We start from the raw sequence: 260,650 nt of genomic DNA on the forward strand, positions 1-260,650 counted from the left end.
TTTCTAGAAAATATGAAATTAATTATACATGCGTAAAGTTTTATACATTATTAGTGAAACCTAATGTATGACTGGGGCTGCTTTGTCCTAGCTGTATCCTGGCTTTTTTATGAACCAGTTATTAAGAAATAGATGATCATCAAATGAACAAAAAAAATGGAAAATACAATTTTGCTCAATGAGTCCTAATGGTTAAATAACAAGAGAAACAGGGTCAAAAGAGTAATTACACTATCACGTGTAGTGTAAGAAGGGAAACAGGCTTCGGATCCTGCTTACCTAGTCCAAAAAAAAACACTCTTCCATCATCTCGCACGTGTGAAAGGAACGTGCGGCGTCTTCCCGTAATTATCCAACAAAACCATGAGCCTTTCCGGCCGCGCTCCTCACTCAAATGCCGTCCTTATTAAATTTCACCCCCAATCTCACGCTCGTCGTTTCGATTTGACAACGCGTGCGAGCGAGGGAGCGAGAGAAAGGAAGCGGAATAGGAACGGAGAGAGAGAAAAGAGCCTTTCGTTTTCTCCGCGTTCGCCCCGAAACCGCCCTCCGATCCGCCCGAGAATTCTTGGAGACTCGCTGGAGAGAGTCGCTGCCGCCGTCCGCCGCGTCGGGCACATGTCGGGAGGTCGCGGAGCTAGGGTTTGGTGCCCGGAGGGGAGCCTTCCGATGCCAATTGAGTCCCTCGGGAAATGAGCCTGCGAATTGCCGTAGGATTTGGGGTTCGGACGCTCGACAGCCAAGATTTCGTCTCCGGATGGAGGGTGGTGGATGCGTAGGCACACTCTCTCTGGTACTTGTGCTCCTTCTCTCTTTTTACCGCCTCTCACTCTGCGCTCCACTTGCCTACTGTTTCACTATTTCTTATAATTCGGTGGTTTAGCCCGGAAGAAAAATTAGGGTGTTTCATTTGCTCGATTTGAATGGTATGTGGCGGGAATCTTTATCTTGTTTTCCTTCGCGGTTATCCGTTCTTGAAAGCTAGGGTTTTTTTGAAAATTGTGCGATTTTCTCTGTTTATTGAGTTTTTTTGAATGAAGCGACGATCTTGGCTTAGGGTTATATCGTGTTGCGTGCAGAGCTTTGGTTTGTGATTCGTTTCATGGAATGATTGAACCGATGGCTTTATTGCTATTTCTTTTTTGCTTTTAACTTGATCACTTTTCTGGTAGAAAATATGGTTTACTAACATGTGCTTTATTGCAATAAATTGGGTCTTGGATGACCCCGAATTTCTCTCCTTTTGCGCGCGCGCTACGTATGAGTAAATTATTTGTTAATATTTTGCCGGTTTTATACAAGCATAATTTCACTCTTTTCACGTTACCACCATCCAGTGTATTAGGATGAAAGTATATTTAGCTCACAACGGAGAATGCTTTCTGGTGAACCAGACAGTATACTATGTGGGTTAAGGTTATATCTAGTTACTGAATACAGTATTGTTGATGACATGTTAGTTAATGTCCTTAGTGCCCTTGATTTCTGTTTTACGTGTCCCTAGTGCATGAGAACCATGGGATGATCAGTTACAATTAAGTTTCTGGTCTGAACTAGCCTGAAATGTATGATCAGTTGAACTTACATCATCCAAGCTGAAAGATAAATGTGTCTGGGCTTTTTTGTTGCTGAGTTGATCCAGGTAACTGATTTCGATCTCACAATGTAGGCTGCTAGGTTTTGAAGTTTTTAACTAATTTTACTGGTTAAATGGGAACAGTAGATGGCTTAATAATTTGCGATCAGGCATTTCAGTTTAAAAAATTTTGTGCACGTATTAATTAAATTACTGGCTGGTTTTTCATTGCCAGAACTACCTGAACATACTTTGATCAATTGAACAGTGTTAACATGGATGAAGTCAGGTTAACTGGTTAGTTTGGAGGTTTATACAAGTAGAATTAGTTGACAGCAGTGTTACATGGACATGTCATTTTAGGAATACTTGGAGATGACAAATTTTCCTTTTTTTAGATATCTTTGAAGTTTTAAACTTTTTAGGGTTTGAATCAATTCCAGCTGCTCCATATTGTTCCTGCTTCAACCCTCTAAATACATTTTGTTGATCTTTGAAATTATTGAAGTCGAAGGTATTGACACCAATCACTAGTAGCGAAGTTAAGAGAGCAGTTATGTGTTATGTGTGTTTTCTTTATCCCAGATCTAGTCAAGTTAAAGTGGAATTGACATGATAAGGTTTTAGGGTGCAAATCATAACTTGAAACAACCAAATATGCTGCAACCAAATATAACTTGAAAATCCTATTGAAGATTCATTTGCATCCGTATTTTAGGGTGATTCTTGTATAACTTTAAATGTTCTGACCTTAGAAGCATCAACTCAACTCAACTCGACTAAGCCTTAATCCCAAACTAGTTGGGGATGGTTACACGAACATTTTCCTCCATTATGTTCGTTTGAGGGCCATACTTTCTCTAAGATGTCGAGATATCAAGTCCATTCTCACTGCTCCCTACCATGTGATTTTCAGTTATCTCTACCAATCTTTTCTTCTACATCTATCAAATCACTCCTTTGTACTGGTGTATTCCTTAACCTAAACCATCGAAGTTGTTTTTATCTCAATTTGTTCTCAATTGCTGCCGCCTCCATATTTTATGAATAACTTCATTTTTTATTTTATCATTTCTCTTATTACTATATATCCATCTCAACATTTTCATGTTGGCCGCACTCATTTATATGTTGTTTTCTAACTAGTTGTATAGCTATCCTATAAATATTTCCTTTCAACTTGGTATCTTATGATCACATAATATTCTAGCTGCATTTGTCCATTTTATCCAACTTGCTTTAATCCTATGGTTGGCATTCTTTTTAATCTCCTCTTTATTATGAATAATCAATCCTTAATGTTGAACATGATCACTCTAATAAATTTCATGATCCTTAGTTTTTACTCCATCTTTATCTCTATTTCTGATTTGACTATGATTGCATTTCATGTATTCTGTTTTGGTCATGCCTAACCTAAAAGCCCTGGGTTCTAATGCATTTTTCATAATTTTAACTTACGGTTAACCCCGACCTTAGATTCATTCACTAAGACCATATCATCTGCAAATAGCATGCACTGAGGAATATCGCCTTGAATATGCCTCAAAAGCTCATCCATGACTAGCGCAAAAAGGTAAAAAATTATAGCAGATTCTTGGTGTAAGACTATTTTAATTGGAAACTCACTTGCTTTATCATTAGTAGTTCTCAAACTAGTAGTTGTTGCATTGTATATGTCTTTAATCACATTTATATATCTAATGGAAACTCCTTTTATTTCTGTCCTCCATAAGACTTTTGTAGGGACTTTATAATATACTTTCTCTAAATCAATGAAAATCATATGAAGATCTCATCTCTGTTCTCTATACTTAAACGTCTGAAGGGGAGAGATACCTTCCATACTTGACCTTTTTGGCATAAAATCGAATTTGTTCTTTGATATTTTTGTATCACATCTCACTTTGTGCTTAGTCACCCTTTCTCTAAGTTTGATAGTATGACTCATAAGTTAAACACCATGATGGTTAGAACAATTTTGAATATCACCTTTACTTTTATATATCTGTACTATCATGCCCTTTCTCCATTTGTCAGGCATCTTTCTAATCTTTAAAATTCTTATCAGTCAACCAATTTACTCCCATGTCACTTAAACACTTTCAAACCTCAATATGGATTGCTTCAAGTCCAACCACTTTTCCGTCAAGTCCAATCACTTTTGCAGACCTCATTATTTCAAATTTTCTTCTCATGCATTAGTTATTTGGGTAAGTAAATGCAAAATATTGTAAATGTGATTAGTTCTACTTGGTCCAATAACCCAAGAAAAGCAAGGTAACTCTGCTGGTAGATCTATTGGCTATATATGGTACAGACTATAATGTACTTCTATTACCATGAATCAAACCTATTACCAAGTAAATACATGGGTTATAAGGGGTGCCCTTACCACGAGAGGTGGTGATTGAGAAATTAGTGCATTTATTTCTGCATTGCCTTAGCGTTCTTGTTGTGGATCATTAGCGGAAGAAGGCTGTTTAAATTCATGCACGATCAACTTTGAATTGGCATTTAACTTTTAAACAACAATTGAAACTTTAATTTAGGTTGTGTTTTAATGAACTAGTTGGCCTGCAGCAAATACTTTTTGGTGCAAAAAGGAATAATTTCAGTGCTGGACTGATTAATAGTTGAAAACTTTTGAAGCAAAAAAATATTAATCTTGAAAAATACCAAATGAGGTAAATTATAACAATAAAGCATATGTAAAACTCGGGTAGTTTGCTAGTATGTGTCTGCTATTTTCGAACTATCCGGTACAACATCACTGATGTAGCTGCTCATAGAATGGAAAATATCATTTAGCATCTTGAACAAGGAGCACAGATATTGTTAAAATAGCGCTTTTTTTTTTTGGGGCACTAGAATAGTGAGAGAAAAATTATAGGAGCCATTACTTGGTCCAATGGTAAAAGGCTTGGGTTGTGCAATGGCACAGGTTTGACTCCTGGGGCAATCACTTTGTGCAAAAAATTGCCAATGCTAAGTCTATCCCTAGTTTGCCAGTCACAGGGCCTTGGATTGCTAGGACCATAGCTGGGTAATGGCCCTTCTTTTAATAGTAGGAGAAAATTATAAAGAAAAACCCTTAGTAGGTTCGAAACGACTGCTGACCTTGAGTCTCCATTGGAAAACTGGGTAGTTTCACTTTCTGGAGTTAATGCTATCACAGTTATAATATGTTGATGTTATTGTGTTTCAATTTGTGTTAAAGCTTGTGTAATATTTCTTTTTCTGGAGTTACAATTATTCAGAGTCAAAACATGTCAGTGGTAGTGGTTTCCGACATATTTCAAAACTTGTATAGACTTATATTAGCTGTTTTTACGGACGAATAGAACTGTCAGGGTTCCTCACAATAATTTGAATTGCTTATTTGGTTTTTTGGGCCAAAATTAGTTTGGTACCTCCATGGTTCATATGTAAGTACTAGGTTGCCTACTATCTTTTGGAAGCATTTTTAGCCTATGTTCAAAGTGCCGGTTGAGATTAACACGTTGCTTGGTTTTGGCTGAAACTAAACCCGTCACCCTGTATAGAGGGTCTCATGGTCCTTGTTATTTAACCAATTTTTACCATGGTACTTTCATTTTCAACAGCATCTCGCATTACTGTATGGATATCTTTCCCGAATCTTATAAACATTTATGTTTATGAATCAATAATGACCCTGTACATGGGTCATAGGGATAATAAAGAGATGAAATATGGCCAATGAGTACACCATTGTTGTGGAGCTGTGCCTTTCTAGATGGTTGTAGGATAAGGGTTTTGTTGAAACCAATCTGGATGGTCAAGCAAATACGGCGTGAAAAAGGTCAAACATAAATTAGGTCTGTCCTACAAATTTTGTATGCGCAGGTAAATAGTTGTATAAGGTGTTTTCAATGGTTTACAGGCCTGTTTTGTATTCTTCAAGTACTCCATTAGCTTGAAACAATATTTTATGTATATAATTAAGCAATGTCTTTTATGTTCCAAGAACAGTGCATTCCATTTTCTCAATAGACTGGTTCTTGCATAAAATGACTAGAATTGCTTGTACCTCTATAACTTCTACTGTAAAGCTGTCACCATTTTTTTCCAAGTAGAAGGTTTTTCATAGCTGGCCAACGTATTTGTGGATTTACTATATGTACTTTACCCTGCATATATACATTTCAATTTGTTGCAGGGATTTATCCATGGATTATGATGATAATGATTTTCAAAGCCAGAATTTTCAACTAGTTGGAGAGGACAGCAGCAAATTTCCTCCAAGCTTGAGGTCATTTGCTCTACCAAAATTTGATTTTGACGAACACCTCCAGGTCCATCTGAGGTTTGACAGTTTAGTTGAACCAGAGGTTTTACTTGGCATACAAAGTCAAGAAAATAATTGGATTAAGGATTTTTCACCAGGAAGTAGTGCAATAGAATTTGGTTCAAGTGCTGCCGAATCTTGCTGCATTTCTAGGCGTAATAATGTCTGGTCTGAGGCTACGTCTTCCGAATCTGTGGAGATGTTACTGAAAGCTGTCGGAGAAGATGAGATTGTAAACAACAAAGCTGTCATTGAAGAGGCAGATATGCATGATCAGTTGAATGGGATAGATGATCAAATGGATCCCTTGATAAGACAAGATGATTCGCAGAACCCTTTCATGGGTGATATTGTGTGCCCAGATCCCACCCCACTGGCTGATAAGTCTAATAATATCCTTTCAGGGTCAGATAAGGATGCATTTAGGGGTGTGCCTCAGGTTGAAGGTATGTCTCAAACTTCCAAAGATGAGAAATCTGAAAAAGACACGGACATAGGTTCGTCAGACGAGCAGTTTAACTCGGATGAAAAGGTCGTTCCTGAGCAACATAGTGCCGATAAAACTTCTGATGAAGTTATTAATGAGTTTTTTGAGACTGTTAAGAATGATGATTCTTTGGATAATGCATTCATGAGGAAGAGCACACCTGATGATCATGGTTGTGCTCCAAGTGGAGACACTAAAACAAGTTCTGAATGCAGGAATACTGAAGATGACCCTGCAGCCGTATCCATTGATATATCTGGTATGGGTGCTGGGAAACTGAAAAATCAGTCATTCTCAGAGCAAATAATGGAGGAAAACAAAGAGGTTGGCATGCTTGAGAAATCAGAAGGTCCCCGACCTGATAATCTTCAGAAAGCATATAATCATATTAAATGCAGAGATGGTAAAGTGGACGATCAGCATTCTGAAGGCCGTGCACTCAACAATGATTTTTGCAGGATAAAAGATTCTTCGTGTTTGGATCCATCTATGGGCTCTTTGGTGTATCTAAATGAAGGGTGCAATGTATCTGCATTTTCTGAGAACTCTGATGGACTATTGGAAGCTATTGCTTACCAGGGTAAGGCCTTGAACAGAGATAGTGAGACAGGTGATAAAGTTGTGGCAAACATCAATGAGAAATCTTCTTTAGAGGTAGAAGGAGATAGGGAAACTGAGAGGCATTCTGTTGAAGTCAGCAATGAAAATATGGAGAAGGTATCTCATATGACGGAAGCATCTAAAAATGTCAGCCATAATGAAACTAAATTTCTCTCTAAAGATGATGATTTTCATGTAAGTACTATGCCGATTATAAACACAAATATTACTCATTTTGGAGAGGAAAAAGAACTCGCTTCTTTTAAGGAAGTCATTGAAGAAAAACAAAATCTTGAAGGCCAGTTATCTGACAAAAACAACAATGATTCTCATAATTCTAAACCCATTGTTATAGAAAAGAGTGTAGAGGACGAAGATCTTAGAGATACTGCTGAGAAATCAAGTGTTACATTGAATGCTTCAGAAGATGCTTCTTTAAAAGAATCTCCTTTGCCTGCTTTACAGCATGATGCAGAAGTACAGGTCTTATCTTCCACTCATGACAAATCAATTGAGATGAAAAAACCTGGTACCTTGGATGCTGAGTCTAATGTTGATGATGTGATTGCTCAGGATATTTCTGTTATTGGAAAGGAATACACAGCACTATCCGCTGGTTCATGTGGTGCAAGTTCTAATACTGACACTTCTAATGTTACTGAGAAGATGGAAGAGGCCTCATTTACAGACCAAAATGCTGGTATGGCAACAGATGGTTCATCAGTCATTAAACTAATTCAGGATGAATCTGGTAAATATTACATTTTCCCATTCATTTTGAATACTCCTCTTTTTGATTATTGGTTTAATTTTGGAGGCATAGTTCTTCATTTTTGGAACTGATGTGCACGTGCTTTTGATCAGTTGCTGATCCTGCTACTGTTGGTGTCGCGTCAACTTCACTCAATAATTCGGCTGTTCTCCACCAGTCATGTTCTGAAGATGCTCTTGCTGTTGATGTGGTTGTAGGACAGAAAGTGGCAGCTGTGTCACCTTTACCTGCATCAGAGTGTTTCCATTCCGATGAGAATGATGTGAAAATCTTAGTATCAGTTACAAAGAGTAACAAAGATTCCAAAGTATCAAGTGAGCCAACTACAGTTGCTGATGCAGTTCTGGATGGCTCATCACCAAGGAAGAGGCTTCTGGATGACTCAGGTAATCTTATATGTTGTTTTACTAAATAATATTAGTCATGGATAAATTTAGAAATCTAATTTCTAAAATGATGGAGCTTATTCATATATTTGTGGCGTGGCTGCTGGTCTTCTTTGTTAGTTTTGAAGGGTAACATGAATTCCTAAGCATCTAATTTTTTTCATCTCAAGAGAATGAGGAAGCAATGTCAATTGTCGTTGGCAGTGCCATAGGTGGGTAAAACTAATGAAGATTTTAGATCTTTGGGTTGGATCTGGTTGGTCTGTGGGAGTTCAGGTGGGAATAATTTTATCTTTGTTACTGTGGCAGGAAGTGCAACTCTGCCTCTTTTTCTATTTCTATCATTTAAGTATGCTTGCTTGAATATGTATAATGAATGATGGCTTCTATTTAAAACTATGTTCTTTACAGCAGAAACCACCAAGAATCATGAGAAGCAGCCGGTGCCTTTACATCCATCCGCACGGGAATGTTCTCCTGGTATTTGCCAAAATGAACAGCAAAATAGTGAAGCTAATTTAACTCCAGGAGGTAACTGTGATAAGCAGAATCTTGTTGGCGAAATCATCTGTGAGTTGCCTCTTCATTTTAAATGTTTCACATGTTGATAAATCAGATTTTGATTTATCACTCTTCTTATCAGTAATATCTGTTTTATGAAGTTAGGAACTAAAAGATGATGTGTATAGATTCATTTGTCTCTATTGATTGAGAAAAAAGAACTAGAAATTTTCTCTTTGAGCAAATAATAGATGAAAGGTATTGTGTAGCAGGATCTTACATAGACAAGGTAGCTAAATTTCCTTTGGTGTACCCTAAATTGTTCTACTCACTGTCTTTACTTGACTTCCTGATTTCAAGTTAATATCAAGTGCTTCATAGCAAGTTCAGCATGGAGGTGAGTAATGATGTACATGACTGGATCATGGGCAATTTTAATATTGCTTGGGCCAGGTCATATGCCAATAATCCTATTCAAAATTTTGGATATCCATAACTGAGGCCTGTCCCACATGCATCCCTATGTGTGGGGCATCCGTTGTAGAGACAGCCAATTTAATACAGCTGATATTTATTGTAGCATATCTATATACTATTATATAATGGAAAGTCCTTGTGGCTGCTGTGAACTTTCAACTCTCTCATGTGTCACCATGCGAGAGAGAACCTAGCATGGAAATAGGAGAACATAAGGAAAAAATAACTCTTGGGAAATGGACTCAATCCTGAAGAAATCCATTCCTATTTACATTTCTTATTGGTCTCTCTCTCTCTAGATGGGAAAAACAAAAAAAATTATGCCCTCCAGAGAAACCACAGACCATCTTGATGGACTACTCTCTCTCATCCTTTTAGTCTAATTACAACTGTTCTTTATTCACTTATCATGTGCATTGCACATGTCCAATGCTAGTCAGATAAGTGAATCTGTTTTTCATGTGTTGTTTTGCTGGTTCTTTAGTAAGTATGGTTTAACGAGAGTAGGCATTATGATAGTTTCCCTCTTTGCCTTGTTGCAGGTGATGCATCAAATGGCCATACAAACAGATCTCCCCAGTCCACCATGCCTAGAAGTAATGCTGAATCGCGCCTGCTGGAACCTGGAAGTGGCATTCAGAGTTCGTTTGAGACAAGTTGTGGTTCCCCCACAGTCATCAGTTGCACCGAACATTCTCAAGATGGAGTGGGTTGTCAAGAGGGTGGTAAAGGAGTTCTGGAGCGTACTGGGGCTTCTTCAGATGACTTGCCTCATATATCTTCTGACACAATAATGGGTGCTGGTAAAGTCAAATCCAGTGATCGTGATTCTAAGGAGGGTACCACATCTGAAGAGGATAGAAGCTTTACATTTGAGGTTGGATCATTAGCAGAGTTGTCTGAAAAAACCACTGCTAATAACTGGAAACCCTTTTCCAGTATGCATTCTTTTGAACTTCCTCAGGTAACTGGTTTTCTTTTTCTCTCTCTTGAGCTAGTACAGGATCTTCTTCTTCTTCTTCTTCTTTAATTTAAATAGCTTATATTTCATGTCATAGTGTTTTCCTGAAGACTGGTAAGTCTTTTACTATTTGTGGCTATTGCAATCCAATTGTAAGGTTTCAAAAGAGAATTCTCAAGGTGGTCTTAAAGAATCTGAAGAAAGAAGTCCACACAGAACCACCACCAATACTACTGGTGAAGTTAAAAGTAAGCAAATATCTGGCCGTGGAACTGGAAAAGTAAGCACATCAAAGAGGACAACAAAAGAAACTCCATCACCAAAGAAGGCAAAAGGAAGGGAAAGGAATACATGCAGTACCTCTCCTACCAGTGATACTACTATAAGCAGCAACATGCAGCTGGAGGAGATGCGACAAATCCCTAATGTCGAGGGCAGCAGTATGAAGGCTTCTTGTTCTCTGACTGTTCAGACATCTATTTTGCCCGACTTGAATACTTCAGTGTCTAGCGCAGCATTGTTTCACCAACCTTTCACAGATCTACAGCAAGTTCAATTGCGTGCACAAATCTTTGTTTATGGATCATTAATGTGAGTTGTTATCTCTGTTTGTTGATTATTTTATATTTATGAAGTTATTATTAAAATGTTTTTGGATGTTGCTGCAGTCAAGGCATCCCACCCGATGAGGCTTGTATGTTATCGGCATTTGGAGGAACTGGTGGGTATTTCGGCAAGACATAATTAATGAAACTTTTTAGATATGCATCTTAGCCTGTTCTATTCTGATGGATCATTGCTGATGAACAAATAGATGGTGGAAGGAGTGTATGGGAGGGAGTGTGGCGTGCTGCTACAGAAAGGTTTCAGAATCAGAAACTGCCTCTCAATATTTTTGAAACACCGATACATTCTCGTTCAGGTAATTTTTGTCTAGAAAATTGTTTTTGTTAACTAATGTATCTGATTACTATATGATTGGTTGGGGTGATTGACATTTGCAGGTATTAGGGTTACTGAGCAAGCAACAAAGTCCAGTCCACTTCAAAGCAAGTCCCTCAGTACCCCTGCTTGCCAAAGTGGCATCAAGGTTGTACCTTCAACTATAGTAAATTCCACAATGTCTCTGCCACCACCTCCGTGGAGTATTTCTTCTCATGATGCCTTAGCTTCTAATGTACAAAGAGGCACACGTCTAGACTTCAATCAGGCTATACCTCCCCTGCATTCATTTCAATCTTCCCAATTGAGGCAATATACAGGCAACACTACACCATTGTTTTCTCTGAGCCCTCGTCCTGGTTCCTGGGTTGTTTCATCACAAAGTTCAACTTTAGATGCTAGCTCACAGTATTCTGCAACACCTGTTGCTGAAACAATTCAAGTAACACCTTTGAGAGACTCATCTACACCTCGTGCCTCCAATATGCAGCTTGTGTACCCTAATACTCTGCTGCCTACTCAGGCTCCTATGAGTGTTTCTGCAACATCTGTTGTTCAGGTTGAAAGCCAAAATAAGTCAGCAATTTCAACTACGAAGAATGCATCTACTGCTCAGAAGTCCAGAAAGAGGAAGAAAGGTTCAGCGCTTGAAGAGCTTGGACCAATGTTTTTGGTTTCTCAACCTCAAACTGAACCTGCTTCCGCTACTGCTGTTTCTATGCATCTACCAACTTCTGGAGGCTTCCCTTTATCCCCTGCACATGGTGGTCTTGCTTCAGCTTCATCTTACATTACGTCTCCTCCTCCTTTTCAGATAGTTGGCAGTGGTAATGCTGAACAGAGGGTCATCATTTCTGAGGAGACATGCAGTAGAATTGAGCAGTCAAAGCTGCAAGCAGAAGCTGCTGTTGCTCATGCTGCTGCTGCAATCCGGCACAGCCAAGAAATATGGAGTCAGTTAGCTATCCAAAAGAAGTCTGGCTTAGTTTCAGAAGTAGAAGAGAAACTTGTCTCTGCAGCCGTTGCAGCTGCAGCAGCTGCTTCTGTTGCAAAAGTGGCTGCAGAAGCTGCTAAGGTTGCATCTGAGGCTGCTTTGCAGGCTAAGATGGTGGCAGATGAAGCTCTGAGTTTTGCCAAAACAGGACATCCTGGTCAAAATTCTGAAACTGACCTTGATGTAGGAAAGGATTTGGCAAGGTTAACTCCTGTTTCAATCTTGAAGGGCAAGGACAAAATCAATGAATCTAGTTCTATCATTTCCGCTGCACGAGAGGCTGCCAGAAGAAGGGTGGAAGCAGCTTCTGCTGCCACAAAGCAAGCAGAGAACTTAGATGCCATATTCAAAGCTGCAGAACTGGCTGCAGAAGCTGTTTCACAGGCAGGAATGATCATTGCGATGGGGGATCCCTTACCATTTACTATCAGTGATTTGGTGGAAGCTGGTCCTGAAGGTTATTGGAAAGTTCAGCACACGGCAATTGAGATACATACAAAAACAAATGGCGTGCACCAAGAGGAGAATTTGGGTATTGACGTGCCTGGTGATCATGACATATCTGTTAACAAATCTACTAAGCAATCACCAGGTCATAGAGAGATACAGAAAACTACCGATGAAGAGGGGATAACTTCCCGTAGTGAACAGGCCACACAGTCAGAGGAAAATAATATAGGTATGCTAAACTTGCAATCTTTCAAAAAGTTGTGATTACTGCAGATGGAATATCTGAAGACTTCAATTTGGTTGATATTTGGGCTTTCTCTACCAGAATTAGGAATCACATCAGTAACTGTTCCAACTGATAGACTTGAAAGAGATTCTGTGGCAAGTAATCTTAAAGGAACTAGCATCCAAAAGGGAACTCTTGTTGAGGTACAAGCTTATTCTTATTGTAATTTGCTCTTCCAAGTAGCATCTCTATAGATTTCTAATTTCCGCAGATGGAGTAGAAACTTCCATAGTAAATGCAAATCTTAAATTTCTGGGAAAGAAAAATTTGTTGGAAATACATATACATTTACGTGAGGACCTATGTTAGTTTAGGATGACATGGTATTTGCTGATGTGTGCATAGAAAGATAACAGAACATTTGAGATTTATCGACATTCATTTGAGCCCTATGTGATAGTGTGTGAAAGCGATAACATTGCTTTAAATATGGAGAGGTAATTGAGCAATTTTGACATGATTTTTTGTAATGTATACACTAATGTGCCATTAGAATACAATTCTTAAGATAAGGTTTTACTTAATAAACAAAACGACAATTTTGAGAATTAATTAATAGACAAGTGGACTCAAGTCATTCATTTTAGGGTTTTATGCATGTATACCCTCCAAAATATACAAAATTATATGAATACCTTCGTAAAATTGCTATTCGCATGTATACCATCATAAAATTTTTATTTCGCATGTATACCCTTCTTTTTCTTTCTTTTTTATATATGTACCCATATAATCAATGTCGTTAAAAAATAAACGATTTAAATTTAAAATGACTGAAATACCCTTATAGGTAGATGAACAAAAAGAAAACTTTATAAGAATATGCATGCATATAGCAACTTTGCAAGGGTATTCTTGCAAAGTTGGGAGGGTATACACTTAAAAAATTCAATAAAAAATGACCAAAATTTAGTATAAATAATTCAGTTGTTCTTAATAAAAAAAGATGGCAAAAAAATATTAACATTATCATGTCACATAAACTCATGTTAATATCAACTCTTATAGAATGAATCATATTGCTTTTACGAAATTCTCGCCTCAAAAACAAAAAACTGAACATTTACTAATCACTAAAAATATATTTTAATAATCTAAGCATCTATAATTAATTTAAATTTGATATGCTTTAATTTTTTTAAAATAATGAAGAATATATAGATGTTATAGATTATATAATGATAATTATATCAAAATCAAATGGAGAATAGTATTATCAAAATGATCACTTAATATTCCAACTTGACCAAGTCATGATCTTAAAAAGAAAAATTGACAGTGTGGCTTAATCTTTTTTCGACTTGTCAATCCAACTAAATCATGATAGCCGAGTTTTGATTTTTTTTAATAGATTTTTTGAATGTATACCCTTCTAAATATGAAAAATTACATGAATACCCTCATAAAGTTGCTATTTGCGTGTATATCCTTGTAACTTTTTTTTTTGCATATCTACCTATAAGGGTATTTTAGTTATTTTAGTTTTAAACCATTTATTTTTTAACGATGTTAGATGGTACATGTACCTATTCGGTCTAGGCAGGTTGCTTGATTGCATGTAGGAAGCTAGGCCACTGGAGGTGGACACCTAGGTGGTCGGACCCTGTGTGACAAGCAGCCACTTGAGTGTGGCTGCTTCTGAGGTTGCTTGGGCTGCAGCATCTATTTGTTTTTTCTTGTTTATCTCATCTTTTCTGATATCTGGTTTTGAATTTTGCAGTTCGTTAGGAAGAAATGTTTTCTTCTTTACTCTTGGTTCTTTTAATGTTCTGAAATTTCCACAAGGATTACCTGATACTTTTATTTTGAATATTTCAGGTTGTGGCTGATGAGGATGGTCTCAGAGGGGTTTGGTTTTCTGCACGGGTTCTTGATGTTAAAGATGGTAAAGCATTTATCTGCTACAATGATCTTCTTCCTGCTGAAGGTAAACGGCTGTTTTTAAATGGCACCAGATACATCTTTGTTGAGGAGAAAGCTATTGGCTATCAGAATCTAATCTTGGTTTCTAAATTAATTGAAGCTACTCTATTCTGCATTTTGATTATATAAGTGGACGATCTCCGCTCCCTTCTCATTGGTTTGTTTTTATGACCAAACCACATTCCTTGTATGCAGGCTCTGGTCAGCTGACAGAGTGGATACCACTTGAGAGTGGAAAAGATAAAGTTCCTAGAATACGTGTTGCTCATCCTATAACTGCAGTGAAATCTGAAGGAACAAGGAAGCGGCGTAGAGAGGCTGTAGGGAATTATGCTTGGGCAGTTGGAGATAGGGTAGATGCATGGATACGGGATGGGTGAGCATGCTTTTTCGTATTTCTTGATTTGCTCTATTTTATTAACTTTGAGATCATTGGAAGTTGGCGATCATGTTTCAACTTTCATCGTATTCATCTTTTTAATTCTAAATTGTGGTCTCCTCATCTTTCAATTTTTAAATATTTTTGTTCAGAACTTGTTCAGTTTTCCTTTGTAGTTGTGCATCTGACATGGATCTGCTGCCAATGTCATATTTCTCTTCATGTAGACTTTGTCCTTGTCCAAAGACATCTTGGAGTGATCCCATGATTGAATGGATTTAAGCTATATTAGTTAACATTACCTGCCAATATGATTTTTAGGTACTGTCCTTGTTCCCCATCTCAGGCCTGCGAATTTAAGAGAGCTAATTCAGGTTGAATGCTGGTTGTAAAACGTCCTCAAACTTCAGTGGACCATATATTGATTTATAAAGACAATGCATCTAGATGGACAAGTCCTGTTGATAAAGTTGCATTTTTTTTTTCAAAATTTGGGCATGCACTTTTCACTTTTTTACAAAAATAATCAGGTAAGCAGAGCTTTCTGTCTTTTTTTTTTGGCTTCCTCTAATTACCGAAACTTTTTTTCTTTTTTGTAATGCTTAATTTGGGTGCGCACACTTCTTCTTGTTGTTGTTTTCTTTTTCCCTTCTGAATCAGATAGTTAGAGGTCTTCATTTATCCAAATAACCAGATCACAATTCTATTTTCTGATACCTAATTTTGTTTAATCAACAAAGCAAAAGCTGCATGTTTTGGGTTGGCATTTAAGAATTCTGTTCATTAATGGTCATTCCTCTGGTAAATCAATCCTTACCAATCATTTCTCCTTAATTTCGATATAGATTTTCTTAAATCTTACTTGTCAGTCTCATGACTATAAACAAAACTGAGATAATTATGTTTGATTCCAATATTTCTGTGTATGTGTGTTCAACTGTGCATGTTTACATGACATTTATCTACTTCAACATTTTGTTTTAGTATCAGATCCTCCTAACTATCCTCGCCTAATTTTTGTGGTTATTTTATGCTCAGTTGGTGGGAAGGGATTGTCGCTGAGAAAAGCCCAGGCGATGAAACAAAGTTGACCATCCAGTTTCCAGGTATGCCCCTTGAAGGTGTAATCCAGATGTCTTCATATGCTGGCATCTGCCTTTTTTTTGTGATTCAATAGGTGTAAGACGTGCACATATAACCAATTTTTCTCACGTAGAATCTTTTTATGACTACATACAAACTTCTATCTGATAGGATTTATGAAACTTGCATATATGTCTGGCCAAAGTCTAAAAAGCGATATATGCCCTCTGTGGTTAGATGGCATCCTCTTGATAAGTAATTTTACCATACTATCTTGTCATTTTATCTCCTCAAGGATTCTTTTTTTAACTGCTATTTAGATAGTGCTTGGTCACTTAATTTGCATGTTAAAAGTGGAAAAATCAATTTACATTATTAGCACAAAATTCTAAATGTTTGCCTTGAAATTAAAAATATATATTCAGTTTTCAAATGATCTAAATGGACAAGCTGAATTAATTTTTAAACCTAGCCAGACTAGGGCTATGATGACAAAATGATAGGATAGGTGCATTTGCAAATTTCAGACCTTTGGTAGGATATTAATGCACCATCAACTGCTTGAAGGGTAAATAAGCAAATAACTGATTTTTGAGGTGTTCATATGCCAAAAAACCCTAAAAATAGTTTTCTGGTTATAATTGTGATGTCACGCTTTTCCTGAGAACATATTAGCGAGCCATACAGTTTTTCAAGTTATATTGATGGAGCATCGAGGAATCTTAAACTATGGGATCAAAGGTTGCAAATCCATCGGAGTGGTTTGCTTCAGTTGCACAGAACTATCAAACTTAAGAGTCCTGTGCACCAGAACTGTTAAGTTCATCCTAAGAAGCAAGCAATCTAATGGACAAATCCGAAGCAGCTATTTGATCTTATGATCTAATGCACTGGAACTGTTAATATGGACTGGTATCATCATCAGATATTGGTGCACTGTAAATGGAGGGTGCTGGTTGTGGAGTTGCCAACCCAGCTATAGTGGGACCGGACAACTTTTTTGTGCACATAACGGACACCCCAAAGCATTTCCTTTAAGCTTCCAGTCGGACTAAATTAGGTGTAAACCGAATGGAACTAAAACCATCTGTTTTCATAAACCATTAATACTGGATTATAGGAAATTATGGCATGCTACATCAGACGATACTACATTTAACTCAGCCTTCCAAGAATTAATAAACAAACATTGAATAATACATGTCTATGGTATTTAGGGGCCATTTGTTTGTCTCCAATTCAATTGTATGCAATTCAAATACAGGCCGCAATTGAAATTGCAGCTGGAAAAATTGTTTCTGTTGGATTGTCTGTAATTGAAAACTGCAAATTCAATTGCATATGTTTGATTATATGGTAACCTCGCAAATGATGTCATAAGGTTACCCCCTTGGAAATAGTGAACTGTTTACTTTTCTATTATAATATAATAATTGTCATATTATTTCATGATTATAATAGAAAGATAATAATAATATCAATTTATTATTGATTTTTTATAACAATAATTACTGCAATAATTACACCATTATAAAATAAAATAGTTTGTTACAATAATTAGATATATTATTACAATTATAAAAATATATTTACAGTATGGCATTGTAATGACTAATATTACTATGATTAAAGTAATGTTAATAATAATTAAATTGTATTGTCATCATAATAATAATTATATTATTATTATAATAACAATATTTATAATAATATAATATTATATTTTTTTATATTATTATATTTTATTATAATAATAAAAATTCATATTTTATAATATCTAGTAAAATAATTAATATATTAAAATTATACAATTTTGAATTTCAGTTGTTAGAGAGTGATTAGGGGTTTGCTTCTTATTGCAACAAATCTTGTCACTGGAAATGCAACTAATTTGTCTGTATATTCAATCACAAGATTTGAGTCCATTTTTGCAATTCAAATGTAGCTTGCAGAATGTTTGTTTTGGATAAAAAAATGCCGATCCTAATCGAGCACTTTAATTTTTTTTTGGAAGGGACTGGACAATCTTATTTTGGATTGCATGATCCAAAATGTGGATCATCTGATCCGTTGGATCACCTAATCGACTTAAACAGGCTGTGCACTGCTCATGAACTGATGCCAGAGCATTTTCCTGAACTTTATTGTCGATTTTATTTTAAGATTCGTATTTTTCAGATCGCAATTATAATTTATTTTGCTAATTTGTTTTTGGATGTGGTTCTTGAATTATTCTCCTTTCAAACAGTTCTATTTGAATTCAAATTGGGGTGTAATATATGACCAGCTGGTTGTTTTATCATAGTAACAATTTGTCAGCTACCTGCTTGTTTATTATGAAGAATTCTAGTCCGTATCATTTCAAGTCCGGTTCATTCAGTGATAGGTGAGTATTGGTCTACTGTTTATATTAGTGTATTGGGAGGCCTTATATGAGAAGCAAAAGAGTCAGTGGAACCTATTAAATGATCTATATCCGGCTGCTGGGAGTACATTGGACTGACATTTTTTCTGAGGAGGATTAGTAAAATAACTTGCTGCAGACTCCTTATTCTCTTCTCCTCTTTCTTATTATTCTATTTCATATTAATCTCTTCTCCTTCAGCTCTCCTTATCCCTGTTTTTTCATTTTAAGCCAACTATGCGTGTTCTTTTTTTCATGTGTTAAAATACTGCCGTTAAATATCTGATTTCTCACTGATAATCAGATTTCTCCTCTTTCTTGTGACTTGTTGCTCACTTTTCAGTTTTTTTATTTATTATACTTCTTAAGAAATCTGAAAAACATCTTATAATCTACTACCCAATCTGAGCCACCTCCCACTACTATTTGTGATCCCATCCTGATCTTAACAATGTAGATGTCTATGAAGTTTTGTGGTGAAGCGTATGCACAGCTAATCAATAGAATTGCATAAAATGTATCCTTTGATAAAATTTTATTTCTATTTTTCAAAACATGTTTGTAACAGCTGCAGCCAGACATCTCTTAATTTTTGTTTCATTTAGTTGTTAAACCAGCACTTGTGATTAAATTAGCAAGTGTAATTAATTCACAATGTGGATGAAATTAAGAAGAAATTTGTGAAAAATCTTCCACTATGATCGGCTGTCTGCTTGTGGTTCTTAAATGATATCCTAGCCCTTGCAGCAGAACTTTCAATTAGCTGCTGCAATCAGTTGCCATGAAGCCAATCAAGCAGCTGATTGGTTGTTGAAGGAGGGAATTTAGAGCATGAAGTTCACTGTTTGCTGAGTGATTTCCCAGCAACGTTCCTTCACATCCAGAGATGTATAACCTGATTATATTCAATGATAGATTCATGTAAATGGCTAGCCTATAACCTTTTAATGAATAACATGAAACATTTACATAAGTGTGCAGAGTTGGTTAGAGTTCACTAACTTCAACAATTTGCGGACCTAGAAAAATAAAGAAAAACAGATTTTGTCGAACAGCAGGTCTGCAGATACAGGATTTTGATAATTCACTTATGCAATCTAAATTATGGTGCGTCTTGAAATTAAAGATGACTAAACAACTAGTTATTACAAAGAAGTTGACTTAATGAACACTCTTGTGCTTTTAACCATTGCTTCATTATTGTCAGTTTTTATGTAGCCGCCTTGGGCTTTTCTTTTGGAAAACAATCCTGACATTATTTGTTTCCCGAGTTGTATGTTTGCATGATGGTCCTTTTTTTGAAGAAACTATATATTGCATTTATTTGCTTATATGCAGCTGGAGGTGATGCATCAAATGTTAGAGCTTGGAATCTTCGGCCATCTCTCATTTGGAAGGATGGTCAATGGATATTGTGGTCACGTGTCAGAGAAAGAAATACAGTGGAACCCTATGAGGTTTGCATATAGTTCTTTGTTTTTTCTTGGTATTTTTGATGTTATGGGAAATTGTCTATGGGTAGTCATGTTATTATCACTTTCACTGGGCTGATTTGTGTATGATGACTATTAGGGTGATACTCACTATGAGAAACGGCAGAAGCTTGGCAGGCTTGAAGGCAAGATCAATTCAGGAATTGATGGCAGAGGAGTAGGGAGTACATCAACAGATATGTCCAGTGCTGATTCTAGAAAACCTGAAGATTCAAGATCACTAAATTTATCTGCAAAGGATAAGATCTTTTCTGTTGGAAAGAATGTAAGAGAGAGTAATTCTGATGCTCTGAGAGTAAAACGGACTGGCCTGCAGAAAGAAGGATCACGAGTGGTCTTTGGTGTACCTAAGCCTGGAAAGAAAAGAAAATTTATGGAAGTAAGCAAGCATTACACTGCAGATAAGACTGAAAAGGCAAGTGAAGGGAATGATTCTATTAAATTTGCAAAGTATCTGATGCCACAAGCATCCCGCTTATGGAGAAGTACTTCAAAAGTGGATGCCAAAGGAAAACGGGGCAGTGACTCCAAGCGTAGGGGGCTCAAATCTGTAAAATCGCAAAACGTTCAGGCTAGAGGTACAGTTGAGAGAGAGAATTCATCCCTTACCACTGTGCATGCTTCAAATGGTGGAGAAAGTGGTCTTGGTTCTTTACCAAATGTCAAAGCTTCTTTTACTAATGAAGAGAACAATATAGGAAGGAAAAATTTACTGGAAGCTGGTCCTTTGTCAACTAGCCTCGGAACAGCAGATACCACAGCGGTGGAGTCTTCTGTGATGCCTATGCCTGGTGTTCCATCATCTAAGGTGAAGTCATCCACTGCTGTTGAGGCTGAAGGAGTAAAAGGAAAGGTTACACATGCTACCGATAAATCAACTAGAATTGAAGTTAAGGGCTCTGAAAATCCTGCTAAAACTGTCCCTGATGCCATTGAGCCTCGGAGATCCAACCGCAGAATTCAACCAACCTCGAGGGTAAGCTATGTTTAGTATTTTGACTGACGGTGATGTGTTTGTTGAGTTTCCTTTTCTGTTTGGTTGAGAAGGTATCCATTTGTAGAATATTCTTATTTTTAATTGTTACCATCCTACTGGTAGCTCATAGTTGATATACGTATGGCAACTCTTCTAGACTACCTTCTTTTATATATTGGCTTAAATCTTCTAGCAAATGTTTAGAGTGTTGAAACCTTGCATTTGACTTCAAGGATGGTACAAATTGTTTAACTTTTTTTGGCCCATGAATCGATGATATATGATATTTCATTTAATAATTAGTGGTGTTTGCTCCGAAGGAACATTAAGCTTACCATTTAAGATGTTAAGGACTGTTCCAGATCGAGGTTATTTTTTATTCCTTTATATTAAGATGAATAATTCATTATTTCCCATGTTTTGCAGACCTTGAGTAATATGAGGTAGACAGTTCTTAGTTCCATAGGAAACATTTAGGAACTCTTCTAGATCAACATTTTCCTTGCAATTTTTGTGAATTATTATTGATTACTACAAAGACATTCTCTCCAAAAGTGATAAGCTAGCTACTTGAAAACCAGTTTCCCTGTCTCTCAGTATGTAGAAGCCTTTTCACTTATATGATTCATTATCATCTTTTCGCCGTTATATTCTATAATTCTTTATACCTGTAGTTTTTTCAGCTCAGCATAATTTTCTGACAAAGAAAAACATTTAATCTCTATATGATTCATTATCCTCTTTTCCCTTTTAAATCTCAATAACCATTTCAGCAAAGCTCAATGATACTTTGCTGTCCATTAACAATAACATCTGCCACTTAAACCATTTTAGTGCAAGTCACTTTTATTCTGATCAAATTGTCGACCTGAACTTTTGACATTTTACGTCAGGAGTGTATTGAACCTTGCATAGTTTGACACTTTGCCATTCTACTTTGTATCTTGAATTTTACTTGTGCAGTAAGCCCATAACCATTCTTCCTCTCATCGCTCCAGCCTCCATCAGTCTCATCCTATTATCATTTATTTGATGTGATGTTTTCTATACTAATTCTCTTGGTCCATTCCCCTCTAGAGAGAGAGAGAGAGAGAGAGAGAGAGAGAGCTTTTTATACTGACAATAGGGTTGTGTCCATTTTTTGTTTAGAAAAAAGAGCTCTTTATGAAGAATGTTTTATTTCTTGTTGTCTAGCCCAAATTGTCTATGTTTGAAGTTAACACTTGCTATGTTTATGCAACAGTTGCTAGAGGGACTGCAAAGTTCGCTGATCATATCCAAGATTCCTAGTGTTTCACAGGACAGGGGTGCCAGAGCCCAGCATAGAGGTGCATCGTCTTCTAGAGGTATCTTCTTTTCTCTGAATAGTTTGATTCTCTTTTCCCATGGATTCAAGATCAAGTAATGTTAAGTTTAATTGTTGAAGCAGGGAATGCTCATGGTTGAGGAGGGTTTTTGGATGCTGTAATTTGATCTATATAGGAATCCTGTGTTTCAGTGAAAGTTCATCAATCAGGGGTTTTGTACATAAAAGTAACATTTTAGGAGTGGAACCAGAAAGCTTTGGTCTTATATATTTAGATGTAAAATGCTATAGTGAGCTTAAATTAATCTTATCATTTTCTTTATCTTGAGCAGCTGGAGATTCCTGTTTATTTATTTATTTATTTATTTTTTTATTGATTTGTCGATAGAACCAGAAATTTCATATATTTCACCCATGAGACATCTCTTTAGATATCGCATATATTGCGGATTCAGGTGATGCAACAGATTGACAGAACTAGAACATGCATCATCTGTTTTGCTGATTTGCAGGCATGAATTGCTGGTATTTACATGTGGTTTCTCCTTGCTTTTATTTCTTTCTACATTTGTTATGAGCATGAGTAAATTAAAAGTTGCTAGTTTGGTTGCTTGCTCTTTGTTTTTTCGATTTACATTTCTTGCTTTTTTCCTTCATTTTATTAACCTCAGAAGGACTTGGGGCTTGCCCTGGTAATCATACCTCTGTTTAGTAACCAAAGGTTCTGGATTTGATTCGTTGGTGGTACATTCCAGAAATCTAGATGGGTTATTATAGTCCTGGTCGGTCTCTCTTTCTATCAAAAAAAGGTCTGAAAACATAAAAAAAAATGTGATATTTTTTTGATTTATCCTTAATTTAATGTTGATTCCATTGCAAATAAATCATTCTCTGCAGGGCTTTTCTACATGTCCAGTCGGCGACGCTCGGATGCATGATCGTTGTTGGCTCAGTGGAATCGGATGGTGCAGAAATAGTGGGATAATAATTTCCACATGGAGGTATCAGCAAACACACCTTTGCCAGTGGTAATCACTTGTTCTCGCTAGTTTAACATGATGCCTGACCCCAATATTTTGGCGAGTGAAAATTGAGGACTGAATAGCAGCTTCAGCAATGAAGATCCAATGTTTAATTAGGTTGATCAGGTGTTCTTCTTGGGGGTTCAGACAGGTTTTTTCCTTGCGCCTCTGATATATTTTACTAATATGGTAATTTTCATGGTAGTAGGATACTCGGCTCGCTGGCCTTTGGTCCAGAATATACGTTTCATGGTATGGCACGCCAATTGGGGTGACACAACCGTACCGCTGGATTAGAAAGTAGCATGTATTCCTGCGACTTGTGTTGGTGAAGCTTGCTGCCCGGGTCACGGGCAGCCCCAATTTGCCGCTGTACCAAGATCCTGGGGAAGTCGTTTCGTGGTTCGATGCAAAAATATTTTAGAGGACAAATTTAGCGGTATGGAAGTCGTGGAATGTGCCGGCGCATTCGTATTACCAAAATTACAATAATACTTATTAAATTCATCATCTTCCCTGGATAGAAAGGCACGAGTCCTGTGGGAGGACTAATAACCACGCTCCGTTTCTCTTGCCGCGAGGCCTCGAGTTAGGTATTCCAATCTTGCCTTTATCGATCGCTGGCCGTATCGCCCTGATTAAAGGTCATTGTCGCAGTGGCCTCTATAATGCGATGCTCGACGAGATGTCTCGTGGTGCTCGGGAGTTTCTAAAACGGGCATTTCGTGTGGTTTTCCATCATGACAACAGAAGGTTTTCCATCATGACAACAGAAATACTCAAATCCAGTCTGGAGTGATTTTTGTTGTTACTTTCTGACGGTTTGCCCATCTAGTAGTCTTCTATGTCGGTTGATTTCTCGCCTCTTGAGATACTACTTTTTGGGGCTAATTTTGTTTCATGAATGGATTTTGGTACCTAAGTTTTATATGCATTAAAAATAAAATTTAAATATAAGGTTCCACCTTTTCTCCGTATCAGCCATGAAGCAAGCTGGATCAAAATAATTTAGTTGAAAGTTCCCACCTTATACCTAGTGCCCCGGTAGTTCACACCTCGTGAAAGTGGTAGCATACCTACGCATGGCTGGTGCACCGATAGTTCAAGCATCGGTCACCGTTGCCGCATGGAACCCTTGACCACCTTTCCTGATCCTTTGATTTCTCTCTCTCTCTTGCTTTGGGATAGGCGTTGTTGGTCACAGATACGGTCTCCAGGTTTTCGTGTGTTCGATTAATTCTATTCGATTCCAGTTCCTTCGTTACTGGTAATTTCTCTTATATTATGAGCTTGGTATGAAAGCTTTTAATTTCAGTATTGTCCTCCAGGAAATTTGAAGAGGGTTGTTTGCGTAGGTTTGTCTAATATTAGATAAGTGAGTTGTACAATCGTTGGCTACCCCTCCCTTTCAATCAAAAAAATAGTTGTACAAGTGCTGAAAGACTGGCTAATTTCATTAGGAGGAATGTTACGTACTTTGATTCATTCTTGACCGTCTTGCAAATTTTTTTAAAAGGTGTCAGACCTTGCCAAGTGCGGGAGATGAACCAACTGATTGAGTCATTTTGACAAAACCGGCTGCCATCGTTTGTAACCGTCCACCTCAAGCAATTGGTGGATCCTGTCAACTTAAAATTTGTGCTGCCAATTATATGGATGGACCAGGATGGCGAATTCTTATATTACAGATTTCTTTCTATTTCCTTCGGACATTGGCAACACCTATGGAGTCGAGGCAACTAAAGGCCCCATTTGGTCTACATACCACAAACCGATCATACACATTGGAAATAGTTCAGCGTTTCCATATACGAAATAACAGACAGACCTCCTTCGAGGCTGACCCAAAGCATTAAATAGCGAACAAAGAAGCCGTATACACAAGTTACAGTCGTTTCCATTCCCCCCGACGCAGATCTGAGTCTACTGTTCTACGTGAGTGAGTGTTCCTAAACCTGAGCTACCAATATAGCAACGAAATTGACATTCCCAGCCATTATAAAACTGGCCAAGATCAGCCTAGGCATGGTTTTCCAGTTAGAAAATGACGACCACAGTGCGAAGGTTGGTTGAGTTAACCAAGTTAGTATCAGCTTGGATGCAGGGAACTGTTTCATGCAGCCTCTTCCTTTCCCGTGACTCTACTTGGCCACGGACTCTTCCCATAGTATCTCCTGAAGATGTTATTTAAATAGTTTTACCCTCAGTCAGGCTCGGCAATTTGTTCGAATGCTCGCCGATTTTGGGGGGCTCATCTGGTTTCTTGCAGATACAAGAAGAAGGAAATTCATGGAATTCACCTCGTCCTGGCCTCATCTCATCTGGTTCCCCCATGAAGCCTCTCTGGCATGCCTTCACCTTCCTCGCAAATGTCCCCCAATCCATCTGTTTCCGTGCTTTAAATAGTGAACTAAGCTTCTTAGCATTCGGCCGTATAGTTCTCTTATGTCCCATGTACCTCCTGCAAATTTCAATGTCAATCAATTGGAGATCAGTACTTTTCTGCAACCCTAAGGAATCTGAGAGTATCTGAGAGAAGAGAACGTTAACACAACAAAAAAGAAAACAAAAAAAAAAGGATCCCCAAACAAATTGCTTTTGCTCCTTTCGGTCCATCGAATAGTTAGACAGACAAATGTTGGACAATGAGGAAGGGTAATCACCAATAGGCTGCATCACCAATAAAAGCAGATCCATCATGCACATCAAATGTCGGACAATGAGGAAGGGTAATGGAGATAAACATAAACAAAGGAAAGGATGTAAGAGTCATATTGTAGGTGATATTAGGAGGCTAAGGGGCAATGCCTATACAAAACAAAGTGAGAGACATGAGGTTTGGACATGAACAGCATAGACTAGAGAAAGCCCTCATGAAAAGCGGCATCAAATGGTGGATGATCAGAGAAGAGAAGATAGTTAATAATAAAGAATTAGTGGGGTGTGGATAAATTATTTCAAGTCAAGTTTCAAGCCTTGGCATTTAGGAGGAGCCAAGGGCAAAGTAGGACACTTATAGCCGACCAGAAGTAAAGGGATGATACTTATGCTTAGGCTCCACATGTAGGTTTCTCACAACTAGACAGCACGAGCTGCATCCTCCTCCCCATTATGTGGGTCCCCACCATCTGGGTTCAACATAGACTGCAGCAGAGCCCACACCACAAGGATCACGATCCATGCCATGTATAGGTGCGAGAAATCTACATAGATAGGTACATAAGGCACACCTCTGAGTCCTACAATGTCAAAACAAATGTGGAATCATGGCATCAATATGTTGCCAATTTATACTCCGGGATTTTGAGATGGCAGAAAGGGAATATATAAAAGTTGGCCAAGGGTTGATCCTCTGGGTTTCATGGAAGCCGCTGCGAGATAAACTTTTACTCACAAATCAAGGAAAATACATTGTTAAATTCGTGATTATTCATTTTTTTATATATAAGCCCACTAAAACAACACCTAAACCACATAGGACACTTGAAAAAACCACATAGGACTTAATTCAATCCAAAAATTACAAGAAGCATCTCTGATTTCAACTAAACTCAGATTAATCCCATAGTAAAATGTAAGCCAATGACTGAGACTTGCAATGACCGACCTAGTTAAAATTAAAAAAAGAAACTAGGATCTCAGATCAACTTTAAGATGAATTCTAAGATGCCTCAAATGGATATGAATAACTCAAGCTATGCCCCTGGAAAGGCGGCTGGGACTCCAAAATTGACAAAAGTCTAATTCCAATAAGAAACTTGAGTCGAATCAGTAGTCTTTGTACATATAACATCACTAAGATGTACAGATGCAAACGTTTCATACCAAGACTAGATAAAGAAACACCCAAGATTGAGAAATAAGTTAGCTTGCTGGCAGTACAGCAGTAAGTGTTAGCAACAAAGAATGCATACCATAGGGTATCAAGTACATGGGTCTTACTAACTGAGCAAGGACACAATCATGAACTTGGCATAGAAAACTTGTTAAGGGGTAGGGAAGCACTATACACTTTACATGGATAAATTTTCAGAAACGTCTCCAGAACTTTGTACGATTACCAACAACCAAGGTTTTAATAGTAGCAGCATTCTGTTATAGCAGACCCACCGAAACTGTTCTTTACCATTATAAAATTTTATAACAGCTGTTATCTACTCCATCATGTGTCATGTGGAGTTATTTGGTATTAAAATAATGACTAGTATAGCAGAAAATAACAGCAATAATGAAAAAATAAGGGCATTATTGTCCAAAACACTGTTCACTCATTAACAAAATTCAGGTGGTAGAAGCTATTTTAGGAAGGAAAATTAGTATAAAAATTTGAGATTTATAAATAATTATTTTATTGAGGAAAAGAGCAAATGTCAAATAACAGCTATCATTTCTGCTATATAATGGCTGTCATAATACAACTGTGGTCAAATAACGGCCATTACTTAAATAAGCAGTAACAGATCCCCTTCAAAAACATTATAACAGCTGTTATAATGTTCTAATGGCCATTATTTTAAATCATACCTGTAATGGTTACAGCCAGGCCTCCAGATGAATTTATTTGCCTCTAGAATAAGACACAGATCATGGAAAGCAACAGTCTTGAACAAAAGTAAATTATTAAAGAAAAAGAGGGGAAAATAATAAAGATTAGAAGCCCACACCTGTGGCCAGCAAGAATCTTGGCCATGTTTCCATTATTGTTCGTGACAAACACATCGCTCTCACCACAGACAATGTAGTCAATGGCAGCAAGACGAGAAGAGAAGGGAATAAATGGCTTCAAGTCATCTCCAGCAAGCATCTCCTTAGTGTAGAAGTTTGGAAAAAGATCTTTAAGAGGTTGGAGGGTCTGTTCTCCACCATATATTTCTCCAGATGCAATGTAAATGTGTGTATCATTTTCAAAACCAAGAGCCCTTAGCATTAAACCAACTTCATGTGGAGTCAATGGACATTTCCCTCGACTGCGCTCATCCTCAGCGCTCAGATCCTGCCAAGATGCCAGCTTCAATCATGTCTTAAATCAAGACAGTACCTGATACGTGCATATGTTTAATACATTGTTGATACACAACTATCAAATACATCCTACAAGTTAATTGCTAAGAATTAAATTCAAGATTTCAAAGACTAATACAATCTACTTGTTTCAAAGCTATTTTGGCAGCCTTGGAGACCATGCGGACCAAGTGTTCAACATGCTTGGCACATGTAGATGCTTTGGGTAGTGACTTTAGCCAAGGCATGCATGTAGCATACCTTAGCAATTACATTACTGATCAAGAAAAATTCAATTGAATTATTCAATAGACAGTGCTCTAAGACCATGATCTGCACCAGAATACTGTGGCTCTGTAGGTTTAGTTGAAAAAGAACAAAGGCACGATATCTATATGCATTTCAATAACACAAGCCACATGTTTCAAGAGCATTGCATGGCAGCCTTGGGGACTATGTGGACCAGGGGTTCGACATGCTTGGCACATGTGGTGCCTTGGAGAGTGACTTGAGCCAAGGCAGACATGTAACATATTGTAGCAATAAATTACTATTTGAGAATGATTCAATTGGCTTATTCAATAGATAGTGCTCTAAGACCATGATCTGCACTGAAAAATTGTGGCTCTGTAGGCATGATAAAAATAACTGCATAATATCTATATGCATTTCAATAACATTAGAAGTTAATAGCAGTATCATGATAAATAACATTAGAAGTTAATAGCAGTATCATGACATATCAGAAATTTATCAACATAGTGACTCAGGATGTGACCATTGTTGCTAAGAAATTTCTTATCAATGTGAAAATAAATCAAGATACTGCCAGAGAAATAACATAACAGAAACCTTGACAGATAAGGAGAGCACAAAGAATCATTTTATCTATGTCCAATATAAAGTACGGAATCAACCCTCAAAAATTTAAACCAAAATAAATTCCCACAAAATTATTCAACATATAATAAATTTACTCTAAAATGATAAGACAATATAAAAAAAATGGAAGTAATAATCTTACAGGTAGTGTTGCCCAGCGCTTCCTTATTTCACCTAGTTCATTGCGTTCTTTCTCCCCACCACCATAATAACAACCAGAAAATGCAAGCATGTCAGGTTCAAACCTGCAGTGTCAATGGAAAAGAAGATTTAGAGTGTGGCTCATAAGTGGAAAAAGAAGAACCACCATTTAGAAAATACATTAACTTATAGAACAATTACTTTGATTAGGTAAGGAAGCGGATACAAGATTCATTATATTTCATTATTTCTAGAAATAATCATAGGAATATTCATAGCATGTAATATAAGGTCTGATGCACGCACTTCACATGAGCTTCTCTTTCTAATGCATATGCCTTGTGTTAAATTAGCTTATCCATGAGCCTCTAAGCACTTCCAATCAGTCAAGCCCAGAGAATGAGACAATGCAAAACTAGAATAGCTATCTTTAGCAATGATCAAAATTAATTGTTGTAGTACCTCAAAACAGCAAAATCTACAATATTGGCTTTATTGTAGTCAAAACAGGGAGGGATAAGTCAGAGTTGACAAAGTATGAAGTTTGCCGGTTATACTTTGGTGAAGGCAATCTTCCATTCAACTCTGACATATTCCATGACCACCTTTTAATTAACTGAGATTCTCAGTATTATGGTGAATTTCAATAAAGGGGATCTCAGATTTTAAGGAAATAATATTGTAAATGAAGGTGTCAATTGGACAATCATGCAAGAGGCAAGATCTTTCAATTTCAAGAGAATCTGAAGAAAGAAAGAAAGAAGGAAAGAAAGATTTGAAGTGGCGGACAGTATAAATGGGACATACAGATGCCTATTTTCTTATTTGATATCACAGTAAAAGTTCGACATCAACTAAGAATACAGGAAGCCATATTTTCTTAAACATATTTCTAGCAATTGATAATGCTCCATTTTAATTTCCATGCAAAAAAAGAGTATACCTTAAGTGAACGGCAATAAATCGTGAGCCCATCTTTCGCATTCTCTTTACCAATCTTTGACCAAGTACTTTGATAGGTTTTGTAAACCTTAGTGCATGATAATTTACGCGGCAGCGTAACTTTTGTAGGTCATCATCAAGTCTGTTGGTAAGCCTGTAATCAAACTTCATCAACTGCACAGCCTGCAATTTTTTGAAGTCTTTAAATATACACACATCTCTCAAGCATGTCAATGACTACTGTATCAGAAAACAGCATGGCAACAACATGGCAATTTTAGTCTAATATCTCACAAACAATATATTTGTTTTAAACTTCTTTGGTGAAGAAGAGACATTTAAGGTAATTTTAAGGAAGTCAGCCACCCCTACTAGTTGTTGTAATAGCCAGTGTTTATGCATCAATAGCATGTTAATTAAATTATTGTTTACAGTTACCAAAGTCTTCTATACTCCAGGGTCTAGAAGTAAAGATGCAAGTAGCAGGACATTTTACATCTGAGTACTGTAGATTTCTTAGATTTCAATTAAATAATTCAGACATAAAGTCTCGATCAAGTACGTAGTTGAGTTACTTGGCCTACTTACATGCCTCCGCAAGAGAATTGGCAGTACTTGGTAAAGATAATATTCAGGAGTTGATTTCCTTGGAGGGCGCATCGTATAAGGAGGTTTTTCCATTGATCTCATTACTTTATCTGGTATCCTCTTAACTATAGTGACATCTTTTGAAAGTGCAGAAATGAACCAGTTAACATCAAAAATGTTGGCGAAGTCACTGCACAAGGAGTTTTCATTAAATAAACGTAAATCAAATCTAGTAATGAACCCTGAAGCACTTTTCCATTTAATTTTCATGAATCTCAGCTTACCTGTCATCTTTCCAGAAAGAATAATGATCCAGCTCGGGAACAACTAGAGTGGCATTTAGAATCCGCGCAACAACAACTGCATCTGTTATCTGAATATCAAAAAAAGTAATGAGAACCAACAAAAAGCATTGGCTGCTAACCCGGGCTCATTCCTTCTCCCCTTAGTAAATAAAATGTGCAAAGCCAAAAAAAAAATGCATCATCTGTTGGACTTCATTATGAATTTTGCCACTCATCCAGGAGTATAGGATGACGTAGATTATTAAGTACTTGAAGCCATGGTCTGCCGTACCGGTCCAGCCCTAGACCGGTGCCGGATCCGCGTGAAATCCGATACCGGGTTGTTTTTATAGCAGAGCCGACCGGTACGTGCTTTGTACCGGTCGGTACCAAGTGGTACCGGCCTCGTACCAATTTATTTTTTTTTTAAACAACCACAATGCCGCGCGCTGTGGTTTTTGAAACCACTGCGCCGCGCGTGGTTTCAGAAAGAAGTGGCTAGTCGGGCCACTTCTTTTTTAAAAAAAAGTTTTTTAAGTGGCCGGTACAGTACCGGTACTGGCCGGTACGGACCGGCCATCGGTACGCCGGACCTTGCTTGAAGCTGTAATGAGAACCTAGAAAAATCATTGATAACCTGGGATTGTTCGCTTTTTTCCCATAATACATCAAATGTTCACTTTAAGGCCAAAGAAAAAAGGAATCATCGGTTGGCTTCATCATAAATTTTGCAACACATTCAGGATATGAGATGACTTAGATGATTAAGTACTTGAAGCATCCGGAAGGTCATTAAAAATATAATAAACTAGCTAGCAATTTCTTTAGTACCAAAGGCGGTAGGTCAATTGAATGAACCATACCAAAGGGGAACTCCAAGAATTGAAACATATAGTACCTTCCATCATGAAGCAATCTCAACAACATTCAAGTTTCAAATGGCTACATAAGCATGTACAGCCCAGCAGCAAAGCAGTGCATATTTGTCAATATTCTATTTTAAATAGTCCATGAGATAAGTGGCATGCAGTTTATGATTTACATAATACATAAATAAACAAATAAAATATATATATAGGTCTATTTCAGTGTAGCCTACTTCCAAGAGGACATGTTAGTCATACATACATATGTATGTGCATAAAAAAGAAAGATTTGAACTATGTATTCTACTTTTGAATTTCTCATTCCTGATAGTTTACCACTCAAAAAAAGGTGAAAAATGAAGAGGATAGACAACGAAACAATATATTGAAGTTCATGCAAATTAAAACCAATGTAACACATGTAGACCCTACTTTAGACTGCTGCTTGATTACACTAAAATAATAAATGAAACGGAGAGAAAACATAAATTTGTGAAAGATTTTTTTTTTATAAAAAAAGCATACCCCTGTCCTTTGTTGATTTAGTCCTCCACTTGTTGCGATTAATAAGTAACCATTAGATTTGCTTTCACGTACCGCAGCTAAAAGACATAAGCACAGCAAGATATAATAAATCAGAATAGAAAGCATTCTTCCGCTAAAAGAATGGAAAATATCAATGTTTCTCCAGAGGCGTTCCATATTATATAGTAACCACAAACATCATATACAAAGCAGCAGAACAAAAAAAATAATAGAGATACAATGTAGCACATTGGGAAGAGGCGAAACTAATTCAGAGGATTATGATTTGATGAAACATGAAGTGTGCAAAATCAGATAACTGATTATGGACAAACACTTGTTTAGTCACAATAAAAACATGTGGAGGAAATTGATTAATATTGTGCAAGAAAGAAATGATCTTTACTAATTCTTGAAACTCTTCACAAACCACTCAAGAAAATATTGACTAGCTGTTTATACGACGGCTTCGTTATCATTCAACTAATAGGTACAAATTGTAGTTAAAAAGTTGAAACTAAAGTTTGCCATACCAATGAGTACCACTCCATACTGGACATACCGTACCGCACTAGTACTAAACCGAAACTCGGTACCGAGGGCGTACCGAGTCTCTTATGCTGAACTAATTCCTGTATCGAGCATAAACGATACGCTACCAACATGGTGCCGGTATGAAGTCCAGTACCAAGATGGTGAACATTGATTGAAACAATAACCATGGGAATGTTCTTCATCAGTGTGTTATTCTTTTTTATGCGGTTTTGTAGGAGAATGTTTTTGATATCTATTTGTATCCTTGGATCTTTTGAACATGTACAAATTGTAGTTAAAAAGTTGAAACTAAAGTTTGCCATACCAATGAGTACCGCTCCATACTGGACATACCGTACCGCACTAGTACTAAACTGAAACTCGGTACCGAGGGCGTACCGAGTCTCTTATGCTGAACTAATTCCTGTATCGGGCATAAACGACACGCTACCAGCATGGTGCCGGTATGAAGTCCAGTACCAAGATGGTGAACATTGATTGAAACAATAACCATGGGAATGTTTCCCCAGGTTCAAAAGATCCAAGGATACAAATAGATATCAAAAACATTCTCCTACAAAACTGCATAAAAAAGAATAACACACTGATGAAGAATATGGCTACAAATGGACGAAAATCGAAAATGATCATGTTAGTTGCATTAGGGCCCTCTCTTAAATAGGTGTCATCATGTTGGTGTTGGATAGATGGGTTGCTACTCGACTAAACCTTTTTGTAACCATATCTTGCCCAAAATCTTATGAAGCTTATAGCTTCTAAAATCTGAAGATTCAGTGACATCGATAAAGCAATTAGTGCACATAGAAATAAGCAAAGAAAAAATGGGCAACTATGCAAACAAGTATAAAATGCGAGGTGGATTCTTATTCAAATAATACCCAGGTTTGTATATGAAAAAGGTGAGCATGGAGATAGAGATGGTGAGGAAACCAGTACAGATAAAAATTAATGCTTTGTAAAACATAGTGATCAAACAAAATTTTGATGTGCCTGAGCTATATGGTCCAAGTAGGGAGTTATCAACAATGATGTTACATTAAGGTTGATTAATAATTCTTATATTGAAATTTCTGTTGTTAGCAGACATTAAATGCTAACTTTTGTTGATTGTATTGTCCACTAACCCCTCTCTCCATGCCTGAAACTGTACTCATAAAATAAAAGGCCAAGTAAAAACGTCTTCCATCTTCCCTCACTATGGATGTCCTTGAAGTCAATTTCCTGCTAACAGTTGCTGCAGAACATACGCAGACAAAAAAAGGGGGAGGTGGGAGATACCTTAGTATTGGCTTCAAAATGATAGCCATGACGGCATATGGTAATTGTTGAGTAGGGAAAAATGGTCTGAGAAGGAACTATGACCTAGACTTTGCCAAAGCTTTAATATCTTTCTTTCCTGATCAACAAGACGTATTTGCTTCTCTTAAAACCAGATCCTAGGAGCATATGTTTAAGTTAAAGACTGAAACTCTTGTAAAGCTAACTAGCATTAGAGCTCAAGCAGGGTTAGCAAAACTTGATAGCCTCATAAGTGGAGCCCAAATTGACATGATTTGCATTGAATTTGGGTCATGATACTTACAGATTGAGTTGGTTTTCGTCAGATGTTTTCGCAACGGATCCATGTAACTTGGACTCAGGTTGATGTCATGACTACATAAACATATGATGGTTGAATCCAGATAAGGTTTCTAAGTTAATCATATAAATTTTGAGCTTAACCTCCAAAACAACTACAAATTTAGATTTCAGGTAGCACAGTTCACAAGCATACTGGTCACATACCAGCACTGTACATACTGTGATATGCCCCTATATCCACTCGCAATACGTCGACATCCCTGGGTATGGCACATGGTACATATGTCTCAGTAAGGGGTGTACAATACCGCAACACAGTTAGTACTTCAAATCTTTCTAGAAAGTAAGAGATTTTATTTAAGGGCAAAAAGGAGGCCTGTTGTTCAGTCTGCCCATATTCCCCCCCAACCCCCACCCCACCCAGCCCTTGATTAGCTACGAGTCCTAAATGGTCCCAAACTCTTCTAATAGCAAATGGGAATGCTTGCAAAGCTCGATAATCTCTCTTTCTGGTTTGTCACGAGTCACGACCATATGGTCTTATACCCTTCAACAACTACAGGCAATCCACTTAGAGATCCAGAAGGCTAAGTGCCTATCATTATCCATCTTGGTGACAACATTTACAAAGATCCCCTCTAGTTGAGCCATTTCCAGTACTAATACATCTAATTTTTTGTACCTAGAAGATATGGTAAGATTTGCTCTCTTTCTTTTATAATAAACTTGGAAAATGTGGGCTCATTTGCCAGGGAAAAGTCAGTGTTAGGGTGAGCTATCTCAAGTTGGGTTGGTCAATTTGGTATTTCTAATCATTTCGACCCACAAACTCAGTTGATATTCATAAGTTCCAAGCTACACAAATTTTGGTGAGGTCATGGGATTCAACCAAATGGCAAGCATGATCTGATCCTTACCATCTAGAACAAATGAATTTGACCACAAGTCATGTTTGTAGTTGCTTGAGCATTAAGTTTACCCAGCACAAATTCAATCTGGCCCAACCTACTGCCACATCTAACCTTAGCATATGTAAGTTATATATAGCATCTAAAAAGATTAATTGTTAGGTTATCTAAAAACCTACTAGAGGCAACCCTTCAAGATTAATAAGAGAAGTCTTAGAACAACAACATTAGGTCTTGGAATTTTTGCTCCAACCCCTCAAAATGTCATAATACATCACTATTGCATTATTTAAAGTATGCATATCATCTTCTTTCCCTCAAAGCAAACTTGTTTCATTCACTCCATGAAGCCCACAAAACTGCAAATAATATAACTTTCCAGATCATCTCTTCCTTAGTTTCCTTCACCTAACTCGCCTACACTTTGAACATGGTATCATCCATTAATGCAACATGTTGTCATGACCCAGCCTCAAAGCTCACAAAATTTTGCTGCCAATAGAAAGATTTGACATTTTGCTACTTTTCTTCCTATGTTGCACATCTTTAGTGGCAATTATGCAGCAACACAATCTTCAGAACAGTACATTACAATAGAAAATGGAGTCTCTTTAAATTGGTAGTCTTAAGACAAATCAGTTCGTTATTTTGGTATCAGTTTTCCCTTTTGAAAAAACATATGCTACATACATACAACATATTCTCATATGTGATGAATGCATTAAAGACATCAAAAGAATAAATTTTCAAGAAGAACTTGAACAGCCAACCCAAATAGAGATGAGAAAAATTTGTTAACTGCAATGATGATACAACATCCAATGGCTAGAGCAAGTTTAATACAAAATTCAAGAGCAAGTTTGTAGGCAGCACGCGAAAGAGCAGAAAAAGTGTGAAAAGGCATTGTTCTGGAGGAAATTTGAGAATTATTAGCGCATTTTGTACTTTTACAATGTAGCCAATGTTGAAAACTCCTAAGAATAGGTATGCAGAAAGTAGTTACATTTGCCTCAAGGTAAAAAAACTAGCAACTGAGTATGTAAATTGGGAAGAAAATTGCCAGATGAACTGACAAAGAACTTACGTCTGAAATGAGCACCTCTATCACTACAACCATAGTAGAGATTTGAATATTTTGATTTCCATATATTAATTGGTTCATTGCGATCCTGCAAATAGCTCAAATTAGTGGCACTTAATCAAAATGATTTAAATGAATGGACATTACAATTCATCACAATAAAAGTTTGCAATGCATATCATTTTGGAGCATGATCACCTAGCCTTAATAACCCACTATGTAAAGGATTTACATGTTGATATCCTCTTTGAACACCTTTGATTATTTCAGCCATCACCATATTTGACATAAATATACCAATAAAGTCATGCTAGAGAGGATTCCTATGTCATGAGCAATTTTTTCCTATACCCTCTTACAATTTCAGTCAAAATTACAGGAGGATACCTGACAAAAAAAAGTTTTAGCTAGGTGTTAGATGACGCACTAGATTATTATCATCAGTCAACTTATTGGTATGTACACATGATCATTAATGTACCCCTTACTTGTTTCATGAACTAGTAGCTACAGTATAACTAGTACTCATGAGGTTCACTAGATTGAATAGAAAACTAGAGAGGTGAGGCCAAACAATATAAGATGTATTGAAACAAAATTCTAATGCAGATCGAGCTCCATGAAGGTGATAGGGTAAGAGAATATGCTCATCAAGAAAAAAGCCACACAAGATCAGATGATAAGGATGGCATGGACCCAGATATCTCTAAAGTCAAATTTAATGCCCCAAAAAATTTTAGTTTCCACCATCATAAGCCTGTATATAGCATGTCTAGTGTAACGACTGTCAACTTAATCATGATATCAATTTAATTATCCTTTTAGATAGAATACTTTTGAGAAAGAAAACATATTTCAATGAATGATTGTAAATATACAAAATGCTTACCTGTTGCTTTTTTTTATTCCTGAGCTCCAAATTTTTTATTTACTTTTTAGGGGTTAAAAACTCTAATGAACTTGCTATATTTTTTACATGATCATCCAGGCTTATTGGTTGCAGATAAGTAATTCTATAAGTCATATGGTAAACTAAATTACAATGAAAGCAGAACTCCTCATGATTTGATTTGCATATGACATGATCGAGTGATATCTTATGATCCAAGAGACTGCATGATCCATAGCATGGAGCTAAATCTTATGATCTTAAATGATCCCATTCCAAGAATGAGATCCGGATCATTCAGGTCCATTTTAATCCACATTATAAGTTTAGGATCATGGACTGATTCTAAGAATAATGTATAAATTTTGAATTGGTGATCAATGGCAGTGGTCTAGGCAATCCACTAAATACGAAGGAACTGTGCTTAGTGTTCTAAAATTTCATATGACATGAGACCTAATTACAAGGACTCGATGATTATGAACTTTTACTTCTAGTCCAGAATACTAAATCACTATTAGCACATGCCTCTATTTTAAAGCAATTTTAAGATAAAGAATGATACAAAGAAGGAGAATCCTTTCAAATTATGATGAAATGTCGTGAGAATGTAACAACAATGAGCAGAAAATCTTGTGAAATTGTACTAGTCTTGATTAAGGGATCACTATTAGCATGTGCCTCTATGTTTAAAAGCAATTTTTATGATCAAGAATGAGACAAAAAAAAGGAAAACCTTTAAAATTATGGCGAAATATATAGGGATTGGAGCAATAATGAGCAGCAGATGTTCATAGTTCCTCATAGTACCTATTATCAGATTGGTGAATTATAGGTCTTTTGCCTTCTAAACATTTCATCAAATTTTATCTCAACCTTGAATCCGCAAAGATTATCTGATCAATATGAGGTATCCTTTTTGCACATTCCACGACCACATTTCGAAGACCAAGCATACTTGTCAGGGCACCATCTCTAGCATGACCTCTTTTTAAAGATCTTCACTTTCATGTGTCCAATCATTCACACAACAACCAACATGGCATTATTTTGATCTCATACAGGTAATTCTCCATATGAGCCATGTTTACGTACCATGCCTTCATGCTCATATGAAGGGCCTTGATTGTTGTCTCCGCATCATAAAAGTCCATACATTTAACAGCAAATGATAAAACTTTAATGCAATAGGAATGACCCAAAAATCCTCGAAGATTAAGGTCTAGAATGGAGGGTGGTCGTGTCAACGATCTTTGGAAGCAAGCAGTGCAAAAGTATTCATGAAAACATGCTTTATGTTAAGACCAGCATAAAGTTAAAGACCCTCATCTAGATATAGAATGAAATTGACAGCAATGGAAAAGATTTCACAAGTCAAAATTAACGGATGTTATAATGTAGCAGATGTGGTTTCATCTGTGAGATGAGTAGTTGCTATAACTAAAAGGTCCAGGTTATGTAGGGAAACTTCGCCAGGGGGCAAATAAGGTGGTCATGCATTTTTCATGAAGGAAAAGGCATGGCAATCTAACTCACAATCAAGCCTAGAGGAAATGCTATCAGCAAGTTCCCTTCCAGCAGATTAGTAACCAGTTACAGTCAAAAACCAAGGACTATCCCAATGCAACAACCTCCTGATAAATGAGGTTACATGAGAAAAAGAACGGAAAAGGAACAGGCAACTATAAGGATGATAAGTTAACAAGCTGCCCTAGCAAAACTCACCACGCAGAAATAATTGTCATTTGATTGATCGCCCTCACCAAAAAAAAAAAGGAGAAAAAATTAAAAAATAAAAAGAATGTTGCTTTTATTATAAGCATCATATCCCAGGAAGCGGCCAATCATGCTCATCCGTTCCCTATTGGTTATTACCAACAAAAATTAGTAAAAAGTTGCCTGATCTCCATGGTCAACATAAATTACCTTACAGTCAAACAAACTGCTAAAATAAAGAGAATCAGAGCACACTTTCAAACCATCGGAAGGTTCGACCAACCCGAAAGTCCACAAGACGCAGCCAGTACCTAATGCTCCCTTCACACTCCTTATAACTAAACAAGTTAGCAATTAGAAAAAAAAAAAGAGGAAAAAAAATGAAAGAAGATAAATAAATATAGCTAGTTATCTTCTTTCTTATTTTCTTTTTCTTTATTTCGTTCTTTCCTTTTTCGTATCGAAAGAAACAAGCAAAAAAAAAAATAAAAAAATAAAGAGCTGTGCTCATCCAATATCAGGATTGACAGAAACTAATTATAAAATGCCGACATCATTAACTTGGTACTCAGACAATTCTTGTCAAATGAACTCGTACCTTCTTGGATCGCCACCGTCCTCGGAGACGCGACCACTCGAGGTCGGCGGCGATCTGGCCGCTAAAGAGCGAGATGAGACCGAGGGCGAAGAGCATCGACCCGCACAGCACCGAGCGAGGGATGGCCCAGGTGGGGCGGAGCCGCTTCCTCGCGGAAAACAAGAAGAAGCCGTGGGGATCCAACCTCCTCGCCATCCCCACGCCCATCGCGATCAAGATCAAACCCTAGTCTCCCGGTCGGCCCGGCCGTCGAATTAAAAGCCCACGGCATCAACGGCGCGGGCCAATCATCGATCCCTGGACGGACGGAGGGGTCTTCTTAGTACGTAGAGATTGATGGGATCGTAATGGCGGGTGGGAGAGTAATGGGGGAAACGGCGTTAGGGCCTCGTTGCGGTGCACCGTGGAAAGGGAGAGCGGAGGAGAGAGGAGGGGAGGGGAGGGGATTTCTGTGGTCTACACGGGGAACCGAGCAGCGAACGAGCAGTGGGATTTTGGGAGAATTAAAAAAACATAGCGGGATTACCGGGGGCCAATGATGACGTTCGGTGTCCGGCATGCGACCCTGATGATGGGAACACGTATCGCGGTCCCTCTTGGTTTCTTGGCCGTTGATGTAGTGAGATGCGGGGTCATCAATTGTGGTCAGATGGGCTTCACCAATTCTGTTTCTTTTTGATTTCTTGTCGAGTTTATTACTTTCCAATTCATGGTATCTAGCTCTCTTCAAACTTCGTCGGACCACTAAAATGTGTTTCTGGAATTTTCTTTATTTGCCTAAAATGTTAAACCATGATTTTTTTTTTCTTGATTGATTTGAATGTAAAATGCATTGCCGTTCTTCCTAGAATTAAGTAGAGGAAAGTTCTCTTTCTTTTTGTAGATAATAATTGGTACCTAGCATTAGCACAAACATTCAAACATGAAAGTGCAAAAGCAACGAGAAAATAATCTTGATTCATGATTTGATGTTCCGCCAATCAAAAAAGAAGAAGAAAAAAAAAGAATGTACAAAAAAAAAAAGAACAAAGTAGATTTATAAGTATGCATTGAGGATTAAATCTAGTATGCAAGAAATTGGTAGATGTCCTCCAACTAGGTAGCTTGCAGTCCATCCAAAGGGATAGGAATAGCGACCTTTCCATTTATGCACCATATTACAATATTAATAGGTAATAACTTTGCATGAGAAAAAGAACAATGGCTCGAGTAGTTAGTTCCATTCATGTACTACGTCATCGTTCACATAATAACACTATTGCGCCTATGAATTTTGACATGATCTAAACCTTGCTCGAACTTGTAACAAGAAATGAGCCGGGTCAATCCTCAGGATCCGAGTCAAGCTGGACTCTCACGTGACCGACGTTGGTGGCGAGTAATTTGTAATCTTCACGTGACTGACACGTGACATACCTCGGCCGGTCCGACATACGGTCCCACACCCCCAATAAACCATCGGAAAGAGCGACTCCAGAAGGACACTGCGTCAAAAAAAGGGGGCAGGGGGGCCGACCACAGCCGCCAGCGGCAACGGGGACAGCAGCCCGCCGCCATGAGTGCCATGAAGTTCTGCCGCGAGTGGTACGTAATTCCCCTCGCCACCTTCTCCCTTCCCTTCCGTCTCTCTCTCTCTCTCTCTCTCTCTCTCTTTCTCTCTCTTCCTCTCTTTTATTCAGCTCTCATCATCTCCTTTCTCTTTGGAGGCAGCAACAACATTCTGTACCCAAAGGAGGACAAGCAGAAGAAGATCCTTCTCTTCGCCTGCCGCAACTGCGACTATGAGGTCTTCTTCGTCTTCCTTCAGCGCTCGTCTTTTCTCTTTTCCTTTTTTCGTTGTTTTTTTTTGAGTGCTGGGATGATCTTTTTTTCTGCAATCACGAGTTGCTAGGGTTTTGTTTTCTTTTTCTTTTCTTTTTTGCGATCAAAGCTAGTTAGAATTATTCATCCATTTGCTCTATCTAGTTTTTTTGTCCACAATCGATCGCAATGGCATCTCCACGGTGTGATCAGTTTCTAACCTAACGCTACGCCTGCTTTTAATATGTATCCATCTTAATGTTCTCATCTGTCTCGCTCTCTTATGGATGTCGGGAACAAGAAACATTGTGCTATATGGAGTGTCCAACAGCGGGGATGATGCTGTTAGCGTGGATTTGAGTTACGACGAGATTAGGGTTGTAGTACAGGGTTACTTTCGAAGGGAACCTTACGAGCTTTAGCAGTTCATGATAAGGTGGTGGAGAAACATACTTAGATGGTCGTGAGATGATGTGTCGTGGTGACTTAGTCTGGCTTTTTTACGGAATCAGCTTAGGATTTAACAGGAATAAGTGGTGAAAGAAGAAGAGATATATAGCTTGTCCTGGTATAAACATTGATTGTTATAGCTTTAATTTCTATGTCTTCACCAGCCTTTACTGTTATCCGACTAATTTCATGTTCTTGCCTATGTTATTTTGTATATGTTGGTGCTTTTAAATTCTAATTAATCAATGCTTTAGTTTGTCAAAGCAATATCTCTCTGAATATATGATCTTCAATATGTATAGATTGTTTAGGCCACAACCTAAAACATAGGCAACCTTCCCAATTTTTCAATTATACCCCTTTAGCTAACTTCTTCAGTTATGCTATAAGTTGTTTAGACCACATTCTAAATTTTGTCATTTCTTTTATAAAATTCCTTGAGGTAACTTCCTCAAATTTGTTAAGCTTGTTAAGATCATATTCCACGTTTCCTTCAATGTTCATGATGAGATAACAGCTTAAGTAGCTGGAAACTTCGTTTGTATCAGTGAAAAGTTCTTCCACGAGAATGATCTCATCCACCATATATATAACTTGATGCTAGTGATGCAAAGCAGGTGCAGAATGAAGGAAAATTTTTAATGTCTTTGACTTGGGAGCTGGGCCTATATTTAACCTGCAGATCCTGATATCCAAACCATCTAGAAGTACTGAAAAACCTTTTCGATCTAGTTATTCATTTGTCATGGATCCTGAAACTTATAAAGTTATAGCAAAGTTGAAAGTTGAGCAACTAGAAGACATTTAAATACAAGATCAAAAAAGGTATAGTAAATTAGCTGTTCATTCTAGAGATTTTTTTTGAGAAAATTGACATTCGCATGGCAACTTTTGCTGGGAATTCAGCTTTTTGATCTGTTATCTTTTGTTAAGGTGCATGACATGGTAGATCCAGTATATGCAATTCACATTCGAGGAAAGGATAAAAATGTATAAAATGAAATAGAAAACAAAAATAAATATAACTGACCAAAAATTAGATGTAAACGATAAAATATAAAGTACACAAGAATTTAAAATAACATAAATAAGATAAACTATATAGATACAATGTAATAAAATAAAATGGGAGAATATTAGATGGATGGATAGGTTCTCACCAACCTTTCTTTTACATTTTAAATGGGTCTTTCAGTAATTTAATATGAAACCAATGCCTTAGGTGTTTAATCTTAGTTTTGGTATATTTTCTGATATCTTGATTACTCTTTATCAGCCGAGATCCTGGATTATCTTTTTCCATCTTTCGATCTTAGTTGACATTGGCCATTTGCCAAGTTGAACAATATATGGGCGCTAAATCCTTAATTATTACCCCAAACCCCAAATAGATGAATTCCATATAGATAAATTCCATCTAAGTGAAAAATGGGCCTCAAACTTATCACTGGATGACTTTATTTAGACAGGATTATAATCATCGACTCCGTGCAAACAGCTCCTCAACTAAATTAAACGTGTGCATATGGTAACCTAATAACTGAGTGGTTCAGATCACATCTTCTCTAGGAGATCCATCCGCAAAAATTATCACAGTTCACGGGATAATATGGGCTGAAAGTCGACCAGGAAATTAGACTTTTGATGAATCTGTGATGCAGCCCTGTTGCTAGGTATGCATGCGAGAGGGTCTGCAGGCCTTTTGGAAAGGAATATTTAGGTTTTCCCAGATTTCTGGGTGCTGTCCAGAAATTTCAGCAAGCAATATGACCCAATTTAAGTGCTGGAACCACTAGGTTAGGTTTTCTTAGCACAGTGGAAAGAAGAATTAGGTTTAATTGCTGCTCTGAAATTTCAACATGCAAAATTTCAGAAGATGTAATGGACAGAAAATTAATGCTTTAGAATGTGAAAACTTCCAATAAATGGCTAAAGAATAGCTGTTCATGATTTTGTATGAAATCTGAATTTTGATAAATATGATCAGCATTAATAGAGGAAATATCCAGTTGGCAATTGATGCAAAAGTGGCAAAGAACGCTAGCAAAGGATGTAGAGAAGGAAGCATATAGAGATGAGGGATGGAAAAGGAAGAGAAAAGAGGGAAGGGAAAGAGAGAAGAAAGCACCAGGAAGCCTGGGGAAGCAGCCCCCCCCCCTCCTCTTCCCTCCCTCTTTCCCCAGGTCTCCAAACACTGAACAAAAATATAGCATGTGACCCTTTCAAATAAAACTCCGAAACCACCTTTTTTTTTCTCGTTTCTAAACCATACTCTACGAGTCTTACTGTTCATGACAGTAACTATAAACAGTAAAGCATTAGTAAATTGTTTTACAACTAAATAAGGGTGGATATGGCATGTTAACTTGAATTATGCGCATCTAAACATCTGAATAGCTATAGATGTTAATCATTTTATGCAACATCTTACTAATCATTTTATGATTTGTATCATTTTAAAACAATAAAATACATTGTTTAGATTAAATCAGGATCATAAAAACATCAAAAAACATCAAGAAAACACCAAAAAAAATCAAATTAGATTTAAAATCATTAAAAAAGTTTTCAAAGAGCGATTACCAATTAAATATTCTTGAAAATTTTTAAAAAAAAGTGGGTGTGCCAGTACGGAACCGGCCTGCCTTATCCATATCGGTTCGGTACCAAACCAGTATTGAGCTGTATCGGCCGTCGACCGGTACGGGTCTGAGTACCGGTTCGGCAGACCTACTTTGATCCTTCATCCTAAAAAACTAATATTATTTCTTTGTTGTCCTATTCTCAGCAACAAAGCTGCTTCAAGCCCTAAACTATCCTATTTCTGTTGTCATCTCATACAACTTAGGCCATCCCAGTTCTGTGCTGCATCACTAAGCTTTATTATATCAGATTGGTTTATCTCTGTGGATTCTGATTCATTATTAGTTCATATTGAAGGATAAGTCTTCCACATTCCAATTCCTTTTTGAAACTACAGGTCGACTCTTATTTGGTCTCATTGATCATCTTTTCAGGCAGCCAAAATCTAAGATCCCATCCTTGCAAGGGACATTTCTATCCTATGTTGCTTGCATTCCAACTGTAACAAAATTTTCTTATCATTTCATTTTTAGTGGTGCTGCTCCATTGAAGTTTATATTGAAATAATATCTTTTCTGATGCAGGAGGTTGCCGACAGCTTTTGTGTCTATAGAAATGAAGTGCACCATGCAGTTGGTGAACGTACTCAAATCCTACAAGATGTCGCAAATGATCCTACTCTTCCTCGCACCAAGGATGTCAGATGTGTGAAATGCGACCATCCTGAAGCTGTGTTCTTCCAGGTCAGATCTACTTCACCATATGTAATGTTATACTGATGAGCACAGATGCTGAATTAGATGGTAGGAGTCTGGTTATTGATATCATTTTTGAATAACTCTTCCTTGCATTGATGTTTGAAGTAAGAAAGCTTGATTTTATATAAGATCACCGTTTTGGTTAAATTTGATTAAACAACTTTATTGATGTTTTAACTAATCATGTCAACACAACATACTGATAAATTCATCACAGAACTACCATCTTTGAGGCACTTAGAACTGCTCGTCTCGATGGAAAAGGGATTTGGGCCACCTTACAACATGTGAATGGAGTTTGATGGGGAAGACAGAGAATTAAGGTTTTCAAGGAACGTGCTTCTGTAGTCATGATCTTTTAAGGAGAGCTGGAAACATCATCATGGTTGGTTTTGAATGGTCATATGCTAAGTACTCTTAAGAGAGATCAAACCCCTAAAACCTTCTTAAGCTGGGGCTTGAAGTAGCTTGGACCTCAGATGATGGGTCACAAATAGCTGACACAATAGTAATGCATACATCTTAGTGAATAGGTGCCTATGATTTAAAAGAAAATCTAGTCTATTGAAATAAACCTATGCTTGGTGAATGAGGATTCAGGAGTGGATTTAATTCGAAAAAGCCAGTGGATAATCTCTTTTGTATAGTTCAAAGGTGTTCAATGAGGGGGTTTTTAGGTTCAAAAAGTTTGAAAGTGTTTTGTACAGTTATCAGCATGACCTCTAAGATTGTTGTCCAGTTATGTCTATCGTCTTTTACAGCTTCTTTTAGTTATCGACAATGATCAATAAATGTTATCTTGACGTGGTCTTAGCTGTCATTACAAAGATTTTCATTGTCTAATGAAGTAAAATAAAAAAATACTAGAATATATCTTCTAAAGATTTAATCTTAAATGTTTCTTGAGTTGTGTTGTTGCATTCCAAAAAGGCCTAGTTTTATACTAAGAACTGAAAAAAAAACAGAAACAGACAGTTATACTAATTCTTGATGTTCATTTCTTTATTGAGTCTGATATTTTTCATGGAAAAATAAAGACATTGTTCTATCCTGTCCATATATTGTCCAGTAGTAAAATGTATTTAGTAACACCATTTCTTACTTTATTAGCTCAGTTGAGCACAATTAATGGCACTTGAGTTTCCTCATTATTTTCGGGTAGGTATCCAATCATGCACTAACTATTGCACCTGTTCCAACAGTGGAATCCTTATGAAACATCTTCAAATTTTGTCATTGGATTTGCAATGATGCATCTGTGGTGCTACAGTGTTACTTTATGATGCTTTCCTTGTCGCTAGGATGAGATGGTGACGTGATGCACCATGCATCACATATTGAAGTAGTCTCAAAAGCACTCTATCAGTCTGTTACTCAAATCATCTACTCTCAGGATCCTTGATGGATCCTTGTAGAAACAGTGTTTGCAGCCTAGAAGTAATTAAGTTGCACTAGTTCCAGCAAACTGAAAATTCTCTTGTGAGTTGTGACATGTTTTTATTTACATTTGTCCGTGCAATTTTTAGTGTGCTGTAATGAAGTTAGTGATTCTTGAAAGTTCACTATTAGTTCTTTACCGAATTCAGTTATATGGTATTTTAAAACAAATCTATCATTATTTTGATTTTATTTAATTTTTCAATGCTTTGCTTTGTATAGAAGAGTTTGTGAGTGAAATTGTATTAGACATCTAGTGAATTTTTCCCAGCTATTTGTGAATTGTTGCTAAGAGTAATTGCCACATGGAGTTTGCAAACACCTTGCCATTTCAAAGTACTGAACAAATTTACTTTTGTACAATATATTAGGATCATATTTTCTATGTCCTTTTATTGTCCTTGTTATTTGGAGAAGAACTGAAGGACCTGTAGGATAATGTCCTTTTCTTAGCCTCAGGAGGCGAGAAAATTGAAGGTTCCAAAACACCATCTATCTGTTATGGTTATCACATGTAGCATTAGAATATGCTTCATGAGATGTGATATGAATTTACTACAGATTACATAGGGCGACAATGATCATGTGCATGACATGCAACGAGCTATTTATTTGATGATAAGATAAACTATTGTCCTTGCACTATTTTTAGCACATTTTTACCCAAAAAAAGCTATTTGTAGCATGTAGGATTTGGAAGAGTTCCGCTATGATTTATACAAAGCTTTGAACAACTATTAAGGGCATAGGAGCTGCAGTGTTAATTAAACCTGGCATCAGGCATCATATGTCATTGTGAATTATATGCTTATCCTGAAAAAGTATAGGCCCTTGAGGATTAGATGCAAATTTGAGGCCAAAAAGGTAGGGCTATGGTCTGTCTCAGAAGTGCTACATATTCTTCTTTTGAATGTGGGATTTAACAACGATAATTGTTAATGATCATCACGTTCTTGTTGTGTGGTTGTAAGGAGTGTGGATTACCATGTTGTGATTATATTCATGAAGCTTGCTGCTAAAGTCCTTTGCTTAACTCATCAAGATGACTGTTTCTAGAGGTCCTGCTGTGAGTTGACTTCTCAATGCTAAGGTTTAAAAAGGCATGGGCATTGGAGTTACCATGCCGTAGAGTCCTTAAAGAAGGCATTACTTATACTCACTTGATTATCTAGTGGAGCTCTAAGCCCAATTTCTTTGTTCGCTTCAATTTGGCAGATACATATGTTAAGCTGCCAAGGCGTGTACTCAGGAAGTTATTTAACCTTTAAATTACTTTCGGATATATAATTCAAAGAATAAATTAAAGGAAACATACACGCCTCAGAGTGTCAACATTCACATGATAGTCAGGTGATCATTCTAGCGACGTGAACTTTTCATGTATTTTTGAATGTGACTGTTAAACATGTGTCCTGTAACAAGTTCAAGAAAATCCAACTTCAAAATTTCACATATATGCAAACCAAGTTCAAACTATATCAAGAACCAAACTCCTGCTTCTTGGACTTCCTCGTCTTGCAGTTGATGCCAGTAGCTCTTGTTTTTGCCTCTTTTGAGTTTTTTTCCCAGTTTGGCAAGGATTCTTGGAGTGTGAAATTAGAGTCTTAAAAAAAAAAGAAAACATATTTGAAACAGACGTCAAATTATTGTGTTTACCGTACGATTGATCGAAAGTTAAGAACCAATACTTGCAAGTTCTAGTGTCTGATGTGATTAATTGATGATTCTGAAAGTTGGTATTCAAGTAGTATCTTACATGAATGCACTTGCAGCTCTTCAGAGACATGCCACTACCTTAGAAAAGCAATAAGCGTAACGTTGATGGATGTGCTTGGTGGTAATGAAGAGCCATGTTTCTCAAATATCATACTTGTTCCTGGTGATCCCATTGTTTTCAGTAAAATCTTGTTTCCTTGGCATCATCAAGAGGAGATACCTGGATGATTGAATGTATATGGATAGCCATGCATTCTTACGTTGACATCCTGGAAATCAACCCACATTTCTTTAGTCCACAATACCCTCTCTTCTGAAAATTTACTGTAGCTTATCTAAATCTCATTACCCAGCACGTGAGATGCCATATTCCACATCTCTTTGCATGCTTTTGGAATCGGCTAAATTACATGCAGACCGCTGAATTATTGCTGGCTAGTTTTGCAAATCTGCTTTTCTAGACCTGCTAGTTAGTTTATGTTATATATAGCTGATGTGGCTTATTTATGGAATTGCAGGCTTCTAGTAGAGGGGAAGAAGGTATGACCCTGTTCTTTGTCTGCTGCAACCCGGCTTGCGGATATCGGTGGAGAGATTGATGAGTAGATGCCACCGTGCAGTTTATGTCATGGTGATATGACTCCATAAGAGCTTCAAATGGCCTACCAATTTGCTTATTTGGCCAAGAAAAAACCTTGAGCATTCCAGAGTTAAGTACTACTTGTGAGTAGTATCATATGTCAGTGTGGGATTAAGCTTTTGGTGCATCATCTTTGCGTCATGAGTTTCTTTAGCAACGATACTAGAGCAGGTACTACACAAATAGAGAGTGGCCACAGGATTAACCTTAACACTAGTGCAGATTAGGGAGCTAGCTTCTCTCCTGACCATTTATCTTAATTCCAAACTATTTATCCTACCTAACCTTCATTAATCTACGTCCAGAATAGGTTGGTGTGTCGTGCTGTCACCTGTTTGTGCCCTTTCAGGTCCTGTTTGGATTTCATGGAATTGGGAACAGGATTTCCCATGTTAAAGTATAACGGGCCCCTCCCAAGCCAACAACAGTTGACATTCGCCAGCCTATTCCTTAGGGATGGCGAAAATCCTCGTAGAAGGCGTTCCCTCCTTTTGACAACCCCGAAAAGACGACGAAGACATCAATGGTATCCAAGTTGCTGTCCTGTTCCATGAAAGACATATGAATCATCCGGTCGGACCTGGGTCAAGCTGAGGAGTTCGTTTACAAGCAGTGCTTTCTCAAATAATCTCTCCACCACTGTCTCCAATTGACATCTGACGCCATCCATACGCGGCGCCCTCATCTTTTTAAAGTTGATGTGGCATCAAGATGAGTCACTATTCTCCTGTCCAAGCTCCATCTCCATCAATTCTTGAAAATTTTAAAAGAAGCTATTTGGAAGCACAAAAGCACCTCCTCAAGTCCAAACAATCTAGGTATAAGATCTCCCGGGATCTTTTTATTACAAAAAAAAAAAAAAAAAAATCGGGTCCTGCGAGTAATGATGAGCAGAAAGTTCTTTATTTATGGAACTTACAATTTATTTATGAGTTATTTATAATCAATTTAAGATATTTTAATATGTTACAAACTAATAATACCATATACTGTAGCCCCCCCCCCCCCCCCCCCCCCCCTCCCTTTTTTTTTTGCCATGCATCATTTATTACTCTTCTATAATTATTTTGTAAGAAAAAATATGTAAACATTTTAAAAATTTGTATTTTTTAACTTTTATTTTAGTTTTTCTTTGGATGGGATTTATCAGATGTTTATCCAAATTCCTAATCCTTTCCTCTAGTCAAGTAGCTGAATCCACTACTGTTTCTTATGCAGTCCACGGCTGTACAAAAGACAGGCTTCTTTAAAGTCAATTTGAATAGGTGTTTTTTTTGGGTAAAATGTGGTACAAATGGATAAGTGCGAATACAATTTGAGTAGGCTTTTTAAAGCTCAATTTGAGTAGGTGTTAGCAGAAAATGTGATACAAGTGCGATACAATTTGAGTACGCTTCTTTAAAAGTCAATTTTTTTGGCAAGTGTGATGCAATTTGGATAGGTGTTAGTAGAAAATGGGACGCAGATGGATAAGTGTGTCATGCCTGGATATGGCTTAGGCTGCCGCAGTCAGTGGGTTGGAAGCTGCATTCTTTGGACTTGGTCGTAGTTGCAGTCAGTTGTGGGCCTGTGGCCTCATGCTCTTTTTTTTTGGAGTACAAATCATCTACGGCTTTAATTAGACACACCATGTGTCCCGAATAGATTCGGCCCAGTTCGTTGACCGGCCCATGTGCGTGAACGCCAGCACGAATCTTAGCGCAAGACCCGAAAAAACAAAAATCATCTCATACGGCCCGTAGATTCTCAAAAAGAATTCATCTTCTTTGGAGATATTTAGGGCTCCATTTTTTCTAGTCTAAATATACGATTTTGGCTATAAAAGCAGCCCTCACCTTTTTTCCATCTGGTGGAAAAATTTTTTATTTAAATATTTTTTTCAGAAAGAAATAGTTTTTACATTTTTAGTTAATTATAGAAAAGTGACTTATTCCGAAATACTTTATGTTTACAAAAGCATCTAATTGTTTAAAAAAATTATTAAAAAAATCTGTTATGCCTTTAATAAAAAAATATTTTATTCTATCTAAAAATTTAAAGATATTTTCAAAAAAAAAACTCGAATTTTCATGCTAAAAATTAAAATTTTCCATATCCCACACTGTTGGAAACAGCTTGAGAATACTTATCATCTCTCTTACGTTGGAACAGCCCTAACGCTGTTCGGATAGTAGTTTGTCCCTGCTTGCGGTAATTGTAGCCTATCAGGAGAATCGATGACTGCATCAAAGATGCACTGCTAGTACATCATCCGATCTGAGAATTCTTAACTGGCTATTTACAAGGGATTATCCCGGATCTACACCGAGGTATTGACAACAATTCTCAAATATTGTAGAACAAAATGTGATACGATGAGATAGAATGCAATATAAACAGAGATACGGAACGAGTTACCTACTCCGTTAATTGTGTGCAGAGAAGACTTAATTGTATACAAAGAATACTTAACTGTGTGTAAAGAAGATTTAAGTATGTGCAGGGAAAACTTTTTGCAATATTGAGCCGTCTTAACTTAACTGTGTGCATAGAAGATTTAACTATGTTCCAAGATGATTTAACTGTATGCCAAGCTAGATTAAATATGTTTCAAGCTTACTTAACTATATGCCAAGAAGATTTAACTATGTGCCAGAACAGATTAAGTGTTGAAACATTGATTAATTGCGTGCTAAGCTTACTTAAATGTGTGCCGTGTTATATTACCTGTGTACCAAGCTTACTAACCTATCTGCAATGATGAGTTAACTGTGTTCGAAGCTATATGAATTGAGTTCCGAGCTTTATTTATTTATTTATTTATTATTTTATTTCATTACAATATATTTATTTATTTATTCGTTCATATATATATATATATATATAATTTTCTTTTCTTTTTTCTTTTTCTTTTTTTCCTTCTTTTTCTTTCTTTTTCTTCTTTTTTTCCTTTTCTTTTCTTATCTATTATTTTATTTTATTACAATATATTATTTATTTATTTCTTCATATATATATATATATATATATATATATTTATGTATTTATTTATTCATTTATTTTTTTTTCTTTTCTTCTTTTTCTTTCCTTTTCTTCTTTTTTTTTCTTTTTCTTTTCTTTTTTCTTCTCTTCTTCCCTTCTCCTTTCTTCTTTCTTCTCCTCCCGCGAGGCCGGCGGGGCTCTTTTTCTTCCCCTTCTTCCGAAGGGGATCGTGGGGACGGGGGCATTCCCGGAGGTGCGGAAGGGGGCAGGGCCGTGGCGGCCGCGAGAGGGGGCGGGCCGTGACCAGCGGCTGCCGCGGGAGGGGGGCTCTGAAGGGGGCGGGCCATGGCCAGCGGCGGCCTTTTTCTTCCCCTTCTTCGGAAGGGACCGTGGGGGCGCGGCTGTGGCGGCCGCAAGAGGGGGCAGCCCGCGGCCGGCGGGGGCCTTTTTCTGCCCCTTCGTCGGTAAGAATGGGAGATCAGTTGGGACGGGGGGTATTTTCGTCTTATGTTGGAATTTGGAAATGTGGCTGGATGGGTTGTTAAACAATCAATTAACAGAGATTAAACGTTAGAGACCGGTCAATAGATGGACCGGTCATTAGCTTCCCCTTGTTTTTATCCGTAATAAAGGCAGGGGCTCCGTTGCCTCCCTTATCATCAAAAGAGAGAGATGGCCGAAGTGACCTCCCAGTCCCTGGGTCACTCCGTCCCGGTGGCAAACGTGCAAGCTCTTGCAGCTGCCATCGATGGCCAGACGGACATCCCTCCGAGGTACATCAGGCCTGAAGCTGAGTCCGATCCAATTGCTCGTGATGATGACGGCCAGTTTCCAGTAATCGATCTCAAAAGACTGCTCGATCCCGAATTTTCTGAAGACGAGACTGCCAAACTTGACCATGCTTGCCAGGAGTGGGGTTTCTTCCAGGTTAGTTTTGCGAACGCCATGAATTTACTCCGAGTTGGCTGTTGATTACTGAAATATAATATATAGTGGATAGGATGTGGAAATCGAGAAAAAATACAGGTCTAGCTATGGATCTTCTTTGTTTACAAGCCTATGTCATTGTCCAAGGCATAAAAACGCTTGATAGATCATGTTCAAGGCCATACTTGAGTGAATGCTCATGTACGCTTGAACAAATTAAGCATGGACAAGGCTTGGCAGGGGCCTGCACAAGGAATTTAAGGCTTTGTCATTGAGAAAAGTTAACAAACATATAAGTTCTCCAATCCTATTTATGGTTGGGAAATATAATTTCAAAACTTCTAGCTTAAGCTAAGGAGAGGATGTTTCAGGAAGAAATTGAAGGAAGTGGAGGGGTTGCAGTTGTGAAGTTGCACAAGATTGCAGTCATTTTAAAGAAACTTGGGAGATGTTTCACAAGTGCTTAATGGAATTAATTCTAACCAGTGATCCCCACCTTATTCTCTGTACGTACGTAGATATAAGGTACAAAAGAAAAGAGAGAGAGTGGTTGCAAGTCTACTACCACACGTCCTAACATATATTTTTCTAGTACTTCACATCTACGCAAGAAATATTTTTTCAGATTTTCCAACTTGCTGGTGGAACTTGTTTATGTCATTTCAAAGCTCTTGCAGATGCATAGGTTATTTTAAAAAATGCCTACAACTCTGAGGCTGCATGCTTTCCTATCTACATAACTCGTTGACTGGAGGTAAAGATTTGAAATTTAAAAAATTTACAAAAAATAATTCGCTGAAAATTCAAAAAAAAATATCACAAACAAATAAAATTTAACATATAAAAATAAAGAAAACAAAATTATGAAATACTTACATGTATTTATTTAGGTGAAAAGGTTGGGAGACATAAGAAATTAATAACAAAGCAAACTAAGTAGTGACAGCATATAGTATCATTAATTTGTATTTTTATTAAAATTTCTTGAGTTATTCATGAATAATTTTTATATAAATTATAAAATATATGCGTAGCTTATAAAATATTGAATAATTCTAATTAATTAATTATTTTTAAAATAACTAATTTAAAAGAGAGAGAGAAAATTAGAGTATCACATCTCGGCATTCTTTTTTTTTTTGAGGGTCGGATATTTGACTCTTTCCAAACCGTGGAGCATTGAGAGTCTCGTATGTTGGGATGCCTTTTTATCTCAACAAAATCTTTAGGAGATTGATGCCTTGCGTCATCATAATGATATTCATTCTTTTTTTCCTCTTTTTTTTTAAACTATTTGGAGTTGGCTTTCATTAACAAATAAGAAAAGATTGGTGCTAAAGCTATGCATTAACTGAAGCATATAATCTATTTGCTCATTTGATTTGCTTCCAGAAATAGAGAATAATACTCCTTTTCTTGTGAAGGATATCCCCTTTTTGTTTTTTTGAGAATGCTTGTAAAGTATATATGTGTAGAAGGGGGCAACCTGACTTCTAATTGATGGTTGATAAACAAATATAACATAACTTATGACTGCTTGAATGCTGAGAAATTAAGGAAGATGGGGTATCCTTATCCAATTTCTACTGAAGTCAAATTTGAATTGATCTAATCATAAGGTAGTTTTTTTATTATTTTTTGAGAAGAGGATGGAAGAAAATCAGGTCAAAATTAGGTGATAGCAAGACTTGGATTCAGGTAATTAGTGCCAACCTCCAAAGACTTTATCAACTATACTTGTTGGCATTCGCAAAAAGTACTTTATGCTATTAGGGTTAATGGAATTAAAAAAAACATCCACATGAGGCGGCATATATATATATATATATATATATATATATATATATATATATATATATATATATATATATATATATATTCTAAAATATTTCTCTATATTGTCTCATTTGATAGGGCTTCGTTATGTTTTTTTTTTCTTTTTTGTCGATCATTAACTTTGAGCAAGAGAGGACTCTGCATCTATTTGCTAATTTAATTGAATCAAGGATTCAAGTAGTTGAGTATTGATATGTAGCTTTCACGTATGAAAACAGATTGCGCGATATTGCTTAGATGCATGAAATGGAAATAAAAAAAATAAAAAGATTAATGTAGAACTAACTGTTTGCTTTACAGAAGCTGTTCTGAGTTCTTATGCATTGACTGGACTTTAGAATGACGTTGTGGCCCAATGAGTTACATATGGACGGTCACCTGTTCAGTATTACTGACAAACAGAACATGACCAAGAGTTTCAGTAACAATCAGCATTGGAGAGTTCTATTAGACTTTCAAATCTTTTAATGCAATAAACTTACTTGTTTTCATTTATATTTGTTTTAAGATTGGATCATCCTTACCCCAAGATTAACAATACAATCATAATGTTTTGGCAGCTGATAAATCATGGAGTTCCTGATGAAGTGATCAAGCGAATGAAGGATGACATCATGGAATTCTTCAAGCTTCCACTGGAGGAAAAGAAGGCGTTTGCTCAGCTACCGAACAGCCTCGAAGGCTATGGCCAAGCTTTTGTGGTCTCAGAGGACCAGAAGTTGGACTGGGCAGACATGATTTACCTCATTTCTCGACCACTCCATTCAAGGAACATGAGATTCTGGCCTACTCACCCTCCCACATTCAGGTTCACAAAATTTTTGTGCAGAAGTTTTTGGTTTGATGTCAAGCAGCCTAAATATGAATCCATTCTAGTTTGTCAAGCATCAACCCTTCATTGGACTGCATAGATTGAATCTTATACTCCATATTTCAATTTAAAGAGCGACTTCTAACGCTTTCGATGCCCGAGGTTTTCGATGGCTGCTAGGATGCTTTTTGGGACTCCAATTTTTCTCTCACGCAAGATCTGGGTAACAAGTAGGGGTGGCAAAATATGATCCGATCCGCCAACCCGACCCGTGTTCGACCCGTCATAAACATGTTTGGGTTTGGCCTAAACAGGTTCGGGTCGTAAACAGGTCGACCCGTTTAACCTGTTTATTAATTGGGTCGGATACGGGTTTTAGATGTCGGACCCGTTTAAACCGTTTAACCCGTTTAACTGTTGGGCAGGTTAAACAGGTCTAAACGGGTTAAACGGGTTAAACAGGTTAGACAGGTCTAAACAGGTTAAACGGGTCTAAACAGGTCTAAACAGGTCGGGTTGGACAGGTTAAACAGGTTGAGTTGGACAGATTAAACAAGTCTAAACAGGTTAAACGGGTCAGGTTGGGCAAACAGGTTAAACAGGTCGGGTCGGGTTGGGTAAACAGATTATCTGTTTATTAAACATGTTAAACGGGTCGGATCGGGTTACCTGTTTAATAAACAGGTCAGGTTCAGGTTTGTAATTTCTGACCCGTTTAATAAACAGATCGGATTCAAATTTATAGTTTTCTGACCCGACCTGTATTTGACCCGACCTGTTTATGCCTGACCCGACCCGATTGCCACCCCTAGTAACAAGGAGCTTTGGCTCTTTGACTAAGATTTACTATTTAAATGAATACTATAAGTGAAAGAAAAAGGTACTGATGCAAATTCCTCTTCTTATAATTCATAATGGTCCAATATTTAGGAGGTGCATCACTAATTTGTTCATTCTATTAGTTTCGATCTTATCCTTCTTTAGAATCTAATAAAATAAGAGAAGCATAGTTAGACTTTCTAAAGAAATTTCAACCTCTCAGTTCTGAACAGAGGCTCAAGATTATTTGCATCAAACAGATTTGGCATATCTATTTACGCCATACCAATCCCAACCGAGTGGTATGGGGCGTATCATACCGAAACTCGGTATGCCAAAAAAATATGTACCATACTATACTAATGTGACACTGGTATGGGGTCCAGTACCGAGACGGCGGATCTTGTATTTAAGTATGATTACCATAAACATTTGTCCTCTAAACTTTTTTTAATAATAAGAATAACTCTAGTCTAATTAATTAGTATTTTCTTGAGAAAATAGTGTAGTTAATTAGCACTGTTTTATATGCACGTAGAATGCATGAGGAACCTTCAAAAAAAAAACAATCAGTGCATCTGTCACTTGAGAAATATAATGGCTTGGGAATTCTGAATTCCTCCATCTTTCTTTGAAAAAAGGCCCTTAAAGTTGACCCCCCTTCATAGGTCTCTGTATTGGTAATAATTTAGTTCCCATTGCTCTCTCATATCTTAGTATCATCAAAATGTATTTTATCTGTTTTTTGGACAATTTCAGGGCTACCCTGGATAACTACTCGTTGGAGCTGAAGCAAGTGGCAGGATGTCTCCTTAAGTTTCTGGCTAAGAGTTTGGGGCTTGAACCAGGGATAATTTCCAATATTTTCAAGGACCAGCCACAAGGAGTGAGGATTAATTACTATCCACCATGCCCGAAAGCCGATAAGGTGTTGGGCCTCTCAGCTCACACAGATGCCACCGGCTTGACATTGCTCCTTCAGGTAAGTGACGTTCAAGGATTGCAGATAAAGAAGGACGGCAAATGGTTCCTTGTGGACCCACTCCCTGGTGCTTTTGTTGTTCAAGTTGGCGATATCCTTGAGGTAACTAACTCTAAAGCTTATTTTTATTCAGTTTAATTGATGTGTTAAATTGTTTTTCTTTAATCAATCTGTCATAAGTGCCCAGTAACTATTTTCAAGATTTCAGATTCTGAAAGCCTACATTATATTCATTGCATAAAACTAACTTAAGCTTATCTCAAACCTGTAATTATTTGTTACCAAAGAAACCTACAATATATTGGTTTTCAGAACCTAAACATTTTTTTAATGAAATTGGATATCACTCCACCCTTTTTTTCCGTAATGAAAATTGGGCAGAGTAATCCTCCCTTTCATCAGGGGAAAAAAGATTTTAGATTCTGAAAACCAATATTTTGTTGGTCCTTTTTTTGGTAATAAATATTTTGTAGGCTTGAGATAAGCTTAAGCTTCCAAACTTTTGCAATTTCAACTGAAGTTTGGAGCATGGTGTTTTATTGATAGAACTTGTCACATATTAATAATGTGAAACAAGAGAGAGAGAGAGAGGTAAATTATTCTAGCATCAGTAATTTCTTGCCTCATCGTCGTTTCATGCCACTAAAGTAATCAAAATCCTATATCAAGGACTCTGTTCATGCCTTTCTTTTAAAGACGGTCCTTATTTTTAATATGCGAGTCCTGAGATATAAGAAGAACGCAGAGAAGAAGAATGAAGCAGGAAACACGTTAAGAGGATAGTTTGTTTTAGACCATTAATGAAGACATGCCGAGATATAAAAAGATTACAAAACACAAAAATTCAGCAGGAAACACGTAAGAGAATAGTTTAATTCAGACCATTTAAGACACGCCGAGTCAGATATATTTGCACAAACTTCCGGACCACCAGATGGCGATTGTTTGCTTTGTAGGACGCCATGAACTAATAAGTTCAGCACAACAAACAGGTTATATTAGTTCCACAAAAAAGATTTAAGCAGTTTGATTGAGAGATGGAGAGAGGACTGCGTTTATTTCATATGACTGACGGCCAATTATTCTTTGAGACAGATATTGAGTAATGGAAAATATAAAAGCAGCGTGCATAGGGCCACCATAAACACCGAGAAAGAACGCCTCTCAGTCGCTGCATTCCATGGTCCAGACCATGACTCCATGGTTGGCCCTCTTCGGGAACTCCTGAAAGGAGGCAAAGAGCATTATAAGTCGATGAGCTACCAAGACTACATGAAGACCTTCTTCTCCGCAAAACTTGAAGGCAGGACTTTGTTGGAGAGCATGAAGTTGAACGATTAGAAGACTGTTCCTTGTAACAGATGTGATCCTGTAGCACTGGTTTCTATCTCTATCTCTCTTTAGATAAGTCTAGTGGATAAGCTCCTTGTAACTAAGTTGTTACGTTGGAAACAACTCTGAACTTATCTCCTCGTTTCACCAGTTCATCAGAACTATATATGTACCTATACAGCATCCTGGTTTGAGTGGGTTAATAAATTATTCTCTTCATTCTCTATATTCCTGAGAGAGAAAATGTTCTATTTGCTTTCGCTCTATGTAATCTTCAACTGGAGGATATGAGTTGGCTCGGTAGGACTGCTCCTTGATTGTATTGTGAAACTATACATAGATAATCAACAACACCATTAACAAAGATCATCCTTTTTAAGAGTGAAAACTATGTGTACGTAGTTTTCCACTGATTGAGTTTGGTTGGAAACAGCTACAAAAAGGAGAGTAGACGATTTACCAACTGGCCTTAGACTACTCATCTGTATGAGCAGCAGCATGAATTGCTGCCTGAAAACGTAAACTACCCAAAAATTTCGGATCAAAGAAACTGAAAGCAATATTCTTTCAGGAAGGGCACTTTATAGAGCAGAAGAAAGAACCATAAGAAAAATAATTCTGAACAGAGGTAGACATACCCTGCAGAATTGTAAGTGCACCTCAAACAAATAGAACAACTCCTAAGCTTTGGACATTGGTGGCTGATTCCTCCCCACCCTTGTGTTCCTACTCTCACCGTTATCCACAGATCAGGGCTTAGGATACCGATCAAGTTTTAGATCGTCGCCAATTAATCTTCACTTGGAATCCTTAGCAAGAAAACTCCACGGGCACGAGGTCTTATTTTATTATTTGCTCTGCAACTCCAGGCACATAATTATTGTGGAAGGTTAGCATTTAACTTCAGTCCAACACATGCTCTAATACCAAATTATAAGCACATAACTCTTTTATTTATAAGTCAGATACATACTTAATTTCGATTCATTCTCCAGGTAATCGTCATCAATTCCTTCTGTAGTACACTCTCATTAGCCTTGTCGACGCTGATTAGATTTGGCAAGCAAGTTTTCTGCGTGCAAGCTCATTGGATCATTTTGGGAGAATTCTGGATGAATCTAAACACCCACACACCATGCTCGAGTCCACTGTACAATGATTTTTGAGGCTTCTTGGCACAAAATATTGAGATTTTCTCCAGAGCTCTAGTCCTCCGGTCCAGATATCTCTTCAACTACTCCATCTCTTCGCCATTGTTGAAGTTCCAAGTGCTTATCTTAGGGGACCAAAAAGGAAGTGCCTCCTTGAAGCATCCATTTCCATACACACCAAACTACTTCCACATGGAGTACAAAATACCGATACAATGGATGAAATCTGATGGCTTCCATGATTAATCTGCATTATTAACAATTGCAATCTCTCATTCCATGCTCACTTGGGTACATAGCTGTTGCTCTTCAAGGATTGCTGAGGCATATTTATATCGACAACCTTCAATAACTGCAGCATAGAGGACAAGGCCAGCAAGCTAATTGGCTGTCAAACTGCGACTCGGTGGAAAGATGGATGGTATCCAATGAATCATCAGTGCCGACAAACATGAGCTAATCTTGTTGCCGGATCATTGAGCTCCCTATGGCCCTGGTAAAGTGGCTTCCCTGGTCGCCATTTGGCTTCCCTGACATACCAATTCATGGTCCGATAAAGAATATATGCATGTAATGACCTATCACGATTTAGAGGACTGAGTTTAGATCACTTAAAAGGCATCTTTGTTACTTTGGTGAGCGTTAATGAGTTTCTCCATGGAAAAAAAGATCTTCTGAGAACAGCGTGGGAGAATTACCATATTCTCAAAGAAACGTTTGGGAGCAAGTCTTATCTTTTTATAAAACATCGAAGAATATAATTATAAATAGAAGAATTTTGCTCATACTCTGTTAGTATAATAGTTAGAGTTGCCAACGACCTCTTTTCATATCCTAATTGCATTGAGAAATGACAAATGCAGTCTCAAGTTGGTGACGTCCATCAGGGTAGTTGCATTGTTTTTCTGCTGCCCGTGGGGTTGGTTTTGGATAGTATACGGTGACATGACATGAAATGTTTCAATAAGAAAACTACCAACTTTTCCTTTTGTTTTCTTTTACTATATTCATGAAATTAAACAGAGGGATTCAATTTGTTATTACCAAAACAGAAGGATTAACCTGCATTTATCATTGATCTTAACCATTCATATTTAAATCAAAGCACCAATGCATTTTGGTTACCCGAAACAAAACTAATTAGCTACTCTCCTCTCCTCTTCTCTTGCAAACCACCCGATGGTGACCGATAACTACGCTCGCATTTTGCATGGTGCAATTTTTTATTTTTATCTTATTTTGCATAATATGGAATTATGGATGGAGATAGCCACAATTTATGTACTTTTGTAGAGATAAAATTGTGATTGAGAAAACAAGTATGCCACCATCAAAGCTTTGTGTCATTATCTTGTGTATCTGATCCTAACCATTGAAATACTCATTGAAAACATCATGGTCACATGATTCAACCCTGTATCTATAGTGACTAACCAATCTTCTACTTGTCTATTATGTATATCAAATTTTTTTTTATTCGCTTCATAAAGAATGGAAATGGTCATGTCCTATATCATTGTGGATTTTAAATTTGATCTCCCAACATAAAGTTGCCGGCAAGTATCTAGATGACCGCAATCATGTAAGAGAAAGTAATGAGAATCAGTGTAAGCGTGTGTGTTGGATCCTGTACCTTATGAGATCTTAAATATTTGTATAGAATTAAAAAAATTAAATTTTTTTAGCTAATTTTTTAAGATAAAGTTATTACAAAAGTATTAATGACAATAGCACTCCAAGCTATTTAATAATTGTACTTTTATTTTTTTAATTATTCCTTTTCTCATATTACTTTCTTGAACAAGAGACGAAGCACGTTTTGCTGCTGCGTTTCAAGCATCAGGTCACATCTCCAGTCCAAGCCATTGTGGCCTACGACCCTGCGATCTTATCCCTTTGCGGTGCTCTTCGTCGCTCGCTTTCGAAGCACATTCCCCAAAGCACGCAATGGAGGTCGGAAATCCTCCACGAGAAACATTAAACAAAGAGCTCGCCGAAACAAGAAAAAAAACATCAAACAAAAGTTACGGAGAAACACCATGAAAAAATATCAGCCAAGAATTTCACAAGGCATTAAAAAAAAAAAAAGCAGAAACACACTAGAAATAAATACATATAAAATCCATTAGAAAACAAACACGAACCTGCGAGGAAAGCAGTCATCCGGAGTTCTCCTATTCTTTCTCCCACACATTTAACGAGAACCGTTACTAGGCCCAATTAAACTGGCTTCCAGGAAATTTAACTAACTAATGGATTCGCTTACTCCCTCGTGTGCTTACCTCCCTCGACCACGGCCGGGTCACCACAGCTTGTACCCTCCGCCGTCCCTGACGGTCCGAGGATGGGACGCCGATCCTCCCCTCGGAACTCTCTAAGCTCGCTGTTTCGATCGACGACGGTGACCAGACTCCGGCCCGACGACCGGAGGAATTTTTTGGACACTATGACTGGTCAAAGAAGTGGGTCGGTCTTCCACGTTCCCGTGGGGTCCATCGATCGGAGGGCAGTTGGTGCACTTATCCCGCGGCGCGTAAAACGTGGATCGTTGCGATGCACGGACAGGAGACGCAGGAATCATGCGGCAGTGGAAGCATGTGAGGGGTGATCGGCTCTGTGCGGTCTGATGGGGATCGGACGCGTGAGGATCCGAACATGTCTGCCGACCTCGTTCTCCTTCTCCAGATTCTGTCGAGCGTTCCGTACTGCACGTCGACGTCACTTTCAGCCATCTTGATCCGGAGTTGCATGGATTTGCTGTTCAACGTTGAATAGCATTCGTGGGCTAGTATGTGCCAGTCCATGTTGTACTTTTTATTTTCAAAATACCATGAAAAAAATCATTTCTCTACCACCGTATGCTATACTTTTTTTTCCCTTTTTCAAAATACGATGGGAAAATCTGTATTTCTCGGCATCTTTTAAGTATCCAAAATCTACTGCGGTATCCTAAGAATTCAAATTTTATCAAATTCAATCATAAACAACACATCGACTCATCATTAATTTTAGAAAGATTTGTACTATAATTTTCTCTATCCATATGGATCTATATATGATACCTAAGTTTTTTCGGGCATAGACTCTCACACTATTCTATGTTAATTCTTGCCCATCAACCGTCTGATAAAGAGTTGAAAAATGCTATGGCAACTCAGAAATTATGTAAAATAAAAGGGAAAACCGCAGCCTACTAGCAGCTCCTCCTTTACTTCTTTAGTTGTATACTTCATAATGCCTACTTAAAAGGAGAAAAAAAAAGGAAAATTCTATCATAATTCTCATAGGTGGTGATCTAAACATTTTCTACGCCTTAATTAACTAGAGATTGTAGATTATTGAGATGCAGGCCAGTAAACATGCATTTAGTCATTATAATGACAACAATCATCGAATCTTTTTCTAAAATTTATGATCAATTTTATAAGTATTTTATGGGATCCATATGAATACAGAAAAGCCATCAGATGCCAAGATCGCATGTTGCATGTGATTGCAGGCAGCACTTGTCCTAATCCATGCTAAAGCCACGTTTTGTATGATACTCCCGCTTTCACCGGAAAAAAAAAAAGAAACAAAGCCAGTCTACTCTTTGTTACAAACAAGCCAGCCTCCACAGTAGCGAAGAAAGAGTTGGTGGGATACGAATATACGATTGGGAGGGCAGCGTCTGGGCTGACGGTTGGTCGAAATAGTCGGAATATGTACACAAACCTGCAGACCTCCGACCACCTTATGCGGCCAAATGAATATATTAATACGTACATATATGATAACATGTCATAGGCAGAAAAAATATTAGGTACATATGTTAAGAGGCTGTGCGGGCATCATGTGTTTAATCACATATCAGTTATTCGCCAAAAATTTTTTTAGTACTTATACAAAATTGAAGAACTCAAAAAATATCTTCCGGCTAGCTTTTTTTTTTTTTTTATAAATTCGGCAATTTATATAGCTCTAGCTTGAGTACATCCTGCCAAATCGTAGAAAAGTAAAAAGTACGTAGGAGAGGGAATCTCTTCTATAGATGTCCATAGAAAATTCCCAGAGTGCCGGGCGACAAAGGAGGCGATCCAATCTGCCGTCCTGTTCACCTTCCAAAATACATGTGCTGCCTGCAGGCTACCCATCTCTTGAGCCAGCCTATGAGTCTCTCTGATGAGAGGATGGTCATCACCATATATATCTATCCACACCTCGGATCCAATCAATCACCACAGAAGAGTCCTCTTTAAGGTATACCCTGTCGGCTCTAAGGGACCTCCTCACATATGACAGCCCCTCCCATGCAGCCCGAAGCTCTGCTCCTACAACAGTAATCCCAGATGTGCGCCGACCCCTAACTGCTACCAGCCTACCAAAGGAGTCTTTGATTATGAATTCGACACCTCTAGCTACACCATCCACCGATCTACTACCATCGAAGTTCAATTTGAGATGACCAAAAGGTGGCTAGTTTTTTAGATGAAGTCGTGGATTATGACAAATGATATTTAAGCGAACTCGGCCCATAATCTTTGTGGACCAGATGACACTGCAGCACAAATTCATAAAGATTGATTGCAAGCCGATCGTGATGCTTATGATTGAATTTGATTAGTTTTAAACTTTTTGCCCGAGGATGCCGGTTCTTGGACCGAGGTAAATTCGTACAAGGCGAGGGGCAGATGGGGCGCGACACGGAGACCACGAACGAGGAAGGTGCATACAAGCTTCCTAGCGTCAGGCGCCCACAGTCCCCAGTCCCGCTGTGCCCCCACGTCTTCGGAGGCATCCAATATGGATCGCAAATGCCAAGTACCGAGGTTTCCTAAAACATCGCTGGCTATGGCTCTGATGCCCCTACCTATCTTTTTACCCACCTCCCAGCTTCACCTCACCGAGTTCAATGGTGATCTTTTTCGTTTTTGTCCGATAAACTCAAAAACCAGTGGGTTTACCTCGGTAAAAATCTCGCTTATATAAGCCCTAGCCGCCCTCCGGTCCGGTGTGGTGTGAAAGCCTGCCCGTTCTCACCGTCCCACACTTTCTCCATACTTCCCGTCTGACCACCCTTCGTTCCTTCCTCTGCCCTCCGAATCCTCTTTGGTCTCTACGATGACCGCTATTCCTTTTCTGATAGCTAGGTGCTGGAAATGACGCCATAAATCGACAGCCGGTGGAGATAGGAGAGAAGGGAGATAAAACTAAACTATATAGAGAGAAAGAAAGACGGGAATTAAGTGAAGGAAGATGATGTTGGAGTATGAATGGGGGAATTCAGCGGCGGCGGCGGCGGCGGCGATGCTGTTGTTCGGGGACCAGGAGACCGGTCAGGACACGGGGCAGGACCGAGCGGTGTTCGACAGCTACGGCAGCCATGGTGGCCTCGGCGGCGTGGGCTTCTTCCCAAACCCGCAGCCTCTGACGGCGGCGGCACTCTTCTCGCCGTCCTCCTCGTCATCCTCTTCCTGCCACCAGAGGTATGGACTGGCTCTGCCGCCGGCGCCGGCGAGGATCGGGCTGAACCTGGGCGTGCGCACCTACTTCTCCTCCGCCTCCCCGGAGGAGGATATGGTCGTCGGCCGGGTGTGCCGAAGAAGAACTCGCACCGCCCTGTGCCAGGCCGAGGGCTGCGGCGCCGACCTCACCCACGCCAAGCACTACCACCGCCGCCACAAGGTCTGCGAGTTCCACTCCAAGGCTTCCGTCGTCATCATCGCCGGCCACTCCCAGCGCTTCTGCCAGCAGTGCAGCAGGTCGTCCCTCTTCACAACCTCACCATCCTCTCTTCTTCTCGATTTCTATTTCCAGAAAAATAAACTGCTACACCCCATACCTCCACGGAATTGAAATGGTGGTGCATGTGTATGCATAAATATAGGTTCCATGTACTCGCGGAGTTCGATCAAGGGAAGCGGAGCTGCAGGAAGCGACTGGCGGATCACAACCGTCGAAGGAGGAAGTCTCAGGACCTTACGACGGCCACCATTACCATCACCCAGGCCAATAATGGCACCACCAATACTAATCGCGGCGTGATCAACAACTCGGTGGCCAATCCAGAGAGGGTATTCACTGCTAGCAGCAGCAGCAGCAGCACAAACAACAACAATAATAACAATAACAACTGCACTCCTACCGCTCCCTTGGCGTTCACTACGTGCAAGCTGGAGACTGAGTCTACGGTGACTCAAGTAGTGTCGTCTCCTCCGGCACCTCCGCCGCTGCCGCTGCCCCCACCAGCCACAGAGCCAAGGATGGCGCTGGGGCTGGGCTGCGGCGGCGGAGGCATCGTGACAGTACTCCCAGCAGCAGCAACAGGGCTGTCGGCCTCGTCATCAGCGGGGACTTCGCCGGCGCCGAGCGTCCCATTCTTGTCTCACCTTGGGGAGTTCCGTGGGCATGAGATCAGGTTCCCCAGCTGGGACGATGCGGGGGATGGCAGCAGTATTAGAGGTCTTTATCAGAGCACGTAGGAGAAGTAGCCGCAGTCTGTGTTTCTTATTGCTTTTGCTGTCTCTTTGAGTTTCTACCTTCTTCTTAATATATAAGAGCTATCTTAGTTTTGAAAACATTCCTATGATCATATGTGTATCCATTTCTCTTTTAAGTTTTGGTAACTATGCATGAGTGCAAAAGGTGGCGGATGATAACATAGAGCCGGTAAAGCGGGCGGCTTTAGTTCTATCTTCCCGTAAAGAAGAATAGTAGGCACTTCTCTTGCATTTAATTTCTATGGCAGGAAAGGAGTTATGGATAGGAAGATGCCAGTGAAGAAGGCATCTTCGTACTCTGGGGGTGATGAGATTCTTGAATGGGACAAAGGGTGCATGTTTCATGTGTCATCGTTCTGGAGCAAGCTTCCTTTATGTCATTAAGAAAAGTTTAATTTATTCTTCGGGTATCCTACTGGAAAGCCAGAGACAAAGATTCCAAATAACCATTAACTTAATTAAACAATGATTGTTATCATACTGAAGGGGATATTTTAGAATATCCTATTTATATTCTAATCATCTTACCTTACGCCATGGTATGATATTGAAGCTGTATCAATCTATTAATCTAGTGAAGAGAATTGAGGATCACGAATGAGATGTAGTCCCGCATGAAATAATTTATGGGTGGTAGAAGGAAATTTGCATGATTGGGACCATAATTTAATGGCTTGAGTTTTTTGGTTATTGGATTCGGACATGTATATCAAGTCTTCTGGTATTAGGATTCTGCGTGCCCATCTTTTCCCACTTGATGATTCTTAAGGGGAATAGTAATATGTGGGCTTGTAGAATGGATATCTAGTAGGGATGGCAAGTAGATAATTAGATTAAGCAAAGCACACTAGGTTACAACACAAGTTCGAGTGTGGTTCTTGGAAGAGTGAACTCCTGTAAGAATGCGATGAAATATTGTGGCCCTTGGAAAACAATGGACTCTTAGAATGGAGCTGTAACAAAAGCTTGGCTCTTGAAAGTAGGTTCTTGGGCAAGAGTAGTAACACGTCGTGCACTTACAAAAGTTATTGGACATGAAGATCGATCGGCAATTGGTAGATTGAAATTGAGAGGGAGTTGAAATCAGTTCACAAGTGAAGATAGCCAAAGTGTGTCGAGTAGATACGGCGAGTGGACTCCGAGCTTGATCCGTGAGTAGAAGATTGGACTTGAGGGGGAATTAAAATCGTCTCACGTGTGAAAGGTGGCCACAGTGTGCTAAGTAGATGCGGCAAGTGAACTTGGGGCATGGTTCTTGAGAAAGTGAAATTTTATAAAGATGCGATGAAACATGCATGGCTCTTGAAGAGTGGTTTACGCTTACAACATTGAAGCAGCAGCGCATGTTGTGTTTAGCATGGCTCTTGGAAAGTAGCCTCTTGGGTTGGAGTTGTACCAAATAATATAGTGATGCATGGCTCTTGGAAAGTGGGCTTTTGAGGTGGAGTAGGGGGAAGAAAAAAACATGGTGCATTCAGAAAAGTAATTGAGAACAGAATTTGATCAGAGTGTAGTAGAATGGAGTTGACAAAGTGTTAAAATTTGTTCACATGTGCAAAGGAAGAATGTGTATATTATGTGTGTTAGCATAATTTTAGGAACCACATAACAATATGTATCAGTTCATATTATTTTTTTTATCGGTTAATATTATTTTTTATTGCTAGCATGATCTTATTAAAGTGATTTTAGAGATCACATAACAATTTGTATCAGGGAGTATTTTTTTTTTATTAGCATGATCTGCATATATAACCTCTGAGATGTACCGAATACGATGGAATAGAAAAATAAAATTATTTTTTTCTCTTTTTTTTATTTTTCTCTTCTTCTACAAATATTTTAACAATATGTGAGAATTAGTTCTGGCCCATAACTTAATAGTTTCTATAGTTTTGTTTTGAGGTTGAATTGGGTTCCGAGATACGTATGAAGTCCTTGTGGCTTTATGACTCCCTCTCTTCCCAACAGAGAGGAGGTCCATTAATTAGGGAAGGTGGTGTAAAGCAGTAAGCTAGACAAACAGGCCTACATCCAAGTTTGCAGTGATGATTTCAAATTTATAAAGGATCTAAAAGTGATGATAATAAATTGGACAAAGGTTGATAATAAGAAATTCAAGTGGGATTTGATAGATCGAAATCACAGGGATGGCAAAGTAAGATTATCTAGTTTATAGTTTATGTCTTTGTGATTCTCTAATTTATAGTTTATATCTTTGTGATTGAAGATTTGTAATGGTAAGAATCATGCAGTTGGTAATTAGCATCTTAGCGCTTAAGGTGCTCAAGCCTCACCTTGGTAACTTATATTGGAGATTATCGGGCAATTTGTGGGTTCATGAGCATACATACAAGATTTTGCATAGATGATTTGGAAAAGATATATGGCAAATAGCCCATTAAGAATTACCTCCAATGGAGAGGATGAATGATTTGAGAGATTTGGAAGCTTGATAAGCTTTGAGTCACCAACCATGGAGATATTCTTTTTTTCGAGCTTTGAAAGGCAGAAAGAAACGAGATAAGTGATGTCAAAGTGAAGTTTTAATGTCTTTTTTTCTTCTTATCTCATGCTTATTTATCATATAAATACACGCCGATGTTATCGGATCTTTCCTTCAACATAAAATGTTACTTCCTCTATGAGAGATATGCAGAACCAAATATAAAAAAGGGAGATATGCAGAACCAAATTTTTTTACAAAAAAGAGGTATGAATAAGTGAGATCAGTGCTTGGGTTAACTAACCAGCTATAACATTTACACCTATCTTAATTTTCTTAATGAATTTGATCTCTCCTCATTGTCAAAAATTAAGGAGGTCACCTTAAAAATTAGTGCACTCACTAAACTGAAAATGCAACAAAGTTCAGGCCCCAGGATCCAATGTTTAAATAATGTGCAGATCAAACCAAGCCAAAAGCTAGTGAGCGACCATAAAAAAGCTTGGGACGGTGAAATGACCTTAAAACCGGAGCACGATCCAAACGAAAACACGACAAAGGTCGGGCTACAGAATCTAAAGATGAGAGCATGTTTAAACCAGAACCAAGCCAAAAAAAGTTCATATTTCTTTATTAAGTGAAAAGCAACAGAGAAATGACATGTGAAGACCGGAGCTTTCAAGGTGGTTTAGTTATAGATCTATCCTGATTTTCAAGTATTCTTCGAGAAAAACATAATTTCCAAGTGTTCATTCCACTCATGCTTGTCTTCTTATCTACAGTGTAGCAGCTAGTTTAATTGAGTGAGTGAGAGAGAGAGAGAGAGAGAGAGAGAGAGAGAGAGATAAGATGCCAGAGAATTAGAGAACGAGGAAAGCGTTATTGGTGTGGGAGGGCCAAAAGGACGCAGCCTAAACTCAAATCTAATAGGATTCTCTTCTCCCTTTATGTAAGCATTCTTCAGTTTTCTACCTGAAAGCTGAAACTTTGTACTCGTTAATCAAAAAGGTTGAGAGAGAGGAAAATAAAAAGGAAAGATAAGAGTGTCAGGCTTCCTACTCTTCCAAAATAGACTTCCCCAGCTTAGTAGGCCCACAGCTTTGCAGTGGCCCTTTCTATGGATGGTGGTTTTGATTGCAGTGGAGGTAAGTAACCCAGTTTTAGAGTTTATTAAAAGAACAAAAGGGAGAAAACGAAAAAAGATTCCTGTTTTGGAAGAGCTTCAGTGTCCTTTCACTCATAACTCAAGCGTCTTGCAGTGCGAGGGGATTGTGGATTTATTGAAACCTGGCTTGGTGAAAGGTCTCTTTCAGAGAAGGCCTTATCAGGGACAGGATAAAGCCACGGAGAAACGCATTGGGTGCAATGCACTGATCGGGGCTGTCTCTCTTAGAGGCGACAATTAGGCCCCATCAAATCCTCATGGGCTTTGTTTGTTCCCTGCGAGCCTTTTCTTCTCGTTGCGTCACGCAAGCTATAGACTGGTGAGAGGGACAGTGCCTCGTCCTAAACTGCCAGGCTCATTTATCCAAATTTACCCTGACGTCTTGGTTAGATTAAAAATTTAAATTTATTCAAATTTAATTATAAATACTATCATCGACTCATAACCAGTTCCAAAAAATACGTACTATAATATTCTTTAGTCTATATAAATTATGAGCTGGATCCATTCTGAAACCATTTGTAACAATTTAAAATCTAATACAAAACATAAACCGAAAAATATTATTTAATTTTTTATATAATATTTAAAATTTACTTAGTAAATAATTAATGTGTAACTAAATACATATGTGGGGCTTTTTCTGTCGAGTCTTCGTCCTATTACTGGACTTTGGATGCTTTGAATATGGGAGAGCTTTTAAGCTTTTCGTCTCCCAAGGAAAGAAAAGGCTGCAGTGTATATCCATTATCTTTCCTGCCCCTACCTTTGGCTTTGGAACGTTGGGCCTGTTTCTTTTTACTTGTAATATTAGGAGACGTCACCGGCTAATCAAACCAAAACAACTGAGGAAATATAAAAAATTGCTGTCCTCTGTCTGCATCGACAATTAGACGCCATAAAATGAAATAAGTTTGGAACAAAATATTTGGCTTTCTGAGATTGTCGCTTAGTTCAACTGGCATTATTAGTTCTTATAATATATTTAGTTTCCGAGTCTGTTGGATACTCCAAAAGGAGCCGAAACAAGAATTAATGTCTACAACCAGGCAGGAACTGGCTGGATGGCAAGTAAGCTCCCCTTGTCGTGTGCTATAAGCTCAGGAGACTGAATCTAAGATGCGATCTGGTTGGCCCACGGATACAAACAGTCTACGACAGAGCTAACTAAAGGGATCTGATGACTTCATAGTTATGATGTGCATGGATTCTAACACAGGGTCATATGCTGGACTCTGCAGAGAATGAAGGCTTTCAAACTCGGAAATCTTCTAATGAGCTGCAGGTTTAAGATGTTTTATCTGTTTTTCAAGATAAAACCTGGATCTTGGTTGAGAAAAGGAAAACAAGAGAAGTAAATGGCAAAAGCCAGATGTTGCTTCTCAAATATATGGGATAGAAATATTTTTTTCTAAGAAAATGATGCATATAATTATCAAAGGAGATTGTTTAATTTTATATGTTGGTCCATGCAGAGGCGTATCGTACATCATGTATTGCAGGTTAATTGAATCTTAAAAAGGAGAAGAAGAAGAATCTTACCACCTCACCTATTTATCTTTTCTATTTTTAATTTTCAGTATTTTTTAACAGCGGATGGATAATTGCAGCTGGCATAACTCAAAAATGTTCATTATCAGAGTAAATAGATTCAAAATACTTGTTTTATCTTTGACCATTTTATTTTCTTGGAGAGTGCGGGGTGATTCGTTCACTCATGACCTAATAAACATCGGAAAATAGAACTCATTTACCGAAATTTACCTTCGATAAAAATAGTGTAATATTCAAAATTTATCAGAACTTAAAGATAAATTTCAGAATTGTTGAAATTGTGACTTCTAAAATATAGGCCGCCCCGAATCTATCAGATTATATTAATTAAGCGAATCATAGTCAGAATAATTCAATTAATCAACAAACTAAATACTTTTTCTTTTGTAGAAGTAGTTTGTACAGAGAGAAGTATATGCTGTGATGGAATAACTTGAAATCCAGCTTAGTGGAAAGGTTACTTTGTGTTAATTTTCATAAGAAATTTCAATATACTGGTCTTCCTTCCTTTTTAATAAGATTTAGCACCTAATTATTATTATTGAACTGTACAAAATAGACCCAGGCACTTAATGAATGCCTAACTTTGCAAAGCTTTTCTTGGACTGTGCCATTAAAGAATAAAAATGATGTTCATCAATAATGGAACGAGTGATATGATAGTAGAAAAACTAAGATAATAAACAACATTTACCAAATAAGGAAAATACACTTACACCACTATACTTTATCCAAGTTACATATTGACCCCTTGTTTTTCAGCCCGTCCACTAAATAGTCTAAATTACTTTTCTATTCCGAACTGGCCATCCCATCCATCTCCATCAACCGGGCTTCAACAAAAGGCTCATACGACCATTGCATGCCTAAAACGTCTAAAATTCTTAAAATACCCCACGCAACGCCTTCATGAATTGGTCTCCATTGAACCAAGCTAGAGTTTTCTGGTGTCGTCAAGCAACCTCGTCCATCTAAGCCACTATGGAAGAAGAGCTCTATAAGGAATATAAGTTTATTTTTTCTTGAAGTGTTGCACCTCCTTAAAATGGATGCATGTACATCACACCTACTACGATGGTTGCCAAAGCTCGGAGTGAACCCGAAATAAGCCATGGACATGAATTTACCAAATGATAAGAATGCCTTTGAGATTCAATCATAAAATATTTTGCCCCAGTTGTTTGTAAACCTCCTAAAAGAAAAAAGAGGAGTTAGGCAATAATTACAATGCACCAAAATCTCTTCCACGACAATACAGGGTAAATTATAAGTCTTACTGGTCCAACCTGCTGTCCAAATTCTTTCGATCCATACAATGTTGCTAAAGAAAGGGATAGTACTTTCTCAACTCCCCTTCAAAAGCTGGGAGACAACTAAACCTAGTTTATAATTCACCTCCTAAGTCTGGTCGGATCCAAGTCTTACCAAACCAAAACCCAGACCCTTGAGGTTTTTGTTTCAATTTTTTTCTATAACTAGTCTATTGAAGAATCAGGTCAAGACCGGGTTCACGTATTAAAAACATCAAGACTCATCAGGTCTTTGGTTTGGACTTGAGAATATTAAGAAGTGAGCCCCATTCAATGTGCATTGGGATTGGGTTGGATTTCCTTTGAGCATTGAAGAATGTATCTTGAAATATTAATCGAGTTAAAAATCATCCATGCTTTAAGAAGCCTATTAATGAAGCTTCCAGTCACATACTTCAAAATTAGACCATAAACAAGAAGCATGGCGGATTAAAAATTAAAAAAAAAAAAAATTGAATTCGTACACCAGAACATATTGTAAAATATGAATTTTTTCCCCTATTCTTTCTCTCATATCATATCATACCATGAAGCAATCAATTGAGACCGAAAATTCTCAAATTCAGATCCGACACAAAATTTTCAATAAGCCTAATTTTGAACCGTAACCAACCCGCTCATTAGCTGGTTAGGGTTGAGCCACAATCCGGTGCTGGGTTTGCAGATTGAACAGACAGGCCTGGATAATCCAACTCCAGATTCATAAATCTAGTTAAACCACAAGCTAAAATTGTCACCTATATTCATTAAAAGATTGAGATAAACTAGTCTCTGATATAACTTGCTCACCCTTCTAATCATTGGATATTCACAATGTCCTAATCCTTGGACTTCTAATTTCATCAACAAGATTGAGATATAAACATTACAAGGAAAATTCTAGTCGCCCCCCTCCCTTATCTATTGTACAATAAGCATTCTGTCATACAGGGCTGCTCTTCTTTTTCTTTTCTTTTTTTTTTTTTGTGGATGAAACAGGGCTCTTCTAATAATAGAAGATTTCATTTTAAGAAGAATTCACACAAAAAAAATGTTATATATACCCAGGTATATATATGTTCAGATGATCCACTACATCTTTTCAAGCAATCAAAAATTCAAACTTGACAAATAAAAAATAGCTACCATATATATTTCAAAATATGCCATAATGAAGCTTCCACATTAAAGTTTAATTGGTTGACAAATACATTACAAATTTTCGAAAAATAAATTCAATTGAAAATTAGCAGCTTGGTTCCATGAAAGAACTGGAGATTTCATACCACATGAGCTCCTTCCAAAGACTTCCAAATCGCGCAGCACTCCTCTTCCTCCTCTTTCGACTTCCTCCTTCCTGAGAGAACCCCAAAAGAAGAGCTGGGCATCTGCATGAGGTCCAGCGTCACATGGCTGCCAGACTCCTGGAATTGGTTCCAGCCATCCGCAAGCTGAGTTTGTGCTTGCAATGGTTCTTGATGCTGATGTGGCACATAAGGAAGGGTTGCCTGGTCCGCTGAGCCCATATTGTGCCAGCCACCACGGTCGGAGAACAGTTGCCTGGCAAGGACAGCAGCTCGGTTCTCCGCGATCAGTTCTCGAAGTGCAGCGCTGGATCGAGAAGAGAGGTCAGGACTTGAAACCCAAGGGGAGGCCTTGGATGACAGAAGAGAGAGAGCACGACTCGGAGAAGTTGGTATAGAGGGAAATCTGCTGCTCGTCATTGTATTTTCTGCGAGGGGAAAAAAAAAAAAAAAAGAGTACAATGCGAAGAAACTCCTTAAATTTAAATATTTGAGAAAACGAGAAAAAAAAAATTCCCCATCAATTATTGGAGTGCATAAAGATAAAGTTTATGATCAAGCTCTGCTTCCCCGGTTCTTAAAGCCATCTTACAAGAATTTTTTTTGAATAAACAAACAGTCAAAGAAATGCTTACATTCGCTAAAATGGGAAAAGAAATTAATTGGGACTTGAATCTCCCTGGAAACAAGCAGACTGGCTTTTTAGGGTACTCGGTTTGTCTACAAACTTATGGTGAGCTGCTCGAAGTGTTCTAAAGAGAACATCTATTCTAGAAATGCTAGATACATGTCCCTTATTCCTATAAATATGGCCATGGGGGGATCACCAGGTGAGAAAGTGATTCTTGAAAATAAAACAAAACCAGCCTTCTCGTGTTTATATTCAGGCGAAGCATTCCTTTGCTTCTCCAACTTGGTCCTATTGTCCCTCATGTACGGTCATCCATGAGCACAATATTGGCTGCATAAAGAGATGAAGCTAGGTAGACTTGAGAGGGGGGTGTTACACTCTATACATGCATGCATACAAAATAATTTAAGACACATTTACATTTCTGTATATGTATGTAGTTTTTGAAAGTCCATCCAGAAACAGCCCTAACGGCTAACCTCCTGGTTCTCGAAGACAGCAATAAGCACCAAGTGGGCTGCCAGATATCAGGCCATAAAAACCTCTTGACTGCTAGCCCAAAAATTCTTACATTTAGTTAAAGATTAAAAATAAATCTGACAATAGTCAAAACAGTTAAAACAATAGGATTCCACACGTGCCCGGCCTGGCCTCGCTCATGCTATGCATCAGACATGCATGGCACGACTGAACTGAGTGCTACAGCGTGTGGCCCAAAGGCCAACACATTCAACTATGGTCTCCTAGTGGAGGAACTATTAAATGTTCTTGCATTAAATCTCTCAATGTGGGAGTAAAGGTTTTAATGAACAAGTTTGAAAAAAAATTTTAACGGTTGAGAACTTGTCCAACCAAAATCTGGAAAATTAAATTGAAAATGTTTTTAAGATTAAGTATCAAAAAACTAAGGTCTGGTTTTGAACATGGATGGTGGCACTTCCACTACATTTCCCAGAAAAAAACACAGACCAGATTTTCCTGAAGAGAAAGGTAATGTCATACAATAGAAAACAGAAGAACCTCATATTGATAGGAGATGCTCTCCAAAAGAAATTTGTGTATGGAAAAGGAAGGAAACCACTGTTTTTAAAAAAAAACAAAAATGCAAGGGGTCTGATCATGACCCAAGAAAAGGTTGATTACTTTCTCTAAAGAAACAATTTAACACAAGAGATGAAGATATTTAAAAATTGGATTAGAATGGAATTCCAAATTGTTAAGAATAGGGATAATAAAACCTGATTTGAAATTCAAATAATTGGTGTAACAATTTAATACAAGGTTCTTCTAGCCACATTATTCCATGGTTGTAACCACTTGATGATACTTGTCACTTGTAACCAACCGGCCTTTAAAAACAGATATTACATTCTCTCACAAAAAGTGAAGGACTGAGTCAATTCTTTGCTTGTTTACAAGTGCAAATAATTCTATGTTAACCCTTCGAAACCTACTTTTAAAGCCTTTAGATCTTACACAATTCAATCTAAAGTACGTAGCCTCTTATCATATATCTCCTATTACAAATAGGCATCATGTTACACGTAAGAATCCTCTTGGAGAAGGAATTCAAAAATAACAAGAAGCAAAAAAAATATAACTACTACCACTCTTTTTCTGGCAAATTCCTATATCCCTAATTAAACCTTTTCTAAGATATTAACTCGATAAATAACTGTTGCTGTGCCCGATAGGATGCATATCTTGAAGTCGTCATGTTTCTTTTTCATTAATCTATGAAATTGATTGTGTAACAAACAAAAATTTGTGTGCATTATGCTTTTGCATTAATGATTTAATTGTTCCTCCTTGTTAGTTCTGTACACTATTGCTTCTGTCACGTATTCATGCGGTGGGAACCACAAAATTAAGATATCCATAACTCTTTAATATATTTTATTTTCTTATAACATGGGAATATGATCTAACTATGGAACATTATGTTCTCCCAATTTGCAAAATAGCATGGTATTTTTTCCTTAGAGACTAGTGATATAAGCAGGTTACCTGTTCAATTATTGTTGCACAAGATTTGAAACTTGGTTACCAATTAGTAGAGAAAATGAACTTTAACTTTTGCAATTTTGACAATTTTAACAGTTTCTGCACTAGTTTTAATAGTTTCAAATGGAAATTATTAAGAAATAAATTAAAAACTTCGAAAAAGTAAGAGAATAAAAGAATTTTAGATAGAGCGGTTGGCTGAGAGATAGTAATAAGCTAGAATGCTTTTGAGAGCATTTTTCCCATTCCCAAAGAAAAATCAATAATGGCCCACTCAAAATTAAAATTCTCACTGTGACCTTGATCTGAACATAATAAAACACATACTAATCAAAATTCAGTTGATTTGAATTCTTCTAGACTATAAGTCAAATCAAAGCATAGCGTCACACCAGTAAAGTTGCCATTTTCTAAACATCATTGTATGCAACCACACACCCCTAATGATGTCTGAAAAATATATATTAACCAAGATATTTGGAAATATTGTTCCTATAAATTTCCACAGACATATTAAAGTTTTTACTAATATAATATTAGACAGTATTTGAATGTAGAATGTCAAGTTCTTTTTGGTTTGATGGAAAATCTAACATCAATGAGATTTGAGTTTTGGTAGCAAATTATGTTAAAAAGTTTCACTTTTCTATAATTATTTTTAGAATATAATACTGCAAAATCTTCTCAAAGCTCATAAAATCTTACTTTAATGAAAATGAAGAAATGAAAATTCAATTCTATTGTAAAGAAATGAAGAATGAGGAATAATCAGGCATAGATGGCTCATATGTCCAATGAATTTAGCCTAATAAGTTATATTCAATCAAAATTCTCGCACTAGCGCCAACTAGATCAAAACCCCCAAACTGGCCACAATTTCAGATTTTTACCAGACACAACCAAAATGTTTTCTGTTTCAGTTTCGAAGTTTCAATGAAGTTTCAGTGTTTAAACCACATGCAGAACCATGCTTTCATATCCACTGTCCGTCATGATCTTGCTAATAAGTAACAAACAATCAAATCAGAGCGCCTAGCATTAGTAATAATGACCATTTTGAACCAGCATCATCTATCGATTGTGCAGGTGATTGACTTTACTAAACTTCTAAAAGGTTTTTTGAGTCATTGTCACAGTGTCCAGCATTTTATGTTCGACCGTAGAAGTGCCTCCAAGTTTTATTTATGTTGGATTTTACTCATCATTTATATTTGAAAGGTTCTCCCCTGGAGGCCTCTCAATGTTTCACAAGTGGTAATTTTTTGAATCTTAAACAAGTTATTTCGGGCTGCAGATTCAGAGTCTTTGACCTCTCAATACATAAAAGTACTTATGTGGATGAACAATAGTGTGCATGCATACTAACATACGGGTATATGTACTACAAATATATGTACATTTGCATGCATACTTTTGTGGATGAAATTGCAACTTAATTTGGAAATGATCAATAATTGAATATCTCTTGTTAACAGCTTATGATGTAATCATGACTATGTTTTTCTTCACCTTTCTACTAGTTCTATCTTAGAAAAATGATTTCAAAGGAAACATAATTCTATTTTCATTTCCTTCTAGCACCATCTAGTCGATGGCGAGCAAGAGGAAAACATTGAGAATATGAATTTGTTTGTCCATTTAAATACAGAGATGATGGTATTAAAGGATTCTGTTTGTTCTTATATGCTTTCAGTGGTACAACAGTAGGAAGTTATGATGTAATCATGACTATGTTTTTCTCCATCTTTCTACTAGTTCTAACTTAGAAAAATGATTTCAAAGGAAACATAATTCTATTTTAATTTCCTTCTAGCACCATCTAGTCGATGGCGAGCAAGAGGAAAACATTGAGAATTTGAATTTGTTTGTCAAATTTAGATATAGAGATGATGGTATTAAAGGATTCTTTTTGTTCTTGTATGCTTTCAGTGGTACAATAGTAGGAAGTTATGTACTTAATGGAACAAGTCTTGAGTTTCCAAATGCAACCATAATTTTATGACATCATGATGTGTTGCCAGTCCGTAGTCAGTTTCAAACCTATTCTAAACAAAGTCTATTCTGGTTAATTAGATCACTGCAATTTCTGCTCATATATCTGATGTGAAGAAGAATAACAAAAGAGAAGACAAATCCAAAACGAACATAGATATACAAGCATGTGCTCCAATCTCTGCCCTTGCACCAACTTAAAAAAACCTCTAGGCTACAACAGCGTACCATCCTGATGAGAGAGGAAGAATGAAAACAATTATTAGTCAGTCTGTTTGCCTGTTATATATAGAATAGACAAATCTCAAAGACAAGGTTTTTTTTATTTGAAAATGTTTAGGTTGCCAAAAGAGTAAATTGATGGCCCAAGGCTTTTGTTCATGATCTCAACAACAACCATAATCCGATAACGATTTGCTGGCAGTACAAATTTACTCATTATTACTCCAAACAAAAACACACTTTGACTCATGGAATCTTGCAGATTTTTCATATCTTCGATGTGAAATTAAAAATTAAAGGGACAAAAGAGAAGATAGGTCCAAAACACAACAAACGTGCCTTACTTGCGGTAGCAATCTTCGCAAAAATAATATCCATTTTGATTTCCTTCTGGAAATAACTCTTCAGCAGGATATTATTTCCCACTCGTTCACTGGTAGAACGAGGAATCTACCAAAAGTCCTTGTGACGATCTTTGACAGAGACAAATAACTCTTGAGCAGATAATACCTGAGTGTTTTCTTGTGGAACCATCAATCCTACCAATCTCGGTTTACCACTTTGCTTCAAAACAATAAAATCTTCAACAAATCCTAATACGAAACATGGGCATGTCCTTGAAGAACAAACTTCTCCTTGAAGAACAAACTTCTCAACCCAACCCCCACATCTCTCAACCCAGCACCAGAACTTGGACTGTATACATAAGAGAGATGGAAGCAGAGGTAATTTGGAGTGATTTTGACAGTATAAATTGATACCTTCAGAGTAAGTTCTTAATGGACTTCATCTTCCATGGATTACCTCCACCATGTTCCATTAGTTAACCCACAGCAGTCGACCAAACACCAAACACAAGCTCAAGCATGTGTCTCCACCACACCAATTCCCAACGTAAAGACCTAAAACAACATACACTGTACAGAGTTTACTGGTTCCGCGTGCTGTCAGCTGCAAGACCTTGATTTGACAGTCATGATGGAGACAGCACCCCCACCTTTCTTCCCTCCCTATTTTTCAATCGTTTAAGTATTTTTTTTTCCCTACCAAACCCTAACCCTAATCTAGACACCCTAGTAAAATATCGTCCGCAGATGACCTTTCCACCTTTTTTCCACCCATCCGCACCCCCATCTAAACGCCTTTATGTCCCATCAAACTCCCGGTTTCTCGGTATCGGATATCTATAATCTTTATTAATAATGCTACGCCTCTCCTTTTTTTTTTAAAATTGGACAGAATGCCTTAACAGCTTAATCAAATAAACTAAACCCTCAGTTCTAGAAAAGCAACCAGGTCCTGCTCGAGGATCGTATCGAACGAAATTTTTAAAATCTACGCGACAACCTTTGCCAAATATAGCAGCAAAATTATGGTTTTTTTTCATTTTTTTAGTTTTTCCTTTCAAATAATGGAAAAGAATAAGAATAAAGGAAGAAGGGGAACTTAACAAAGAGCGAGAGGATGGTACCTAGAGAAGAGTTTTTAATGGAGTCATTGGTGCTCTTTCTCCTGCGCTCATTGTGCCCTGCCAGCCGTCTCCGGCAGCTCCTCTTGGCGTCGTCGAACTCCGATATCACATGGAACCTGTCGAGGAATCCATCCAAATTAATCATTCATCTTACACACGGAACGGGAAGCAGAAGAAGCGTAGAGGAGGAGGAGGAAATGAGATGAAATATGGATAGGAAAGAGAGAGAATTAAACCTGCTGCACTGCTGGCAGAAGCGCTGCTCGGCGCCGAGGACGACGACCTTGGGGGCCTTGGAGTGCATCTCGCACACCTTGTGCCGCTTGTGGTAATCCTTGGCGTCCCCCAGCGCCTTGTTGCACCCTTCCACCTGGCATCTCGGCACCCCCACAGCCGGATTCGACGACAGCCTCTCCCTCTTGATCCCGCCACCGGCGACCCCCTCCTCCCCATAGTACTGCCTCTTGCCGAGCTTCAAACACGTGAGATGGTGGTGGTGGGGGCCGTACCGCTGGCCCTGGGCGAGGTGGTCCCCGGGGGCAGCGGGGACCATGGCAGCGTGGAAGGCGAATGGAGGGCAGGAGGAGGAGGCGGCAGCGGTGGCGGACAAGGCGATGGCGTGGGGGTTATAGGACGAAGGGGCGGCGGTGATGGCGGCGGAACTCCAGTTCCCCAGATCCCAAATATCCCAGGACGACGGTGCCCCCTGTCCGCCACTTTTCGCGGCCTCTCCTCCGTTTTCCATCCCCCCCCTCTCTCTCTCTCTCCCCCTCCCTCCCTCCTTGGTTTGAAGGACAGACAGTATCCGAACTCTTTCCTTCTTACTCTATTAATAAGCGATCCCCAATGGAAGGTGGGGAAGTAGGCCGCCTTCTTCTCTTTCCTTCCTAAAACTAAAAGAAGAAAAAAATATAATAATAATAATAATAATAATAAAGAAAGAGGGCGGAAAGGCTGCAGCGACTGGTGAAGAGCCAGCTGGGGAGTGCGGACTGGCGACTGGCGACTCACAGCGGACAGACCGGCAGTCTACTTCCCCGCGAGGCTAAAAGGGGAGGGAGGAAGGGTTGGAGGTGAGTGGGGTCACGTGACAGGCACCGCAGTCCCCGGCGCAGCGCACGTGCTGAGACGTGGGTCCCAGACACGTGTGCCGAGATGGTCGAAAGGTTCGATCGGATGACAAGACCCGGGGGGGGGGGGGGGGGGGGGAGGGAGGCGGTGGTGCTGCATTAAACGCGGCGCCTCTGACACGCACACGAGGTCCATCCATTTCGAGTGGACTACTTAGCCTCAAAAGGTGAACTTAATTCCTCCCTCCCTCTCTCTTCTCAAGCTTTCTAATATCTGAAAGCTTGGGAAGGAGGGAGGAGTTTGGTTTACTGGAGTTTCTTTATATTTTCCTTGTTGACGATTATAGCCTTCCATGTTTGTGAGAATGTCTGGGGATGGGTAACAGATAATACTTTAATAGGTTTGTGAGAGAGAAAGAGAGATGAAGGGAGAGTACGGGTGGAGGACGAGATTGCCCCACTCGTTTGTTGTTAGGATTGACCGATACGGTAAACGACGGGGGTTATCCGCGCCGGATCCTAGACTGGGATATGGTGTCCCGTGGGCCCCAATTCTGCAGTTCTCTCGTCGACGACGGTGAATTTGTTTTCCCCTGTTCGATCGTTTCGAATTAGCGGAGAACGCTGCTCCCGCTACCCCGATTGGGGCTACGGAGATCCAAGAGGCGACGTACTCATTGGCTTTCCCTTCTTTTTTTTTTTTCTTTTTTTCCTTCTTGAGGAGGGACTAGGCCATCCTTTAGCATGTGATCGTTATTGCAGCCTAGCAGTTCTTCCGCACTAAGATGAGGCCCAATGTCTAAAAAAAAATATTTATCATTCTGATTCCAAAAAAATAGGATGTTACGGAGTTAGATCATTATAGGCCCATCAGCTTATGTACAACTTTAATAAAGTTATCGCTAAAATTTGGTCATTAGATTGTGGGGCATTATTCCGCATCTCACTAGTCCAGAGAAAAAGGCATTCATCGGTGGCCGAAGCATCATGAACAACGTCCTCATTGCTCAGAAGTTCATGCAGGATCTCCACCACGCCTCGAATCGACGCAGCGTGATGGCGATCAAGCTTGACATGGAGAGAGCTTATGATCACATGAGCTGGCAGTTCTTGATCCATTTCTTTAAGAGCTTTGGGTTCCATAATAGGTGGATCAAGTGGATCATGAGCTGTGTTCAAACACCTTCCTTCACTATTCTAGTGAATGGTTCACCAATGCCCTTTTTCAAATTCACTGTCGACCTGCGATAAGATTGTCCTCTATCTCTCTACCTATTTATTATCTATACTGACACCTTGTCTAAAGCCCTCTAGACAATTGCCCTAATGTAGGTACTCGGTGCATACAAACCAACTATCACTGTTGAGCCGATTTCACATCTCCTCTTTGCCGATGATTGAATGTTGCTTGCCAGGGCCATTAGGCAGAATGCCCTAATGATCCAAAGGATCTTGGAGGACTACAGCATTGCTTCTAAGCAGAAAGTGAACCTCACCAAATCCGTTGTCTACTTCAGCCCAAGATCAAGCCTCAACTTAAATCCAGTATAAAGTAGATATTGAGGGTGGGTGAGCAAGATGGGGTCTGGCGATACCTGGGAGTACCTATCCCTGGCAGACGGCCTCGAAGGATTGATTGCAACAGTATGGAGCAGAGCATCCGACAGATATTAGAGGGGTGGCAAGCTAAGGCACTCTCGATGATGGGCAAAGTGATCTTGCTGAGAGTGTCTTAAGTTCGATGTCAGTCTACTTGATGACAAATACCCTCGTGTCTAAGGCCCTGCTGATGAGACTAGAATAGATGTCCGGGATCTTCCTCTGGAGGGGGCAGGAAGGCAGAGGCAATGTGCACCTAGTTTTCTAAGATATTGTCTACCAGGCGACGCATAGTGGGGGCCTGGGTATCCAGACACTTCATATGAGGAGAGAAGCCCTAGCTGCCAAACATGTGCTGAGGTTCTTGCTTGAATCAGATGGCTTGTGGTGCACCGTGTTGAGGGCCAGGTATAGGACATATTCCACAGTATTTGATTTCCAGGTGACTCGGCGCAGCTCCTTCCTATGGCAGGACATGTGTGCTCGTGCTCCGCTGGTGCTGACTACAATCAGATGGTTCGTTAGTGATGGGTGATTGATTGACGTCATGGATGATGCTTGGGTGTCCGATCAGCTACTGCGTACCTGGCCCACCTTGGTTGATGCCTAGAGTGCTGAGGTACTCAAGGTATGCGACTTGTTTATGCCTGGATAAAGGAGATGGGATGTTGCAACTGTCCAACGCATCTTTGGGGACCAAGTAGCTGAGAGAGTTCTAGCCTTGCCGATTCTTTTGGGGGGATACTCCAGATAGAAGAGTTTGGAGGACATATTGCAGATCAAGGGTGAGGGCGAGGGACCTTTGTGATCTTTATAATGCTGAGCCCATGCAAAGGATGAGCAATGGCTAGGTATGGAAGCTTTGTGTTCACCCTCGAGTTGCCTTATTCCTCTGGAAGATGGCATAGGGATGCCTACCAACCAAGAGCGTACTGCATGGCAGAGGGTTGAGTCTTCCGTCGGCTTGTAACAGATGTCCGGAGGAGAAGACGATTACACATGCAATATTTTGTTGTTTTAGGGTCAGGCAGACCTGGATACTAACTGGTGTTGATTGGAGGTTCTGGTAATCGACGACCCACGCCACCGCCTTCCTGGCTTACTTGGAAGGAACTATGAGGACTTCTACTTTGGGACCGCGGGAGGTGAAGGATGTTATCTTGCCTACTACATCTAGCTGGATAGGAATGCTCGAGTCTTTAAGAATAAGAGGCAACATCCGAGGTTGGTGGTCGATAGAGCCTTACTTCAGGCAACCAAGTTCTCTCAGTCATGTTTCGTTGGAGATGCTATGATTGTAAGGTATATCTCAGACTCCAGTTCAACTCTTGCAATGACCTAGGCAATATTCATCCGATGGGAGCCCCTACCCCCAAACTTTCTCAAGGTTAATTTTGACGGTAGTGTATCTAAGGACGGTAGCAGAGTTGGAGCCGGATTTGTGATCAGAGGTCGAACTCTAGATTGCTTGCAACTAGGGGTAGCTGCATTTTTAATGTCACCATTCTCAGTGTGGAGTTGAGGGTAGCCTGGGAGGGTCTTATCTATGCGAGGCTCACCCTAAGAGCGGATCACATTCAAATTGAAAGCGACTCTGCTGTGGTAATTCAATGGATCCAGAATCATTGCTGGATGCCATGTGGGCACCCACTACTACAGGACATCTTCAGGCTGACTAGGGATTGTAGTGCTTTTCAAACTTTCCATATTTCCAAGGAGGCGAATGGAGCGACGGACCGAATTGCCTCTTTTGTTGCTCAGTATTCGGGTGGCGCTCCTTGGCACAGCTATGAAACTATACCTCTTCTTTTAAATTTTCTTTTGTTTCCTGATCTTATGAGAAGAAAAGGAGGAGGAGGGGGAGGATCTCGGAAGCAAGCTTGTGTCTAGTTTTTTATCCAAGTAAGGACAAGACATCCTATCGTGGAGCATCGAGTTGAGTTTCTCTCGTGAAAGCAAATTCGCAGAATATGCTTGCACATTTAAACCATTCGTCGTGGCATCAAGAAGAGCATCGACGTGCTACTTAGCCTCGTCCAGGGTCAGAGAGGAAAGAATACGACCCTTCGTTATCCAGCATAGATTTCTTACATGCTAAATCTAAGTTTAGATGGGTCTCCATGTGGTTTTGGCCCTATAGTTGTTTTCTCTGTTGTTTTTTATATATCGATCGTTAACTGATAACTAATGAGCCCAGGAGAAAAATACGACGAACTAAAACAAATAGTCTGCAAGAGAAGTTGGGTGACTGAATTCGAGAGAAATTTAAAATCCCTGTAGTTCTTGAAATAAGTGGATCCTTCGATTATTTAGCAGACATCGTCCACAAATATGGGTTCCATCGATGAACAGTGGAGATTAAAGAGAGGGTAACATATGCTGCACATGATTTGCATGCTGTCACGCATTCGATCACAGAAACTTGATTCAAAGAACCCAGTCACTTACCCAAAATAATAATAATAAGTGATTTGCATGCTGTCACGCACGTTTGATCACAAAGAGTTGATTCAAAGAACCCAGCCACTTTTTATAAAGAGGACGGTGGCGTTGAGCGTGACTAAGTGGGAGCTTGGCCAAAACTCCAACGTGGCTCAAGTCCATGTTCTTAAAAATAAAGAATTCATGCAGACGGAAGCAATTATCGAATTGATGCCACTGGGGCATACCATCCATGCATGGACTATCCTTTTCAATCAGAGTCATTTACAGTACTTAAGCCGCTTCATTGAGTACGCTCGATAGCTATCATCAAAAGATACATGCTTATCAAACAGCATGCGTGATGTATGACATAGTGCCGACTCATCAAAAGCAATTCATCTTTTGATGACGGCCATTAAAAACTACAAAGCCTCTTTTGATGCGGTCTGCACATTATAGAGGATCCGTGTTAAATCCTTTTAACACTAAATCAGATCAATCAGATCAACCAATTTGAGGCTTTTGGACCACATCGCAGTATTCTTCTAAGAAAAAGCCATGAACATCATACTATCTTCTTCTCTTCTTTTTTTTTTTTGTGTTAAGATGGATGGATCATACCTGACGAGTACGGATATATCCAATAAAATCAAAAAACAAAATACCTCAGAGTGCCGATGGCAGCTTTCCATCTCCAGCCCATAGGGTAATATCAAAGTAATTGGCTACATAATCAGTCATCCAGTCCGTAGCCCTATTAGCTTCACAAAAAATATACTTGGTCTGAAAGGGCCCTCCGTCCCTAAGGGTGGATGCAACTATTATCCCTTGGCCTCTTCTCGGATCCAGCTGATGATCGTGGCCGAGTTTCCTTCTAGGATAATGGAATTGGCCCGTAAAACACAACGAGCATGACGAAAGTCCGCCTAAGCAGCTCTCAGCTTCGCACCTGGAATCAATATGTCGAAGAGTTAACTGCTTCAAGCTATCCCTTTGAAGTTCCTCCTAGATGTATGCATGGAAGCACTGCAAATAAACAAGTTTTGGCGTCCACCAGAGCAAGGCAATGCAACGAACGTTGATGTCATGCTCTCCTTACTCCTTGATGATGTGATGTCCCGTTCTATGAAATATTTTATATATTTTTAATTGCATGATACCTGCCTTTACGTTAATTTTTTTCCAAATTCTCTTGGAGCTTGTCCCGTGGATACGTTACAGTTTGTGAATGCATATTGAGTGCTCCATAAATACATGCATCCAGTATTCGATTATTTTTAAATTTATAGCTGGAACGCATCCATCTAAGTGAGAAAAAAGCATTCGATAAAAACCAAAACCGAATCGTTCTACGAAAAGAAAATTGTAAATTAAAAGTGACATGCATCTGCGAAAAGAAAAATAAAATTAGTTGTTTTCATGAGATTTCTAAAGAAAAAAAATAATGCCCAGTTATACCTCATGAATTGTCCAGGTCTTTAAGTTGCACAAAATCCCCTCCTGCCATATTGAACCAAAAACTAGCTTGACAATTGCATCTACTTCGAAAATGGAATAAAAAATTATGATTGGACTTTTTTTCTATCCTCCATAGATATAGATAATTAAAGGATAAATTAACAGGATAACCCTTAATTTATTTGCATATATTACATTCTCTCCATCTAATAATTACATAGTACCATAGTAGAGTTAACAACACCACCTTAACTTTTTTATTAAAAAATAAATATGTTAAATATTTTGTTGAAAAAAAAAACTTGATCTTTTGTTAATCATGTGAAATATAGGTCTTTATTTATGTCTAAAAGACCCTGGGAATCACCAAAACTCATCTATTTGTAATTTAACTTATCCGGAAGGACCGCCAAATTTCTTATGCACCAATCAAGTTAGTCCATTTGGAATAAATTGAGATACGGTTAGAGAGCAAAATCTACCATATCTAAGACTATACCACTCAAAGAAATTCTATAATAAATATAAGTTTTATACATAATATCTATTTTTGATTTTTTGTTAAAATTGAGTAATTCAACGAGTAGCAATTCAATTTTGTTACTTTGAATATGGAATAACAAATGATGGTCAAACTTTTTCTATCCTCAATTAGTATAGATAGTTAAAGAATAAAACATGATAACTTTTAATTTACCTAGTTACAGTACCTTCTCTCCATCTAAAAATACATAGTGCCATAGTATAGCTGACAATACCATGGTAACTTTTGTTGGAAGGTGAATATATGAATATATTTTTTTGTTGATAAAAGATATTTTTGATCTTCCGTTAATCATATAGCATAAAATAATCATGTCCTTATTTATTTCCAGAGGACTCAAGGAATCACCGAAACTCATCTTTCTATAATTTAACTTATCCAGAAGGACCAATCAAGTTAGGTCATTTTGAATAATTTGGGATATGATTTATAAGCAAAATCTACTGTATCCAAGACTATAACATGCAACAAAATCTATGGAAAATATAAATTTTGTATATAATACTTATTTCTTATATTTTATTAAAATTGAGTAACTCAACCAGTACACCATTTGCATATAATGGAAGCTGGTATATTCGATCATTAAGAGAGATTTTTTTTTCCAATCTAGCCAACTTGAATACCTTAAAAATTACAAACATAAAAATAAATACAATGATACCACAGATCATACCGCGATTCTCGACTTGTTATAAAATTACTGACCGATCTATCGAAGATCATATCAAGATACTTAATTTATTAAACGATCGGCAATGAATTAATTAAGAATCAACAGTCCAACCTCTAAAAATATAGCCTTTGGCACTTATCCTCAGAAGACTCTTCTCCTTGGACACCATCTCATTTCCAAGCACATCCTTGCAAGCAAGAACCTAAAACAATTTGTCCTTGGGTTCCTCGTAGCAAATAGCGGCATATGTGCGTCCACAAAACACGGCACGTGTGTTTCGGTGGACCTGAGGCGCTGAAAACAACAGCAAGCAACGGTAGATATTGATGTTGGGACGATCGTCACATTTCTTGATGCATCTCGTTGTACGATGAATACTTTATAATTTTTAGTAACAGTAGCCGTCCTTAGCTTGCAGTCCACGTCGCAAGATTTTTCTGACTGCCGTGGACACGTGTCTAACCCTGATGGATCAAAAAAAAATAAAGAAAACTTACTACAATTATACTTTGGACACTGTATCCAACATCTTCTCACTGAAACCGTGATTTTAAATATAGTATTCTAATCTAGCTTTCATCCACGGCCCATTACATTATTGAAATAAATAATATCAAAATATCACTAGATTACACCAATTCGGTATAACATAAAAAATGATCACTATCTATATTTACACTTTATTTCGTATTTTTTAAATTTTAAATTTTTTCTCAAAATTCGCTTCAAGAATAATTTTGCAGTCTTAAAATGAAAGATAATACCAATGTATTTTCATTATTGTCCATTATCCTATATTTTTTCTAAAAGTCTTTATTAAGTATAATATATATGGTTGAGTGTAATTCAAAATTTTTGGAGCCTACAAATACCAACTATTCTCATGCCATTTTTTCCTTCGGCAACCAACTAGTTTTTCTTATCAACTTTTTAAGCATAATTTTTTTTTCTCAACTACAATTTCTTATGACTCATACACCGCAGAGTACTCTGTATCTCTAGACGACCGATATCAAAAGATAAACTACCATCAAACAACGCACATATGATATATGCTTATGGACTGTATTATTTGATAATTGTTTGTCTTTTGATGGCGGTCATTCAGGATTGCACAGCATTCTATGGCAGTGTGTTTGGACTCTGCAGTAGGGTGCATGCATCCGTGCCCTTTTTTTATCTATCCAAAACAAATGCGGCACTGTGTATCTCTCCATGGTGCGATTCACCTACATAGTTTGGAACCAAGCAGTGCATGTCGTTCAATGCAAAATTCAAGGTGCACGCAAAGTCCGATGGGCACCGCATGGTCCCTACCATGTGGTTCAATCACTGTTTGGGCACGGTTGTGGCTACCATATGGAGATTTCGTGTCAAACTTTGGTCTTTGGGTGGAAGATGGCATGGGCTTGAGTAGTAGAGATTACTTGCAAGAATAATATGAGAGGGGAGCCTCGGTCCTCCAGCTAATAATTGCACCATTGCTCTCGGACAACTTTTATATTTTTTGATTAACCGGATGATTCATATAGATCTAATACAAATGTATCCAACAAAATTAGAAAACAGCAAATTGCGAAGTACATTAAGCAACTCCCTCTTCCCACTTCATAGGGCATTTCCGGAGTGATCGGCTACATATGAGGTCATCCAGTTTGCGGCTCCGTTCGCCTCTCTAAAGACATGCCTGGCCTGTAACTTCATGCTCTCGGCCATGTTCCAGATATCGCGCAGCAGAGGATGGCATTCATGCACATCGCCAGTGCTCTCCGTAATCTAGCTGATCATTGTAGCTGAGTCTTCTTCAAAAAGGATTGCTTTAGCATTCAGGACACGTCGGGCATGGCCCAGCCCCGACTAGGCCGCCCGCTCTTGGGCAACTTGAGCTTCAAACTTTTTTTTTTCATGTTTGCGGCGAAGCAAATCAGTCTACAGGATGATGGTCATGGTACCGTGCATTAGGCGGGATGTTAATGTGATGGCTCCTATTCGTGTCAAAATAGGTTGCAAGCCGTCATAGTCATATTGCTTCTCCAGAAAAAACTTAGGAGGGATGTACAAAGATCATAGGACTCGAGTTTAGAAGCTTTTGTTTTTTGTATATTTCTTAATTCTTTTTTATAATGAACAAGATGCACGCTCCATGGATGTAGGCAGATTTTTGCCGAAAAATGTAAAATTTTGTATTCTTGTGGTTGATTTGATTTATTTTTATTATTTTGTTGAAAATATTTGCTGCAAAACTCAAATAGAAATAATCATAAATGCTCTGCATTCTTTCCCACAATGGAGGACTACAGAAATAGAAGATTAAAAAATAATTGAAACTAGATGTTTGAGATAAAAAATTATACTTGATTCGCTCTTAAATTTATAATACATAAAATTAATATTATAAATAATATATCTTTTAGTCAAGATTATTTTTCTTGATTTTTGGATTGGATAACTGTTTAGACTTCTCCATCATGGTGGGGTGAGACTCAATTTTTTTTTATTTGTTGATATAACGAGCATTAGTGCAACTAATAAAGTTAGAAAAAAAATATACGATGGAGAGAAAAAAAACTGATTCATAATTTTTTTTTTTTTTTGAATGATATAGTCTACTGTACTATTTATTTTTCGATAGATATGAAAAATTCCAAAGGCGTCAAACTCTTTGATGAGTTCGTGTGTGTTCCGAAGTAGCTGAGGATACGTCGGCAAAACATATCCAAAATTTTAAAACAGATCGATCTGATCTCATGGTCCAAAAGTCCCTCGTCGGCACCTCCATTCGTTCCTCCGCGGCGGCAATAATTGTCCCATCCGATCCATTAATCACCCATCCCATCCTTTGTACCAAAAGGCCTACTTTTAGCCACCTATTTCGGCCACGACGAAAGAAACAGATTGGGCTATTATTAGATACGTCCAAGGAATCTTAACGCTTTTGGGCCAGGCCGCCCTTAACTTTTGGGCGTACCGATTTCACATGTGGACTAACTTCTCTGAAGTTCCAGCCTAGATTTGGTCTGGGCCCATCCATGCCTCCGGGCATGGTGTAATTAGGAAACGGACGTGGAACACGAATATAAAGGACTTGCATGGAATCATAGTCTCGGAGAAAATCTTGCATGAAGAAAAAAATTCCTAGGAGGTTCTGGGCGTTGTCTGGTCTCTAAGCCTCCGGAAGAATTAGAGCTGGGATGAAGATTACAAAGACATCTTGCAACCCGTATAACAATATTTAGATAAGATTACCTGACATGTAAGTTTTGGTTCAGTTTTTTGGTGATGGTTGGAGGTATGCAGTCAGTTTAGGCTATTTGTGCAGTAGAATTTGTGGTGTTTTGTGTGACTAAGACAAAACACCACAAATCCAAAATATACGACTTAGTTTACCCCCGGGACTAAGGTGGCGTTGCATAGCCATGACGCATCTTAATTAGTTGATTCAAAGCCAAAATATTCTACCTACATAGCTAAATTTGTTAATGTGATCCATCATTATCAACTTAAGATAAATGCTTTTTTTGTTATTTGTTCTCTTTGTAACAGCTTGATTGTCTTAGTCTGAATAAGGTATCAACATCAACCTCGTTAATTGAATGATATCAACACAAGTGAAGAAGGCGCACGTACCATTTTTTGCAGCCCCCAACCCCCCAGGCATATGTACAGATACACCAGCAATACGGTATGCACATTCCTTGGCAAAAAGAATGACAAACCTTTTAACATTCAAGAAACCTACTATTGAATCAAGCATGGAGCGTGGCCTTAGGTGTTACTTATCAAGGCGGCAGATGACCCTAGTATTTGATGTTAATTAGAGCCCCAAGCTTGGGGGTAAGAACTGCTCTATAGTCTTTTTGCCCCATTACACCACTACATCTTGGTTGCATTTGTAGGGTCAAGCAGTCAAGCATTGCCGCATACGGTGTTGGTGTTCGCCATGGCTATGTAAGTTTTAGGATGGAATTATAATTTTTTTAAGAACAAAAAGATTAAGATAGTTTGTGCATTGTCACTTTTAAATATAGATTTGCTTTGCATGTTAAGCAAGCCCGGTCACATTTGTGAATGACTAAAGGTCTATACGTATGCAAGTGACTCAGCAGTTGTTGATTAAACACCAAAAAATAATTGATAGCTTAATCTTATGGATTCATCATTCTAGACAAAACGGATATAAGATTGATTAAAACTTAATCCAACCTGACTAGCTAGTCGATTAAAGTTAACTCATTAACTTGACCAGCCAAAATACTTCGATACTAATCTTCAATTTGTTGAATTAAAATTTCAAAAGTTGATAATGAAGAGATTAAAAAAATAATTAATTATGGAGTCAAAAGTAAACATGAAACAAGATCCTAAATCAAGAAGAGGAAAACAATAATGAAACCCTAAAAACATACTAAGTATATGGTGTTCCTTGAAGATTAGCTTTCCGCTCCGAAAGGAAAGAAAAAGAGGATACAAGGGGGCTTATTTGGAGTATAATATAGTTTGTAGATTCTTGCGAATATTTTTAGCAATTGCCATACATTAATGTATTTTTTCTATCATCATCATCATCATCATCATTATCACCACCTTTCAAGTATTCTGCATTAGATATTAGGCTGGGCACCAATCACAGGTCCTACATGGAGAAAAGCTATGTAAGAAAGTTATAATTCATCTCATTATTTGGTTATCAACTTGATGTGCTAAAAATGTGAATGCTAGGTCAGCTTAGTAGAGTAGATTTGAGGAGCTTGCCAAGATACCTAGAAGAATTTTTCTTTGGATCAAACCTTATCCATCCCTTTTTTTTTCCTTTAAGGTTCATCTTTAGGCTTCTTACGGGCTGAAATACTGAGCCGGTGCGGTTCGGTTACATTGATCCCATACGGCGGTTCGCGCCCGCATAGGATCGTCTACGCAGGCCTAGAGACGAAAGCTTCGCTCACAACGAGTCCCCAGCGTATCCACGTCTACTTAGAGGGATCTAATAGCGGGCCCCGGTTGTTCTACCAATCATATTAGCGTTGCTGTCGGAGTTTCTACAGCTGGCGTTGCATGCTTCCACCGCCTCCATCCCAGGGCTCCCCAGCCCTAAAGCCAGGAACCCAAACCTAACCTCCCTTCCCTCTCCAACTCACCAGAGTCCAGTTCAGACCCTCGTTTCCGCTTAACCCACCGGCCACCGCTCTCCCAGTTCCACCGAGCGAAGCACAAAACTAGGGTTGTCGTCGGAGCCATCTCCCCCGCACTATCCGAGCTTCTGCAATGGCGATCGGAGCCCAGACGCCCGACATTCTCGGAGAACGGCAGTCCGGCCAAGATGTCCGCACCCAGAATGGTACTCTCTTTCCCCTAGATCCCTCGATTTGGTTCACACGCGCGGGCTGTCCATTGGAATAGCTCCATTTCTTGGTCCTCTGTTTTGGATCATCTTGTCGATTTATTGGGGTTGCAGTGGTGGCGTGTCAAGCGGTTGCCAACATCGTGAAGTCGTCGCTGGGCCCGGTCGGTCTTGACAAGGTAAGTCTGCTTTTAGATTCCATAGTCATCATTGTTTGATCTGTTCTTGGAGAACAAGAAAGACTTGTTGAATTTGAGAAATTTAGGTAGTAGTAATTGGGATTTTGTTGCGTTGCCGATGTACATGGCATTGGATTTCTTAAAGATCGCAACTCGTGGTTTGTGTTATGAATTCGAACCTCAGCGGCCTAGAAAAAAGTATTCTTTAAGACAACCGGTGGAGACATGTTGTGATTTTTTGAACGGTTTTATTGTGTTTTTATTTCGTTTTTATTTTTTCTCCCCAGATATTTCATTCATATGATCGCTGGAAAACGTGCATTTGTCTTACTTACAATTGCTGTTTTTTTTTTGATTAGGGTTTAGGTGGTGCCCCTTTATTTTGGAACTGACCCATGCAAATGGTCAGAGCATATGTTGCACATGTGGATTTTTCTTTCTTGTATTCATTTTTCCGATTATGCGTATTCATTTGTTTTCTGTTTTTGTGTCTCTCTAGAAGTGTAAAGAAAAGTAGGGGGTGCCGAGACTCTAATAAATGCAAAGTTATATCTGATCAATACTTTGATAAACAAATTAGTTGATTTTGGGAAAACTGAAAAAATTCATGTCAAACATTGCTTTAGATTAGGTTGAAGGGCCATCGAAAAAGAGTAGATACAATTTGAATGGAAGTAGTGGAAGATTATATAAGTCTCTCCATGATAGAATATTTGGCCATTGCGTAGGAACTAATGATGAAAGAAGATATATAAAGTAATAAAACCAACCTTGAGACATGGAAAAAGCTCATTATCTAAGGTTGTTTTCATCGTGCCATTTATATCACTCGGAGGGGCCAATTTCTTGCCCATACAATTGTTTGAACATAAGCTGAAGAATCTACTTCTTCTGTTCTCTTTAATAATTGTGAAACACACACGCACACACACATAGATAAAAGAGATAATAAGCTCGGCCATAGGGAAAAAATGGAAATAAAAAGTTTGTACCATATACTGTGGATACAAGCAGGCAATGACTTGGGCAATATTTAGTCGTGTAGACATCTGGAAGTTCCAGGGCTACATTTTCTACACCATAGGTCAGGTGCTAGCCTTATATTTCATTATTCATATTATGAATGCATGATTGCTTGACTGTGGGCCCTTATTCATGCTAGTAGGAAAAGTGAACATGCAGGAGTTGAAAGTCCTACTCAAACTTTGTTGGATGCTCAACCTTATGATGAATCCAGTGAAACAACCCTTTTAGATGGTATTTTTATTCAAAACGAACCCTTACAATAGGTGCCTCGAAGGGAAATCTATAGAACCAAGGTCTAGCATGCAAGTGTCAACAATGAGGGTATCTCACAGTAATTTGCTTTGTTTAAGATTCATATAGAGTATAAATAAAATTGGAATTATCAAAATATCATTTTTCCCTGAATAATTTTTTTCCTTCTGCACTCTTTCCAGTTTCTCTAATTAGGTCCACTTCTCATGAAGAGTTCTCCTATCCTGGTTTTTCTAATTTCTTTCTTTTCTTCAATTATTCTTCCGAGCACCCATAGTCAGGTCCATGTAACATGGCATATCATTGCCATCTACTTTGTCTTCTAAGCTCATCAATGGACCTGACCAATTGAATAAGCACCGGGTGGATTGCAGAACATAATAGGCAAATATGATTGATCTAACTACTACGGAGACTAGCAAAGTTAGTACAGTGGCTGGGACATATGGTGTAAACTATAGTGTCAGCTGTCTCCTTTAATTTGACAGGACTCTGTGTTAATGTGAAACATCTTGTAAGCTGCAATCCATGTGCCTTGTTGCACTGCTAGACCTCCGCTAATCCTCTAGTCTACATAACATATTTTGATTTATATCGACTCAATTTGCAAGGGACCTACACAAAAACTCAGCTGCAGAGATATAACACTAATTAGAAGTATAGAGGGCCTCGAGTACCTGTAGCATGTAAGTTGGATTGATGTGCATTCTGCATCCATTTTTCTTTTGGCTGTGAAAGGACTTGGGAAGCTTGGTCATTTGAAAAAAACGCATGTCACATGTTGTGTGTATTGTTGCATATGTCACAAGGATCTATGTTTATCTTTTCTTTATGAGTCCTTTATTTTAAATATGCTGATCAAGCATCTGAATTGCAACATTATGTATCTTTGTAAGTTTCTTGCATTTAATATATCAAACACTTTGTTCTTTAGACTTCTCATGTGTTTAATATATGTTTTTATATTAATCATATTTGTTAAAGGTTCTTTTATATGCTAGAAACTTAATTTCTCACATAATGAACAAACTAGATGCTAGTTGATGACATTGGTGACGTGACAATTACTAATGATGGTGCAACAATACTCAAGATGTTAGAAGTTGAGCATCCAGCTGCCAAGGTAGACAATCCGAGATGTAATTATCTTTCTTACTTCTGTATTTTTCCTTGCTTATATTCACCAATTTAAATTCTTTATATTTGCTTCTCTTTTGGGGATGCTAGGTTCTTGTTGAGCTGGCTGAGCTTCAAGACCGGGAAGTTGGAGATGGGACGACATCTGTGGTCATTGTAGCTGCAGAGCTGCTTAAGGTGACATGTAACCTGATCTTATGGTTCAGATTATGTTGCAGTTATGCACCATAAATCATTTGGGAACATCATTCAGTATTTTGATGTGTTTTCATATTTATATTTTGCTGCAGAGAGCAAATGATCTTGTGAGAAACAAGATTCATCCAACATCCATAATCAGTGGCTACAGGGTGAGTTTTGTTCTTTCAATAGATGATATGTTGAGCATTGTTCAATTATTACGTTTTTTGCATTTTCATGTTTTTATGCTTAATTTTCTATCTTATGGTTATGATCGTTCCTGTTGAAGATTTAATTTTGTTTCTCTAACATTTTTTTGGTACCACTTGGTTGTCTATCAGCTTGCGATGAGGGAAGCCTGCAAGTATGTTGAAGAAAAATTGGCTGTAAAGGTATTAACTTTATTGTTCAATTAATATACCGGTACCTGTGATCATATTCTTTCTGAATTCAGTCGAAAGCTTGTGTAATGTTGTGACCCAGTCAATACTAAATGTACACACTTCAGGTTGAAAAGCTTGGAAAAGATTCCCTCATAAACTGTGCAAAGACGAGCATGTCTTCAAAATTAATCGCCGGTGACAATGATTTCTTCGCAAATTTGGTGAGCTTGATGCAATTGCTTCACCTTGTATCTTAAGCAAGATGTATTACCTTATTCTTCATGTTTGGGTGTTGTAGGTTCATGTTTTTTTTTTTTTTTGACATACTCTGATAGTTGGATTCCTTTCAACTACCTTACTTAATTATGCTAGTATCTGGCTTCACTTTTTTTCCCCCTATAGTGGGAAAGCATATCAGAGAGAGGCAAGGGATCTGTGTCAGTTTCATTCATTGGGGTTTGGAAACCAACACATAGAAAAGCAAAAAGTTATATCTCTACTATATGGTGGAAAAAGATAAGAGGCTGGCTTCACGCCCTGACCTCCAAAGTCTGAAGCCTTCGCTGCTTCAGCGTTCCTCCAGGAAAAAGAAATTCTGCATTCCCCATTTCCCATGCATGCCTTCATGCCTCTGGTGTTCCAGAAAGAAACAAAAGCTTCTGCATTGCCCATTTCCCAAGCACATCTCACACCCTTAGATAAAAAAAAGAGAAAGATTCCTCACCATTGCTCATGGTGAACTCTAGTATATAATCATGTGAAGGCTTGTTTCTGACCACAGGTGGCTGTACTTCAAGCCTTCTGTGTTATTTACAGGGAAGATACTGTTCTTGCAGCATGACATGGTTATATACTTTTTTCGTTCTTTCTATATGTTTCTTCTTTCTTCTTGTTCTCCACTGTTTTCATCATGTCTATATGTGAGCTAGAACCCTGACTGCATCATTAATTAACATAAGTAGCTCTTAGTGATATGCTCTTCCTGTGCCCATATTTGCTTTTTGTTAATTGAGTCCTACTTTCTTTACAATGTTCAATTATATATTACGAAATGTTTAACCTCAATTTTTCTTCCAAAATGTTCATTCAAGTTTCAATAGTTATTTCTAAATGATATGTTCAGTTAATTTTCAAGAAACCAACCCTTTATAGAGAAAATCATGGTTTGAAATTTATTGTTCTGGTTGCTGCCTGGGCACCTTGGCTTACCAAGGGGAACAACATTTTTTCTGTCTAAATTGTACGTGGGGCTTTGTCTTATTACTTTATAGCCCTGAGACTTGAGCATTAGTTTGCTTAGATTGTTTCATATTCAGGACTCCTGAACTGTTTGTTCTGTCACCATAACTTCATTTTTTCTTTAGGTTGTAGATGCAGTTCAAGCTGTGAAGACTACAAATGCAAGTGGAGAAGTTAAATATCCAATCAAGGTTAGTTCCTAAAGAAGTGCCATTTTTTCTTGTTTCATATCTTGCCTTTCTAGATGATGCTAATTGATATGAACAGTAAACAATCTGATGGATTTTGATTGATCTCAAGTTCTTCAGATTACATCTTTGGGTGATGTCTTGTTCGTTGACATATCTCATCGACATGCTTTCTTGGTATAGTGTTTTTAGTGTTTCTTGTGCCAAACTTCCACGATCCGCGCATTGTGCTTCCCTATCAATTTAGTTGAACTTGCGCTGTTATTGTTTTACTATCCAGAAACTTGTATTTTTAAGTCTTGAGCAGCCTGTTTGTGAGATCCCAGAATCTCAGAATTTTACATATTTGAACTCCTAATACTTGTGTGTTTTAAAGTTGTCATGGTGGCCATGCGTGCTGGCTTGTGTTTGTCTGATCTTGTACATTTATTCTAATCATGGTTCGCTATACTAGTGTGTATCTACTGGGTGTACCATACTGTATCGATACTAAACAGAGATTCAGTACAGGGGTCTTATCGAGTCTCGGTATGCCGAATTGACTTCCGTACTAGGTGTACCGACACTGTACCAGCATAGTATCAGTACGGATCCAGTACCAAGATGGCGAACCTTGATTCTAATTCTATTACCTTGCATGTTTTTATTTTCTCCCTTTCTGCAGTGCATCAATATCTTGAAAGCTCATGGAAAAAGTGCCAAAGATAGCTACTTGCTGAATGGCTATGCTTTAAATTCAGGCCGAGCAGCTCAAGGAATGCCTACTAGAGTTGCACCTGCGAGAATTGCTTGCCTTGATTTTAATCTCCAGAAGACAAAAATGCAAATGGGTGTTCAAGTCTTAGTCACTGATCCTAGAGAACTTGAAAAAATTCGTGAAAGGTGATTTTAGCTTGAATAGAATTCTTGTGCTTGAATTAAATTTTTGTGCTGCACCTGATTTAGAAAGTTGTTCACAGCTTTTGTTCTACAAGTTATGCATCATGTAATATCTATATTTCTGTTTCTTTTCTCAACAGATCTTTTGTTAATGCAATCTATCTTGCACTGCCAAATCATCTTTTATTGCAGAAGTAGTATTATGGATGATAATATGACAGTATGCAACTTGGCAAAGCGTACTGCAAAACCAGTTCTTTAAACCTCACTAGGAATGAAGGGGCACATTTCTTTGTGGTAGGCCATGCTACAGGCAGAATTGTCCTTTGATGGGTGGAGATCAGTAACAATAAGTTTTAAGCTGTTTCACTGTTAGATCATAGTTTTAAACTACATGCACAAATTGTAAAGCAACATAAAATTTGTGGTAAAACACAATAAATTCTATCTTATTGCAGTCTTAGTGAACTAAATGTAACTCAATGTCATTGCCATGGTTTCAGAAATACAAAATCTTATTTGTAGATATAGAATTTTAACCTAATTAACTATATGTACTATGTTGTGAACTGGAAAAGCTTGAAAGGGACATCAGAGGTAGTCCTAAATAGGAATGTTTGGTGAATGATGATTCATAAAACTGACCCTCAATAGTTGGGACTAGGTTTGAGGCTATAGCTATGGTTATGCATCGACTATGTTGACTGTTGACTAATATTATCATATGTAATGCTAAGCTCTTGAGGGAGATCTATGATGGCAATGCAAGCTGAGTATGACCCTGTTTGGGGGAGCTGTTAGTAGTAGAGCTTTTGGAAGTAGAGCTTTTGGAAGTAGAGCTGTCTGAAGCAGAGCGTTTATAAAAAGCTGTTTTCTGTTTGGTAACTACATTTCTAAAGTACTGTGGCACTTTAACATTTATTTATTTATTTATTTAGATCAGATTATTTGCCACTTACGCATTATTTTCCTTTTTATTTTATTTATTTATTTATTTTATTGGAATATAGAGGGATCGCCGGCCATTGGTGGTGGCCGGCATGGTGGCTGCCACCGTGGGCAGCCACGAGCTCCCAAACAAAAAAAAAGAAAAAAAAGAAGGAACAGAGGCGGCGGCGGCGGCGGCGTTGAGAGAAAGAAGAAGATAGAGAGGGGAAGGGAGAGGATGGGTGAGAGAGGAAGAGGCGGGATGAGGGTTTTGGGGGGAAAAAGTGTGATTAATGGGGGTATTTTGGTCCAAAAAATAGCTTTCCGACAAAGCTGAAAACAACGTTTTCGGAAAGCTCCAAATTGGAGCTTCTCCCCAAAAGCTGTTTTCAGCTTCCCGCAAAAGCTGAAACAGCTTTCCGAAAATTTTACCAAACACCATTTTTTTATCTAAAAGTAACTTTGGAGGGCCAGAAAGTGCTTTTTGGCCCTCCAAAAGCTTCCCCAAACAGGGCCTATATCATAGCAAGGTTGAAGTCCAAGTTAGATCCACCAAGGCCATTATGCTAGTTTTTTTTTGTTTTTTTTTGATTTTTTAGTCATATGCCATATGTTTTTGCGGTACTTACCCCCTAGCAAGAGTTTGTAGTGAAAACAACCAAACATCCATGGGTAAAGGAGAGCTTCCTTTATGATTTTGGAACTACAGTCCAATCTGACGTGGTTGTCATAAAACTTTTCTTTGCATGTCATCAATGTAAGCCTCTACTCAAACTTCTTTGATTCATATTTTTTACCAATTTCTTGCTATAAGTATTCCAGCCCCCAATTGGCTGTATCAACTATGCCAAGTATTTTTTATATGTAGTTGGTAGAACTACCTATTTTTTGGTAGATGAATTTGTGCGTGCTTTTTTACTTGTTTATTTAGTTGGTCATTACATTACTAGGAACCTTAATAACCTTTCCCTTTTTACAGAGAAGCTGACATCACAAAAGAGCGAATTGAGAAAATTCTAAAAGCGGGAGCTAATGTTGTACTGACAACCAAGGGAATTGATGATATGGCACTAAAGGCATGTTTTTTCTTTGGTTATTTATCTGTGCAAATACATAAATACATATATATACATGCATGCATGCATGATGCAAGCATGCATTTTTATATTTACATTTCTTTTTCCTGAAATTGGCAATAATTCTGTTATACAATTGAACCTCACTACGTTGCCTGGGTATTTAATATGTTTCTGATGCTGAGTATTACTGTAAAAGCTGCTTCAATGTGTTGAACCTGTGTTTTTCTATCCACCTCTTCGATGATATCCTCAGAATAATATATGCTAAAGAAATGCAGTTATGCTTGCTGGGGCAGTCCATGGAAGCAATGAATATTTGTTGGGTATGATTTTGGTTGTAATTGTATAAGTTGATGAGTATATATGTCATTTGTGTATTATCACGACCCTTTGGCTTCCTTTTTTTCATTTTACACTTGGCGAGGGGAAGAAACTGCTTTTTTACTCCTAACTTGCTAATAGTTTTCTTTTTCTACTTCGGCGAGTTCTGCAAATGCTTTAAGGGGCACTGTTTTTTTCTGCAATCTTTGTTGAATTCCTTTTCTTTTTTACTTGTTTCCCTCCTGTCCTATTGATTTCTCTCTCTCTCTCTCTCTCTCTCTCTCTCTCTCATGCATGAACGGCCCCCCTCCTTCCTAAAGCTCCTTTTTCCATGTTTATTAATAGCTGCTTGTGTTAGTTATGCCACTCCTGAATCCTGATTTGTTACTGTGCTTGTAAATGCAGACTTATTATCTACTATTTTACTTGGATAGATATCCATGCTGCTGCCTCATGACTATATAGCTTCTGCCTCTCTGACTTTGTGAACTAAGACACAGAAACATGCATACTTACATGATGATGCTTTTATGTTAAATGTTTTCACACAAATGACATTGCAGTATTTGTGGAGGCTGGGACTATTGCTGTGAGACGTGTTCGCAAAGAGGATTTGCGACACGTTGCCAAGGCCACTGGTGCAACTGTGGTATTTTTCGATTCCTTCTGTTACAAAGATACAAATTTTGATTATCTGATAGCTCCTATAATCAATTCTTGAAAGTTGGATTGGATTCTTAGAAATATGGGCGTGCATAGGTTTTCTTTTACATTTGTTCTTCATTTTTTTTAACTGTTGCATGATAGGTGCTTTTATCTTTAAATAACTTTGTGCAGATGCTATGCCCATTTTATCATTTTGTTGAGATATCATCTTCTCTCTTTGATGACACATTTTGGAAATCCTGTTCTTAAATACACTACCATAGCATGGTAGGTTTCTATTTGTAGGCACTTAACAGAACAAATAAAACCTTCTTTTTCATTTCAGCTATCTTTTCAAAGTCTTGTTGGGAATATTTTCTCCCAGTTTCATTTACCATGGATTTTTAATGCCTTTTTTTTAACAAAAAGTGTCCTATGCCATATTTTCTTATTGTTGAGTAATAAATTTGTTATTCTTTAACTCGATGAGGTTACTATATGCATAAAAGAGAGCAGCCATGTAGAAGATCTTTGAGGTACATTCTTTCTGATGTTCACAAGATTTCACTTTGAGGTATCTGAAAAATCTGTACCAGGGTAATTTCTACCAAATATTAATTCTTATGTTTTTAAGTAGTGGTTGCTTGTTGCTTAGAAAAAACATCAATGAGGTATACTACATGGTAAGTTTTTAGATTGAGATTTTCAAAACATGTAGGTAGACTTTTATTTTGGCATAGCTGCTCTGCCTATGGTATCAAATATCAATCCTGCAATGTAAGATCTCAATTCTCATGCGGCTTACCTTAAGGAGCACCTTGCCTTCTAATTTTCTGCTACTTTTTGGTTTTTCTTTGTAAAACAATTAATATGTGCCTGCTGGAGTATTGAATAATGCAATAGTTTGCTTTATTTATTGATATCCCTTTATGAAGTAGAATTGATCCATTAATAAACTATAGTATTATTTTTTTTAAAAAAATATTCAATATATGATAAATATATTGATTTAAGATAAAATTTGCTTAGTGCAGTTTTACAAATAAAAAATATGATAGGAAGGTGATTTTGGGAAGACAATTAGATTTTAAAAACTAACTGTCACTATCTCTTCATCACATAACAAAACACTTAAATACTAAGTAAGAAAACAACGACCAAGTATTTAGCTACTTTCCAGTCTTTAATAAACGATATTAAACAATCATCCTCAGCAATATGAATTAATGGCAATAATATTGAACATGTGATATTGGGTGTTTGGAGTAATTGGATTGTGGTCTTTGGATTTGGTTAGGCTATTTCCCTAGTTATGCCGACTATTTTCTGGTAATCTCTAGAGTGGCATCACCAGCATGTTCCTCCAAAACCTTAGAATTGCTTTTCCACCTTATCATCCTGCATGTCTGTGTTATTGGTGTTATGCAAGCCTGGCCTGTGTAGAGATTATTGGATGAGATATTTTAAACATAGAGAAATCTAGCATAGTTAAGAGTCTAAACTTGGGAGCATTATCTCATCCTTAGAAACTTCATTGCCCGTGCAATTTGAAATTGTTGGATGTGATAAACCAATGCTGGAGAGGAACCTGATGCAATTGGGCTATGGTTATGATATGAGTTTAACAGGTTTGAGAGGCCAGATAGAGGAGAGGGGGGCGGGAGATTTATTGGATGATTTATATCTATAATACATCTTTGAAGATGATAATACCTTCTGCCAAGAATTTTAGCTATGTCATCTTCTTAGAAACTTTCTGGTGTATATTTTTGTTTCATAGGCCATGGCATTGTGTAAAGATGAGATAATGTCCCATCCACAATTATTCCTTCCTTCTGTTCTAAACTGCTGTCATGCATGTATTAAGCATCACCAGCAATGTCATCAGCCTAATGGCTTACTGGTTTGCTTATATAGCATTAGCTTATGCTGCTGTGGAAGGGGTTAGCTACTATGCTATCAATGAAGTCTCTGGGATGAAAATTTTTCAAAATGCAAAGATGTTGTAGATTATACATATTTGAGACAACAGACTGAATACCCCTCAGTTGGAGCATTAGGGCATGTAAGAGGGTCTTCTAAATTATTAAACATCAAACTAGCTGCATTTTAATTGATAAAGTTGAACCCATAAACTTGAGAGATTCAATAATAATTTTTTTTTCCTCTGGAAGAGGAGTGAAGAAAGACAGGTTGAATTACATTCTGTATTTATTTTCTCATTGACTGATGTATATATGTGCTTGTAAAGAATAGAGCTATTCTGTCTATTAGCCTCTTAATTAAGTTTTTTTTTCCGCTTTTAGTATTCCTGCAATTTATCATTGGTGTTCTTGAATGGAATTTTGATGTTCTTTACCATATATGTCCTGAAGCAGCATGGACTAAAAAGAACACCTTTTGCATGGTTGCTCCTTGGTACCTTCCTGGAGGAAAAAAAACAATTATGTTGTTTCTTAAGCTGGGCTTTGTACCACAGTTTGCCTACAACACTCGCATGTTCTGAAAACTTCAATACCTATGAACTTTGTCATTGCCTGTACACACTGATTTTTCACTTAATTTGTTACCTCAATCCATTATCCATGTGCTTAAATTGAAGTCCAGTATCTGGTTTATTTGTTAAAATCAGAAATTGATTCTCTACAGGTTTCCACATTTGCTGACATGGAAGGAGAGGAAACATTCGATTCATCATTTCTCGGATATGCTGATGAAGTTGTGGAGGAACGAATTTCTGATGATGATGTAATCCTGGTGAAGGGTACTAAAAATACTAGTGCGGTTAGTGTTCATTCACTTAAATCTTTATCATTGACTTGGAGCCTGCTTGCTGTAATCCACATCTGGAATAATGTGTAGCATTAAGCATTTTGCTTTTCTTCTCCCTCAGGTTTCATTGATACTTAGAGGTGCAAATGACTACATGCTTGATGAGATGGATCGATCTTTGCATGATGCATTGTGCATCGTCAAGAGGACCCTTGAGTCTAACACGGTAAACCTGACGTTGATTTGCTGTTCAAAATTTTTGGTTCTCTGTATTCTAAATACCAAAATATTATTGACCATACATGTAATATTTCCTCATTAGAATCTGGTTGAGAGAGAGGTGATAAATCTAGAATTTAATTTTTTCCAAAAGATAGCATTTCTGTACTTTGTTTCAGATTTTACTTAAAAGAGTATGCCCCATGCTAGTTGATTGCACTTAGTATTTTATGTGAAAGAGAGAGAACAGAAAATCTTCTTCTCAGTTTAGAAGTTGAGAGATCAGAGAAGGGAACATTTTTTGTGACCTTGCTTGCAATATTTCTTTGAACCTAACTGCTACATCTGAGAGATTGTTGAAGATTTAGGAGCATACATGAAGTGCAAATATCAACTTATAGTCCTTAGCATTCAACAATACAACAGTTTCTCTCATCAGTTGGTGATGTAGGTTGTTGCTGGTGGTGGTGCAGTGGAGGCTGCATTATCTGTGTACCTCGAGTACCTTGCTACAACTTTGGGATCTAGAGAGCAGTTGGCAATTGCGGAGTTTGCTGAGTCTCTTCTAATAATACCTAAGGTTATCTGCAGTTGCATATCTGAATAGTTTTTTTTTTCCTGCCTTTGTTTTTTGATTGTAATAGAAGCATAAACTTGTCGGTGACAGGTACTTGCTGTGAACGCTGCAAAAGATGCGACTGAATTAGTTGCAAAACTTCGGGCTTATCACCATACTGCCCAAACAAAAGCAGATAAGCAGCACCTTTCAAGGTATTGTGAAGCATCATAAATGCTGCTGCCCATACTCCGGCCCAACTAAAAAAAAGTAGATAAATTTTGTAGCTGGCGCCTTTGGGTATTCTAATATAGATTAGGGTACAATTTTTTTGCTCGAATACAGGGAAATAAAAAAAATGAAGAGAATTGATAATATATATTCAAGTTGCTAGTTCATTCTTATTTCTAATAATATGTTATGCCCCAGGTTTTATTGATAATTCAAATTATAGCATATTGGACTACTTATATAAAGAATTCTAAAATTAAAAGGCTAAATCTTGTAGGAGCAAGGGCAAGACTTGGTGGTTAGCGTTAATGAGTCTTATGTAATTTGATAACAGCAAAATCTATTTTCTGATTTTTCTTCCTGGAGCATGTGCTTGGTAGAACAAAATTATCAATCCAACCTGGCAATCATTGTCTGGAATTGATCGAAACACTTGCACCTGCCACCTTGTATCTGCAAGAGTGCCTTGTGTTTTGATGCGTCTTGTCCTTATTGCATTGAATTCATTTCACTTATACCAAAATTCTTCTATTGGATTAGTTCGCACTCTAATGGTGGGAATTTGAAAGCATTGATAGTGCTGAATGTGCCCCAAAATCATGATATTACTCGTTATCCTGGGAAATTCAATCAACATTCGGTTCTTTTTTGACTTGTATGTATAGATGAAAAATATCTTTGGTCACGTGTAGATTATCTAGGGAATATGCTGCCTCTTCTGTTATAATGTTTCTTGCTTGGCGAAGTTTCATTTGACACCTTTTACTTTTTTGCAGTATGGGCTTAGACCTATACAAAGGAACAATCCGCAATAACCTAGAAGCTGGAGTTATTGAGCCTGCAATGAGCAAAGTGAAGATATTACAGGTAAGTAAAACATTTCAGGTTAATGCTAGACCATCAAAGATTAGTGGCCTTTTTGTTTACAAACAAACTTGTCCATGTAAAAATCAAATTAGGGATCACGCATATAAATGAGGTGCTATGATGCCACTAGTGGATAGCCCACCCCAGTTCTACTAGTTGAACAAGGAAAGTGAACCATATTGGCAATCAATTTGTTCCACAACCCTATCAACTTCTGTTGAAATAGCTCATTCACAGTTCTTGTTTGAAGTGCACGAGTACAATATTTTCTTGTTCCAGTTGTTAAGATTCTTTCAAATATTTTGGGTGCAGTTTGCAACTGAGGCGGCTATAACAATTCTGAGGATTGATGATATGATCAAGCTTGTTAAAGACGAACAGCAGAATGAAGATTAGAGATTGGTTTTGGTGGCCTTAAATGAAACCAGATTTACAATTTTGCGATTCTCGGTAATTTGTTGCCATTCCACTTTAGAGATGGGAACTTTTGTGTCCCTGTCCGTCAATTTTGGTAACGATAGGGATGTCTATAAACTCGCACGGTTCCCATGTTCTGACACGGGAAACTGCTAAACAAATCATATCTGTGAATCGTATCAGTCATGGCTGAGAATTGTTCTGGTTGGTCTGTACTTCCAGGATTGTTCTTGAATGGTTTCCTTAAATTGAATGATATCTCGGAAACTGTAATGCTGAATATACACGATGCAACCCAACTTGTCTAGTTCCTAGGATCCAACATTTTCAACTGGAGTGTTGTTGGGGAGCGGCCGTATGAGCGATACTATGATTGCATAGGTCTTTCATCAATTTGTGGTAAGGTCTCTCCACAGTCCTCAATTGCTGAGTCAGTCTACAAGTACCATCTGTCAGAAGCTCTGTGAGCACCATTGTGGATGTTTGGAAGCAAACATGAAGTATAAGGAATGCTGAAGTAGAACAGAGATCTCACATGAAAAGGGTTACAACTGATTGGTCCCGTGTGAGTAGTGCTGTGTGGCGTCACTTTAATGGATCAAAAATTATCCAGGCCCAAGTGTTGGCCCACCATCCACAACCTCCAATTTACTATAAAAAGAAGCATGACCTAGGACAAGCCTCATTTCATCTAGTGGGTCAATGCTAAAACTACACTGATGCTGCGGAACTTTGAAAGCCCATGATGAAATCTGCATGGAGCAAACGCGAATTGCCGAAGCACACAACAAATGATGTGTGCTCAGAGATGAGGGGTGATATTATTCAGATCAGCCACTTTGAATATATCTTCCAGTTCCAAACCACTATAGCAGAATTACTCCAAACATTCATGCAATTCTAAGATAACTTCGGCTTCTAAGACGGCAGATCCCAAGATTGGAAATCATACTTAATTAACTAAGCAAACAATCTTATATCTTTATTAGATTTCAAACGTGCAGCTTACATTGAGGGCGTTCCTTCCAACATACAGCCTGTTTTTAAAGTGATACTCGTAAATCTTTTTCTTGAAGTCAAATCCACCTCCATGCATGGTTTTCTTTGTGTTCTGTAAGGCATGCAGAAGTTCAACATAACAGCAACAAAAGCATGCCCAGCAAGCACTACCAGATGGCCTGGGAGAAGGTACAAAGAAGTCAGTTAGCGAGCAACTCTTCAAAAGCAGAGATGACAATTTCAAACATGGAACTTTGGAAGCAGACTAAATGAAAGATACATCACCTATCCAATTCTCCAACTAAAATAAAATAATGATATGTTCCAAACAATAACCATCATGAAACAAAACTAACTTGAACTTAGAGAATTATGATAAAAAGTGTAACAAGCGTTCTGATGCAATGCGCCCTTTTGCATGTGTGCTGTGAACCGCCCACTTGGGGTTGGAGCCTGATCCCTGAAGGAGCGTATCTAGCAGAAGCTCAACCAGCAGCAGGCACAGATGTACAGCTCCTGATATCCTAAACTATAAGCAATTCCTTCTTCCTTTTCCAAGAGTTAAATAGAATGGGCTCATAAAAAACTTGCATATACTTGTGTCAAGGCCCAAATCTATCCAATGTTTACGTTTGCATTCTATTTTGGTAATTAATATGCTAAAAATTGTAGGCGAATGCATCAAGAAGCAACAGCAATTCTGTTTCCTCCAAAGAGATGCAAGCATGAAAATTTTTATAGGTGAGCCTACTACCATTCACATATAATAGAGTTGTTATGCGGCTAACGAGCCACCAGCCTTTCTTTAATTGAACAGTTTGATTTAGACATCTTCCTTCTACACTGTTATTCTACCTTTTCAATTGAAAACCTATCACAAGCTCTTCATTCTTCTACATAGACAGCCTATTTGTTAAAATGTGAGTGGATGCATCCAAAGGGAACCACAATTCGGTTCCCCCAAAGAGATGCAAACACTAGATTCTTATAGGTGACTTACTGACCATTCACACATAAATGACAGCTATAAAAGCTGTGCAATGTGACTGGCTAATTAGCCACCAGCATAATTAATGTAAAAGATGCGATCTTTCAACTCAAATGCCCAATTTTCAAACTCCACATTTTTCTTTTCCCAATCCTGTCATCTGTTTGCTAAAATGTGAGTGTGTGTGCATCAAGAAGGAAACCTAAGCTAACTCTGCGGCTCTGCCCCACTGAGATGAAAACACAAAGCCCTAGAGGTAAGCTTAGTGACCACCCACACAAAGATCACGGTCATAACAGCTGAGCCGTGTGACTGGCTAATAGGCCGCCAGCAAATGATCTCCTCTTTTCCATATATAATTTCTTCCTTTCAATCAATATCAATCAGAAAAACCCGTTATAAAGTTGGAATCTTTACTTGTATACCAATTCACTATAGCTGATTAGGGAAAAAATTCTTGAAATCATAAAAGACATGAATTAGGGAAGAAAAAAGAACTTTACGCTAAACGAAAGAGGCATTTTGCTCAGTGATGATTAATACCGTTCAGATCTGGCTGCTCTTCTTTCAGATATACCCCTTCTTGGACTTGGCACAGCCGATAGATCCCCTTCCTTCCCATCGGAGCCAATGGGGCTTCGGAATTCGAGCTCGTCATCTCGGAATTCGGCAACATATAGGCATTCTTCTTCTATTTAATGCACTGAGAACGAGCCCGGCCTCCCGAGCACCCACGGGGACCGCAAGGCCGCCGGCGAGGAGGTCGACTTGTTCATCAGCATGGCGGCGGCGGCGGCGGCGGGGCCGCGGACAGCGAGACCGGGAGAGTCCGCTAGGGTTGGGGCATTATAATTTATAGAACGAGCACCAGGCACGTGCGTTTCAAGTTGGTGTAGACGTGGACGGCCGTGATCCCATCTTTCAAAGGATTCTTTTCTTGGCTCTTATGTTATTTGATAAATATATTCTTTTCCTATCGTTTCCACTCCTTTTGTTTCTCAACGTGTGCCGGAAATAAAAAGGCGTATTAAAAAAAAAAAAACGGCGCATCTGCCGTCCAATCTCTCCCGTGCCACCGTGGACGGCAGATCACATCACATTCTACGCGGGTGCTCATTCGCGTTCTCAAAGCTCTCGACCGGCCCAATTCCCTCCCTGAACTCTCCATCGACTGAACCCTAAACCCCAACCCTAATCTTCCAATGGCTTCGACCTCCATCCGATCTATAAGCCGCATCGCCCCATCTTCCCTCAGGTCATTTGCCGCCAAATCGAAGACGGCCGCGCGATACTTCGCCGGCGGACCCGCCGCCACCCCACCTCCTACTCGCCGGTTCTCGTCCTTCTCCAGGTCAGCGATTCGTAGCGGCAATCTCCAGTATCTCTTTTATTTTTGGTCGTAGTCTAATAAAAAAGTTGCGGTTTTTTTTTGAAGGTTGCCGGTGGAGTTGGGATGCTGCGGCGGATCTCTTCTCCCGCTGCACAGCGCGGTGGCGGCGGCGAGGCTGACGTCCCGGCTGAGCTTGACGTCTAGGAATTGCCGGGCGCTCTCACAGGGTATCCTCTGCCGCACCTATCCCGGACTCTAATGATGTTGTTGTTCTATCACTATTTCGACTGCTTCCGTGAGTAGCTCTGCTTCGAGCTCTTTGTTCTCCCATAAAGATTCCTTCTTGCCCCTCTCGTGCCAATCAGTGTAGCATTTCTCTTTGTTTTTGATGTTTAGAAGTGAAAAAATTGAGCAAGTTGCGTGCTTTTTGGGTGTAGCACAGTTTTTGGTTGGATTGTGGGTTTACTTGGGTGCCAGATTGTTTGAGCTTTGAAGTATGAATAAAATGGAGGTTGTAGATTATCATATCCTTGAAAATTGTAGAATCCTCCTGGTTGGATCATGGAATCTGAGTGCAATAGGTGGATGTTTGGAGATGATGATAGATGAAATATATGGAGAGGACCTGAGGGCTGTGCATAGTGGTATGGGTAGGGTGTTGATATAGGTGGGTCATCGTTGGTTTGGTAGTTTGCAATTTTTTGCACACCAAGTTGGTGATCCTTTCCTCCTATACCAATGAAAACGCAAATTGCCTGGCACCAAAACTAAGTACTGAACTAACCAATTCTAGCAATGTTTCTTCAATGGATACTTCTGATGTTTCTCTGTTTTGGTTTACTATCCAATTTGATCTCTTCCAGCACTTTGGGAAATGATGCTTCCCCACGGCACAAAAAAAAGTTGAGGGGTGGGGGACTCCCTCAAAGAAAAGAAAAGGAAAAAAAAGGTAAACAGAGAGAGAATGATCATGTAAATAAAACTGTAAAACATATAGTAACAATTTTGCAATTATACATGCACAAATATACGAACATAGTATCTCCTGTAGGAAAATGATCCTTCACTTATTATTAGTTTGAAAAAAATATAGTAATTGGATACAATGAGATCCAAGGCTGTGGAAGTCATATATCTCATTTTTTCCATCAAGGTTTTATCATTTTTTTCCAAAGCAATCATTCCTTCATACCATTAATGGAAGGGAAGTAATTTGTGCTTATCTTCTTTGAGGTAGAAAGGAAAGAAAGAAAAGTCACATAGGAGACTTTAGAGCTTACCCTTTGGCATGTACATGTTTAATTGTAGTGCACATCTTCGTAGGAAAGTTTAGGAGAGAGAGAAGTCATTAGAGTGATGTGTGGGTGTGGACTGTTGGTAATACCTGCATGATTCAGAATGAGAAATTATTTTTCACCAGATCAGTTCTCAAAGTCCCCTTTTAGAAGAGATATAGCTAGTCAATAAGATGATGATTGCATATTGTTATGAGAAAGGATATGTGTGTCATCTAACATAAAAGAAGAAACAGGAAAAAGCAAGGAAAATTTAATGATTAATCAGAAGAAAAGCAGGATCCTAATTATTTTCATTTGAGAGCAAAATGCTTACTTGTCATGAGGAAAAGATGGGTTGCAGTTCACTACAATCAAAGAAGGCAAAAGAGAATGAGGATCTACAGATTAGGACTAGAGAAAGCACAACATGCATGATTCATCATGATTTTTTGTTTAAAATCTTACTTTTTTATGCTAAGGTTTTGAACTTCTGTGTTTGGCACATTTAACTTGACTTGGACCAACATTTTGATATATATTTGCTTTCTGGATAGATAAACCCAAAATTAGTAGTGGCAATCAGGTCAGATTGGACCGGATATGTTTTAGGTTAGATAGAAGATAGACCAAAAATACGACAACCCAAACTCGAATTGTTTATTAAACGGGTCAAAAATTCAAACCTGAACCTGGCTATTTTATTAAATAGGTGACCTAATCCGACTAACAATGAGTTGAATAAAGTTAAATGGATTAAACAAGTAAGCATTGTCACCCCAGGGCCAAAATGATTAAAAGCAGCAAAACAATATTTCTAAAGTCAAATGATAAAAAAAATTCATTAATATGATAGATTTGCAATTTTAATTGAATATAACTAGAAGATCAAGGTTTTAATTTTCTACAAGCTAGCACTATTTAGTTTACTGTTAATTGATTTTTTTTGCATAAAGTAATATTAATTACGTTGAAACTTATATTCTTAATACTATATCAGAACTTAGAAATATATGAATTCTTCTATGGTGATTAGGACTATGCTATTAGGTTAGATATAAAACCAATAATGTAGATGTCATTCTCACAGAATTGTTTCTCAGACTAATGGAAATAAGTTCCATCCCAAACAGGCAGGTAACTTGAAAGTTGTCCAATCAGGTGGATACCCATAACAGCTTCCCATAGGACTTGAGAGCAGTATGTTCTTTCTAGCTGAATATTTAAACCTTAGCATTGCTGGATATCCGGCACTAAACACTTTTCATTTTGCTGTCACAAGTAACCAGTACGTCTTCAATTGTAAGATCATAAGAGTTTATTTATTCCTAAAGTGTGTGCGGATTAAATACAGTGATTATTTTTGTGGGGTAAATTGTGGTGAGGCAGTTCAAATAGATATATTAAGTAGTTACAGTTTTCCTGCCGCATCTCTATATTCTTTAGTTTTGCGAAAACTATAATTGAATAAGGATATTAAAGCAACCTGCATGATTCTATAATAATACTCAAGCTACTTCAAATTTCAATCAGTTATTTGTCTTCCTTAGGTAAATGCATTCATCAGCCCCTCTCGTCTCCACATTTGCCTATCATTTTATAATCAAACGTGTGAAGACTATTTTACAAACTATAGTGAAATACTGTTATCTAATTTATTTTAATCTCTCTCAAGGAAACAGATAAGTCAAGTGCACCTTGTAAACTTATGCTTCCTCAGCCTCAATATGCCCATAAACACATTGTAAGATGTTTCTCTGGTATCATGTCAAACTTCTGATATGGACTCCTTGTCATGATCAAGGGCAACAATAATATAATGGGTCTCTTGTGCTTATATTGTTATATTAGAGACCACAACTTGTTCAAGCTATTTCTTTCAGCCTGGAAGACCAACTTAAGTATTTAGTTCCTGCAGGAAGATGAATTTGCTACCACTTGAAAGGAATAAAATGGGCACTTGAATGCTTGCCTGTTTTGCTGCGCAGAATTTCCAAGGATGAATGTTTCTTTAACGTAGCTGATTGACTTGTTACACGTAGCACGAAAGCGAAAAAGACTAGTTGTGTATTTCATAATTAATCCTACTTTTTGTGGGATTATATCCAGAACGAGTCATATTGAAATCAAGATAAGGATGTGAAACATGAAATTTGTTTTGTTTTTTTTTTGTTTGGTGAACGATAGCCCAAATTGCTGTTCTTGCCTTTCTTTTTCTATTTCAATCTTCTGTTCATATAGATCACTACATCCATGTGGTGCACCGGAAAATATAATCTCACTGCTCATTCATTATCTATTGGAATGCTGCATAGCATACTGTGGTTAGCAGAAAATTTTATTGCAACTATTATTTACATATGTCTATTTTCTGAAGGAGCCCATGTAATATAAACATATAACACACTTTCATTGTTCTAACAAGGGCATCATGTTTTTAAGCTAGTATGGTCAGCGCTTATTTCTGTAATTATAAAGTCATTGTCATATGCATAAAATTGAATGACGAATTTCCTTCTTCAGTTGTCATACAAAATTCACCAAGAATATAAAGGATCGTGCGTCATCTTTTTGACATTCTTCCTACTAAAGAATTCAAAACTGTCCTCCAATGCCAATCTGCATTGATAAAAATGTGCATTTTCAGATACAAGAAGAATGCCTCAGAAGTGTCGCCACAGATTTTCAGTTATACTTGCCCACTTTGCCTCTCAACCTGCAACTTGACATCTAAATGCTTATATTCTTCATACATATTTGATGTAAAAGCATGCTTCTAATATAAGAATCTTTACAATTTGAATAGTTATGTTACATTTAAGCTCTTTAATCCTGTTGACTTTGGAGGTATCTGACTAGGCACATGGTGTGGTCATTGGATGGTAGGGTTCTTAATTTCTGAGGAGAGTTCATCATGCTTGATGACGCATAGCATTAAGATATTGGGAAGCAAACCAAATTAATGAACTTAGAAATTTATTTTTGAATGGGAGAAACAATTGGGTCAGTTTTTAAAGGTTTGAAGGGGCAAGAGACAAAGGGACGTGATACATAAGAGAGGAGGTTGGAGTAACTTGGACATTAATATACACTTATTAGATTAGTTAGGTCGTAAGATATGAGCAGCTATGCAAGTTGCCAAGAGCTTGAGATATGTGGGAAAAAAAGCCTAGGTCAAAATTGTTGACTGGTGTATTCATAATTTAAGCAAGACAACTTTATTATAACTAGAATTTTGTTTTCTGTGAAGTACAGAAGGATGCAAAGATTTTCTACTTAAAGTATTAGTAGATCTATAATAAATTGATTAAAATATTTTTTGAATACAAAAAATATTAATATTAATTTATTGCATATTTATCACTTAATAAAGCATAACTATATTGCCCTTTGCCTAGATGAAAATGATGGTACGTGAAATGTTTTGCTTCACTAGTTTGCTGTTCCTAAAGTTGGATCTGTTTCTGTTTCCTCAGCATTCATAGTGACATCTTTAAGTTGAATTCCATCTCTTACCATTTATTTCAACAGAACGTGAACCTTCTTATATGGATATGTATATTTGTTTTGCAAACAATTAACATGCCCTGCTTCAGCCCCTTTTTTAATTTTCTTACCGAGTGCACTAGAGTTGTCTCTTCATGTTCTACTCTATCATTTAGCTTTTCTTCTTCTAATGCATGTATTGTTTGTTCCATTTAGAGATTGGTCTATCAGCTCCAAGGTGATAGCTAAAGCTGATAAGCATGGAAACATTTTTTACTTTTGGACATGGAAGAATTTTGTAGTGCCTCTCCATTGCTGATCGTGTAAGCAAAATTTATCTGTTCTAATCTCTGATATAATGTTTCTTTACAAACCTTTGAAGGCATAGAAGCATCAAACATGGTGAAATTTTTTATCTTAAATGATCAAACAGTTGGGGAGTTCATCTCATAGGCATGCGTACCAGCAGTGCCTTCATTTTGTGGCATTTGTGATGAAATATTTACTGTGTTCATTTTTCCAACTTGATGCATTTTTTTTTGTTTGGTGATATCCACTATGCATCACATTTCCATCAACTTATGATGACATGATGTTGGAATCGATGGGGGGAGAAAAAGGTGACAAAAGTCTTCAGTAAGAGAGTGGAAGGTCAACTATCATTCTCATCCAGGATGGTAAAGAGATTGAAGTTTTATAAGGCAATATAAAAGATAGTGAAATTGGTCTTTGGACAAAATTGGGCAAATCCAAGGGCACAAAGAGTTAATTTTGCGGTCATGACCCGCACAACTGATATTCTTAGTAACCACTAGTTATCCAATCTCCCACCCACCAAGAAGCATGGAAGGTTCACCCTGCCGTGCCTGAACCTTGATTTGGACAATATAGTTCTGAACACTACATTACTTCATCTCATGGTCATGTAATAAGCTTCATCAAGTAATCCATGCTGTACTTCTCAATGAGGCAGTGTGACCTTGTGTAAGTATAGGTTAGTCTCTTTTCTACAAACTGCATTTCTTTCCATAGCTATTCCTTTGCCAGCATTCATGGTAAAATTTGCCCTCATATCACCATCTATCAATAGCTTAAAGAATGAGTTGCGTGACATCTAAAGCTCCTGGTTTCATCATCTGTTCATGCCCTACCATCCAAGGATTCCATTCTCTGCAGTTCTTAGGGGGGATGCATCCCCGTTTCGTAGCTGATCAGTTCAGTTTTTCCCCTTTGTTTTTCCTTACAGATCAGAAGGGTGCAAAGGTATGGTAGGTTACTTGGGGACATCCAGAGTGTTTTTCATGGTTATCAGAGGTGGATTCCAGGTTCATGGTGTGAGGCAAAGAGTGAAATCATTCCATAATCCATAAACATTTGATTGGAATTATTGATACGGAAAGTGATATATATTTATATATATATATGAAACAGGAAGTTTTCATTCTATGATAAGATATAGATAACAACATTAAATGTTTAAGGAACCCAAGCTCAGCTCCGTTCTTCTATTAAAAGCTGGAGATATAATTTAACCAAGATGGTGATGAGTTCCTCTAATCGTACAACCAGCAGCTCTGCACTTTCAGGGCTTCTGTAGGCTATGAGGTTTTGCCATTTATTCATGGCGCATGCGGGGATTGATAACCGGAATAATGAGGAGTGTGCCCGGATGTTGCCTTTTCATCAAGATGTGATTGGGTATGGCCTTCTTGATCTTAATCCATCCGATGACAAGGTCATGTGGGTTGGAGTGAAATTTAAATCACATACTTTATTAATGCCTTAATGTTTATATCAAACTATGTAAAAATCTTCATGCATTGAAGGTGCCAACTAGTCCAGTTGATATCTTCATGGATATTTTATAGATTCAAGGAAGATGCTGGTTTATTCTGAGCTGGAAAAAGTGGAGGAATTTTTATGAATTGATATATCCTATATACGATCAAGATACTGAAATACTTAATCCAACATGGTGACAATGAGATTATTATGTTCAAGTATGAAAGTCTGTGGCAACACAGAAGAGTGAACTTAATCCACCTTTTTCGTGGATAAGTTAACCCAGCTTTACTCAGGATTTTAAATTACGAAGGCGGCACCGGCCATATTTAAAAATTTTGGCGATGCCCTTTGCACCCTTGTTCAGCAAAAAAAAAAAAAAAGACACAGCGAAAGCAGCTCTTTACCCCTCGCCTATCCTGGATAGCAAACGGTTCACATTTCCAATCCTAGAGGAGTTATTCCCATGCCTTATTCTCCCTAACACAGCGCAAGAAATAGATTAAAAAAAAAAAAAAAAAAAAATCTAAAGTCGTCTCTTAGTATAAAAGTGTTATGTGGTTAATCGGCATATTTTAGTACTTTGGCATGGACCAGCGACTGAAACCAATGCAAACCAATATATGAGCGTGATAGCTCTGCATCAGTAGTCGTTGTTTACCTTAAAACGCGCTCAGAGTTAATTAGCCGAAGTCCATGCGCGGGGATCGAGGACTGAGGATGGCTCCAGAAACCCATGCAAGGATGTCAACGCTGGCTTTACCATCCACGGACGACGTCTTGGGTTATGGGTTGGAGTGCAGTCAGAAGCCAGCCAACCCGGGTCGCTTTTTTCATTCACTAAAAGCTCTACGTCAACTTCGTTTGAAGGTAGTTGAGAAATACGGATTTGACTTGGATGATCGATGGCCATAGATGCACACCACCATTTCTCTTGTTTCAAGGAGTAACTTGATGTGAGTTCCTTTAGCTTAGCATATTAAAACCATCCCACATGAGTTCTGATCGTCTTTTAGATTGAGGTGCGTGTGTGGAAGATTTCTATAGATTGGCGGAAAAGAAAGAAGAGCTCGAGGAAAGTTGTAGGAAGATGTGGGTGGATTTTGATTAAAGAAAGTAGGCGACTTGCTGTAGTTGCATTGGCTGCCTGATTCTGAAAGCCTAACATGTGCTTTTCTGTGCTTCCACTTGCTACTTCACCATGGATAGCTGTGAAACTTGCTGCCAAAAATAACAGAGTCAAATTTTGTCTGCATGATATGCGCCATTCCGTTTCTCACGTGCCACTCAACAAATTGGTAAAACCTGCCACCAAAGTAATCAACGAAATTTCTATGGGTTTGTGTAAAGTTCTGCAGATGAAGCGATACCAATTCCATTTGGCAGCAAGATTTTCTTTTTTTTTTCTTTTTTGTTCTATTTCTTTCTTTCTTTTTTCCTTTCTGGCAGGGGCATAAGTAAATAAAAACTGAGTTATTTCAGGTTTCACACCCTTCCTCAGATATTTGTGTATATAATAGAATTCAGCTTTTGCGGCCAGATGTTACTATAGGGGAATTAACTGCATGCAAACACTCTTACAACCCTATTCATAGAAAATTCCAAGAATTGAGATGTGTCAAATTTTTATGGCTGTGCAAATTTAACCCATATGAAGATTATCACTAGACTGGTTTTAAATAGAAAAAGAATCTTCATGAGATACTTTTCCTTTTTAGCCATCCATCTACTAAAGTAGAAGTTTAGTATAACGTGGTCTGAATGGTGACATTTTTGCTGTTGTAGTACGTATCTATATGCATGAAGACTACTTTATATCCCTCTTGTGACCAACACCATCAATTCAAATAAAGCCACTTGAAGGTGGGTCGAATGGGCTTGCTTTTGAGAAATGTATGACTTGTGCTGCACCTGCCTCTGCATAAAATATGGGCTTATTGCATGCAACTCTCAATTTTTTACATGAATTCCAATTGGATCGACTATAAATTGCTGAAACCATAGTTGGCTAGGATAGTGTTTTGGTTGTTACTTGCATCAGAGATATATGTTTGAATCTTGCCACCACAAAGTTTCGATGGTTTAGAAGTATATGGGAAGTTTGGTAGGACTCTTGTTGCATAACCTATGACCCATATGCTCCTGTAAGAATTAGAACATATCGAATAAATATTAAAGAATTGACAATTGCATATAAATGGAATTAATTGGACCTGATAATAAATTGGGTTATGGCTCAAAATCTTGGGCAACGCTAGTTCGGGCAGTATTTGACTGTTCACAGGCATGGTTTTTTTTTTGGACGGGTTTATCATACAATGCGTGCATGAATATACTTAATAAAATCAGAAAACAAAAGCTCACAAAGTGCCCAAGACAACTCTCCCCTTCTGACCACGTGGTGTTATCCTAGACCAAACAAATATTTTCTTTTTTAGGTAAAGTTTCCACCATCTCATATTGAAGACGCCATCAACGCTGCGATTTCAAAAGGTGGAAAGTGGCACCAAAAATATAAATAAGCGAAAACCAAAGAAAAGCTAATAAGATGATAGGCAGTGAGGGCTAGAAGGTTCTGCATCTTTTTTGGCTATACTTACACTTGTGTGAACCGCCGATTTAACAAAAAAACAAAAAAAAAAAGAAGAGAGAGAGAGAGAGAGAGGTCCCGCGTAACCCCGCGATAGCTACGGTGCGGGACGAAGGCCACGTGCGCCCGCACATGCACTGGCCCTGGTCAGCCGCAGCTGGTCCTCCCTCTCTCCGGCGGCGAGCGTCGAGTGACGAAACCCACGTGGGCTTGGCCCCTCCGGGCCCGCGCAAGGTGTGGGAGATGCCAGAGCGCCGCGTGGGACCCTCCCTCCTCGCGTCGGCAGCTCCCCCGCGCCTCCAGGCTCAGACGTACGTGTATTTCATGCAGGACTCCCATCCCCCCCACCCCCCCCCCCCCCCCCCCCCCCCCCCCCTCTTTTTTTTTTTTTTTTGTTGGAAAGGAACCGATCCGCTAGGCCATAGCCCATCCCTTCTCTCCCGCGTAACCTGACTCGCGGAGTGGCTGTAGGCTTCTTAAACTGTTCCTTCGTTATCCATCCCGGTCAGGATTAGCGGCATACTTAATAAACTATATTTTTTTTTGAAGTTGCCAGTTGTTGAGCTCGAGCAGCTTCTTATGTTCGATCACGTGGAGAGGGTTTATTATGGGCACGAGGGGGCACGTGCTGGGGGGATTCCGCCTCGGGATCCCCATCGCCGTCACGTGATTCGATGCGCTTCTTTCATTTCCGGGGGGGAGTTGCACCCAGCCATCAGCCACCCCCCGGCAGTCGCTGTCCTCTTCCCCTTACCGCCTCCGTCGCATACTCGCACACCGACGCGCCACGTGCGGGACCCACCATCCCCATCCCCCTCTCTCTCTCTCTCTCTCTCTCTCTCTCTCATCGTCGCCATTGGATTGTCTTCTCCAACGGCCAGCGATTTTTTCACTTCAATTTCTTTTTTAAATTCTCCAACCAATAATAGCGAGAAAAAGAAACGGACAGTGGGTACGCGTGTGGTCCTGTGTCGTACAGAGGGGCGCAGCGAGTACAGCTGGCGGCCGATGCTTCGGGATCGCCTGGGGGGCACGTCGGACCGGAATATTCCGTACGGAAATTTGTGAGTGTGTATGTGGGTGGAGTTGAGCGGAGGGTGGTGTCCACGTAGCGCAACCATGGCCGTGGTAGTACGGGGACGAGGGTGCAATTCCTGCCGTATGATTGGTGGAGCCCCCCTACATCACGTAAGAAAGAGATGTCACAACTGTATCCAGTTGGCACGGTGCCGTAATTTCTTTTTTTTTCTAAATTTTACCTTTATTTTTTTTGGGTACATTCTAATTTTACCTGTTTGAGTGAGAGAGAGAGAGAGAGAGAGAGAGAGGGACAAGGGTGGCGGAGAGGCGGCTACGCAGCGGGAGGGATGAAAGGATAATAAAAAAAAGTAAACGAGACAGCGGGGCAGCGGGGCGCGCTGGTGGTCCCCACGAAAACCGACACAACACGTGTCTCACCGTCAAAACCCCTTAACCGCGGTGACAACCACGCGGCGAGATTTTGCTGTGCGGTCCCGCACAGCAGCGGACCGACCTTCCTCCATCATTTGGATGAGCAGCACCAGGTGGGGCCCGGTGGCTCTTATCGTAACCAATAGTAGCTCGACGCATCAGCAGACCAGCACCGACGCCTGTTGCGGACCAAACATGTGATCGTTGCACGCATTGTATTAAGTAGCATACCGGCGGCAGCTGACTCGCGTAACTTTATAAAGGCACCCCCAATCTGTTGCGCTCCTTTCACGGGAAAAGAAAGAGACAGAGTACATCCAACAAAGAAGAAGAACGTGTATATCATTTCTCGAAGATAATAAAGAAAAAAGACGGTGGGCTTACTTTTTAGTTAGCATCAATCACGTAATCCATCAATCCTGCTGCTCTCAGTCACATGAAGTACATAAATTCCTCCTCCCTCTTCAAGAGCAGAACTCACCATCTAAACTCCAGTCTCCGTTTCCTCCTAATTTACTCTTTTTATGCCATTTTTCAAAGAGAAATGGCCGTAGATAAAATATCCAACGGCACAGCAAAAAAATAAAAATTTGAAGGCAAAACAAGCTTGTTAAAGCATAAGAGTGAGAAGGTTGGAGGATGGTGGAAGAGGAGGATTAAATTATTGATTTTTATCATTGATTTTTATTCATGTTACCCATCGTTATTAAATTATTGTCTCTATTATTACAAGGAAGCAAACTGGAGTTGAGTCATTGATTGACCCATTCCATCCCCTCATATACCCCACTATTTCTCCTCCCCCACTCGCTTCCACTTACAACCCTCCTCCACTCCCACTAGAAAAAGAGGGGAAGCTGAAACGGGGAGGCACCACCTTGATTCCTTTCTTGCTTCCTTTGCAATGGCAGCCGAGTGGGAGATTGGAACGGGAATGGATTTTGGAATGGGGATGGGAACGGGAGCTTCTTTTGCTGCTGCGTCGGCTGCTGCACCGCTTACTGGTAGTGCTTCTCCGGCCTACCTCTACGGACTTCCCTCCGCAGACACCCTCCGCATCGACGATCTCCTCGATTTTTCCAACCATGACCACTTCCCCTCCGCGGAAGCCCACCTCCTTCCCCCGCCGGAGCCCTCCTCCGCAGTCACCGCCACCACCCGCCCTTTCTCCGGCGACACCGACTCCTCCTCCGATTTCCAGCCTTACCACTACCCTTCCTCCTTCCCGGACGACCTCTACATTCCCGTAAGCACTGCACCGAAAACACCGATCTGATTGCTTTTTTACATTGCTTCTAATTTGGGCTTATATTGTAGAGCGAGGAGGCCGCGGAGCTGGAATGGCTGTCCAAGTTCGTGGAGGAATCCTTCTCCAACATCCCCTACCCACCCGCCGCCGCCGGCGTCGCCGCCCCAGCCGGCGATGCGAACCTCCGGGCGGAGCCCTCCGTCCCTGGGAGGGGCGCCAGGAGCAAGCGCTCCCGGGCCCCCACGGGCTCCGCCGCCGCCGCCTGGTCCTCCCTCCAACCGCATTCTCAATCCTCGCCATCGTCGTCGTCATCGTCGTCCGATTTCCCGCCGTCGAAGCCGAAGGCGAGCGCCGGCGATAATAACAACAACTGGAGGGGAAAGAAGGGTGGGGGGGAGATCGTGGAGGGCGGGGTTCGGCGGTGCACGCACTGCGCGTCGGAGAAGACGCCGCAGTGGCGGACGGGGCCACTGGGGCCGAAGACGCTGTGCAACGCGTGCGGGGTACGGTACAAGTCGGGCCGCCTGGTGCCGGAGTACCGGCCGGCTGCCAGCCCCACCTTCGTCCTCACCCAACACTCCAACTCCCACCGCAAGGTCATGGAGCTCCGCCGCCAGAAGGAGCTCCTCCTCCTTCACCACGAAAACCCCTCCTCCGCCGCAGCGGCCGCGGCCGCCGCTGCCGCCTCGTCCCCGCGACCTGAGCTCCTCTTCCACGACTACGGCGTCTGCTAATCCCATCCGCCGCCGCCTCTACTTCTTCCATTCCATCGGGAATTAACTTTTCCCCTATTCTCCTGTTTCTAAAAATTCTTGAATTTCGGCTCCCCATATCGGACGGTTGAGATTTATCGAGTTCTTTTTGTATTTTTTTTTTTTTTTTTTGCGTTGCTATTTTCTCGTGTGGTACTATAATACGGAGGGGGAGCGGGGGTGGAGAGGTTAGCGTGATGATAGGGATCGGGAGGCACGTGACGTGACGTGCTGAGGCCGCAGCCTTTGGCGCTGGTAAAAAGCGAAAAGATATTCTCGTCACGTGACGGACCCGGTGAATCTGATGACGATGATGAATGGGAATCAGCAGCGGGTCACGCTACGCCCTTTCTTCCATCATTAGCTCTATACCGTTCACCGCCAACTTTATCTTGATGATGGTGATGATGGCTGTCCGGACAAAGAAACGAAAATTCCTGGTTGATTTTTTTGCAAGCATTTGACCTAAACTATGATTTTGGAGAAAAAAAAAGTGCAATCCAAACGCTCATGGTTGATGACAGCCTTTCCCAATCCATGCACCAAGCTAAGTTTGGATCCTCGCAGTTCTTTGTCCGGTTAAATCACCCTCCCATCTCTTTTTGGGCACGTCCCGCTGATAATTTTAGCCTTTGGCAATGGTCCGCCATGGTTCGCAGAAGAACAATTTGAAAGCCACCATAACCAACCTTAGTAACTGCTACTCCATTACTCCATTTACTTTGTCCTTGGGGTGGAAATTCGGACCTTTTGAACGACATCGGATTTCAATTTCTTTCTTACGCCACTTCTCCCCGTACTCCGCGTTCACAGGCACGAAACAATTCCGATCAAAATTCTTTTCCTTCTTCTCCGATAAAAGGAAAAGGAGAAACCTTTTCTTTCCCGGGTATTGTTGACATTCGTATTTTAAAAGCCGAGAGGACCAACTTGGGTGTTCCCGTTCTTGGACATGGCAATAGTACTATTTATAAGAATTTTTCGAGAAGAATGCTATCTATAAACTAGTTTGTAAAGCATGCATGCCTTGCTGAAGGATGGCAAGGAATAATTGCTGCTATACGATCACAGCTATTCCCAATTAATGGAGCCCGAGGCTTTAGGTTGCACCAAGATTCGGATCCAGAATCTCTTGTTTCTGGGTAAAGAGGTATGACTATCGGGGACAAGTCCCAATGCATGCTAAATTACAAGTTTATGATTGAATTAAGCCCCTAATGACAAATATGATCTAACCTCCCTAGTTAAGGGAAAAAAAAAACCTTCACAAAATATCACTCTCAAATCCAAAGGGTAACAGACACTGCATACCTAAAAGGTGGATTATACAAACATACAAAGCTATTAATTAAATCATAATAATCTCAAAACAATACTAATAATAATTCTTCAATCCTCAAAAATTAATTTAATCAAAATCTAATCAAATTATGGTCATAAACAAATATCGCAAAGTAATACGAGTTATAATGTTCCAACTAATTATTATCATTCAAACTGAATAAAATATTCAAACTAAATCAAACTAATCTAAACTAAACTAAGCTACAAGTCCAAATAATCGCGAATATCTTTAGAAGATCTAGCACACTCTCTGACATTATGAGCAATTCATGATTTAGAATCTGAAAATAGAAAAAAAATAATGAGTTACACTAGCCCAATAAGCAAAATAAGTCATCAAAATGAGGTCTAAACATGCTAAACAAATAAAAAATCAATTAGCATGATACTGACTTAGAATAAACCAAATTTTGAAATATATATATTTTTTGCAAAATTTATTTTTCATAAACTGACAATAGATCTGACATCAGACTATGGTTGGCATGGGTCAGATAACAAATATAGGATGCACAAAGTGTCAGACAATAGATACCACTATTCTAACACTGGTGGCTCGATGTCGAAACTAATTTCTCGCATTACAAGTCAACATGACCAGCATATAATCTCCTTAGCAGGGCCAAATTATAGTTATACCGAGAATACATATATAAGACAAATTTTATAAATTAGCTGGTCATATTTTCCGAAGTTCATCTTATAAGAGTATTAAAATATATATCATATTTTAGAACAATTAGGATAGTAATAATAGCATACTTGATCCATTTGATCAAATATAAAATAGAGATTATAATCAAATTTAATAAATTAATTAAATTTTTTTAAAGATTATTAAAATATATTTTGAAGCGTTAGGTTACTTATCTCTTTTCGCTTTAAAATTCTACTTTGGTTAGACAGGCCAGTTTCACTTATTTAAAGCCATTAAAATCCAACATCAACAACTTTGAAGCTCAAGGAAGCTAAAAATAGTTTAAACTCAAGCAAAATGATCCAATTTGGGGCCCTGTAGGTTGTATGGGTTCATTTTCGAACAGGGGTAGAGAAAGGATAAGGTCGCCCAAGTCGTGGTGCTCGATTGCCAGTCGGTTCAAACAAGAAAACTCAATTGGTCAAGATCAATCTAGGTGACTCAATAAAGTCAATAGTGATCGAATTCCAAAGGGATCCGGCAACGGCTGAGATAATAGGTCGGCACGCCACCCGGGTATCGGGCAGTTTAGGGCCTCTACATTGGAGTCAACTTGGATCCGAACAAAAGAAAGACAGAACTTTAAATTAAGATTCTTAGGTCTGCTTAGATAGAAAAAGAAGGAAAATAGAGAGAAACGAGAGAGAAATAGGAGAGACAAGAAAAGAAGCTTCACCATCTCTCTTGGAAAAGTAAGAGGAGGCTAGGATCGCCGGGGATTGTGCCCGAGGGCATGGCCAGCGGTTGGATGTGGTGAGCCGCCAGTAATCAACCGACAAGAAATCAAAAGGAAAAGTGTTGAAAAATAGGAGAATTAGAGTGTTTCCTTCTTTGTAGCTTTTCACCACTCACCAGCGGTCTGTTGGAAATAGTCGACGGACACAAGGAGAACTCAACCAAGGGTCCAACATTAAGAGGCAGCAGTGCTAACGGGCAAAAAAAAGAGAGAGAAGGGCACCAAAAAAATAAGGAAGTAAACTTGGTCAATTTCCGACCAAATTATCGATGGAATCTAGCAAGCAAGAAGCCCTATTACCAAGGAAAGGGAAGAGGGAGAGGAACCTAGGCTTACCTTAGCCTCCGACGGCATCTACAGCTTGGTTTTCCATCGAGCACAATGCTAGGGACTGGCAAATTTGAAAGAAGAGCAAGAAAGAGCGACAAAGAAGAAAAGCTCTCGGTAGTGGAGTGTCATGGAGGAAAAGGATTCTCTCTTACAGAGAAGGTTTAGGGTTCACAACAGCCCCAAGGCTCCGATTCCTTCCCAAACTCGACGGAGAAGAAAACTTATATTAGGAGTTCTCTATTTGTCCACCATGTACACTGCCGGCCGATGGAACGGCTCGTCTGGTCTAGGCTGGCCAATGAGCCAGGCGGTGCCTCACACAAACATCAGAGCAACTATAGAGGGAAATGTAAAAACAAGGCCACCAAATGGCTCCATATTGGTTTCCAAGCCATTCCAACAGCATTTCCTGAAACTCACTGGCAGAAGAGAGGGAACCAAGGTGAATATTATTCGCGACTTTAAACACTCCCCACCGCGCTTTTCACAAGAAATGATGATAAGAACTGAACGGGTTTACATTTAAGGTTTTCCGCTTTCTTTTTAGACGTTCCTTGCTTTTGCTCCTCTTACATGCAGACGGGCAACTGTAGCAATGACGGTAGATTGCCTACCATCAGCGAAGAACAAGAGGTAAAAGGGAGCAACAAGAACCGAAACCACCCAACCTTGCCTCCTCGCTTGTCCTCGGGTGGTAAGGCAATCAATTCCTCCAAATAATGTCTGTAGATTTCAATCTGATTTGGGTCTGAAAATATCCCGAGTACGTGATCGAATGTGGATAGAAATAACGGACACTGTAGCAGTAGCAGCGGAGGCAGCCACAACTCCGATATCGGAGGACGACTGAGGAGCTCCAGTCAATGACTCGCATGGCTAGACCCTTCCCCAGCCTTGAAGCTCGAACAAGGAGCAGCTATATGGAACTTAACGGAATCAGATCTTCAGCAGCATTTGAAACCTTTCGATATTGGTCTATTCACTCAATTTTTTTTTAAAAAAAGAGAATTTTTGTTTTTAACCCAGTCTATTACAACATGATGCACCTCCATGAATTCAATTACCTAAATGCAATGCTTATGCAGATTTTGTAAGGCTGCAGAAATTGACAGGCAAATGTAAAACGACAATTATACCAGGAGATATTCATTTAATTCATCTAATGTACATATATACATCATCAACATAATGCCATCCAAAGAAGTATAGACATGTCTATTTGGTGCAAAGAGTTGCACCTAGTCTGTGGTGCGGTTCAATGGTTACCATCAGAGATGCCGCTAGAGACCATTCCGTCGTCCATAGCTTTTGGCCCGCCACAAGATCTTGACGCTGCTTCAAATAGCATTTCAATCTCTGGCGTACAGCGTGCGAATGACCTGTTCCAGAAGCTGTACCGTGGATTCTGCGTATTACACACATCGGAGTATTCAGATGGCAGAAAATAGCACTTAAAAAACAGGATAAATACTTTTCATCCCAAGAAAGAAAGGAAAAAAAAGGGACAAATGCGGAAGCAATAGACATGCCATATGGCCACAAATTTAAGAAAGGTACCTTGATCAGCTCGATGAAAGTGACAAGCAGACCCCATGGATGAGGACCGTGAACTATCAAGCGCTCTAACAGCACCCGTGTTATCTGCTCCTGGATGATGTCCTGCGATCACAATAAGTGAATGAATTTCCCAAGACTTTGCATCTAAGCTTGACTTGAAGCAACCAGAAGACTAGAAGCCAATCAGGCATAAAGGAGCAAACTACAAAAATAAATTCAAACGGACTCATGCCTACAGCAATCTCCCAAGTAGCTATCTCTTGCCGGATTGCAGCCTCAGATCTGTGCGCAAGAGAGTTCTACTTGGATGGAAGTAATCACAAGCCTATGTAGCACACATGCACCTAACAAACATGATGCGACTATCTTAGAAAAATTGAACACATCACCACTCTAATATGGACAACCTCTGCCAGCAAATACCACCTGAGCTGTCCTCGGTCAACCTTCAAGTGACTTTGAGCTACAGTAGTGGTGATGTTCCTAATGCAATGGAAATCAATGAAGATGTTAAGTTCATCAGTGGAAGACATGACTCCTGTCAAACCAAATAGCACCTTACCTATTGTAGAACACTGACAATATTCCAATGTAAATCACTGACCAGAACCCTAAACCCTCCAGCAGAAATAAAGCTCTAGTATGTTACAGTACTAGCCTCCAGCTGTTTCAAACATCCAGTAACTATATTTTATCTAAATAATGCTAAATATCAGCATCAGAATATTCAGCAAGCTCTTGCCATACACTGTCTCACATGTACGTCCTCAACACCTCATTTACCACTTGCCAATGACATTTTAAGAGTTTGCAATGTTGGCTGTCATCTATCTGCCATGTCTGACATGATTCACATGGTAAGGTACATGATTTTCAGTTGCGCTAGTAGGTGCATATGCAAATGCAGTAAAGTACTTTAGCTCCTTGCTACAGTAGTAACCTGACTATTGGAAGATGAAAGTGAGTTCCAAGAAATGCACCTCTGGTGTACCAGTTATCGTGCCCACGGTAAACACGAGGTAGCCAAGTGTGGAGCGGATTATATTGCTCAGTAACTTTGATTAACACGTCTGAAATCGTGATAAATGTCATTGTCGTAACAAGTCTGAGATGCACAATCTACACTTGTCCTATTATTCCATGTCAAAAAAATTCTCTGTTGCTCCAAAATCTTAACCTTTCAATTTCAAGTTGAGCCAAAATCTTTCTAAACTCAAGTCGCTTGATGTGATTACCATGTTATTAACGTTAAGAGTACAGATGAAATCATCTTCGTGTCCATTCAAATAATGAGACCACTTACATGCAAATATATTCCCATTTCTTTGCCTTCCTGAAATGCATCAAACCATTAAGTGACATCAACATATACAATATTTTTCCTTGCATACAAGTCAATAGACTTCTGCAGGATCATGAAAATGCCCCCCTCCAGGTCAGTGTACAAAATTGCCAACTCTAAATCAAGCTTACCCACCTTCAGTTTATACAAAGCCACAGACCTCACGGATCATATGTATCAACGTGTGTGTGACCATTGAAAAAAGGTGCATATACAACATTACTCCAGATGGCACCACTCTTGATACATTACGCCTTTCTAACTGTCACCACCAATATGTAGAAAATTCTCAACCCATTAGTGTGCCTCATGAGGTCTCATGACATCCACAGCTGCCTTCAATTGCTTGCAATGTTGCCCACAACCACCACATAGATCATCCTCCATCCTCCAAGGTGTATGTTGACATGCTTTCATACAGAAAGCAATTAGGTAGCGGCATGTTCCTCTTGGATGTTGGTAACAGAGTTGTTTTGCTATCAGAATTCTAGATTTTGTCTTTTATTAGGTTTCTTAAAGACAAGATCTTCACTCTCCTCTAACCACGGGAATGTGCCCTCAGCAACATTCAAATGATGCTAAGAAAGATTACTCCAACTAATCTAGCATATTGAATCATCCACATCCAGCATGTGCTTATTTGTTCACCACAACATCAAACAACATCCAGAATCGTAATAACCACAAGTACCTTGTGGATTATTGACATATTCTTTACCCCATATGTGTAACTAGGAAGACATCATTACTATCCTCTCAAAGTTAAGTTATCGAAATATAAGGATCTCAGCAAGAGAACCTTTACTTTTAGCATGGTCAACATGCTAGAATCATACCTCTCCCCAGGGCTGCCACTTGGGGAGTTTCGTTCTAGTTAATGGCTAATCTATACTTAAAATGACAAACAGAAAATTCAATCCAACTATAAATCCAACCATTGAACTACCCAGGACTGTATCCAAGTCTCAAATTTTTAACTTAAACACATGGGCGAAGTTAGTTTACAGCCATGTACTCCACAAAAAAATACACGAAAAGAAAAAAAAAAAATACACGAAAAGAGTGACCGTTTGACATTTTTAACAACCATGTACTCCACAAAATTCTGTACTCTTTCTTCTCAAACTTAAGTGGGTTCGGCCAGGTCTAATCAGGACATGTCCAATTGTCACTAGCAGTATAATCTGAGTAGAGTTCAGATTTCAAGTTGAAACCTGATACATAGTTTTGATGTCTGGTACAGATTAGATTTGTGTCCAGGCTGTAAGCCAATCCACCTGCACCCCTAGGTTTGACTGCCTAGAACTAGAGAAAACATCTACTTCACACGAGATAAACTTATTCTTTAGAGCTGCATACTGGAAGATCTCAAGCAACTGCATGTAGAAAATATACAATCCCTTTTGCAAGATCTTAAGCACTTGCACTACTTAAGTGCTTTTTGATAGAATACCCCAGAAAACAGGACCTAGGGCTAATGCACATGGCTGATGTAAGCAGATTTTGGAATGCAAAAGATTGCAGTGCTGCGTCATGTCACCTTCAAGCATCTAGAAGTGCTAAGACTTTAGAATTCCTAAAAGTTGCTGTTCACATAAACCTCCATAATGATCAGATCAGGCTTTTAAATACCATGAAACGGAGTCGTCCATGATTTTCTATGAAACAGGATGCCCAGCATATTGACACTCGGGATGATGGATGTCTCAAACCACACTAGTCCATTTCATGACTCGTTCCATTCTAATACTCCGGATCGTGGTCCATCTCGACACTTAGGATGGCAGGATGCCCCACCAACCCACCAATATTTAAAATCTTAGGTCAGATTTTACGATAGAGAAATGTGGTAGTTAGATGCTGAAAATAAAGGTAAAGTCGAGACACCAGCATAAAATTCATCTCTTACATTGACCTTCACCGCAATACTAGTCAAAGGAGACAAAAGGCAAATGGTGCTACGATGCTAATAGCATGTAATATCTTAACCTTCGCTGTACTAAATTTTACAGAACATCATAGCATTTAACGTCATCCAAAATAAAACTATCAATTAATCAAAATTTATGGTGATGCCTCACAAGATTCTACAACCACAAGTCATAGTACCTACATGCCAGAAAAAGGAAAGGAATGCTGCAAAAGATGATGCAATCGAACTTACCTGGTTTGCCTCTGCAAACAAGTACAGAAGGACAAACGAGAAGTAATGTGTATGGTTGTTTGGGTAGCGCAATTGGTTGGCAACTGCATTAAGAAAGAGGTAGCGGCCTTCTGTATCCAAGTTTTTTATTAGGCTCTGGAATATATCCATAGCTGCCCCAACTAGAAAAATATCCATCGGAGGGCTATGGGTCATTTGCTGTGCAGGTGCATGCTGAGGAGTAGACTTGCTCTGCAGTTGTTGTATAGCCTGCAACGTCAAAAAAAGGTATCATCAACAATACTTAGACCAAATACCTAAGAAACAGACAAAATTATAACAGATAATAACTACCTCCAAGTTCCAATAATATGCACCAAAGAATGCTTACCAACACAAATACAGCAAAAGAGTAAAAGAAACAATCAATGGCTATAACAAAAGGCTGTTGGTTAATTTGTCGTTAACTCATGCATATGCTAATAACTATAATAATGAGAAAAATCTCAGAAACCACTCCCATATTCTGGAAAAGGGCATCCTGCATGATATAATGTAATAACAATTAATTAATTAATTAATTAATTAATTAATAAAGGTTACATTGTAGAATTGCTTCAAATCGAAAAGAAGCTGAAGTTAAACAAAGGATCACTTAAGTAATTAGGCATGCATGTAGCCTAAATCTTTCTTACTATTTGCACCATAATGAAACCGTGAACCAATCTTTAACAGTCTTTTATGCTTATCAAACAGTCACCCATCACATACTAAGAGTCAACAAGAATATTAGGATTGGCGACTCAGGACTCACCGATAAGAAATGTATTCCACCAAGATACTACAAGAAATAACCATTAAGTTAGAGATCTAATACAAACAGTATCAAATATGATTTCTCGAATGCCTTAGAGGTTCAAAATGTTCATTCTTTGCATACTTAGTATTAGATTAAATATATACTCATGAATTTTAATAATCTTAAACAAAAGGAATTTATGCCACATAATCTAAAATAGTAACTAATATGTACGTAAATGGTTAGGAAGTTTTTTTGAAACTTTCCATGTTAAAGAATCTACATGTTATTAGTGATACGTGGGAATGCTCCGAGTGCAAAATAAAATATACCTGCATGCCAACATAAAGCACAAGTGAGTTGATCAGAGGTACATTGTAACGGGTCCCCGCCAGGTTTGCCTCATTTTGGGGAAGCAGCAATCTTTGCTTCAGTTCGGTTAAAGAGGGAGATCCTTCCGATCTTGTCTGCAGGATTACATAAGAATCGTGGTAAAACTAATCTAAGTGAACGAGACAGCATAATTAGTAATAATGTGTCTCAGGATACAACTAAGACTGGGCCGAGTAAAAGAAGAATTACAAAATGCATGCCCAGGAAACTAACATTTCAGCAGTTTTACAAGACACAGACATGTCAAACAAAATTCATCCCATAAATGCATAAGCTCGAGCTGACGCAAATATACCTTGAGATACTCATCAATCTCAGCCTTAATCTGCTTAGCTTTGAGAGCACTATCAACATCATATAAAATGCGTGGGGATTGGCTAATTTCAGCTAGAAGACCAACCTGTGTTTGAAGTAGTAAAAGTTAGTAATCAAATCTGTATACTATTATTTTTCTCCTACACAACAAAAGAGTGTAGAACAGTAACTCCAAGAAATAAGTCATGCAGCAGCCACCTTTAAGTTGGGAGTGTAAGGATCAGGAAGCCTCATATCGCGAGGGAAAGCACTGAGAATAACATTGCGCATTTGAATGCAACTAGGAGGGATCACATCGCAAAAACTGAAGTGATAATCACAGAGAAATTCAGGGAAATCATGAAGCAGTACAAGCAGCACCCGCAGTGTGCCTTTGTACAGAAAGCGAACCTGTCCCAAAATAAAAAAACAAAAAATGCTTTAATCCAAGGATCTCAACTTCAAAAGGTTAAAAAGTCAAAAATAAAATAAGGAGGTAAAAAAGACAAACTGGTTCTCCCAGCTCAGCATTTCTCAAGTGGGGCTCCATAAATTTGAACAAGTCAACAAGCAAACGCTGGAAAAATGGCCAACCCTTGGGCGAATTGCACATCAGCAATTTTGGCATGAAGTTTCTGTGGCTCAACAACTCAAGCCATGCAAAGCTATAAAAACACTCTAGTTAGACATAAAGGCCTTGGCATGAAAAGGAGGAAAAGAAAAAGCATAGTGATATGTTCTGGACTTATTCAGCTGAAGCCCCTTTATAAAATAAATAAAAAAACAAGAAGGGGGTAGGTTTTGTTCTCATGTTTCTGGTGGTGCATTAGCTTTAAGAAGTCTTTCATTTCATGTGGCTTAACAAAGATTGTCAAAAATACGTGGATGCTGCATCTAACAGGATCTAAAAAAACATATAAATTCTATCATTAAGCTCCTAAAGAGCTGGTCATAACAAGAAGGAATTCATTCATGTTAAAAATATTGAACTAAAAATATAAATTAGCATGTCAACTGAAGCTTTGCAGTAACAACAGGTGAGTGGACATAGGTATTTATTCTTGAACATAAGATTTAAGAAGACAGAGGACACGGATTAAGATTCATAGATTCCAGTTAAATGAAAACAAGGTTTACGATAACATTTCTGGTGCAAGCAATTATAAATAACATGCTTCTGTTAACCAACAAGCTCTGCTATTTATTAACACTACTTTAGCAAAAGATTTTTTAGCAAATAAATGTATAATGAAGCTTTGTGATTGCCTACCAACTGGGATCATGAAGCCATGAAAATTGAACTTCAATAGGAAGCTCATATAGATAAAGCACATGATGGACTTATCATTAAAAGGCAGGGAAAAAAAAAGCAAATGTCCAAACCTCCAACCAGGAACCTTCATGGGTTGCAAAGCATGGAGAGCATTTGCAAAAGAAGTCAACACCTAAGAGTAGTAGATCAACATCAGATAAATAAGAATTCACAAGGATGATCACAAATTATTCTCATAGCACATACCTGAAAGTTAGCACCGTCAGGGACAGGGTCTGGAGAAGCAAGGTCCAAAAGCCAGTTAATAAACAGCCTGAAGTATGGCCTTGGGTTGAAAGACAGCTTCTTTTCTTCTGCATCTTTTTGGATGACTCTTACAGTAACTGACAGGATCTGTTGATGAAACAGCATCAGAAGAAAATGCAATGATAATAATGCTCAGTAAAGCAAAACAAAAGTAGCCAAACTTCTTGAGATCCAACCCTGGGGAGAAGAATAGCTTTACTTGATCCTTGATCCACTGAACAGTACTGAAAACAAAAGTAAAAGAATTAGATGAAGAAAAACTAATCAGAACAAGATCAACCAGTGGTGGATTCATGATTTATTTCCAGAAGGAACCAGCCTATGCCATGTACACAGTATTTGAATCAAGGGAGTATGATGCAATCATGCATGTTTTGAGTGTAGGTCTCTTTTGATTGTTCAACAGATTAAAATGAGGATTAATAATATAACTTTTGCACAAGAGAAAAAAAGCTCGAGTCTATATAAGAAGCAGCTTAAATGTTGACACTTTTTGAAAAATTACCTTCATAATTCTGTAACTTTTCAAGGGTTATGTATATACAAATTTTTGACGAAAACTTGTTTTTTACTCAAGAACAAAACAAAACAAAAATGAAAGTTGTTGCTGCCTTCAAAAGAAACCCGAAGCAGCAAATTTTAAAAAGTCAGAAATTGAGGTCCACCACCCACCTACTGGATCAACTTCCATTTTATCTTTAGTCCCTGTCGAATGAAACTATTATTCACGGTACATGGTCTTGATGGTTATGTTATGCTTAACCCTTGTTTGTGCATACGTATGGGCATAACAGTGTAAGGGGCTAAATGTACAAGCTAAATTGCATAAGAATTTAATGTAACTTGGCGGTCAAACAACATATTGGGTGTTAAGGCCCCCCCACCCAGAGAGAGAAAGAGAGTAATGCCTGGGAGGCACCCATTCCATGCATAAAAGAAGTTCCTCGTGCCACATGGCACCAAAAGTCCCCACCCCCCTCGTCTATCTCACACACACATTTTTTGCCCTTTCTTTTGGTTATTTCCAAATCCATGCACCTACATAAGTGCATTCACTAAATCAGAATGATTTGACTAAAACTTCCCCATATCCTAATCCAATATGGGGTTTTAAAATTCAAATCTTATTGCAGCACTATTGTCATAAAAATGAAAATCTCAATATCAAGATCAGGTTAGGAAACAGGATATGGCATAACATATAAAGAAAATAGATTTTTTTAGAAATCCCAAGCAAGGCAGTTGCCCAATTTTACATCTCTGGCTCTGCCTGCAGATACAACTGAATTCCTACACAAGATATGACATAGCATACATATACAGAATAGAATTTTTAGAAATCTCTGGCAGGGTATTTGCCCCTTTTCACATCCCTGGCTCTGCCTATAAATATAACTCAAAATTCCTACACAGGAAGTATAGACCACAGATGCATGCACGCAAACACATGTATACACATAAATGTGTCTGTAGAAACGTATGCAATCTCAAAAATAAATAGATTTGTGTGCATGCTACATATGTTTAAGGTACCTTCAGAACTAGTGCCACAAGCTTTGCATATGAATCAATGGAAAAGTAGGGGAGCTGCTGGAGTTGTTGTAATTGCTGAACTGACTGGAGTGACACTAAGCCTGGAGAACTGACTTGCTCAGGGAGTATACAAAGTGAAACAGAAAGTTCCTGAAATATCATAAAAATTAGCATCTTAAGATTCGTAACCATCTAGAGGAAATACCAAATTAGTATGGGTCTCCAAATGAGAAATTATCTAGATCACCATCAGAATACGGAAGAACCGGTCTGTGATATCATCGCCCTTAAGCAGACCACTTTGTTCCAACTGTGAGATGTAACGACTATATGCCGAATCGTTTGTAGTTGGAAGATCACAAATCTGACACCAATCACCAAAGAGAACAGCAACCTACAACATAAACCAAGAAATTCCCAGCAGTCAAAAAAAAAAAAGTGGTTCACAAAGATTAAATGAAAAAGGGCAATAATACAATGAACATGATAAGAAGTGCCGCAAAAGTTTGAACTTTGAAGTCTTCCAATATCTACAATAGTTTCTAAACAACACACCGATTCAAGAAAGACATGGTAACAGTAGTGTCAATAGTGAAATTTGGATCGAAGTGCCAATGAAAAGTTCTGAAAATCACAGTCAAACATAACTAACCCCTCCCGGTGCTCTATAGATAAGCTTTTTTTTCAATAAGAATCACAACTGAAATCTGGTATTCAGGCCCACTATCTTTGGCTGACAATTATTGGTTGACCTGTTCAATATGAAAATTCCTGTACCTTGGAGCCATTCTTTCCCATTTCAATTTCATGAACTCCTTGTGGAAGAAATTTCATTTGTAAATGCCAGTTCAGATGTGCACTTACTTCCCAAGCATAACTCACAGTTCAAGAAAGGGCACCATTTAGTGCGGGCGGGCATCCCCGGTCCAGTTCTTCACTTATTTGTATATTATACAATTTTCAACCAATATACGTATATATACAGTATGTAAATACATAGAACCAATATATATGTATATATGATGTATATGTATATCAGTATATGCATGCATGCATATAAATGTTCATATATATTGTACAATTTAACATCATAATCAACTGAATGCATTAAAAAAGAAATTGTGAAGGACCTGATCTCGGAAACCAGCAGGATCTGCCACTGTAGGATCATTAGCATTATAATCCTCTCTATTTGGCAAGAAACGACCAGAAAGTATCTGTTGCAATTAGAATTAGATCAGGTTAATTTGCCACATCCTGAAAATCAAACTATGTACATTATACTAAATTCAGAATCAAGATATTCAATAAATTGGCCATGGAAGTTTTTATTTACCTTTTTATTATCCCTAGACTGCCTGGCTTTCTCGCTAGCAGTAAAATTGGGTGCAGTGTTCAAACTATTTCGGGCAATCTCAACTAGCTGCTGCAATGACTCTGGCGAACCCGGCCTCAGCGCTAACTGCTAGTTCAAATGTAATATTAACTACAAATAGGTGACAAGATAATGATAGCACCATCTAGCAATTGCAAACTATGCAGACCTTTGTCAAGGTTTCCATGACATTGTACAGTTCTGATGTGCTGACTACAGTTCCCTGAACAACCAATGCTTGGACAATGGACATCGCAAACTCCATAGCAACTTCTGTGAATGAATGCAACTTGTCAGCATTTGATTAGTTAAATGAATGCTTCTCAGACACATAAAAAGCCCCAGAAAATTTAGCTTTCAGAGGAATAAAGAAAAGTTCCACTGGGGTTTGTTTGACATAATTCACCCTTCCTGTGAGAGCGCAACAGCCAACTAGGAGCCAAACCATAAATCAAGTTAAACAGTTCAGTAACAATCAAAGCTGAAAACAAATATTTTACGACATACTATTCCTCCCTCCATCAATAAGTTTTGCCAGATGGACATCGTACTCTGCAAGATTTAGCAACTCAGATCGAATAAGACCAATTGTTATGTCTATATTGAACTTACGCTCCTCATCTGAGTATATAACCTGCAACAGGATAATCAACAGCAGTGATTAAACATAATAGGGAATCCGAACTACAAGATAAAAAAACAGAAAATGAAAAAAAATAAGGAAACACTCAAAAATAAAGTTTGAGAAACAATGTCCATCAAAAATGATTTTGGCATGTACAACCAAAAACAGAATAGACTTGCACTGAGAACAAACTAAATCATATTAGCCCTACAAATGGCAAACAACTTGAGAAGAACTTAACTGAATCATTGCAATAACTATTCATCAAACATTATATTTTTCGCAAGAAAGTAGTAGCTGGAACCTTGATAATGTCACAATAAAATACAGATACATAATCGGATTAATATCAAATAGCATGAGTGAAATTTTTTTGGTTTCTCGAGCTTTACAAGCATCAAAAATTTACTAAATGGTAATCAGTACCAATGGTAGATCTGGAACACATAGCCCTCTCCCTTAGCCTTCTCCATAATTCAGAATCCTAAGTTGGGGGAGGGGACCCTCACCTGATAAAATCTTAACCAATTTTGTAACATACAGGTTCATAAAGCAAGGCATTCTACCTCTCACTCGCAGATGGTGTGTACAAGTTAATCCATTTGACAGGGATTCCCTCAACAAACTCTGTGTATAGTGTACCCCATACCTCACCCCCACCACCCCAACCCATACACAAAAAAAAGAAGCAAAACTAATGTCCTCATCTGTCCCTTCTCATTATTTGCTATTACATCCCATGTTTCATCCCCTAGTTCCCTCCCATGACGTCTCTCCCTTTTTCTAGGCTGGCTCTTTCACACACACATACATGTACACATAGCACACACACACATAAACACCCATATATTCATCAATCTCATCTTACCGGCCTATATTGCCCTCATTTCTCAATCCACGGTTCCCATCCACACAATCTCTTTTCTTTTTCCAACCATGTCCTCCTACCTTCAAGCAATTCTACAGCAAATAGTTGTGTATAAATGCTCCTATAGAATTTTTTATTTAGATAAAAAAGTAGCAATTTGTTTATTCTCTTTGAAAATGAAAGTTCATTTAGAAATTTGTAGAAATGAAATACATTATCTATACTTTCAAAAAGCAGCTTTGAATTCACAATTTTTAATGTGGTATAGTTACCACAAGTATATGAGATATCCCATGTGCAATACATATACATGTTTACTAGTGTAATTCACACAAGGAATCCTAATCAACAACATAATACTCAAGCTCAAGCAAGTATATCTGTCACATTACAAGATATGGTTTCATTTAATATGACAATGAAGCTTGTTTTGTGTCCTACAACGAGATTTGTGTCATACAATTCAAACAAATATTAACTATGTTGGTTCTGAAGAAATACAGAAACAGTAGTTTGCACTTTTAAAAAAATGCATCATTTTCCTCATAAGACTCACTTAAGCTTACACGTGATAACATAAAGAGTTAGCACATAAATACATACTCATACATCTAAATTCTCGTGGCAATACAACTCCATTTCAGAAGTTATCATGTCAAGTAAGTGTTGCCATTAGATACCAGTCTTGTGTTGAGAAAATCATAACAAAATTAACAGTGAAGCACGTAAAATAAGAAAATAATTGAACGGAAGATGCCTTTAATTTTATGAAGTCTTTGTTACAGCTAGAAAAAAACTTCAAGGCAACAAATTGATTGCATGTTCAAATAAATTAGCTACTTTTCTATTCTCTTGCTTTACATTTATATAAAAAAATAAATTCAAATGTTTATCATCTAGTGAAATATGTCACATTTGAATAAAAGTGCCAACTTTGACCAGATAATAGAGACATAAGAGAATGACCCCCACCCAATAAATAAATAGACTAATATAGACTTTGATCACACTGTTCTTGACAATTAGAATAAAGTTGTAATGTTTTCCCCGAAGCGTTTATAAATCATAGAGCACATACCCAGCTTGTTAGTTCTTTGACAACAAGCTTGCAAACATCTCGTATGGCAGCAAGAATTGCTAGGTAGGAGGCAACATGAGTACCATTTGATGCATCCTCATATAAACTTTTGAAAGCCTGTATCACAATAGATTTCCACCATAAACTACCAAGACAATATATACTAGAGAGTCGTATTCCATTTAACATGATAGAATAAGAGACCTTCTGAGCAACAGCCAGTGCAGCCTCATCTCGGCTAACGCATCTGAGTATGATATCTGGAACCTCAGCAACAATTCCCTTCATACAAGTATGAAATTAAAGTTGGGCAAAATGAATCCTCTCATCATTTACCTTCTTAATAATTCTAATTAGTGACATCAATAGATAGGTAGCAGATTGATGAATAGATAGATAGGCACATGCACATAGTAGAAAGATGGCCAGCTTGAGAAGGCAGAAGAGTTGGGAATAGGCAGGGGTATCTGACCTGAATATCAGTATCTCTGTCATCTTTAGCAACCAAGGCTTCCAGCTGAAAAAGAAAAGCATTTAATAAAATAAAGAAAGGAGAAAGTTGCAAAGTGGAAAAGGAGAAAGCTGCAAAGTGGCAATTTTTCAAAAAAAAATACAATTAAATATTTCAGGTTACAGAAGGTTAGAGTAGACCAGAAAGAATAAGAGGCAAGATAGAGGTGATATGTTTCAATTCCAGGGAACCTTGAAAGAAAATGTGTTCATGATAATCTCATAACTCATAAGTATGATAGATTTTCTTTATTTAGTTTAAATAGCAAACCAAAAAATAGTGGGGAAAATGATATCACTTTGCACAACTCCCAATCTCATAAAAATAAAAGAAAGAAACTTGTACGTAACCGCACAAATCCCAAGAAAAAAAGCAGCTCACAACCTTTAAATCCATTCACTTCAACAACACCAGCAACAGTAAAATAACTAAAATTATTACAATGGGAAATTCCAAAAACTATACACTGGTGTATTATCAAAATTATTCTCCATAAGCTTATTGACTAGAAATAAGCATGTTCGAACCTTGAAGACACGTGCCTTTGAACAGATGTTCATGAAGGCATGATACTTTTCTGAGAGAGGCAAAGTTTGGGTCTTTCCATGCCAGTTGAGCCATCACTCAGCATGATATGGCACAGACATTTTGGAATTGCGCAACAACAGCATGATACATGATACTCAAAATTTGTCTCTACCATCCTAAAAAAATAAATGCCCTTAATCACCTCCACCTTTTATTTTTCTCCACTCCGAAGTATTGTCAAAATAGAAAATCACATGGCATGTATTTATTTTTAAAAAGCAAATTATAAATCATCTGTTACAACTTCTGAACAAAGTCTTTATGTTATTATTACTGATATATGAAGCTAATTTTAATGGCCCAAATGACTGAAGAACCATATTCTGCAAAGCTCTCAGATCCATGAAGCAAATGGTACAATAGGGCAAATAATAAAGTATAACAATCAATACCAAAAAGAAACATAAGCTAGGGTCTTCTACCTTTTGTGCAACTTGTTGATATTTATCCAACACATCTCCAGTATTCAACATTGATTCAGGTAATACAGTTCCCAGTCGATCTGCAGCAGAAGTCGTCGGTGATAGTGGTACTACAGATCCCAGTTCCTGATAACAGATTAAGCACACACATTAGCATGCCAATTCAAATTTTCTTTTAATTGCAGTTGAAGACAATTACTAAAATTGCTGACTTTGGTAACAGGCGATCTTTCCACCTGCAGATCAGCGCAAGTAGCAGTAGCAGGAAATGACACTGCAACGGAATCAATTCGGCCACCATGTTGGATAACATTATCATCTGCCCCAATATGAGATGGAGAGGAACTAAAAGTAAAAAAGATAATAGTCAGCTATCAATTAATCAATGTGTGAAACTGAATATATATAAGTGTACATGAAGAAAAAGATCAGGAAAGTAGACCTAAGAAGTTGTGTTGAACCATGATCTGATTCTTCTGCAATCATATCCAAGGGATCAGCTATTGATCTGAATGGAGCTACTTGTGAAGTTAAGTAGGCATTGGAATTCAGTGGGGCTGAACTTGAAGCATAAATACGAGGCAGGATAGGGTTGCTTGAGCTACCAGCCAAACCAGGTGGACCAGAAGACACAGCACTTGAATTTTGACTAGATTGATCTTGCCATATATTCTTGATAAAGTCCTGGATACAGCAAAGAACAAGCACATACTAATCAAATCTAATAAGATCATCTCTAGAATTTTTAGTAAAATATTTGTCTTCTATTTTACATTGTAGACTTGCTGTTGGGCAAGGGACAGTCGTCCAGGCTTAGGGCGAAGTGATTCTGGCACACGCGCAAATGGACCTTGAGCATAGGTACCGGCATTATAGTAAGCAGAGCCAGATGTCTCCCTCTGTTTCCTTAGTGCAGCAAATGAGGGACCTATCTCACCATCAATCAGCTCCACAGCCTGACATCAATCCACTAGACATCAACTTTCGTGCCTCAAAAAGTTTAATGGTGACTGGTATGCATAAATAATTTAGCAAAATTAGATATATAATATCAAGGAGGCAAAGGCCATACGGTATTCAAGATTTAGGAAAAGATCACATAGTTGACCTTAAACTATAACGAGCATATCGACTCTTAACATCAGAAAATTGCTAATAGACATTGCACAAGCCTCTTTCTGCATCTTACTGTCATGTGGTTGATCCAAATTTTTTAGAACTTACTATTAGTATCTGATTTAAAATAATCTTGATGAAGATTTGATCTTTTATAATATTTATTTTTACACTTTAAATCGAAAATTTATTATAAGATATAAAAAGAAAAAAAAGCTATAAATCTAAGTCCACATTGATTAGCTTGAAGGGAGAACCCCTCAATACTCGAGGTTCAATCCAAAATCAAAGGGTGCAAGAGAAAAGACAGAAAAATGGCAATTTAATCCCTAACTTCCATGAGAAAAATAATAAGTTAGAAGAGATGTCTGTCTATATATAAAATTTTGCTACAGAGAATTCAGAATACCATAATCTTCAAAGGGTACAATCAAGAAAATCCGATCAGGACACCTGATTCTACCTTGCCGACTCCTGTCAGGCGACCCTAGTTGTACAAAAATTTATTAAGCAAAATGAAAAAAAAATCTAAAACTCATGACAACTTTTGATGTCACCCTCAAATTTACTATCATGCATGTCAGATTCAATGGTTCAGCAACAAGTACCGCATGTACCAACTAACATTGGTAAGGATATGAAACTTAGCATTGAGTGATTTATTTGCCAGATATTGAGCAAAAAAGATTTGAATGAATGAAAAGAAATTAAGATATTAAAGAGACAATAAAATCATGATCCACCAAAGTGATATTTTTTTATAAGATTTTTAATGACTAGTTACTCAAAAGTACAATTCCATCACAAATCCTGTTAATACAGAATATGAAGTCAGAAATAATTGTGTTTTACGCTGCAATATTAAGATAGAAGCAGGACATGCATGCTAGACCACTGACCATGACACATTCAAACAGATCTTACAGAATCAAAAGAATTCGAAATATTAGAGTAACAAGAACATTAAGATAATCCAATATATTAAATAAAAAAAATAAATGATATCTGGCAAAGTAGTCTTGCTCCAATTACAATAGCATAACAAATAATTGCTGACCCAATTATATCAAACTGGAAATTGTTGTTACTCATGATAAAGCCTAATGAGTTATAGTAAGTGATGAATTCGTAGTCGAGACTCTAGTTAAATTTCTATATGCTCCAAAACATGATCCATCTGATTCTGAAGGCCCCTTAAAGATTTTCATTTACGGGAATGATATTAGTCTGCATGACGCAGCAAAAAAAGGAATACTCAAATTGAGATGATATATGAAAAGAAAACTCCATACCATCCGTTGTATGCATGGTTACAAATGTAAAATATGCTCATATATGTAAGAAGTATCAGTCCTGGATGAAACATCAACTTTTTTGGTCAAAAAGAAAAAATAAAACCCACATTTCAAAGTGATCTCCACCTTACATAAGACAAATGTAGCTTACAGACTAACATGATAGCTCAGAATTGCTTATTTTTCTAGTTTCTACTCTCTTCTCCATTCTTTGTCAAAATGCAAGTACACCAAATAATGTGATTTCTATCTTCCCCTAACTTCAATCAACACTTAACTATACAGCTTGTCTCATGTGCATTAAAAAAAAGAAAGAAAAACACTCATACAAGAGATCTATCCTGCTTCACAGATTAATCTGGCCAGCCAGATATGACAATTAAAAAATGGTCGCACTGATGAATTTTAATCCAATCCATGTCTAGCCTAGGCACCACAATAATCATCATCCAGTTATTTGATGCAGTTACTGGTTTAGCCTTACTGAACCATAAGTAAATGAATAAATAGAAAATAGAATAAATAAATAGAAAATCTGCCTGGTGCCTGGCCTGCATTGAAGCCCCCTCGAGTCTCCTATTTTGCAGCAAAAGGAACTAAACCTTCACTTTTCCTTCAAGGAGATCCTAAAGAACAATTTTTAATTAGGTAAATGAGTAGCAAGTAATGGTTTTACATCCTCACATCAAATATACTCTTGGCCAATGATAGATTCTTCTTCTTGCTGTTAATCACAATCGTTAGATTCTCCACAAAATTCTCCTGCTAGTTTTGACGACTTATTTGTGATCAAAAAGAGTAATATACCTTTGCTATCATCCCACAAACTCCCCATATAATCATGTCTTCAGCTTGAAGGCTTCAACTTCAAAATTTATGGCATTTGTTGCAATTTCTCCCTTACATAAGTTTTCCAACGTGGACATGATAAATGGATCAGAGGGCTCTGATGTACAAAGAGGCAACCATGACATGTGCTCTAGTCTCCTTAAAATTTGATATCACATATAAAAAATAACATGTGAAGGTTCTTCTAGATAAGATACAACTTTAAGCATGCATTGGTAAATGCTCCACGATCAAGTTGAAATAAGGGAAAAAAACATAGAAAATTGATAATCTTCATGGTTCTAATCGTTCAGTTGGCCTGCTAATCCTACACAAAAGCCACTAACAATTATATACTTGCCAAGCAAGTTACCTTCTACGAACCTTTCTATGTAAGAATTACTCGCAGCCTGCTTGGTTTCACAGAAATAGGCCTGGCCAAGTGATTTTCCAGAATGTCATTTTCTAACCATTTGTTCAACCAGAAAATGAAAGAATATGGACAAGTAGTTCCCAAATCCCATGCAATAAGAGCTTTCTGTTTTCCAAAGAAAAGGAGTAAAACTCACTAGCCATACAACCCTTCATCCCTCATTTTCACCATCTGAGGACTGTTATCTTTTTCATGTCTACTAAATAAACTAAAGAAGGATATATAGTAATCCATTTCTTGTGAGGCTCAACATTTTAATAATTAAACTTTGTCCCAGTCAGCTGGTCAGCAAACTGGGAAAGGATATGGTATTTGTAAAAGATACTCTACCGAATGAGAACAAAAAACATTAAGGGCACATCTAAAGTGCAAAATGCATTTCAGAAAGATTATCAACCAAACACCAACAAATAATGGCACACAAGAAGAGAACGAAAAAAAGAAAAAGATAAAAGAAACCTTTTCTGATGCAACATTTTCAATCAATGCACAGCCAAGATCCAGATGATCGGTTGTAAGAATCTGAATAATCTGCTCCATTCGTTCACTAGTAATATTTAAGGTCTGAAGTAGACTTCGAAGGTGACTTGATAGAGCAGCACGAAGAGGTTCCTGGCAAAGCCCATGCCGAATAGTTTTCAGTGTATTCACAACATTAACTTGCTAGGGAATTAAAGATTCTCCAGGATTTCTACAAGCAAAAATGCACTCTATATTGCATATATAGAGAGTTAAGAGACCTTGCATGTGACATGAGCTAAACTTCCAGCTAAAGTGCCAACCATTAAATGTGCCGCACGAGATATAATACCATCATCTGACTCCATAGCATAGTCCTACCATTATGGCAAAGGTTACAGAAAGGTTCAGCTGAAATTGTGGAGCAAATTTGCTAACAATGAAAGTCAATATATGAACAGTTATTAACAATAATAAATAAGGGAAAGAACCTTTAGAACAAGTTCTTTAGTTGTCCGACTAGCTATTGTAACACTTCGCTGAATGACAGGAGAGACAATTTCTCTGATGGCCCTATCCATAGCAGCTTGAATAATTCTGTGCAAGTTACAAATAACAGCATAATACAAGCAAAACCAGTCAAGAGAAAAGGCTATTGAATTGTCTAAGCTAGGAAGGCAGTTTTTGAAGTAGAACCTGTGAAATTGCAACTGTGAACCGATAGAACTAAGTTTGGGATTGATATTAATATACGAATCAGAATTTGGAATTATTGTCAGAAGCTGTCAAAAACATGGATAAATAATATAAGAAACATGGTAACTAAATACTGATAAAAATAATTCACCTATACAGAATGAAACAAGTGGAATAAAAATAAACCTGGCTTAGAGAAAATGGTGATGGTGATTGTGTAACTTGACTTAGTCCCTGACCAGAAGGAACATGTTCAGGTACGATTAAACATCCAGCTTTGTCATACTCCACCATGGTATTTGAAGCAAGATGGGGAGAAGTATACTACAGCCAACAAAAGAGTAAATGTAAAAGAACAAACAAAACCATCAATATGGTCCAGTAAAAACAAATAAACCACAACCTGAGCCAGTATATTTGGATGGCTTGCTGGATGAGATGTACTGTTGACATCAGGTTGCATCTCAACATGACTCAGTGTTGGCATAACGCCTGAGTTAACTTCAGCAATGACTGGTGGCCGGGAGGCAGCCACATCCTTGTTTGAAAAATCTGGATTCCCCCGCACTTCACGAACTCTATCTTTAAGAAGTGAAGTTGGCATAACTTCTTTCATGTCCACACCCAGGTTCTTAAATAAAACCTGCAATCTCAAAAGGAAAGGAAAAACAATTGACAAAGATACCATCCTTGCATTAAAAAAGCATAAATAGTTATTCTAAAGAAAATGAAGGGAAAAAGAATAAATACCTCAATCTCAAATTTTAAGTTCATTTTGAGGTTTGGCAGGTTATATATCTCAGCAAGTAAACTAAGGATGCCCATGGTCCATGGATTTGGAGGTCGATACGCTAAACTGGAATGGCATGGTTCCAGAATCTACAGTATATTCTATCATATTAACATCACAAGTCACACATGAAAAGGTCAAAAACAGCTCAACCTGTGAAAGTGGCCTCACCTTAGAGGTAAATGGAATCACCGCAATCATCAATCCCTTTTCATATGCCTAACCAGCAAAACCATGAGAAGAGCAAGATTAAGAAAGAAAAAATAAGTCTTATAAAGAGAAATAAATATAATATTCAACAACAAAATAATTTTCTAAGGACTATCAACATCAGGCATGCACAACCTATGATAAAAAAAGGCCAGCCCGGTGCAAAAGGTTCCCGCCATTGCAGGGTCAAAGGGTCAGATATACGTAGCCTTCCCCCAACATGTGAAGAAGTTGTTTCTATATTTTAAACCCATAATCTCTAGGTCACAATGGAGCAGCCTTTCCACTGCGCCAAGTATGCTGAACTGATACTGAAAGTCGTACCAGTCGGCAACCGGACCGGTTCAGCGTGTTCGGTACCGTTTCGGTACCGGGCCCATACCAGGAGAGCCCAGCCGAAGCCAGAAAAGGAGAAGAGAAACAGTGAGCAAGGGAGGGAGGGAGGGAGGGAGGAGAGGCCGCGACGGAGGCCGAAGCCCCGTCCCCTGTTTCGAAACCTCCGCAGCCCCCCCGCCCTCCGCAGGCGTCCACGGCGGCAGCTTCTCCCTCCCTCCCCCGCTCGCTCATTGTTTCTCTTTTTTTTCCGGCTCCAACGCGAACTGGTTTCCACGGCGGAACTGTACTGGTAAGCCATCGAACCGGTCCGGTACGGGCCGATTCAGCATACCATGCATTGCGCTATTAGCTAGTTCAAAACTCTAACAATTAGAAACCACAAAGTAGTTCAATTTTCTATCTCAAAGGTAGGAATGATAAAAAGAGCATTATCCATGAGTAGGAGAAACCAAAATTCTGCTTGTTCTCAAAATATTCAACCAAATCAAATCAACACTCAGTCAAATAACTGAATATGCTTCATTTGTCCTACACCTTTTGTCTGGTGCAAATTATGAAAGTGTGAAGAAAAAAAGTAAATTGACTTGTATGAATTCATGATCCCAAAAAAAAAAAAAAGTAAAAGAAATAGATAATAAAGCATTATCATGTTACCTCCATTATTAAAACTTTCGGATCTATATCTTTGGCTCGTAATGCTTGATTTCTACCAATTGTGAACTTCCCAAGCCAGCTACCAAGATTTTTAAGCAAGGAACGCTCTTCTGAACTTGACTTTATAAGATTGGATCTCAATAACACCTAAATGAATCATGAATTCAAATTTATTAAAAAAATCAATCCATTTCCACAACAAAAGCAAGAAGAAAACAAAGCAGATTGAGCTACTGAAGTGATGAACCTTGCAGTTCTCGTAAGTAGCTTTAACAAGTTCCTTATTAAGTGATTTTGAGTTAACTTTGTCTAGGAACTTCAAATACATGTCGTGAAAATTTGGTTCAATGCTTGCTCTGCAAGCAAAATTTCCATCAGCGCCCATATCCAAAGTAAAATAAAATTAACAATTGAAGTAAACAGATGATGTTCCAACTAATTATTTTGTTTTCACTTTCACCTCTTCATCACCATATACTGTGCAAACCAAGGATAGTACTGCTCTTTGAGAACCTCACTAAATTCTTTTGCTTTAGCATCCATATTTGAAGTTGAAATGTTATTTATCATGAATAATATTTTGTCCTGAACTTCTGGCACAGGAACCTGAATCAAAGACATGAAACGAGTAATAAGTTAAAATCTGCAGCAAAACAAGTGATAAGACATGAAACTAGCAACAAAATAGCAAGAACAAAAGCACAAAGAACCTCTATTGGAGTGTCTCTTCTTTCAGCTGCTGCAACAAGTGTTTCAATGTTCAAGGCAGCCCCAAATCCTATGCTGTAAGAAGGTTGCCGAAGCATGCCTAAAGCAAGTGAAACATATTAAAATTCATTGGGTGCATCCATGCTTTTTTTTGGTGCACGTCTGTGGTGGTGGCGGTGATTTGGGTGAGGTGATGGGAATGGTTGTTAATGTCCGTAAGTTAATTTACCTGCAGGTGCAATACTTCGAGCACGTACAAAACTAGAGGAGGATGAAACAGCAGTTGTCACACCAGTGGAATGATGAGAATTTGTGGCTTGCAAAAATTGAGAAACAGTTGCCTAGAGAAAAAATATAATAATAACAATAATACATGAATATAGAGAAACACTGAAGAGAAAAGGCAACTGAACATTGCTTATCACTTTAGACTTCCTGGAATTGGCAGATAGAAGTAAACTACTGCAACAAATCACCAATAAAACTTCTGATACCTTTTGATTAGCAGCAGAATCAATATGTGCAGAAACAATTGCAGATTGTGAAGTATGTGATAAAAGGGGTTTTGAATTAGCAGACATTGTAGAGCTTTTTTGTAGCTGCAAAGAAGAAATTTGCCGCCCCAACTGCGTGGAGGCTGATCCCATCAATTGCCATGACGCCTCAGATGCCTGCAGAAACCAAACTACTTTAGTAATTAAGGAACACTTAGAAAGAAATTAAAATCCAGTAATTTCACATACTGAATGACATATGGATTTGATTGATCACAGTAAGCATTTTAAATAAAATAAATAACTATAGCAAGCATTAAATACTTGAACTTTATAAACTTTGCAGACATCATGGTATGAATTGAATGATCTTGATGGATAAAAGGGTCATTGTGACTTTCTGTTTCTATAAGTATTCCAACCTATGCATTCATATGTCTGCAGAAGCAAACTGAAAACTCAGAACTATAAAAAAAATAATTTAAAAAATCAGAAAATATAGCTTATATTAAATTTTACTGTGCAAATAAGCTGCATTTTGTAGTTCTTTTCCATATGGCAAAAAAATAAAACAATAAAAATCAGATCAAAAAGTTATTATGACCTCTCCAAGTTATTAATGATAGTTCTTTTCCATATGGCAAAATAAAAAACAGTACAGATCAAATCAGAAAGTTATTATGACCTCTTCCAGTTATTAATGATACTCCAAGACATACCTCCACGCTTTCTACAGAAGCTGGTCCAGAACCTTGTTGCTCATCAGTAGAAAGAGAGTTACCACAAGTTGACTCTGACAGACTGGACGAAGTTCTTGCAAGTGCCCGTTCAATGGCAGAAACCAATTCAGCATGAGTCCCATGCAAATGGGATATCTGCAATATATGGTTGCAGTATTGTGGCCATTGTACCAAGCGATCCATGAACTGCTCCAAGGCCTTGGTTCCAAACATAAACATCTGCAAGAAAGCAGCCTTTCAGATACATATTTTTAAGGCTAAACTGGAGGAAGTAATCCAGATTTTTACGTACCATTGAATCAACAGATTTACGCAATGCATCAAGAACTCCACGCAAAGCAATACCAAGCGTAAGATGAGTCACAAGCTGGTGCTTTATAATAGAACCTGTGCCAGTATAAGACCCACACAAGGAGTCACAAGAACCAAAGAAAGAGCACTTTTTTAAGTTTATAATCACACAATTACAGTAGAAGAAATGTGGCAATAAATACAGGTATATATAAATCAAAGAAGGTCCATGAATTCATTGCTTCTCAAATCAAATCTGTCATAAACTACATATAAATACCATTTGTTTTCTTGCTTAGCTTGTTTAAGTTATTAAACAGAAGAATTTATTAGGTAGAATTAATCCAGGTGGTAGTATTTTTAGGTGGAGTCTACTTATGATATATACACACCTCTCCTCACTCTCACCAGTCACCAGGTAGTACATTTGTCCAATATAAGACAAAAAATCGTTAATTCTAGATAAATGAATGAAAAGTTATTCGGCATGGAAAAGAAACTTGCAACAGCTACAAAGTTTCTTTTCTAAGAAAATTGAATAGAAAAAGGGATCTGGATAGTTGATTATAGTAGTGAAGACCAAAATTACCCAAACTCCTGTCCCAACAACTGTTACAGTTTGTCGTTGAGTACTGATTGTAGGGATAAATGGCTTTAGATATACATATCCATGCACAAACTAATAAAAGACCATCTAGTTTATCAAAAAAATATATGACCATAAGCAAAAGGATTTAATTACTAAAAAATTTTTATTAAACCTTGTGAAATTTTGGACTCAAATTCACTTGAGATAGAACAATGTCAAAATTCACCACAAGCAAAATGAAAACAAAAGCTGAAAATATAAGCAAAATATTTTGAGAATGTTGCATGGCAAAAAGAAACATCCAAATACTAAGTACAGCATAATCATTGCTCACCAAAGAGCACAGCAGCTATTTTTAGTTGCCTATCTGGATACTCGGGAAAGAACTTGTACTCTTCAAATAAATTTGCAATCATGCAATCAAATATCATCTGCTCCCTGTATAGTCATTAAACAAATCATGCACACGGTCCATGTGAGTCAAATGCATTATGCATCATACAAAAAAGAACGCTAATTATAATATGCCTCTCAACTTTGGAAACGCTAAAACCATAGCAAGCACTGTCTGCAGCAGCAATTTAAGTGCCGGTGCTGATGGACATGCAGGCCAGCGACTGGTGCAGTACATAACCGTGCTGTGCCATGCCAAAACAATGAAAAAAAAATAAAAAATGGTACCGAGCCGTGTCAACACCTGCCAAACTGAAATGGGCCACTGAGTGGTACAGGTCAATCCCTGCAATACACAGGTAATCATGGCACACATGCATGCCCAATGCCGAATCTCTGTCAGCATGGCACAGCACAGTTGGCACTTGAATCCTGCTCTGTTGGATGTATTCAACCCTAACTTCATGGAATTGAGGCAAAAGGTGGAACATAGCTGCTACTTAAATTATATAGGACTCCTGAACATGCAAAAAAAGTACTCATGCAGCTCCAACACAATGCTTCTAAGAGCAAAGGAGGCAGCTGATACCCTAATATTTCATATTTATCGTACCACGGAATTATGATGCCTGCATCCATCAGGAGTTGGAGGCCGAATTATTAATCAGTTTGTTGCAAGAAACAAGTGCATACGATAAATGTTACATAGACGCATGTTGAAGTGTTGAAAGGTGTCTGGTATAGCACTATGAAAAAAAAGGGGAATATTTGAGTTAAAAAGAGATGTCAAACTTGAACAATTCAGGACAAATTTGCAAAATTGTTCAGGATTACAAGGATGTAAAGGATTCATTGATAAGGATGAAGATTATAGCCTACAGGAAGTCGCAATAGAATAGTAAGATAGAAATTCATCAGTCCACAGAAAAATACTGGGAGAAGACATGTTGCTTATGCAATATAGCATGGTTATGGGGTCATCGCACATAAAAAGAATACAACAGCATTGTGTTCAAGTATGTCCAACAAAGTGAGTCAGTAATGGTACACAAACACGATCACAGTTATGTGGACATGCCGCAGACAGCAAGGCAATATCTACAGGCTAATTTTCAGCACAGAAGCATATTATACTAGCCCTCTCAAATTATGATACCTCGACACGATAACATTCACTAAAACTATTTACAAGCTTGCACGAGACAAATGCTGTAATTACATGCACCCTCTCATTTAGGGTAGCCATATTGTTAAATTTCTATTCTCCAAAGGAATGTTAACTTTTATTATGGACCCAACAGGGACAAAATCAAGAACTGCTTTAACAATATGCTAGGTATTGGGAAGACCTGGTTTGTTCTACACTTAAACTCTCTCCATGTCATTGTTCTCTTAAGTTTAGTGACTTAGGATTCAATCATGTATAAGAGTATGTTCATTAAGACAATTTGTATCGTGAAGTATTCAATTACTCGATGAGAATTGTAATGAAACAACATACTCAGATATTGCAAACTATCTATGTCCCCTATTTATTGTCAACCCAGCCAAGGAAAGCATTCAAAAAAGTTTTCATTGGCTGCATAGCAATAATATGCAAGTTGTCAATGTAGTGTAACAGTTTTTTGTCTTGTCTGCTTTTAAACAAATACAAGTGTTACTTATGCCCAATTGCATCAATTATTGCATGTATACAGAGTTCCAAGATGTGTTATTAATGGAAAGATACAAATGTCGCCACTTCAGGTCTCAGAAGACCATTTGCCTCTTTTCGTAAGAAAATATGATTCTTGATGCTCTAGTTAGCCCTTTGCTAATTGCCAATTGGAGTTCACAAGGCTCTTGAATGTGGATGTATTTATTTAGGAAAAGTTGCAACATTATGGAGAACAGTGATAAAGTGTGTGACTAAGAGCATCAATATAAAAAGTCGGCACCATATTCTAGTGCACATGCATGTCAATATTTAGTCCAAAATCACTCTTTGAGTATGAAGCAAGAACCTCCTTCTCAGTGAGTCAACCCAATCCAATTATTCGAGTTAACCTTTCCAAGAATTGTGTATCCTATCAACCATTTGGCAGTAAAGTACAAGAGATCAATAGGGCATCTGGTACATAATATTGTAAGGCACCACATGTTAATGGGAACATGGATATAAGTTTCGGCCAGCACAAAACATACAGAGAATTTAGCTAAAGCAAATCAGTCTCCTCATCAAAACAATCACCAATTAACGAGCAGTTTTAGCACAAACAAACAGACACCACTAGTATGGTGAAACTTGATATAGATATGGATCATATGTACCTTTCTCACGTCATTTTTCTTGTTCTCTTTGCATCAAGTTTAACCAATCCAAAATTTAGGAAGCATGTTCTCCAAATTAAACTCAGAGCATGTTTTGGATTCCAATATATTCAGGATAACTATTCTTAATTATATCTCTATATGAGTGGCTAAATTAATGCAAACTAAGCAAGATCTTGTGCACCTATTTGACTCTCACACAAAACCTTTTAAGAGTCTTTGAAAGCATGGTTTTAGGTGCCTGTTGGTGTGCACCATGCCGACCAGTACTGGCATCCAGAACAGGCAGGGCTTTCTAAATCCTTGTTTTAATTTTTTTTCCAGTACAGAATATATGCTGACACATCTCATGCCACTGCCACTTAAATCCGTGGCACCAAATTGGTGAATGAGAGTAGATGAACAGTTTGATTAATTCAGTATAACTAAGGGAGTGACACTTATTGTCTATTTTCACAATTACATCAGACATGGTATTCAAAACTCTAGGTGCAGATCATCATCAGAACATCGATGGAAAGTCCCGAGAACTTAAGATCGGCATCTTCCATGATACATGAGCGAGACCTTGTGAGACACCAATAGTGGGACATATTATAAGAAGGAAATGGTTTGAAGTAGCATCGCATTCATTTCAAAAGATTTACATTTTGACGTTGAGCAGCAACAAAAAAAACTGCAATACTCTAAGGTTTGTCTAGGCTTGACAGGTGTCTAGATAAAGGAAGAATGTTATGGTGTTTCGTAAACAGGAGCAGAATTCATCCATTACGCACAAATATAAGTGGTGGGGACACAGACCACCGTTTCCAGCATGTTTATAGGCGTCGCCGGCGTGCATAGCACTTTGGCCCTAGTGTTACATGTTTATAGGCGCCGCCGGCGTGCATAGCACTTTGGCCCTAGTGTTATTTTTTTGTGTATTTTCGTTTATTTATTATGTATTTTCGTCCTTATGTCAGTTGCTGGCTTGTTATGACTGTGTTTAGCTGTTGTGCTGAACCATGATGTTGTTGGATCATGGGTAGTTACATGATCACTTGTGGGGATCATGGGTAGTTGCATAGAGGGCTATATATGGAACCCCCATGTCTCCTGTTTTAGCAGAGTATTTTGGGAATGAAAACATTGTCTTGACATCTGGTAGATTCCAGATCTTCCCTCCCCTCCCCTTTCTATTCATATCTTCTTCCCTAAATCTCCTGTCCCGCATCAATAAGCTAATAGCCAAACTGAGCAAATTAATCAGCAAAAGGGCTCCTTTCCACAAGGCCACAAAATCGTATGATTAACAGTGGCAAAAAAGTTTTCTCCATCCAAAATTTGTAAGAAAATTTGCCACTAATTAGATCAATACCTATCTTGATCACACAACAATCAGGATTCAACATTAGCCTGACAGATTAGATGACCAGGTTCCTAACAACCATTCCATCAGTGATGATCTTGGAATTGCTTTGGATATGCATCCAATTATATGGGAAGTAGATGTAGCCTGTGGAAAGAGTTTTGATGTGTTATACACTCTAGAGCTTGTTAGATCATCAATACAAAGAGCAACTATTTGGCAATGAAATTATGAATTTGTGGCCTTTGAATGGATGGGACTACAATGTGGTTTATTAATGTAGCAAAGATTGAAATTCATTATCTATTTATGCCTGTATTTACTCAAAGATAAAGACAAGGCATAACAAGGAGATTAAATAACAGAGTTAGAGAGGTGAGGGATATCTGAAAGAGCAGAAAATGATCAAAGGCACAAGGATCAGAAATTAAAAATAAAAATAAAATCCAGATGACCAAATATTTTCACATTAAGTCAGTTAGCCCACCTCTTATCAGATGATTCTTTAAAGCATGCGAGCATTTGAACCATTGCATCAATGGATAACTGTCCTGAGAACATTTGATGGAAGTAGGTGTTTGCCTCTGCCTCTATAGCATCTGAGCTTCCATCAGAAGTTGTTGCATCTGTTGTTACAGCATTTTGAATCTTTAGATTAGATGAAACATGCAGCCTCTTTATTTCTTCAACGAGTTGGTGAGAAATAAGCTGCCCAGAATGAGCTTGAAGAACCTGCATATTAAGATCAAGAGACAAACATAGTAATTGTCTGTAAATCTCCTGCAGGGAAAAATAATTAAATACGCAACTGCAACAATTAGTATGATTGATGGTTTATGAATTTTGCAAAACCTTGAAGAATGTAGAGCACGTTTCTTGGTAAACATTCAGAATAGCAGCTCGGTGTTGTTGAACAGAACTATCTGGAACATCATTTGCCTCATTACTGAGCACTTCTTTTAAGAATTTAAAGCAATCCTGAGAAGATGAAATACATCCTGTCATTGGTGCGTTCAAACATTCATACTTACAAAAGAATTTTGAATTACCTCAACAAAAAGGAGTGGGTGACAGATATGGACATGATTAGAGAGAAAGGACATTTGTATTACCTCACAAAAAGCATCTTTATATACACTCAAATGTTCATTTAACCATTTCTCAAGATTTATCTGGTCCTTCTGAGAAGCAATTGCAGCCAATTTAATGCTGAACGGAAATGGAGTTGCATCTAATACTGGTAATAAAATCTGTAATCAAAAAAGCATTATTAGGAAAAAAAGATTGCAAACCCCATGATCATGAGTAAACCAGAAGAGCATACCATGCATGCACTGAGCACATATGCAGATGCATAAATACATATCTTTACATATCTATTTACATATGTACGTTCACTTAGCAGTTACATGTATTATAAGGAAGATTCATTCAAAAAATAAGGATTCAGATAATAATTAATGGAAATATCATGTAAAAGAAAATGCACTTAGAACCTCGTCAATATGACAGCTCAGACGATATGTGTAGGTTCAAGTTATGGGGCAGCCATTTTGTGCAAAAAACAGACCAAAGGTTAGGACGTTCCTAGTTCACCCTCCCCGGACACCGGATCATTGGGACCATAACTGTGTAATATCCTTTTAGACAACAAGCGTAGGACATTCACAAACAGAGAGCTGCCATCAAAACTTCACCAGAATTACCTTCAGCTCCAGACAAATGTCCAGAATTCTTAAAAGATTACTGGGATCAGTATGTGCATCTACAAATCCTCGAAGGACAAGGTTCGGATTAACACACCAAAGATGATGGATGATGCCATTCTTTGTAGAATCTTTTAATATCACAGGCAATACAGTGGAAGATACTTCATACTGGAGGAGATTATATGCCGTCTGTGAAGAAAGAAATGAATGATATTTATTGGAAGTTTGCTATAAAGAAATTACAATTACTCGAAAGTGATAAAGAATGGATCGTTACTCAAAAGTAGAAAACCTACATTTACGTGACCAACTCCAACTAGTAAGAACTCAGGACACTGAGCAAGAGGTTGTTCAAGCATCAGTCGAACTGAACTGACATGGCCTCTTTCAGCAAGTTGACATAAAACCTCCAAAAGATCTAGACAGAGCCATGCCCGGTTTCCTTGTTTGCTCATCAGATATGATGAATCAGCAAATGTCTGAAAAAAACAACTGGATGTTAATTGCCTCAAGGATTATATATATTGACATTAATTTTAAAAAGGCAAGGAGAGAACCAAAAATACCAGTTGTCTTGAACAATGTGCAAATGTAAATAAATCAGGTGGTGCAGACACAGCGTATTTTAAAAAAGATAATTGGCCTTCAGCATTCTTCCAAACAGACCCACATACAGCATGGAGAGGAAACGGATCCTGCATGATTCATTTCCATTTGTTGAACATATTGACAAGGCAATCAGCTTTTAGATCCAGAATGAAATGCTTAAATTTATAAGTACCTGGCACGCTTTAGAATATATAGACATTAGAAGATAAAATGATTTTTCATCAGGAATATTAAAGCCCTCATGATCTAGGTTTTCCATGACATGTGTCCAATTTGTCTCTGGAGCCTGCATTTGAAATGCCATGAAAGGGGAAAATATATATATGCTATCACACAATAGCTAGCAAATCAGAGAGTAAAAGAAAAGAAAATTTATCTCACAAGTTGCTTAATTGAATCTACAAGGACATCAACATTCCATGAATTCAATAATGAGGAATCACTTTCTGAGCTGCTACCAACAGCCGCACAAAATGTTGCATATGTGCTATGAGCATCTTCGAGACCAGAATGAGTACGAGCAATTGTACCAAGAAGCTTAGAAAGTGTCACTTCATTGAGGGGATGAAAAAGAGAGAGCATCTCTTTACAATGTGAAGTGTTAATTGTACACCCATAGCCCAATTCTGTCATAACATCAGCCATGTTCATTTCCTTCTCTATCTCCGCTAAAACAGACTCAAAATCATTACAATAGCATCCAGAGAATAGATCTGAATGCCTGCAAGGAAAAATGGGGCAAATAGCCCATGAATTATTAAAATCAATTCATGGAAAAGAATCAGCATATAATACAGCTATAATCAACTCTTTGCAAAATATATTTATACATAAATAAAAATATATACCTCCAAGAGTTAACCACAGATATATCATTTGTAAGAATTGTGGTCGGTAGAAAGGAAGTGCTATCTTTGAGCTGTAATAAAGACACAATTTTGGTAAAAGAATCAATATGCTTGGAAAGGCCCTCAGACTGATAAAGAAACATAACAATATCCTGAATTCGCTCATCGGAGAGAATGGAAGATGGATTTGCACATAGTTCCTCAATCTGAGAAACACAGAAATTTTGCCCTAGCAATATAAATGAAACTGTTAGTTCAAAACATGAGAATAAAATGGACTGTTCGGACAGAAAAAGCAACCCACATAGCTTGTCTTATATCTTCAAAACGGTATGAGATTCAGCAACCAAGATACCTCTCATTTTCAAATCTGGAATTTCTGAATCAGACAGAGCAAGTCCGATGCCAACTTTCTCCGCTTCTGAAAGATTTAATGTACTTGAAAGATCTTTTAGAAAGCCTTCACCCATCAGTGTACCTTTTAATGATTCACTAAAAACTGTGCTGAAATATGGTCTATCCAGCAAAAATTTAAAAATGGCAGATACAAGATTCCGTTCCAGCTGCAGGTTCTGAACCTCTTCACTACTTAACTTCACTTGATCTAAGCATGTTTGGACCAACAAAATGGTGCCTTCACTTCCATATTCTGCAAACTGGGGAGAGAGGGGGACAGAGAGAGAGAGAGAGAGTATAGCATTAGCAAATGTTCTCATAGAGCCAAGTAAGCTTAGATTAAAAAAGTTGAATGAGTAAATTAGTCCTCAGTACAATAAACAGCAAAGAAGGCATCAGTCTAGTAACATGCATTGCGCTCAAAGAAAGTAAGTTCCTCATAGTGTTAAACAATTACACACAGGACTGGAGAGAGGTGGGCGGGTATCACTGACCACATTAAGGCTTCTCAACTTAATGCAGGAAACATACTGATCGATCAAGAACTTATATGTGTATATATGTGTGTGCGCGCGCGCGTGTTCTTCAAAAGGTAAAGGTAAGTTTCATTATTACAGACCATGATGCAATCATTCAGCTCTAATTATGCAACTTCCCCATATCATGCAAAATATTTTTAGAAGTTACTCGGAGGGATAACCTGCTAAAATGATTAAGTTGCACTAGAAAACATTTTAGTAATGACCTTAGCAACATTTGTGTCTTGCAAGAGACAAGTGATGGTAACTAGTCAACTCAATTTTCAATTAACATATTTGCCTTAGCATAACTTGATCTCAGTTGCTAAAAAGGACTACAGTAGGAAGTCAAAGTTCAGTCAACTTGCAAATTTATTGCACATATAGGCATACATAATTGAGAACAGAGTTGCAAAAACAAAAGGGCTTTAGTTGTCCGGTGACATGAAACTAGAACCTCGGTCTTTCAATTTGAAACATTATGTGAAGTATAGAATGTAATTTTATGTATTCAATGTTAAGAAGAAGAATAAGTATCAATTCTACAACTACCAGACAGGTCAATTATAAATAAAAAATTAAAAACATAAAGATGTCATAACCAAAATCACCAATGATATCTTCTACTATAACATATAAGTATATAAATATAAAATCAGTCCCCTCCCATATGTGATTGGTAAAAGTAAAACCATCCTTCTTGACATGTAACTTGTTTCCCTTGCATGAAAATGGGGGAGAAAATCCAAACTTGAAGCAGTCGTCTTCTAATGATAATTTCTCCAAACGAAGTCATATTTTAATTATGTACTATGTATATTTCACAGCTTAGAAGTATCCTAAATCAGTCATCCACTGAACTTTTACATGTTAACCATTGAAATCACCATGCAAAGTCTGTAAACAATTGGTAGGCCGATTGAAAAAAACATATTAAGGTTATCAAAAAAAATATCATGGAAGTCGGCGGGAAGTCGGCGGGTTCAGAGAGGCGATAATAAACAAGATGAATGGACATCGTAGTCTCCTTGCAGTATCATACTGAAGCGGTCGGTTCAGCACAAATCTTCAGTAAATGGAGAAAAAAAAAAAAAATAGGAGAAAAGGACAATCTTGCCACGAAGACCTCAGAGCAGTCAGAAGGTCCAGAACTAGGGTTATAGTTACATTCCTTGCTTTAAAGATTCTAGCCTTCGTGGACACCAGGCCCCCAAGAAGCACCTAAGACAGATCCACACCTCCAAGAACAAGTGGTTTCTTCCGTTCCACCTATGCGTACAAAACTCCAAAAAAAAACAATTTAGGAGAGCAGAGTTACGGCTAAATAGCAGCAAGATTCACAAGTCAGAGTTCGTACGCCGCATACGACACTTCGCGCAACAATGGGGGAAAAATATCACAAATCTATAATTTTCTCTACCAAGAAAGAAAGCCCATGAGTTCCTAATCGATTCTCTGTTATCTTTACGAAATATGGATCCACAAACCCGCATCTAAATTCCACGCATATGGAAGATGACATCAAACGGAGCCGCGGAAGATGAAAACTCCCTAGGGTTCTTAATCGCGCTATAAAAGCGAACAAAACTCACAAAAAAATTGGATATGTTTCGCAGATTAAATAGATAAAAGATGGAGAATAACAAACCTGACACAGCTCGCAAAAGATCGAATCGAAGTTGGAATCGTTCAAGCTCTGCAGAAGGAGACGAATCTGGTTGGAGACGGCGACGGAGAAGGGAAGCATAGCGGCGGCGGCGAAAAGAAACGCCCTTCTAGGGTTTCTTTCTTTGGATAGAGGGGGGCAGAGAGGGGAGGAGAACCGTCGCGGGTTCAGGGCGACCGTCGGGAGCGCGGGTTTGAGAATAACGGGAGAGGGTCCGGAGTGGGAGAGAGTTCTAGAGTGGAAAGGGCGGAGAGGACCTCCTTTTTATACTGTGGACGTGCCGTATTATGTCGAAGGATATAAATAACTTCTGGTAAGCCTAGGTTATTTGCTACGAAGATTCCCTGCATCGAACCAACGGTTCTGATTATATGTTGCCACGCCGTAAATGAGGATATTTTTTTGCGTAATTACTAAGCAGACGAGATGACCGCGGAGTGCCTGATCCCGGACTTCTACGCTGGTTCGAGGCGACTTGCGAGCTCAAGTGCATTTAGAGAGAGCCCCTTGGGTTCGGCCCAATTCAAAAGCCCAGAACCTGTTCCATAGGGTGACTCCCTGTTCTGGTGACGTGCATCCCAATTCAATTTTAATTTATTGTTTTTTCAACAGATGACCTGTATATATTTAAATGAATACATCCAAAAAAAAATAAAAAACAACATGTCTCAAAATACTATAGGCAACTTCCTCTTTTCTATCCATAAGATCTTTCAGAATAGTCCGAGGCCACCCAATCTATAGCTTCATTAACTTTTTTAGATCCATGCTTGGCCTGAAAAATGACATAACGGATTTTTTTCTCTTTTTTATTTTTTCTTTCCAAATGCATATGTATATATATTTATAAGCCACCTTACTTTATAATGGATACAACGGATCCATCTTTACATGTATAGCCTGCAACCATTTGGGAACAGCATATTAGTAGGTAGTAATTAAAAACAACAACCTTTTTACTGCAACCACTATTTATTACTGCTTGATGGTGTGGAAATCGAATTTGAAGAAACAAAATTTCTTTAGTGCACAACATTTATTCGGCTCTAACATGATGTATGGAATGGTCATAACTCCATGCATGGAATGCCTTCTACATATCGCACCAATTTATTATAATATATATATATATATATGCGGTGCACATCCCTAACTAGTGTATATACTGCAGGTGTGATAGAATTATGTTATTAACAAGGTTGTGATAAAAAAAGATAATTTTGTTATTTAAAATATGAACAAGTGAGTTTAATGAAAGGCATGTGCTCTCGATAAGAAATATCTTGAAATCATCTCTATTCTTGATCCTTTTGCTCCCCTCTGCATTTTATATTTTTGTTTTTACGCTACTATACATGCCTCGGCATTCTCCTTGACCACTAAATACAAATTTGAGATGGCAAAAGGAGCAAGCCGTGATATTTGCCGACACTCTCAAGTCTTTGTGCTGATTTCCGTTTCTAAAATATCGCATTTGATGCTCATTTTCAGATCCATTTTTCTACCATCATTTACTCTTATTGATTTTCTTCATCATCGCAACTTAGTATTTGATTCGCACAAATCCACATTGTGTTTAGCGCATGCAATACACGTGACAGATAGCAAGACTTTTTTTAGAAGAACGAAAGGTAGCGAAGATAGCTAAAATCAAATTGGGAACTGGGCTTCCTAAGCGAAACAAAGTTCTCGTGCCTTTTACTTATTTTTCTAAAAAGAAGCGGAATTGGGATTTATAAAAGATGCTTCACATACATTCAAAAACCTTTACCAGTCAGGCTTATGAAGGAAATGTAAATATGAGATTTTAACCACATATGGAAGTACTTGGGCGTGGGAAGGCATCATTGCTTGGCAGTCGGGCTTCGCAGACCCCACTTCTAATTGAAGCAATTTCATTATAGCTTGGTATGAAAATAGGTGGCATACAGATTTCTAGCAAGTGAAAGAAAGAGGTCCGTGCTTATCATGCCTTGAATACAGAACATATCCGAAAATTAGAAATTAGAGTGTAACAGACCGCATACTCTCAAGGCCGACCATGCAAGCATGGAAAACTACAAATCAAGTTATAATAACCTCAAAACAATAATATTAATAATTTTTCAATCCTCAGAAAGCAATTTAATCAAGATAAAATCATTCTCATAATCAATCGTTCTACAGTGATATAAGTCAAAATGTACTAAGTAATTCAAATTAAATAGATTATTCTAACTAAACTAGTATAAAATAGAACTCCAAAAATTATGAATATTTTCAGAAGATCTAACATACTCCTTCAAGTTCCGAGCAATCATGATTCAGGATCCAAAAAAAAAGAAAGAATAATGAGCTACACTAAACAAAATAACATCAAAAAGTGGGATTTAAGCATACTAAATAAATAATTAATTAAAGACTAAGAATAAATTATTTTTTAATAATACATATTTCTTTTTAAAAAATTATTATTATTTTTATAAACTAATACTATAGATGCAACATTAGGTTATGGGCACGTAACCTAGTAGTATAGGTCAGATACAGAATGCATGAAAGTGCCAAATATTACTATTCTAATTATTGATGGTTTGGTGCCAAAATCAGTTCCTTAGATTACAAGTCGAAAGAATCAAACGAATAATTTTCATTGGTGGAATCAAATCATAGTCGTGCTAAGAATACATACATATAAAACAATTTTTATAATTTGTCCGGTTATTTTTCAAATTTCATAACATAGCACACAATATATTTTAAAAATTATTATTATAATAATAACATGTTTGACCTGTTTAATCAAGTATGAGACAAATAATCACAACTAAATAACATGTCTGACCCATTTAGTCCGTGATGGAGGACTGCTCATCCTCCTCCACCGCCGTGAGCCCGCGATCTATTAGGCCACTGCCCTGTTTCAAATCCAGACAGACCTTCAGGCCTTCATTTGGCGCCGCACCAGGCCAATAAGCCGGCCCAGTGAGGCTGGGCCGCACAATACCAACCTCATAAACCGCACCCAAGTGCAAAAGTTTACGTCGTTCACCTTACTTGCCTGGAGATAAGCGTTACATTCTTTCTCATCCTTGCAAAGGCACAACCAGATGTAACCAGAGACCTGAAAGATTGTTGCATGCACCAAAAAGTATTGATACACTGTCAGAGCTATGATGAAATGCAGAACATGGAGGTCGAACATCGCCAAGCATTCCATTGCTTCGAAATGCAGAAGGCTCCAGTGCATTTCATATGCTCCCATGTACAAAAGATAAATGCAAACTGTAAATCAAACAAGAGGAAGGTCAGCTATACAAAATTCTCTGTATTTCTTTTCATCCATTAGTTTTTCCCTCTTGGCATCCAGAGATAGGTTTTCATAAGAAAGGTAACAAAAACACTGTTCATCCATTCGATAAACAATAGACGTGTTAGTAACAAAAACCAGCATCCACAAAAACCGAGCATGGAGCAGTCGGGATGCTGCAGATGTTCTCTTTTCATTTCAAAAGATAGCATGATATTATTGCAGAGATGTAAATTGGATGCCTCAGGAATCAAAGTTGCTCCGCAAGTAAAAGGAGGCATGTTGAAAAGCATGTTTGAAATTGTGAGTTCTCTCATGAACCGCCCCTTCGTAAGTGATGGGGGCTTGAAATGGTCCTTCTCCATTAAACTTAGCCTAAGTGATAGAGGAGCATTGCCCCCTGTCAAAGAACATGCTAAGCAGCTGATACGCATGCAAAAAGCACAAAATATCATGGTCCAGATAGTGGCGTGCAAAGACAAAATATTATGCCCTTTTTGCATATCAGAAGGTACAATGAAAAAATTGGTGTATCAGCACCACAGTCAGGGACCGTCGTATCCATTGCTTGCTCTTTTTTCATGGATTTTCTCCTGCCTTTCCTTTTGAATGGTGTCGTGCCTGCAGTCGCTGCAGGTAAAGTCTGGAATTCAATTTTCCATTTCTTTGAGAAGCAAAGGGGAATACAAAGGTATCAAGATGACCGAACCTCATACCTTTCTGAAAAATCGAGCACCCTTCTTTCCCATTCCTGTCCCAGCAAGGCTCATGGCAAGGACGGATTTAGAATCAGGCCTCCACTTCAACTCTTTGAGGACAGAGAATAAGCTTGCTAGGGCAGGGGAGACTTCATCATCCTTCACTTTATTGCATGAAACGACTGTAAGTCTTTGCAAATCTTTCCAAGACAAGACTACTGACTCCAGACATTCTGTAGTTAACGAAGAGCATCCCTCCAATGATAGAAACTTCACCCACCTGCAAAAAAGAATCTCATAAAAGTTAATTATAGTTTCAAAAAGCAAATGGCCTAATGCCATCACACATTTAATTACAATGCTGTAATAGCATAACCAGTCACTGTAATCAGCCAATTGATCTTAAGCTGAAAATAAGACAAAAGCCATATCACAAGACAGTCCAACATGGATACATCAAAAAGAAATACAAAGAAATTCAATAACATATTTATCAAGATCTGCAAATTTAGAGTTCATTGTGAGCAGAATACTAAAGGTGGGACAGTACATTGAAATGATTTTAGTTTCAAAAATAGTCACAACATGGAAAATGACACGGTATAAAAACTATTTCAACAATATAAATGTTCAACTGACAGTGACAAACGTACTGAATCAAGGGACTTACAAGGCACCATCTAAAACAATTTGCTTCTCTTTGCAATGTGGAAGAACCATTTTGAGACGAATTCATTCTCTAGGAGATGCATATCATTGCACAGGTATACCCCCAATATCTAGCAACATTTAACTTCTTCGCTCAGTTACCCACACCCAAGGAGGCTTGAGTAGGCATTTCCAAATGCATGTGATTACAAAATTGCAAAAGCAGCCCATCTATAAGGTCTGCAATTCAATTTGTGAATCAACTGGAATCAGATATTTACATCAGAACTGAATAAACCAGGAAAGCGGCGGTGAGAAGTGCGTTTGCTTCTTCCTTATTCATAGAATAAATATTAATCTGATTGAAAAACAAGTGGTACCTCTCAATACAAAATGATAGGGCAACCCCAGCAACAGGAAAAAGTGCCGGTATTCAGCATGGTTAACTACTATCAAGTTCTGCCGAACAAACCTCCGAGATCATAGGCCAACGCACAATTGATTCAAAGAGAAAAAGGGGAAAATGACCAGTGCAAGAAGCACCAACACCTCCGGAAAACTCAGATACGACTGTGCATCCTATGCAACTTATTGGAAGAAGGAAATTTTAATCTGGCTAGAAGGCCAGATAGCCATCTCAACAAGTTGGAAAGATGATGTGCTCAAACCACTTTCTAAACAAGCACTCACCAAAAGATTTCTGTCCAAGGAAACTCAAACAAAACTCAAATAAAGGGGACCCCTACAATATGCACTTAAATTTTCTCCAGTATGTTAAAAGAACCATCAGCAGCTTCAAACAAGGACTTTCTGTAGTCTTTCTACAACAATTACAACAAAAGACCATCTCCCAGCCTATTTTCCATGAAAAATTTAATACGAGCATTAAAACCAAGAAAACACAGAAAATAAAGGATTATAGCCACAACATGCAATAAAAGTTTCTTCATTTTTCACAAGGAAACATCATACACCTTAAACCAAGCACAGTTCCCATGACCTTTTCATACTCTTGGCAAGTCCATGAAACTTTTTCAAATTCCTACCTAGATAGATATATCGTGCACCTAGAACCAGATCCTGATTTTTAACTCTTAGATTCCATGAATTCTCTTCAACTGATCATAAATAACTGTGTTTCCAAAGTGCCTCATGAATAGTTTCTGTTGCTGGTGGTCCAAACCGAGAACGATTGACACAGCGGTGTGAACGGGGTTCCGTCTGAGTTGTCTTGGTTGGTGTTGGTTACGCTCCACCTTCCACCGGGAAACCTGCAAGCAAGCCTCGCACCACCACTGGGGCAGTGGGGGCCCTCCGACGATCAAGTCAGAGGAGATTGGAGGAGGAGGAGAGATGATAATAGCAAGCAAGAGAATGCTCTGGAAGATATTGCTTACCCCCCCTTCTCCCCCCAGCCGCATATATACCTGGTTGGGGGGTCTCTCAGGGGGGTTTGTCATCGTGGGGCGCGATGGAGTGGCCACTGACATGGCCGTTACAGGGCGTCGTGGAGCAGCGCTGGGTACGGCCATGACAGGGCGTAGTGGAGTTCCGCTTTGTACGGCTGATACAGGAGATCGTGGAACAGCATCGGATACAGCCGTTGCAGGGAGTAGTGGGGCAGGAGGCCTCGGCGTGCCTCTGGGAAGCAGCCTGTCGTTATCAAGAGATCTCCGACTCGGGGTCGGAGTGCTGGATCAGGGGGCAGCCGACTCGGGGTCGGGCTGCGTTGCTGAGGATATCCGACTTGGGGTCGGATTGCTAGATTAAGGGGCAGCCGACTCGGGGTCGGGCTGCGAAGCCGAAGATGTCCGACTCGGGGCCGGACTGCTGGATCGAAGGGCAGCCGACTCGAGGTCGGGCTGTGGAGCCGAAGATGTCCGACTCGGGGTCGGATTGCTGGATCAAGGGACAGCCGTAGTCTTCATGGGCGCGCGTGCCGGTCACGTGGAGCATGGCGGCTTAGTTCCCCCGTAACAGTAGCCCCCCACTTCCGAGCCTGGAACCAGAAGGGGAACGGGTGAAGGGAGTGATACTTCGAGATTGCCGCCATCCCTCGGAGAGGCGCGCGCGCTTCGAGCTCCCCGCCCTCTTTATGGCGTATGGCAGTTGTTGCTGATCTGGCAGTCTGAGGATTTCGGCGGATATCCTTCCTTAATGGTGTCGATTCGCTTTTGGGGCGCGAGCGACCCTTCGGCGGCCAGGCGTCCTCTGGCGTCATCGAGGCATCACCCGCCTTTCCGCCTATTTAACCGGGGGCCCTCCCCCGTCCGTCTTCCTCTTTACAGACATTTTCGAGTTCCCCCTTTGCGCTGCCGTTGTTGCCGTCGGACTGTTCGCTTGCTTCTCCTTTGACGCTCTCGGAGCCGTTCTTCCTTCTCTTCCGGTGAGTTACCCCATTTTTCTACTTAGGGCTCTCCATACTTTCTCCTTTTGTACTAGTGTACCCCAGTTGTCCCGGTCTCTTGAAGCCAAACTGGGCGAATTGGAGTCAGCCTTGGAGAGGTCCCGCGCGAACGACCAAGAGCTCCGTTCGCGCCTGGAGGAAGCTGAGGCCGCTCGCACTGCTGCCGAGGCGAAGCATAAGGAGGCTCAGGCTAATCTGCTGAGGGTCTCCTCCGAGGCTGAAGACCGGATTGTGGCGAAGGTCTTGGAGGCTAAGGCTCAGATTACGGAGCGAGCAGAGGCGGCACTGGCCGAGAAGAGAGCGGAGATCGGGCGCCAGGCGGTACAGGCCTATCGTCAGTCCGCCGAGTTCACCCGTGATATGTCGGAGGCGGTACGGGCCTATCGTCAGTCTGACGAGTTCGTCCGTGACGCGTCGGACGCGGGGTCCGAATCCTTCATCTTAGGCTTCGAGGAGGGCCTGGCCAGGGTGTCGGCTAAGTACCCCGAAGTTGACCTGAGTGGGATTTCCCTTCTCGACTCCTCTCCGGCGCCATCGCCTGCTGATTCTCCTACCGCCTCCCTACCCCCTGCGGACGAGCCCGACGCTCCCGACCCGGGGGTTCCTCCAAGCTGACCTCTTGTACCTTTCGTTGTCTTCTTTTTTTGTATGTCGGCGTTTTGCCAAATTGTATGGGCCTTGGCCCTGAAACAATGAAAATTAATACAAGTCGAATGTTTCTTCATCTCGCTTTCGTCCTCCCCTTTTTTTCTTTTTAACTCTTGGCAGCGTCTTGCCGACTCCTGACTCTCGAAGTTCTTCCGGCCCTAAGCCAGGCATCCGAGGGTTAGGCCTCAGGAAATTCTTCCGGCACTAAGCCAGGCGTCCGAGGGTTAGGCCTCAGGAAATTCTTCCGGCGCTAAGCCAGGCATCCGAGGGTTAGGCCTCAGGAAATTCTTCCGGCACTAAGCCAGGCATCCGAGGGTTAGGCCTCAGGAAATTCTTCCGGCGCTAAGCCAGGCATCCGAGGGTTAGGCCTCAGGAAATTCTTCCGGCGCTAAGCCAGGCATCCGAGGGTTAGGCCTCAGGGAATTCTTCCGGCTCTAAGCCAGGCATCCGAGGGTTAGGCCTAAGCCAGGCATCCGAGGGTTAGGCCTCAGGGAATTCTTCCGGCACTAAGCCAGGCATCCGAGGGTTAGGCCTCAGGAAATTCTTCCGGCACTAAGCCAGGCATCCGAGGGTTAGGCCTCAGGAAATTCCGCTCGTTGGTCGGCCAAGGCTGGCGCAAGCCGAGGCGACCGGTCGGGGCTTCAGGCTAGTCTGGTCCCGGGATGGTCATCGGGTTAGCCTGGCATCCGAGGGCCGAGCCTCGGGAGATTCCGCTCGTTGGTCGGCCAAGGCTGGCGCAAGCCAAGGCGACCGGTCGGGGCTTCAGGCTAGTCTGCTCCCGGGATGATCATCGGGTTAGCCTGGCATCCGAGGGCCGGGCCTCGGGAGATTCCGCTCATTGGTCGGCCAAGGCTGGCGCAAGCCAAGGCGACCGGTCGGGGCTTCAGGCTAGTCTGCTCCCGGGGTGATCATCGGGTTAGCCTGGCATCCGAGGGCCGAGCCTCGGGAGATTCCGCTCGTTGGTCGGCCAAGGCTGGCGCAAGCCAAGGCGACCGGTCGGGGCTTCAGGCTAGTCTGCTCCCGGGATGATCATCGGGTTAGCCTGGCATCCGAGGGCCGAGCCTCGGGAGATTCCGCTCGTTGGTCGGCCAAGGCTGGCGCAAGCCAGGGCGACCGGTCGGGGCTTCAGGCTAGTCTGCTCCCGGGATGATCATCGGGTTAGCCTGGCATCCGAGGGCCGAGCCTCGGGAGATTCCGCTCGTTGGTCGGCCAAGGCTGGCGCAAGCCAAGGCGACCGGCCGGGGCTTCAGGCTAGTCTGCTCCCGGGATGACCATCGGGTTAGCCTGGCATCCGAGGGCCGAGCCTCGGAAGATTCCGCTCGTTGGCCATGCGCCTGTCTCTTGCAGCCCGACGGGGTTTCTCCGTGGCCAGCTGCGATCGTGTTTCTCCTCTTCTCCAAGCGTTGCCTGGGGAACACCAGAAGGGCATTAAACGCTAATTGATGCGTTACCTGGGAAATCGGATCGCCAGTTGCTGCTTGCGAGGAGTGTCAGTTAAGCGGCCGCGATGCGCGCGTTCTTCGAGGCGGATGCGGCCGGGGCGCGAGCGGAGATATGTGGTCCTAGGGGTACGTGCCACCCGGAGTGTCCTGCACAAAGAATGCGGTTAAGGAGAATGACGCTTAGGAAATCGCGGAAAAATACGCCTCGAGAACCAGAACGGCTCCGGATTCAATGCGTCCGCATTTATGGGAGCCACCCGCATCGGAACGACCGGGGGGCTGCAGTTTGGCTATAAATACAGGTGCAGGTGCGATGGAGTTTGCCAAGCCGGAGCTGTTCAAGTTGCCATGGATCGTGGACCTTCTCTCTGGCGCATGGCTGAGAGACTCCTACCGAAGGAACGGGAGGCGCGCCCCTCGCGACTTCAGCCAACTAGCCGTTTCATCTAGGATCAGCAAGAAGGGTCTCCCCGGCGGAACTCCGCTCTAGGCGTTTCATCCGGGATCACATCTCCCCTCCTTGAAGTTCAGCCTCCCGATTGAGCTCTGCACCAGACGCCTGATCCGGGACCGCGCCTCCATATGCTCTTCCCCCTTGTATTCCTTCTCTCCCCTAACACTGGGGAGGACCGGAATATCCCTTGGAGGTGGCGTTCCTCTGGAGGCAGCGGGAGCTTCGTCGGCGGCGGCTCCTCATCCTCTTCGTGGGGCGTGGATGGCGCCTCCGGTTGGAGGCAGTGTGGACTTCTCCTTCGTCCACTTCTTCTTCATCCGCACCGGCTCTTCGTCTCTTTCGTGAGACGCCGATGGTGCCTCCCGTTGGAAGCACCCACTTCCGACGGGATTGCAACCGCTTCAGATGGAGGTTTCGGGATCCCAGATCTTCAGCTCCTCGGAGTCTCCACCTCTTCTTTACTTTCTTTACACCCTAATTCCCCTCTGGGAATTCCTTGTAATCACACGAGCACGCCGTTGTAACCAGAAATTATTGAAATGCAAAATGTTATACATTTTTGAACTGTCTTTCTGGCATCGTCGTTCTACTGGTAATACATCCGCAGGTTAGCGGAATTCCAGCTCCTTAGAATTTCTCGACCATCTAGGGCCTCCAACTGGTAGGAGCCAGGTCGGTTTACCCAGCGAACCTTATATGGGCCTTCCCAATTTGGCGCTAGCTTCCCACCTTCCGCAGGTCGAGATGCTTTAGCTCGCCTTAGCACCAGATCTCCGATTCTGAAAAGCTTCGGTCGGACCTTGGAGTTGTAATATCGGGCCACCCTCCGCTGATACATCGCCATCCGAACCTGCGCCATTTCCCTCGCTTCTTCCAAGAGATCCAGGTTCCCTCGGAGTTGTTCCGAATTGGCCTCGGGTCGGTGCGCGGCCATCCGAGGTGAGGGGAGTCCGAGCTCCACGGGGACAACGGCTTCCGTGCCGTAGGTTAGGCTGAAAGGCGTCTCCCCGGTAGGGGTCCGATGCGTGGTCCGATACGCCCAAAGGACATTCTCGAGTTCTTCGACCCAAGCTTGCCCCGTCCGACCGATTCGCGCTTTGATTCCTTGGAGGATTGTCCGATTTGTGACCTCGGCCTCGCCGTTGGTTTGGGGATGCGACACAGATGTGAACCGATGCTCGATCCCGAACTCCTCGCAGAAGTCACGGAAATGCTTGTTGTCGAACTGTCGCCCATTATCCGAGATGAGGACCCGAGGTACCCCAAATCGGACAATGATGTTCTTCTTCACGAACTTCCGGACTTGCACCTCCGTGATAGTGGCCAGCGGCTCTGCCTCCACCCACTTGGTGAAGTAGTCGATTGCAACAATCAAAAATTTCCGCTGAGCTGAAGCGACGGGGAATGGTCCGAGGATATCCATTCCCCACTGGGCGAAGGGCCAGGGTGCAGTGATTGGTGCCAAGGGGACAGAAGGGACTCTCTGGACGTTGGCGTGGCGCTGGCAGGCGTCGCATTTCCGCACATGATCCTTTGAGTCCTCCAACAAGGTAGGCCAATAATAGCCTTGCCTCATGATCTTATGCGCGAAGGACCTAGCCCCCAGGTGCGATCCGCAGATGCCTTCGTGGACTTCGCTGAGGGCGTAGGCCGCTTCCGAAGGGCGGAGGCACCTTAAGAGGGGGGCGGTGAACGAGGTCCGATACAGCCTCCCTTCATAGAGTACGTAGTGGGCGGACTTCATGACGAGTCGCCGAGCTTGATTTTCGTCCTCTGGGAGGATCCCTTCGGCGAGGTAGGCGACGAGCGGGTCCATCCAAGATGGCTCCGGATCAATCGCCATCACCGCTCCGGCCTCGCCGATGCTCGGGGCATCCAGGGTCTCTAGGTAGATCGCCCTCGACAAGTTGTGCGCGTCTGCGCCCACCAAGCGGGACAGCCTGTCGGCCCTGGCATTTTCGCTTCTTGGGACCTGCTGAATGTCAACACTGCCGAGGTCGGGAATGAGTGCTTGCACCTTCCAGACATAGCTCTGCATGGTCGGGCTCCGAGCCTCGAACTCCCCTCGGACCTGCCCGACCACCAGCTGGGAGTCGGTGAAGACCTTCAAACGCCGGATGCCGAGCTCCTTGGTGAGTTTGAGTCCTGTGACTAGGGCCTCGTATTCCGCCTCGTTGTTGGTCACTGGAAATCCGAACCTAAAGGCATACTCGGCTATCACTCCATCGGGACTGGTAAGGACCAGCCCGGCCCCTCCACCTTCGGGGTTCGACGACCCATCAATGTGAAGCGTCCAGATTGGGAGGTCGAGGCTGGGTGTTTCCGGCGGCCTAGGTTCCGCCTCCTGCATAGTGCACTCAGCGAGGAAGTCCGCGAGCACCTGGGCCTTGATGGCGGGTCGGGGCTGGTAGCGGATGTCGAACTCACCAAGTTCTACTGCCCACTTCACCAGCCGTCCCGCATTCTCAGGATTGCTGAGGATCTGCCGCAGTGGTTGATCGGTCAAGAGGGTGACAGGATGAGCCTGGAAATAGGGGCGAAGCCTCCTGGCCGCGGTGAGCAGCGCGAAGGCGATCTTTTCCGCCTTCGTATACCGCGTCTCGGCATCCCGCAGGACCCGGCTGATGTAGTACACAGGCTTTTGGAGCTTTGCCTCTTCCCGGACCAGTACTGCGCTGACTGCGGTTGGGGAGACCGCCAGATAGAGGTAGAGCATCTCCCCCTCTTGCGGCTTGGACAGCAGGGGAGGAGACGCCAAGTACTCCTTGAGTTGGTCGAATGCCACTTGACATTCGGCCGTCCAAAGGAAGTCTTTCGGGCGCTTCAACACCTTGAAGAACGGTTGGCAGCGTTCGGCCGATTTTGCCACAAATCGTCCGAGCGCGGCGACCCTTCCAGCGAGCTCCTGAACCTCCTTCACTTTGGTCGGAGGGGACATATCTTGGATAGCCTTGATTTTGTCCGGGTTGGCCTCGATCCCCCGCTGGTTGACAATGAAACCGAGGAACCTCCCGGCCGAAGCGCCAAAGGCGCACTTCGCTGGGTTCAGCTTCATGCGAAACTTCCGCAGGGTGGCAAAAGTCTCCTCCAGATCCGCGATGTGCTGGTCTGCATGGCGGCTCTTCACCAGCATATCGTCCACGTACACCTCCATGTTCCGGCCGATTTGCCCTTTGAAGATTTTGTTGACGAGGCGCTGGTAAGTGGCGCCAGCATTCTTCAGACCGAAGGGCATTACCTTGTAACAGTACAGCCCCCGGTCTGTTATAAAGGCAGTTTTCTCCTCGTCCTGTGGAGCCATCATTATCTGGTTGTAGCCGGAGAAGGCGTCCATGAAAGACAGCAGCTGATATCCGGAAGTCGCGTCGACCAGTTGGTCTATCCGCGGAAGCGGAAAGCTATCCTTGGGGCATGCCTTGTTCAGGTCGGTGTAGTCGACGCACATCCTCCACTTTCCGCTCGCCTTCCGGACAAGTACGACATTTGCCAGCCATTCGGGGTAGCTGACCTCCCTTATGAATCCTGCCTCCAAGAGCTTGTCTACCTCCTGGTCGACCACCCGGATCCGATCCGGGGCACAGCGTCTCTTCTTCTGCTTTACTGGTCGGTGGGTCGGGTCGACGTTGAGGGCGTGAGAAATGACCTCCGGGTCGATCCCAGGTACATCGGCCGCCGACCAGGCGAATACATCAGCATTGGCTCGGAGGAATTCCACTAACCTGAGCCGAGCTTCCGAGTCGAGGTTGGCACCGACCCGGACCGTACGGTCCGGGCGACCCTCTTCAAGGGGAACTTCGATCACACCCTCGGCCGGCTCCCCGTGCCGCAAAGCCACCTCGTCTCTGGCGTCAAGGGACTCGACGCTTAGGGCCTCCACGGGCTTCTTCCCTTTGAGAGTTGCTAGGAAACATTGCCGTGCGGTCGGTTGGTCACCTCGGACCTCTCCAATCCCGGCCGCCGTGGGGAACCGCATTAGCAAATGGTATGTAGAGACTACCGCGCGAAGGGCGTTCAGTCCGGGTCGTCCGAGGATAGCGTTGTAGGCCGAGGGAACACGGACGACCAAGAACCCGAGCCGCACCGTGGCTTCTGCGGGTGCAACGCCCGCAGTCACAGGCAGCTCAATGACACCTTCGGCCGAGATAGCGTCTCCAGTAAATCCTATGAGAGGGGTGGATGTTTTGTGCAACACTTGTCGGGACAAGCTCATCTTTTGGAAGGCCTCGTAAAACAAAATATCAGCTGAGCTTCCACTATCCACAAGAACACGCCTTACATCATAGTTCGCCATAGTGAGGGAGATCACCATGGCATCATCATGGGGGGTCTGAACCCCCTTTACATCCTCATCACAAAAAGTGATTACATTTCCGACCCGCTGCCTCTTCGCGACGGCCACCCCTGATGCTTCCACCGAGCCCCCTGCGTTCCTCACGGGCCGAGAGCAGCCCCCAGTGATGGTGTGGATCACGCCCGCGACGGGTCGATTCTGCTCCCGAGGCTCCTGAGAGGCCGGGTCGGCCGGACGCGGGTCTGCGGGGGGACGTCGGTCGTTTACATATCGACCGAGACGCCCTCGGCGGATGAGAGCCTCGATCTCGTCCCGAAGCTGGAAGCAGTCTTCGGTGTCGTGGCCGTGGTCTCGGTGGTACTCACAGTACGCCCGAGAGGGCCTCCTCCCAGGGATTTTCTTCATCTGCCTCGGGACCGGGAGGTTCTCCCGCCCCTTGACCTCCATAAGGATCTGGGCCCGGGGGGCCAGGAGTGGGGTGTACCGGTTGAAGCGTCGGTGCGGAGAACGAGGGCGTGGGGCGCCGTGGTTCCTCGCCGGTGACGGGCTTCTGCGCCGATGTTGAGGCGTCGGGCTCCTCCTCTGGGGTGCCTCTTTTCGCCTTTTCTTCCCGGACTTTAGAGGGGCCTCGGCGGCCTCCTTGTTCCAGTGGGCGGCTGCCTCCTCGGCGTCTGCATACTGGTTCGCCCGAGACAACAGCTCCGGAAAGCTCCGCGGCAGGCGTTTGTCCAGGGAGAAGGTGAGTCTGCCCTTCCGGAAGCCACGCTTCAGGGCTGAGAGAGCCACCTCCTGGCTCAGGTTCCGGACCTCCAATGTAGCCTTGTTGAAGCGGGTAAGGTAATCCCGCAGGCTTTCTCCCTCGTTTTGCCGGACATCAAAGAGGGAGTCGGAAACCAATCGCCGCCGGCTACTGACGGCGAAATGGCTGATGAAGAGGCGAGTGAACTGGTCAAAGGACTGGATAGAGTCAGCCCCCAGGCCGGCGAACCACGCCCTGGCTGGGCCACGGAGGGTCGCCGGGAAGGCCTTGCAGAGGAGAGGATCTGATGCTCCATGGAGGAGCATAAGAGTCCTGAAACTCTCCACGTGATCCCGCGGGTCCGCCGCCCCGTCATAGGGCTCGATCGCCGGCATTTTGAATCCCGGCGGATTTGGAGTCCGTAGGATCCTCGAGGCGAGCGCCGGTTGGGCGGAGATCTCCAAGTCGGCGAAGGGATCTTTAGAGTGGCCCTTCAGGACCTGGAGTTGTCGGTGGAGATCGTCCACCCGCCGGTCCAGGGAGCGCGACCGATGGGTGGGAGACAAGGAGCACCGAGAGGGGGACCGACTGGAGCGCGGGTTCCTTGAGGACTGGGGGGTCTGGGAACGCGCCCGGGCCCGCCTCTTGTACCCCGCGCAGCTTCGATGGGACGGTCCCGGCAGAATGGACCGTGCTCGAGAATCTTCCTCGCGCCGGCGCTCCTCCCCATGGAAGAGGAAGGAGCGCGGGTTAAGGAGGGCAGGTGAGCGCTCAGGGAGCAGCGGCTCCTGGGCCCGCTGCGGCGCCCGAGACATCACACCCTGCAGGTTCTGCACCGCCTCCACGAGGGTGCGGACCTGCTGGGCTAACTGGTCGAACTGAGCGGCTTCGACCATCTGAATCGGGGGTGGAACGGTGGAGTGTTGCTGAGAATGTGTTGGAGACGCAGCGGCCTCCCGGCCGGAGGCGCGAGAGGCCCCGCGACCGGAGGCATTGGAAGCTCCACGACCACCTCGCCGTGCCATTACGATCGCTCTAAGATTCGGGCCCTCCTTCTAGCGCCAACTGTTGCTGGTGGTCCAAACCGAGAACGATTGACACAGCGGTGTGAACGGGGTTCCGTCTGAGTTGTCTTGGTTGGTGTTGGTTACGCTCCACCTTCCACCGGGAAACCTGCAAGCAAGCCTCGCACCACCACTGGGGCAGTGGGGGCCCTCCGACGATCAAGTCAGAGGAGATTGGAGGAGGAGAGATGATAATAGCAAGCAAGAGAATGCTCTGGAAGATATTGCTTACCCCCCTTCTCCCCCCAGCCGCATATATACCTGGCTGGGGGGTCTCTCAGGGGGGTTTGTCATCGTGGGGCGCGATGGAGTGGCCACTGACATTGCCGTTACAGGGCGTCGTGGAGCAGCGCTGGGTACGGCCATGACAGGGCGTAGTGGAGTTCCGCTTTGTACGGCTGATACAGGAGATCGTGGAACAGCATCGGATACAGCCGTTGCAGGGAGTAGTGGGGCAGGAGGCCTCGGCGTGCCTCTGGGAAGCAGCCTGTCGTTATCAAGAGATCCCCGACTCGGGGTCGGAGTGCTGGATCAGGGGGCAGCCGACTCGGGGTCGGGCTGCGTTGCTGAGGATATCCGACTTGGGGTCGGATTGCTAGATTAAGGGGCAGCCGACTCGGGATCGGGCTGCGAAGCCGAAGATGTCCGACTCGGGGCCGGACTGCTGGATCGAAGGGCAGCCGACTCGAGGTCGGGCTGTGGAGCCGAAGATGTCCGACTCGGGGTCGGATTGCTGGATCAAGGGACAGCCGTAGTCTTCATGGGCGCGCGTGCCGGTCACGTGGAGCATGGCGGCTTAGTTCCCCCGTAACAGTTTCCATGCAAGCTTTTATCAAGAACCACCACCTATCTCGAACCAAACCTTCTTCCATGATTCTGTACACACTCAGAATTCTTAATTTTCCTGACCCAGTCACGTTATATAGTCACCAAACTTCCAAAAGCTAGAAATCTTGATAATCATTGGCAAAATGCACTTTAGTTATAGCAATAAAAAAAAGATAAAGAATGAAAGAAAGAAATTCCCTGAAGTAGAAGGTCTATCATCATATTGTGATCCAAGTGAACCAACTGGCATCGGATAATGGCATAAAGAAAGTCTACACAGTGGCAGCAAAGAACCAGAGAACTCTGTATACAGCAAACTTAACTGATAATCTTAGCTTCTAGCTCTGATGACCAGCCAAGAAGTTTTTTACCCAAGCAATGGCTTGAAGAAGTTCAGCACACGAGACACAATTAAAGAACCAGCAGGAGTAGAAATCCATAACTAAATAATGACATACACAACTCATGGCATGAATTAACGGCTCTAAATGACCACAATTCCTCAGCCAACAGGATATATAGATTAAAACTCAATATAGCTAAAAGAGGCCGATTGATTTAACAGCCACATGATGGCATGACAGTAGGAACAAAAACCATTTATCCAGCTATTAATCAAAGAGAACTTCAATATTTGTCCGGGAAACTCGAGGAAAAGCCCATGGGAAGGGCTACACCAGCAACTACACCAAAGCTCTCTAAGATTCTTGCTTGGATCTGCCATCTACCTGAAACACAAACTCTATTTCTATCTACTTTCCTATCACCAACATTGCAGAACTTGTTCATGGGAGACTAACTCAAACCACTTTCCATGTAAGTGCTCACACAAAACAAGGTAAGATTAGGCAGAAAAAAAAAAAAATCTTGAAAAAAAATGTCAAGGGATATAACTTTGCCCGAATAGTTTCCCCAAATTATATGCTAGAAAATTAGCAACTTTGAAACCCTCCTTAAATATATTTTTTTTTGGCATCGTCATATCCCTTGCAAAATTTTCTAACCTGTTACCATAGAAGATGCAAATATTGATTAATTTGGGACACAACATAATTTCTGCCTGCTATACTATTTCCATGGTTCACTTGCACAGAACACGTATAACCACTTCTAATAGTTGACTCCTAGTGGCAGACGAAATATCTTATCCTAAATTTCATGAAATTTTGTAATGCTCTAATGACCATTATAAATAAATTCCAAATGAATTATAAAAATAAAAGTAAATGGTAGATAAATGAGACAGCATATACTAGAGAAAGAAAAAACTTCACTAATATCAAATTTGTGTGACTACTTCAGGGAAACAAAATAATGTTCTCCGACCTCATCTTTTAAACTCATTATGGCAAATAATTTAAGGTTTTACCATGTGGATTAGTAATCACAAATGAGAGTCATCTTAAGGCGTACAATTACCATGTTTACATGATTTTGCAAAAAAAAAAACCCTGAACTATCTCTTGACAACATTAAAAATAATAATATTTTGTGAATTTCACCAAAGACTGAATTTTCAGATTTTTAGTCTGCAAAGAAATAGTTGATTTGTTTCCCAAATCTTCTTTTTGAATTTATGTTTTTCATCAAAGTTGGTGGGTATGAAGGGATGAAATAATTCAGTATTTGTGAACCATGCAAAATTATAAACCTCCAATTGAGACAGGAAAGCCTGGAAGAAAAAAATTTCAAATTTCATTATACAGTGAAGAAAAACTTTGTCACAAACTCCAAATCTCAAAAATGAAACGTAGGCCTTTCACTAGCATTAAACTCTAGAAATCTGAGTCACATAATGAACCTAATGCATCAGGCTCTACAGAAGTACTCAAGAAAGTAGAAACTGTTTACCAAAGATAGAGAAGTAGAAACAAAATGAAATGTCCTCTTCAGACCTCTTACACCCCTTACATTGTATCCTCAAGATGGAGATAGGAATAAGCCATTGCACAATAATTTACATCTTGAAAATCACTTTAGTTTCTTGTTAAAGACATTCGTCTTTAACCACTAGGTTAAAGATAGGAATACTTCCCTAGATTGGTAACAACTAAATTTGATACCTATCAGATATTGATACCACTAGTATACAGCTCGGCATGTGTCAGACATTCTAAAAATAGAAAGTTAATTTTCAAATCAAAATGAAAGAAAATATGATGAGGATACAATCCAGCCAAATTCACAAACACATATTGCATATTTTTGGGGGGTAGAGGTGCCAGGAATTTGGTGGCTTGGGAAGGTTCAACAACAAGATCCATGATACATTAAGATAAAGAAACCCCCTTCAGCCACTGTGTGTATCCTGACTGAAAGAGAAAGAAAAAGAGGAGAGGAAAAGTTGAATATCATGTCAGGTAGATCGCTACATGACTAGCCAGCAAATGCTCAACAATATAAGATAGCGGAAGAGGGTTTCACCAAAAAGGTGGGAGATGAGTCGTCCAACACAAATTACATAGTGGAAGAGGGTTAGCACAACATTGACAATCAGATTCCTCAAAAGCTCAACAATATAAGACATCCAACAAGTACTGATTTCAATCTCAACAATTTCTTATTACACATCCCAGGATAATGTTTTCACATGGTATATGATTGTTAGCTTGCAAAACTTACAATTCAAATAAGATGTATGAAAAAGCTGTGAAGACATTTACATGCACGTAGCATGTAAAGTTTTTTGACAATCTCATATCATTAGATACTTTGGAATTTGAACCAATTAAAATGAAGAGTCAAGGTAATCAGTGAGATGTTGAAGAACCTAGCTCTGATAATGAGGATTGGAGGCATGTATGTCATTCCAAGAAATACTCCACAAATGCGATCAGGTGTTGGCATCTACAAATAATGATTTCCTCTGTAATTAGGTCAGATGCATGAAATCTTCCATGTTTGCATCTGAATGTTTTTTGTCTAGTTGTCTTAAAATTTCTCTGGGCTTAAGTCGTCCCCAAATAAGCCATCAGTTAGGAAAACTGTAATGCACCATTCTTGGATGTTGGAGCATAAATCTCCATGCTATTTTACCCCTTCTAACCCTTTCTTTGTGAACTATATCTGTTGTATTAGATTGTTCATATCATCCAGCTGTGAATAAGGAACATAAATTTTGTGTCTTCACCCTAACTTGCACTAATGATGGTGGTACAATCCTGGATCCAATAATTGCAACAAAGTTGAATATCAAGAGTATAATATGACGTCCAACTAACTTTCAATAAACCGTTGAGTCAGAGCTATGTAATATGAATTCACAAATCACCAGTATTGATAACAAAGCTTAGTTTCAATATCTTCTTTTCCTAAATTGGTACTAAAGTTTTTTTATAAAACAAGTGATGGCCCTCCAAAGAGAATAAAAGTACAAACCAAACAGCCAAAAAAAAAGAAGAAGAAGAGAATAAACATCCTTCAGGAAGCAGCCAACTCTACATAGTTCCTTAACAAAACTGTCAGCTGACCCTAAAATCCAATACACCAAAAAGACCAAGAAAGCAAGAACACACAGAAATGAAGCACCACTAACTATGCAAAAAAAAAAAAAAACTTTAATGGATCATTAGATTACAATATTGAATGATGAAGTTTATATCAGATATATTGCTCAAAATTTGCAACATGTTTTATATATATTACTTGATATATGATTGTTATTCATTGTATCCTTGCAATGTAAATTAATGTCAATGCTTGTTCAAGCATGAAATAAAAACAGAGTATATGTCATTTATGTTTCTTGGATAACCTTCAAGATGTCAACGTCAGACATTAATTCAGAATGCCATCTTCTCCAAATCCAGAGGCATAGGACTTAGCGTTGTGATAAGATATTGTTTAAAGATAATGATGTTTACATGTATAAGCATATTTTCCGGATTATATCAAATGTTAAGATGGTAAAGCTTGGACAAGATGCATTGGTTCCTACAAGACAATAACAAAGATGAGATAATTCGCATTGAAATTTATGAAATAAGCATACACATGCTTTATTTCTTAATATTTTCAGTAATAGGGTGGGTCAGATAATATTTTCAAAAGAATATGAGAAAGCATTAACACTCGTAGATCTAGTACATAAATAAGTATAGAATGATCAAGCACCAATACGTGCAAAGGAAATCTGAAAAAGCCTTCATATGAATGACAAAGAAATCTGCAAGACCTATTCTGACAGATTGGATGTAAGATTTGTAAACAATAGCATTGATGGAGTCATGCTCATTGAAAGGAATAATATGGCAAGAAGGACTGAAGGAAACATAACGATAACCCCAAATAATAATAGCAAAGCTCTTTATCACTCTTGTTTTCTTGCATTTGTTATGATGCCAATTTTGAGTCATTAAGAAAATGGTCAGCACTGTTGGAGGAGCACCCAGCAAGCATGCATCCACCTAGCTATCACCAGTGAATAATCTGTTGTATGCTTTTCAAATTAATAGCGGTAACCAGACATGAACTATGCTACATTCTTGGCTCAGAAATCTTTTATAACATAAACAACAATACCCAAAAGAGGGGGGGGGGGGGGGGGGGGGGGGGGGGATAAAAAATTTTGGGGTTAAATTGTATCTTCAGCCACTACCGCACCATTTATCTGCTGCTAAGAAATTATATTCCAATTCTTACATCTTGCAACGTCATTAAATCAGTAGAGAAAGCTAAATTTGCTAAACTAATGCACCCTCAATAATGAGAACCAAAAAAATAAAATGGAAGTTTGAGAAAAAAATCATTACCTGCAGATGCTCGCAATCCTGAACATGTCGTCGTCCAGTCCCCAGCAATCTTGAAACATGATCTCCCTGACGGAAACACACACCATAAACAGCGCGTGCAAGCTTATCTTGTTCCGCAGCTGGCACCGCTGCAACTGCAGTCGCTCAATCGTCGGGCACGACCCCAGGTGCTCCTTGGGCCCCGGATCAGTGTCAATCTTCTTGCAGCTCTGCAACCTCAAAGTCTTGAGGTTCTCACAGAAGGGCAGCGCGGCCAGCCACCCGCCATCCATCCGGTGATCGCAGATCGTCAGCTCCTCCAGCATCAGGCAGCAGCGCCCGATTGCCGAGATCCCATCATAGCTTCCCTCGCACCCGCTTAGCTCCAGCTTCACGAGCCGCTTGCACCCGTTGGCCAGGATGGTAAGCCCGATGTCGGTGACCCCGGGCCCACCGTAGAGGCCCTCCACGGACCCCACCAGCCGCAAGATCTGCAGGTTCTCGAAGGCGGAGATGGGGCGGAGGGCGAGATCGGTGCAGCGGTGGAGCTCCAGCTCCTGAAGGGTGGCGCACTGGACGGCGAGGGTCACGAGGCTGACCTCGGAGGCGGCGGCCACAAGCGCGAGCTTCCGGAGGCCCGAGCAGCCGCGGGCGAGAGCCTCAAGCCCGCGGTCGATGACGTCCGTCGGGAGGAAGCGGCACTCGCCGATGGGGGGCTCCGCGTGGGGGTCTATGCGGACGGACACCGGGCCACGCGTGAGGAGGACACCGGCGGTGGCGATGGAGGAAGGGGAGGCGAAAGAGGCGGGGACGAGGTCGACCTCAGTAAGGTCGGGGAAGCGGAGGGGGAGGCGGCGGTGGAGGAAGGACCAGTCGAGGAGGGTGAGGGAGCGACGGAGGCGACCAAGAAGGCGGAGCCATCGCTTGCAGACGAGGGAGGCGTGGCTGTGGAGGGGGTCGGGGAGGGCACCGAGGATGCGGAGGAGGAGCTCGTCGGAGAGGAGAGCAGTGAGGTCAGGGCCGGCCGCCGCCGCCGGCGTCGGGGGGGAGGGATCTAGGGTTGGGGTTTTGTTTCCGAGCTGCATCTTCAGCACCACATGCTTGAGGGTATTGTCGGCGAACCAGAAGTCAGGCCAGCTCGTCAGGCGGCATTGGGGGCTCTGCGGATGCATCTAGGGTTCCGGCGGGTCTCTCCGGCTGTGGCGGCGGTGCAGTTGGGCGGTGGTCTGGTACTCCGCCGTCGCATCGCCTCGTTCGCTGCTTCCCCTCTCTGCGCTCTGGTAGTACTACTGTTTCTTCACTTTCTTGCTACGCTTCGCTCTCTTCCGTTCAAATTTTTTTTTTTTTCTCGAGTTAAAAATAGAGGTAATATCTGCCAGCTTAGCAATTTTTTCCACTTCGGGCAACGGATTTCTTTCGGTGACGGGGTTGGGGGAGCGGGGCCGGCCTTTAACTCGCATTCGCTTCGTTTTTTATTTGACGCGACGCTTGGGGCCGCCGCCGAGCTAGCTGGCATTTTTTATTCCCCCTCGCTCCAGGAGGAGCGGGTTCATTGAACGGAAGGTGGAGATCGACTTGTAAGAATGGTAGGTGCGCAGCTGATTAACGGACCTCAGGTAAAATATAACAGCTTCTCGTATAGTTTTTATTTTATAACCAAGTTTCAATAAGTTGGGAATGCGGCTTCGAAGAGCGGAGTGGGACACCACATGGTCCGCCGTTCGTGGCGAAACCTACGAGAGAGGAGGTTCGCGTTGTACCTATCTTTTGCGGGAAAGGATGATTGATCTCTTTTTTTTTTTTTGCGATATCTACCGTTGAATCAGACTCCGCACAAATCTCAAAATATTCTGAACTCATATCTCTCTGCACAGATCCCGAAGCGATCCAATGTTGGATTCGGCATCGTTCTCTGGCGCGAAAGATTCAACCCCAACCCGCGGGGGCGGGAGGGCGAGAATTTGAACATCATGGGTCCCCTCCACGGGCCGAGAGGCCAGCTGTGGATCCTCGAAGTCTCCTTTTAATAATAGCTGGGATTTTGAATTCCATTCTCAAAGGTGGAAGGAACCCTTCTTCCATATCTACTTTCTTACTCCTTGCCTGTCCTTTCAGGTTGCTGGAATGGGATCCAAACCATGGAAACGAGTTCCAGAAAGCAATGAAAAGAAACGTTGGATTGTTGTACGCCAAGAGAGCTGTGGGGCAGTGAGAAACTTTAGCAGAGAAGGCACCTCTGGTGCTATTGTTGAACTTCCCTTCTCTGCAGCAAAATCTCCTAGGCTCCTGCAAAGGCCTCGAGAAACTATTAGATTCAGCAGGTACCAAGGTTTAATAAGTTCATTCTATATATCTCATATATTCAAAATAGTTAGAAATTTTGATTAAAAAATGTGAATGATGAGAGTAAAACTATTCGTTAATTATATGCCACGTAAACTCTAGGGCCTAAGTTGGGTCAAATTTATTGAAACTTCTAGTTAGATGGGTACGTGCAAGATTTGATTTTTGTTATTTTTGTTGAAATAGGTTGATGATTTTAAAATATTTACGGAACATGGCAATGGAAGTTGATATGAAGTGATGCTTGTATGAAACTTCGAAAGTACTGGCATCTATCGCACAAGAGCAAACAATAACAATAGCATACAAGCATACTCCAGCTTGGCTTTCTTGCAAGGAACTTTCCAACATTCACTTGTAATTTGCCCAATTCACCACCTTGAATAGAATTAAGTGAGCTTGCATTATTCAAAGCCAAAAGGGCAATGCTATCCTAAGTCAGCACATCAGGCTCAAGCCAAAAAGAAATGCAATGACGAGTGGCAAGAACGACCAGGGGTGAACCAGAGCTGGAGAGCCTTGCATATATAATTCTGATCATGCCTGACATATGAAACAGAGCAGATTACATGGATATCACATATCTAGGATGATCATATTTGCAACAATCAAGGTGCGGCATAAGCATGATGATCAGGATAAATTCTGAAATGTTTTAATTTTTTTTTTTTCTGAAAATTTGATGCCAGCCTCTTTGGCTGATGAAAATTTGATCCGTTCTCTTGCTGCATTCTGCTAGCATTCAGACATTCTTCTTGTGAGTCTCCTCATCTTTGTCCATCTATCCACCAAGGAGGAGTGTTTTATCTTCCAATACAAAATGTATATTCTTTTTATAATTTGTTTCTGAATAAAATTTGATGGCTAATGTGGATCTTTCCCATTGATCTCCTTCTTCTTATTTAAATATTATAAAATACTCTGTTGTGATGGCTCTTTCAAAAGAGTAGTGACTCTTCGAAAGAGAATGTTAGTTTTCGAAAAAGATACGGTGTTTCCGAAACATTACCTATCTTCGGAATCATCGCATCTCTTTGGCCAGATAGAGTCTATAAATAGATTTCTTCGGGATTAATCAAAATCCAATCCCCCTCAATCTCATTGATACTTTGTCTTTCGAGAGTTTCTTAAACAGACAGAGAGTTCTTCCACTCTTTAACTTTCTGCTTTCTATCTTCTTTTTTTTTTTTCTGGGCAACTGAAGGAACAAGTCGGGTCAAGCCTCCACAGCAATCGTACTCATTAGAGGAGAATCATGCTGATCCAAATTGCTGTACCTTGGAGATGAGATCGCCGCAAAATTGCACGTCGGGGGTGAATTACGTTCTTGGGACAGTATATATCTCATGCCTCGATCTAAGCAAACTCTTTTCAACCTTCTGATTTTATTCTAGTAGATTATTTTTTTATAATAATTCTATAAATAAAGATATAGCAGATTTTAGACAAAATAAATTTTCAACAGGGTTTAGATCATTTATCACTAATCTAACATAAAACCAGATAACTTGAGATGATGGGCTGGCCATCTTCATATCCAAAAGGAATTACAAATTCAACGCATTAAAACGTATCGATGAATGATGACCACCCGCGAGAGACGCCCACGGATAAAAAGGTTATTGAGGGCAGCCATGAACCATGAATTGAAGAACCACAATGTCATAATGATAGACCGAAGGTTTCTTAAGATTAAATTCCTTTTTTGCCAAGCAACCTGTGAAGCAACACCGCGACTGAAAACATTGAGGGCTGCCAAAACTATATCAATAACAGTATGATTGTTGATGTTATTGGATTTTATGATCCAAGCAAAACAGCATTCTAATAAAGCACGAAGCCCTTTTTTTTCCTATCAAAACTCAATGCTATAATTGACATGCAATAGAATATGATTTTAACGAAGAAACGGGGGATATGAAGTCAGGGTTCAGCATACACTCCATCACCCTTGCAACAATTCCATGCTGCTGTTCTCAATAGGGTACAATGAAGCTTGAAGACTTGACATTATCACATCTCAACAAGCTAGCTTGAAATTAATTTCGGGCTTACGTATTGAGATCCAGCGTGACTTATTTATTATTTGATCAAGCTCAATCTCAAATAAAGTCAAACTTGAATCTATTTCAATCGGCTCGATGACCTTTAACAACCTTGATTCAATGGTCAATTAAATGCTAACCATACCAAAGGCCTGCTATAGAATAACTGGTTATATGCTACATATCATGTATCACAATGTATTCTACCAATTTTGAGCCTTACCAATCTAAGATCTAGGTTTTTTGTTTTTAAACAATTCAAGCTTGACTTCATTACGTTATGATTTAGTCTGATTTGAGCTTGGTCCAACTTCCTCGGATCTTTTGAGTTTTGACACACCTACAACAATCAGCTGGGTTCGATTTTGATAGGGCCCTATGAGCCATTGCCCATTTGCTTTGGTGGCTTGCGTTCCTAGGCCTTGGGTCACGGCATTATTGGGCTGGGCCCTTCTGGGTACCCTCGCTAGCTGTCATTGCAAATATCGGGGTCTTGGATTATAACGTCGTCCTCGAGTTGACATCTTCAAGCAATGGTCTAGGTCAGAACACACACACACACAAAAAAAAAAAAAAAAGTAACTCGTCACAATTTAAAAGGATGCCAGTTTGGCATTAGATAGAAAAAAATCATGATAGTAAGATCCTAGCATATACACCCTTTCTCTAAATGATGGAAACCGTTAAAAAGCTCAAAGTTGTAGGTCAAAGCTTGACCGATTAAGGTAGTTGATTGTGCGGTATTAGCGTTCCCAAATTTATTTTTGATATGGCAAAAAATGAGCTTGATGATATGGCATGATTGAATTCATCGCTCGTGGCTAATGTGGCAATATGGATACATTTTGTAACTTCTTGATATAATCGAACCAAGTCAACTCTAACCAACCTAAAAACTAAGATGTGCAAAGCAGCTAACCTTTGAGGTAATATGACATGTCAAATAAAATTGTATGGCTCGGCCAAACAACTATTCAACTCGGTAGCCCACCCAAGCTGAGTACTCTTACCTCAAACATGAACCTTTACTGCTTCATACGGACACTCCTTCCACTATGTCGAGAATTAAAGGCTATAATGATAACTATGGACATGTCTTACATCACATCCTGAGATGGCTATGGTACATTCCTTGACGGTTACATCACATTTCCCAACAATTATTTCATGACTTTCGAGAGATTCCGGATCTCATGGCTATATATGGATCCAGAACTCCTCCATGAAAGATACAACAATAAAGATATTCGCAGGTGTCTTATCCATTCTATTTTACTCTTTATCCATCTCTCACATTATCATAAAACTCTTGTTGACGTAAACATCAGAGGGCCAAGCCGAAGCCAACTCTAAAGAGTTCTATGACCTATTCCTATTTTGCAAATCGACAGAGATGATCCGCATCAACAATTTGAAGACCGCCAGCAACAAATTTGATCTAGTTATATTGATTTTCTTTTATCAATTCTATTAGTGATGCCTGATATAATCCTTCCTGGGGCAAATTAATCCATCATATATGTTTATCGACCATAATCTCTTATCTATAACCAATTTGACCTTATGATTAGTAATATCACTACCTCTAACCAATTTCATCCAACCAACTGTTGATATTCCACGTGGGTTCCTCTCCATCAATCTAGAATGACTAGAATTGGCTAAAATAGCATAGAGGGGAAAAGGTAGTGTTATTTTCCACATAAATATTGTTATATAAAAAGATTATTATTATTATTATTATTACTTAGAAAAAGGAAAGAGGGGGGTGAGGAGAATCTCACCTATGTAGCAATTCCTACTGGGCCCCCTTCCCACTGGAGAATATTCGATGCGGATAGAACATTTTTTACTCATACCCTTTCCACCCGTAGCAGAGCCCCACTAGTATGGCAGCCTTATCTCCGTGTGAGTACGTCACACCAGCACCACCTAAATTATCGTTCCCACCATGCTACCACGTCTGTGGTAAAAGATTATTTTCTAGCCACTACAAAAGATAAATTTGTTTTTAAAAAGATTCTCTCATTTAGATGAACAATATAAATATTAAATAGTCATCATGATCCATTCATAGCAATAAATCCATCATACTGAAATAACAGCCCAATGACGTTCATTATTTACATTTTATTTTTAATATTTTAGAAAAATATAGCAATTTTTCTTGGAGGGAGAGATGCTGCAACAACAGTTAAAGACTGAGAGAAGTATTCACTGTTTATAGCAGGAATTTTATTTGGTTTAGAATTTTTTTTTAAAAAAAAAATAATTTGACTTAGAAGTAAAAAACGGGAAAAGGTTTGCCGGTTGGACTTATCCTCCCAACCGGTTGCCAAAACTCATCAACCGGATAGCGTGGCAATAATAAATATTCGGGGAGGGCGATTTAGATTCCCATGATGCTGATTCAAGCGTGATACCATCATGCTACAGTATTAGTACTTTCGGTGCAGTATCCAATTCAGCATATCAAATATCAATACTGTATATCTACTTGGTACCATATGATACCATGTTTGGTACATATCGATATTGATTGGTACGGCAAAATTTACTTATGCAGCTATAGTAATCTTCCAAAATGCATGGATTCTAAAGATTAGAAGATTTGGACAAATCCATACTCAATCTGATGCCAAGTGTTACCATACATAGCATGCGGGATTCCGATTTCCCTGTCCGAATTGCTCCTATTCTACTTACAAGAACTGCGCTGTGGTTGGCGGCATAAGCAAGAAAACAAAGTTTCAGTGTAAGGATGACCCAATAAAAAATCGGGTCAGATTAGATTGAGTTCACAACTAAATTTTCTAATCCAACAAGTCAATCTGGTCGGATCAGTTACATATATAATCTGGTCCAAATTCCAAGGTTGTTAACTGGGCTTAGCTTTGGGTGGCGTAGGATAGTGGAGTGGAAAAGCAACATAGAAGAAAGGGTTGTGACGTGAAAAAAGAAAAAGGATAGGAGGTTCCATTTGAGAAGGCCGGGTAGAGATGTATCCAAGGCCGTCCTTCATAAACTTTAGCTTCGCACTCATATTTGATCACCGCATGAGTGTAACCTCTCTATTGGGTCACCATCGCTCCAACAACATCAGTATGGTAACTCGGCGGGCCTATGTAGTTGCAACTGAATAGGCCCATGATACTAAAATACTATAGCCAGGTAATGCAGGCTACAATATCAAAATTGAGCCTAGCAAGTTTCAAACCTTCCGAGACCAACGATATACCGCATAAGTCCAATTTTAGAATCTGACCCGGCTCCATGGGTTCTTTAAATTGGATTAGATTGAGTCTAAGTGGGTCGGGCTGGATTGGGTCATAGGTAAATCCAACCTATTTGTAGTCTTGTAGGATAGATGGGGAATTTAAGACAAAATGATAAATGGATGAATATGATAAACGACGAGGGCACCCAACAGTACACCCGTGAGTTCAGACAGGTGAATGGTCTCCCCGCATATCACTGATCAGGTGTTGGAGCGAAAAGAAGGTGTGCAAAACAATCGATCCAGATGCTGTGAGCTTGACATGTGGAGTAGAACAGAGCTACGTGCCGCCTCCCCCTGCTCAAAGCCCAGGCCCTCCATGACCATCTCTCACTCTAATCCTGCCCACACACACCATTACCGGAACCTCCCCCTGCCTATATTGTTACCGCTTCCCGTTTCCTAGTACCTCTTTCTAGTCCCCTTCCCTTCTCATCCCAATCACCAATCACTTCTCACGGTTCTGTGTCCCTTTCTCTCCCTTCATTACAGCCAAAATATCATTGAACGCAATGCAAAGATAACCAGACCCTCCACCCTTGGTGCTGCCACTAGTAGAAACTCCATCCCACTACCACTCCTTTACTAGATCCTATCTCTCTCTCTCTCTCATCATCCCAGTAGTCTATACCTAAAACAATTAAAGAACAAGAAGAAGGAAGAAAGAAGAAGAGATGAGCCACTCCATCTCTTCCTACCACGACTTTACTAGTATCTTGTACTCTCTCTCTCTCTCTCTCTCTCTCTCTTCACTCTTCAGTAGTCCATACCTAAATTAAAGAACGATCGAGGAGGAGGAAGACACAAGAAGATATGAGTCACCCCATCCCCCCTTACCGCTCCTTTACTAGGTCCTGTACGTACTCTCTCTCTCTTCACTCTGGAGTAGTCTGTACCTAAATTAAAGAAAATTGAAGGAGGAGGAAGACGAAATTAAGAAGATATGAGCCGGTGCGTTCCCAGGTGGGACCTAGATGATCCTCCTAATCCACCAACTCATCTTCCCTTCGACAATCTTCCGTCGCCCCCCACCTTCGTTCCCATGTCTGTAGTACTCTTCTCTATCTTTATTTATTTTTTTGAAAAAGAAAAGAAAGCGATCTATATAAGTTGTACTGTGTGAGTTGTGTTAAATATATCATAGTTTTAGGTCGGACTACGAGGTGGCAGAGCTGACGTGGGAGAACGGCCACCCCGCCTTGCACGGCCTCGGCCACTCCCGTATCCAGAAACCCATCCCACAGTACGCCTCCTCCTCCTCCTCCTCCGTCGCCGCCGCCGCCGAGTGGGAGAAGCAGCGGCCGAGCGGCACCCTCGAGGCCGTCGTGGACCAGGCCACCCGCGCCCAGCTCCTCCGCCCGACCCCATCTCCGGACCTGGCGGCCTGGCTCGCGGGGGCCCACCCCCAACGGTCCTCCCCAGGCGTGATGTACGCCCTCGTCCCCTGCGCCGCCGCCCCCAGCGACGATCTCGGCGACCCGGGGGGGATCGGGAGGAAGCGGGCGAGGGTCGGCGACGGCGGGCGGGTGTGTGCAAGCCAGGGGAGCGCGGCGGCGCCCGGGGCGGGGAGAGCAAGGGACAGCACGCTCGTGACTCTGGACACGCGCGGGGAAGACGACGTGGGGTTCACCAACACCAACACCAACACCAACACCACCGCCGCCAACTCCGCATCGCCGGAGACGGAGAACACCAGCTTCGGCGGCGGTGGAGGAGGAAGAGGGAGGCTGCTGGCCTCTGATGATCGCGACTCCGTCTGCCTCAGCCGCCGCTCCCAGGCAGCTCCCTCTTTCCCCTTTTCTCTTTTTTTTTTTAAAAAAAAAAAAAATCACGCAATAGTTCTAAGATTTTTTTTTTCATTTTTGCTTTTTTCGCATAATTTTTTATTTTATTATTTTTTGGGTCGTGGAAAGCTGGACGTTGCATGCGACGATGACGAGAAGGCAAGAACAGGGAGTGCGGAGAGGGCTTCTACGTCCGCCAGAAGGAGCAGAGCTGCCGCCGTTCATAACCAGTCCGAACGTGTAAGAGAAGTGATACGCATCTCTATTTTACTATAATTAATTTTATTTTTATTGACTACCTCAAAAGAAAGGAAAAAGGCAACCAATCAGGATCTGCACGAGAATATATGATTAATTTCTTAGATTCCTTTTTTTTTTGTAAGAAAAAACTTGTTGACAGCTGATGAGTGCTTCCCCATGACGATAGAGATTAGGTCACATCTGCATGCCAACGCAAGCAGTCATGATGCACACCGTGTATCACGTTCCTATAAATTTATTTTATTTTATAATTCAAAAGTTAAGATATTACTAAAAACAGCGATGGATAGAATACTCATAAAATTTATTTTACTCGTATCCCAATCTATTTAAAATTCTGCTTGCCATTCATCAATACTTTTCTCTCTCCATCTTCCTTCATTCCTTCTAATTACTTCTTCCATTCTATGTCTTGTACCGTCCGCCAGCTTCACAATGTTTGGGCTATATCATTATCTCATGATGACATGATTAGATAATCATATATGTTTTATTCAGAAGATCGTAAGATAATTAAGATTATAACATAACTCTATGACAATTATATGTAAACGTTACACAAAAACTTAACATTTTAGAAAATAATATAACATTTTTTAAAACACCAAAAATAGTGGAAATAATTAAGGGAGGAAAAATGATAAAAGTAATGACACATCGACGAAGCAAATCAGCAAGGTTCATGGATTACGTTTGGAGCATCAAACACCACACGTGAGCATTAATTTATTGTTCTTAAAAGTTAAATGATTGATACCAAGTCGTTACCCTGAAAAAGCAAGGATTTTGACCCCCGTCTACTTTTATGTTTATCTTTTGGAGGAGAACTGATCGAGGGCCTCACCTTTAAACAAAAAATCCAGCAGCATCTCAAAACTTGGCCACTTCTCTGAGGGATTAAGATATGTCTGACTAGTCAACACTAGGAAATTTTGGTAGTCTACAGTAAGAAGTCAAGTTGAATCAGAATGAGGGGAGATCCAACTCAGATCATTGAGTAGTGGCCATTTGTCCAAATAAATCGAACTATTAATTAATCGTAAGAAATATGGATTTGATTTTGCATTTCAAACTAGTAAAAGACCCGACTGCTCTATCTCCATACACGTGTATATACAAGCACATGTGCATGCACAAGAAAAGCGAGCACGAATGTGCATGCATGTGCACGTGCATAGGTTATCAGTAATTTACCCTAGATAAGGCAAGGTAAGGGGTGGTTTTGTTGGCATGTTAATATAAAACATTCGTTGCCTATAGTTGTTTAAACTTATATGGATATACATATATTGGATCATGCATGCTTACATACTTGTGCTCATGTTTGTATGCATGCATGCATACAAGGAGTGTGACTCCACGCATCTTAGTTAGTGCAAACCTTTATTCTTGCTTCCTAGGGATGACACCTAAGATATTAAATAACGCATCATCCAATTTTGATGGTCCCTAAGTTAAATCGTTATTGACCTTTATAATGATTACAATAGCAATTATTCATTTCAAAAAATAATTTTTACAAATTTAATGCTGACATAATTATTGAAATAATGGGTATTATCTTAGTATTATAACAACAAAATAGTAACATTAGCTTTTTATTTGTTTCTATAGATAACATAATATGTTTTTTTTTGGATTGTATAATCCCATTTGTAGAGAATTTTGAGATGAAAAATTAAAATTTTAAAAGTTATTTTATCTAAAATAAAGTACAAGTAAAAAAATAATGGTCATTTATAATAGACTGCCATTATTTCATTTAATTTTTCAAACATGAGATTATCCATGAGGCTTAAAACTCTGTTAGGCGTGGTGTTTCGTCATGGAAAAGTTAGGAGAGAAATATCCCATGCACTAAGATGTGTATTCTACAGAATATTTGTTTTTTGCTCTTGGGGAATAAATTAGGGGATATATTATATTTAATGCGCATTTGAGATTCATGATTGTTTAGATTTTATCACAGGGTCCTAATTGCTCTCTCACTTTTTTGATAGTTTATAGAGTAGATAAGGAAAAATAGTAATTGAACGAAAACTGGACAAGCCCATTCCACAGGATAAGTCTATCCCACCATTTAGTGGAATAGACTTATATTGTGTAGGGAAATATCCCTAGTCCCAATTCTTTAATGTTTGGCAAGAATTTGGAAGGATATTGTCCACATTGGAGGATATCCCCTACTTGTTCCGCAACTAAACATCATCTTAATATCTGGCATTGGATATAACTAGATCGGCAGATTGTAAGAAATGACTAGTGATAGCTTTGCAGAAAAGAAGGGATAGGATCAACCAAAGAATGAAGATCTTACAGAAACTGGTTCCAAACTCAAGCAAGGTACATATCAGTATTTCTACAATAACGTTAGCCATTTCTTCATATACCAATGCAATAATATAAGTTTCTTAATTTTTATTTTTTTTATTTTTTCTTCTTCTGAAAGACGGATAAAGCATCTATGTTGGATGAGGTAATTGAATATCTGAAGCAGCTGCAAGCCCAAGTTGACATGATGAACAGGATGAGTACCATGATGATGCCGATGACCATGCCGCAACTCCAGATATCCATGATGGCCCAATTGGCTCAGATGGGCATGGGTATGGGCATGGGCATGATGGACCTCAACTCTCTCAATAGGCCTAGCTATGCTGGCTTACCTCCAGTCCTCCACCCCTCTGCCTTCCTTCCTCCCCCGTCGGCCTCTTGGGATGCCTCTGGTGATCGAATGCAGCAACCTGGTGGCACTGTCGTCCCCGATCCCTTCTCGGCCTTCCTTGCTTATCAAACAACACAGGTATTTACCAAACGGAGCCATCGAGATCCGTTTCTCTTTTATTTTTGAGCAGCAAGGTGGAATCGCTACCATCTAGATTTGAACTGAAAACCAAGAGTTATCCCTGTTAGAGCAGGAAAAGAGATTGCGTCCCGTCATGAGGTATTGTTTGTTTTGGAGAAACCCCCCGCCTTTGCACGATGGAAGATACCCCTCACGGTTTTGTCCAAGAGACGCCTCGCGAGAGAAAGGGGATGAAGATCCCTTATAAGCACAATCTTTTCCACTACTCAAGTAGTATGGGACTAAAAGTTTGTGGCCCCCTTTTACATCTCTAACACTATCCTTCGAGTGGGAAAGATTGTGCGGGGAGAGGTTTACACATCCGGGGCGCCCTAACTGTTAGAATAGAAAAAGGGGTTGCATCCCGTCACGAGGTATTGTCCGCTTTGGGGAAGCCCCTCCGTCTTTCCAGACGGAAGATACCCCTCACGGCTTTGTCCAAAAGGCACCTCATGAGGGAAAGAAGATGAAGACCCCTTACAAGCACAATCCTTTTCACTATCTAAGTAGTATGAGACTAAAGATTTGTGGCCTCTTTACACTCCTAACAATCCCCATTAGGGGACTGCAGCCAAACAGCTTATGTAAGTCCTGCTAGCTATTTAGGTATATTGCTTTTAACAATGAATACCGTATTTCCCTAGTTTCAAATAAACGAAAATAACTATATCTTCACTTTTTTGCCACAAAATTGTCAACTCACTGTCTGCAACACACCTTAAAGAATCTTAAAGTCCATTTGAAACTAAAGTTTTCATTGCGCATCTAACTTATTTTCTTTCAGTGTGGGAACCCTTTTAAGTGGAACTTCATACTGACAAGTTTATGTAATTCCCACATGCAGCAACCAGCGAGCGCGGAGGCATACAACAGGATGGCCACCCTGTATCAACAATTATATCAGCAGCCTCCACAAGGCAATCCCAAGCCTTAGCCCATCTTATGTGAATATTTCAGTTGTCTGCTTTCACTTAATTATAGTGTAAGTGTTTTCCTGTGCTGAGCTTTATATCTGATGATTAATCTGTATATATTTGTGTGTATGCATTTGAGCATCTGAATTTTTTTTTTTTTCCCTTTGAGAAACGAAAGCATTGAGACTTTTAGCTTGACAAAGGGGTGGCAGCCGGACATGCGAGTGAGTGTCAATGACATAATTTTAGATGATGGTTGGCGATAAGATTTCCTTTTTCGGGATTCTGACTACCAGTGATTTGACATGGGACTCGACAGCCACAAGTGTATATAAGGGAAGGGCATCAACCACGTCGGCATCTTTGTCATCACAAATCCATATGTGGCGGTCTGGCTCGGATTTGTGTGGCATGAACGCCGGCAGCTATTTCAACGCCGTATTTAAGCTGATATTGGTAGGAGAAACTAATGATTTGGGGGTCGGGTGGGAACGAAACATGGCTACTTGTCACGTAGATGTACTACTGATCCTCATTCCAACCACACAATCGTACCCAAAGGTTATCATAATAAATTATGGTCAGCAAAGCAAATACCATAACTTTTGGACCCACAATATTTAGCATTAATGGATGGTAAGAACAGTAAGCTTTCGCTTGATGCGAAGCTGACCTCTAGATACTCACTTCAGTATAAACGCCTATAGCATTCAGAGGATGGGTTCTTCTGGGGATTTTTTAGCATGTATCGCAACATCAAGTTGGCCAATCAAGAAAATCTTGTACTCTTGTTGCTCACCAGAGCCAACAACATTGTTGTACCATGATGGAAAATTTGGATCTCTTTGGCCGGAGAGATCTTTTCCTTACAGCAACCTAATTATGAGTAGGAACAAATTAACATCATCGGCCACCTGTCTCCTTGCTCAGCTCTTGGATAAGGGGTCTAAGATGCCACTACATGAAGATAGAGAAGGAAGAAGAAAGTGCAAAGTGACATTTGAAATCGCTGAATCGATAGTCTTGGACACAATGAGCCGAGTTAGCTGCATTTTGACATGTTGATCCCAAAACAAATCTGAATTTCATTTTAAATTAGATCAAAAGGAGCTTATTTATCTTTAAACCTTTCTCCCTTCTTCCCATATTCTCCGGTGTTATGCATATAGCCATTCCGGTTTTCTCAAGATTCTCTGACATGGAGAGGTGCAGTGTTTTTAACAAAAGTCTTGTTCATTCCAGGTTGGATTTTAACATATCATCAAAGCTCATGGTTTCTCTTGTCTATCGATGCCTTCATGCTCCCACTTACTAATTCATGTGCCATCTCTTTTTGGGTCTATTTTTCATACTCAGGGTGCTGAAGATAATCCAAATTAGATAGATTAAGCACTCTAGTTTGCTTATATATTTATGGATCCATCCACTTGCGAGCTCAAACTTTTGAGCTAATTGGTTCCTCAACATATTTACTATCTTATACTTTTAAAGGATTTAACAAATCACCCGTCCACCTACCTGCATTCAAGTTGCTATTCACAAAATTATCTACCAACCTTCTTGCATTCAAATTGATCTCTTCTTTATACAAGTATGGCCCTCTTGCTGAAAGTGTTTTCCAAGTTTCTCATAGGTAGCAAGGATTAGCCTAAAAGAACAAAAGCATCAGCGAATGATCTTACTTTTAAGTTTTAATACACCCACCACGCCAATCAAAAAAGCTTCTCTTTTATTAGCTGGTGGGAACGTAAGAACACTATCAACCTCCAGGTAGGACAAGCTGTTCAGGTCTGAGTCGTACTTGAACCCTGTAGACAAAAACTTTCGATATCCAGTTGAAGGATCTCAAACCCCACACGTTTTGGCCTTTTCGCTGTACAACCGAGCTCGGACAAATAAAGGCCATGATTAGGAGGTTAATAGAGGACAACGATACATTAACCCGATCTAAAACCTGGTTTGGATAAGAAAACTAAATCTAATAAACTACCCATGATTGGATTTGGATTCTAAAATTAGACCCAAAATCTTATTGGGTCAGATTGGGATTTAATTGATTGATACCCCCGAAACCCAATATCCAACCCCCACATACATACATAAAGAGAGAGGGAGAGATGCATACATATATGCACATAAAATGCATAAATATGTATACATACATATCAGTTGAATTAATATCCTTTTTTTTAAATAATTTTTATTTTTGTATCATTATTCCTTTCCTGTTTCACAATTCAGGATATAGAACTTGGATGCTTTTTAAAATTGTAGCAAAATAATTTATTTGTTGGATCCAATATTGGATATAGGCTTCAAGTTTTAAATAGAATTGAATTCGAATCTGAGAAATATATTTTGAATTTATATCATTTGGATGTGGCCAAAGCCCACCCCAACCTGACCCACTCAGTCGTACTACAAGTGGCCCAGCACAATGAGGAAACAATACTATTACTATCAAAATGATTAATAATGGATTTACCTGAACCAATACATAATATTCTTGTAGTATTTTTTGGATTAGTTCTTGTATTAGGAGGTTTAGGAGTAGTATTACTTACCAATCCCATTTTTTCTGCCTTTTTGTTGGGATTGGATCTTGTTTGTAATTCGGTGTCATCGTGACCTATCAATAGCTAGATAATTGCTATATGTGCATGCTCTGTTATTCGTGCTAATAGCCGGTATATATGCCCAGGGGCTGGGAAACAGCGCTGGATTTGACTTGGGCAAACAAGACTCTTGTTCTTTGATCAAATCCATTATTTTCCATTCATATTCTATGAATTACTAGACCTTTTCAAGTAATCCTCTGCTTTTTTTCTTGGCTGAATGATTCTCCTGATAATTCTCAGCAAATAAATTAACTAACAGTCCTTCAATTTTTTTTATTACTTACAATTTTATGACTTATTCATGAAATATACATGATTAATTAATTCATTAAATTTTTTTACTTTACAAACTCATAATGTTACGTATAGCATGTTTTCTTTTTAAAAGAAAATTGTATGCATTCCTCTATTGATTGCATATCATAAGGTAATCAAGTTTCTTGTACGTTCACTAAGTTTTCTCTTTGCATGGAAGAATAGATTCCTATATTTAGTAGGATTAATATCCAACTATCATCCCCAAGAAGATGCACTAACTGTTTACTTTGTTTTATTTTATTTGATCAACCATCGAGGGGGGATTTGCATAGTGAATAATTAAAAAATTTCAGAAAGCTTTCCAGGGAATATTTGTTATTTGGACCTTATAGTAAATTTATCAACATTACCCAGATAAATGGTTTTAGTACCTCTTTATTCAGAGTGTATAAATGATTTCACACTACACAACGCTGTTAGCTCTTCCTTGATACCCCAAAACCACCCGTTATTGACAAAAGTGATGTTCAACATTAAAGTTTCAAACATATCTTCCAGGATACCTTGGTAGCAAATTATGTGGGCACTTTCAATGTTTTGGGTGCAATTATTGCATCAATTAACTTTATACCATTTTCCTAATCTTAAAATGCATTTCAATAAAATAAAGTATTTATATAATTTGGATGGTGTGTTAAAAATTTCCCATTCATCTTGCATATTTGAGTTGTACCTCACTTGTGATTTGTTCCTTTCAATCAATAATAACCAAAAAAAGTTCCTTATATTCCAAAATCCACAATCAGCTCCAATAAGCATTTCTCATAGTAGATTTGGTAGTTTAGAATTCGTACATTCTACTTGCTTCTCTAAGGACATAGATAAATGATAGATGATGGCTTGCAATCAAATATAGGAGATGTTGTGGTTCAAATTTGGCACGAGGGTGACCACGCCGGAGGAGTCGAGGGAGCTGCCGGTAGTTGGAAGAAAAAGATGGGGCCACCTCCTGCGCGACGGCAACGAACCTGCACAAAGCCTCACCGGTGTTTCCGATGAGGGCCCTCCGACGATCAAGTTAAAGTAGGGTAAATTTGGTCCAGCCAAAAAGTCCTTTAGAAGTTACCTGACCGGGCTATTTATAGTTGCAGAGGAGAGGCCCAGGTGGCAGAAGCACTGTCCGCCCTTATCATGAGGAGGCGTGGCTCTGAGCCGAATGGCGCGCAACTAAGGCTGGTTGGTGGCGTATGGTGCTATCCGTTCTCAAGAACGGTAAGGTGTTGACAGTCATAGCAGGGTATGGCCGGAGTAGTTATGGTGCCGTTCGTTGACTTTGAGGGCTAGCTATGGAGGTGTGGCTTGGTGGTGTTGTAATGTATGGCCACGTAGGATGGCGTAGACGCACACATGAATGCGGTGTATGGCAAAGCCAAGCTCGTTGAGAGGTCGCATCATGCATTTGGCGAGGTCGACCAAACGGGTGCCGAGAGCAGCTCTGCTCCTCATATTCCGAAGTGTACCTAGTGGAGCACCTCGAGCTCGAGGATCAGGGAGTATTACCGGAGTGGGCGCCCCAAGCTCGGTCGGTGTGGGTCAGCGAATATTGGAGACGCCTTAAACTTATTCGGGGGAGTTGGTGAATATCCGAAGCCGATGGAGCTTTTGACGGAGTTCGAAGCCAAGCTGGCTCTAGGCTGGACCGAAGGTTCAACCGATCGGTGTTGACATTTATTGGGCCAAGACTGGGTGGCCTTTTAGCCGTGGGCTCGACGATCCATTTCACCCCCCGTCAGTAGCTTAGGTCCCAATTTGCAGTCCCTTCTTTTCTCTTGACATTCTTCCAAGCATATATGTGGATAAGAGAAAATATTATATAAAAGTAGTTTAGAGTATGACATTCTTTCTTACTTGTATCAAGGGCTCGTTTGGTTTGCGGAAAAAGAAGGAAAGAAAATGTGGTCAACAGAAAAGTAAAAGATGTCTCTTGTTTGGTTAGAGTTTTCAAGGGAGAGAGAAGAAAAAATTGTATTCTTGTGGGAATATGATTCCCACGTTTCATGAGAATGTATTTCCTATGAGAAACATAAGAAAGTTACTTTTCTGTGATTCGGGAATTGCAACATTTTTATTTTTTTTCCCAAAAAGGCCCTTCAAAGATCTTTATTTGATCCAAAGCGTTAAAGACCTAATTTTTATTAATGGTATAATAGGAATTAGACATAATCTTTTCAGAAAAGTGGATGGTCAACCAAACACGAGCGCTCTAGAAATCTGTCACTTTCTTATGGTCAACCAAATATGTCAAAAGTATTTTTTCAGATATCCTTTTTTCAGGAATCTACTTTTTATGAGAAAAAATGTTTTCGATAAACCAAACGAGCCCCAAAAGAAATATGATGGGAATGCTGACACCTTTGTCCAAAACTCAAGACCCTTTTTCTAGGGAGAGAGGTGCCAAATAACCAATATGTACAATGTTTATGCACTCAAAAAACACACAATTAAGAGAGAGATAATTAAAAAGGGATTTTGATTGTTAAGTCTCTATTTTGAGATCCCATGTCAATAAATTCCGTCAATCTGTTCTCTAAGAGGAATGAAATGACTCATGCAGTATAAACCAATGTATTATCGTTGTCGTCCATTTCCTTTAAAAGAAAACAGTATCTTTGAGGAGTTTTTCATCCCTTCCTCTACTAGTCCTTGCTATGATATTTATCATTTACCTTGTTATTCATTAAAAATATTCTGAAACGGATACAAAAATTCAAAACAGAAATATAGAGTTTAGAATTTGAAATGTGGACCTTGTTTTTTTGAAGAAAGGATGTGAATCTATATTGTGTTACACTTTGTGTAAACAAAATTCAAAATGGGCTAAAAGAAATGCTCGAATTGGCGTCGCCCGGACTCGAACCGGAGACCTTCAGTGTGTTAAACTGACGTGATAACCAACTACACCACGACACCGAATGCACGACCTAAGAACTTGTAGTAATATTAATGGCAAATCTATATTGACCGCAATAAACACTGGACAACTGGCAGAGACGATACAGGAGACGGAAAGTTTTAATTTAGAAAAAGGTAGAAAAATTCTTGACTTCTTAATGCAACTTCGTTGAAATGTCCATATATTTGTCACTAAAAATCAATGCAAAGAAATTTTGGCACTCCTCTTTCGCAGTAAAAATAGATTACTAATCAATGCAACTTCTTCAGAATCAATTCTTGGACTCTAAAGAACATTAATCATGAGTTCAAATTATCTAATTAATTGATACGTTCCTATATCTCGGAAATGCCCATATCTTTTCTCCACATACTTCATCGGTACTAGATTTGTGCACGATTCAATTATTTTTTATCTCCACTTGAATATTATCTGCTCCATTTTTTACTAAGCTGATCTCAACCATGATATATATTTGGCTAAATTCTCAACTGAATGAACACCAACTAGGACAGTCAAATAATTGAGCCTGATGACGGTAATATTATGGTATGACGGATCAATCATGCATCTGGCTCAATTCATCCATATCTTAGTGTGATTTATTATGTTCTATTATACCTTTATTTATGACTATCCTTTTTTTTAGAGAATAAGGGCTTAGAGAACTAGCCATCGAAGCTATCAGAAAAAACCTCCTACTAAAGAAGAAAATAATGATTTGTTACGCACACTTATACATATATATGTATGTGTTGCTGGAAATTGGATCCGGGGGCAATCTTCGGTCGAGGAGAGGGAACGACTGTTTGTTCTCACGGCGGGGCGGCGGTCTGTCGGCGGGCGGCGTCCTCCGTCCGGGGCGGTCGGAGAGAAGAAACAGCAGGTCCTCGCAGCGGGGCGGCGATCCGTTGGCTGGCGGCGTCCTCCGTCCGGGTGCCTGCACACGAACCGGTGGCCGGGTTCTCCGGCGCCGGCCCTCCGACGCTCAAGTCGGGGAGGGGGCAAATAGTGGGGAGAAGGAGATAAACAGTGATTTTTGGGTGTATGAATGTTCCGATCCCCTCTTGGGAGGCCAAGGCTCCCTTTTATATGCGGGGGTCGGTTTACCTGTGATGTAACAGGGCGAGGCCGTAGTACGGCTTGGCATGTTGTTCAGGTCGGCGCTCGGTCAGGCGAATCATTGCACTGATGTCGGCGGTATGGCCGAGATCAGAGACTTATCATAGTCGACTAGACCCTGCTGGGTCGATTTGCCGTGGAGAGCTGGGGATCCGTAGATGTCAGGAGCCATGCGCATTTATTGTGGAGTAAGCCGGAGATCCGCATTTATTATGGAGTAAGCCGGAGATCCGCATTTATTATGGAGCAAGCCGGAGATCCGCATTTATTATGGAGTAAGCCGGAAGATTACAGCGGCCATGCGCAATAAATGCCGGAGGGGTGTTAGAGTACGGTCCTCGGACATCGGGGTTTCTCTTAGGTCGGAGGTTTCGGGGTCGGTTGTCTTGTGGCCGAGCGTTCCGAGGTCGGACGCTGACTTCGGCTATCCGGGGTTGGAGGTTGTACGGCTTCTTAGGGGCATTTATGTCATTTGGGGGGAAACTTTATTCCCCCCAACACTACCCCCCGACTTCCGAGTTCGAGCGGCTTGTGGGGCTCGGACGTGGGAAGTAAAGTCTGTCACCAAGGTTGGGGGGAAGGTCTCGCCCGCCCCCTTGTGCTTTTCGGAACTTTTATAGTGAGATATGCGCCCTTTGGCGTCTCGAGGCTGCTTTATTCGGTGAGCTAATGATGGAGCTCGTATCGTCATGCTTCTTGAATCGCCAGGATCATTTTACGGCGGATTAATGATGGGGGACCTCGAGCTCGTCGAGGCGGTGTCTCGATTCCGTAATCGACGTTTCTGGCTCATTAATGAGTGTGCCGTTACAGGGTTTGAAACGGACACGCGCCGCGACCCAAGGTCGGACGCTTTCAATTTCATGTTACTGGATCATAATTCCGAAGAAGTGGAGGCCTCATCGGGGCTCCACGTGTCCCAGATCTTATTAAACGAGGGGAGCGGGGGTTACGTCCGCCCGTTCCTCAAGATGATTTGATTCTGTGGACCCATGATGAGGCCCCGAGATCCGATAGGACAACGCTTCGATTTCGTATCCGATTTATTAAACCGGAGTGAATACAGTGCCTCGGCTTCCGAGGCCGACACGTGGCGCAACCCGGTCGGGGGGATGGGAACCGACCCCGTCGATCTGGGCCATCAGGGGGGTCTATATAAACCCCACGAGTCTGCCCTAAAGGTCTTGTTTGGCTGCCTTTTATTTTCGTCGTCTTTCCCCCCTGCTTCCTACCTCAGCTGAATCTTGCTGGTGGTGCCCGGAGCGATTTCCGGCAATGTCCAGTAGGTTTTCTTCCTGTTTTCACTAGGGTTTCCTCTTTTCTCCTCCTCGTCAACCTCCATTTTCTACTCTTAACTTTTGCTCCACTCTTCCGTGAGAATGGGTTCCGGTCCCGAAGAGGTTGGGAGGTCGGTCTTAAGCCGACCCAGCGAAGAAGCCCGGCTTTGGGGCAAAATAAGACTCCAACATTGGACGAGATCCCGCTTGGCAATATGTAGATAAAATTTGACAAGGAAGGCGTCTAGTTGGGTGTACCTCTTGCATTCTCGGGGTCATGCTTCGCATGGTGGAGTAGGTCGCTTCCCTTCCTCGTCGACCTCCGGAGTCATTTTTGACTGGTAAAAGGGGCTCGGGCTTCCCATGGACCCGGCGACTCTTGCCGGAGTTGAGAGGATCTGGGGAGGCTCTGTTGATTTGTAGCCCTTTTTGAGATCAAGGGGGCTTAAGACCCTATGGTCGGACCTCGGAGCGCCTCAGCCTTGGTCGAGGGATCTCACATCAGGTCGGCGGGTTTGTGGACGCCTTGCTGACCTGTGATACCTCCCGAGGTCGAGGGAGTCTGGTTCTCTACGGTCGACCCTCGGGGCATCCCGACCTTAGTCGAGGGGTCGCTCGCTTCGGGGATCGGGGATCGTCGACCGCTTCCGGGGGTCCACTTTGTGGCGCCTCGGGTGTAGCCATCCTTTCCACCCCTCACGGCGCCTTCCCGAGGTCGAGGGAGTCTGGTTCTCTACGGTCGACCCTCGGGGCATCCCGACCTTAGTCGAGGGATCGTTCGTCAGGTCGGCTGGTCTGGGCACGCTCTACCGACCGGCGACGCTTCCCGAGGTCGAGGGAGTCTGGTTCTCTACGGTCGACCCTCGGGGCATCCCGACCTTAGTCGAGGGATCGCTCGCTTCGGGGATCGGGGATCGTCGACCGCTCCCGGGGGTCCACTTTGTGGCGCCCCGGGTGGAGCCACCCTTTCCACCCCTCACGGCGCCTTCCCGAGGTCGAGGGAGTCTGGTTCTCTACGGTCGACCCTCGGGGCATCCCGACCTTAGTTGAGGGATCGTTCGTCAGGTCGGCTGGTCTGGGCACGCTCTACCGACCGGCGACGCTTCCCGAGGTCGAGGGAGTCTGGTTCTCTACGGTCGACCCTCGGGGCATCCCGACCTTAGTCGAGGGATCGCTCGCTTCGGAGATCGGGGATCGTCGACCGCTCCCGGGGGTCCACTTTGTGGCGCCCCGGGTGGAGCCACCCTTTCCACCCCTCACGGCGCCTTTCCGAGGTCGAGGGAGTCTGGTTCTCTACGGTCGACCCTCGGGGCATCCCGACCTTAGTCGAGGGATCGTTCGTCAGGTCGGCTGGTCTGGGCACGCTCTACCGACCGGCGACGCTTCCCGAGGTCGAGGGAGTCTGGTTCTCTACGGTCGACCCTCGGGGCATCCCGACCTTAGTCGAGGGATCGCTCGCTTCGGGGATCGAGAATCGTCGACCGCTCCCGGGGGTCCACTTTGTGGCGCCCCGGGTGGAGCCACCCTTTCCACCTCTCACGGCGCCTTCCCGAGGTCGAGGGAGTCTGGTTCTCTACGGTCGACCCTCGGGGCATCCCAACCTTAGTCGAGGAGGCGCTACGGGGGGCCACGAAGGTACTACCCCGTTGTTGGTGTCGAGCGCCACGGGGGACTGCGAAGGTACTACCCCGTCTTCCCGAAGTGTCGAGGGGTCTGGGCACGCACTGTCGACACTCGGGGCATCTCGACCTTAGTCGAGGAATCTCGCTCCAGTCGACGTTTCACCGTCCTGCGATTCTTCCCGAGGTCGAGGGAGTTTGGGACTCTACGGTCGAGCCTCGAGGCATCCCGATTTTGGCCGGGGGATCTGAGGATCACAGACGACCCAATATTAGAAGAGGATTACAGTCATCAAAATGAGAGAAATATTTGCAGAAAAAGGAGCTGAGTCCATTATCCTGATTATCTTGAACCCCTTGGGGTTTCACTGGTAGTACATTCCTAAATTCTCGGAGTTCCAGCTTCGTGGGATCAGAGTCCCTTCCAGGGACTTCAATTTGTACGCCCCTGGCCGTTGTACCCGGACGATTTGATACGGTCCTTCCCAGTTTGGGGCGAGCTTTCCTTGCTCGGTTGGTTGAGAAGCCTCGGCTTTCCTGAGGACGAGGTCCCCTACTTTGAAGAGCTTGGGCTTAACTCTGGAGTTGTAGTATTGGGCCGTTCGCTGTTGATATCTCGCCATGCGCACCCGGGCGACCTCTCTTGTCTCTTCGACGAGGTCCAAATTGCTCCTGAGCTGGGAGGAATTGGTATCGGGGTCGTAATGCTCCACCCTCAGAGAAGGCAAGCCGATCTCCAATGGGATGATGGCCTCAGTGCCGTATGCTAGGTTGAAGGGGGTCTCTCCCGTGGGCAATCGGAACGTGGTCCGGTACGCCCAAAGGACATTGTACAAGTCCTCGACCCACTGTCCTTTGGACCGATCAAGCCTAGCTTTGAGTCCCTGCAAAATAGTTCGGTTAGTTACCTCAGTTTCTCCGTTTGTCTGGGGATGGGCAACCGAGGTGAAGCGATGATCAATGCTGAGCTCAGAGCAAAACTCCCTGAAATGAACATTGTCAAATTGTCGACCATTGTCAGATATAAGGATACGGGGTAGTCCGAATCGGCAGATTATAGACTTCCACACGAAGTCCCGCATCTTTTGCTCGGTGATCCGGGCAACAGGTTCGGCCTCGACCCATTTGGTGAAGTAGTCGATGGAGACGACCAGGAACTTTCTCTGTCCGGTGGCCAGGGGAAAGGGCCCCAGGATGTCGATCCCCCATTGGGCAAACGGCCAGGGGGCGATGATGGAGGTCAGCAGAGCTGAAGGTCGGCGCTGGATATTGGCGTTTCGTTGGCACCGATCGCACTTGCGGACGAAATCCGTTGCGTCCTTCTGGAGTGTGGGCCAGTAGTATCCCTGCCGCAGGATCTTGTGGGCCAAGGCTCGACCCCCCAGGTGATTTCCGCAGATCCCTTCATGGACCTCTCGGAGGGCGTAATCCGCCTCGGAGGGGCGGAGGCATCTGAGAAGGGGAGAAGTAAATGATTGTCGATAGAGTTTATTCTCGTACAAGACATACCGGGGAGCCTGGCGCTTGATTCGGCGAGTCTCCGTCTCGTCATGAGGTAGAGTTCCGTCCTGAAGATAGCAGACGAGCCCGTCGATCCAGCTTGGCTCGGAGTCGATGCACATAGTGGGCTCGGGTTCCTCCGTGCTGAGGACCCGAAGATACTCGAGCGCTGTTCCCTTGGGAAGCTCGCTCATGCGGGAGGTGGCCAGTTTGGATAGCTGGTCTGCCCTGAGGTTTTTCGCTCTGGGAATATACTGAATATTGAAAGAATTCAGGGCAGATGTGAGTTCCCGCACCTTTTGGAGATACTTTTGCATGGATGGCTCTTTAGCTTCAAAATCTCCTTGGACCTGGTTCACCACCAGCTGGGAGTCGCTAAAGGCCGTCAGGTCTCCCACTTTTAGTTCTTTCGCCAGCTTGAGCCCGGCGATGAGAGCCTCATACTCGGCCTCATTGTTCGAGGCCGGGAACTCGAGGCGCAGAGCTTGCTCGGCCACCACTCCATCTGGACTGGTGAGGATAAGTCCGGCCCTGCTGCCCCCCGGGGTCGAAGACCCATCTGAGTGCAGGACCCATGGCTGTTTCGGGGTCTCCTCCACGGACTCAGATGGCGGGTCGGGGTCGTCCGGAAGGGTGCACTCCACGATGAAGTCGGCGAGTATCTGAGCTTTGATAGCCGGCCTGGGCCGATATTCTAGGTCGAATTTCCCGAGCTCGACCGCCCATTTGGCGATCCTCCCCGCACGATCCGACCTCTGCAATATCTGCTTCATAGGCTGGTCGGTTAATATAGCTATCGTGTGGGCTTGGAAGTAAGGCCTGAGTCTCCGAGCCGAGTTGATGAGAGCGAAGATGGTCTTCTCAAGTTTAGAATATCGGGTCTCAGCATCCCTGAGAACCCGGCTGGTGTAATAGACCGGCTTTTGGAGCTTGTCTTCTTCCCGGACGAGGACCGAGCTTACTGCAGCTGGGGAGACGGCCAGATATAAGTAAAGAATTTCGCCCTTCTGGGGCTTGGTGAGCAGCGGGGGAGAGGCCAGGAGGCTCCGAAGCTCTTCGAAGGCTTGCTGGCATTCTTCTGTCCACCGGAAGTCTTTCGGCCATTTGAGGCTCTTGAAGAAGGGGAGGCAACGCTCGGCTGATCGAGAAACAAATCTTCCCAGGGCGGCTACCCGCCCCGCGAGCCGCTGCACCTCCTTAACTGTCTTTGGAGGCGACATCTCTTGCAGTGCCCGGATTTTCTCCGGGTTGGCTTCAATTCCGCGTTGGGTCACTATGAAACCCAGGAACTTGCCCGAGGTGACTCCGAACGCGCACTTCGCCGGATTGAGTTTCATTTGGTATTTTCTGAGCTTGGCGAATGTCTCGCTGAGATCGGCTATGTGGTGTTCCGCCGCTTGGCTCTTTACCAGCATGTCGTCCACATAGACTTCCATGTTCCGGCCGATCTGGTCTTTAAAGATTTGGCTGACCAGTCTCTGATAGGTGGCCCCAGCGTTTTTCAGGCCAAAGGGCATCACCTTGTAGCAGTAGGTGCCCTTGTCGGTGATGAAGGCCGTCTTCTCCTCGTCTTCTGGCGCCATTCGGATTTGGTTATATCCTGAAAAGGCGTCCATAAAAGTTAGCAGTCGGTGTCCTGAAGTGGAGTCGACGAGCTGGTCGATGCTCGGGAGAGGGAAGCTGTCTTTTGGGCAGGCCTTGTTCAGGTCGGTGTAGTCCACGCACATACGCCATTTTCCGTTGGCCTTCTTTACGAGAACTACATTGGCGAGCCAATCCGGGTAGGAGACCTCCCGGATGAAGCCGGCTCTGAGGAGTTTGTCCACCTCCTCGGCCGCAGCTCGTTGTCGCTCAGGGGCGGAGCCTCTTTTCTTCTGCTTTACAGGCCTGCTGGTTGGCCTCACCTGGAGTCGGTGGACCATGACCTCGGGATCAATTCCTGGCACGTCCGCGGGCGACCAGGCGAAGACGTCAGCGTTGTCCCGCAGGAAGCTGACGAGGCGATTCCTCTCATGGGCGCCGAGGCCGGAGCCAACCTGCACGGTTAGCTCGGGAAAAATTTTCTTGTAGTGGGATTTGAATAAGGAGCTCACCGGGCTCTACTTGCTTCTTCCAGAGGGTGTCCCTCGCATCGAGGGTTTCTATGGGCAGTGAAGGGCCCATCGGGCGGTCTGGTGCCTCGGCTGGTTGCTTTACTGTGTGGGCCGCCATGTAGCATTGCTTGGCGATCAGTTGGTCTCCGCGGACCCCGCCCACTCCTTGGCCGGTGGGGAACCGCATGAGCAAATGGCGAGTTGAAACCACGGCTCGAAGGGCGTTTAACCCTGGGCGCCCAAGGATGGCGTTGTAGACCGAGGGCAGACGGACCACCAGGAAGTCCGTCCTCACAGTGCTCTCCCGGGGGGCGAGGCCAACTGTGACAAGGAAGCTAGCCTCACCTTCAACCGGGACCGCATCTCCGGTAAACCCGACCAGCGGGGCATTGATTCTCCGGAGGTGTCCTTCTGTCAACCCCATTTTTTGGTAGGCATGGTAGTACAAAATGTTGGCTGAGCTTCCATTGTCAACTAGGACACGCTTTACATCAAACCTATTTACAATCATTGAGATGACCACAGCGTCATCGTGAGGGGTCTCGACCCCTTCTAAGTCCTCGTCCGAGAACGAGATGACTTCATCAGTGCGTGGGCGCTTCGGGGGTGCTCCCTGGGCGGCTGTTCCTGCCGAGGTCCGCCCAATCATGTTGATGGTGCCGGCGATAGGCCTGTTGCCGCCAGGATTTTTGGTTGGTGCGACATTCTCCGCCGGCCTCCTTTCCTCATGTCGGTTCCTCACGAACTGGTTGAGTACTCCCCGTCTGATGAGCGCTTCTATCTCGTCCCGGAGCTGGAAGCAGTCCTCCGTGTCGTGCCCGCGATCTCGGTGGAAGCGGCAGTACTTCCTGGAATTTCGGGGAAATCCTGTGTCTCGCATAGGAGGCGGGGGTCGGAAGAAGTCCCGACCCTCAATTTCCATCAGGATCTCGGCCCGAGGAGCGTTGACGGGTGTATAGTTCTCGTACCTCGCCTGGTACGTCCGGGGCCGTGGTGGAGACCTCGGGCGAGGAGGTGTCCTCTGCTGAGGTCGCCCCTGTTGACGGGGCGGGCTCCTCAGTCTGGGGAGATTCTTCTCTCGGCGGGGAGACCGGCTTCTTTGTCGACCGCGCTCCTCGCGGCGCTTCTTCCGCTTCTTCGAGGTGGGCTCGATTGCCCCCCGTCTGGAGGCGACTGCCTCCTCGGCCTTGGCGTACTTCCGGGCTCGGGCAAGCATTTCGGTGAAGTCGGCCGGGAAGCTCTTCTCGATGGAGAAGAGGAATCGATAGGAGCGGACCCCAGTCTTCAGAGCCGACATGGCTATCGACTGGTCTAGCTCGCGAACCTCCCATGTGGCGGCGGTAAAGCGGTCCAGGTACTCTTTGAGGGACTCCCCCTCCTTCTGCTTGATGTCCAGGAGGGAGTCTGATGTCCGTCGCTGGCGTCGGCTGGCAGCAAAGTTGGTGGCGAACTGCCTGCCGAGCTGCTCAAAAGAGGACACCGTGTTCGGCTTCAGACCAGAGAACCAAAGCCGAGCGGTCCCTCGGAGGGTTGCTGGGAAGGCCTTGCAGAGTATGGCCTCCGAGGACCCTTGTAGGGCCATGAGGGCCCGATAACTCTCCAAGTGGTCGAGGGGGTCGGTGATTCCGCTGTAGGGCTCCACCTGAGGCATTTTGAACCTCGCGAGAACTGGCTCGTCCTCGATCTGGCGGGAGAAGGGGGACTTGGTAGTGAACTCAAAGTCCCCTTCCTGTCTTGCCTTCTTGCTATGGAGTGCCGCAATCTGGCGCTCCAGATGCTCGACTTTTCGGTCGAGCTCCCCCACCCGTGGGATTGTCGCTGTGGTTTGCGCCAGCTCACGGTGATCCGGGGCTGACTCCGCCTCAGAAAGTTGGGGTCTCCGGTCGAAACCTTCTCCCGGTAACTCTCTCCGGGGAGAAGCTCGTTCTCCATTGTTGGCTCTGGAGGAGCCATGCAAATTTTGGCTGGGGAGAACCGGGCCGTTGGGGAGACACTCCGGCGGGGCCTGGGCCTGCGGGGGAAGTGCCGGTAAAGCCTCCACGCGCCGCAGGCCCTGAACGGCGGCGGCCAGGGCCTGGACTTGCTGTGCCAGGGCATTGAACTGTTCCGGCTGGACCTGAGGAGCTGGGTCAGCCGGAGTTGGAGAATTCTGGACGGAGCGTCCAGGACTTTGCGGGGGACGCCGGGAGACGTTAGAGGTTCCCTTACTTCTCAACTTCATGACTGCTACTCGGGCCCTTCCTCTAGCGCCAACTGTTGCTGGAAATTGGACCCGGGGGCAATCTTCGGTCGAGGAGAGGGAACGACTGTTTGTTCTCACGGCGGGGCGGCGGTCTGTCGGCGGGCGGCGTCCTCCGTCCGGGGCGGTCGGAGAGAAGGAACAGCAGGTCCTCGCAGCGGGGCGGCGATCCGTTGGCTGGCGGCGTCCTCCGTCCGGGTGCCTGCACACGAACCGGTGGCCGGGTTCTCCGGCGCCGGCCCTCCGACGCTCAAGTCAGGGAGGGGGCAAATAGTGGGGAGAAGGAGATAAACAGTGATTTTTGGGTGTATGAATGTTCCGATCCCCTCTTGGGAGGCCAAGGCTCCCTTTTATATGCGGGGGTCGGTTTACCTGTGATGTAACAGGGCGAGGCCGTAGTACGGCTTGGCATGTTGTTCAGGTCGGCGCTCGGTCAGGCGAATCATTGCACTGATGTCGGCGGTATGGCCGAGATCAGAGACTTATCATAGTCGACTAGACCCTGCTGGGTCGATTTGCCGTGGAGAGCTGGGGATCCGTAGATGTCAGGAGCCATGCGCATTTATTGTGGAGTAAGCCGGAGATCCGCATTTATTATGGAGTAAGCCGGAGATCCGCATTTATTATGGAGTAAGCCGGAGATCCGCATTTATTATGGAGTAAGCCGGAAGATTACAGCGGCCATGCGCAATAAATGCCGGAGGGGTGTTAGAGTACGGTCCTCGGACATCGGAGTTTCTCTTAGGTCGGAGGTTTCGGGGTCGGTTGTCTTGTGGCCGAGCGTTCCGAGGTCGGACGCTGACTTCGGCTATCCGGGGTTGGAGGTTGTACGGCTTCTTAGGGGCATTTATATCATTTGGGGGGAAACTTTATTCCCCCCAACAGTATGTATGTAAGGTATATATATGTGCGTAAATATATATGCAAGTATGTATGATTTATATTCTCACTGAGTTGGACTTTTGAAAAGAAAAGAAAAGACAAGAAAAGAATGGGCAAAAACCTACCCGAGTATTGGCCTTCTCAATTTGCAGCATATCCCACTGATGCAAAATGGCCTAGGCCGGGCATTCAAAGCCCAGCGCCCGCGTCCCCAACCCCAAATGGCCGTCCAGCCCGTCAACAGTTGAATCCAAACAGCCCGTCAAACGTTCGAGCCTGGGCCGCATCCAGCCCGTCAAAAGTTCGATGCAAATGGTCCCGGATATGCGGGCTCCAGTTGAGCGCTCGCTGGCTGGATCCCACAAGTGCGGCCTAGAAATCGCGCATTTTTAGAATGAATCGCTTGCCCGTACGATGCGGGCCCCAGTTGGGCCTGCGTTGTACGACCGGACCAGCGCTTAGGAGTACGCTAAAGTACGCGACATCTGGCACGCTTCCTCGAACGCGCCGGCCAGTTACCCGGAAACGAAAGGGAAGCATTATAGGAAAATATGATTAAAAAAATGCGAGTTAAAAGAAGAAGACGACACTTTGCATGCTACGTGGCACGTTAACTCTGGGCCTCACATGATAGCCTAGCACGTGTGGCTCTTACCCGGTCAACGCCCCAGGCCAGAACAAGACTCGACCACCAATAAATCGTAGAAGAATTTTTATTTATTTGTTTGTTTTTTATTTTTTGAGCAATAACCTGGAGAAATCGCAAGTTGGATGAAGTGCCCTTTATGACTTCGGTTTTGTCCAGTCCAACCCCATTTCCATTAAGGCCGTTCTCTTTTGATTATGATTGCCTATTGTAATTGAAGGCATGAACCATTAAGGCCGTCCTCTTCTAATTATGATTGCCTACTGAAAGCACTGTTCCATGCTTGATGATTATTAGGTGACCTGAATAATTATTCCACAATTAAATCAAGAAAAATAAAATCAAAAAAATTTGATGCTGCAAGATTTGAGTAAGCCATGAAAAATCTGATGCTAAGCTCAAACGGCATGATTGTAGTAGGGCCATCTAATACCGAGGACAATAAACAGAAAAATATTTGTGAGAAGAAAATAATATATTGAAAATAAATTTATTGAGAAATAAAATTATATTAATTAAATATTAGTATAATTATAATTTCTAGTAAATTCTAAATCTCTTCTGAACGAGACGCTCAGCTCTTCGCACCCCGAAGTAGAATAAGGCCCTCCACAACTCTTACAAAGGTGCCCAATGTTGCAAGGAGATGCCCAACACTGCAAGAATAGGCAATGAACTAATGCTATCACTTTAAAACTTCTATTCTAGCTAGGAAAGTATTAGAATGACTAATTAGAGTAGCATGGAATAATGACTAGTAATCTAAGCTTGGCTAAGCAAGGACCTCCAATGATTTTTAACAAGCTATTTTTCCATTCAAAGATGCACAGAAAAAATACCGCATGTCAATAATATCCGCATGGGAGCGGAAGCTCGAGCAAACGGGTCGGTGAACACCAGTTGAACACAAATAGAGAGTTTACTATGGGATAGAGAGATTCTTTTATGTTAGTGAAGCGGAGCGACTCTTTTTGCTATATTACAGCTCAAATAATTTTGATTGCTGTTACATTAATTCGAGGACCATATGCCTCTGAATTATAGAGCTTGAAGCCGGTAGTATTTTCCACTAGATTGAATCAGTCTAGAGCAAGTTGAAAATGACTTTGAGATGCAACTAGACAAGAAGCTAGCCAAGGCAACAAACTTGAGCTAATTAGATTCTTGGTATATCACACTACGTAATTCTAAAGACCATGACTTTCCAACTAACCATGAAAGCTGTCATTGTTATATACTTGTGAAATGCTCCCGGGAAGGTCTATGAGAACACAAGTGCTCATGCCTGATGAAATTTTATATTTAGTGGTTGGGGTAGGTAATCAAGCGTCCAATTTGATCATGAGATCTCCTTTTCATTGTCGAATTAGTTTTAATTTTTCTGAATAAAATTAGCGTTTTATGTGCTACAAACTGATTTAAGAGGAACATCATCATTCTCTGAATAAAACTGTTTTATGCTATCATCATCATTTTTCTTGTTATAATATTGAGGATTATTACGCAATATTTGGTTGTAAGTTCCTTATCAGTAACTGGTTTTGAAAGAAGCTACCATTTTGTCTACTACCTAGAAAATAATGCTTATATTCCATGATCCTGGGGAAGATAAGCTAGCTACTACTGGGGTCCTGCTACATAGGAGAAGTAACAAGGTGACCCCTTCTTCAATTTATTCTCCCCTTTTATCCCCCTTCTTTTTTTTGTTTTTGCCTTGGAATTGAAGTAATATGAATGGATGGTGGTGGCGAAGTCCATCACTCCTCTCTCACTGCCCTCCCCTCTCCGGCCCGGGAAACGCTGACCGTTGACTCGGCGGCGCCCGTCCCCCACCCCCGTTCCACCCGGCCCGGACCCAACCCCCTCCCCTTACACCCACTTGTCGCGAACGACTGCAACCCAGCTCCACTCTCGTTCCTCATCCACATCCAACCAACACCTCAACTAAAAACCAGGAGAGAAACAGAATCAGAGAGAGGAGAGAAGGGGAGAGAGAGAGAGAGAGACCCATAGCACCACTTATAGAGATACAAAAGAGCTTAGTCTTCCACCATACAAACTCACTAACCAACCTCTCTAGAAAAACCACCCACCCAACTCCGCTCTCATTCCCCCTTCCTCTCTTTCTCTTCTCCATCCATCTTTCTTCTATTCTATGATGGCTATGGTGATGGACCAACAGCAGCAGCCACAGCAGCAGCAGGTCTACAAGCACTACTGCCGGGTCTGCAAGAAGGGATTCGGCTGCGGCCGTGCGCTTGGTGGCCACATGCGAGCCCACGGCATCAACGACGACGCGCCCGGCGGCCATGCCGACCCCGATGACGACCCCCCTTCGAGCGAATGGGATGACAAGCTCAATCCACCCGGTGGCCACAGGCGCATGTACGCCCTCCGCACCAACCCCAACCGCTTCAAGAGCTGCCGCGTCTGCGAGAACTGCGGCAAGGAGTTCCTCTCCTGGAAGTCCTTCCTCGAGCACGGCAAATGCAGCTCCGGGGAGGACGCCGGCGACGACTCCCTCGCCTCGTCCCCTCGATCCGATGCCGACGCCGACGACCCCGTCCGAGGGTGCGCGGGCTGGTCGAAAGGGAAGCGGTCGCGCCGGGCCAAGGCGGTCGTGCCTGTCTGCCCGCCCAGCGAGGAGGAGGACCTTGCCAATTGTCTCGTGATGCTGTCGGCCGCTCGTGTTGACCCGATGGTCATCGTCGAGCCCGAGGAGTCGTGCGCCTCCGCCAGCAAGGAAGAAGACCGGCGGCAGCACCCGATCACGATCGCCGCCACCACCGACAAGTCTAAAGCCCCCGCCCCGGCCGTGCCGAGAGGAATGTTTGAGTGCAAGGCTTGCAAGAAGGTCTTCAGCTCCCACCAGGCCCTCGGCGGCCACCGGGCCAGCCACAAGAAGGTCAAGGGCTGCTTCGCCGCCAAGCTCGACGACCTCGACGAGGCCCCGCCCGACGACGAGGTGATTACTCATGATAACAACAGCAACGGCGAGATGGCGATGGCGATCGTGCCATTCGACAACCCGCCGCTGGCCGTGACGCCGCTCAAGAAGAAGTCGAAGGTGCACGAATGCTCGATATGCCACCGGGTGTTCGCGTCAGGACAGGCGCTTGGCGGGCACAAGCGGTGCCACTGGATCACATCGAACGCACCGGATGCTGGTGCGGTTGCGAAGCTCCACCCGCTGCCGCCCGACCATGCCTCCGCGGGCCTCCACCCCCAGTTGATGCTGACGCCCATGTTCCAGAGCTCGGACGCGCTCGACCTCAACCTCCCGGCCCCAATTGAGGAGGACCCGGCTGGGGTCCGGCAGGACATCAGAAGCTCGTTGCTGCTTCATATGCCATCATCACTATATCTAAAGCCATGGATTGACCAGAGCAACACCAACACCAACATCGACAAGAACAAAGCCACTTCTCCCAGCAACAGCAACAATAACAACAACGTGATCAACAGCAGCAGGGATCACAACGACGAAGCAATTACTAATGCGAGTGTGGATGAGGAGGCGGACAGCATGGTCAAGCTAGCGAAGCTGAGTGACCTCAAGGACATCAACATGGGAGGGGAGAGCTCTCCTTGGTTGCAGGTGGGAATTGGGCCATCTACCAATAAGAGCAGCGAACCATGAGGAAAAGGAAAGGAAATCTAATTCCATTTTCAGGAACTTTATGTTGTACAAGGTGACTGTAATTACAAGTCCAACTCATTGGAATTTTTTGATTTTTTTTTTTTGTTGTTTTTTCATCTGTTTAAAGATCGTGTAATTATTTTTTCAAACAATTTTTTTTGTGATTAATGGAGGCCAATCTCTTGAGGCCATATGATCGACTGATCTGGCAACTGTTTTAAATAAAGAAAAGGATTCTTTTTACCCAATTGGAGGAGTGGAGCAGCGACTGCTGCTGTTGCTACCTTGCTCTGCTTGAGTGTGCTTGCTTGTTATAATCAAAAAAAAAACAGAGAGAGAGTGTGTGTTTGCCTGTCTTCTCTTTACTATTGCTTCATGCACACTATTCTCGTTCAGACACTGCCTTTTGGCAGAGGCATGGTCCATTGTGTTGCTGGATCTCACACCAAAGACAAAGCACACCTAATGAAAGGAAAAGGGACCTTGGACTTGCCCCTACTGTATCCCAGGGGTGCTTTGGGGAGAATTAAGTCCAGAGCTGGTATGGGGCCTATGGGCAGTTAGGGAGTCCCCAACAAGGGAATCCTTATTGATTAAAATGTACTTCCTTTTAACCCAAGTTTCTTATTTCCAATTAACAGCAAGCATACCCCTCCCCTCTATAATCTTTGGGGACCCAGTCCCCCTATCCTCACCTTATTGCTGAATCCAATGACTCTGTTGTCCTACCTTTCAGTTGGAAGGGACCTCTGACCAGACTCTGATTCTCTAACGTGACACAGAAATGATGCATTACTTACTTCACCAATCATCATTGATCTCAAAAAATATTGAAGATTAAAAAATTCAGCCTTCAGTCTGGAAACACACATTCTGGGGTCTTGTTCCTGCTCCTCAGAGCTTTGAAGTTTGAAATAACTATATATTGTATGAATTTCAGCAATTGTATTGATGTTTTGATATCAAGTTAATTAATAGCATTGCTTCTTAGACACTCCTACTTCTCATCATTTTCTAGTTGTCCACATTCTGAAGCCTGCTATTGTAGGACATTGACAATGAGGTTGAAGCATAGTGGAGGAGGACAAGATACCGGGCTTGCACTGGCAAAATGTGATAAACTTAAAATCAATAAAGTGGTCGACATGTGTGTTCGACTTTACGACTTACATGTTTTATTTTATTTTATTTTTTGAGTACAACGGTCAAGCAGGAACACCTTGCAAGCTTCAACCACAGAATTGCCTCCTAGATTTAAACCAATTGTCCTGATAATTTTTTGAGCTATGTAAGCGGACAAAATATGGATCAGGGCAAGCACGATGTTGATTATCGACTAAGTGCGGCTAGAAGGGGTTCGGATTGTATCTTCCATACGAAAGAATAATTTACCTTCTTTCGCGATGTCAGCCAATTGAATCGTGCAAGATCTATGCAGGCAGATGGAAAAAAAAGTTTGGGATGCTTGAAGATCCATTCGAGGGGCAATCCAGTGGTTGATGTCTCGAAAGAAGATCAATTATTCACAACACCGAATCTGGCTAGAATAAAATGAACAAGTGTAGCACAAATAGAGGACAATGATATCGTGATGATAGGGATAGATGATAGAGTTGTAGGTGGAGGAATGAAAGGAAGCTTAGAGGGCTCAATTGCCGCTCCACCGCACCAAGATAATTTTTGTGGAAAAGGACTCGGTTGGCTGGCCTGCAATCTTGCAAGGAAAGAAGATGGACGGCCACTCGGTAAGAGCGGTTGGGCAACGCGTGTGGCATGGGCGCCTTTCTCGTTGCACCTTTCTACCTATTCCCTCTCCCCCCTTTCCTCTTCTCTTCTCCATCTTTTTTTTTTTCCCTTCTTTTTTTTTTTAATGAAATCTTCTGTCAAATACCCAAGGATGTGTGACACGCGGTCGCGTGTATTTGCAAGTGGCACGACCTGAACAACTTGTTATCATGCATCTTTTTCACTGCCTTGGTCCATGTATGAACTTTGAGTGGGCTTCTGCTCAAAGAAAGAGTTCAACTTAATCATCCAAGAACAATTTGGAATGAAACTTGTAGTATTTTATCTGTATGCGGAGCCCTCTTTGGTTAGTTTTAAAGTGGTCAAAGCTCCATGGAGTACTTCTAAGTTTTTGTGTCACGCTATGATGGAAAATGGTTAAAAATATTTCGTTACCACAGTTAACTTAGATGATAAGGTGTATCATTGACGAAGTTTGCTTTATATATTGAGCTACCTCAAGTTTCAATAACCTAAAATGATTTGCTTCAACCTTGAAATCAGAGTGCCGTAAAGTGCTGGCCACTAAGCATGGCCTTATGGTGCTAGTCACCAGGATAATGTTGCATTTCATAGCACAACCAATCAAATAAATTGCTTCTTCAACTATCAACAGCTGTAAAGACTTTGTAATGCTACGCCAGGTTGGTAACTTGGAAGGTTTCTCTCTCTATTTTTTTTGGAATGAAATGAAACATTTTTTTATGCAAACAATAAGTAAATTATTTTCAGCTTTGTCATATTTACTTTGTGAGATGTATTGCAACAATTCAAGACATAATCCAAACAGGCTAACTGGAAAAAATTATTTATGTTTCTTGATATTGTATAAGTATCTAAAATCTATTTAGTACATAGCCGGTATAAAGCATAAATATATGCCTACATGGATTCTCATATATATCTTCTGCATTTTTACGACATTAAAGGTTTGTTCGAGCATCAGAATGATGTTTGCAGCATTGTTGCCTAGTTTTCTTGTTCGATCCACTTATTTTTTGCGGAGTTTCTTTACCTTCTCAACATTGAAGTCCAATATTCAACTTCCTCATGATGATCAAAAATATGTTGACCACTTTTTATCTTCTTTATCTTCTGCACCAATAAAATATAAGGTTGCAAATCAAACATAACATAGATTTGTAGATTAAGGAAATTCGATTGTAATGGAGCTAGTTAACTTCACAACTATGCTTGGAGTCTCCAATTATTCTTTTTTTTTTTGGTAGAAAAATAAGAGGGGAGGGGGAGGTGCAGAATTCCACCCGCGTAGCAGCCTCCATTGGGCCCCTCTTCCACCAGAAAATGTTCGATGCGGGTCGCAAGTTTCCGAATGCCTTCTTCAACCCATGAAAAATTTTACTGGACCATTCACGTGTGAGTATGTCATTCCAACACCACCTCAATACTAATGGAAGAAAAGCATATCCAATTATTCTTTAACAGCAGTCTGATAGAATTACTTAAAGCCCACCAATCGTTGGCGGCCTAATGTCACTTTTATGAGCAATTTATATATGGGTGTTGACTTTTAGATCCACATTGACCTTTTTGTTTCGTCCATGGTTAAGGCCAATGACATGCCAACAACCGTCCTTACCTCGTGTGACAGAGAAATGAGAATCTTTCCTCCCCGCTCTCCCTATTTATTTCTCTCTCTTCTTTCTCTGGAAACTTGATATAGAGAATATAGTAATGACAGCAATAAATAGCGATGCCATATGTAGATATGGACTAGATTTCATGTATTGTACTATAGGATAAGCACGACCATATGGAGGCATGGTCAAAACAACCACTTCCGTTAGGACTGTTCACACAAGGCCAAAGTCTGTAAAGATCTCAACGGCTCTCTTTAAATAGAAACGTTATTGATCCGCTTGCGCTCGTGCCCCATAAAGCATATACATCATGATGCATAAATCAGCCCCATTCAAATTTGAAGTTAAATTCAAATTTAAAAATCAATATTTTTGGAACGCATAAAGCTTATGTTCCATATACAAAATTAACTATGAATATATGCATTATGCATGCATGCACGCACGTATAGTTAGCATGCTGGCACTAGCCCGTGTATGTTGGCACCAGCCCATTATCAATTTATCATCAAAGCCTAACTAGGTCTGAAACTGTTAGACATTAATAAATGCAAGTATATTTGCATTCAGATATCTAATTTGAGTTTACTAAGAACGGATTTTAAGAATTTTAATTTTTTGTAAAAAAATATTAGAGTTTTTTTACATATATACCTTCCAAAATATACAAAATTATATGAATATCCTTATAAAATTACTATTTGCATGTATTTTCTCATAAAATATTTATTTTGCATGTATACTTTTTTTTCTTTCTTTTTTATATATCTACCCATACCATCTACACGGTTAGAAAATAAACAATTTAAATTTGGAATGACCGAAATACCTTTATAGGTAAACACATAAAAAGGAAACTTTATAAGGATACACATGCAAATAGCAACTTTACAAGGGTATTTATGCAATTACATATATTTAGGAGGGTAGACACTTAAAAAAATTTAATAAAAAATGATCAAAATTTAGTAAAGATAATTGAGTTATTTTTAATAAAAAGGTGGTAAAAAAATTAATATTATCTTGTCACATGATTTCATGTTAATATCAACACTTATAAAATGAATCATGTTACTTTTACAAAAATTTCGCGTAAAAATAAACAACAACTCCCTTTTGGTATGCATGTGAACAAAAATTTAATGAGGCTATTCATGTATTTTTGTATATTTAAGAGGATATATATGCAAAAAAATCAAAATATAATACTTTAATTTTTTATTTAAAAATTTAAATCTTTTAAAAAAGAAATTAAAATTTTCAACATGCAGGCCATCCTAGCAATTCCCTTTTGGTGCAACCGTTCCATTAGTTGCTTTCCATGCAAACCTATATGATGGAACCTTGCAATCAATCCATGTTACTTATAGACTGAGTTATCTTTTAAATGTATCTTGCATGTCCTTATAATCAAAATTAGGCATCAGCATTAGCAGCTTACGACAATAGTCATGCCTACCGCGTGCAATCTCGGCATCCTCTTATTCCAACTAATGCTCTATATTGCTGGAAATTGGACCCGGAGGCGACCACTGGCTGAGAAGGAGGAGCTCCGGCAAGAGTGGCGGGTGGCGGTACGTCGGCAGGCTGCGTCCTCTGAGGGACCTGCAAGAAGCCGATGGTCGGGGAGAGGGAGCTTTTGTGGAGAAAGAGAGAATTCTGCATGTAGAGATTAGAGTTAGAGCCCCCTTTCTGAAGGGGGAGGTTCCCCTTTTATAGGAGGGGTATCGGGTTACCTGTGATTCGACTGGACGAATTAAATAAGTTATCGTCATGATTAAGCATGATCGTGTAAATTAATGCGCTGCCGTGGAGGGCGAGACTGGAGCTATTGAGTTATTGTGGGTGACCGGGCGTAGTTGAGTGAGTCAACTGGTTGCCGTGGGGAGCCTGAGATTTTGAGTAGGCCAGAGATCCATGGAGACCACGCGCATTAATTGTTGGGTAAGCCGGAGATCAGTGGAGACCATGCGCATTAATTGTTGAGTAAGCCGGAGGTCTGTGAAGGCCATGCGCATTAATTGCTGGCAGTTGTTCAGGGCATGGCCCTGGTCATGTCGCGGCATGGCTGACGAGCGAAGCATGGTGCAGTGAGGTTGCTGCAGGGTGTGGCCGCAACGTGTGAACGGCAAGGTCGACCTTCTGAGATCGGCTCGGCGTTTTGAGGTCGGACGTCTTGGGGTCGAGCACCTTAAATTCAGGCACCTCCAGGTCGGGCGCCTCCAGTCACGTGCTAGCGATGCGTTCACGTGTTTCGGAGCGATCCATTTTTCTCCCAATACTCTATTTCTATACATGAAAACTCTCATTCTCTAGTTGCCATGGAAACCAGAAGAGTTGAATCTTGTAGGGGCTCAACTAGATTACAGGAGGATAAATTTCAAAATTACGTGCAACTCATCATTTCATGGCTAGTTCAAGAATTCTAACACTCTTTTAATCATTTTATGGGGTGGCGGATACAAGTGTCTAATGTGGTAACTGAAATGACAGAGGACATTTTTTCAGAAAAAAAACAAGGTTTCAGGGCACAAATTTGTTTGATAAGAAATTTTATTTATTTTTTTAATGATTATATCATATATATCTACCAGTATATAGCCCTTGACCATTGAGCGTGAAATATCAGTCTCATAAGTTCGATGCTCAGAAATAATTTTTCTAGATGTCATGATTTGGAATTTGAAAAAAAAATCAAAATTTGGAAAAAGTTTGGGTAACAAAAAATAATAATATATGTTTATTATAAATTATTCATAAATTTATTTATTTAAAAAATAAGTATAATAGAGCTAAAGGTAATATATGATAGTAAAAGATATTACTGCTAGTAGCAGCATTTTTGAAAAACTAATTTAGAGAATAATTTGATCAAGAGAAAACTATTTTCAAATAATTGGGGATATTCTTACTATGTGCAGCACAACTTGGCGATATTCTTACTATTTTCAAATAATTTGGGGATATTCTTACTATGGCTTTTATTATTGTCCTTTCTCAGAAGAAAGAGAAAGATGCAACCCAAGATTCATGATCGTTTATTTCAAATGACTCTCAGGGCTATTTGGGCCCCGGCACCTCATGGCTCCTAGGGTTGATGACCAAGCAACGTGCATGCGCAAACACGTGTCATAACTTGACTGCCTTCATATCCTGCCTTCATGATGCGTTCGATCGGATGAAACTCTTGACGTCAATATATTACTTGTCCAACTCTCTGTTATTAGAGAGAATGTGTAGGGAAAGTTCGTAGAGTTCTTTCAGAATACCGTCTTTGGGAGACACGATGACTCGTTACTTTTCCGGAGAAATAACTCATATTTAATCGAAAGTTTTAAAAAAAAAAGGATAGACAAGTAGCTTTTTTATGGAGGTAAGATTTCAACATTTTGGTCTCATTTTGTGAGCAAAAATAATTTTTTCTCATTAAAATATTTTTTAAAAAAAATAATATCTGAAAAAATATTTTTTGTATGTACTCAAGAAAATAGCCAGTTTTTCATGGACTAAAAATTAAGATACTTTTTTCTAAATTTATTTTTAAGATTTTAGATAGAATTACGGCAAGATTTTTCTTCTTATTAAGAGCATAGCATGTATTTTACATTACTTTTCGAGAAAAGTAGATGCTCAACTAAATATAAACTATTTTAAAATATGTCATTTTTTTATAGTCAACTAAACACGCAAAAATTATTTTTTCAGGCAACATATATAGACATCAGCTTTTTAAAAAAATATTCTAGGGAGAGGAAATTCTTCCAACTAACCAAATGAGTTCTTAGGATTATGCACCTATTATCCTTTCATTTCTAGGAGTAGAATTCTATAAGTATCAACGGCATACCTAATATTAGCTTATATCTCTAAAAATAATATATTAATTGTTTAATCTGTTTTATTCATGTTAGGCAATTTAGTTATAAAACAAGCATTTATCACTGGAGATGAAAGTTCAGCAACCGCTAAATGTATCTTTGTTTCATTGTTGTAGTTTATGGCATATGCTCCTTCTCAACAAATTGAAAACATATAACCTAGCCTACAGCCTACTTTCCAAATCTTAAATCTCATTAGTGGGATAATAGGACGATCCTTCTCTTGCAGCGGATAGATTCCTCTATGAATAATACCATATTATGATATACATACAACAAAATATTCTGGCCTAATATATTTGTAAGGATTATGTGGGTATGTGTTTAGTTCTATGAATTCTCCCAACTAACCAAATGGGTTCTTAGGATTATGCACCTATTATCCTTTCTGTTGCTGGTGGTCCAAACCGAGAACGATTGGCACAGCGGTGTGAACGGGGTTGCGTTTGGGTTGCCTTGGTTGGTGTTGATTGCACTCCACTTTCCACCGGAAAACCTGCAAGCAAGCCTCGCACCACCACTGGGGTAGTGGGGGCCCTCCGACGATCAAGTCAGAGGAGATTGGAGAAGAAGGAAAGATAATAGTAGCAAGTAGGAGAATGCTCTGGAAGTTCTTGCTTACCCTCCCCCTTCTCCCCCCAGCCGCATATATACCAGGCTGGGGGCCCTTTTGGGGGGTTGGTCATCGTGTAGCACGATGGAGCTGCCACTGACATGGCCGTTACAGGGCGTCGTGGGGCAGCGCTGGGTACGGCCATGACAGGGCGTAGTGGAGCTCCGCTTTGTACGGCTGTTACAGGGGATCGTGGAGCAGCGCTGGATACGACCGTTGCAGGGAGTAGTGGAGCAGAGGGCCGCGGCGTGCCTCTGGGAAATAGCCTGTCGTTGTCGAGAGATGTCCGACTCGGGGTCGGGCTGCGGAGACGAAGATGTCCGACTCGGGGTCGGATTGCTGGATCAAGGGGCAGCCGACTCGGGGTCGGGCTGCGGAGCCGAAGATGTCCGACTCGGGGTCGGATTGCTGGATCAAGGGACAGCCGACTCGGGATCGGGCTGCGGAGCTGAAGATGTCCGACTCGGGGTCGGATTGCTGGATCAAGGGGCTGCCGTAGTCTTCCTGGGCGCGCGTGCCGGTCACGTGGGGCATGGTGGCTAAGTTCCCCCGTAACAGTAGCCCCCCACTTCCGAGCCTGAAACCAGAAGGGGAACGGGTGAAGGGAGTGATGCTTCGAGATTGCCGCCATCCCTCGGAGTGGCGCGCGCGCTTCGAGCTCCCCGCCTTCTTTATGGCGTACGGCGGTTGTTGCTGACCTGGCAGTCTGAGGATTTCGGCGGACATCCCTCCTTAATGGCGTCGATTCGCCTTTGAGGCGCGAGCGACCCTTCGGCAGCCAGACGTCCTCTGGCGTCACCGAGGCGTCACCCACCTTTCCGCCTATTTAACCGGGGGCCCTCCGCCGTCCGCCTCTCTCTTTACAGACATCTTCGAGTTTCTCCTTTGCGCTGCCGCCATTGCCGTCGGACTGTTCGCTTGCTCCTCCTTTGACGCTCTCGGAGCCGTTCTTCCTTTTCTTCCGGTGAGTTGCCCCATTCTTCAATTTAAGGCTCTCCATACTTTCTCCTTTTGTATTAGGGTACTCCAGTCGTTCCGGTCCTTTCCCCCTTCTTGACCCCGTCCTGACCGTAGATTCACTGGCCATTAGGGATGGGCGAAGTGAGAGCAGACCGCATTAAGACGGAGCTGGTCGCTGAAGACCTAGATAGGTTCGTGGCTCGATACCACCTTCCCGAGGCCTGCAATGTTACGCTCCCGGGGCCTGAGGAGAGGATGTCCCATCCTCCTCCAGGGAAGGTCGCCATCAATGAGGGCATTCTTCAGGCTGGGTTTCGCTTTCCCCCCTCGGACTTAGTTGTGCAGGTGCTTCGGGGTTTAAGAGTGGCGCCGACGCAACTGGTGCCGAACTCATGGCGCGCCCTGACGGCCTTCCAGGTTCTCTGCCGCATGCACGAGGTTCCCGCCACCCTGAATGTCTTTTGGGAATGCTACGGCCTGAGCGGCCACCCCCAGGACAAAGGGTGGTGGTGCTTTGCGGCGCGGCGAGGGTGCGGCCTCGTCAAGGAGGCTCCTTCCTCCATTCACGGCTGGAAGGAGCGTTTCTTTTTCATTGACGTAGATCCCTCTTGGGGAATCAGGGCAACCTGGGAGACGCCGATGAAGTCCCCGATTGGCCTATCGAGGTTGTCGAGGGAGGAATCCGATGGCGTCGCCGTCTTGAAGGGGTTGGTTGCCGAGGGCCGGCTCCCCTCGGTGGCTTGCCTTATTTCCGAGGATACCTTGGTGAACGTTGGTCTGAGCTCGGTCCCCACTGACCGTGAGCCCGCCACCATTTCTTTTTTAGCTCTTTTCTCCTCTTTCGTCTCGTTCTTTCCTTCAGTTTCTCAACCTCCGACCACCTCGTCCTTTTTGCAGAGATCGACGACGTCATGCGGTCGGACAAGGCAACGGCTGTTGGTAGGACGTCCCTACTGGAAGCAGTCCGGAGGAAGAAACGAGCTCCTCCGAGCGGGGCCCCACCAGCGAAGAAGTCCCGCCGGCAGGCGACTCCGACGCCGACAGACGGGTCCGGACCCACCGATCAGGGGGACGCCGCGGGCGCGGACCGGGAGTTGACGCTGTATCAGCCCTTCGATGCCGAGACTACCGTTTCTCCGGAGGCATCACCCGGGCGCGGCCGAGATGGACGGGTCGGACGTGATCGGTCCCCAGCCCAGCCTTTGACTCGGTCGGCTCCGGATGATACGAGGAGGGACGCGCCGAGGCCCCGGCCGAGCGGGACCCTGTCAATTCCAGGGGCGGTCCCCGCCCCGAGCATGGTCAGCATGACTCTTCCCCAAGCGATGGGTAAGGGTAAGGCTGTGGAACCACCGTCCGACTTCGGGGAGAAGTCGGGGTCGGCCTTCACTTTCGCCGGCGCCCGAAGCCTCATCGAGACGGTACTGCTGGAGAAGGACCGCAGGCAGGTCCGGGAGATGAGGGTCCCTGACGTTGGGGCTGCCAGCTGCGTCTGTCTCATGTCGGTGAGTGTTCTTTTGGTCGCTTTCATCATTTATAGGCTCTGTTGATCCCTGCCTGACGCCCTCGTTTTTCCTATCTCTTAGCTCGCCCAGTACATGATCCGCCTGGAGGAGTGCTACGAGGAACAGGCGAGGCTTCTGGCGAGGGCCGAGAGCCAACTGAAGGCAGTAGAGGAGGGAGGTCAGGCTGCGGCGGGGAGGACGACCAGGGACCTCGAGATGAGGCTCCAGGTGGCCGAAGAGCGGGCACTCGGCTTCGTCACCCTCGAGAAGCAACTGTTGGAGGCTCAGGAGCAACTCAAGGTTGCCTCGGGTCTCGAGGGCGAGATCAAGAAGGCGGAGGAGCGGGCCGAGAAGCAGTCCCGGAAGGCTGCCGACTACCGGGAGAGGTGGGAGAAGGCCCATCGGTCAGCCGACAACGCCCGCAACCGAACCCGATCTCTTGAAGCCAAGCTGGGCGAATTGGAGTCGGCCTTGGAGAAGTCCCGCGCGAGCGACCAGGAGCTTCAGTCGCGCCTGGAGGAGGCTGAGGCTGCTCGCATTGCTGCCGAGGCGAAGCACAAGGAGGCTCAGGCTGATCTGCTGAGGATCTCCTCCGAGGCGGACGACCGGATTGTGGCGAAGGTCTTGGAGGCGAAGGCTCAGATTATGGAGCGGGCAGAGGCGGCGCTGGCCGAGAAGAGTGCGGAGATCGGGCGTCAGGCGGTACAGGCTTATCGTCAGTCCGCCGAGTTCACCCGTGATATGTCGGAGGCGGTACAGGCCTATCGTCAGTCTGACGAGTTCGTCCGTGACATGTCGGATGCGGGGTCCGACTTCTTTGTCTTAGGCTTCGAGGAAGGCCTGGCAAGGGTGTCGGCTAAGTACCCCGAAATTGACCTGAGTGGGATCTCCCTTCTCGACTCCCCTCCGGCGCCATTGCCTGCTGCTTCTCCAACCGTCTCCCTACCCCCTGCGGACGTGGCCGGCGTTCCCGACCCGGGGGTTCCTCCAAGCTGACCTTCTGTATTTTCGTTCTTTTCTTTGTGTGTTGGCGTTTTGCCAAGTTGTATGGGTCTCGGCCCTGAAACAATGAAAGTTAATGCAAATAGAGTTTCTTCATTTCACTTTCGTCCTTCTTCTTTTTAACTCTTGGTAGCGTCTCGCTGACTCCCGACTCTTGAAATTCTTCTGGCGCTAAGCCAGGCATCCGAGGGTTAGGCCTCAGGAACTTCTTCCGGCGCTAAGCCAGGCATCCGAGGGTTTGGCCTCAGGAACTTCTTCCGGCGCTAAGCCAGGCATCCGAGGGTTAGGCCTCAGGAACTTCTTCCGGCGCTAAGCCAGGCATCCGAGGGTTAGGCCTCAGGAACTTCTTCCGGCGCTAAGCCAGGCATCCGAGGGTTAGGCCTCAGGAAATTCTTCCGGCGCTAAGCCAGGCATCCGAGGGTTAGGCCTCAGAAAATTCTTCCGGCGCTAAGCCAGGCATCCGAGGGTTAGGCCTCAGGAAATTCTTCCGACGCTAAGCCAGGCATCCGAGGGTTAGGCCTCAGGAACTTCTTCCGGCGCTAAGCCAGGCATCCGAGGGTTAGGCCTCAGGAACTTCTTCCGGCGCTAAGCCAGGCATCCGAGGGTTAGACCTCAGGAGCTTCTTCCGGCGCTAAGCCAGGCATCCGAGGGTTTGGCCTCAGGAACTTCTTCCGGCGCTAAGCCAGGCATCCGAGGGTTAGGCCTCAGGAAATTCTTCCGGCGCTAAACCAGGCATCCGAGGGTTGGGCCTCAGGAAATTCTTCCGGCGCTAAGCCAGGCATCCGAGGGTTAGGCCTCAGGAAATTCCACTCATTAGTCGGCCAAGGCTGGCGCAAGCCGAGGCGACCGGTCGGGGCTTCAGGCTAGTCTGCTCCCGGGATGATCATCGGGTTAGCCTGGCATCCGAGGGCCGAGCCTCGGGAGATTCCGCTCGTTGGTCGGCCAAGGCTGGCGCAAGCCGAGGCGACCGGTCGGGGCTTCAGGCTAGTCTGCTCCCGGGATGATCATCGGGTTAGCCTGGCATCCGAGGGCCGAGCCTCGGGAGATTTCGCTCGTTGGTCGGCCAAGGCTGGCGCAAGCCGAGGCGACCGGTCGGGGCTTCAGGCTAGTCTGCTCCCGGGATGATCATCGGGTTAGCCTGGCATCTGAGGGTCGTCAGGCCTCAGGAGATTCTTCCGGCGCTAAGCCAGGCATCCGAGGGTTAGGCCTCAGGAAATTCCGCTCATTAGTCGGCCAAGGCTGGCGCAAGCCGAGGCGACCGGTCGGGGCTTCAGGCTAGTCTGCTCCCGGGATGATCATCGGGTTAGCCTGGCATCCGAGGGCCGAGCCTCGGGAGATTCCGCTCGTTGGTCGGCCAAGGCTGGCGCAAGCCGAGGCGACCGGTCGGGGCTTCAGGCTAGTCTGCTCCCGGGATGATCATCGGGTTAGCCTGGCATCTGAGGGTCGTCAGGCCTCAGGAGATTCCGCTCGTTGGTCGGCCAAGGCTGGCGCAAGCCGAGGCGACCGGTCGGGGCTTCAGGCTAGTCTGCTCCCGGGATGATCATCGGGTTAGCCTGGCATCTGAGGGTTGTCAGGCCTCAGAAAATTCCGCTTGTTGGTCAGCCAAGGCTGGCGCAAGCCGAGGCGACCGGTCGGGGCTTCAGGCTAGTCTGCTCCCGGGATGATCATCGGGTTAGCCTGGCATCCGAGGGCCGTGCCTCGGGAGATTCCGCTCGTTGGTCGGCCAAGGCTGGCGCAAGCCGAGGCGACCGGTCGGGGCTTCAGGCTAGTCTGCTCCCGGGATGATCATCGGGTTAGCCTGGCATCTGAGGGTTGTCAGGCCTCAGGAGATTCCGCTCGTTGGTCGGCCAAGGCTGGCGCAAGCCGAGGCGACCGGTCGAGGCTTCAGGCTAGTCTGCTCCCGGGATGATCATCGGGTTAGCCTGGCATCTGAGGGTTGTCAGGCCTCAGGAAATTCCGCTCGTTGGTCGGCCAAGGCTGGCGCAAGCCGAGGCGACCGGTCGGAGCTTCAGGCTAGTCTGCTCCCGGGATGATCATCGGGTTAGCCTGGCATCCGAGGGCCGTGCCTCGGGAGATTCCGCTCGTTGGTCGGCCAAGGCTGGCGCAAGCCGAGGCGACCGGTCGGGGCTTCAGGCTAGTCTGCTCCCGGGATGATCATCGGGTTAGCCTGGCATCCGAGGGCCGAGCCTCGGAAAATTCCGCTCGTTGGTCGGCCAAGGCTGGCGCAAGCCGAGGCGACCGGTCGGGGCTTCAGGCTAGTCTGCTCCCGGGATGACCATCGGGTTAGCCTGGCATCCGAGGGCCGAGCCTCGGAAAATTCCGCTCGTTGGTCGGCCAAGGCTGGCGCAAGCCGAGGCGACCGGTCGGGGCTTCAGGCTAGTCTGCTCCCGGGATGATCATCGAGTTAGCCTGGCATCCGAGGGCCGAGCCTCGGAAAATTCCGCTCGTTGGTCGGCCAAGGCTGGCGCAAGCCGAGGCGACCGGTCGGGGCTTCAGGCTAGTCTGCTCCCGGGATGACCATCGGGTTAGCCTGGCATCCGAGGGCCGAGCCTCGGAAAATTCCGCTCGCTGGTCGTGCGCCTGTCGCTTGCCGCCCGACGGGATTTCTCCATGGCCAGCTGCGATCGTGTTTCTCCTCCTCTCCAAGCGTCGCCTGGGGAACACCAGATGGGCATTAAATGCTAATTAAGGGGTTACCTGGGAAATCGGATCGCCAGTTGCTGCTTGCGAGGAGTGTCAGTTAAGCGGCCGCGATACGCGCGTTCTTCGAGGCGGATGAGGCCTGGGGCGCGAGCGGAGATACGTGGACCTAGGGGTACAGGCCACCCGGAGTGTCCTGCACAAAGAATGCGATTAAGGAGAATAACGCTTAGGAAATCGCGGGAAGATACGCCTCGAGAGCCGGATCGGCTCCGGATTCAATGCGCCCGCATTTATTGGAGCCACCCGCATCGGAACGACCGGGGGGCCGCAGTTTGGCTATAAATATAGGTGCAGGTGCGATGAAGCCTGCCAAGCCGGAGCTGTTCAAGTTGCCATGGATCGTGGGCCTTCTCTCCGGCGCATGGTTGAGAGACCCCTACCGAAGGAACGGGAGACGCGCCCTTCGCGACTTCCGCCAACTAGCCGTTTCATCTGGGATCAACAAGGAGGTTCTCCCCGGCGGAACTCCGCTCTAGGCGTGTCATCCGGAATCACGTCTCCCCTCCTTGAAGTTCGGCCTCCCGATTGAGCTCCGCACCAGGCGCTTGATCGGGGACCGCGCGCCTCCATATGCTCTTCTCCCATGTATTCCTTCTCTCCCCTAACACTGGGGAGGACCGGAATATCCCTTGGAGGTGGCGTTCCCCTGGAGGCAGCGGGAGCTTCGTCTGCGGCGGCTCCTCGTCTTTTTCGTGAGGCGTGGATGGCGCCTCTGGGTAGGAGCAGTGTGGACTTCTCCTTCGTCCAGTTCTTCTTCATCCGCGCCGGCTCTTCGTCTTCTTCGTGAGACGCCGATGGCGCCTCCGGTTGGAAGCACCCACTTCCGGCGGGATTGCAGCCGCTTCGGATGGAGGTTTCGGGATCCCAGATCTTCAGCTCCTCGGAGTCTCCACCTCTTCTTTACTTTCTTTACGCCCTAATTCCCCTCTGGGAATTCCTTGTAATCACACGAGCACGCCATTGTAACCAGAAATTATTGAAATGAAAAGTGCTATACATTTTTGAACTGTCTTTCTGGCATTGTCGTTCTACTGGTAATACATCCGCAGGTTAGCGGAATTCCAGCTCCTTGGAATTTCTCGACCATCTAGGGCCTCCAACTGGTAGGAGCCAGGTCGGTTTACCCAGCGAACCCTATACGGGCCTTCCCAATTTGGCGCTAGCTTCCCACTATCCACAAGAACACGCCTTACATCATAGTTTGCCATAGTGAGGGAGATCACCATGGCGTCATCGTGGGGGGTCTGAACCCCCTTTACATCTTCATCACAAAAAGTGATTACATTACCGACCCTCTGCCTCTTTGCGACGGCTGCCCCTGACGCTTCAGTCGAGCCCCCTGCGTTCCTCTCGGGCCGTGAGCAGCCCCCAGTGATAGCGTGGATCACGCCCGCGACGGGTCGATTCTGCTCCCGAGGCTCCTGAGGGGCCGGATCGGCCGGACGCGGGTCTGTGGGGGGACGTCGGTCGTTCACATATCGACCGAGACGCCCTCGGCGGATGAGAGCTTCGATCTCGTCCCGAAGCTGGAAGCAGTCTTCGGTGTCGTGGCCGTGGTCACGGTGGTACTCACAGTACGCCCGAGAGGGCCTCCTCCCAGGAATCTTCTTCATCTGTCTCGGGACCGGGAGGTCCTCCCGCCCCTTGATTTCCATGAGGATCTGGGCCCGGGGAGTCAGGAGAGGAGTGTACCGGTTGAAACGTCGGGGCGGAGAATGAGGGCGTAGGGCGCCGTGGTTCCTCGCCGGCGACAGGCTTCTGCGCCGACGTTGAGGCGTCGGGCTCCTCCTCTGGCGTGCCTCTTTTCGCCTTTTCTTCCCGAGCTTTGGAAGGATCTCGGCGGCCTCCTTGCTCCGGTGGGCGTTTGTCCGGGACAACAGCTCCGGGAAGCTCCGCCGCAGGCGTTTGTCCAGGGAGAAGGTGAGTCTGCCCTTTCGGAAGCCACGCTTCAGGGCTGAAAGAGCCACTTCCTGGCTCAGGTTCCGGACTTCCAGCGTAGCCTTGTTGAAGCGGGTAAGATAATCCCGCAAACTTTCTCCCTCGTTTTGCCGGACATCAAAGAGGGAGTCGGAGACCAGTCGCCGCCGGCTACTGACGGCGAAATGGGTGATGAAGAGGCGAGTAAACTGGTCGAAGGACTGGATTGAGTTAGCCTCCAAGCCGGCGAACCACGCCCTTGCCGGGCCACGGAGGGTCGCCGGGAAGGCCTTGCAGAGGAGAGGATCTGATGCTCCGTGGAGGAGCATAAGGGTCCTGAAACTCTCGACGTGATCCCGCGGGTCCGCCGCCCCGTCATAGGGCTCGATCGCCGGCATTTTAAACCCCGGCGGATTCGGGGTCCGCAGGATCCTCGAGGCAAGCGCCGGCTGGGAGGAGATCTTCAAGTCGGCGAAGGGATCTTTGGAGTGGCCCTTCAGGACCTGGAGTTGTCGGTGGAGATCGTCCACCCGCCGGTCCAGGGAGCGCGACCGATGGGTGGGGGACAAGGAGCACCGAGAGGGGGACCGACTGGAGCGCGGGTTCCTTGAGGACTGGGGGGTCTGGGAACGCGCCCGGGCCCGCCTCTCGTACCCCGCGCAGCTCCGATGGGAAGGTCCCGGCAGAATGGACCGTGCTCGAGAATCTTCCTCGCGCCGGCGCTCCTCCCCATGGGAGAGGAAGGAGCGCGGGTTGAGGAGGACAGGCGAGCGCTCAGGGAGCAGCGGCTCCTGGGCCCGCTGCGGCGCCCGAGACATCACACCCTGCAGGTTCTGCACTGCCTCCGCGAGGGTGCGAACCTGCTGGGCTAACTGGTCGAACTGAGCGGCTTCGACCATCTGAATGGGGGGTGGAACGGTGGAGTGTTGCTGAGAATGTGTTGGAGACGCAGCGGCCTCCCGGCCGGAGGCGCGAGAGGCCCCGCGACCGGAGGCATTGGAAGCTCCACGACCACCTCGCCGTGCCATTACGATCGCTCTGAGATTCGGGCCCTTCCTCTAGCGCCAACTGTTGCTGGTGGTCCAAACCGAGAACGATTGGCACAGCGGTGTGAACGGGGTTCCGTTTGGGTTGCCTTGGTTGGTGTTGATTGCACTCCACTTTCCACCGGAAAACCTGCAAGCAAGCCTCGCACCACCACTGGGGTAGTGGGGGCCCTCCGACGATCAAGTCAGAGGAGATTGGAGAAGAAGGAAAGATAATAGTAGCAAGTAGGAGAATGCTCTGGAAGTTCTTGCTTACCCTCCCCCTTCTCCCCCCAGCCGCATATATACCAGGCTGGGGGGCCCTTTTGGGGGGTTGGTCATCGTGTAGCACGATGGAGCTGCCACTGACATGGCCGTTACAGGGCGTCGTGGGGCAGCGCTGGGTACGGCCATGACAGGGCGTAGTGGAGCTCCGCTTTGTACGGCTGTTACAGGGGATCGTGGAGCAGCGCCGGATACGACCGTTGCAGGGAGTAGTGGAGCAGAGGGCCGCGGCGTGCCTCTGGAAAATAGCCTGTCGTTGTCGAGAGATGTCCGACTCGGGGTCGGGCTGCGGAGACGAAGATGTCCGACTCGGGGTCGGATTGCTGGATCAAGGGGCAGCCGACTCGGGGTCGGGCTGCGGAGCCGAAGATGTCCGACTCGGGGTCGGATTGCTGGATCAAGGGACAGCCGACTCGGGATCGGGCTGCGGAGCTGAAGATGTCCGACTCGGGGTCGGATTGCTGGATCAAGGGGCTGCCGTAGTCTTTCTGGGCGCGCGTGCCGGTCACGTGGGGCATGGTGGCTAAGTTCCCCCGTAACACTTTCCTTTCTAGGAGTAGAATTCTATAAGTATCAACGACATACCTAATATTAGCTTATATCTCTAAAAATAATATATTAATTGTTTAATCTGTTTTATTCATGTTAGGCAATTTAGTTATAAAACAAGCATTTATCACTGGAGATGAAAGTTCAGCAACCGCTAAATGTATCTTTGTTTCATTGTTGTAGTTTATGGCATATGCTCCTTCTCAACAAATTGAAAACATATAATCTAGCCTACTTTCCAAATCTTAAATCTCATTAGTGGGATAATAGGACGATCCTTCTCTTGCAGCGGATAGATTCCTCTATGAATAATACTGTTGCTGGAAATTGGACCCGGGGGCGATCGTCCGTCGAGGAGGGGGAGCTGTCGGCGGACGCGAGGGAGTAGCGATGCGTCGGCGGGCGGCGTCCTCTGTCGGGGTGCCTGCAGAAAAGCCGGTGGCCGGGTCTTCCGGCGCCGGCCCTCCGATGCTTAAGTCAGAGGGGGCAAAATAGTGTTCAAAGAAAATGGGAGCAGTAGTGCTTTCTTCTCTCTCTCTGTTCCCCCCCCCCCCCCCGCCCTTGAGAAGCACGGTTCCCTTTTATTAGGGGGGTTTACCTGCGATGTGACCGGACAAGGCCGTCGTACAGCTCGGCACGTTGCTTGATCTGGTGCACGGACAAGTAGATAATTACACTGATGTCGGAGGTAAGGCCGTCGTACGACCTGAGCCGTCACGCGATCGGGTGAATCATTGCGTTGATGTCGGCGGTGAGGCTGGGGTCAGACTTATCATGGCGGACAGGACTCTGCCGAGCTGATTTGCCGTGGAGAGCTGAGGATCCGTAAATGAAAGGAGCCACGCGCATTAATTGTTGCGTAGGCCGGAGATTCACATTAATTGTTGCGTAGGCCGGAGATTCACATTAATTGTTGCGTGAACTGGGGATTTGCCGGGATCATGTGTAATAAATGCTGGGGCAGTGGCAGGATATGGCCCTTGGCCGGACCTCGGAGAGGTACGGCCGCGGCAGGTGGTTGACAAAGACAAGCCTTTGAGGTCGGAAGTCCTCTAGGTCGGATGATCCGGGATCGGACGTTCTGGGGTCGGGCGCCGACCTCAGTCGTCCGGGGTCGTCGACTGCATAGTCTTCCGGTGGAAGGGTTATTGTATTACTGGGGGAAAACCGTATTCCCCCAACAAATACCATATTATGATATGCATACAACAAAATATTCTGGCCTAATATATTTGTAAGGATTATGTGGGTATGTGTTTAGTTCCATATTGATTATACACTGTATAAATTTTGTATATCTATATAGAAACAAATAATTCAAATAATAATTTCTAACTAATTTTTTTGGACGAGATTCTAAGTTGCTGGATATAGTGTTAAAAAAAAACTTACTTTATGATTCATGTGGATTAAGGAATACTACAACATAGTCCATTTAGATTGACCATAGTTTGATCGTGCCATCTATAATTAGATTTGAATAAATTTAGAATTTGGCGCGGTGTTGTTACATTATTATTTTTTTTGTCCCTGCTTTTTTTTTTTTTTTTTAACCGCCAAATTATCTTTGGTTTAGGTTGCCGGTGTGCAATCATCGTACACAAATAGAGTCTCCGACACACGTGGGCAGATCAGACAAGAAGGTTGCGTTACCATAAATAATGCAACTCGAGACGTGTTAGCTCCCAATTGTTTCGTCACCCAACAAGTCGTATCTTTCTTGACCTCAAATCCAACCCTCCTCTTTCCAATGAGGTCGGAGGACATCGATCGGTGGGTTGGATTTCCTTATTTGGTAGAACGGGGTGCCTTTCTTGTTTTCGGTTTCTGAAGCAAAGCTCGATCTCATGTCCTTTCGGACCACACCTGGTAGGCCGGCTGGGTTGATATGATGTCAATTCGTCAGCGAGCAGTGTGTTTTTGAGTACCGTCGTATGATGCGGGCGAAGGGCCGATGCTTCCGAAACGCCGCTATGGATTGGGCTCAGCTCCCGTGGTTTGTTTGGCAACGCCATTCCCAAAGCTACATCCACGTTCATTCTAGCGAATAGTGCTTGGCCTGAAATGGCTTGCCTCGTTAGCCTGGGTTGCCTGCCAAGTGAAGTTGGCCGCTTCAACCATACCCAACCCCTATTTTTTTCTTCAAATTCTTCGGGCCCATCATGGTTGAGATTGCGACAACATGGGAGTTTTATTGGCAATCCCAATAGGACCCATTTTCTGATCCCTTTGATGCAAGCATCCTAGTTGTGTCCTTGTAATCATCCACCGCTTGCATTTGAGATCGGTGCAGCCAGATGAATGATCAAATTCCGAGTGCTTTGAGATATGGGAGGTGGATGCTCCAATGATGGATGGGCATGAAGAAAAGCAGATCCTTGACGCAGACGTTGGGACACACATGCACGAAGAGATGTAAGGCTAAAATCTTGCGGTCGAGACGTCACAATTAATTCTCATGAGGATTATCGGGTGTTTCGGTAGTAGTAATACAAGTGGTCAGCGATATACCGAGGCAGAAGTTGCCATGCTTTGATGTGGTCCTATGCAGCATTTTTTTTTTATTTTTTTGGCTAAGCATGGTCATGATAGGTATTGGTGAAATGGCCTGAAGTTTCTAATGCTTGTATCTGAATTTTTCTATCAATGAAAAATTACAGACGCTTGGAAAGTTCGTCTACAATTAAGTAAACATCACCATTGGATCACCGGTCCATTCCTAAAACTGTATTTAGTCCAAGTCTAGCACCCGTGGACACGATTAATTGATCCGTTCCGGTTCCGAGTTGCACGTGACTTCGCCAACTCCAGGCATCCACTCACCAATTTCCCATCAACCGACAAAACCGTCAAGCTTGTGACGGAAGTCCCAATCCAGACCTCTGCCTCTTTTTTTTTTTTGCTTCTTCTTCTATCCGGCCTTTGCCGCAATTTCGTGAAGGCGTCGCAAGACGACCCAATCCCGCACCGTCCGACTCACAAGGGTTTACCTGATGAACGATCAGTGATGTAATTGCCGACCCAAGGATCATGGGGACCGGAGGTAAACGCATCGGCGGCTATCATTGGTTTCCAGCGAGGACTTTCTCTTGTTCCGTAATTCCAATTTTTTTCCCTCTCTCTTTTTGTCTCGGAGAAGTTTTAATGGACCCCAGCCTCCCATCAGTCTCATGATACGATTAGGATATGCAGATGCCCTTGGAAAGTTAGAAGCCTCTTTATCCTATTCCAACCTAAAAATAGGAGATTCCGGAAAAAGAGAAAGAGAAAAAAAAAAACTTTATTTACACAAAATCTCTTCTAATTATTCATAATAGCATTGTAAGATAGAATCTTTTTTATACTGGAAATAAGCAAATTAGCTGGAGATTCGTGCACAGATGGATGGGGCGAGCGAGATGGGGCGGGGGAGAGTGGAGCACGTGCGAGGTGGTGGGGTCCGCGGATGGCGCCCACGGCGACTCGTACGTAGATAGGGTCGGAAATGGAGTGAGAAACGACCTTTTCTGCGACCCTGTCGAGGCCTAACTCCAAACAATACGGCGTTTACTTCCCCCAAGAAAGCTTCCCTCTCGGGGAGTTCGTTTCAATTTTTAATTACTAAAAAAGATTATTGGAATTTAAAATTTAAAAAATTAATAATGAGGAAAACGACCGGCGTGGTACAACCATCATAGGGTGGAAAGAATCCCGGCAGTCGCGGTTGGCATATAAATCCAATACAAGCTTATCGAAACAAATAATAAACAAAATAGAGTTGGAAGAAAAAAAATATAAATTAGAATTTAGTATTAATGATCATGGAGTAACTAGATGGTTTCTTTTGGTTAATTAAATGAAAGGAAATTGAGAAACTGCTGGCATGACACGTGGGTATTGATTTATTTTTTTCTGTTACAATAAATCTCAGCGGCAGATTCGAGTCTTTCTAAAACTCTCCCAACTTTTCCTCAAATCACCAAAGCACCCTTTTGTGATTAGTTTAATTATTAAGAGGAAAAAAAAAAACCAAATGGGTGGAGCTCATGCTCACATACCACCACGGCCATCACCACTTTCTTTTAATTTCTTTTAGATTGTTTTGGTGTGAGTTGATGCCTTACGGACGAATTAAAACAAGAAGAGGGTGAATTGATGAAAATGAGAGCGAAAGAAAGAGACAAACGGGCCGGAGTAGTAAAACCATGCCCTCAAGGAGATGCAAGACTTGAAGAAAAAGGCGTTTCTTTTAAATTATATTCCTCTCCTCCGCTCTCTAATTGGGAAAGATATATACCACAATTATTTTTGTCAAGTACCTTTTTTTCCCAAATCTTAATTCCTTTTTCTCTATATTGAAATCTGGCTTTCCATTCTCTCTCTCCTCTTCTTCTTCCTGTGGGTTGTGGGTTGTCTTTTGGTGGAGGAATGCTTGTCTCCTACTCCTTTTAGTTCCCACTCTCCCTTGTACTCCTTCTCCACACCGCCCCTCCTCTCTGTAGAACATAATGGAAATATAGAAGCTTCACACTTCCATCACCTTCTTCACCTCTCCAAACTTCGTGATATCTTTAGTCTTCTGCTTCTGTTGCTATGGAGCACACTTGCAAGCTCTGCTTCCGCCGCTTCGCCAATGGCCGAGCTATGGGAGGTCACATGCGTTCTCACGTGACTTCAGCCGCTCCTCCGGTCAAAGTCCATCTACTCCACGACTTCTCCGCTTCCTCCTCCTCCGCGTCCCCCCGGGAAGCGCCGGCGGTGGCGGTGGAGGAAGTAGAAGAGCGGGGCGGCGACGAGGATGGTAAGGGGATTGGGCTATGCTACAGCCTTAGAGAGAATCCGAGGAAGAGTTTCCGGCTGGTGGATCCGGAGTTCTCCTTGTCCTTCGCCGCAGTGGACGCCGGCTCCTCCTCCGTCGTCCAGGACGGGGAGAGCGAGACGGAGCCCTCCCGCGCCCCGCCCTCCCATCGCGGCCGCTCCAAGCGCCCCCGCCGATCTCCCTTACCCCCGCAGGAGCCCCCCGAGCCGGAGCCGGCCAGCTCCGTCTCCGACACCACCCCCGAGGAGGACGTCGCCCTCTCCCTCATGATGCTCTCACGCGACTTCTGGACCAAGACCAAGTCCGAAGCCGAGGACGACGACGGGAAGCAGCGATCGGACGGCTGGGATGAAGAGGATGAGGCGAAGAAGGAGAAGGGCCAGATCGCCGCCGGCCGATTGCAGCCGCTGCCGCGGTCGCCGGCGTCGGCGAGGGTGAAGAGCAAGTACCAGTGCGGCACGTGCAAGAAGCTGTTCCGTTCGTACCAGGCGCTGGGAGGCCACCGGGCGAGCCACAAGAAGAGCAGGGGTGGATGCATCCCGGCCGTCCAGGCTCGGATCCACGACGTGGAGTCCTCCGAGGGCAATGCCGATCGGGAAGCCGGCAAGGTCCACGAGTGCTCCTTCTGCTTCCGCGTCTTCGGCTCCGGTCAGGCCCTCGGCGGCCACAAGCGCTCCCACCTCGCTTCTTCCGCTGCCGCCACGACCATCACCGCCTCCTCGCCGGCGCCGCTCCCCCCGCCGCCGTCCTCCTCTGGCATCGCCAAGTTCGGGGAAAGCTTCAGCTGCATCGATCTCAATCTCCCGGCTCCATTAGAGGACGAGGCCGAGCTCTCCGCCGTCTCCGATGCCGAGTTTGTTGCGAACTATCCATCAAACTGAGACCACTTACTCTCTTCATATTCATCTACAATCCCCAATTCGATCGCTCCGAACTCCAGAGCGAGCTGATCAAGTATAGAATCCAGTCGAGTCGGGAGCCCATTCAAACTTTCGAGGTAAGAACTACAAAAGAAACTACTGCCAACTTGAAGAAGATCAAACGAAAGTTTGAATCTCCTTCAATATTAAATCTGGAAAGACGAGTGATTTACTGATTTCTTTGTATCTATCTATCTATTGCTCCTCCTTTTCTTCTGCTGACATTGATCTCCATTTTTTTATGTGTGTATTGAAGAAATTGTTCCTGGCTTTAAGTTACAGCTGCTTACAGCAGCAGCTTAGCAGTAGCTTGGATTGATGGAAATCGAGAAACTTCATTTTAATTTAATTATTCCTTCTCCATTTCACTTTATTACTGCTAATATCCCTGGTATCCATAATCTATGTATACACGCGCTCCCAAAAAAATTAATCCTAATGAAGAATTGTTTATTAGAATTTTTATAGTTTAATGAAATTAAAATGTAAATGAGGTTGGAAACTTGATGGACGTTAGCTTGCTAAGTACGTCCCACTTCATGTCGAGGTTCGTGAGTTCTTCGTCGCTGCAGGGCTCGCCCTGGCACCACCAGTACTTCCTTCGTTTCCTCCACCTTTCCCCTCGCTTACACCTCTTTTGTTGGCTTCCTTGTTTTCCTCACCGTGCTTAGCTTTTTGGACCCTAGCGTCCCGTCCCTCTATGCTTCCACGCCTCGCGTCCGCGTTGCCCCTTGGACGCAGCCTTCCTCGCTCGCTCGCTAACTGGTCTTAGCCGAGATTAGCGACAAATGAATGGATGAATAGAAAATATCACCGCAAGTATTCATCTGGTCGAGACTTTGACGCAGTCAAGAGGTGGCCTCGGGAGGAACGGTGGTCCCATCACGTGGCCTGCTGGGAGGAACGTCCGATCTCGGTTGGACCGCTGAGATGGACGCTTTCAGCAGGTCCCGGCTGCTTCTGGCAAGGGGTCGTCATTCACGTTTCGAGTCTTCCAAAAATACCCCTGGAACGCGAGCATAATTTTAGCGGGTCGCGTGTGGAACACCGAACATGCCATCGAGAGCCGTCCCCTGCTTCGGGTTCTGATAAAAGCGTACCGCCGTGGCTGGCAGTCGCTGCGCTCGTCATTCCCATAATGCCCCTCCTCCCCATCACCACCGTCCATTTCCATTTCCGCCCACGAGGTCCGCTGATCCGACGGCGATATCATACTCCCTCGTGCTTTCGGCGCCATTGTGGGCCCACGTGACGAGAAGATATCGGTGAAATCACGGAAATGCCATTGAAGGATGCGAGGTTAGGTACGTACGTATGTGGTGGGATCCGCACTTAACCGATCCAACCAACAATGGCAGCAAAACCGGAGTCGGATAAGAGAGAGAGTGGTGGGTGGGGGAGAGGGATGAGAGGTAACGCGTAGGAGGGTCGAATCCTGTGATATTCCACCCAAACATTTGTTTGCACTTGCCTTGACCATGGCTATGGGTGAATGGTTGTCAATATTACTCGAACCTAGTTGCCCAAGAAAATAAAGAATATCACTTCCACCAGCGGCCAAAATTTCCATCAATGTTGCTATTACTACTTACTCATTAAATTGATTTTTAATCGAAAGCGTAACAATTTCTAACTAGTCTTTATGGATGAGATTCTTGGTGTATGAAAAAGTAATTTAGGAGACAATTTCATCGTGAGTGCAAATTCTCACCATCCTAGTACTTGTATGGAATTCCTATAACTAACGTATCTATATCATGCTCTTTTGTTTTCGGTTGCATAACTTTGGGGTCACGACTGATGCATTGGATGATTGGTGGTGGTGTACCAAGAGGGCCATTTTTTTTTTTTTTTTTTTACTTTAGAGCTAATTTAATGTTTTGAAATCACCTTGATGAGGCAAAATTTTGCAATTAGTACTGGAGTGACATGATTTGTCATTACTATTATAGGAATGGTCCATCTCCTTTCCCGTGTAAAGGACCATCTACATGAACTCGACACCACACCCATTGTTATGTGGGCCCCGTTCTTCACGCTATGCATGCGTGGTATGCATCTACACCCACGTATCCGGGTCCAGCGTTCACATTTTTATCATTCTCGGTGCTATTGGCTTGGGCAATCAAGGAAAGCTTGTGCAGTAGTTGTAGGATTCATATCATAATGTTGAGGTGGGAAAGGAATAAAATAAAGTAGCGTGGAATAATGATAAACATTACAAGGCAGGCAGTTTTATGCTTCTGAGTTGGATGTTGTCTCCTTGGAGAAAGAGAACAAAGAGAGCGGTGGGTGTGGTGGTGGGCTTTCCACTCCTTTCGCAGCACTTTTAGCACAAGAGAGGGCGTTGCCGACGCCAGCTTAGGAAGCTTAAGAGCTGAAAGACCCAAGGAACAGACCGGCCAATAGCCGCTCGCTACTGCTTCTGATCCTATCTATCTTAATTTTTAGGAAAAAAATTGGCTTTGTAAATTTGAAAGTGAAGTCCTTGGTGCCACGTATGCTCCTACAGCTAATACAGTCATCTCAATGGGCTTTTCTTTTGCCGTTTGGTGGTAATTCCATCCATACTACTTGCAATTCCAACCATTATTGAAATTATAATTAAGCTTCGTTCACAGGGCTGTCTAATGACACCGATACACCAAGTTTTATGACTTTGATGAAGCCCGGACACTGTAGAAATCTTAGAAGTGATGTGCCTTCAGTGTGCTCAAAATGAAGAGATTATTGGCACTCCACTTGGATTAGTTACTTCATTGATGAAGCAATCGAGTAGGTCTAGAGAATTCTCTACATAAATTGCCTTATAGATTTGCCAAGAAATAAATATGAGAATATTTTTTGGTCTTTGGTAACTTAAGCACGTAACCTAACAAAAAAATAGAGTGCCTCGCGTCTAGAGTAAGTTCAAAAAGTTTTGATTTTCTTCCTATCACCAAGAACTAAAGGACTAAAGTAATTGATCTTAGATTTAATGTTAAAAAAAGTTGAAAAGAGAACAAAGGTGACATTGGTTTCTCCGTGGATGCTAGTTTGCTAAGTGACTTAGAGAGCACCATTTCACTGGACCGGCAATGGACATGTCTTCTGATGAGATAACTAGAAGCTAGTTTCTTGGGTTATAATCACTCTTTTCTCCCTGATATGGATTCGCACTAGGTTCACTAGAAGCTTTTAGAGATTCTGTAGGCTCTTTAAGAGTTGATCCTTTTAAGGCATCGTTGAATGGCTCAACATCTGAGGTTGAGATGGTTCTTTTTCATCAACCCCACATTGTTGAGGGAAGTTTGGAATGAGTCCAGCTTCAATGTTAACAATTAGCCAGCCCGAAGTGCTAGACTTCTAAAGCATGATTCCAGCCATCAGCACACAAGTTAAACGCTGCTTGATAGCACTGACAGTGGCACGGCATAATGAAATCTTATAACGTAACCTGAGATAACCAGGGTTGTTCCTAAAAGTGCATTTTGTGAGGTAAGAAAGGAAACTTGACTTCAAAGATCTATTTGCAATCAGGTAGGGCCTTGAGCACACCCTTTCACCCTCCTTTTTCTTTTTCTTTATCTTCTTTGCATCCTTTCCTCTACCTTATTTGATCCTCGGAATCCATCAAAATCAGCATTTTTTTCCTCATAAATTTTAACAAAAAATATGAGGATACGTATGTGCATGTGTTTACAGGACTAAGGAATCAAAAAATGCCTTCCGACTAGTTTTTTTGGATACTTATATGTATGTGGGTGTGTCTCCTAGTTCACATTGATTATTTGTCGAAAAGATCTTAGATACTTATACAGGACCAAAAAATACCTTCAGGCTAGTCTTTTTAGATGAGATCCTAAATTGTGATATACGGTATCAGAGAGGATCTGGTCTATAGCCAATGTGGACTATGAGACACTGCAGCACGAGCCCATTGAGTCAGTGAGACCCACACGGGTGCGTGTTTGGCCCCACAACAGTTATTCGTCAAAAAGATTTGAGGTACTTGTACAAGACTAAGATGCCCAAAAAATACCTTCTGATTAGTTTTTTTAGGTGAGATTTTGGATTGTTACAAAAAAAATTGCAGTCTTTTTAAACATACATAGCCGTCTTGGTCTGGTCTAACCAAAAAAAATATTTATTCTTTTTTTTTTGTCCCTAATTACTATGCCCCTTTTTTTATTTTATTTTTCTTTCCCATTCAATTTTATCCTCATGGTCGTGCCTTCTAGTGTACTGTATCATTACAATGAAAAAGGGGGAGAGCTCTCCGTTCCTTATTATGAGATTCCAATTCCACTTATTTGGCTAGGTTCAGGTTTGTGTTCAGAAGTCACCAATTCATGCTTTCGGAGACACCCAGATTCTGCTGGTTTGCTCGTGTCTCGAGACAAATTTTATTAGTTCTAATAGGCTCATGATAGTAGGAAAACAGATACATTGCAATGATGGGAAAGAATTCCGGAGTTCTTCACGGATGAATAAGTGGAAAGTTATATGGACGAGTTATTCACATATTCCTTTCGATTGTAGTTAGCAAATTACTGACAAGTGGATTATGTTAACTAAGGTGGTTCTCTCTATCAAATAACAAATAAAGTTGGGGGGGAGGGATTTGGGCTAGAAGCTTGACTTGGTGTCAACTAACTCAATGTACTTTCAGATAAAAATTCCATGAAAATGCTTTATGATAACAAAATTCAAAAAAAAAAAAAATCCTACAGCAAAAGATAAAAGCATATTAGTTTTGGACATAGGTTTTTGGTTTGAGACCCCTTTTGGCATATGCACAGGCTGGAGAGAGCTTTTGGGTTTGAATTGTTAAGGATCACAAATGAGGTTTAGTCCCACATAGAATATTTATTACGAGGTAGATGAATTAACATAGATGTTTGGAGCCAAAGCTTAATGGTTGAAGTTTTTAAGTTGAATTCAGTTTTGACTTGTATATTAAGGTCTTCTCTTAATTAAAGGCTTAATCGCTGGAATTGGTGGCTCTTATGAAAAATAGCGATATGCCGGTTGGTAGAACTATATAGTGGTGGTCATGGTGCGCTGAGTTGTTGCAGCAAGTGGACTCAAGGAAGCGAAGTGCTGGGTTTGAGCCTAGTTTCGGCTTAATTCCCCCTCTCTCTTTCCCTAGCATGTGAGGAAAAGAAGAGAGAGAAAGGAAAGGAGAAGAATTTTTTTTTCTTTTTTTAGGTGTTTATCTTGATCTCCACATCTTGATAATCTCTTGATGGTGTGTTTTTTCTCTATGAGATTTTTCAATAAAACCGCTTTTTGTATTGATCACCAGTGGATGTATCCTGGATCGTAACAATTGGTACTAGATTTTGGGGTTGAGGCAAAGAATAATAATAGATTGTTCATAAAATTGGGTAATCTGACTAAATTTGAATTCCCAAGATTTAATGAAGCCAACTCTGCACTATGGAAGTTAAAGATGCAAGCCATATTAGTGAAAGATGGGTGCAATATGGCAATTGAAGACAGAGAAAGAACCTACTATGGTGACAGACAAAGAGTTCGTTAAGAGGGACAAGATGGTGTGGCTGATCTTCATCTGCGGCTTGATAAGTCAATACTATTTAATGTTTCATCGGAGACCACTACATAAGAATTGTGAGAAAAGTTGAGGAGTATGTATGAGCGAAGATTTATGCCAGGAAAGATTTTTCTTTGAAGGCATCCATACATCTTGAGGATGCATGGTAGAGTTTTGTTGAGAGAGCACCTGAATCACTTTAATTCACTAATTAGCCAATTAGCGTGGTCGAAGCCGCAATCAAAGATAATGAGAAAGTAGCCATATTGCTTAACTCGATGCCAGTTCGTGCAATGGTCGGTCATGAACTTCAGTGGTGCGATTGTTCTTAATGTTGGTATTGCTTACTGTGGAGGTTTGGTTAAAGAGTAGTCAGTTGGTTCTTCAAGCATCGACATGCTGATAGCGAAGGGAAGATCATTAGAGGAAGGATCATATAGTGTACTTTTAAAATCGTAGTCTAGAGATAAGGGCAAAGTGCAGTGTTATCACTTGATCATGTCCACTGCATGCATGGAAGTAATAAGAATGATGGTGGTTCTTTGGAAGCTGCTTCTCTGATTACAGTTGCCTCTCTAAGGAGTCTTTGTTAAGCTTAGGCTTTCTTGATTTTATTTAGTTCATGCGTTTACTATGCTTAACTTGCCTGTCAATTTCGGCTAGATGATTTGCTGTGATCCTCACCAAATATGAGACAGATTTTTAGGCCAACCCCGCAGGGAAATCGATTCCCAAATCCAGTGCTGGGTCCATGGTTCAGTAGTTGACAGTGATATATCCTGCAACGAGGTCCCGGGATTTAGGCTGGTCAGGTTGCTCATCAAATAATATCATCAGTTGAATTGCTTGCTCAATGACTTCATGACTAAAACATCCTTTTCTACTATGTGGAAATATCTGGTGAGTATAGATTGATGCCTGTAGGAACAAGAAACTTCCAAACACATAGATAGAAACTGATAGGAAGTGGTACACAAAAAGATCAAACCAACCAGTAAGAACTTCCCTCCACCTTTTTGACTATAAATAAAAAAAAATGTAAACCTTAAAATGATTTTAAGTTCAGTTCAGTGAGTTGCGAAGTTGCTAAGCCTGATAGCTACGATAAGGTTTTAGAAGCTGTAGATTATAAAGATCAAGAGTTTCTGTTCAGAATAACAGCCAGGTTACTTAGCCAATTCTGTTTGCTAGAAAAGCTATATCAATTCAAAGAGGAGGGAAGAAACTGCTACAGTAAGGGTACATCTCTTGCGAGTTAGATGGTGTGTGGCCATGGAAGACACAGCAAGGATACATGGACCAATACAGTTTTCTGGAAAAGCCATATCTATTCAAAGAGGGAGAAACCACATCAGGAAGCATCGATTGAAATAAAAATATTCCCTGTTCTTAATTAATTTTCCATCCAATTGCCCAGTGGAGGAATCTTATCATCTATAGTGTCTTTTGCATCGTTTATAACATAATTCAGCTATGTGCCTATGTCTTAGCTTGAACCATTCGCATCACTGTTGTTTGCTTGCAGCACCAGTATAAGCTTTTACTAGGTGCAAGCTTTTTAGTCACCGCTTCAATCATGGTCTTATCAAGAAGGAAAGAAAAAGGAAGTCGTAGATGTCACCACTAACGAGAGCATCCGAGTGGAAAACTAGAATATATTATGGGACCAAACTTGGTCTCGAATGGCAAGCAAAAAGCTTGGTGATAGCCGAAACAAGAAACGTACATCATTAACATCAGCAAAGAAATTTCTCAGTTGACCATACCTTCCTCAAAAAAAAATCAGTAAAGAAACCAGGCCAGACAATGTTCTAACCCAGAAAAGACTAGTGCTTGCAGAAATGTGCAAACTCCCACCATTAAAATTTTACAACATGGCATACTGGTCGTGTTTGGGACAGTCAACAACGTAAACGAGTCTGATACATGTGGGCACAGGGTAGAAAGAAGATTGGAAGTGATGGAGACCGGTTGCATTGGATCTGGTAATTAGGGGTGGTAATCGGATTGGATCGAATCAAATACGGATTGGGCCGGATGTCGGTCGGGTTAAATATGTATCAATCCAAATCCCATCTATTTATTAAACAGATCAAATTTGTAGATCTAAATCTAACATGTTTATTAAACAATCAATCCGATCTAACCTACATAACCTATTTATTAAACAGACCGAGTTAGTTTAAATAGGTTAAACAGATCAAACAGAATTTTAACCGATCAAATGGATTTGAACAGGTTAAACAGATCAAGCGGGTTGCATTAAATAAGTCAAAAATAGGTTAAACAAGTTCTAAACAGAGTATATAAATTAAATAGGTCGGATTATAATCCGACCTAATTATTAAAGGGTTAAAATGGATTAAACGGGTTAAAAATCTAAACCCGAATCCAACCCATGTAATAAACAAGTCTTGACGGATTGATCCGTTTATGATCTAAACCCATTTATGTTAAATCCAAACCTGCTTAAAGCGGATCGTTTATAAGTCGGATTGACAAGTTGGATCATAAATTGCCACCCTACTGGTAACGCCTTCCAGTACTACTGACTCTTTAAACACCCCAGCGGCCATGGGGATACTATTCCACCTGCAACAATAGAAGGGGTGTTGGAAGTTAATTCACACGCATATGGGTGGTCTACCTTGACATGCCATTGACATTTCATACCTGAGGGTCCAAATGATCGCTTCATGGACCAATGAGGTGGTTGGTTGGTTGCCTATTTCGCTTCAGGCCTAACAAGTGGGTCCAACAATGCTGGCCACAAAGAGGGGAAGAGCTTTTTCAAAGTATCCAAATTCATAAGAAGAGATAAAAGTTTTGAGCCTGCCTTTGAGAGACATCCAACTACAATTAGTCAATACTCTTTCGGTAGTATGGGACACCAGCACTTAGAGGTAAGTCCAATGAATAATAGAAAGGGGAGCGGAAAATTTCCAGGCTTCCATTAACTTGATGAAGTACTATAAAATCAAGACATGTTTTCTTGGTAGGAATAAAACCATGATATATAAAACAATGGAAGATAAGAATTGTCTCGTTAGGTATTGTATGCTGATTAATGTGATCTTTAATGGTCATTTGGTGCAGAAATGACATTCTATTCCTTTAAAGATGCTACCTAGCCAGCTAAAGTCTATTAGTGGCATGTCATGGGATCACTGCCCACTTCCTTTGGACTTGGAGAGGTTTAAGAGGATAGAAGGAGGGCTGCCACTTGTTATGCTAGTTCTTCTGTCAAAATTTTCCATTAAATGAAGATTGACAAATTGTACTGTAGCATATGTAGTAGTCAATCCTTTCATCCAGAAGGAGTTTCTTTATTCAAATTTGGCTGTTATTATTTCTCAACCATTCAAATTTCCCACTGTTATTGATGAGAAACAAAGAGGAAAAAAAACGCATGAAGAGTAAATGTTAGACACTTCTGGGCAATCTAATTTGAATCATTGAGAAAATGAGGTGCAAACGAGGCAAATTTTCAAATGAAGTTTGCGAGTCATAATTATAGACACATACCTTATATCCGATGGACAGCTTGAGGGCTCTTTTGATTTGCAGAATTTTTTTTTACTAAAATATATATTTTTAGATAAATTTTTCTACATATATGATATCTGAAAAAGTGGTTTTTGCATGTTTGGTTGATTATTGGAAAGTAATACATTTCAGAAAAAACTTATATTTGGTTGAGGTTCTAAACTTATATTTCTAGTGCTAGGGATGAGGTTCTAAATAAATAAGTGGGTCCAGGACATGAATTATTTTGTATAGGGAAGAGGAGATCGCTCTGAAACATCTGATAAACAGTTTTGGGGGTATTGGATAGGAATTAGAGAAGCATAAGTTGCGTAAAATTTAACCACAACATTATAGAAATTGGATCAGGCTTGGGTTGGGCTAAATATGGTCGCTTAAGCTGCTTTCAAGGCTAGATTTACTTGGCCAATATCTCTCCAACTAGTCATTGGTGCCAAAGAAAAAAAGAATAAATGGATTGATACATGGGTGTTCCACGCTAGATTTTGATTACTGAAGTTGACATTTTCTTATCCAGATATTTAACTAGATCATCATCAAGGTCGGTCCCCCTTCAAAATAGAGTACATTTTATGTTCAGTTAACATGTCAAATGAGTTCCTTGAATGACACTTTTCTTGTGTTTATGATCAAACATATAGTTTATTTTTCCACGATCCGCATTTACAAGTACATTGCTCTTGTAACTAACATAATTTGCTACTTCAATGGGAAAAAAATTTTGCTACTATTTGAGCTTCTAATTTGATCTTGGAGCAGCTAATTTTACCACGAGCAATAGCTCGGACAATCAAAGCAAAAAAAAAAAAAAAAAAAGTTCGGACATTCGAATGCCCATATCCTAATCCACCAGAGATAAGCTATGTAACCATTAGCATCAAGGTCATAAACTGGCACTGGATTGATGGCTTTTTATGAGTTTCCATAGCTAGTCCTCATGGCAAAGAAGCTAGGGTTCTGGTACTGACCGATTTACCATCAAATTCCTGCTTCCATCACCAACCTCGGTACCGGCAACCAGAGGTGAAGACCCAAGGGGGCCCATGATGGAGTGAACTTGGAGATGGGCCATGATGACCGGCATTAAGGCTAACGACGGTGGCTGGGTAGTATTCCAGGGTCCAACAAGCCAATTATGACACTCTTTCTCTTACGGCCCATCAGAATCTGCATAGGTCTTTTGACAAAGAATGACTTCTGCCACATCTAGTTAAAGTGGTTTCAGGTGGCCACGATTTAAACCATGCGAGTTTGTTGTTTCTCGTCGCCCATGGAAAAGGGTGCAGTTCTATCAAAAAAACAACAAAAAAGGTGCAGATTTTTGACACGTTGGACGAAGGAGATGGGAAAGAACAGGGGAGGAGAACAAAGGTTATTCTTTTTCGGATGCGGGTTGTGTCTTTCGTGTGCAAGAAGGATTCACCTTCCTTCACGCAAATCCACCATAAGATAGGATTACACAATAGTCGCTTTGAGATCCATGCAGACAGATGAACGGATCCGACCGCTTTTTTTTTTGTTTTGTTATTGTCCATCCATAGTGAAAGAGTACAAGGTGAGGGAGACTTTATTTTTTTTCTTTTTTTATTATGCATAGAGTGCTTAGGGTTTCATTTATGACTCAAAAAAATAGAGCTTCAGTGCATTTGGCATGTGGGCGATTGTTAGATTTTGTTTGTTGTTAGGAAGAGGAAAAGAGTTAGGTACGAGGGATCGATTAATTCTTTATTGATGATCCACATGAATTATGAAAATCATTATAGCAGCGGACAATATGATTATAATAGTTGTCATTTTCGTCCATTATATATAAATATATTTATAACGTAACAGGGTTGGGCGAAACCGTTACAACAGCCATAATAGTACACCAAAATGAGGCATGTGGATGCGACGGAATGGCCGAATGGATGGGCCTATCGGCAATGTAGGAATTAAGTTGGGCTTTTCACCGTTTAGCTCCGGTCCAATTGCAGGCATTATGGCAGCGGCTATGTCTCACCAAATCTATACGGGTGACGAGCTTGGAGAGGCCACATGAATCCATAATGCTGCGGGTTTGGATATTTTCCTATTTCTCAAAAATGCTTCGGGGCCGACTCTGGTATCAAAAAGTAGCTTCATTGCCGCGTTTTAGACGGATAGGGTTGGGTGCATCATTTGAATGCTAATTATATTGCTAAAAATATACTAATTATACTGCACGATCCATTAGTGGTTGTGGGTAATTGGGTGCATTATAAACTCAGAAATTGATCCACCTTTCATGCATAAAATGTAAATTAAATGCAATTGTTGGAAACTGGATCGGTCGGTGCTTCTTCATTTAATGTTACATGGTCCTATGGAATCTGAAATGTTACATGAACCTTAAAGAGAGAGAGAGAGAGAGAGAGAGAGAGAGAGAGAGAGAGAAACCCAAACAGTGAATCAACTTTCCCCGTTGCATAAACTTGTACACAATTTGAATTCAACATTGCAATGACAAGATTGTAATCTCAAGGAATTAATGAGACAGCAATTAGAACAGAATGCTTTCGCATTCTCCTCTAACAATATAACAAGTTTAAGGATCTGTGGAAGAGAAATACTGCAGTAATTTTGATGAAAAATCAGATGGTACCCGAGTAGGACAATGGTTTCGGTTGAGGCAAATGGCAGTGCATGTAGCTTCCAAGATAGGCTGAACAGAACAGAAGAATAAGAGATTTAGGAGTCACTAACGAAGATAAATATAGCATTAAAAAAATTCGGTAGAAATCAAAAGTTTTAACAGACCTCATAATTTGGCAGACTATATATGAAGTGCTCCAAGAATATTCGTGCGGCAGAGATGCCTATAAGCCTCACCTTCACAACAAATCTATCACCACTCTGGCAATGCAAGAAGCCGAAAGACAAAATTCTAGCTCAGTCTGATAGAGATGTAAAACCTCAGCAGAGGGATAGAAATGACATCAAGGCTTTTGTTTAAACGATTGGATCTTTTATCTGCATGACATCTCCCAAAGAAGTAGTGATTGCCAGCCAGATTAGACTAATGAAGAGAGATGTATGAGGCATTGGAGACTTTCATCGATTTTCCAATTACTAAATTTTGGGATATCAAGAATTCCTTTAGAAAGGAAACATCCAGTATACTGAAAAATTCAGTATCCCCATTCCCTCCTTAGTTCTTCTCACAAATTCACTCTTCAACCATCCCATATCATGCTTGGCATCTAAAAAGCCTTAATTTGAACGGTAAACTAGCTTATCTACAGTGGTATCTCTCAACTCATTGAAGGTGTGATGATATCTGAAAACGAATGAGATTCTGATAATGGGAAGGCAGGATCATGTCAGAGGAGAGCCCATAGATCCTGAAATCCCAAAAATGTTGTAGCATCAGAGATTACCATTACAGATGGATTCCAGTATCCCATGAATTCAGGAATGGAAGAGCAAAGTCCTTTACTACTTCCTCCTACTTCTTTCATCCTTCTATTTGTCTATTCAAAGACTCATCTGCATCGAAAACATATTAACTATAGGCTGATTGCCTGAGTCAGCATCCCACTAGGCACCAAAGCCCTATTTGGATGTATGTTTCAAGCATCCACAGGATACTGCTTCTGCATGGTGGAACAGGGTGATGATAGAGAGAGGGAGGGATGGAGGAGTTTGTGAGACCAGGAAAAGCCACCGATCCCACAGTCACTAGAGTTTCTGGACATTAAAATCTGACAAATGGAAGACTTTCAGTATCCCTAGAACTCAAGGATCTCAAATTCGGTGGCTTCTCTCAATCTGGAGATTTCTTCCTTTTCTGGACTCATCCACCCTCAACTCCTCACCAGCATTTGTGATATCACCCCGATAAGACACTGACATCCAAACAGAAACTAGCATTCAGAGGATCATCTTGAAAAGTTTATCAGTCACGCACTTCATCAATAAGCCCGTGACTTGAAAAACTCAATAATTTAAATAGCTGGTTTTATATAAAAAATTATAAGGTTTAGGAAACTCTCACAAAATGTATCATAAAGCATTGAGAATCTGACTGATGCAATCACAACAATGCCGGCTACAACACCCTACATTGTTAAGTGTACCTCTGATCTTTTGGTCCAACTACTCTAGTCAAAAGCAGAAGTATTCGAATTTTGAAAAATTAACAGCAGAAAAAAACACAGTTGCCAAGTTGGGAAACCGCCGCAAGAAATGATACCAAAAAAGAAAGCAGGGAACCATCGATAATAATTTATGTAATTCGGGACACTGGTAACATCTATGTAATATTATTTTAAAAATTCGAAACAAATAAATCAATTTTAGCAATATAAGCTTAGAAAGGAACAAAGCAAGAAGACATAAAGAAATTAATACTATTTTACAATGTACGTAAGTCTATGCAACAAAGTACATCTTATGGTTTACCATTAAATGAAACACTATTCTTATGCTTTCACTATTGCCAAAGATATGTAAGAAAATGAACTTAAAAATTATGAGACTGACAAAATAAGGAATTTAGTCACAAGTCAAAATCTCCATACTAATCTACAACAACCTTAAAAACAAAAGACGCTTAAATATAAACTTATTGAGGCAATTCAACAAGCATATTATGAGCTGAAATAAGAATGACATAGCAACATAGAAGAGATCATCTCCTAGGCATCATCAATGATTGTAATTTAAAAGAGTTTTAGATGCTGATGAAAGAAAAAGGGAAAAGCTTAACAAGAACATAAACCAACTAAACTTAACTCTGTGGTTCTAATATGAAAGAAGGTGGTCTCTTCTTTTCAAATCAAATTTTAATGCCCTCTATCGTGGATTCTTTGCTTTCTTCCTCCCTTCAGCCTACATGTCTATATTTTCTTTCATGTAGAAATTAGGTTTCCACATTTACCAATTATTAGAGTTTGATTCCAACATGGTTCTCTCCACAGCTAGACAACAAAAGGAGATGAAAACAAGAAAGAAGAGAGTTTATATTGGTTAGAATTTGTAACTGTGGAGGAAATAGGATCATTTCTCTGACCATTCTCACCCAATATGTGATAGGATAAGAGACAACAAACTAGTTCCTTTGGGAACGCGAGTTTCATGCTTCACAAAATGCACGAATTTCTCAATTTGGTTTCCCGAGAAACCTCTTATACATACACTCATATCTGTAATATATTCAATAATGTGCAGGAAATATTTCATAGTATTATGAAGAAATTCTTGCCCAAAATTTCATGCTCAAGAAGAAACTTGCAACTTTAGCATATATATTTGTTGATCATTGGAATATTTGAGGTTAAACAAAAGAATGACATACTCTTAAAGGTGCAATGTATTTTAGGTGTAGTTCTGACAGGGCTAGTGATTCTCCAGTGCGGGCAATGGCATCTGCATTAATGCCAACTCTATCAAGTAATTCATGACGACCTGATCATCCACAAGAAGCGAGCAGCATACAAGCTTAACTCATGATATTTGAGTAGTAGAAGCAAGAAGCAGCAAAATAACGTTGTCTAAAGAATGGCAATATTTTGAGAACAACCTGAAGTTTATCCCCAATAAAAGCAAAGTTGACAAATGTTAGTGAAGCATCTCTACCCAGTAATCAAAAAAAGGTAAATATATAACTTCAATCTGAAAATGCAATCATATAGACATATTGGTACCATTTTCCTGACAGATTGAGCACATTTTCACTCCAATTTCCTCATTCAACATATGTTGCCATTAGTTAATTAGACGCATAATTACTAGACTTCTCTTGAGAGTTTCTGCCATAAAATGGCATAATGCTTGTCTCCTTGTTAATATTGAAACAGTGAATTGCTGTTGAATTGTCGGAGCATTTGAAGCATGAGTAGAATAGCTGATTTTGGTACTCTGGATTAAGGTTAGATGGGTAAATATGTTTCTGTAAGTTATTAGGGTTCATACATGATTTATAAAGGATGATAAGAAATAACAGTTTTTTCAGAAGTTTCTGGCAGATTGTTGTCTAACTAAAAGTGAACTCCCATGTCAAATGGTAACAGAAAACCTATATCAGAATCACGAGTCCGTTGGAAAATAGGGATCTAACATCTGTTTACATTTGTTAGGAGCTTTTTCAGAGAAATAGAGGAATGGAGCCAGTGACCAACCAGGAAGGAAATCAATATTACTTGGACAGGTGGCATGGTTGTCAAGTATTCAAGTGTCCAGAAGAATCTGACACGGGAATCTTCTAAAAGTCAGACACAGGACATACCTTTATCTTATATATATGTGTGTGTAGATATTTATTGATATATGCATATAATGAATCATGAACTAGCTCTATGCTCCTTAAGTTCATAAACTTCAATAAAATGGTTGCTAACTTATATGTTATAATTAAAAACTTTTATAGAAGCACCAAAAGTAGAGATGCAATAATGATGATATTATAATTTGCTGGTATAAAGTATCAAGGAGTGCCATGAAGTGTCCAAGTGTCCAACACATCAAAAATTCCAAAATTTGGAATGTCCAAGTAACATCGGAAAATGTTCAAAGATTTCATATAGTTAAAATCTTAACAGAAATGGAATGGAGAGCGGAAATAGACTTTAAGCTTTTATTTTAATATAAAATCTTAGAATAAAGACATGTATCTTTCTGGTTTTCTTTCCTCCACAGTTGGAGCACCCATAATATTCACTTATAGAGGTATTGTAGAAAATTTACCAAATTATGCCTTAGATACTGACGATTTCTATTGTATTTTTTTTCCAAGATGACAATGAACTTGAATCACCAATGCAATTGCCAACTAATGATCAGTTGGAGTATCGAATACACAATAGTACGATGGCTGATTAGCTTACTTAGAGTTCATTTAGGAATTTATTTTATCTCACGAAACATGCAATGAATATGTTGGTCAAATACTTCTGACAGACCAGTACAGTAATTTTCAGTGAGCTACCGAGGCTAAAATTGAATGGAATGCCATGTAGGGCATTAAGATTAGAGAGTAGATTCTATGGCTTGTTTAGATTTTTTAATAGGTTTTTGTAGAAGAATAAAGGTGAAGAAGTAGTAGCGACAAGAAATGAGGGAAAAAAAACAGCCTCAGAACTCAGAAGAGTCAACAATACTGAATAACTCTACAAATTAGAACCTAGGTGAGAGTAGTTGCCAACTCAGATCATGGAATCACCACCACGGAGGAAGTGGAAGCAAAGACACTTTTTTTATCATCTCTCCAAATAAAATCAAAGTAAGAAGGGAAAGGGGCATTGGTAGAGATTGTATTACAACTTAAAGTCGCTACTAAGAGCACCAGATGCTTGAAACTCCTTTAATACAAGGAAATAATGTGGCCCAATCACTTGGAGAACATAACAGCTGAATGAATAGATTTTTGTTTTCCAGATAAAATATCGTAGAAAACCAAAGTTCTGATTTATAAATGCAAAGCTTCATATTGGCACTCAAAAGAGCAAGTACCAGATAAATAACTGTTTTATTAATCTCCTGTCATACAAGAAAGATACAACTAAGCACCGTAGACATAACTGCATCATTTTTCGACACCCTTCTTAGTCCTTGCATTCTGACTGGGGAATTGAAATCAAGTTTCTCATATTCAATTTGACAAATAGATTACTATCACCCAATACCAGTGTAGGAACAGAAACATCAGAGAAGAAATTGGCACAGATATGTAAAGTAGCACAGCATATATATTCAAATCAATGATCTCTGTTTCGTAAAGTGTGTTTTTGAGCAATGTGGAGTCAATCAGTAGATTATGGAGCATTTGAGAATAAGTGATCCTAAAATGGCATCAACCTATTGACTAATTTTCTTTCTAAAAGGGCAAAAGGTCAAGGGTGCAAAGGATATCTTTTAAGGGTGGGGGGAAATTAGTTTTAACCCTTGCAGGACTAGTTACCTATCACTCAAGGTCCACATCAAAATTCATAGAGCTAAATCTACCACTAAAGTAACATAGGACAACATTTACAACGGCTCTAGGATAAGGCATAAAGAACACTTTGGCACAATCAAACACTTGACAATGCAAAATGAGAAGATATAACATATTCATTCAAGTAGACAAACTCATGCATACCTCAGTCATTCTTAATTAAAGATATCAATAAATATGTAATTTATTTTTTAATTGTGAATTTATTCAGTCATTGAAAATAATCAACAGTGGGATGGCAGCATAGCACCCTCTCAAGTTGACCAACTATAATAACAAACTATTTGAAGAAAAAACTCACCATGTTGGCAATAGCTTGCATAGATGGCATTGTTCACAACACCATATTGATCAAGTTCGTAGTCTCGGACCTTGAGCTCAACTTCGAAAAATTTATCTGTCCTGAAAAGAGAAAGAGAGATAAAGAGAACTTTATAGGAAAAATACAGTAATCGCGTTCAGATCATCAATAATGCAATTAAATTCGATAAATAAATAGTATATTTTACATATACATGGTCACGAGAATAGGGACTAGCCCATGACTTCATGCTAAGGAGCTCCATACCAAACATGGAGGAAAATAAAGTGCTAGGCCGCATGAATCGTATTGAAGGATGAAAACATGGAATATATATTGCATTGTTACACAAAACATAAATGAGAAGCAACTAATTCTTAAAATTTAATTTTAATGCACAAAATTCAACCCAAGCACTTATATTTTCTAGAAGAGAAACAAACATAAAATCATAAAAAAGTAAGTGATGGGTAGTTCACAAGAACCTTGCGCTCGCGCATGAAGAACCAAAAAGAGGTTTCAACTTTACATAGTGAATGGGCGATAACATCGATTTGGACACCAAGGAGAAAATTTAGCAAACTTGTAGCGGTTAAGAATCTTCGCTAAGAATAACTACAAGAAATCCACTGAATTCTCTCCGCAAGATGAGACGAAGAAATAATTACAAAAAAGTTCTTTCTTTTTCCATCTACTTCCTTCATTCTTTTCTAATACCTTAATCCTCCATTCTCGTTGGAATCGAACACCAAGGATCTCCTCGCGGCGGCGGCATGGACGCGCCAGACGCCGGACGGCGACGAGGTGAGGCCTCCACCGCCGCAGCCGGCGGGCGGTCGACGGATCGGAAGGGCCGCTCCGGCGGAAAAGCCGGCATTCGATCTCCTCCAGCGCTCCGCGCTCGATGGAGTGGAGGCCACGAGGGGGGCGTTGGAAACAAGGCTTTGGACGTGCATCGCGCCGCGCGGCGCCGAGCTCGGTCGGGCCGTTCCGGTATTAGTTGGATTTGGAAATTGGGTGGCGCGGTGTGGTCTCCAGAGGACTGCAGCGGCAACGCAATGAATTGGATCGATCCAAGTCCAGAGGAAGAACCCATTGGGCATTTGGGTCCGACACTGATTGTAACATAGCAGCTGTTGATATTTGGTTCGCGCGCCCTTCGCTCCACCTCAACCACTTCATCTCATGCAGTGACAAAGAAGAATGCATCAATTTAACTTCTAGTTTCATTATCGCATTCGATCATCAAATTATACAAAAACTAAGATTGCGTTACCCGTTATTAATATTTTTCTTTTGGCATATCTCGTTATTAATAGTTTAGTACCTCGACTAATTCTATCGGTTTAACTAAAGATATTAAACCTACCCAAATTTGCATACATGAAAAAGCTCTCACTCCCTTTCTAATTTTATTCTCCCATTTGGCGGTAAAAAGAAAATAGAAAGATAAGAATAAAAAACAAGGAACCAGTAAAAGAAGAAAAAAGTGGAAAAATTGTGAAACGCACAATTTATGTTGGAATCTTGGACTGATTCGACCTGTCAATAGTCCTTGCGATGCACAGCATTATATGAATATTCAGAAGTGCTTGGAAGTTCTCAGTTCATTTTGCTACCATTTCAACCATATAAGCTTGCTTATGCCTATACATGCTTGCTGAAGCAGGAAAGGTTTCTGAATCATTAAGATGGGTGGAAAGTTTGTTTTCCTTTTATAATATCTGATTTTTTTCATGGTTCATGCAGGTACCGTCAGGCTCAAAAATTCCGGTTGTGCTCCTGAAGTAGAAATGTGGAGATCGTTATTATCTTCCCTTGGGGAGCAGATATGAACCCATCAACAGGTATTGTATGCTGAGCCACCATATATTAGCTACATGTCTCTAATTCAAGTGCAATCTTTAATCTCTTGATACTGCTGCTTTTCCTGAGTGGTTACAGCACAAATTTGGCTCCTGCAAAACTTGTTGGTAAATTATCTGTCTATTGATAGCCTCAATAGTCTCAAAAGTATGGAGCGTACTCGGTAGCCTCAAAAGTAGGGAGCAGTCAATCTACAATGGCAATGTCATCATTAATTCCATCTGATCGGCATTTACACTTCCCACCTGATAAGGCAGATGGGTGGCAAAGGAGTTGGGCGTGTGCATTATCAATTTGGGTTCCTGCAATATGCTTCCATCCACCACAAGAAATTGTGGATCCTGTTGTACAGATAATTTTTTGATTTATTTGAAAACAAAAATTACAAATTGCTTTGAGGGGTTTACAAAATTTTAGAGCGACCAGTCACAGACCCTTTCTTCAGCATAAATAAATAGTTCTTTCCATGCTTGGTTAGTCAATGAGCATTTGCACAATCTACAGCCTGTTGTGATACCAGAATGGATGACATTTGTATTTTTTTTTTCCCCAAAAGGCTTAGCACAAGCAATTTCAACAGATTTTACAAAGCATACAGCAGGTTGGCGTGGCAGAATTGGAAGAGATCTAAATTTGACTCCTTGAGCAGACTCCACTTTTATGCTTTCTTTTAATTTTTTTGCTGCTTGCTTGGGGTAACGGGGGAGTTGCGTTTGGGGGCCTCTTGGCCTAGCCAACAACAACTTGAATGTCGACCTTTGTTCTGTTCGTGCAAACAAAACTTTTTTCTCTGGCAGATCTCTAGAGCTTGACAAGATTGTTAGTTTTCAAAGTCATATTTACCCTTTTCTGGCATTCTGGCTTGTTAATCATGGTTAGGGATTTTAACTCTCATCATGGAAGCTTTGCATTGGAACTCATAAGCGTACGTTATCTTAGGAATCTGCTAAAGAACTTTTCTTAGCTACCTAAACTTAGAAACCAGTAAATTGTCAACGAATTGATCCTATCGTCCATCTAATTTGAGGGTGGAGAATCAAGAAAGGTTGTGAATCAAGCGACATTATGCTAGGCCAAAAATTGTTTCATCGATCAGCCAGTTCAACTGCTGGAGTACATGTGACAGTTCTATTGCCTGAATATCCTACAGCGACATCTCATGGAAATGCCGTTAGGTCAAGCAGGACTTGTTAGAAGAGCGTTACCTGGCGATTGTTGTATGTCTTCAAGAGCTTTCTGGCATTTTGGCCTGCTTTATTAGGATATCACGGCTATTGCCTTTGCTAGGTAGATGCCTGCAAGGCTTCATCAACCAAACTGTGTGAAAGAATACTTCGATGAATGAAACTCTTACCGGAAAAGACTATATAAAGAACAAAAATCAGTATGTCATGGACATAGAGAGACATTTTCTCAAGCGGTAACGTAATAACATGAAGAAATCAAACACCATTAGACCAAGAAACAGTAAAGTCTAGGGAGCCTAGCAACCCACCTGAAGAACCAATGTAGACTTCCTCTCAAATCCTTCATATATGACGTTCAATTTC

The 260,650-nt window shown here is 41.3% G+C and overlaps 15 protein-coding genes, 1 long non-coding RNA gene and 1 other non-coding gene across 30 annotated transcripts; 10 read left to right on the forward strand and 7 right to left on the reverse strand.

Annotated features, from left to right (window-relative positions):
- Window positions 1-436: 436 nt before the first annotated feature.
- Window positions 437-23,531, forward strand: LOC103711651. Of its 7 annotated transcripts, XM_039126559.1 has the most exons (19): window positions 437-793; window positions 5,757-7,455; window positions 7,546-7,723; window positions 7,837-8,130; window positions 8,542-8,700; window positions 9,651-10,072; window positions 10,227-10,660; window positions 10,738-10,790; window positions 10,884-10,991; window positions 11,074-12,684; window positions 12,781-12,884; window positions 14,560-14,668; window positions 14,860-15,040; window positions 16,082-16,164; window positions 19,869-19,987; window positions 20,103-20,999; window positions 22,243-22,345; window positions 23,203-23,316; window positions 23,351-23,531. In XM_039126559.1, exons 2-18 carry the CDS (start codon window positions 5,767-5,769, stop codon window positions 23,241-23,243), a joined length of 6,585 nt encoding a protein of 2,194 aa, XP_038982487.1. In that variant the 5' UTR covers window positions 437-793; window positions 5,757-5,766; the 3' UTR covers window positions 23,244-23,316; window positions 23,351-23,531. The 7 variants fall into 7 exon arrangements, with proteins under 7 accessions (XP_038982487.1, XP_038982486.1, XP_008796112.2 ...); XM_039126558.1 differs by having other exon boundaries at window positions 5,757-7,723; XM_008797890.4 differs by having other exon boundaries at window positions 5,757-7,723; window positions 16,082-16,149.
- A 1,547-nt stretch (window positions 23,532-25,078) lies between these two features.
- Window positions 25,079-40,375, reverse strand: LOC103711649 (O-fucosyltransferase 29). The gene is made up of 9 exons (XM_008797885.4): window positions 39,885-40,375; window positions 36,685-36,769; window positions 32,557-32,633; window positions 31,166-31,254; window positions 30,882-31,071; window positions 30,295-30,476; window positions 29,353-29,455; window positions 27,992-28,320; window positions 25,079-25,788 (listed from the first exon to the last, which is right to left on the reverse strand). The coding sequence occupies exons 1-9, from the start codon at window positions 40,089-40,091 to the stop codon at window positions 25,515-25,517; spliced, it is 1,536 nt and encodes a 511-aa protein (XP_008796107.2). The 5' UTR covers window positions 40,092-40,375; the 3' UTR covers window positions 25,079-25,514.
- A 727-nt stretch (window positions 40,376-41,102) lies between these two features.
- Window positions 41,103-49,393, forward strand: LOC103711648 (DNA-directed RNA polymerases II, IV and V subunit 9A-like). The gene is made up of 4 exons (XM_008797884.3): window positions 41,103-41,468; window positions 41,595-41,670; window positions 45,302-45,460; window positions 49,147-49,393. Exons 1-4 carry the CDS (start codon window positions 41,440-41,442, stop codon window positions 49,225-49,227), a joined length of 345 nt encoding a protein of 114 aa, XP_008796106.1. The 5' UTR covers window positions 41,103-41,439; the 3' UTR covers window positions 49,228-49,393.
- Window positions 49,394-52,719: 3,326 nt separating this feature from the next.
- LOC103711647 (S-norcoclaurine synthase 1-like) lies at window positions 52,720-59,164 on the forward strand. The gene is made up of 4 exons (XM_008797883.4): window positions 52,720-53,156; window positions 55,553-55,800; window positions 57,382-57,706; window positions 58,700-59,164. The coding sequence occupies exons 1-4, from the start codon at window positions 52,902-52,904 to the stop codon at window positions 58,943-58,945; spliced, it is 1,074 nt and encodes a 357-aa protein (XP_008796105.2). The 5' UTR covers window positions 52,720-52,901; the 3' UTR covers window positions 58,946-59,164.
- A 5,926-nt stretch (window positions 59,165-65,090) lies between these two features.
- Window positions 65,091-66,652, forward strand: LOC103711682 (squamosa promoter-binding-like protein 13). Its single transcript, XM_008797927.4, has 2 exons — window positions 65,091-65,828; window positions 65,954-66,652. Exons 1-2 carry the CDS (start codon window positions 65,323-65,325, stop codon window positions 66,546-66,548), a joined length of 1,101 nt encoding a protein of 366 aa, XP_008796149.2. The 5' UTR covers window positions 65,091-65,322; the 3' UTR covers window positions 66,549-66,652.
- Window positions 66,653-74,144: 7,492 nt separating this feature from the next.
- LOC103711645 (squamosa promoter-binding-like protein 7) lies at window positions 74,145-81,800 on the reverse strand. Of its 2 annotated transcripts, none has more exons than XM_008797882.4 (3): window positions 80,881-81,776; window positions 80,645-80,760; window positions 74,145-74,752 (listed from the first exon to the last, which is right to left on the reverse strand). In XM_008797882.4, the coding sequence occupies exons 1-3, from the start codon at window positions 81,387-81,389 to the stop codon at window positions 74,301-74,303; spliced, it is 1,077 nt and encodes a 358-aa protein (XP_008796104.2). In that variant the 5' UTR covers window positions 81,390-81,776; the 3' UTR covers window positions 74,145-74,300. The 2 variants fall into 2 exon arrangements, with proteins under 2 accessions (XP_008796104.2, XP_017699431.2); XM_017843942.3 differs by lacking the exon at window positions 74,145-74,752 and adding an exon at window positions 74,765-79,183 and having other exon boundaries at window positions 80,881-81,800.
- An 11,775-nt stretch (window positions 81,801-93,575) lies between these two features.
- On the forward strand, window positions 93,576-107,532 carry LOC103711644 (T-complex protein 1 subunit alpha). The gene is made up of 17 exons (XM_039126561.1): window positions 93,576-93,750; window positions 93,868-93,932; window positions 96,244-96,333; window positions 96,438-96,524; window positions 96,638-96,697; window positions 96,869-96,919; window positions 97,036-97,131; window positions 98,275-98,340; window positions 99,002-99,219; window positions 101,123-101,223; window positions 102,107-102,192; window positions 104,838-104,972; window positions 105,082-105,186; window positions 105,631-105,759; window positions 105,847-105,950; window positions 106,743-106,833; window positions 107,146-107,532. The coding sequence occupies exons 1-17, from the start codon at window positions 93,678-93,680 to the stop codon at window positions 107,227-107,229; spliced, it is 1,641 nt and encodes a 546-aa protein (XP_038982489.1). The 5' UTR covers window positions 93,576-93,677; the 3' UTR covers window positions 107,230-107,532.
- Window positions 107,533-108,169: 637 nt separating this feature from the next.
- On the reverse strand, window positions 108,170-110,074 carry LOC103711643. Its single transcript, XR_604797.4, has 2 exons — window positions 109,781-110,074; window positions 108,170-108,428 (listed from the first exon to the last, which is right to left on the reverse strand). It is a non-coding gene; the product is annotated as an uncharacterized LOC103711643 (long non-coding RNA).
- A 220-nt stretch (window positions 110,075-110,294) lies between these two features.
- LOC103711642 (protein NONRESPONDING TO OXYLIPINS 2, mitochondrial) lies at window positions 110,295-115,804 on the forward strand. Its single transcript, XM_008797880.3, has 3 exons — window positions 110,295-110,588; window positions 110,673-110,794; window positions 115,544-115,804. The coding sequence occupies exons 1-3, from the start codon at window positions 110,440-110,442 to the stop codon at window positions 115,567-115,569; spliced, it is 297 nt and encodes a 98-aa protein (XP_008796102.1). The 5' UTR covers window positions 110,295-110,439; the 3' UTR covers window positions 115,570-115,804.
- Window positions 115,805-121,821: 6,017 nt separating this feature from the next.
- Window positions 121,822-123,282, forward strand: LOC103711641 (GATA transcription factor 4-like). The gene is made up of 2 exons (XM_008797879.4): window positions 121,822-122,397; window positions 122,469-123,282. Exons 1-2 carry the CDS (start codon window positions 122,056-122,058, stop codon window positions 123,132-123,134), a joined length of 1,008 nt encoding a protein of 335 aa, XP_008796101.2. The 5' UTR covers window positions 121,822-122,055; the 3' UTR covers window positions 123,135-123,282.
- Window positions 123,283-127,364: 4,082 nt separating this feature from the next.
- On the reverse strand, window positions 127,365-161,052 carry LOC103711640 (CCR4-NOT transcription complex subunit 1-like). 2 transcript variants are annotated; one of them, XM_008797877.4, is made up of 51 exons: window positions 160,785-161,052; window positions 158,578-158,878; window positions 158,223-158,451; window positions 157,756-158,095; window positions 157,547-157,660; window positions 157,332-157,460; window positions 157,062-157,244; window positions 156,763-156,954; window positions 156,169-156,306; window positions 155,909-156,034; window positions 155,544-155,788; window positions 151,340-151,443; window positions 150,418-150,512; window positions 150,105-150,344; window positions 149,386-149,562; window positions 149,121-149,232; window positions 148,894-148,991; window positions 148,644-148,789; window positions 148,431-148,539; window positions 148,184-148,330; window positions 147,155-147,202; window positions 146,944-147,072; window positions 146,597-146,836; window positions 146,380-146,517; window positions 146,194-146,279; window positions 145,989-146,094; window positions 145,779-145,874; window positions 145,498-145,650; window positions 142,140-142,322; window positions 141,809-142,050; window positions 141,579-141,711; window positions 141,367-141,492; window positions 140,318-140,362; window positions 140,050-140,127; window positions 139,846-139,962; window positions 137,782-137,908; window positions 137,444-137,547; window positions 137,236-137,361; window positions 137,030-137,116; window positions 136,147-136,293; window positions 135,900-136,049; window positions 134,543-134,590; window positions 134,307-134,453; window positions 134,171-134,232; window positions 133,299-133,452; window positions 133,007-133,198; window positions 132,789-132,893; window positions 132,433-132,567; window positions 131,323-131,571; window positions 127,817-127,918; window positions 127,365-127,664 (listed from the first exon to the last, which is right to left on the reverse strand). In XM_008797877.4, exons 1-51 carry the CDS (start codon window positions 160,881-160,883, stop codon window positions 127,515-127,517), a joined length of 7,329 nt encoding a protein of 2,442 aa, XP_008796099.2. In that variant the 5' UTR covers window positions 160,884-161,052; the 3' UTR covers window positions 127,365-127,514. The 2 variants fall into 2 exon arrangements, with proteins under 2 accessions (XP_008796099.2, XP_008796100.2); XM_008797878.4 differs by having other exon boundaries at window positions 141,603-141,711; window positions 160,785-160,883.
- A 3,042-nt stretch (window positions 161,053-164,094) lies between these two features.
- Window positions 164,095-183,332, reverse strand: LOC113463022 (F-box protein At5g51380-like). The gene is made up of 3 exons (XM_039126563.1): window positions 182,062-183,332; window positions 164,808-165,069; window positions 164,095-164,721 (listed from the first exon to the last, which is right to left on the reverse strand). The coding sequence occupies exons 1-3, from the start codon at window positions 183,210-183,212 to the stop codon at window positions 164,671-164,673; spliced, it is 1,464 nt and encodes a 487-aa protein (XP_038982491.1). The 5' UTR covers window positions 183,213-183,332; the 3' UTR covers window positions 164,095-164,670.
- Window positions 183,333-190,107: 6,775 nt separating this feature from the next.
- LOC103711637 (transcription factor UNE10-like) lies at window positions 190,108-196,615 on the forward strand. Of its 6 annotated transcripts, none has more exons than XM_039126564.1 (9): window positions 190,108-190,749; window positions 190,850-191,483; window positions 191,619-191,729; window positions 194,028-194,093; window positions 194,200-194,553; window positions 194,669-194,784; window positions 195,440-195,577; window positions 195,688-195,733; window positions 195,829-196,615. In XM_039126564.1, the coding sequence occupies exons 1-9, from the start codon at window positions 190,649-190,651 to the stop codon at window positions 195,922-195,924; spliced, it is 1,662 nt and encodes a 553-aa protein (XP_038982492.1). In that variant the 5' UTR covers window positions 190,108-190,648; the 3' UTR covers window positions 195,925-196,615. The 6 variants fall into 6 exon arrangements, with proteins under 6 accessions (XP_038982492.1, XP_026662227.2, XP_026662226.2 ...); XM_026806426.2 differs by having other exon boundaries at window positions 190,109-190,749; window positions 190,856-191,483; XM_026806425.2 differs by lacking the exon at window positions 195,829-196,615 and having other exon boundaries at window positions 190,109-190,749; window positions 195,688-195,798.
- Window positions 196,616-201,281: 4,666 nt separating this feature from the next.
- Window positions 201,282-201,355, reverse strand: TRNAV-AAC. Its single transcript has one exon. It is a non-coding gene; the product is annotated as a tRNA-Val (tRNA).
- Window positions 201,356-214,708: 13,353 nt separating this feature from the next.
- Window positions 214,709-216,599, forward strand: LOC103711679 (zinc finger protein ZAT4-like). The gene has a single exon (XM_008797924.4). It carries the CDS (start codon window positions 214,872-214,874, stop codon window positions 216,354-216,356), a length of 1,485 nt encoding a protein of 494 aa, XP_008796146.4. The 5' UTR covers window positions 214,709-214,871; the 3' UTR covers window positions 216,357-216,599.
- Window positions 216,600-238,430: 21,831 nt separating this feature from the next.
- Window positions 238,431-240,302, forward strand: LOC103711678 (zinc finger protein ZAT4-like). The gene has a single exon (XM_008797922.4). It carries the CDS (start codon window positions 238,752-238,754, stop codon window positions 239,856-239,858), a length of 1,107 nt encoding a protein of 368 aa, XP_008796144.1. The 5' UTR covers window positions 238,431-238,751; the 3' UTR covers window positions 239,859-240,302.
- An 11,090-nt stretch (window positions 240,303-251,392) lies between these two features.
- Window positions 251,393-258,321, reverse strand: LOC103711636 (acyl-acyl carrier protein thioesterase ATL3, chloroplastic-like). Its single transcript, XM_008797872.3, has 5 exons — window positions 257,952-258,321; window positions 257,235-257,335; window positions 254,297-254,406; window positions 251,758-251,853; window positions 251,393-251,662 (listed from the first exon to the last, which is right to left on the reverse strand). Exons 1-5 carry the CDS (start codon window positions 258,188-258,190, stop codon window positions 251,546-251,548), a joined length of 663 nt encoding a protein of 220 aa, XP_008796094.1. The 5' UTR covers window positions 258,191-258,321; the 3' UTR covers window positions 251,393-251,545.
- Window positions 258,322-260,650: the final 2,329 nt, after the last annotated feature.

The sequence above is a fragment of the Phoenix dactylifera genome, chromosome 5, assembly GCF_009389715.1.
Source record: "Phoenix dactylifera cultivar Barhee BC4 chromosome 5, palm_55x_up_171113_PBpolish2nd_filt_p, whole genome shotgun sequence".
Classification (NCBI taxonomy): Eukaryota; Viridiplantae; Streptophyta; class Magnoliopsida; order Arecales; family Arecaceae; genus Phoenix; species Phoenix dactylifera.

What these genes read in the sequence shown, in the direction of transcription:
- LOC103711651 (XM_008797892.4), top strand. Translation starts at nt 5,767, where the DNA reads ATGGATTATGATGATAATGATTTTCAAAGCCAGAATTTTCAACTAGTT. An exon ending in TTTGTTTATGGATCATTAAT is followed by an intron (nt 10,661 to 10,737) that starts GTGAGTTGTTAT and finishes ATGTTGCTGCAG; the next exon opens with TCAAGGCATCCCACCCGATG. An exon ending in GATGCATGGATACGGGATGG is followed by an intron (nt 15,041 to 16,081) that starts GTGAGCATGCTT and finishes TTTTATGCTCAG; the next exon opens with TTGGTGGGAAGGGATTGTCG.
- LOC103711649 (XM_008797885.4), bottom strand. Translation starts at nt 40,091, where the DNA reads ATGGGCGTGGGGATGGCGAGGAGGTTGGATCCCCACGGCTTCTTCTTG. An exon ending in TCTTTCTGGAAAGATGACAG is followed by an intron (nt 31,072 to 31,165) that starts GTAAGCTGAGAT and finishes CTCCTTGTGCAG; the next exon opens with TGACTTCGCCAACATTTTTG. An exon ending in AGCGCTGGGCAACACTACCT is followed by an intron (nt 28,321 to 29,352) that starts GTAAGATTATTA and finishes GCATCTTGGCAG; the next exon opens with GATCTGAGCGCTGAGGATGA.
- LOC103711648 (XM_008797884.3), top strand. Translation starts at nt 41,440, where the DNA reads ATGAGTGCCATGAAGTTCTGCCGCGAGTG. An exon ending in ATGAAGTTCTGCCGCGAGTG is followed by an intron (nt 41,469 to 41,594) that starts GTACGTAATTCC and finishes CTTTGGAGGCAG; the next exon opens with CAACAACATTCTGTACCCAA. An exon ending in GCCGCAACTGCGACTATGAG is followed by an intron (nt 41,671 to 45,301) that starts GTCTTCTTCGTC and finishes TTTCTGATGCAG; the next exon opens with GAGGTTGCCGACAGCTTTTG.
- LOC103711647 (XM_008797883.4), top strand. Translation starts at nt 52,902, where the DNA reads ATGGCCGAAGTGACCTCCCAGTCCCTGGGTCACTCCGTCCCGGTGGCA. An exon ending in ACTCACCCTCCCACATTCAG is followed by an intron (nt 55,801 to 57,381) that starts GTTCACAAAATT and finishes GGACAATTTCAG; the next exon opens with GGCTACCCTGGATAACTACT. An exon ending in AAGTTGGCGATATCCTTGAG is followed by an intron (nt 57,707 to 58,699) that starts GTAACTAACTCT and finishes TCTTTGAGACAG; the next exon opens with ATATTGAGTAATGGAAAATA.
- LOC103711682 (XM_008797927.4), top strand. Translation starts at nt 65,323, where the DNA reads ATGATGTTGGAGTATGAATGGGGGAATTCAGCGGCGGCGGCGGCGGCG. An exon ending in TTCTGCCAGCAGTGCAGCAG is followed by an intron (nt 65,829 to 65,953) that starts GTCGTCCCTCTT and finishes GCATAAATATAG; the next exon opens with GTTCCATGTACTCGCGGAGT.
- LOC103711645 (XM_008797882.4), bottom strand. Translation starts at nt 81,389, where the DNA reads ATGGAAAACGGAGGAGAGGCCGCGAAAAGTGGCGGACAGGGGGCACCG. An exon ending in TTCTGCCAGCAGTGCAGCAG is followed by an intron (nt 80,761 to 80,880) that starts GTTTAATTCTCT and finishes ATTCCTCGACAG; the next exon opens with GTTCCATGTGATATCGGAGT. An exon ending in CATTAAAAACTCTTCTCTAG is followed by an intron (nt 74,753 to 80,644) that starts GTACCATCCTCT and finishes TTCCCCTCGCAG; the next exon opens with AAAATACAATGACGAGCAGC.
- LOC103711644 (XM_039126561.1), top strand. Translation starts at nt 93,678, where the DNA reads ATGGCGATCGGAGCCCAGACGCCCGACATTCTCGGAGAACGGCAGTCC. An exon ending in ATGATTTCTTCGCAAATTTG is followed by an intron (nt 97,132 to 98,274) that starts GTGAGCTTGATG and finishes TTTTTTCTTTAG; the next exon opens with GTTGTAGATGCAGTTCAAGC. An exon ending in GCAAAGTGAAGATATTACAG is followed by an intron (nt 106,834 to 107,145) that starts GTAAGTAAAACA and finishes TTTTGGGTGCAG; the next exon opens with TTTGCAACTGAGGCGGCTAT.
- LOC103711642 (XM_008797880.3), top strand. Translation starts at nt 110,440, where the DNA reads ATGGCTTCGACCTCCATCCGATCTATAAGCCGCATCGCCCCATCTTCC. An exon ending in CGGTTCTCGTCCTTCTCCAG is followed by an intron (nt 110,589 to 110,672) that starts GTCAGCGATTCG and finishes TTTTTTTTGAAG; the next exon opens with GTTGCCGGTGGAGTTGGGAT. An exon ending in TTGCCGGGCGCTCTCACAGG is followed by an intron (nt 110,795 to 115,543) that starts GTATCCTCTGCC and finishes TGTTCCATTTAG; the next exon opens with AGATTGGTCTATCAGCTCCA.
- LOC103711641 (XM_008797879.4), top strand. Translation starts at nt 122,056, where the DNA reads ATGGCAGCCGAGTGGGAGATTGGAACGGGAATGGATTTTGGAATGGGG. An exon ending in CGGACGACCTCTACATTCCC is followed by an intron (nt 122,398 to 122,468) that starts GTAAGCACTGCA and finishes CTTATATTGTAG; the next exon opens with AGCGAGGAGGCCGCGGAGCT.
- LOC103711640 (XM_008797877.4), bottom strand. Translation starts at nt 160,883, where the DNA reads ATGCTTCCCTTCTCCGTCGCCGTCTCCAACCAGATTCGTCTCCTTCTG. An exon ending in TCTTTTGCGAGCTGTGTCAG is followed by an intron (nt 158,879 to 160,784) that starts GTTTGTTATTCT and finishes CTCTCTCCCCAG; the next exon opens with TTTGCAGAATATGGAAGTGA. An exon ending in TGCTTTATGTTGGCATGCAG is followed by an intron (nt 131,572 to 132,432) that starts GTATATTTTATT and finishes TTGACGTTGCAG; the next exon opens with GCTATACAACAACTGCAGAG.
- LOC113463022 (XM_039126563.1), bottom strand. Translation starts at nt 183,212, where the DNA reads ATGCATCCGCAGAGCCCCCAATGCCGCCTGACGAGCTGGCCTGACTTC. An exon ending in AGGATTGCGAGCATCTGCAG is followed by an intron (nt 165,070 to 182,061) that starts GTAATGATTTTT and finishes TCTTTTTTGCAG; the next exon opens with GTGGGTGAAGTTTCTATCAT. An exon ending in GTGCTCGATTTTTCAGAAAG is followed by an intron (nt 164,722 to 164,807) that starts GTATGAGGTTCG and finishes CTTTACCTGCAG; the next exon opens with CGACTGCAGGCACGACACCA.
- LOC103711637 (XM_039126564.1), top strand. Translation starts at nt 190,649, where the DNA reads ATGAGCCGGTGCGTTCCCAGGTGGGACCTAGATGATCCTCCTAATCCA. An exon ending in TGCTTTCACTTAATTATAGT is followed by an intron (nt 195,578 to 195,687) that starts GTAAGTGTTTTC and finishes GAGAAACGAAAG; the next exon opens with CATTGAGACTTTTAGCTTGA. An exon ending in GGTGGCAGCCGGACATGCGA is followed by an intron (nt 195,734 to 195,828) that starts GTGAGTGTCAAT and finishes GGGACTCGACAG; the next exon opens with CCACAAGTGTATATAAGGGA.
- LOC103711679 (XM_008797924.4), top strand. Translation starts at nt 214,872, where the DNA reads ATGATGGCTATGGTGATGGACCAACAGCAGCAGCCACAGCAGCAGCAG.
- LOC103711678 (XM_008797922.4), top strand. Translation starts at nt 238,752, where the DNA reads ATGGAGCACACTTGCAAGCTCTGCTTCCGCCGCTTCGCCAATGGCCGA.
- LOC103711636 (XM_008797872.3), bottom strand. Translation starts at nt 258,190, where the DNA reads ATGCACGTCCAAAGCCTTGTTTCCAACGCCCCCCTCGTGGCCTCCACT. An exon ending in AACGAGAATGGAGGATTAAG is followed by an intron (nt 257,336 to 257,951) that starts GTATTAGAAAAG and finishes TTCTCTTTTCAG; the next exon opens with GACAGATAAATTTTTCGAAG. An exon ending in TGCAAGCTATTGCCAACATG is followed by an intron (nt 254,407 to 257,234) that starts GTGAGTTTTTTC and finishes GTGGATGATCAG; the next exon opens with GTCGTCATGAATTACTTGAT.